At 41.4% G+C, this 272669-nt stretch overlaps 3 protein-coding genes and 5 non-coding genes across 15 annotated transcripts; 7 read left to right on the forward strand and 1 right to left on the reverse strand.

Annotated features, from left to right (window-relative positions):
• Positions 1-20028: 20028 nt before the first annotated feature.
• KIAA2012 (KIAA2012 ortholog) lies at positions 20029-146155 on the forward strand. 5 transcript variants are annotated; one of them, XR_003514882.1, is made up of 23 exons: positions 20029-20479; positions 21849-22133; positions 37600-37759; positions 39476-39631; positions 42450-42592; positions 44119-44305; positions 45119-45261; positions 47661-47829; positions 51148-51294; positions 54794-54964; positions 57298-57408; positions 67567-67635; positions 77448-77524; positions 93622-93759; positions 102835-102904; positions 127676-127766; positions 130335-130500; positions 136110-136224; positions 138377-138714; positions 141000-141202; positions 142182-142361; positions 143066-143285; positions 145185-146155. XR_003514882.1 is itself a non-coding variant. In XM_027564505.1 (23 exons), exons 1-23 carry the CDS (start codon positions 20396-20398, stop codon positions 145321-145323), a joined length of 3555 nt encoding a protein of 1184 aa, XP_027420306.1. In that variant the 5' UTR covers positions 20029-20395; the 3' UTR covers positions 145324-146155. The 5 variants fall into 5 exon arrangements, 3 of the variants coding, with proteins under 3 accessions (XP_027420306.1, XP_027420316.1, XP_027420332.1); XM_027564505.1 differs by having other exon boundaries at positions 142182-142354; XM_027564515.1 differs by having other exon boundaries at positions 138563-138714; positions 142182-142354.
• Positions 146156-147474: 1319 nt separating this feature from the next.
• On the reverse strand, positions 147475-173725 carry SUMO1 (small ubiquitin-like modifier 1). The gene is made up of 5 exons (XM_027564544.1): positions 173378-173725; positions 162756-162830; positions 157867-157944; positions 154049-154120; positions 147475-148305 (listed from the first exon to the last, which is right to left on the reverse strand). Exons 1-5 carry the CDS (start codon positions 173708-173710, stop codon positions 148237-148239), a joined length of 627 nt encoding a protein of 208 aa, XP_027420345.1. The 5' UTR covers positions 173711-173725; the 3' UTR covers positions 147475-148236.
• LOC113881630 lies at positions 150375-150459 on the forward strand. The gene has a single exon (XR_003508113.1). It is a non-coding gene; the product is annotated as a small nucleolar RNA SNORD103/SNORD85 (small nucleolar RNA).
• A 22223-nt stretch (positions 173726-195948) lies between the features above and the next one.
• Positions 195949-219779, forward strand: NOP58 (NOP58 ribonucleoprotein). 4 transcript variants are annotated; one of them, XM_027564579.1, is made up of 16 exons: positions 195949-196209; positions 200596-200672; positions 202663-202715; positions 202911-203031; positions 206689-206810; positions 208137-208273; positions 209979-210043; positions 210866-211000; positions 212031-212176; positions 212747-212873; positions 214422-214585; positions 215443-215577; positions 216032-216093; positions 216868-217001; positions 218913-219079; positions 219482-219659. In XM_027564579.1, the coding sequence occupies exons 5-16, from the start codon at positions 206703-206705 to the stop codon at positions 219530-219532; spliced, it is 1431 nt and encodes a 476-aa protein (XP_027420380.1). In that variant the 5' UTR covers positions 195949-196209; positions 200596-200672; positions 202663-202715; positions 202911-203031; positions 206689-206702; the 3' UTR covers positions 219533-219659. The 4 variants fall into 4 exon arrangements, with proteins under 4 accessions (XP_027420380.1, XP_027420387.1, XP_027420358.1 ...); XM_027564586.1 differs by having other exon boundaries at positions 202663-203031; positions 219482-219779; XM_027564557.1 differs by lacking the exon at positions 202911-203031.
• On the forward strand, positions 201945-202033 carry LOC113881772. Its single transcript, XR_003508157.1, has one exon. It is a non-coding gene; the product is annotated as a small nucleolar RNA SNORD70 (small nucleolar RNA).
• Positions 202805-202891, forward strand: LOC113881768. Its single transcript, XR_003508156.1, has one exon. It is a non-coding gene; the product is annotated as a small nucleolar RNA SNORD70 (small nucleolar RNA).
• Positions 212230-212315, forward strand: LOC113881823. Its single transcript, XR_003508174.1, has one exon. It is a non-coding gene; the product is annotated as a small nucleolar RNA SNORD11B (small nucleolar RNA).
• Positions 213018-213101, forward strand: LOC113881813. The gene has a single exon (XR_003508171.1). It is a non-coding gene; the product is annotated as a small nucleolar RNA SNORD11 (small nucleolar RNA).
• Positions 219780-272669: the final 52890 nt, after the last annotated feature.

The following is a 272669-nucleotide window of genomic DNA, read 5'->3' on the forward strand; positions in this document are numbered from 1 at the left end:
TGTGGCGAGTTCTGCCTCAGTTCACCCTTACAATGACCTTGCAAGGTTCACGGTATTATTCCAATTCAGCAGATACGGAAAAAGAGGTTGAAGGAGGTTAAGTAACTGGTCCTGGATCTTCTGGCCAGTATTTGAGTCTAATATCCCAGTTTCCTCTTTTTTTTTTTTTTTTTCCTATTTGCTTTTACCTTTCCATTAAATGAAGAGTCATCAGCCAAAGGAGAAAAGAAAGCTTCCCCCATTTCTCCATCTGGCCCACATGGTTCGCTTGAAGGATGTGCTGAACCAGGATAGGAGCAGAGCAACTTCTCTTTCCTCCTCTATTTCTCTCAGCACCTGCCAAACAACTTTCAAAAAACACACTCCTACCCACTTCCATCAGACAGAAGATGGAACACTCCCAATAGTCAGAACCGACTTTTAAAGCACAAATTGCAAGTCATGCTGCTGCTTCAAAGCTTTCAATGACTTCCCATCCCAAACCCGTTAACACTAACTCACAAGACCCCACCTGACCTGGTTTTTACTCCCCCCACCCTCATCCTTTACTATCCTCCCCTGCGCCAACTTCTCCCCCCACCACACCCCACACCACATTGGCCTCCTCCCCTTGGTCAGATCCACCAAACACTCTTACCACAAGGCTTTCAGTGAGGGAATGCCGTGCTCCTACTGCTTCCACTTAGCTCAGCAGGCTCCTTTTCTCTAACGGTCTCAGCTGAAATGTCCCCTTCAAGACGATCTCACCAACTCTACTATCTAATCAGGTGCCTCCCTACCCCATCATTCTCCATCCACATTCCCTGTTTAATTCCTTTTTGAAACTTATTATCACTTGTAATTATGTATTTTTTGTTTCATTGTGTACTTATGGTCTGTCACCCCATCTGGGCTCCTAACACAGTGCCTGGCACATATTAGATGTTCAAAACATATTTGTTAAATGAACAAATGTGCTAGCTCCAAAAACTGTTTTATTATTCTTGACAGAATGGCAATAAAAACCAGTCTCCTCCTGAAAGGTTATCGAGCTCTCCAGAGAAGGGGGAGGTCTGGGTGTTTATACATGGCTGAGCACTGGTGCAGAAACACATATTGCAAACATATTCTGCACAGTATAAAAATGATTTTGTCCTCTCAGCAACCCTCCTTCCTTCTGAGAACTTCCAACGTGCACAGAATGACCATGAACCCCCCATGCTGGTATAATGTGGACCATCACGGTCTCTTCCCTGACCCAGTCTCCATGAACATGGCTGTTCGTGGTGAGGGTACCCATCTGACCTAAGCTGGGCCAAGTTGAGCTTTCCCTTGGGACTCAGAATGGGAAGTGAAAAGGAAATCAGTCTCTTTTGGGGTCTCTGGGTTGCAGGATGTAAAAGGCCAGAAGCCATTAGTGGCCATCCGATGATCCTCAGAAATGAGAGGCAGCAATAGCATCCGGCTGCCATTTCCATCTCAGATTCTGCTTGTCCCTGAGATGCAGGAACTCAATATCATCAGCATCAGGTGTGCTTAGTCTCTCAGTCGTGTCTGACTCTTTGTGACCCTACAGACTGCAGCTCCTCTGTCCATGGGGATTTCCCAGGCAAGAATACTGGAGTGGGTGATCATTCCCTTCTCCAGGGGATCTTCCCAACCCAGGGATCAAATCTGGGTCTCTTACATTGCAGGAGGATTCTTTACCAGCTAAGCCACCAGGGAAGCCCCATCAGCATCATAGTTCACCCTTTTTTGCTTAATCTAGTTTGCCTTAGGTTTCTGTCATTTGTAACAAAAAGAGTCCCAACGAACAAAACAAACCTTTCTTTAAAAAAAAACAAATTCTATTTAAATAAATAATTGGCACAATAAGAAAAAATTAGGATGCCTTTCTTTTTTTTTCCTTTTTTTTCACTTGTTCTTTTTTTTTATGGATGTTATGGTTATGAAATTACAATGATTTTTTAAATTTAAATTTATTTATTTTAATTGGAGGCTAATTATTTTACAATATTGTATTGGTTCTGCCACACATCAACATGAATCTGCCATGGGCGTACACATGTTCCCCATCCTGAACCCTGCTCCCACCTCCCTCCCCGTACCATCCCTCCGAGTCATCCCAGTGCACCAGCCCCAAGCAAGGATACTGTATCAAACCTGGACTGGCAATTTGTTTCTTATATGATATTATACACGTTTCCATGTTGTTGTTATTGTTGTTGTTGTTAAGTCACTTCAGTCATGTCCTACTCTGTGCAATCCCATAGACAGCAGCCCACCAGGCTCCCCCGTCCCTGGGATTCTCCAGGCAAGAACACTGGAGTGGGTTGCTATTTCCTTCTCCAATGCATGAAAGTGAAAAGCGAAAGTGAGGTCAGTCGCTTAGTCGTGTCCGACTCTTATCGACCCCATGGACTGCAGCCTACCAGGCTCCTCCGTCCATGGGATTTTCCAGGCAAGAGTACTGGAATGGGGTGCCATCGCCTTCTCCGACATGCCATTCCCCCAAATCATCCCACCCTCTTAGGATGCCTTTCTAATCATCCTCTAGGTCTGCTTCCTTTTCTCCAGGAGACTTTCCCATATGCACTTCTTACTGCCCAAAGTATCTCTCACCCTGGTGAATACCCAACGGCACCAACTTCTAAAACACAGTGGTAATTGGAAAAGGGGTGAGAAATATCGAAGCAAATGCAGCAACAGATTCGGAATGCATTGACACCCACCTGGCATCTCCACAAAGACTGGGTGTCTGTCCAGGTCCTCCAAGGAGCAGACACCACGAGGGGATTAGATGTGCAAGGGATTTATTATGAAAAACGCCTGTGAGGGAAAATGGGAAGGGAGCCAGGAGAACTACCAGGGACAGGTCTGACCACATGAAGAGGGGAGAAGAAAGTTTGCATTGGAAGCATCTTAGACTCGATGCAGTTCTGAAGAAGCAAGGCTGCCAGAAGTCCTGGAGCCAAAGTCACTCCCACCAGCAGTGCCTCCCAAGAGCTAGCCTGCCTGCCACACCAACTCCGTCATTCTCAGTCCTCCACAAGGAATGGTCTGCGGGAAGCTTGGCCTCCGTGCCAATGTGATGATGGCGCTCAGAGTGCACGGGTGGGGTCCTCAATCAGTTATGCTCTGCACAGTCAGAGATCCGAGAGGTGCTTCTTCATGGCCACCACAATCGGCCTGTTTTCTTCACAAGACCCCATCCAGTACCTATTTTTCCAACCTATTTCAAGAGCACTTGAATATCATCTGCTCCTCTGCCCTGATCCATACAAGCCAAGGTACTCCGTCCCTCTGAATTCCCATAGCATCTCTCCACTCCTCTCTTACACAACTGAATACTTTCTATATTGTCTTACTGTCTTGTAATACTTTCCATTTTGTGTTGTGTGTGTTATATGCAGCACACCCAGATACAACTAATTCCTGGAAAACATGATTCTGTAAGGGGGAGGAGGCTACTTGTCTCCTTGCTAACCCTGAGCACCAGAATCCTAAAATGAATATTGCGAGTTTGCTTCCCTTAGATATCTGCCGTATTCCCTTTATTCTCAGACTCTATTTGTTCACATCTTCACCTTTCTAAAATTGGGATGCTGCTTATATCACGGCAAAGAAATTTGCCACCTGCTGGCAGGAGAGTGAGTTGAGACAGAGTTGTCATTGTCTACCCATGGGAGAGCTTAGTGAGGCATATTTACAATAAGTGAAGCAAATATTTATTGCTGAAGGCATGACTACACTTTCATGTTTTCATAGCAAAACAACAGCCAAGCATTTCAGAGGACACAGAAAGGGGATTTGCCAGTCTACACAATGGGCACTGTAATTACATACAATAAAAAGTGACACATCTCTTAGGAGAAACAGAATTTTTAAAGTTAAAGGAGGTTGGAACGATCAATTCACTCATTGCAAAGTCACCCGCAGGTGCCAAATATCTTTCTGAACCTTCTGGATGACTTTCAAGACAAGCTGTTTACCTTCCAGGAAGGAGTAATTTAATTAAGAGTAGGACAAAACTATGAGTTTAACTGAACAAGAAATACAAATGAATCCCTAATAGTCTGTTGTTGTTGTTGTTGTCGCTTAGTCTCTAAGACATGTCTGACTCTTTGGGGACTCCCCATGGACTGTAACCTGCCAGGCCCCTGGTAGTCTGCAATATGACTAACAATTAAAAGGCCTGGCCTGCACTTGCTAAGGAGGTCAAGATCACTAGGCAAGGTGAAGAGAAGCTATAATGCTACATACAGCTGCCAGTGGTCAAAAATGATTCAGGAAGAATCATCAGGCTGAATTTTAAAAATGTTTATCCTCATAAGTTGGATGGAGCACTGAAAAAAAATGTTGAGATAAATGTTATTTTTAGTGTTCAGATTTACTGTAGTTTCTTATCCTTAAAACCTGTTATTAAATCAAGAATATATCTTAAAATATATGACGTCTTGGAATTGAGGAATTAGGTTTAACATACTAATAAATGGAATGGTTAACTTTTGATTCTATGTTAACACCCAAAGAATTTGTTAAGAATAATGAAATCTACACCCTGAAATGAGAATCTGTACAGTTTACAATATTGAATTGGCAAAGCTCAGTATATGTATCACAATTTACTCTTTCTCCCTCACCTATGGAAGACATAAGTAAAATCAGCTGTGGAACTCTTTTTTGCTAGGCTGGGGTCCTGTGGAATTATTTTCAATCAAGTATTCTAGGAAGCCACGACCAACTGCTTCTACTTGGTGCATAACAGTTAACCTATATGCCATGCCTGTGATATATTCTTTTGTAGACTTAACTCCAAAGAAAATGCAAGGAGTTTTAACCCCAGTCTCCTTTCTCTCCATCCTAAGGATTAGTGAAAACTCACAACAGTGTGGCCAAAAGGACCATTTGGGGATTAGCTTGGAATCTTCTTGCAAGTTCTAGAATCTCTAGACCTTGTGCCCTCGTGTTGCTGTGGCCATCCCACCTTGTTAATAACCACAAAATATTTGTTTACATATTTACTCCTATACAGCTTTTAAGTACCAAGCACCTTTCAATTGTAGAGTAGGAAATGGCAACCCACTCCAGTATTCTTGACTGGGAAATCCCACGGACAGAGGAGGCTGGCAGGCTATAGTCCATGCGGTCACAAAAGAGTCAGACATGACTGAGCGACTAAACAACAACAACAAATCTTTCACTTGATGCATATGAAAGATTTTCTTTCTAAAAATATGCCATACTTATGCTTGTTTACTACCTATTCTGCTAACTAATGAAAATATCGGTGTAGTATGTCATAAAGCTGAATGCACTAACCAAGAGTTCTGTGTCTTTATTCTCTTGGTCTTTAACCAGTGTGCACTATCCTTTGTTAGAAAGGATAAGAATCACTTCCTGCTTAGAATCCAAGCTGAAAATGTGTTCCCACTTCAGAGTGTCTTGAAACTTCCTGTGTCACACCATTAAGATTCCCCCAGGCAAGAGCAGCTTGGAGTCTTAATACTTAATCGTGCCCCTCCCTGTAATGTGTAGGCTCACTGTAACATGTCTTCTTTTCCATTGCTAGGATGTAAACTTCCTGAGCCCAGGAACTATATATTTATCTATTTACCCATATCACACTATCTTTTATCAAAGCCTTCATGTAGATGCTCCATAGTTTTTCCTTTTTTTTTGAATGTAAAAACTATCTGGAAAAGGCTCAAAGACAGAGAACATTTCCACTGCACCAGACTACACCTCTATTCCAATCTGTTGTAAGTCCTGGATCTGAAGAAAGAGCTAAGGAATTTTGTTTCTCTTATTACATCCTCTTCATCTCCATCCCCAAGAATTCCTGATATTCAAGGAATTCCTCAGTCCAAAAAATAAATAACCATAGAGTCTCCTACCTGCTGCATGTGGTTCTCAATGCTGGCTGAACACCTGAGGAGCTCCTGTGAATAAAAATGATCAGTGTCAGGACCCTACTTCAGAATAATCAGGATCAGTGGGGGAGGCACATCATTTCTCCTAGTCCTTGCATAGCCCCATGTGACAGATGCTATTATCCTCATTTTCCAGATGAGGAAACTGAGGCTCAGAGATGGGAATAATTTTTCCATTACACATCTATCAAGAGTTGGCACAAGCCTAGTCCCCAAATGACTCTCAAATATATGTTGTTTTTGTTAAGTGTCCTCAACAGCATCTTTTAACGACTTGTGAGGTAGCACCACCCAGAGCCCTCACTCGGCTAAGCTTCAGGCAGGCTGGTATCAAACACAGAGACCCATTCATCCGCATACACAGCTGCAGAGGAGGACCTTGGCTTGCCAAGCAGAGCAGCCACAAACCCTAACTGTCTCTGAATTGTCAACTGTCCCATTACATCTTGGCACCACGACCAGGATGACGGTTTTCTCTTGAGAACCAGAAGGTTAGGGCAGCATAAATGTTAGAATGGATGGCCAAGCCAAAAGCCAACATCTTTTCTAAAGATTACTGTGCATTTTGAACACTTTAATTCTTGAATGAGGCTATGTGTTTAGATTTCAGTGAGTATAATAAGGACATGGGATGACATTTGATTTAAAAAAAAAAGATGAAAATGAATTAAATGGATTGGTATAGGTGAGCCAAAAGTGAGAACAGCTTGCCTTCTTCCCCATCTCTATTGATTTCATCTATCCATTCGCTAGACAAAACAAGAAAACTCAAAGTGATTCTCTGTAAGATTAAAGGATTCCCCTAAAAATGCCCATCTTTATTAGTTAGAGAATCTCATCAACTTTCTTCCCCGCAAATGCTGCATGAAGAGCTACTTTACCCTGTTCTTCTTAGCAAATCTGAAGCTGCTAAGACATTTTGGGGTGGGTGGAGGAGACGCCAGGCTCCCTGGGTTCTGTTGGAGGCAGACTTCTTTCCCCAGCTTGTGGCAGACTGGGGACAAGCCTTCTACAATATGGATTTCGTTGTCTGAACTCCCTCAATTCAGCAACGCCCCTTGTCAGAGCACAGAGCCTGCAGTTATATCACAGATCAGCCCAGGAAACAGCGAGTCATGAATCACGGAGGCACATGGATTTCTGCCGAACAAAGAAAGCCAGCTCTGGGAAACTTTCTGGCCCTGGCTTTCCCTCTGTCCCAGTGGAAAAGCAGGTAATTTCCAACTGGTCCTGTAGAAAACCAGTACAAGGATCATGCAAGGCAGGTGTATCCAACCCAGTCCATTGCTTTATCTTCTCACATATACAAATACTATTTTTCATACCAGCTGCATCCTAAACCCCGAGTTAAGATGGTGATTAGTGGTGGTGGTGGGTGTCTCAGTAGGAGCTTTCTTAAGAAGAAAGGGCTTTGATTGAGCCAATGAAAGCTGTTGCCAGGGAACCAGATGCCATGAACAGGCCACTCCAGCAGCATAAGAATACAAGCCTGGAGTGCTGGACTGAGCGTTAAGTGTACTTGGCAGCCGAGTCCTACGAGGCCAGTTAACTCTTTGTGCACCTAACCATGTCTAGACAGTGAATCAAGACAAGGATTTTTGTAAAATCTGAAAAGCTGCCCCTCCTCTCAGCCAATTCCATTGGAATGTACTCTTTCAAAGAGGTTTTTCCTACCTAACAACTGCCCTGTGAAACCTGCTTTAGAAGGGGTTAGCATCAGAGGTGGGCGTGTGCAAGGACTGGTTAAGGCCCAAGGTTCTGCAGAGGACATGCTCACATCTGACCACACTTTTTGTGACACTAGTGGGTCCTCTGGACTCTCAGTAGGCCTGCATCGGGTCTTTGGCCTCTGAGAAAGGACTTTGCTGCTCTAGGTGAATCTGCTCTGCAAGATCAGAAGGAGATGCTTCTTCCCTCCTTAAACACCTACTTATGGAGCTTCCTAGGGCCAGCCGGAGGTTGGCAACCTCTGCCCCACTTTAATATTGTTGCCTGGAGGAGTGTAGGCACAGGCTGGCTTTCTGGGGAAATGGGGAAACAGGCAAAGCCACTGAGGATGGGCCTCATGAACCCACTTCCCAAGGGAGACTTACCCACTGTCTTGCCCCAACTCTTCCTCTCCCTCATTTCTCCCCCATCAGTCCTAAACCCAGGCATGTGCTCTGGGTCCCCTTCCTATACAGTATGGTTAATGCCATCTCTGCAGAAGGACTTGCATCTGAACTCGGCTCTCCAGAAGATATGAATGCTTTCCCAAAGGAAACTATAAAGGTTGAGTCACAGACAGTGGGCTTACCTGTGGGCCAGGGGCTCCTGGTACAAAGTGAACTCTAGCAGCAAGGGCCTTGAGGTGAAGTTCTCCCAGAACCCAGGCTCTGTGATGCCCCTTCCTCTTCCTCAGACTGTCAGCTCCAGCTTTCTGGCAGCTCCCTTCCTGGGCTAAGAGTGAGGACACTGATTGGTATATCAAAACCTCACTAATGTGGGCAAATAGAGGGGAGGTATTTGTGTACCTTGGGTTATACAATACATATGTCCCTGGAAAGATACAAATGCTTTGTACATCAAATTAGCATTTTGCTAAAATGATTAGCAGACAGCTCACAATTTTCACTCCATAGTAGTTAGAAAGTATAAAAACCATTACCATCACATGGTTTAAAGAGTGAACTGGGAGCCAGGTGATGGAGAACTATCTAGTTGTGCAGCCCCAGCGACTTACTGTGAACAACACATGAGATTCCCTAGTGTGAGAAAATGGCTTTCAGGACATCATTTTGTATAACAAAGCTTCACCACTGTGTGCTAATGGTGGGAGCAGAATTTCTGTGTATTCTCAATTGTGCGATGCCATTCAGCTCAGTTCGGTTCACTCAGTGGTGTCCGACTCTTGGCGACCCCATGAACTGCAACATGCCAGGCTTCCCTGTCCATCACCCACTCCCAGAGTCCACCCAAACCCATGTCCATTGAGTCGGTGATGCCATCCAACCATCTCACACTCTGTCGTCCCCTTCTCCTCCTGCCCTCAATCTTTCCCAGCATCAGGGTCTTTTCCAATGAGCCAGCTCTTCGCATCAGGTGGCCAAAGTATTGGAGTTTCAGCTTCAATACCAGTCCTTCCAGTGAACACCCAGGACTGATCTCCTCTAGGATGGACTGGTTGGATCTCCTTGCAGTCCAAGGGACTCTCAAGAGTCTTCTCTAACACCACAGTTCAAAAGCACCAATTCTTCGGCTCTCAGCTTAATTTACAGTCCAACTCTCACATCCACACATGACCACTGGAAAAACCATAGCCTTGACTAGACAGACCTTTGTTGGCAAAGTAATGTCTCTGCTCTTTAATATGCTGTCTATGTTGGTCATAACGTTCCTTCCAAGGAGTAAGTGTCTTTTAATTTCATGGCTGCAGTCACCATCTGCAGCGATTTTGGAGCTCCAAAAAATAAAGTCAGCCACTGTGTCCACTGTTTCCCCATCTATTTCTCATGAAGTGATGGAACCAGATGCCATGATCTTAGTTTTCTGAATGTTGAGCTTTAAGCCAACTTCTTCATGCTCCTCTTTCACTTTCATCAAGAGGCTCTTTAGTTCCTCTTCACTTTCTTCCACAATGGTGGTGTCATCTGCATATCTGAGGTTATTGATATTTCTCCTGGCAGTCTTGATTCCAGCTTGTGCTTCCTCCAGCCCAGCGTTTCTCATGATGTACTCTGCATGTAAGTTAAATAAGCAGGGTGACAATACACAGCCTTGACATACTCCTTTTCCTATTTAGAACCAGTCTGTTGTTCTATGTCCATTATGTATTGAAAAAATTTTTTTTCTATTTACTGAGCAGGTACTGTGTGCCAGGCACTACACCCAGTGTCTTACATAAGTCATCTTATTTGTTAATTAAAGAAACATCACTGTACCAATAATTAATGAAAATCAAAAGAAAACAATTTACCTACCACCATGTAATGACACAAATAAAGTATTTTACCTTCTTACTCTAATATTCAATGGTTCTAAATGATCAGAATCTGTGTACTTCTGATGAATGACATTTGCTCTGAGACTCTCCACTTAGAATTAAAATCAGTGTTCTCATCGCCCCTCACAAGTTTCCCTTCAAAGGTGTGTTATGTTTGCCCCTGGTGACTGAGCTGCTAGCCAGAATGATTGATTTCCCACATGTTAGGAAAGAATCAAGAATGTGTGATTTGTATTTCTTCTCCAACCTTACTATCTCTCCATCGTAAATTTAAAAGCTTGAAATTACTATGAGCATTCCTACTAATAAAATGAAGCCCTGAGCAAAAGCAAAGCTAAATATTTTAGACTCTCAACGCAAACTGTTCAGAAAGATCTGAAGTAAATAGATCTCCAGCCCCCTCGCTCCTCAACTAGATGAACCATGTGGTCATAATTTATCCATGAGAAGAAGAAGGGAGCAGGGAGTCATGGCTGACACTTTCTCCCTTGCTGTGATTCTAGAGTATTCTTTATTCCCTTTTGTATTTTCTTCTTTCAAACCTGATCTGGGCCGCATGAGAAATTAACCCTAGCCTCTGAACAAGCCAAGGAAGACATCTTCAGCAAGTCTGTGCGTCTTCCAGCAAATTGAGAGCTCTGTATCTCCCTCATTAATTCTCTTGGTGCCCTGTCAGCCTCTAAATATCAAGGTTTTTGTTGGTCAGTGACTTTCACCTATGACCCTAAACTTTGTTTTTGTTGTTGTTCAGTCATTAAATCATGTCCGATTCTTTGCAACTCTGTGGACTGCAGCACACCAAGCCTCCCTGTCCCTCACAATCTCCAGGAGTTTGCCCAAGTTCATGTCCATTGAACCAGTGATGCCATCGAACCATCTCATCCTCTGCCTCTCTCTTCTTTTGCCCTCAGTGTTTCCCAGCACCTTCAGTGTTTCCTAAGCTTTATAGTACAGGCGAATTACTAACTACTGAAACAGGCTTTAACCTAATTCTCTCCATATACCAGTCCTACTGGCTCAAAGATCCTCACATATCTCTCTGAACATGTTAAAAAGCAAGTCACAAATGTTTATTCAACTGTTACTATATATAAGGGGTGCTAGGGGAAGTACTGGTGGCCCAGACAGTAAAGAATCTACCTGCAATGCAGGATTCCTGGGTTCATTCCCTGGGTTAGGAAGATCTCTTGGAAAAGGGAATGGCAACCTACTCCAGTGTTCTTGCCTGGAGAATTCCAAGGACAGAGGAGCCTGACAGGCTACAGTCCATGGGGTCACAAAGAGTCAGACACGACTGAGCAACTTTCACTTTCAAGAACTATAAGATGTGGTCTCTACCTTCCAAAGATTTCCAGTCTAGTCGGGAGTATAAAACACAAGCAAATAGAGCTTTTCATAATGCAAAGCCATGCTGATTGTGACATACACAGCCCACATTTTTAATATTTTTTGTTTGGACTTTCTTGGACAATTTTCTTTGGTGCTTGTGGCAGATGACCACAGATGGCTTTACCAATCTTCATTCCATGTCCCTTCAGTGCAGGATGCTGGAAAGCTAAAAATGTGATTGCCTGGCCTCCACTGCAACTAGATTTGAAAGATCAAGTGAAGAGAAGAAAGGTTGAAGAGATGTGACTATTTTGAGGTTATCACAGCTGCTGGACACAAATCCAGTGTCCAGTCACAAGTTTGATGGTAGTGATGGCCTCAGTTAGCAGCTTCCAGACTGGTGGATATTAGCCAGGATGTAATTTAGCTTCTTATGAATCATTGCTGCTACTCTGTTGCAGAAGCGGGATGACCAATAGGCTGGGATTAGGGCTTCCCAGGAGGTGCTAGTGGTAAAGAACCTGCCTGCCAATGCAGGAGACAGAAAAGACACAGTTCTATCCCTGGGTCGGGAAGATCCCCTGGAGGAGGGCATGGCAACCCACTCCAGTATTCTTGTTTGGAGAATCCCACGGACAGAGGAGCCTGGAGGGCTACAGTCCATGGGGTCTCAAAGAGCTGGACACAGCTGACCGACTTAGCACTCATGCAGGCAGGACCAAATTTGGACTAGGTCTTATGACGCCTCTGGTTTGTCTGGCTTTGTGCAAATCATTTTTTTTTTTTTTACATGTACACACTGCTTTATTTTTTTATTTTTGGCTGCACTGGGTCTTCATTGCTGTGCAGGCTTTTCTCGAGCTGTGGCAAGCGAGGGCTACTTGGCCACAGTGTGGCAAGCCTGGGGTGCTCAGGCTTCTCACTGCGGTGGCTTCTCTTGTTGTGGAGCACAGGCTCTAGGCACATGGGCTTCAGTAGTTGCTGCACAGGGGCTTGTCACTTATGGCTCATGGGCCCTAGAGTGTGCAGGCTTCAGTAGATATGGCATACGGGCTCAGTTGCTCCACTGAATGTGGGATCTTCCTGGACCAGGGATCGAACCCCTGTCCCTGGCATTGGCAGGTGGATTCTTATTCCTGAGCCACCAGGGAAGTCTTGTGCAAATCATTTCATTTCTCTGTGTTCTGGCCTTGCCTTATGGAGTAACTAAGACAGCAGCAATGATTTGTCTTGTAGGCTGCCTGAGCAGGTAACTAGAATTCCTAGACCACATTCTCACACTGCCCTTTAAAGGGGTATAAGGACCTGCACCATCCCATAGGCTACTTCGCCAACGTGGCATCCATTTACTGCAAAACACTCTGGAGCAAGGGACAAATTCCTGGACGTGCTGGGGACATGGCCACTGAATAACATCTCTTTTCTTTGTTTCATGTGGTTTCTATTTATTTACAGAGCGCCATGGTTATTCATGATGCTTTACAAACCATAAAAACGAGGTCTCCACCCTATAGAATTTACAGTGTAATTTAAACAGACATGCTGCATGGGCTGACAGGTCAGGCATGCCAGGAGATGGTGTTGGTGTTATATAACATGGGTGTGGAGGGTTTCTTCTTGAGTTATAAATACTTTCCAGTTACAAGGGCCTTTCATCTGGGATCCCCTAGCACTTTAGAATAGCAATAACCTCGATTGCTTTCTAAATGCACTTTCCATAAACTGCTGTAGGGACTGAGTAAATGCTTTTAAATGTCTATTAATTGATCTGTACATCTGTTCATTGTCTGTATTAAACAGCATGGATGTAAACACGACAGTTCAAGAGAGGCCCTCTTTGGGCTATGGTTTGGCTGCTCCCAGGCTACCATCCCAGCCTGGCTGCACAGCATTGGGAGAGCCAGATGGGCACCCAGCTATTTTCCCAGGTGAGATGCTCATCCAACCTAGACTCAGAAAGACCACTTCCTGGGGACTGGCTTCACCACCTATGCATGAGTTAACATTTCCAAGTCAGGTAAGCTCAGAGAAAGAATTGCCAATGGAAACCTTGGAGTTATTCCGTAGCCAACAACAATGGCTCTCATCCAAGTTCCAATCACTCCATCACTTTCCTCTTATGCTCCTTATTGTCTCCCTTGAGCAGCGGCATTTTCAAAATGTTGTTCTTCTTCAGTCACTAAGTCATGTCCAACTTTTTGTGGCCCCATGGACTGCAGCATACCAGTCTTCCCTGTCCATCACTATCTCCCAGAGCTTGCTCAAATTCATGTCCATTGAGTCAGTGATGCTATCTAACCATCTCATCCTCTGCTGTCCTCTTCTCCTTTTGCCCTCAGTCTTTCCCAGCATCAGGGTCTTTTCCAATGGGTTGGCTCTTTGCATCAGGTGCCCAAAGTATTGGAGCTTCAGCTTTAGCATCAGTCCTTCCAATAACTATTCAGGGTTGATTTCCTTTAAGATTGACTGGTTTGATCTCCTTGCTATCCGAGGGACTCTCAAGAATCTTCTTCAGCACCACAATTTGAAAGCATCAATTCTTTGACACTCAGCTTTCTTTTTTATTTAATCAATTTATTTTTAAATTGAAGGATAATTGCTTTACAGAATTTTGTTAGTTTCTGACAAACATCCACATGAATCAGCCACAGCTACACATACATCCCCTCCCTCTTGAACCTCCCTGCCATCTCCCTGCCATCCCACTCCTCTAGGTTGTTACAGAGCCCCTGTTTGAGTTCCCTGAGTCATACAGCAAATTTCCGTTGACCATCTATTTTACATGTGGTAATGTAAGTTTCCATGTTCCTCTCTCTATACATCTCATCCTCTCCTTCCTCCCCACCCCCACACCATGTCCATAAGTCTCTTTTCTATGTCTGTGTCTCCACTGCTGTGCTGCAAATAATTTCATCAGTACCATCTTTCTAGATTCCATATATGTGAGTTAGTATACAGTATTTTTATTTCTCTTTCTGACTTACTTCACTCTGTTTAATAGGCTCTAGGTTCATCCACCTTAGCATTCCTTTTTATGGCTAAGTAATATTCCACTGTATATATGTACCACAGCCTCACTAATCCTTCATCTGTTGATGGACCTCTAGCTTCCATGTTCTAGCTATTGCAGATAGTTCTGCAATGAACATTGGGGCACATGTCTTTTTCAACTTTGGTTTCCTCAGAGTATATTCCTAGTAGTGGGATTGCTGGGTCATATGGTGGTTTTATTTCTAGTTTTTAAAGGAATCTCCATACTATCTCTTCCATAGTCACTGTATCAATTTATATTCCCACCAACAGTGCAAGTGACTTCCCCTTCTCCACACCCTTTCCAGCATTTATTATTTGTAGACTTTTTGATGATGGCCATTCTGACAACTGTGAGGTGATAACTCATTGTAGTTTGATTTGCATTTCTCTAATAATGGATGCTCAGCCTTCTTTATGGTCCATCTCTCATGACTACTGGAAAACCATAACTTTGACTATATGGACTTTTGTCGGCAAAGTGATGTCTCTACTTTTTTCTAAGTTGTCTAGGCTTGTCATAGCTTTCCTTCCAAGGAGCAAGTATCTTTTAAATTCATGGCTGCAATCACTGTCCACATTGATTTTGGAACCAAGAAAATAAAATCTGCCACTATTTCCATTTTTTCCCCATCTATTTACCATGAAGTGATGGGACAGGATGCATGATCTTAGTTTTATAAATGTTGAGTTTTATGCCAGCTATTCCACTCTCTTTTTTCACCCTGATCAAGAGCCTTTTTAATTCATTAGAGTGGTATCATCTGCATATCTGAGGTTGTTGATATTTGGCAATCTTGATTCCAGCTTGTGATTCATCCAGCATGGCATTTCACATGATATATTCTGCATGTAAGTTAAATAAGCAGGGTGACAATATACAGCCTTGATGTATTCCTTTCCAAATTTTGAACCAGTCCATTGTTCCATGTCCAGTTCTAACTGTTCCTTCTTGATTCGTATACAGGTTTCTCAGGAGGCAGGTGAAGTGGTCTGGTACTCCCAACTCATTAAGAATTTTCCAGTTTGTTGTGATCCACACAGTCAAAGGCTTTAGCGTAGTCAATGGAGAAGAAGTAGATGTTTTTCCAGAATTCCCTTGCTTTCTCCATGATCCAATGAATGTTGGCAATTTGACCTCTGGTTCCTCTGCCTTTTCTAAATCCAGCTCGTACATCTGAAAGCTCTTGGTTCACATATTGCTGAAGGCTAGGTTGAAGGCTTTTGAGCATAACCTTGCTAGCATGTGAAATGGCAGCATTATATATCATTACATTTGGTATGGAATTTTCCCTTCTATGTCTCACTCAAAGGCTATTTAGCAAGTGACTATTCCTGGCCTATTTAACAAATTCATTCAAATCCAGGGGAAGTTTGGCATGGGATGCCAGGTCCTAAAAGTTCAACCCAGAAGTTTATGATAAGCTAACATCCCTTGTTCTATCCATCCTTTATATTGTTCTCAGAGTTATCGTTCTAAGATACAGGTAGATTCACAACAACCCCCTGTTTTCAAAATCCTACTAGAAGATTGAAGTCCAAGATGACTTTGCAGGGACATGTTGCCTTCGTGGTCTTGGCTACCTGGCCTGTCTTTCCAGCTTCATCTCTGTCCATGGGAGCTGAAGCTGTGGCTACACCTAAGAAGCTGGCTATACTAAAGAAGGTGGCCCTCCCCTAGAGATCTCAGATTTTCCTGTCCATGACTCCTGCCCCTCTCATCCTCCCTGCTCACCATCCATGAATGTCCATTAAAGCCCACCTCTAGTACCCCTCATCCTTGTGGCCTTCTACAAGGCCCACCACCATGCATCACCCCACCATCACCACACATCACCCAGCCATCACCATGCATCATGCCACCATCACCACACATCACGCCACCACCACCATGCATCACGCCACCACCACCACACATCACCCAGCCGTCACCATGCATCACGTCACCACCACCACGCATCACGCCACTACCACCATGCATCATGCCACCACCACCCTTGCTTCTTTTCCTAGAGCACCTGCTCATTTCCACCTCCAAATCACTGTTGTCACATCATCTTCCAGTTGCTGGCCCCCACACACCTGTCTTCTCACCCTGATGGGAGCTTCTTGAGGGCAGAGACCACATCTCACATGTAGTAATCTCCTAGTAGAGTTTTGTTGAAAGGTCATTTTGACCTTTCAGGGATGGAGAAGACGATGGGAGAGAACGTGCATGCACTTCAGTTGTGTCTGACTCTTTGTGACCCCATGGACTGTCACCCACCTGGTTCCTCTGTCCATGGGATTCTCCAGGCAAGAATTCTGGAGTGGGTTACCATGCCTTCCTTCAAGGAATCTTCCCAAACCAGGGATCCAACTCATGTCACAGCAGCCGGGCTGTTAACTACTAGCACCAACTGGGAAGCCCATGGGAGAGAGCATCAATGGCTTAAAAACCCTGGAAACTATTGGAACCTTCATTTTGTAGAATTTTGTCTCATCTGCTGTAAGGAGTTCACTCTATAATAATGCTGACCAATGGCTTTCAGATTATAAAGTGCTAAATTCAGTTTTTTATTTTCTTTGCTCTACATTTTTTTAGATTTTAGCTCAAAATCTAAAGTATGCATAACATAAAATGTATCATTTTAATAATTTTTAAATGTACCATTCATTGACATTAAATACTTTCACATTATTGTGCAGTTATCACCACCACCCATTGCCAGAACTTTTTCATCTTCTAAAATTGAAACACTGTACCCATTAAACACTAACTTTCTATTCCTTTTCCCACATCTCCTGGGAAACATCATTTTAGTTTCTGTCCCTATGAATTCAACTATTCAAAGTATTTACCTCATACAATTGGAATCATGCAATGTCAATATTTGTTCCTTTGTGACTGTCTCATTTCATTCAGCATAATGTCTTCAAGAAAATCCAACCAGTCGATCCTAAAGGAAATTAACCCTGAATATTCATGGGAAGGACTGATGCCGAAGCTCCAATACTTTGACCACCTGATGCAAAGAGCTGACTCTTTGGAAAAGATTCTGGGCTGGGTAAGATTGAAGACAAAAGGCGAAAGGGGTAGCAGAAGATGAAATGATTAGATAGCATCATTGACTCAATGAACATGAATTTGAGCAAACTCTGGGAGATAGTGATGGACAGGGAAGACTGGTGTGCTGAAGTCCATGGGGTCACAAAGAGTCGGACACAGCTTAACAACTGAACAACAATGTCTTCAAGGTTCATCTATATTGTAGCGTGTATCCAAATTTATTTCCTTTTCAAGGGTGAATAATATTCTGTTTTATATATTTGTCACACTTTGTTTTTCCATTCGTCTATCATCTGTCAAGTGAACAGTTGAATTTTTCCCACATTTCAACTATTGTGAATAACATTGCTATAAACATGGATGTTCAAATATCTAAGTCCTTGCTTTCACTTCTTTTGGGTCATATACCCAAAAGTAGAATTACTGGATCATATGGTAATTTATGTTTAATTTTATGAGTAACTGGCATACAGTTTTTTCTTTATGTATTATGCCAAATGGCTTGTAGATGTTAGCTCCCATCAGTTCAGTTCAGTTCAGTTCAGTCGCTCAGTCGTGTCTGACTCTTTGCGACCCCATGAATCACAGCATGCCAGGCCTCCCTGTCCATCACCAACTCCCAGAGTTCACTCAGACTCACATCCATTGAGTTGGTGATGCCATACAGCCATCTCATCCTCTGTCGTCCCCTTCTCCTCCTGCCCCCAATCCCTCCCAGCATTAGAGTCTTTTCCAATGAGTCAACTCTTCTCATGAGGTGGCCAAAGTCCTGGAGTTTCAGCTTTAGCATCATTCCTTCCAAAGAACACCCAGGACTGATCTCCTTTAGAATGGACTGGTTGGATTTCCTTGCAGTCCAAGGTACTCTCAGGAGTCTTCTCCAACACCACAGTTCAAAAGCATCAATTCTTCAGCGCTCAGCTTTCTTCACAGTCCAACTCTCACATCCATACCTGACCACAGGAAAAACCATAGCCTTGACTAGACGGACCTTTGTTGGCAAAGTAATGTCTCTGCTTTTCAATATGCTATCTAGGTTGGTCATAACCAGGGATTGAATCTGATCTTTGGCAGTGAAAGCTCAGAGTCTCAACTACTGGACCATCAAAGAATTCCTGACATACTGTTTTCCATACCTGTTGCATCATTTGATATTCCCACTAATGCACAAGGATCCCAATTTCTCCACATCTTCAGAACACTTATTATTTTCTGGACTTTTTCTGTTTGTTTTTATTTTTTTTAATAGTCATTCTAAGATGGTGCTAGTGGTAAAGAACCTGCCTGACAATGCTAATGCAGAAGATGTAACAGACCCAGGTTCGATCCCTGGGTCAGGAAGATCCCCTGGAAGAGGAAATGGCAACCCATTCCAGTATTCTTGTCTGGAGAATGCTGTGGACAGAGGAGCCTGGTGGGCTATAGTCCATGGAGTCTCAGAGTCAAACATGACTGAAGTGACTTAGCACATAGCATGCAAGGACTGTCGAAGTGGTATCCATGGTGGTTTTGACTAAATTCAGTTTTGAGCCTCTGCATTCACTGCCTTGATTCCCTGTGATAAATCCAATCTCATTATACACCATGACCTCTATTTCTTCCCTATGAGACTTGAGCCTGCCTCCCAGAAAAGTGACAGTCACAGCGGGAGATGGAAAAGTACCTTGGTCTGGGTCTAGCTGAACTTATTCCTCCAGGTCAGCAGGAGCACTCCCACAGGACTGCCTGAAGACTCCGATGACAGATGACAGGACAGGTCGCCTTTCCAGACCAAAGTAGAGTCCCAGATCACCTGCAAAAGGGTCTCTTTTTTTCCCTGGCCACCTCCCCTCAGTCCTGTCCTCCTCATGGTGTCAGCACCAAGGAGAACAAGCAGCCCAGGCCCCAACAGTGTTTCTCAAAGGGGATGACTTTGGCACTCAGAGTGAGACATTTCTTCATTAGGCAGGACAGCAGACAGTCATTGTGACAACCAAAATGCCCACTACCCACATCTCCCAATACCCCCTCCCTCTAGAGATGAAAGTGAAAGTGTTAGTCACTCAGTCGTGTCCAACTCTTTGTGACCCCATGGACCATAGCCCGCCAGGCTCCTCTCCTCTGGCCATGGGATTTCCAAGGCAAGAATACTGGAGTGGGTTGCCATTTCCTCCTGCAGGGGGATCTTCCTGACCCAGGGATCAAACCCAGGTCTCCTGCATCGCAGGCAGATTCTTTACCATCTGAGCCACCACGGAAGCCCCTCTAGAGATGGGAGTTGCCCAAGTGAGATCCAGGTGTGCAGAGGAATCTCGAGAGTCCAGATGTCCTGCACTCATTCCTGCAAAGCAGCAAATACCAGAAAAAGGGGCCTCATGTCCAGCTGAGAAGACGCTGGAGCTCAGCCAAAGAAAATGTCACAGGTTGCTTTAGATGACCTACACGACTCCTCTGAGTCTGTTAATGCTTGGTTGACAGTGAAAAAGCTCTCATATCTGAAGAAGGGGGAGACACTCTCTACCAGCAGAACAAGTCCTGTAACAGAAAGAATATCCCAACATGCCCCCTATCCCCGAAATCAGGACCTGAAATCTGAGCCTGGTCCCTTCAATGTCCATTTGACCCTCCCTCCCCACAGGGTGTGAACCCTGCCCTCAACAGTCCCTGCCTTGCCTAGACTGGCTTAAGCGACTTCACGTCCCTGTGCTGCCATAGCAACCAGGAAACAACCTCCGGTCACAGTGAGAAGGAGGGTGCCTGTGGCCCAGATCTGCCGATGCACACGGCCGGTACCCGAGCAACAGGACCAGGCACAACAAGGGTGCAGGCGAAGAGGAGAGAGGGCGGCCCAGAGAGCAGACAATCCAGGGCTTGAGGAGTCTGGGTGTGTGGTTTATTTTTTCTCCCGACAAAGACACACACTGTCTAAACTCTGTGGCTAGTTGTTATTAAGAAGCTGCTGTATAAGTGAAAAAAAATGTATTTCATAAAAGGCCCAGTGTTTGTGGTCTTCTTGGGCTCACTGCTGAGCTCAGGAAACCCTGAGGTGTGACCGGTTTTCAGCCTTCAAAACCAAGATGAACTGCCCCTGAGAAGGGTGCTCAGAGGAAAACCATGTTCACCCTCTCTCTCCTGAGCCGGGGACATGGCAAGCTGGTCCAGAAGAAACAGAAGCTAGAAGTCTATTTTGAACCAGAGGTGAGTCTTACCAATGAATAAAAGCATATTTGGGGGATGGGAGGGGAACGTTCTGTTTTTCCACTTGGGGCTGAGCCCTGTGTGTTTTGGTTGGTTTTGTTTCTGAGGTGATGGGGGTCACCGAGAGATCATCCCTCCTCCTTGGTGAAACTCAAGAAAATAAGGTAGTTTGCTTGACCCACAGAAGTTGCCACCTGGGCCCTTGTCCTCCCCCTCCCTCACTGATTTATGGCCTCATTTGCTTTAGACAGGAGGAGATTCCACATGGTCTAGAATTGGGGCGGTTTGGTACAAGACCAGAATTTCCACCTGGGTTCTAGGCAAGCTGATGGCTGTTTGGGTTTTTAGACATCATGTTCTGTGGTTGAAATGCTGAGTGTGCTCATGCCAATTCAATGGCTTCCTTGAACCTTCTGGAATTCAACCCGCAAGGACTCATATTTAATATAGGCAAAAAAAAAAACAACTTTTTTTTTTTCCATTTTAGAAGATTTTTAAAGAGGTGGCAAAATTCCTTTGTTGTACTGGAATTTTATTTCATTGACTCCTGCCAGGAATAAGAAATCCACTGGGGGTGCTTTGAAAATTTTTGGATCATACAGAGATTTCCATTGTCATGGTAGTTTGTCATGATATTCGACCTTCACTGTATTAAAAGACATATAAAGTTTCAAAAGACCTCTGTGGCCAATGGCGTTCACTTACTTACAAGATATGTAACTACTTTATAGGCTCCTAAACAGCCAAATTAGGTAACATTACATAGCATCTGGAATGTATAGAAATTCTCCCTGTATATAGCTGAAGTGATGGGTTGGCATGGTTTTCTCCCATTTAAACTGCCAGCTACTCCAGGTCTAATTTCAAAGTTATCTGCTGCCCTTGGTAATTCTTACTACTTCCTTGCATACCAGGAAATTTTAACTGGCCTAGAAGCCACATTCTACCCTATTCAAGCCTGTAGGCATAAAAAGGCTCTCTTGAAAGTTAAATGGGGTAAAAGAGAAACATGCCCTGGGTTCTACTAACTCTGAGAGGTGGAGAACAAAATCAGTTGCTAAGAGGAGTGTGGGGGGTTGGAAAAGAATGGATACATGTATATATATGGCTGAGTCCCTTCACTGTTCACCTGAAACTATCATAATATTGTTAACTGGCTATACCCCAAGACAAAATGTTTTCGGTGTTAAAAAATAAATAAGTAAATAAATGAAAAAAAATTAAAAGGAAATACTGTGTTCATGACACCATGTGAACAATTCAGAGAAAAGCAGTCACGGACAACATGTTAAACACTTGCCCATGCAGTATTTGCCGTGGAAGGGCCTTCCACTGGGGACCAGTTTAAGGTGCTTTGTTTCCACTGCAGGATTACTTGAACTGGAAGTCCCCGGAAGATTACATCTTGGTCAGAAAACCACAGGATGAGGGCAACGCTGACCAGCACACATGGAGCCTCTTTCTTCCTAAAACATTCAGCACTAGAAAAGGCGCCCTGATCCTCTACTCGGAAGGTTTGGCTATTTCAGCATGGACCCCCGAAGAGAGGAGAAAAGGCCCCTACCGCCCCAAAGGCCGCAGGAAGAGGCCAGATCTTGAACTGCATACACTGCAGGACCTCAAGGAAGCCATCCTGGCATACGGAAGGAGACAGGTAAGCAGAGCAGTGTCCAGGGCTCAGAGAAGGCCCTGTTCTGTGTGTCTAGAAGTCAAGCTACAGACTTGGGTATAACTTCTTCAGAGATCCTAGGAAGCTCTGAAACCCTCAGATTTCCATTTCTTCATCTCCAGAATGGGATTGTACTCATGGCACACCACTGTCATGAGGCTTACATGAAATAATCTACATGAAAGGGCTCTGGAACACATGTGAATTGAAGTGAAAGTCTCTCAGTCATGTCTGACTCTTTGTGATCCCATGGATGATAGCCTAGCAGGTTCCTCTGTCCATGGAACTGACCAGGCAAGAATACTGGAGTGGGTTGCCATTTCCTCCTCCAGGGGATTTTCCCTACCCAGGGATGGAACCCCGGTATCCTGCACTGCAGGCAGATTCTTTACTGTTTGACCCACCCGGACTATTTTATTATCGTTTTGTGTTTTCCTTTCCATTATATAACACAAGGTCCTTTTCAGAATTCAGACAGGTCCTGCCAGCAGACATTTCATCAGCATCTTTGAAATCCTGTCTCATAGCCACAAGCATCATCTTCACACCTCTGATATTCTTGGCTTTGTGGAAAGGAGAATATTTTAAATATTTACCTTGAGCCCTTCAGCATCTGCAGGATAAATTAATGACTTTTTCCACCCTGAATTTAATATTAAGGGGAAACCCTTGTGCTCATTTTTCTGATTCAGGCTTTCTAATCTCTTATGAGATGTATATATGTCCCCTGTTTTATATATCAGCATTGCATCAGCCCTTTGCTTCAGGCCATGAGAGAGACTGGATGATGTGTCACTTCATGAAATTCTAGGTCATAGATGGTGGGAGACTCCCTAGTTTAAAAGTCTCTGCTGGCTTTTCTTTCTCCGTAGGATAAAGTCGTTAACTTCTATGCCAGGCCCTTCATGCACTGGCTTTCTCTTTCATTTCTAGCCATATCTGCCACTCATTCTAACCACCACCATGACTGTGGACCCCTCGAGGCCCCGTCCATGTGAAGAGCTCACCATTCCACTAGTATCTTGTGCCCTTTTGTAACTCTACACTTTTGCATGTGCCTCTACATCTGGAAAACTCCTCTTCATCCTTCAAAACACAACTCTGCTATCATCACCCACTGAAGCTTCTCCCACTTCCCTAGACAGAGCTATCCCATTGCTCCCTCCTCTGTGAGCATTCCCATACCATCGTACATCACAAGGCATCTCTGGTCCATCAGTTGCCATCTCCTTGACGGCAGAAACCACATCTAAATCTTAGTTTCCAGAAAAAAAATAGTGAGTACCCATAAATGTTTGTGAAATGAATGAATCAATCATGCACGATACCCTCAGTGTGTTTTAAATCATCCCCCAGTATCATTATAGAGCAATTTATCATATCCCTCCAATGGAGAGCTTCCAAAAGGAAAATTTCTCTGCCCTCTTTCCTTCTTTCAAAATATTTCAAAGAAGCTTAATGACCTTGACCGCATGCCCAGTTGCCCTTGATATTAAAAATCATAAATTGGATGAAAGGAAACCAATTGTTGTTGAATACTTATTATATTACAACTATTACTGCATTAAATCTTCACAGTGACCTGTGAGATGTGGTTTCTCTTGCCTCCGTTTGTAGATGAGGAAACTGAAGCTTGGAGTTAAGTGACTTGGCCAAATTCTCAAAGCTAGTAAATGGCAGAGCCCAGGTTCACACCAAGACTGCCTACCTCTCCATGCTTTGCACTTCACCCTGTTGTCTGTGGACCGGGGGGCCTCCAGGAATCTGTGTCAGGCCTTGGCCTGTTTGCACTCACATCGTCTCCTCGCCCTTACCTCACTCAACTCTATATCACCGTGGGATTGGCCACAAGCTGCATGTAATTCCACAGACATCTGTGTCAACTGGCTTCTAATTGCATTTGCCATTGGGTGACATTGGAAGGAGGTTGGAGAGGGAGGAGAGAAAAACCTAGGGATTTCTCTTCTCCCAGTCCACCCGTGGTGGTAAGAAGTACGCCCATCACCTCTGTGGTCCAGCTCCAGGAAGGCCCATTGTGGCTCCAGGTTCCTCCAGGTGACCTTGCCAGCTACTCCTTCTGCCCTTTAGCCTAGGGCTCAGACTGGCTTCCTGATGTTAGTAATCTCAGTGTTGCCTCAACATCTTTTTGGCATCTGAGCTTTCTAGTCACTGGTGTAATCAATTCCCTAAATTAAATTCCTTCTATGTTTAAATATTTAGAGTGGTTTCTGTTTTACTGGGTGGACATTGATACGTAGGCTGACTTACTGCCCAAAGCAAGAATACCTTCTACAGTTTTCAGATGCTCGTCCATATGGCTGAAATATTCCAGGCAACAGGAATCTTATTTCTTTATAAAGTAGATGAGTCTTTTGGGGAATGGCTTCATTTTTAGTTAGACCTGGGCTCGATGGAAAAAAGAAGTTCCCATCTTCTTGAGGTATCCATCTATCATATTGACAACATTCAGTCAGTTCAGTCCTTCTGTCATGTCCGACTCTTGGTGACCCCATGGACCGCAGCACGCCAGGCCTCCCTGTCCATCACAAACTCCTGGAGTTTACCCAAACTCATGTCCATTGAGTCAGTGATGCCATCCAACCATCTCATCCTCTATTGTCCCCTTCTCCTCCTGCCTTCAATCTTTCCCAGCATCAGGGTCTTTTCCAATGAGTCAGCTCTTTGCATCAGGTGGCCAAAGTACTGGAGTTTCAGCTTCAACATCAGTCCTTCCAATGAACACTCAGGACTGATCTTCTTTAGGATGGACTTGTTGGATCTCCTCACAGTCCAAGGGACTCTCAAGAGTCTTCTCCAACAGCACAGTTCAAAAGTATCAATTCTTCGATGCTCAGCTTTCTTTACAGTCCAGCTCTCATATCCATACATGACTACTGGAAAAACCATAGCCTTGATGAGACAGACCTTTGTTGGCAAAGTAATGTCTCTGCTTTTTAATGTCTGCTTTTTAAATGTCTCTGCTGTCTAGGGTGGCCATAGCTTTTCTTCCAAGGAGTAAACATCTTTTGATTTCATGACTGCAGTCGCCAGCTGCAGTGATTCTGGAGCCCAAAAAATAAAGTCAGCCACTGTTTCCACTGTTTCCCCATCTATTTGCCATGAAGTGGTGGGACCAGATGCCATGATTTTAGTTTTCTGAATGTTGAGTTTTAAGCCAACTTTTTCACTATCCTCTTTCACTTTCAAGAGGCTCTTTACTTCTTCTTTGCTTTGTGTTATAAGGGTGGTGTCATCTGCATATCTGAGGTTATTGATATTTCTCCCGGCAATCTTGATTCCAGCTTGTGCTTCCTCCAGCCCAGCGTTTCTCATGATGTATTCTGCATGTAAGTTAAATAAGCAGGGTGACAATATACAGCCTTGATGTACTCCTTTTCCTCTTTGGAACCAGTCTGTTGTTCCATGTCCAGTTCTAACTGTTGCTTCCTGACCTGCACACAGATTTCTCAAGAGGCAGGTAAGGTCATCTGGTATTCCCATCTCTTTCAGAATTTTCCACAGTTTATTGTGATTCACACAGTCAAAGGCTTTGGCGTAGTCAGTAAAGCAGAAATAGATGTTTTTCTGGAACTCTCTTGCTTTTTCCATGATCCAGAGGATGTTGGCAATTTGATCTCTGGTTCCTCTGCCTTTTCTAAAACCAGCTTGAACATCTGGTTCACAGTTCACGTATTGCTGAAGCTTGGCTTGGAGAATTTTGAGCATTACTTTACTAGCATGTGAGATGAATGCAATTGTGCGGTAGTTTGAGCATTCTTTGGCATTGCTTTTCTTTGGGATTGGAATGAAATTCACCTTTTCCAGTCCTGTGGCCACTGCTGAGTTTTCCAAATTTGCTGGCATATTGAGTGCAGCACTTCCACAGCATCATCTTCTAGGATTTGAAATAGCTCAACTGGAATTCCATCACCTCCACTAGCTTTGTTCGAAGTGATGCTTCCTAAGGCCCACTTGACTTCGCTTCCAAGATGTCTGCCTCTAGCTGAGTGATCACACCATTGTGATTATCCAGGTTGTGAAGATCTTTTTTGTACAGTTCTTCTGTGTACTCTTGCCACCTCTTCTTAATATCTTCTGCTTCTGTTAGGTCCTATATTGACCCAATCTTCACATGAAATGTTCCCTTGGTATCTCAAATTTTCTTGAAGAGATCTCTAGTCTTTCCCATTCTGTTCTTTTCCTCTATTTTTCTTTGCACTGATCACTGAGGAAAGCTTTCTTATCTCTCCTTACCATTCTGTGGAATTCTTCATTCAAATGGGTATATCTTTCCTTTTCTCCTTTGTTTTTCACTTCCCTTCTTTTCACAGCTATTTGTAAGGCCTCCCCAGACAGCCATTTTGTTTTTTTGCATTTCTTTTTCTTGGGGATGGTCTTGATCACTGTCTCCTGTACAGTGTCACGAACCTCTGTTCATAGTTCATCAGGCACTCTGTCTGTCAGATATAGTCCCTTAAATCTCTTTCTCACTTCCACTGTATAATCGTAAGGGATTTGATTTAGGTTATACCTGAATGGTCTAGTGGTTTTTCCCTACTTACAAATATACAAACAGAACATTGTAGTCTAACTCCAGTGAACAGAAGGAAAATGGTGTGAGGAACTAGGAAAGGAAAGAAAATGTTTGGAATAGTAATAAAGCAGGAATTTAAGATTAGAGGACATGGTAGATTAAAATAGAAGAAAAAATAACTCAAGAGTGAGTTGGTATTAAAAACAATGAACACGGTCAGAAGAGGAGAGCTTTGGAAACTACAGAGCACCATCTGATTACAAAAGTTACAGCCTGGCAAGAAACTTTTAAAATCATAATATCCACTACTGAGAAGGCTATGGGGAAATGAGCTGTCTCATACAGAAGTACAAATTCACGTGACATTTCTAGAGGGCATTTTGGCAAAAACCTAAAAAGGGCTAATACTCTTTGATTTAGCATTCTATTTTTATGAAGTTGCCTTAGGAAATAATCAGAGATGTGGCCAAAGATTCATGCACAAGAATGTTTACTACAGGGTTATTTACCATGCAAAACACTGAAAATAATACATGTCCAACAATGGGACATTGATTAAACAGTCATACAATGAATTTGGGGTCAGGCAATAAAGTCAGGTATTACTTATGAATAACATATCACGAGTAAATAATAAAGTCATGAATAACATGAGAAAATACAGTGTATTTTTTAAAAGCAGGTTAAAAAATAGTACTCATTTAATAAAAATACCAACATTCATTAACATTTTTTAGTATTTAAAATGTTCCAGCCACTGTTCTAAGTACTTTCTATTATATAACTCAATATACTTTCTATCAATTGTAGGGATAGGTACTATTATTATCTCATTTTAAAAGTAAGGAAATTAAACCATAGAGAATTCATGTAATTCACTCAAAGTTATACAGCCATGTAGATAATTATACCAGCATTCAAGACTAGACAGTATAGAAAACATCACCTCTCGACTATAATCCCAATTTTTAAAAATTAGTTGTATAAGCAGGAAGATACACATCAAAATTTAACCATGGTGGTGAGATTATGTCATACTTTTATTTTTACATATCCTTTCCAAAAAAAAATTTTTTTAAGTCATGGGATTTAAAAAATAAGAAACTTTGGCCTCGAAAGAGTAGTGAAAAGTAGTCTCCAGGTTGACCGTAGAGAGCCAGGTAGGATTGGGCAGGGAAGCGGAATAGAAACAGTGCTGTAAATTGAGCCCTGCGATCATCACACCATCTGTCCCTCAGGGTCAGTATTTCATCATCCAAATAATATAGTACAAGAGTTAAAAACACCACACTCAAAGCAAAAGAGCCAAAAGCGGAGGGGGTAAAAGTGAGAATGGGTAATCAATAGAGCAGTGCTGCTCACAGAAACGTCTCTCCTGTCTGAGCTGTGAATCAGGAAACCTATACAACGCAGGCTCCACTCAGACCCGTGAGAATCAAGGCTGTCGCAGGAAGGTGAAATCACATTTTTAAAGCATCTCACACCATCTCCAGTGCTATATATGGATCTAATGACAAGCATGCAGAAATCTGTCTGAGTTTTATAACCCAACACACACCTACTCTTTAACTTTCTTGACAGCCCAACTTCCTAAAGAGCAAAGATAAATGCTAAGTCAAGACATTAGATGTCAGAGTTCTTACTCTTCTGGATACACACAGATATGTTGCTTTGGTTTAAAAAAAAAAACAAAAACAGAAGGATATACTGTTCAAATATTTTCAGAGTTAAAACCACGAGGCCTGTAATTCATCCAGCTTTCTATCATGTATTTAAAAATCTATGAAATCTAAATAACCATAATTTGGAGTAGTATCTAGATAACAATCAACATGATGCTTTTGAAGCCTAGCAGAAACCTCAAGTACCTCTCAAATCATCAGAAAATGTAGCTAATTTTCATTGTTTTAGCATTTATTCTTCTTATATTTTTAGAATTGTATAAGTCCAGTAATATTTTTAAATGTCTAACATGGTATTTGACTAAATAATGTATTAAAAATAATTTGTTTAAAAATTCATTTCACAGAGCATCTCATTTCTTTATCTCATTGAAGGATGAACAGGATTCAGTTTACTATAACTGGTTTCAACCAAGGTTGTGTTGGGTCTGTCATCTACCTTATAAATGGGGTTACATCCCCTGGAGGAGGGCACAGCAACCAACTCCAGTATTCTTGCCTGGAGAATCCAATGGACAGAGGAGCCTGGCAGGCTATAGTCCATAGGGTCGCAAAGAGTTGAACACAACTGAAATGACTTAGCACACACGCACACTTAAAAGCATTGTCAACCTTTCTTCGCTGATTCCATACTGCCTAATCTCTGTACTCAAGGCGCTTAACTATCCAATGGGTGTTCACAGTCATTATACAGCCCGCAAAGGTAACTTCAGGCTTCTATTTTATCAAGTAATATTGTGATAATATTTTTTGAATAAAGTTTATTTTCCCATCCTAATCATGTCAGCTCGTTATATAAAATAGAAAGATATAGAAAAGCAGGAAGAATAATACATTATCCTTTCAGCCAGTGATCAAGAAGACAAAGTCCATTTGCAAGTCCTGAATAATTTAATTACTTGCTACTGGTTTGATGGTGCCCCTAAGAAGTGCTCTGATGGCCGTTAACAAGGCGTCAGAGTGTTAGTCACTTAAGTCATGTCTGACTCTTTGCAACCCATGGACTGTAGCTTCCTGCAGAATTCTCACGGCAAGAATACTGGAGTGGGTTGCTGTTCCCTTCTCCAGGGGATCTTCTGGACCCAGGGATCGAACCTGGGTCTCCTGCATTGCAGGCAGATTCTTTACCATCTGAGCCACTGCGGAAGCTAACGAGGTATCAAGAGAGGCACCAAAGCAGTGAGGGGAGTGTGACCTGACTTCACTCCTTCTGCTAAGTGTGCTCCATTTGGGCAGCTCCTGAGCAGCTGTACTTAGAGCTTTTAACAAACTAGAAGTAGGAAACATCAGGAGAGATGCATGGGTCATCTGTGATGATGAGGTCAAAGGTTTTATCAATAATAGCTAACATTTATTGAATGCTTGGCATAGGTCAGCCATTTAATCTCTATAACTACACTCAATCTGCACAAGTTTATGAGTGGTGTGCCACCATTACCTCCATAGCGTAGCAGGAAAAATGGGGGCTTGAGGTTAACTAACTCTCCCAAAGTTATATATCTAAGTAGTGGAGTTAGAATTAGAGCTTGGACAACTGATCCCAAAGCCCCACTCTTAATACCTAGAGGGCCTGATTTTGAAGATTCCACATGCTCCAGGGGGAAAAAAACATCTCTCCTGATTTAACAGCATTTTTTAAAAGGGCTCTGGTTCTTCCAACACATCCTTCAAAACCCTTTACTATGCTTCTAGGAACACAAATCAGATTTTCATTAAAACCAACCTGGGTTGTAGGTAACATGTTCAAGTAAGCATACATACAACCCAGTAGGCTTGGCTGTATGTACTTCATCCATTGGGTCCCTGGTATAACCATTTGATGGAGAATAAGAAGGCAATGGCACCCCACTCCAGTACTCTTGCCTGGAAAATCCCATGGACGGAGGAGCCTGGTAGGCTGCCGTCCATGGGGTCACTAAGAGTTAGACACGACTGAGCGATACTTTCACTTTTCACTTTCATGCATTGGAGAAGGAAATGGCAACCCACTCCGGTGTTCTTGCCTGGAATCCCAAGGACGGTGGAGCCTTATGGGCTGCCGTCTATGGGGTCACACAGAGTTTGACACAACTGAAGCGATTTAGCAGCAGCAGCAGCAGCAGCATGTATAATAACAGCTAATACTTAATAGGCAAACACTTAAGTAATAGTATTGTACCCCTCAGCATTCTAAGCACTTTATATTAATTATCTCATTTAATCCTCACAACAACTTTATGTGTACTTTTTATTGTTGTAAAATATAGATAAACATAACATTTACCATTTTAATCAATTTATGCGTACAGCTGAGTGGCAGTAAGTACATTCACCTTGCTATACAACCATCACCACCATCCATTTCCAAAACTTTTTTTATCTTGAAAAACTAAAACTCTGTACACATTAAACAGTAATTCCCTATTTTCCATTGTTCTAATCTTTGTGTCTATGAATTTGACCATTGTATGTACCTCATAAGAGTAAAATCATATGGTAGTTATCCTTTTAGTATTTTGTGATTGGTTTATTTCATTTAACATAATGTCTTCAAGCTTTGTTCATACTGTAGCAGGTATCAGAATTATTATTCTGATTATTATTATTCCTTTCTTTTGAAAGCTGAATAGCACTTCACTATGTGTATATACCACAATTTGTTTATTCGTTCATCAGTTGATGGACACATAGCTTGCTTTCACATTTTGGCTATTATGAATAATGCTGCTATAAACATGGGTGTACAAATATCTGTCGATTTCCCTGCTTTTAATTCTTTTGAGTATATACCCGGAAGTAGAAGTGCTGGATCATACATAATTCTATTTTTTTGATTTTTGAGGAGCCACCATACTGGTTTCCATAGCCGCCACGACATCATTTGACATTCTTATTAGCCATGCCCAAGGGTTTCAATTTCTCCAAACCTTCAATAACCTTTGTTATTTTCTGGTTTTTTTTTTTAAATAATAGCTCTTAATAATAGCTCAAACTCGTGAAGTGGTATTTCATTGTGGTTTTGATTTGCATTTCTTAATAACATGTAATATTGAACATCTTTTCATATGCTTATTGGCAATTTATATATCTTCTTTGGAAAAATGTCTGTTCAAGTCTTTTGCCCACTTTAAAATCAGATTGATTTTTGTTTTTGAGTTTTAAGTGTTCTTTAAACATTCTACATATTAATCCCTTATCAAATATATGACCCGAAAATAATTTCTCCCATTCTGTGGGTTGGCCTTTTCACTCCTGATAGTGTTCTTTGATGTAGAAGAGTTTTACATTTTCTTTTCTTTTTTTGGCCACATGGTATGTGGGACCTTAGTTCCCTGTCCAAGGATCAAACTCGTGCCCCTTGCAAGAGAACCATGGAGACTTAACCACTGAACCACCAGGGAATTTCCAGATTTTACACTTTCATGAAGTCCAACTTACCTACTTTTTCTTCTGTTGCCTGTTCTTTTGGTGTCATATCCAAGAAATCCTCACCAAATCCAATGTCATGAAGCTTTTCCCCTAAGTTTTATCCTAAGAGTTTTATAGTTTTAGCTCTTATATTAACTATACTTTGAGTTAATTTTTATATATGGTGCACGGTAAGGATTCAACTTCATTTTTTTTGCATGCAGGGTATGTACTTTCATCATCCTTATTTGACAGAAAGACTGAGGCACAGATGGGTCAAGTAATTTCCCCAAAGCCAGACAGCTAGTAAATGATGGAGCCAAGATTCAAACTGAAGCAGACTGAGTTCTTACAGGAACTGAAGCTTCATATTTTCTGATTTCAATTCTAGTTGTTTTATCTTTGCTTTTGTGGCATATGACTAGTCAAATCTTTGATACTAAATGGTTTGGTCAGGAATCAAACCCTGTTACAACATTGCAGCTATGGGAAAATTCAAACCACTTTATGATTCCCTTCTTAATGGCCTGATATTCAGTAACACATGACTACCAAAGATATTTGGGAGTGAGTGTGAAGTCACTCAGCCGTTTCCGACTCTTTGCAACCCCGTGGACTGTAGCCCGCCAGGCTCTTCTGTCCATGGGATTCTCCAAGCAAGAATACTGGAGTGGGTTGCCATTTCCTTCTCCAGGGGGATCTTCCCAACCCAGGGATCGAACCTGTGTCTCCTGCATTGCAGGCAGACGCTTTATCCTCTGAGCCATTTGCACAGACTCAGAAATTAAACCTGCAGAGAAAGAGCTGGCTGAAAGTGGCACTGTTTACACAAGACTGATGAAAGTCAGGCTGGGGTTGAGAAGTCTTTTCAGGCACAGCTTTAGTGGACACACACCTCTCCCCTCCCCACCTCACCCTCACCTGACTCTGGTTGCATTCACCTCGCAGCCCCAAGTCTGGCTGCTACACATGTATAACAACAATGATGGTCACTCTCTGTCCTAAAGCTTGGTCTTTGCCAGAGCACACGGACTCTGTGTCTCAGAGCAGGAGAAAACGGGCTTTGCTCCTCTGGAGAGAAGGACTTCTGACTGGAGTGGGCAGCTTGAGGAGACAAGTTGTCAGCAGAAAAGTACAGGAATATTTGGGGGATTTCCATTCCTCTGAGTTAACATCTTGAATAGTTATTAAATAATGCCTCAAACATTGCCTGACACATGGCAAATTCTCAACAAATAATTGTTAGATGAACACAGTAGTTGCCAGGGTGTGGTGGGGGGAGGCCATAACCTCTACCCAGCAGGGGTGGGTGTACAATGTGATCAGGGAGGCAGATTTGCGCCCCCGTGACACTTGATACAAGGCAGCCTGGGATAGGATCTGGACTACAATTTATTAATATGCAGTCAAAGTATAAAGACAGTAGAGACTGTGATTGCTTCTTGCTAGGAAAATCTAGAGTGACATCTTGGAGGAGGTAGAATTTGAGCTGAGTCTTGTGGTAAAAATAATTGGAGAGAGACTCTCTGGGCATAGGTCAGTGAAGGCCCAGAGAGGAGAGTGGCAGAGGAAAGTCAGAGTAACTAGACAGGTGTGGCTCTTACCTGGAGAAATGGGTAGGGTCAAGTTACAGATGGCTTTGCCTGCCAGCCCTGGGATATCTGAACTTCCCTCTTCATCTCTCTGTGAACTTCCGCACACAAAGGCTGGCCACCTTCTGTGCTACGATGGCAGTTGGCAATCCGGGTGTTTCTTGTCTTCCTGGGGACACTGGCACCCTGCCACCCCATATCTGCAAAGTGGGAGCATTGCACATATGGGCTCCTTCTATCTTCTGAAAACCCTCGCCTGCCAGGAGTGGAATAACATGGCCATGACAGCCAGTGCGGGGCTGGGGCCAGATGTAAGGGCAACCCCCTCACCCCTCTGCACATGGGGCCGGAGGACACAGAGGAGAGGACACTGGACTCCGCCGAGAAGACGGTGGGCCAAGTAAGTTCCTCATTAGAGGACGCACTCCTAGTGGAATGTGGATAAGAGAGCCCTCTGGGCTTCCCTGGTGGCTCAGTGGTAAAGAATCCACCTGCCAATGCAGGACATGTGGGTTCCATCCCTGGTCTGGGAAGATCCCACATGCCACAGAGCATCTGAGCCCCTGCGCCACAACCACTGAGCCTGTGCTCTAGAGCCCTGCTCCACAACAAGAGAAGCCATCACAATAAGAAGCCTGAGCACTGCAACAAAGAGTAGCCCCCACTTTCCACAACTAAAGAAAAGCCCGTACGGCAAGGAAGACCCAGTACAGTAAACAATGAATGAATTAATTAATTTTAAAAGAGCGAGAGAGCCCTCTGTACACATTAATCACTCATTTCAGAAGAAACTGAAAGCTGGGGTTGATTAGCAAAGCCAAGGCAAGGCTAAGAAGTCTGGAGCCATTGGCAGCCACCCTCCTGCTGTCGTGTATTTCCCCATTCCAGGAACTCCCTTCCTGGACCCCTTCTGCCTCCTTTCATGTTTTAGAGTCATCTTCGGTAGTTAGAGGTCCAGGATCATGTTGGCGAAGGAAGAGAGAAGCATGCAGAAACTATGTAAGGGCGGTGGGTGCAATAAAATATCAATGCATCAATTTTTAACATGTTTTCCATTTAAAAATATAATCTATTTAATGGAAGTTTTGATTCTCTAAAAAAGAGAGAAGAAAAAACTATCTGTAATCTTATGCCCAACACTCTAATACCATTGTTATTAAAATTCTAATGTTATTTTCTTCCAGTGTTTCCACCATGATTATACATTTATAAAATAAACTTTTATGAGATTGCCCATATAATATACATTCACTCTGCTTTTTGCCACTTTTTCCACATGTTGGAAATGAATGAACAGGTTTAACCCTGAGTGAGCTTTTCAGTAACCTAAGCAGGTCTTAGGCCTTTGGCAGTGCTTCAATTTATGCAATGAGATGTGAACTTTATCAACCAACTTCACAGGCATAATTTGAGAAATTACCAGCTGGAACCAGAAAACTAGGAAAAAAAAAACTTAAATAAGCTGTGGTAGCCAGAATAATGGCCCCCCAAAGATGTCCACATCCCAATCCCTGGAATTTATGAATAAAGTAGGTTAGATGGCAAAGAGAAGTTAAGGTCACTAACCAAATGAGCTTGAAACAGTGAGGTTATCCTGGACTATCTGGACAGACCCAGTATATTCACAGGGATCCTTAAACATGGAAGAAGGAATCAAAAGAGAGAACCAGAGAGGGGGCAGCATGAGAAGGACTCAGTCCATTGGTGCTGGCTTGGAAGATGCAGGAAAGGGTCACAGGCCAACGAATGCAGGCGGCCTCTAGAAACTGGGAAGAGCAAAGGAACAGATTCCTCTCAAGAGCCTCCGGAAAGCTCTGTAAAACTTGATTTTATCCCAGTGGGACCCATTTCAAACTTCTGATCTCCAGAACTGTAAAATAACAAATGTGTATTGCTTAAAGCCACTACAAGGGGAATTCCTTGGTGTCCAGTGCTTAGGACTCAGTGCTTTCACTCCACTACTCTACGTTCAACCCCTGGTCAGGAAACTAAGATCCTACAAGTTGGGTGGCATGGCCAAAAAATAATAATAATTTAAAACTAAAGCCACAGAATGTGTGGTAATCTATTACAGCAGCAACAGGAAACGAACACAGAGGCCAAGATCAGCCTTCAAACTTGAAGCAAAAATGTACCAAGATGTGCCAAATTCCAGGATAAGGAATTTCCTAAATCTCTGCCCCATTGAGCAAGCAGCCCAGTAAAGCTCCAGAACCAACCAGGAGCTTCAGAAATGCACACTGCTGAGAAACAAGAGCTCTTGTCCACTTCAGACAGTGCATCATGCAGTCTGCTCAGGGCCACAGCATCTCAGAGGAGCCTTGGTCTTATCACATTTAGAAGAGAATCATTGAAAGCAAAGGTTTATGGGAGGAAATGAAGTTCCAGTTTATCCAGAAAAGGCCTTATTATGATGGCTCCATATTACAGGGCTTAAGACAGTGCCCGGCACATAGAAGGTGCTCAACAAATTCTTGCTACATGACGAATGAAAAAAATGGAGTGAGTGAAAGAACTTAAATCATTTTGTGTTCACTGCTCTCCCTACATGAACCCTTTCATGTTCTTTGGAAAAAGCCACAAGTGGGGCTGAATTTTTCAGGCTCTGTTAGCACTTGAAGTAAACTCTTTTTGCCATATAAACTGTCTAGACATCAAGGACCACTTGATGTTCTGTGTTTGGATTCCAAGCATTCATTTAATTAACAAATTTCAAGAAAATAGAGTCAATTGAATAATAAGCCATGCTTTCTTTTACCTTTTACTGAATTTATTTATCAGTTATGACCTACTTTTTTTGTTGCTTTTTCTCCAGTGCCTGGCATTAGAAGCTTGATAAGTGAATGAATGAATGAATGAAGGCCTTAGATACCTGTTTACCTCTTCCCAGCAGAGGAATTCCTTCATTTTATGGACTTTGGCATTCCAGCCCTCTCTTAAGCTAAAGAGAAGTCCCTGGTGGTCTTGAATCCTCAGCAATGGCTGTGGGTGTCCACTCTGTGGCATTTCCATCTCCTGAATTAATCAGAATGCAAGCAAATCACAGCTCTGTGTAGCAGGGCAAGCACCCAAACCCTAAAGCCTTCCTCTCACCCATCAATCAGGTTTTAAATTGCCGTATTTTTCTTGTTTCCTTTCTCTTTTTTTTGTTAAACTATAAACCTTCACTGGTAAATTTGCCAGCATATGGCAAAGAAACTCAGGCCAAAAAAAGAAAAGAAACTCAGGCCAGTATCTTACTAACCACACCTAAGAATGGTGATGACCTGGTACGTATGGAGACATTGACTAGAAAGTGGCATGAGAGAATTTTCTGGGCTGATGGAAGTGTTCTATATTTTATTTTGTGTGGAGGCTACAAAGGTGTATAATTGAATTGTCAGGTTGTATTAAATTGACTATTTAAGCTCTGTGCATATTATTAAATATAAGTTATGCCTCAGTTTTTAAAAGAGAAGGATGCTGAGATCACAATCAGTTCATCAGTCAAGAGTCCTGTGATTGATTGGTGACATCTGCCAGGCACCAGGGGGATGAAAAGAGATATCAACACAAGTACCACATGTTTGCTATTTGTGTGCTTGAGGGAGTTTCTGCCTCATCTTAGTGGTTATGATATTAACTTATCTACCTTAAAGGATTATAATGAGGTAAAAGTTATTTGTATTTATATAAAGCCCTACCTAGCCAAATGTAAGATGTTATTATTCACATTTATCTGCCATGATGACTCACAGTGGCTTTGGCAGGTAGGTGCCCAGAAACTTCTCCCTGGCTGAAATGAAATGCTGCAGAGCCAGATATTTTCAAAATGCAGTGCTCCCCTTGAACACGGACAGAGCTTGTCTGTCCCATTACTCATATGGCAAACATAGAACGCTAACACTGACTTGTCAAGCTGTCTTTCCCACCGCTGTACAGAGCTACTTTTAAGGTACCGATTTCCACAGGCTAAACTAAATACTCTGTTTTCCTTTGAGGCTCTTTATCCTTTTCTGATGCTCTGTCTCAAGATGGGGTCTGGTAGTTCTCATTTCTCCTCCTCCTTCCAACTGCAAATCCTCAGGGGACTTTCAGAGCTTTGCTCCTTGGGCTCTTGGTTTATGTCTGTTGGCCGTGGCATCCGTTTCTGGTGTCTTGCAGCATCTATCAGGAGTCTCCGGATTACTGATGAGGATGGTTGTGCTAGCCAGCCTGTATCACTGGGGGGCTCCGGGCTCAGCAGCCCTGCTGTTTCCTGACTGGTGTCCCCACAGAGAGAGCAGGACAGAGCCTGGCAGCCGTACCTTCACTTCCGAAGCCAACCAGAAAGCCAGGGCCTGCGGCAGATCCAACCTGGGTACTCAGCCAAGAGATACCTCCGTGGCCTCTTGCGGACATGGCCCCCTGGAACCATAAACAAGCTCCAATGTGCAGGTCAGTGGGGACGTGGGAGGAGGTGTGCCCTGAGCTGCCCCGCCCCGCATTCTGGTGCAAGAGTGTGTTTTCCATGAGTGTCTGAAACATCAGAATTTTAGGCCCAATTCTGTGTTGAAGGTGCTCGATCTTGTTAGCCTGCAAGCAACCATCACACCTTTCGCCTCTCCTACATATGCGGAGGGACGGCAGCCTGAAGTCTTGCCTTCCCTCTAGCGCCCCTCCGCAGCCTCAGGCCCTTCATCCGGAGCAAAACGCGCTTCCCAGGCCTGCCCACTCAGAGACTTCATGTCCTCCAGTTCAATCTTGATCTTTTACAAGAGAAGGAAAAAGAGCCCCAGGGGTAAAGGAATATGTCCAAGGTCATTCAGCCAAAAGCAGCGCTGAGACCAGAAGCCAGGTCCTGCCCTCATCTCCGACACCACAATCTTCCCAACACCACTGCTTCCCCTTCGGAGGGGACCTCAGATCCCCTAGGACGTAGAAATGTTAGACTTTCTCCTCGAAGATGGTGGCTCTCCAGCACTACCCACTAGACAGACACCCTGCTGCTGAACAGACACCCCAAATGCACTCTGTGAAGGCTTGAAAATGAAAGCAGGCAGTGGCTGGGAATTAGAATTGCCAGTTTAGCACCTACACATGTGCACATACACACACACAGAGGCACTAACCCAAAAAAGAGAAAAAGTTAAGCTTACAATATTTGTACATACTCCTACTTTTAAAAAATGGTATTCGTTGTTTATCTGAAATTCAACTTAAACTGGACATCCCGTATTGCGTTTGGCAAACCTATTGGGGAAGACAAGGGTGAGCAGTAGGATCTGCCAAAGCCTGCCTGGCTAGTTGCCATCTCTTCAGCACCAACAAACAGACGGGACCAGGGGAAGACTGACTCTCTCTTGCTTTATAGGTTTACTTTGGGAGAGAAGAGAAAACAACTCTCTCCCCAGTTAAGTGATGACTTGAAGGAAAATGAGAGTTGTGGGCTTGCCCAGTAATTGGTTTACCCTTCATGGCTGGCCCACGTTTCCAGGCAGTTCCATTTGTCTAACGCTTGTGAGAAAGAGCCTCTTAACCAGAGATATGTTTATTGTTAGGTGCTGCAGAGGGTAGGGCAGGCCACTGCCCCATAGCCCAGGCCCAAAATCTTCAAGGGGGAAAGCCCTTCTTAATATCAAAAGATGTCTCAGACCCTTCTGTGAAAGTCATGTGGCTACAAGGTGTTGTTTAAGGAAAGGTCCGTGTGTCCGTGCATTCTTGGGCCTCTTGCCATAGTTCCTACCTAGCAGAGAGGTGGGACCATTGGTAAGCCTCAATAAATACTTGTAGAATGGATTGAGAATCACAGGGGTTACGAAGCAAGCCAGGTACATCCAGGAGAAACCTTGAGACTTCATCTAAGGCAGGAGGAGGCTTTTACCCAACCCCAAAGAAACAGCCATGTTCCTTCCACCAGGGGAACCCAATTCCTGGGAATGGTGGGGTGGAAGAAGTATGTATATGGTACAGAACCAGAGGCACCCAAGACATTGGCTAGAGAACCCTTTATGGGTTCTATCTGATTTTTTAATCTCTTCCATCTTCTAATTGTCTTTCTTAATGCACAATGTCCAAAGCTAAGACTAATGTAAGTGGGGAAATTGTGGTTACCATCAAGACTCTAGACTGACAACCATTGTTTCTACCAATAACTCCTGACCTACTCTTCAGGATACATCAAGGATTCTGTGCTGCTTCAGGACAGTCAACTTAACGTACCAAAGAATCTCAGACCACAACAGGACCTTTCAGGTGTACCCCTCAAATACCATCTCCTGCCTGTCTTCCCTCCATTTTGGATTCAACAAGGGAAATCTTTTGGACAAGGTACATGTTGATTTTATCAAACAAGATCTCAAATATTGGGATTTTTAACAGCATAAAATGAAGTTTTTCAAAATAAGGTCTAGAGAGTCTTGGTTTCCTTGTCCTCACCTATAAAATGAGGGAGTTAGTCTAGACCAGCACCATCCAATAGTACTTTCTGTGATGATGGGATGTTTTGCATATATATATACGTGTGTGTGTGTATGTATATATATATAGTGTCCAGTTCCAATATAGTAGTCACCTGCCACATGTGGCTACTGAGCACTTGAAAAGTAGGTAGTGTGACTGTAAAAATGAGTTTTAAATTTTTATTTACTTTTAATTAATTTACATCTAAATAGCTACATGTGGCTAGTGGCTACTGTATTGGACAGTGCATGTCTAGAGTTTAGATTTTAGATTATTATGCCTTTTTCACTCTCAGAAGAAATATCAATAACCTCAGATACGCAGATTACACCACCCTTATAGCAGAAAGCAAAGAGGAACTAAAGAGCCTCTTGATGAAAGTGAAAGAGGAGAGTGAAAAAGCAGGCTTAAAATTCACCATTCTAAAAACTAAGATCATGGCATCAATCCCATCACTTCATGGCAAATAGATGGGAAAACAATGGAAACAGTGACAGACTTTATTTTCTTGGGTTCCAAAATCAGTGCAGATGGCGACTGCAGCCATGAAATTAAAAGACTCTTGATCTTTGGAAGAAAAGCTATGTGTTCTTGCCTTAAGAACCCCGTGAACAGTATGGGCCTCAGTTTCTTCATTTATAAAATGAAGATGACCATACCCACCTTGCATACCAAATGGGATATGCAGTATCTGGCACACAGCAAGTGCTCAATAAATGTTAGTTATCGACATCCCTACCTTGTGTTTTTTAAACATAATTGTAACACCCAATTGCCTATGATCACAAGGACCGAAAATCAACTTGTAAAGAAGGAAAAATAGCTCAGACTATATCTCGAACCCTGACTGATGGTTTTATAGGTTTTAATTTTATCTCCCCTTGGCCTCATTCTCCTTGCCAGACACTGTACTGGAGAAAGTAGCAAAAGCCCTGGCCACAAATTTCAGATCTCCCAACAGTGTGATGTTGGCTAAGTTACTTACGCTTCATGCATCCTTAATTTGCTTATCTATAAAATGGGAGTAATGCTATCTGCATTCCACCCTCTCTGGGTTGTTGTAAAAAAATCATAGGGGAAGACATAGGTACAAAGCTGTCTAAGAGCTCTAAGTTATTACCCCCATTCACACTGTTTGAGTAATCTAAACCCGTATTTGAGATAGAGCACATGGTGTGGTCTCCTTTCAAAACTGAAACTTCCCATACCTTGCTTGCTAACCTGTTTCTGTTAAGTGTAAACAAATGAGCCAGAGCTGACATTTGCTGAGAAAAATCTTGGTTTCCCTCACATAGATTGAGTCATATATTCAATATCACCTGGGATACAGCCAAAAGGAAGAATCCCTCTCTGTATCCTCCTACACAAAACACCCTGCCCCAGGTTAAGCAGTCTGCCATGTAAAGCCATTCAGCAGGTCAGCAGCCATTTGCCCAGAGTTTCACTTCCTATACCCTTAGAAATGCTGATAGAGGCTACCAAGTGCATCTCACCAGGAAGGGTGGCCCTGGAGCCTGGCTTGACCTCAAAGGATCATTCTAAACACATAAGAAGGTCTTTATGTCTTTATGTGTTTTATGCTGCATCCTATATGCAGCTGCTTCTTGGGGACAGGCAGATCGAGGGGCTCCCTGAGTCACTAAACTGAGCAGAGCCCCCGAACCTAAGCGTGAGTCTGCATCTGCTCCACCAACACTCTCAGCATCAGCTCTGAGCCAAGGTCGCCTTCAGGAGCCAATGGGCAGAGGAAGGGGAGCTGCAAGGAGGAAGTGCTCCATAGGTGGGCACTTGGCTGTTGATCCAGTGACACCAAGGATGACGTAGGGAATGACGAAGGTTGGGGAATACAGGAGGACGGTGAGGCTGGCCGCGAGCCTCCAGAAGTCCAGTGCTCCAACACACACAGAGTCCCTGAGGGCTTCCAGAGCCCCTGGTTGAAAGACAACCCTACATCATGCCTCAGAGCCACAAGCAGAGATTTGAGGTGTTGCTATAGCAGCTCCAAACAGGGAAGGTTTGCCAGACTATTTCAGCAATAAATCTACCTTGAGTAAGTGATGAAAATAGCTGCAGGACCCTTTAAACCATCGACGAAAGATTTGTTCACTGTGCTGGAATCATCTGTTGACTCAGATCCTTCCTGGGGGTTGCACAGACAGGGTAAGTGCAGCTTGCTAAGCAGCCGTCCCACCGCAGAGGATCGTCTGAGTTTCTCTACAAGGAAACGACCAGTAGACAGCCCCAGAAATCAAGTGCTTCAGACTGAACATCTCAGTGACAACAGAGCAAAGCTGCAGGTCATCCCACCATCATCACACCTCGGTTATCCCCTAGCCCCTCACAGTTGACAAAGGGCTGTCACATGCATGATCTTATTTGAGCTCCAGACAACTCTGCAGGGAAGCAAGGGCAAGAAACCAGTATCCACATTTTACCGATGAGGAAACTGAGTCCAAGAAATGACTCAACCTTAAGCTCCTGACTCCCAGAACAGTCTGTTCCACTGAGCTGGCTGCCACTTCCATAGAGACACTACCAGAAATACAGAAATCAGGACAGCGGAGGAACAAGGGCCTTGATCAACACTGTTGCTCAGAAAAGCAAGAAGGGAGGTAGTTTGTAAGCAGCTAACAGCGTCATACTCGTATTTGGGCTTGCAAAGTTGACCCACTGTTCACCTTTGCAGGTCAGCAGGACCTGGATGAAGGGGAAGCTGGGGCTGGTGGACAAGTGGACCAGGGCTCTGTAGTCAAGGACCGTGGCATCCAGGGGACTTGCTTGCCACCACTCAAGAAGCAGCCCTGGCAGAAAGATGAAACCCAGACAGAGGTACCGTTTCTAATGGGGGTCCCCTTTCCCTGATGGCTCAGAGGGTAAAGAGTCTGCCTGCAATGTGGGAGACCCAGGTTCAATCCCTGGGTCGGGAAGATCCCCTAGAGGAAGAAATGGCAACCCACTGCAGTATTCTTGCCTGCAGAATCCCCATGGACAGAGGAGCCTGGCAGGCTACAGTCCATGGGGTCACAAAGAGCCGGACATGACTGAGCGACTTCACTTTCATTTTCTGTCATTGTTCTTCTTGACTTTGGAGATGATACTCTCTCCCGTCACCATTTCCTGGGGTCCTCCAGAGAAGAGAAAAGTGTTACTACTTTGAGCCTATTGATCCCTGATTTTCAAGGTGCAACTGGTAGAACCCTAGCACTGCAGATGCTCCATGGGAAAAAAAAAATTGGGAAATGCTGTGCACCACATTCTCCTCCCAGAGAGGCACAGTGCACATTTGACCATGGACCATTTGAGAAGTTCTGTAGTAGAAGAGCTGGTTTAACTTTAACTTGTAGTTTTCCAATCTCACTTAACCACAGATCCTCCCTACACTCTTCACTCCATCTAGGCATCTCTAGTCATCTCTAGAAAAAAAGGGCTTTTGGTCTTAGAGTTGGAAAAGCCTTGTTTTGAGTCCTGTATCTTGCTAGCTGTGATGAGCATATCTAAGAAACTTAACTCTGAGCCTGAATTACCTCTTATGTAAAATAGAGCTGTTATCACACACACCTCTCAAGTTTGCTATGAGGATTAAATCAGTAAAAATGTAAAAATGCTTTTTAGGGACTTCCTTAGTGCTCCAGTGGCTAAGAAACTGTGCTCCCAATTCAGGGGGTCCAAGGTTCAACCACTGGTCAGGGAACTAAATCTCACACGCTGCAATTAGGAGTTCACATGGCACAGCTAAAACTCAGTGCAGCCAAAGGGAAAAAAATAAACTTTTGAACTCTAAGGCCTGTGTGTGTGTGTCTGTACAACAGAGAAGCATAGATAACGCATGCTCCTATCTTGAATAAACACACATGACTTACAAGAAGATCATGTGCCAATGAGATAGGAAAGGGGGAGAAGAGAAGTACCACCTAGTGGGAGGGAAGAGACATTTTATGATGGCTAAAAACAGTGATGCTAGCATGAATATACTTGATGCCACAGAACTATACGCTTAAAAATGATTAAAATGATACATTTATGTCATGTATATTTTACTGTGTTAAAGAAGTCTGCCAAAAAGAAAAGACAACGATACTAGAGCTCCATTTTGATTTTTAATTTTTTTTCAAGAAAGCAGTATACATCAGGCATGGCTAAATGTCATTCTTTCTATCACTAGCAATAAAACATTTTATGAATGTAATAAACAGCATTAGAGATCTGGCCACGATAACCATGTTTTTCTTCCCAGGCTGCTAAGAAGATTTCATCCTTGGAATCACAAGTCTAGCCACAAGGTCTGACTGTTAGAGGAACCGGCTCTGTTCCTTTGCAAAACCTGTTTTCAGGAATGCCTATCTGTCGTTCCCTAGGACACGTCAAAAGACAATCACCATTGTATCCACACTTCAAAAGAAAACCACCAAGAAAAAGCACAGCAAACCTCCAGGAGGACCCTCGGGCATGCCCTCTTCGATCACTCTTGGCTCCTGCATGACAAATCCCACACGACATTCTACTACGGAGGCACTTTCCCCAACAGGAAGGCAGACCTCAGCGGTAAGAAGCCGAATGCCTTGCTTGTTGATCTGGGTAAACCTGATCCTCCAGAGAACACTGAGCATGCTGAGTGTCTCTTCCTCATGCCACTCACCTTAGAAAATAACCACTGAAGTTCAGCCAGAGGTGGGAATGAGACTAGTCTTCAATCACACACATTCCACAATCAGACTGCCTGTGCTCAAATGACCCCCACTTACTAACTGTGACCTTGGGCAAGTTATTTAATCTCACTGAGGCTCCATTTTCTCATATGTGGAATGTGAATAATAATAATACCTCCATAAGGCTATTATGGACTTCCCTGTTTGCTCAGACAGTCAAGGATCTGCCTGCAATGCAGGAAACCTGAGTTTTCCAGGCAAATCCCCTGGAGAAGGGAATGGCAACCACTCCAGTATTCTTGCCTGGAGAATTCTGTGGACAGAGGAGCCTGGGAGGCTGCAGACCATGAGGTTGCAGAGAATTGGACATGACTGAGTGACTAACGTATTAACACTAAGGCTATTATGGGGATTCAGTTAATGCATGTAAAATACTTTGCACAATTCTCGTCCCACAGTCAGCACTTAACACATAGTAACTATTAAGATTATTATTAGTCTCTCCATCACCTGACTCAGCCATCAAGAACCCAACCCAGATCATGAGATTAGGGCTCCCTGAAGCTGCCTGAGCCACTGTGGCTCTCCAGGTGTCTCAGCATCTCCTTGCCTCTCTTCCCATTAACCCAAAGGTGATTAAAGTTGAAAGTCAACTCTTCATCCCCATGCCTGCAAGTAATAAGCTCTTGTTGCCATCCTATCTCTACAGACAAACAAGGGACTATGAAGCTGCACCAGGGCAGAAGCAGCCACTTGTTCAAGGAGCCTCCTGCTGAACGATGTCTTTTCCCTCCTGTAGCATCTGCTGCTGGCTCAGAAAAAAACATGCCTGGGGACATGAAGAAGAAAAAGGTGTGTGTGTGTGTGTGTGTGTGTGTGTGTGCGCGTGCGCACGCATGTGCACGCACATGCTTAAAAGATTAACCTCAGTCTAGGAACGAGGTGATTCAAAGAGATGTCTCCAAGAACTGGCTTTACTTGCTTTTGAGCTCACTGTGTGGAGTTGGACTAAAGGGGTAGTAATTCACTAAATGTTGAAAACAGTGAGTAAGAGGAATTTCAGCTGCCCTGCATTAAAGCAGATGGTGTTACCACACTGATGGCAATAGAACCCTTTACTCTGTTAAGGGGCTGAGGGTTATCTGTAAGCATGTAAGGACAGAATTTGAGTTTGTAAGCAGTTGACCCACTTCAAACTCAAAATGCTTGGAACCTGGCAATGGTTTTGCTTAACTGAGGGTCTGTCAGCTTCGAAAATGTAGGATAAATTTTGCAGGTTTATCAACCCCTTCAGAAGTTTCAGGTACATCTTCCTGAACTTGTGCTGAGCGGGACTGAGCAGGGGCTCTGGAATGTTCGGCCATCATGGCAGCTGTATGACTTGAGCTAGCGGTTCACCGCTGAGCTGCTCCTCCTCTGTGCACAGGGCTAATACCAGCCTCACAGGGCTGATGGAAGGATGAAAGGGAACGAAGCACTTATGTGAAAGTATCTTGTGTCCAATAGGGACCCACAACAACGTTAGTGGGATCCATGCCATCTGACGTGGCCCTGAGGAGCCGTGGGCACGCCAGCTGGCCCCAGTGCCAGCGAAGAGGTTGTTTTCCGTCTGTTCAGGATTTTCTCAGATTCTCTATGTCTAAGGTGATCTAAATCTTTCCATTCACACCAGAAGGACCTCTGGCTTTTCAGGTTCCTTTGGACCAGGAGTAAACAGCAGGCCTGACCTGCCAGGGTCACCCAAGCCCAAGGAAAGTCCTCAGTCTCACACGCAGATCATCCCAGAACTGAGCCAGGTTCAGAGGATAGGAATCCCTCCCATCAACCTATGTATACGATTTAGCAGAGGAAAGCAATATTTTCCACTATATTAAAACTCTGTAAATTTTTAATTACAATGGAGAAATTTAAGGCATAGCTTGTCAGCCATATCTCACACGAACCATTTAGAGTTTCCACATAGATTTCCCAATGCAAACCTTGTCAAACAAAATACAAAGGTCGGTATTCAGAAAAGGGCAGTTGGTGGGCAGCTGGCTCCTGGAGAGTGGAGATCTCTAGGAACAGAAAGATCCCATGTGCATGCATTGGGTTAATCATTTTCTTAACGTCTCAAAACTATACATATTACCCTGAATGTTGCTGGGTGAATTTCCTCCTCATTCAACTCTAAACACGTAGGATGCTTGTGTGTGTGTCTGATCTTTTTTTCTTTTTGAACACTAAAAAGTGAGAAACGTTTTTATTTTTCCTCCTGTGAAATTGAACTCCCTGAAACCCAGCACACATATACATTTCATAGAGCCGAGTTCATATATTAAAAGCTGCAAACTAAAAGGAAAAATTTTTAGCAACTTCTGAATAATTGGAAACAGGAAGCTCTAAGTACTAGCCCTAGTGCCTCTCTCTCCCCCCACCCCCACCGTGCATACATACGCCTATGTTTTGGAGCTTTGGGGACATAAAGGAAACTGGGTTAAAGCTGTGGTTGATCCTGACACACAGTGATTTTCTTTTTCTAGCTATCTTCATATTTCAGACGTGTGGAGACACCTAGGTATTCTGCTAGTGGCAAGATTCAGTATTAAACCCTAAGGACAGAACAGTCTTCTCTCAAAGAAATATTATAGAAATAAGCCTAGTTCCAAACACTATTGTAACTATGTATAATTAACTCATTTAATCCTCATGGCAATTTATGAGGTGGGCAGTATGATTACCCCCATTTTACAGAAGGAGAAATTGAGGCTTAGAGAGATTACACAAGGCAAGCAAATATGCAAATGTGTGTTCCTATTTCTGCCCTTTCTTACCTGAAAGGTTGCACAGTCCACAGTCTGAGCCTTGCCTTTTTCCCCATAATGACACAAGTCAAGATTTTTCCCTCTCCAGACATGGAAATAGCTCCAACATGTCAATCCGGCTGTTTCAGGGCTACAAGAGAAAGAAAGACTGCATATCCTCACAAAGGCTCTTGAAATTACCATGTTTATACTTCTCAGAGCAGTTGGAGACTGGGTTAATGGGGACATAACTTAGTTCCCACCAAGCAAAGCAGCCCCACTCTAGTGAGATGACCAGCTTCCAGGTTGGTCAGTTTTCCTTCTCAGCCCTGGATACAGAAGCAACATCACACCCAGCAGCTTCTGATGCTAGAGAGTCAATAAGATACCATATCATTTATCCCTTGCAGGCAGCAGGATTTAGATACCTGCCATATTGGGGTCTGTTTGTTTTTACATTTTCTCCAGGCACCTAAAGCTTTGAAATTACCTCTTATCTCAGAAGAACCACCCAGAGTTCTGGACCCCCTGAGGAGTCAACTTAAAGCCAGTGAGCCCCCAGCAGAGCTCTTCATCTTCCCTGTGGAGATTCATTATCATAGCCAACACCCGCCAAAAGGCAAGGCACAAAGAAGAGGTGGGTCCTTGTGAACGGGTCTCCTGAGGGAATGAGGCAAGCCAGGAAGGACTGGAGTGTGGGACCCACTCATGCAGCCCTCTCCTAAATCACGGCTGACCCTCTCCAGGGTCACCCCCTTATGAGAACTTTTTTAAAAAGAAACAAAAAGGATAAATCTGCAAATAGGTCTCTACTGGTCATATTCAACTCAGTTTTTAAAATATGCATTGAGTCCTTCATTAAGCAGGGCATTTTGCTAAACTGTGGAAGAAAATGGCAGTCAGCCATACACATAAATAAGTCCAGGGCACCATAGATGTTATAAAGGTGCAAGGATTTTCAGGCAGTTTACAACAAGTAAATGCCATATATAACTGAAATTGAAAAAATAAAAATCTGGTTAAAAAGAGTAGAGAAATAAATTTTATCAGACATCTGCAATGAATTCATTGCCTTTGATAAGCACTGGATTTAGATGAGCTAGCTACCTGGCAGCCAGGATAAAAAGGATATTTGGATCTTTGGATTTTAGTTTTATGAAAGATCAAAGTTTGTCTGAAGAGCCACTTTTCCTGATTTTTTGTAGTTTATTTTATTGAAGTATAGTTGATTTATAATATTGTGTTAATTTCTACTGTACAGCAAAGCGATTCAGTTATATGTATATATATACAGTATATATAGAGAGAGACATTCTTTTTCACATTCTTTTCCATTATGGTTTATCACAGGATATGGACTGCAGTTCCCTGTGCCTTACAGTAGGATCTTGTTGTGTGTTCATTCTATATATTCCGGTTTGCATCTGCTAACTCCAGACTCCCACTCCATCCCTACCCAACCCCTTGTCCCCCTTGGCAACCATCAGTCATTCTCTATGTCTCTGAGTCTGTTCCATTTTCCTGATTGTGAATTAGGTAACATTATTATGTAACTTAGATGATTTCTACAATCCTTGTCAGGAAAGAGATTTTGAGCTTCTAAGCAAAGTGCTAAGAGAGTCCAAGTAAGGAGAGATCAATTCCAACCTAAGACTTAGAAAGAGGCTTCTGAGTGACCACTCAGTTCACCCTGCACACAAGCAGAAATTCTTTCTGATCTTCCCAAGCCATTCCACAACACCCTGGCCAAAGACACATTATTGCCCCTGGGAATTTTCTGGGCAGCCTGAGGCAAAAGGCAACTCTCTAAACAGCTGACTCCAATTTTGAAAAGTCCTAGTTCTGAGCTTTCTAGAAACTTCAGAAAAACTGCCACTGATTTCTGAGTTTTCACTCTCCAGCTGTTTGGAATTCTCACTATGAAGAATATCATAACTGTTAAGCTTAAAAGACTGTCAATGGAAGGATGCATAAAGGAACTTTCTGACATGATGAAAATGTTCTAAATCTTAGTTGGTTGCATGGATATATACATTTATCAAAACTCACTGAACTGTTTACTTAGGATCTGCTTGCTTTCACTATATGTAGATTTTACCTTTCCAAAAAATTATGTAGCTCCTTAAAACACACACACACAGTATTACAGTATTTTTAAATGCAGGGTTTTTAAAATTATTATTCAGGTCTAATGAGGCCAGTATATCAGGAGACACTTGCCAGTGAAAAGATAGTCTGTTACTCACAGTTCCCAAGAGCAGAGGGCATGCCATGTCCCACAGGGCCACATGGAAAGAACCAGGGTCAGTTAGGAGGCAGAAGTGCTGGCAGGGGGCACAGTGTGTGTGAGGAGGGGAGGGCGGATGGGGGGTGTACAGGGAATGGGCAAGAGTTTTTATTCCATTTTTGGCAGGAAGAAATGGCCGAAGCAGGGCAAGCAGGCTAAGCAAGTTTGGCATTGGCTAGTTGGAATAACTTGGGCAGACTCTGTGCATCAGGGCTGTCCCTGGTTGTTGGATACCTGGCCCTGGGGTCATAAAGGCAGGGTGATAGTGGCCTGGCAGGGACAGGGAGGCCTGGCATGCTGCAGTCCATGGGGCTGCAAAGAGTCAGACACGACTTGGCGACTAACCAACAACAACAGAGGGTCCTAGAAGTGTAAGAGCTGTTTAAAGGAGGTCATGCCTGGGGAGCAGCGGGAGGGGCTCTAGACTGGTTAGTTGCCGTATGAAATATGCACTTGCCTTTACTGTCTCAAGGGCCTGGCTAGCCCTGGGAGAGACAGTCTCCCCAGGGTCAGTAAAGTCCCAGAAGTCAAAACACTAGAATAAAAAGACATGCTCACTGACTCACTTTGCTGTACACCTGAAACTAACACAGCACTGTAAATCAACTATACTCCAATTTTTAAAAGAACATGCCTAAGGCACATAAAGACAGGACTATCAGCAGGATTCAGTTGAATCCTGATTATCTTCCATGATGACCCTGGAAGGAAGGTCACAAGGACATCATGCACCAGATTCTTAAAGCTATTAGATCCATTGAGCTTGCCAACACACTGCCAAATGAAAACCAGGAATAAAATACAGAGAAAGTGAATCCATTGAGTTCTTCCTTCTTGTGTATGTCTGTGAGGACTCTTTCAATAACAAGTGTTAGAAGGCTAACTCAAACGCTCTTAAGCGAAAAAAAGAAATGTATTCACTCATGTAATTGGATAGTACAAGGATCAGCCAACTCCAGGCTGAACTGGATCCAGGTTTCAGAAAATGTCCTCTGGACACTATTTGTCCGAGTCTCTCAGCTCTGTTAATCTTTCCTCTCAAGTAGGTTATCCCCATGTAAAGATGGCCTCTTGCAAATCCATGATAGCTTGTTAATCCCAGTAGAATGGATATACCTCTTAAAAGCTCTTGAAAAAAGTACCAAAATTGCCTCTGATTGGCCAGGCTTGGGCTCTGTGTCCTCCCTGGACTCAATCACTGTGGCTATGACAGTGAGATGCTCTCATAGCCAGGCTTCAGTCACATGCCCGTCCCTGGAGTCAGAGAACAGACCACCCAAAACCACATGGAGTGAGTGACAAAGAGATGGGTCCCCAAAAAGAAGAGACAGGGACTTCCCTGGCAGTCCAGTGGTTAAGACTCTATGCTTCCAATGTAGGAAGTGCAGGCTTGATCCCTGGTCAGGGAACTAAGATCCCCCATGCTGTACCCCCAAAAAAATTTTTTTAAAGGCTGAATGTTTGAGAATTTCCTGGTGAGCCAGTGGTTAGGACTCTGTGCTTCCACTGCTGGGAGCATGGGTTCAATCCCTTCTTGGGGGATTAAGAAAAATAAATAAAATAAAAAGCATTAAAAAAAAAAAACAGATTTTTTTAAAAAAAGAAGAAAAGACAGCTGGCAAAACCCACAGATGTCCAGCACAACTTGGCTTTCTCTCTGTCTCCTAGGTGCTCCACAGCCTGAGTCAGCACCAGAAACAGAAGAGTACACGTCGTCATGGAGACCTCCCCTGAAGCAGGTGTCCCTAAGGGGGTCAAGGGCGTTAAGAGTGCATCTCCCAATGGACACAGACAGGGACACACTCTCGCCTCAAGGTAGCTACTCCTTCCCTCCAGCATCCCACAGGATCCTGCTCCAGAGGAGAGCAAGGCAAGACATGTCAGGGTCCCCAGCCACGAAAAACGAGGCTAGAAGGGACAAAGCTCCTCCCCAGCTACTTGAAGGTACTTCTGCTCAGACAGCAGCTGCCATAATCAAAGTGCCATAGTGAAAACAACTTCGTATCTAGCTCACTAGTGACTAATGAAACCCCCTAAGAATATATTCTATGGGCTTCCCCGGTGTCACTAGTGATAAAGAACCTGCCTGCCGATGCAGGAGACATAAGAGACGTGAGTTTGAGCCCTCTGTCGGGAAGATCCCCTGGAGAAGGAAATGGTAACCCACTCCAGTATTCTTGCCTGGAGAATCCCATGGACGGAGGAATCTGGTAGGCTACAGTCCATGGGGCTGCAAAGAGTCAGACACGACTGAAGAGACTTAGCACACAAGAATATATTCTGATTGCAGATGTAAAACAGCACCAAATTACTAAACATTTACTGCACACTCTAGTTTCTATCTTTTTAACCTAATCTACTTAGAAATATGTGTTTATTCAATAAAAGTTCATAATATCAATAAAAGTCTTCATTTTTTTTCAAAACATCATATGAACATCTGAAATTATGTATATATCAAAGTGTATATTTTTAGGTGTGGATAGATTGGAAATAATGGGCCATATTTAGAAAGCTCTTCACTTTTAGAAAACAACCTCCTTCCCCAAGGGCAAGATGACAGGATCACAGATGCTAGGTAATCTCTGACTGGTGGTAATCAGAAGTAGAAGGAGGCACATTAATATTTAAGTTCCTCCTCAGTGCCAGGCACGCTCCTCAATTTTTAACACCTCTCATCTCATTTGCTCCTCACAACAGTCCTACCCTTGTTTCACAGATCAGAAATCTGAAGCCCTGGGAGATGAGGAACTTGTCTGAGGTCACGCAATTACAAGTGGCCTCACTGGGCTCGGAGCTGCCTTCCAGTCTCAGAACCTGTACTCTTATTCATCAAACTGCACTGCCTCTCAGAACAAACAAAGCAATGAACCCAGGTCACGACATTCTTGACACATTTCAGTTTTGAGAATGGTCCTTCGATTTTTCTGTGTATTATTATATATATTATTTTATTTTGTCATTTTAGATATTAAAACAGTAATAGTATATAGGTAGTTTCTTTATTTTTAATTTTCAACTTCATTTTTTTAATGGAGTATAATTGCTTTACAATGTTGTGTTAGTTTCTGCTGCACAAATGAAGTGAATCAACTATATGTATACATATATCCCCTCCCTCTTGGACCTCCTTCCCATCCCCTCATCCTGCCCCTCTGGAGCACCGAGCTGAGCTTCCTGTACTTTAGCAGGTTCCCACTAGCTATTTCAGTTCATGGAACTCAAAATCAAAAAAGCAAACAACCCAATCAAAAACTGAACAGAAGACTTAAAAAGACATCTCTCCAAAGATACACAGATGGTTAAGAGGCACATGGAAAGATGCTCAACATCACTAATTATTAGGGAAATGCAAATCCTTTGATTTTTGAGGCAGGGGCTTGTTTACCATATTTCTTAAGCGAGAGTTAATCGTCCTAAAGAATTTGAAGTTGTTTGTAAAAAATCCAAACATGGCAAGGGTCACTCTGTGAGTAGACAGGGAAGAAAGCAGATCCTCCCTGTGCACCACAACGTTCAAGGCACAGCCTGAGCCACCAGGATGGATGGCAACACCAGGGAATTTTGTCTTCTGTGCTGCTCACCTCACCAGCCCTCCACTTGTTTTGAGCTGCTGTGTCCACTGGGGACAGAGGATCTAGAACTTGTCCATCCTCTAGATCTACGAGGATCTACTACCCTGCCAGAAGGAAGTTGGCTAAGAAGTCCCTGATCTCTTGATTAGTTAATATGTTAGTTCAGTGTGTAACTCAACCGGGTAGCAGATGCATTAAAAAAAAAAAAAAAAGGATGTGGGGGTTCAAACAGGCAAGATTTCCATGGGAATCTTTCTCATCCAAGGGTCCCTGAGGCAAAGGTGTTTAAAACTAGTAAGTGAGACTATCCCACTGTCCAGAGGTTGCACAGACCCGTTTACTTGCCTAGCCCTGGATTGTTTCACTTCTCATATCATAAAAATGAAGCCAGATTTTATGTATGCACATACACACATACATATTTTATTTTATTGCTGAACCATCTGAGACTTAACTGCAGACTTTGTACATTTCATCCCTTATCAGCATATGTCTCCCAAGAGCAAGGATGTTCTTCATAACCACAGTGCAATTATCACATTCAAAAATATTAACATTGATGTCATACTGTTTTCTAATATATAGTCCACATTCCAATTTCTCTAATTATACCAGTAACATTTCTTATAGCTGTTTTCTTCCCAATCAATCCAGGATTCAACTCAGAATCATGCATTGTATTTAACTGTCACATCTCTTGAGCATATTTTTCTCTAGAACACTTTCGCAGTCTCATTTTTCATGACACTGACATCTTTGAAGAGGATAGGCTAAGCTGCTTTACAGAATTATCCTCAATTTAGGTTTGTCTGTTTCCTCATAATTAGATGCAGATCAAACATTTTGGACAAGTATACTAAGTTGGTTATGTGCTCTTCCCAGGGCATTACATCAAGGGACATAAATATGCCTTTATATTTATCCCATTAGTTATAATTTGCTCCATTATAGGTGATGTTAAACTTCTTCATTTGGTTAAAGATGTGTCTGCTAGGTTTATCCATTGTAAAGACACTTTTCCCTTTCTAAGAAGTGGCTTATGGTACTTTGAGGCTGTGTGTGAAGCCAGCTTTTCTATACAAACAGCAAGAGTACATTGAACATGAAATAAAGACCACTCTCTCTGAGATTACGACAAGGTCTCAATCACTTTTAGATTACTGGGTTTTACCCTCTCTAGAGTAGTCCCTGCTGACTTTAAGAAAGAATAAAAGAGAGAGAGATGGAGGCCAGGATGTGCTCTGTGGAGTGTTATCATCCATGCTGTTACCGTCTATCATCTGGAAGGGGCTGCTGTGTGCTTTATGACCCAGAGGGGCCATGTGATCACTGGTCGGCTTAGGAAAATTGCTTTGTGGTTGGAACTCTGTAACCAGTAGTCCCATGAGCTTGAAGGCTGGGTCTCCCCAGTTAGGGAAGGACCTGGCAGCCTCCCTTGCCTTTCTTCTATCTCAGGAGTCCATCAGCAGGACAAGAATAAGAACAACCACTGTTCGGCTTCTCCCAGTTCTTAGAGGTTCCCCCAAGGAAGGGTCAAAAGTAATCCCGCCTTGGCTATGGGAGATACCTGGCCTCTGCTCCTTAGCAGGGCTGGAAAAAAGAGAGACCAATGTGAGAATGTGGGGAATAACCAATTCTAGACACCAGGAGCCATCACTCGGAGAGTTAGCAAAGAGGTTCCCTCTGCTTCTTGCTGATCCTGATTCTTACTCATGCTTTTTCTCCTTTTGCTTTTGAAGAGGATGTTGCTCCGCCCCAGAAGGGGACCTCATCACCGTCCCTGAGGAAAGGAAAGAAAAGTCCAGAGAGCCAGAGAGGCCCAGACAGCCCCAGGACATCAGGCCGCAGCAGCCCCACAGGCCCCCCATGTGAGAGACCAGCTGGGGGGGCACTTCCAGCAGCAGGACAAGGTAATCACTTATGGGGTAGATGCACCCCTTTGGCTTGTCTGTGACTCTGGGCTCATTTTAGTCATCTTCCAGGGCCACACATAAGCTGTCTGAAAGCCACCCCACTGAAGAAGGGAAATCAGCAGTGTTTCCGACCATGTCAGTGGGATTAACGCTCACCATGCTTATTCCTCAAGAGTCAGTCCATGTTTTTAAAAAGGGTTTTCTGCACCAGCTCACACTGCCAAGCTGTTCTGTGCTTCCCTCCCTCCTGGCAGCACCCATGATGAGGCGGCTCCCTGCGCTCATCACAGAGACTCCCTACTGGGTTTACGGGGCATTCTCCACGCCGAGCCATAACCCTGCCTGCCGGGGGACCTGGCTAAGGGGAAGAGTCCCCAGGAAGGAATCACCCTCCCCAGCCCGGGGAGCTGGGGTCCCAGCTCACAGAGCCCAGCCCTGTGAACAGAGAGGACTCCAGATCTCTTCTGAAGGGTGAAGCAGGCAGGACCACACCCTCGGTGCTTTAGCCCCACTCGGAGTTCTCATCCTTAAGAGCCAACAGATCAGGAGGAGACAGTGCAGTGATAGCTTCTGTGGGGGCAGCGCACAAAGCAAAAATTGCTTAGAGTCCAAATCACCCCTGAAAATCCCTTAGGGAGGGTCCAAGCTGGAGACCTATGAACCCACAAACTTCTAGAAAGTGCAGCTCAACCAGCTGTTCCTCCTTCATCGGAGGATGGGCAACTTTCTCAGGTTGAGCAGCAGATGAAGGAGATGGAGTATGTTTGGTGAAGAAAATGCCTCTGTTAACAGTAGAGCCTCACTCGGGGCTTCCAGAAGCTCACACTCAGAGAGGAACATGGCAACTGAGAGCCACCAAGAAACAACAGGCACCACCACTTTCATCCCATCCCACACTCACTCAGGGACAGACACCTCGCTGTTCAAACCTTGCTTGCTCTTGCTCCCCCTGCCTCAAACCCAGCGTGTATATTTGAAGCCTTGTGAGCATAAATTCAATACATGGATCAATAACCCCATTATGTGCTTGCATCTTCTCTGTTTAAGGCTGAAATGGTCAAAATCAAATCCTGTCTCCCCCTCCTCCACCTCTGTTCTTTCACCAAAGAAACTTCCCAACTGTTTCAAGGTGGAACCTTTTTCTTACAATTCCCTCCCTTTTATATTTGCAGGGCAATGATGCTCTCTTAATTTGGAGCTAATTACCTAAACTTTAGGTACCATAATGTCACCACCAAGGGTATTCCTACGAGGTTTCATTACCCAGGACAAATCACACCAAACACACAGACAGACAGACACACACACACCCTCCTAATTGGACACCCTTACAAAAGGAGAATCTGATTAGAATAAACAACAGGGCTGTGACTATGAGAGAAGTGTGGCCTGAAGCCTCAAGTGCATAGGTTGAGTGTGTGTAAATGAATGTGTGTACGAGGGCACATGTGTGTCTGATGGCATGCGTGTGCTTATATAGCTATGTGAGTGCATGTGTGTACTCGTGTGCTCACGTGTGTATGTGTGATTAAGCAGGCATGCAGGTTTGCCTGTGCTTGTGTTGCTGTGCATCCCTGTCTGTGCACACACACCTACATGTGTGTGCATGTATGCTATGTGTATGGGTACATGTGCATGCACACCTCGGTGTAAGTACGTGTGAGTGTGTGTTCCCGTGTGTGTCAGGCCTCAGTGTATGTGTATAAACACACACTTGTAAGCATCCACTGTGATTGACTGCCAGCTCTTCTCCTGACCCCTTTGCCTTGGAAATGGGGAAAGTCAAGTCAAAGAAACATCTTCAACTAAGCAACGGGGAGAAATACAGTTTTCTTCTCCTCCCTGGCCCGAGCCCCTGGAGTCACTAAGAGCGGCCACACTTGACCGTCAGGGCACAGCTATGCTGCTGAGTAGGGCACAAAGGCACAAGGCAGAGCAGGAAGCAGAGGCTGGAGGCTCTGAGACCTGCGCCGAGGCTCTGGGCTGCACACGTGCTTGAAGGACACGGCTTCATTTCCTTCGCACAAGATGCCCCTACCAGCCTCACCTTGTCCCTGCAGGGATGCCTGAAACCAAAGGACCCTTCTTTTCTAGACCTCACGGAAGCCATGGCATAGGCAAGTGGCAGCCCCACCCCATTCATCCCACACTAACTTTAGACAATGGGGCCCAAACATGGCGCAGCTCTGGAGAACCCCAGGAGGGAGAGGGCAGCGAGCTCCTGAGCACACCCTCCAGCAGCTCCCCGCTGGGGAGAGCAGGCTACATTCGGCCTCCCTCCCCTGCTCTAGTGCTAACACTCACTGCCGGTGCCTGTGCTTATTTTCAAGAAAAATCTGGAGACCCTACATTGGGACACTTCTTGCAAGGTCCAGGTGGAGAAAACATCTGCCTGTCCCTCCCAGGGCCCACCCACACCCAGGAGCTTCCGTCACGGGAAGGTAAGATGAGACAGCCCAGGTCAGCCCTGTTTCCTTGGGGGAAGATTCTACCTGCAGCTTCCAAAACTTCCCAGCAGCAGAGACATCATTAAAAACAGACGCAAGTCAGCCAGTTTCTCTCCTCTGGCTGACACAGAGGTGCTTCTGTAGTTCAGACACAATAACCCAATGTTTGCTTAACAAGTTCGCTCTTGCATCAGGAGAGAGACGTTCCTGTGGAATGGCTCGGAGGAGGCCTAATGTGCTGTGCTGATGCCTCGATGAGGATGATAAAGCCCTCTTGGTATTTGCCCAAACTAAACACCATCTTTTCTCTTCTTTCCAACCACCCTCCAGAGGTGGAGGTGGCTAATTGGTAATCCAATCAGGTCTCCTTGTAATGAGCGTTGGTTCACTGCTGCAAATCATCTGGCTCCTGACAGATAGCAAGGCAGTTTCCAAAAACCCTTCTGGCAATGTTCACTTTTTGGAAAAGGGATGTTGGCTCTGAGCAATAACCATCTTGCAAAGGGAAAAAAAAAAAAAATGAAGTCAGAGGGTGATGAGTGTCAACCACCCAGGAACCTTGATGATATGTATGCATGAGTCGTACAGCCATCAGGCCTCTTGATGAGGAAGATTAAAATCTGCACTTGTTTCATGGGTGATGTCATGACTGCATCAATAAAAAGAGCATGGACTCAGAGCCAGGAGATTTGAGTAACCCTGGCTGGTCCTCTGTATTTTCAGGTGACTTTGGGTCCAGTCCTTCCTTGTGTCCAAGGCCCCTCATCCCATTGAAATAAGGGGATGGACTCTGCCACCTGCAGCTATTGGTTATTACTTCATTTTGTGTGTTGTGTCTGTTGCTGTGGAAGTAGCCACTTAGTATTAATACACGGATTTCTAGAAACAAGAATGCATTCATTCCAAATTCAGCATTTAAGAATTTCCATCACCACTTAGTCTGTCCCATGATACAAGCATAAAAATAACTTGGTTCTGAACTAAAGGAAGCAGGAGTTAGACAGGTGGAGGTCAGTGTCAGTGCCACCCAGCTGGTACAACAGCCGGAACGCAAACACGATTCTGTTCATCTGCTGCACATTTGTCCACTCTCTTCCAAGAGAAATAGCCCTCCTTCGGGCAAAGCAAAAGCCAGAAGCAAAAGGGAACATCTTCAAGTTACATATTTAAGTGTGTTGTCACATTGTCAATATCATATTTCAGTCATTTTGGTGTCCCTGGCACTTAGCGCGGTCCCTGACACCAGTGTCACAGGATCACAGCAAATGTTTACTGAAAAAATCTTTCAATGATTGCCACACAAAAGAAAGAAAGAGAGAGCGAAATGAAATCTATGCTGAATAAATCAAGACTTGCTCTGAGCAATAACCATCTCGCATAAGGAAAAAAAAAATTTACTATCTTGTCCTACTCCACTGAACAATGTATTTAATCCTACTTGCCTCTCAAACCTACAGACATCCACTGTGAGCTAGCTAGATAATGAACAAATGAATCATCAGTCCATCAGTCAGTCAGTCCCTGGCCTCTCCCTACTCTCTATCCCATCCTCCATATACTGCAGGCTGGTGGACCTGCAGTCTTGATGGTGACTGGATAGGGCCCAGGGTGATGGATGAAACCCTTAAACCCACATTTCCCACAAGCGCCCGTAGAACAGGTCCAGCTCTCTAAGAGTCTCTGCTAATGGGAAAGCCTTGTTGTTTTGTTTTGAAAAGCAGTATACTGGAAAAAAATTTCAATTCCTGCAAAGGATTTGCTCCAACCACACCAAATTCTTTGCAGCTGTTTGTTCACATTCATCTTGATCACCATCCCCATCCCACTCTTCCAATCTCACCTCCCACTATATTCAGGCCCACCCTTTTCTCATATGTCCAGTGACTCAAACATTCAGTCTCCCTTCTCTTGTCTCCCAGCCTTGCCTAAACTGCCCTCAAATATTTAGAATCGTTTTAAGTTCCAGGGGAAGGCTCATCATTTCTGGGATATCGTCCTAAATAAATCCTCCTCAACTCACTGAACTGCCCCAGTGAAGCCTCAGTCCATTTCTCTCTCTCAACCCCACTTTTTTGATTACTGCATTTATCTACATCTGTTTTTCCTTTGAGCTCCCAAATATATTAGAAGAGTCCTAGAGAACTTCTTATCTTTATCATATGTCCAAGAAATGCATGTTGATTGACGCAATACCCCAGGTGCCACAAAGGAAAGTTTTTGGAGATCATAGTTGTTGTTTTTTAATTTAAAAAAAAAAAAAAAAAGCCTTGGGTAAAAGTGGGAATATGATCTGTCTGATCTTTCTGAAACTTTCAGACTCTGTCAACATCTATTTGGAAATAAATTCTTAAGCAATTAGATCATGATATCTTGCTTTCAGATAGCATAGGGAAATAAGTATAAACCTTCAGAAGAAGGAAAAAAAAAGATGTGAAGACTTGAGCTGGAATTTGACCCTCTTGGTCATGTTGAGATGTTGCTACACTTAGAAAATTCAAAGGCTTAAGAAAGGAAATTTTAACTTGGAAGGATACAAGTCAAAACATTGGATATTCACTTCAAGTTGCTTATCCTTGATTCAAATCCTTCATTTATTCCCCTAGTCACAATGCCAGCAATAGATGTTTTCTTTTAGAAGATCTTTAATTGAGTTCTTTATTGCAAGAAGTTCAAGGATCTCTGTGCCCATGATTCAGTATGGGACTCCAAGCCCCATGCAAATTTAAATTCTTCATCTCTTTCAGAGTTTTCAGTTAACACTTTCTCTTGTCCTAAATGGATTTTCACCCCCAAATCATGTCTTGGTTTTTGGTCATTTAATTAGCATCTTTCTCTCTTGCAGCTCTTTCTTGGTGTGGTGGTTTTAAAATATGTCTACAAATTCTTTGACACTTGTTTCTTCAAAAGGGGGAGCCCAATTTTCCTCCCTTTGAGTGTGGGCTGGACATAGAGTCTCATTTCTGATAAACTGAAGTGATGGTGTGTGACTTCTGAGACATGAGCTACCATGAGAGGAGATAGTCATGCCCCAATGAAACTTCCAGATGACTATATCCCTGGTTGACACTGTACTGAAGCCTCACAAAAGACTGTACCAGAATCACAGCCTAAGAGTTTCCCAGATTCTCATAGCAACTGTGTGAGATATAATAAAGGCTTACTATATCACTAAATATAGTAAGTCACTAGATTTGGGGATAATTTGTTTTCATAATAGATTATATACTAGCGCCATTTCCTGATGGTCTGCAATTTGGTAAACAGAAAGAAGGGTTCAAGAATATCCCAGTTACTCTCAAAACACTGATTATATGAAGGCAAATATTATATAAAGGCAAAGTGATTGACTTTCTCTGTGTTCTCCCCATTTGTCCTTTGTAATAAGGTTGGTTGTTGGGACTCATGGATAAAAGGATCCTTCCACATTGGTAGGATATTTGACAAAATGCACTTTTCCCTGAGTAGCCTATCTCTTAGCAGCTGTTGCTTTAGCAAAGATGCCTGGAGATTTGAAAGTGGAGAAGTCCGTTAGATGAGACAGCATGAAGAAGAAAGAATTCTGGACTAAATGTCCAAAGTCTTGGGTTTTATCCACAGCTCTATCACCCTGATTTCTGTGATCATTGCAAGTGAATTCACTGCTTTGGCACTCAGCTTCTCTGTATGGAAAAAGAGGAACTGGAATTCATTCCAGTTCTCCCAGTGTATGTCCCATAGAAATTCAAGTCCTCGGAAGGTTAGCAGGCATTCTGTTTTTAAAAAAAAATTCTGAGACTAAATAAGTTGGAGACCAGTCGGCCAAAATGAAGCAGATTCCTCCCTGCCGGAGCCTCTACTATGTTAATATGGGTTATGGCTCCTCAAGATGAGAATATGCAGTGTTTCCCAAACTTATTTGACCATTGAATTCTTTCTTGTTTGAGTAAAGTGTCATGCGCATCTAACTAGTTTGGAACACACTTTGGAAAATGCTAAACTGATGATTTCTAAGGTTCTTTCCAGCTATGATGCTGTATGTTAGTAAATAACCCCATTTCCCAAGGAGACTCTCTCCATAAAGGAGTTCTGTTGTCTAAATCCTGAAGCAGGATATCAGCTATTCAATAATTCATGATTGTTCTTGTTTTCATTTCCCAAACCTCATTCTGAATCCACAATCCTTCCATCTCCATGTAAAAAGGAAGGTGGAGGAAACCTGGGTGGTGATAAGACCCTTTTGCCCAGTCAGTGTTTGTTAATAAGCAATCGTGTTGGTGGATTTAGCAGATCTCAGATGTTGAAATAAAGGAAAACGTGGTTGGATATGGTCATTTAGCACCCAACAGTTCCTTCCAGGGAACCTTCCTGTACTCTGGAGGCTGGCAGGCTGAAAACCACATTTCCCAGATAACCTTTGCAGTGAGGGAGACTGAATGCAAATGTGTGTGTGTGTTAGTCACTCAGTCATGTCTGAATCTTTGCAACTCCATGGAATGTAGCTCACCAGGCTCCTCTGTCCATGGAATTCTCCAGGCAAGAACACTGGAGTGGGTTGCCATTCCCTTCTGCAGGGAATCTTCCTGACCCAGGGATCAAACCCAGGTCTCCCACATTTCAGGCTGATTGTTTACCATCTGAGCCACCAGGGAAGCCCTGAATGCAAATTAGGTTCTGCCAAATAGATGCACTTGCATGAGGCTTGAAGGGCAGAAATGAGGTAGAGGCACTTTGGCTACTTAATGCCGGCAAGCCAGCTGGTGAAGACTTGGTATCAAGAGGCAGCTGCTGCAGCAACTTTGGAAACACCAAGTTTTCTGTAGCAGCTTCATTTCCTCTTAAAATACTTTGGTGGTTTCTGTTCTCTACTGAGTCCTGACCCATATACTCTCCTCCTCTTGCAGAAATCATGGGCAGTTCCCAGGAGGCCAGGTGTGGGGCTAATTTGGGTCTGTCCCATGGACCACAGGGCAGTGATCACTGGGTTTGTTAGGACTTCAGAGCGAAGCGGAGTTCCTTCCCTCACCGCAGTGAACCCAGCACAGCCTCAGCAGCCCACGCTGGACGGTGCTCTGCTGGCCACCTGCAGAGCGCCACTGAAAACCTCTGGGCGGTCTCCTCTCCTTTGACAGAAACCTCTCATGCTTTCTCTAAGTACAAAGACTCCCCTCCCTCGTATTTGGCTGAAAATGTGATATTATCACCACTTTATGCCTTCCAGAGAAGAAAAATATTAAAAATAACAGTTCTTTCTGAATCTGCTGGAAATTCTCTTTTTTGAGAAGAAATTCAATATGAAGTGTTGAAGAATACTTAATTCCTCTTTATTTTTTGCATATGTACTTATATTTTTCTCTCAGAGCCTGTGAGGCTGTAAATTCTACTCCCCTCACAATTTTTCATAGAACTTTAGGGAATGTAGGCATCACGTTCATCAGCGTGTAAGTAGGGGATGCATTTTATCAAACAGATTTTTCTGGGGATACCTATAGATAAAACAGAAGCAGAGCTGCCTGGTTAAAGTGAGGATGGCCTGACTGTGCGCCCACCCCCTCAACTTCTTCAGAGCCCAGCTAATTCTTTCCCTCCTAAAATGATTCCTGGCTGTGGGGTCTGTGCAGAGTCACTAGAACTATGAGACCACAGTTGACAACTCATTTTATGGAAGGGAAACTGAGGCCCAGAGAGGTATGGTGACTTGCTCAAAGTCACACAGATTCTATGTGACAAATCTAAGGTTCAAGCCCAGATCTTCCTGCAACAACTAAGGCCAAAGATCTTCTCCTTAAAACTTATTGCCTCTGGTTTCTAGGATTTAAGGACTAGCTGAAGTCCCATCTTCACTGCACCACCTCACCTGACCATCGAAGCCCACACTGACTGCTACTATCTTAGGTTCTGCTAATTCTTACTACCTGGGTCTCTCACCAGGCATTCCCTCACTTTTTTATCTTTTTTACTCTTTTTCTTCATTCTCCTCTGAGATTTAAAATTCCTATAGATATATCCCCCACATCTACTTCTGAATACACCAGAGAACACCATAGGTACTCCCAGAACACTATCCATAAATATGGATTGAAACTGTGAGTAGCAAAGATTTTATCTGTTTCCCAATATATATTTTTCCATTATCCCTATTATTTCTAGAATCTCCTACCATAAAGTTGGCTTCCCTGGTGGCTCAGATAGTAAAACATCTGCCTGCAAGGTGGGAGACCCAGGTTCGATCCCTGGGTTGGGAAGATCCCCTGGAGAAGGAAATGGCAACCCACTCCAACACCCTTGCCTGGAAAATTCCATGGACAGAGGAGCCTGGTAAAGTTGGACACGACTGAGTGACTTCACTTCACTTTCACCATGAAGTTTAATTGAACACATGGCTGCCTGGTTAGAAATTATATTTCCCAGCCTCCTTTGCAGCCAGGTATGACAGGTATGGCTGATGAAATGTGAACAGAAGTAATGTGTACAACTTCTGAGTCATCTCCTTAAAAAGAAACCACTGCCCTCCTCCTTCTCTTCCTCCTCTTTCTTCCTCTTCTTACCCCTTGGACTCGGTTGTAGTGGTGAAGTAACTTCAAACATGTGGAAAAGGGAAGTGCTCTAGGGGATGATGAAGCCAGAAGATATAAGGAACCCCGATGCCCGGATAACTTTGTGGAGCAGCGCCACCCCAGTCTACCCACCTCCCTCAGGACTCTTACCTGGAAAAAAAAAAAAAGTTTATCTTGTTGAACCTCTTTGTTACAGCAGCTTGTGTGTGTGCTCAGTCATGTCCTAATCTTTGCAACCCCATGGACTGTAGCCCGCCAGGCTCATCCATCCATGGAATTTCCCAGGCAAGCATACTGCAGTGGGTTGCCATTTGCTCCTCCCAGGGATCTTCCCAACCAGGGATCGAACCAACGTCTCTTGCATCTCCTGCATTGGCAGGCAGATTCTTTACCACTGTGCCACCTGGGGAGCCTACAGCAGTTCACCACATTCCTTAATATAATGCAACTATGACAATACCTGCCATCCTAGTTTGCTTTGCTTTGTGATAACCAAACCAGATCATACATACAGTACATCTTGTAAAATATTAAGTAAAATTTCAATATAAAATGTCATTGGACCTAAAACAGAAAAGACACATTACATTGTGCCTGACTCCTCTATCAATGGACAGGATGCCTACCATGTTCAAGGGATGGAAAAGGATGTTAATACCAAGAGCAGACATCTTCAGGCATCTATGTCATCTCATTCCATCATCCCAATAATCCAATGAAGGGAGTATTTTCATTCACATCACAGGTGAGGAAACTGAAACACAAGGTTAACCCCCTTGTGCACATTAATCGCCCCTGGGGAACAGCTCAGCATAATTGTTCCCAGGCCCATCTGTTCCAGAAATGGTGCTCTTCTCTTTCCACTGCCCAGGGTTCAGCACCAGGCCCTGTGGCTGCTGCCTTCAAAGACCTCACAGCCCACATGAAAACAGATTCACAAGCAACTGACTCTCCCACAAGGCAGAATGAGGTGAGCATTGTCACAGCAGCCTAAACAACAGAATGCAGGGGCCTTGGTGGAAGGCGTGATGGATTCTAACCTGGGGGATGAGAAAGGATTTTTGTAGAGGAATTCCCATTTGCACTGACCTTTAAGAAACTGGTAGAAGTAGATAAACAAAGAAGAAAGACATGACCCAGCGAGGGACCAGCATGAACCAAAGAGATAGGAAAGCAGAGTCCATGCAGGAAATGATGAGTGGTCTGTAAGAAGGCCCTGTGGGGCAGGGGATATGGGGCTGAAAGGTAGACCAAGACCAGGCCAGGGAAGGCCTTGTGCACCAGAAAAGAGCTGAAATGCTGCTTTTTAGGCAACAAGAAACCACAGATGCCTGAGGAGGGATGTCAGGAACAGGCGTGCCAGCAGCAGGCAGGAGAAAAAGCCAAGTGCTCAGACGACTACAGAACCATCCAGACAGCAGCTGCCAGGGGCCTGGATGGCAGGCAGTGGGCAGACATAGCAGATGTAGCAAGGCGACGGCCCCCAGGGCCACCAGCCGCATGTGGGGAGGGTCACTGGCACATTGAATCTGAGCAGCCAGTGACAAGCCTGTGTGTAGGGTCTCTTCACAAAATTGGCTACAATTCTCATCTCCCAGGTGGCACTAGTGGTAAAATACCTGCCTGCTAATTCAGGAGACTTCAAAGACTTGGATTTGATCCCCAGGTTGGGAAGAGCCCCTGGAGGAGGGCATGGCAACCCACTCCAGTACTCTTGCCTGGAGAATCCCCTTGGACAGAGAAGCCTAGTGAGAGACAAGTCCATGGGGTCACAAAGAGTCAGACACGACTGAAGCGACTTAGCACATCCTCATCTCCAATTTTCTACTCAAACTACCATTTTCTGTTTTCACTTTCAGTTAAAAGGATTACTTTGGGGTTGGGGGGGATGTGCATGCATCTTGTGTGCTATAATTAAGGTAAAACAAAAATCAAGACCTTGGAGCCCGAGTCCCCCCACGGGGGCACACACAGGACCACAGTCCTTCCCCGTGTGGCCCTCAGTTCCCTCAGCTCCCTTGATGTAAAGTCAAACTCCCACCAACACGCACAAAAAATAAATTCCACAGTAAACATAAACTGCCTCTCCGCTTGTCATGCACCGTGGCTGTTTTCAGGCGTGTGTGCTCTTGGGGAACTGGTTGAGCATCCCTACAGAAGACTGTGGTAAATAACTAGAGTTCTAAGGAAAGCCCTGATCGCAGATTCCCTGGAGCTGTGAGGAGGAAGGGGCAAGCCGTGATGGAGAGTGTTTGTGTAACCCTCCTGCACCCTCTCACCCTGACACACATTGAGCTTTCTCTTTCATGATTGTTTTAGCCTCTTTTTCCCTTCCAACCACCGACCACTCAATTCTTTGAGGGAAAATTAACATTCATTATGCAATTTATCGCTCTCCTTTTAATCCAGCGTGCCTGTCTCCAAGGTCCCTACTCAATAATTAATGTATGTTCTCATTTCCCATTCTCCAGAGCATCTATTCTTGAACTGTAGGGTCAACAATTAACACTAATTATGGCTTTTTCTCTCTCCAGTGTTGCCTCTCAGAATCCCAAGTTGCCATGCTCAGCCTAGGATATGTGTGTGCTTGTGGCTGTGCGCATGCAATGACGGGGTGGGAAAGCGCCAAGGAGCAGGCTTTTCCAAGCCCCACCATGGTTTAGCAAATCAGCAAAACCAAACATTCTTTTCTGGCAGTGTCTCTGGTAATATGTATTATCAGTAATGAGACGATGAAGCATATAAATACAAACATGTATAGGGAAATGAGTGGGGGCGGGGGAGTTAGATAGGTCTCAAAATCTTTTTCAGATGTATTTGATTCTCTATGACTTTCTTCCTCCCTATTTCTATCTTTCTGATATCTCACACCTTTGTCTCTCTGACAAACAGACACACACTTCTCATTAAAAGACCCATTTCAGATCCACTCAGCTGATCTCCTTGCTATCCGTTACCTCTCCCCTAACTGCCTTTCTCTGGCCTGTTAACCCTACCTTCTTCAGCCATTATTTTAACTAGTTTTCATTTTGACTGACAAGGGCAGCTAGGAGAATATTTCTCATCCAGAGTGACTCTGAAGAGATTGCAAAAAAAATTCATCAGGGCTGTACAAAAGCCTGTCTGTCTTTCTGGCTGGGATCAGATGGGCTAGAAGCCCTCCTGTCTCCCTGGTCCAACCCTTGAATTTGGCTACAGCTGGAGGCGGGGGCTCCTCACGCTTGTCTGTCATCCCCCCGTCGCTGTCCGCACTGGGGCCCCCACGGCACATCTGCTGTTCAGATCTGGGCATCTCCTCACAGCGGGTGTCAGGAGTTAACTGTTTCATGTTCTTATTCTGTCGCAGGTTCGCCTCTCCGAATTTACACGTCACAGTACCTACAGGGTTTCACCCTCAACACCTCAAATAAGAATATTATTTATTTCTTCCATGCTTTTTAAATCCCAGATCAGCCTTCCCTCAATGATGGCATCTAAGGGTTTTCAAAAGTATTTAATTCATTAGGAGACCTAGGCATCAAGCCATCCCACTGTGTTTTCCCCCGTCTTAGGGTAAGGAAAATAGCTTTTTTGCAAGACTTTTTTCATAGACTCAGGTAAAACCCTTATTGTTTTTCAGCCTATGAATCTGTCAGTTCAAATGCCGGCCACGGAGAGGAGGAATCTAGTATTCAACATCTACTAAAAGGTAAGATTTCCCCCTAAAGAGTCACTTCTACTTCTCCTCTGGGTTATTGGACTCATATACATTTTATTTCATACCCAGACCTCCAGAAGCACACAGTTTCTCCCCAAATATAGCAGTAAGTAGGAAATAAGATTCCTTTCATAGAAAGTCTAAGAAATACAGCATCCTCTAGAGTTACTCATGGGCAGTCTTGGTGCTGTGGTCTGAGTGTAAATATTAGGGGAGAAGAAAAGTCAGACCAAATGCCTGTGCTGAGCTGGCTCCCAAAGGAGAATTTGCACACATGTCCTGTGGGTTTTGCAGACCAAACGCTGCACAGTTCACATTATAACGAGGTGAGTATTGCCTCCCAGGGTTGGGCACAGTTCAAATTTCATATCCACAAACTAAAAAACTATCCGGAAAAGGTTCTCAGGCTTGTGCTCTAAATGCAGGAGTGAGGTCAGTTCTGCCTCTTCCATGCTTCCTTTTCCATTTCGTTTCCCCCATGGAGAAATAAGCAAAAACTGGAACTATAGGTTTGACTTTGAAGCTCATCTTCCAGCTGCTGCGACTGTTGCTTCTGCTTCAAACCAGGGGGGAGGATGATTATGTAAAGATTTTTCTCTCACTCCTAAAAATAGTCTTTGATTAATAGAGAAATGTGTGTGGTCTTCCTCACTGCTTATTTTGGGACAGGCAGGGATGAATCCTGCATGAGAGACCTGCTATAGCAACAGGAAGCGAGGCCACAGACAGAGGGCTGGAGCCAGATGGGTGGAGGGCACTGGTTTTGCTATAGACGGCAAAATTTGAAGGAGAAAAGCACTGTCACATGCTTGCCAATGTCAAAATCTGTAAGCAGAGGAACACCAGAGAGCCCGGCATTGGTCCTCTCGCCATTCTCCTTGGGGGGACATCCTGATCATGGTGGGAAGAGTGCCGGGGCCAGTTCTGTTCATTCTCACTTGTTGGGCTGGAACTGGGCCAAAGCAGCTCTTCATAGGAGCCCTCCAGGGAAGGATGAGGACGATCAAGATGAGAACTACCATCGCTATCTGTCTTCCACACGCCAAACACTGTGATGAATGTTCCACATTCATTAGATCACATTATCCTCATAGCAATGATAAGAGGTAATTTCTATCGTTGTCCTCACTTTTCATCTAAGACAAGGTGGCTCAGAGAGGTGAAGTGACTAGCCCAAGGTCATACACCTAACTGGTGAAGCTGGGATCTGAACCATAGGAACCTGTATTTTTAAGACTATGCATGGTTAGTGGTGATGTCAATCTAAACACGCATGTTTCCAGACTTACAGAGAACAGACTTGTGCTTGCCAAGGGGGAGCAGGGGTGGGGAAGAAGGATTGGGAGTTTGGGATTAGCAGAGGGAAACTACTGTATAGACAGTGGATAAACAACAAGGTCCTACCGTATAGCACAGGGTACTATATTCAATATTCTGTGAGAAACCATAATAGAAAAGAATATTGTGTATATATACATATATAAACACATATATAATCACTTTATTGTAAGGTGGAAATTAACACAATATTGTAAATCAACTATACTTAAATAAAATGTAAAATAGAATAGACAGGTATGTGTCTGCCTAACATACAAGAGCTTAGGAAGTTCCTAACTTAATAATGACTCACACTAATAAATGATTTCTGTTGCACATCCTTTTCACCTTTCAATGACCTTTACTCAGCATCAGACACTTTTTTGTGGATAACACCAAAAATTATTTATAACTTTTAGAGATATGGAAAGAAGTTGAAACAAAGTCAGAACAGTTTGGGAGAACCAAACTGCCAAGATAGATTATCAAGCCAGATAAGCCTGTTTACAGGGTAGCTCTCCAGATCAAAAATATTCTTCCTAATATGGCTGAAAATGGTACAGTTTCACTTCACTCTACTGTTAAAATCTCACTAATAATAGATTCACTTTGAATTCTGAAGTAGTCTCTTAAAAGGCTGATACTTCTGAGAAGCTACCAGTCATTCACACTTTAGTAAAAATGTGTTTAATCGGGTAACTGTCCTCTCACAACCTGGTAAGAACAGCTGCCCTAAGGGACTAAAAATTCTGATGGGATGGAAACAAGGTTGGAGAATTTGGGAATAAGTGGAGCTTTAAGAGTTGAAATATTCCTGGTAGTTGTGGTACATTGGAGGGCTTGGATGAACAGGAAAATATTAGCTAAATGGAAAAAGAGATTCAAAAAGACAAGTATAGGAAGGGAAATGGTGAAGTGCCAAAGACAAACCTGAGCTGCTTCAGAACAGCCCCATGGCAAGCTTTGTATCCAGGGGAAGGAAAGAAAACTTTTAATTCCTTCTCTCTTCTATTCCTAGTAACTGAAAGACCTTAGGCTAATGCAAATCTCTCTCTCATTTCCAAGCTTTTGAACACACTGTTCCCTTTGCCTGGAGCATAATTCCTCATCTCCTTCTGTCCTCTGACATTTGTTTAATTGTGGCAAAATACACAGGAAATAAAAGTTGCCATCTTAACAGTTTTTAAGTGTACACTTCAGTCGTGTTCGGTAGATTCACACTAGTTGTGTAACCAGTCTCCAGAACTCTTTTTATCTTGCAAAACTGAAAGTCTATCCCCGTTAAATGACAACTCCCATTCCGATGGGACTACCCATAGAAGCATAGACTACCTGCTTCAGGGCTTAGAATAGAGGAAACTTATTTGTTCCCTTGATTTGCTCAAAGACCTTAACAAAAAATTCTTACATCTCTTTAAGCCTAACACTCCCCATTTGTTTTTAAGAAAATGGATGTAACACTACTCTGAAAATACTAGATACCCTCTGGGATTGAGTTTTAAAGAGCAATTTAAAACATCTATTCATCAGAATCTATAGAGCTTTAACAACTTTTTGTTTTCTTGGCCATTTGGTTTTAAGGAATAGTTTTTATGATAATTGTTCCACATATAGATGTAGTTTTGATGTGTTTGTGGGAGGAGGTAAGCTCCACATCCTTCTTTTCTGCCATCTAGATCTCTGCCCCAAGGAATATTTTCAGATAAAAATGATGGGATTTTTAAAAATTATATAGATGACAGACTTTAGGTATTTGTGTACTTGAAGGACAGTTTTGACTATTTGCAAATGACTTCAGAAGTCAGGGACACATACAATCTATCATTTTACAGAGGTAAGAAGTCAAATTATAGATATGGCCAGGCTAGGAGACAGAAGCTAGTGAGTACACTAAAGCGTCTCAGCCTTGTGGTCTATATTCACTGTAACATCTGCAGGAGCTCTTGGGAAGTTAATTTTTTTTAAAAGAAGAACACTGTTTGCTTGTTTGGGGCTGTATTGGGTCTTCGTTGCTGCGGCTTTCTCTGGTTGCGATGAGCTGGGGTTACTCTTCCTTGTGGGACACAGGCTTCTCATTGAATGGCTTCTTTTGTTGCCAAGCAAATCTTCTAGGCTTCAGTAGTTGTAGCATGTAGGCTTTAGTTGGGGGTTCTCAGGCTCTAGACACAGGCTCAATAATTGTGGCACAATCGAACCTGTGTCCCCTACATTGGCAGGTGAATTCGTATCCACTATACCACCAGGGAAGTAAGTTCTTGATTTTTTTTAACGGCCCTAAAAAGTATACCAACTGCTGTGACTGGTAATGGGATTAAGAGAAAGTGAAGTGGTCTAACAATTTGATGATTCTCTGCCAAAAAATAGTTTTATAAATCATTCAAACCCTATATATCTATCAACTCATTAAGAGTCTGAAGAGCTCCCCCTCTTTCTTCATTTTTAGTTTAGTTTTACTGGGGATGTGATACACACTAGGAGTATTCACAAATCTAAGGATTCTTGGAATGCTCAGGAAGTGTCCTTTCTATAGTAGCAGGATCCACTGTCCATTAAGTGTATGACATGCATGAGGGATCAGGGCCTTGCTCAAGCAGTGAAGTGTGCATTAGCACAATGCACTTTAAGGCTGGTATGGATTTCAAGATGTCTCGGTGTGTGTGTGTGTGTGTATGTGTGTGTATCAGCTGTAATAAAGTTAAGAATATTAAGTTTTGTCCTGTCAGAGTGATTAAAAAATGATAACTTTTATTAACTAGTAATCCATAAATACTGTTTTCTGTTCCATCACTCTCCAGACATTTGTGTTACCTTCTCATAAAAAGGACGATAAAGAAGCATGAGGTTTTCTTAGGGATTTTTTTTCTCCTGGTTTCTCTCTTGCTTCCTTCACACATCTCCCTATGGCCTGAGGATTTACATTTGCCATCATCTTCATTCCTAGAAATCCCTCACTTGAAAATTAATGAAGACACCAGCATCAGAACATGTCCAATGGAAAGGATTAGTGCATCTGTTTTACGGGACACATAAAGATTGCTCATTCATTCATCCAACAAACACTGATAGACCATCTACTAATGCCAAATAATGTGCTGGGCATAAGAGTTGAGAGATAAAGTCCATGCCTTAAAGTCATCCAGACTAGTGGAGTGTGCTGAGAGCACATGGGGAGTACATGCTAACTCAGTCTGGGGGTTAAGAAGGCTGAGTTTCTAAGGATATAGATAGGAACTAGCCATATCAAAGATGAAAGAATGCTCCAGGAAAAGGGACCATAAGAAGGTTAGAAAGCATGGTGGCATGGGAGAAATGTAAGTAGCTCGTAGTGCCTGGACCTCAGGGTACATTTAAGAGAGGAAGTGGTGAGAAATGCAGCTGGTGGGGTAGACAGGAGCAGATCAGGAAGGCTCATAGGTAGCAACAAAGAAATTTATCCTAAAGGCTGTGAGATCCTGTTTACACACAAACTGACATAACCAGGTTTTTATTTTAGAGAAATGACTCTCCCAACTATGTAGACAATGGATTGAGCAGGGTAAGACCAGAGATCTACACTTGCTTGACAGCAAGTGTCCAAGGACAGTATTTTCCACAGAATATTGAACCGAATTGATTGGCCACTCTGTATGTAGCTCCACCTTCAGCCTCTTCTTTGAACTCCTTTCTTCTATGCCATCTTCTACCACAAGTATCCTTATTAGTCGTATGATGTATGTCAATTGGAGGATTTCGAGTGTAGTTGATATTTTATTGCTACACAACTTGAATTTCAATTTGCCTTCCATCTGGGGCTTGGTAAACTGCCACGCACCTTTGGACCTCTCCATAAAAAGTAATTTATGAACATTTGAGAGAAGTTGGTATTCCCAAAGCTAGACTCTTGAGACTGAGTTAGCCTTGGTCTAAGAAGATATAAGTAAGTAAAAAAAGTTATTTCAAATTGGAATAAAAATAATGTCCTTGCATTTAACTAGACATTTCCATATTTAAACCCAGGCTGACTCATATCTTCTACATCTGTCTACTTGGCTCCTTTAATAGAGTTCCCTGGGGTACATCTTTAGGCTGGAGACTTTCACAGGTCTTAAGCAACTGTTTGATATGCCCATCTCATCCTCCTCCTCATCCAGGAAGATTTAAAGTGAAAATGTGTAGCATAAACAAGACCTTAAATCTTGTTCCAAGAATTTGCTAATGACAATACCAAAAGGCCATCTTGGGTCTTGATCTCCTGCATTAAACAAACAGGTTCAAGATTTATTATAACACAACAAAAGCTCTACAGGTCATAGGCATCTTGAGTCATATCATAGAAAATAAAGTATTTTTAGATACTATTCTTAAGGAAAGGTCAGCAGGGCTATGTAAAGGGGCCAGTATTATCCTTCCTTTTATGGTTTCATTTCTACTGGAAAGAATTTTTTTTAACAATCTGGAATTTGCCTTTGCATTTTCCATTTTTGACCAAAAACACAAAACCATGAAGGTATGAAGACTAACTCTTAAGCCTCCTCCCACTGGTTTCTGCTGCAAGTCCACTTGCAAAGCTGTGGGAAGGCAAAAGTACTTTCTGAGATCTGTTTGGCATTGGATCAGATCAGATCAGTCGCTCAGTCGTGTCCGACTCTTTGCAACCCCATGAATCACAGCACGCCAGGCCTCCCTGTCCATCACCAACTCCCGGAGTTCACTCAGACTCACGTCCATCGAGTCAGTGATACCATCCAGCCATCTCATCCTCTGTTGTCCCCTTCTCCTCCTGCCCCCAATCCCTCCCAGCATCAGAGTCTTTTCCAATGAGTCAGCTCTTCGCATGAGGTGGCCAAAGTACTGGAGTTTCAGCTTTAGCATCATTCCTTCCAAAGAAATCCCAGGGCTGATCTCCTTCAGAATGGACTGGTTGGATCTCCTTGCAGTCCAAGGGACTCTCAAGAGTCTTCTCCAACACCACAGTTCAAAAGCATCAATTCTTCAGCGCTCAGCCTTCTTCACAGTCCAACTCTCACATCCATACATGACCACAGGAAAAACCATAGCCTTGACTAGACAAACCTTTGTTGGCAAAGTAATGTCTCTGCTTTTGAATATGCTATCTAGGTTGGTCATAACTTTCCTTCCAAGGAGCAAGCGTCTTTTAATTTCATGGCTGCAGTCACCATCTGCAGTGATTTTGGAGCCCAGAAAAATAAAATCTGACACTGTTTCCACTGTTTCCCCATCTATTTCCCATGAAGTGATGGGACCGGATGCCATGATCTTCGTACATCCCCTCAATGATGAACCACTGCAAGTTATGGGGGCAGTTCTGTGAGTGAACATTAGTGGTCAAAGGGTACTCACGCCTCAGGAACAGCATGATGGAAAAAGACGCTATGCATAATTTAAGAGGCTCCCGCCAGCACTTTTGATAGCTCCTGCCCTTGTACCCACCAAGCATTTGACCCCTTTGGAGCCTGCAGGTCTGACATTCTCTCACAAGAACTGACACACAACTGGGAAGGAATCAGGTGGCCCACTCTGCCTGATAAGGTGACTTTCAGTCTCTATTTTGATATCAGATGAGCATCCTATACCAAGAGAAATAAGTATTCTGAAACAATCAGAATAAATATAGCCATGTTTCATTTTTATTTAAAACAATAAACAACAACTTGGGAATTAAACATGGCCAGCATAGGTTGAGAAGGCAATGGCACCAGTACTCTTGCCTGGAAAATCCCAAGGTTGGAGGAGCCTGGTGGGCAGCAGTCCATAGGGTCGCTAAGAGTCGGACATGACTGAGCAACTTCACTCTCACTTTTCACTTTCATGCATTGGAGAAGGAAATGACAACCCACTCCAGTGTTCTTGCCTGGAGAATCCCAGGGATGGTGGAGCCTGGTGGGCTGACGTCTATGGGGTCACACAGAGTCAGACACAACTGAAGGGACTTAGCAGCAGCAACATAGGTTGAACAGCAACAACAATAACATAGATTGAAATTGAAGGAAATTTTTAATTTATTTTTATTTGTAATTGAAGGATAATTGCTTTACAATATGGTGTTGGTTTCTGCCATACATCAACATGAATCAGGCATAGGTATACATATATCCAGGGCTTCCCAGTAAAGAACCCGCTTGCCAATACAGTAGACATAAGAGATGTGAGTTGGATCCCTGGTTGGGAAGGTCCCCTGGAGGAGGGCATGGCAACCCACTCCAGTATGCTTGCATAGAGCATCCCCATGAACAGAGAAGGCTGGCAGGCTATCATTCATAAGGTTGCAAAGAGTCGGACATGACTGTGCAACTAACACTTTCACTCACTTTCATCTGTTTTACCTATGGTAGCATATAGTATATATTTCCATTCTACTCTCGAAATTGAGTGAAATTTTAAGGCATCTATATTGCATGCTAGTATCAGATGCTCTTTACTGCTTTTCAAGTTTTGAGTGCTTGCTGAAGGATCCCATGATTTGAAGAAGGCAAAAGAGGTTTGGCATGAGACCCCACCTAGCAAGGGTCATCTTTGAAATTGCCCGATTATCTGGCAGGAATGCTATCTCCTTGCTAAAAGCCTGCCGCTAGATTAATGCTAGCATTTGAAAATCTACTTGGGCCCAATGGTGGGCAGCAGGGGAAGGATGTGTTTTTTGTTTATCTCTTTAGTGGCAGAAATGGTCACCACAAAAAGACTCTGAGCTCCCAGTTTCAGGCAGGCCTGGAAGTTGTGTAGTGTGTGGTCTGTGAATGTACACACCAGCTCAGGAATAATGGGAAAAAACTGTGCCTGTATTCACACCCAGCTGCCTGCAATGGTTGATGGGTTAGTCAGTTTCTTCAGCTTGATAAGAGGGGCAGATCCTGCCACATGGTTCAGAGAGGAAGTGTTACCACCCCCATTGCTCTATCTCCCAGGAATGCAATTTGAGTTGTGTCTCCTCCTTGACAGCTTGGACCTCAGTAAATTACCAGGGTCTTGACCCAAGAGATGGAGAAGTCTTAAGCAATTTTTCAGTCTCCTATCTAAAAACGTGTTTACATTTCTTGAACTCTGGCTGACTGATTCATTCTCCTGGTGTTGCAAGAACTTTCCTTATGCATTAGAATTTATAAGTTTCTTTTCTAAGAGACTCATGGTTCCTTCCAAGCCACGGTCAAGTGAACCTCATTGCAACGCAATTTTGTTGGGCTGGATTTGTCCAGAGGATGGATCAGGGCCAAACAGCTGTGATGTGGCAAGATCAAGTGAGGCTAACAGGAGGAGGTGTGAAGTGGAGGGGAAAAGTAGGAGATACTAAGTCAGGAGGTCTGGGTTCAAGTTCTGGTCTCGCACTCTTTCAAGGTATGGCCTTGAGCCAATCACATGAAATCACTCTCTGGGCCTCAGTTTCCCTAGTTATCTCAAATAACAAATGTTTTCAATCTGTGCAGAAGCCATTTTCCAGCAAGATAGAACAGCTGAGAAACAACAGAAAAGGGAAAGGGAAAGTCAGCCCACAAAGAAAGAATAGAGGCTTCAGGTCAAAGAGGCAAAGATGCAGAATTGCATATGGCCAGACTCATCACAGAACTACTTAGGAGTAGCAAGTATGTAAAGAACTTTGTGTTGGACACTAGTCCAGTACAAGAGACTAAAATCCTTTTCAGAGGAGCCATGCACTTAGCTGAATCTGTTCCTCAAATAAACATTCCTTTACAGACATGAAATTTACTTTCTTAGGGGAAAAAAAGAAAAACAAAATAAATCCTATCCTCTAACAGCATGAAGTTTGAGTCTGGCAGTCTTGGACTCAAATCCTTACTCAAAACCTCACTAGTTGCACACCCTTGGGTGGATTACTTTATCTTTTGAGCCTCAGCTTCCACACCTATAGCGAGTATGACAGCACGACCATGGAGGGGAGTCGTGAAGGTTACACGCCAGCCCATGTGGTTGTCCGTATGTGCCTGCTTCTGGGTGAGCGGCAAGATTTCTGTTAGTCCCCTCCCACCAGCCCCGTTTTGACCTTTGCCTTTGTTTGCTTGTGTTTCCACCTCTCCTATTGCCCCTCCACATAATGAGGAAAAGGGAAGGCTCTGATCTCTCTATCTGGAAGGTTGCAGAAGCATTTTCCTACTTCAGTGAAGTTGGATCATACAAAATTTATATTCAACAGTATCAGCAGATTTTTTTCCATCAATATTTCCTTTTTAATTTCAGCTTTATCTGAATTTTAGTAGCACAAAGAATTTACTTTTGTTCTTTTAAAGAGCAACCAAAACAAGAAAACTAGAAATTTGAATATAAGCTCTATAACACTTTATTAAATGGAGCATTTAGACTGTGCCTATAGAGGTTACATGTGTTATTTGGTAAGTAAATATGAATGCCATAAGCATGTGTACATTTATAGTCTTACACATATGAACTAGGTATGTAGGTGTATTGTATACATAAAAATTCATGAGACCTATATCTGACAACCTTGACCCTTTTCTCTCTGATTTTCATCATAGTAAACACTGAATCCAGAACAGATCTTCATATGAATCTTAATGAGACTTCACCTTTGACTCAAAAGCCAGAGAATCAGGTACAGTATTGATTCTGCATGAGCAAGTGACTGGTAGTCGGGACTTTGAGGTTCTTGTCCCTGCTTGCTGTGTGACCCTGGGTGAGATTCTTCACCTCTCTGGGCCTCATTTGCTTCATCAATTAAATGAGACAAGCAGACTATAAAATCACAGAGGTTCCTTAACTCATAGACTTGGAATGTCTTAACTCAACTTGGACTGTTTTGTCTGGCTCTTCATAAGCGCGAATAAGCTGAAGAGGCCTTTCCCTGACTTCTGCAAAGTCAGAAGGGAACAGGGAAACACAGAAAGGCATCCTCCATTGAGGCAGTGGGGACTAAGACTTTGCGCCAATGGGCCCGTTTTTTTCCTACTCTAATTCTCATTCCCAATGGGGAGAGAAAAAATAGCAACTAAGAAAAAAATGCAAGGAGACTGTGAAGAAAGGAGAAAAATGCTTTATCCGGGTGGATTAAGAATACTTATTAGTGGGACTTCCCTGGTGGTCCAGTGGCTAAGACTCTGAGCTCCCAGTGCCGGGGGCCCAGGTTCGATCCCTGGTCAGGGAGCTAGATCCCACATGCTACAACTAAGACCCAGAGCAGCCAAATAAATAAATAAAATTAAAAAAAAATACTTATTAGTGATTCGAGGACATATGTTTACAAATATTTATAAATTGGTTCCTTAAAATTAAAGATTTGAAGCTGGCACTGCCTTGAGATTCACTCTAGAGAGACAACTCAGGGTATTTCCTAGAACTTTGCGGGTCTCAGCAGACGCAGCACAGCCCGGGGCTCTCCCTGCGGGGGGCTGGGGCGGGTGCTGGTGGTTGAGAGATGAACCAACATGGCCTCTATTTCTCCCTTATCTCCAACTTCCTGGCTTTCTCCTCTTCCCTCACACTCATTAAAACACAGTAATAATAAAAGTAACTTTGTTTCCCTGTGTGTGCCTAGTTGGTTCTGAGGAAGGACCTGAACTCTGGGTGTTAGGACCCCAGGCCTGGGTCAGGCCTCCCCTGAGCTAAAACACAACTGAGTCGACCCTTCCTGCTACTAAGGAGCCACACAACCAACATTTGCATTTTTTTTAATATGCCTGTTTTGAAGATACCCTTTATATGGAATGTGAAAGGTTTTCTTCAAGAGAGACTGTGACTGAGGAAAATATGCTGTATTTCAATAATTCCATGACTCCAGAGGCCTTGCAAATACCTCATGTACTCCAAATTCACACAGCCCCATCATTATATTCCAGGAGACCTCATATCACCTGCAATAAGAGTGGCTCAGCCACGTCAAATTAAATCCTAAACTGAATTATTAACCTTGCAGCCAGAAAAAGGAACACCAGACCCAGGGTCTTCAACTCTAATCCTGGGTTTCCTCTGTGAGGCTCTGGCAAACCCACTCACTCTGAGACTTGCCCGCATCCTCGCTTTGTGAAAGGACGGCAGTTGTTCCCACCAGAACCTGTTGGTTTGTTCAAGTTGCAGTAGTCTTGCTTCCTTGAGAAGTAGTACCAGAAAGGAAAGCCATCGAGGAAATGTCTAGGAAGTCTCACCAGCCTCCAAACCCAGAGAAAATGGGGGTAAGGTCTGAGAGGGGGAGGTGCCTTCCATGCCTTCCTCACCCCCTTACTTCTTGAGGCTAATGGCTCTTTATTAGATTAATCACTGACTTCAACTTTAACTACTTCCTCAACCTACTCCATGTAAATGGCTAATTTCATGTTTACTATAAAGCATCTGGAAAGGATTTAGAAACAAATTTCTGCCCAGCGGATTTCAGTTATGTACCTTGATGGGCCACTGACAAACGTAGTAGATTCCTTCCAGTGTCGCCTTCCCTCTCTGAAGCAGGCTAGGGTATCACACAAAATTGATCTTTATCAGCGCCAGCAGTTTCTGCTCTTCTTTCCTTTCCATGAATCCCCACTCCCACCTCCACTCCCCCCTCCACCCCGCCCCCTCCCACCACTGGGATCTGACCATATTAGGAGTTCAGTCACACAAGATACTTTGACTTTTATATCAGTGTGCTGAGAGGAATCTTTTGGCATCACCATGCTTTAAATGAGAAGTCACACACCTCGATTTGGAAAAGAATTTCTGACGGGCGGGTGAGAAAGCCAGACAGCGCTTTGCAGGACGTGCCTGGGTTCCTGGATTTACCCAGTTCTGGAGGCTGCCTCTGGTGCCCCCTAGTGGTTGGATTTTAAAACCTCCGCTGTGCGTTTCCGAAGAGGCAGTGGACGCTGTGGGGATAAGGAGTCACGAGAGCTCTTGCCTCTAGCACACAGGACGGCAGCTCTTCCGCACCTGGCCGAGAATCAGGGCCTAGGCGGTAAATCCATAAATAGAGAGGAGTAGCAACCGACGTCAACCACTTCCTAGGAATTAAAGGAGGTGGTTTAGTGGGGAAAGGGTGGGGAAGAAGCCTACAAGAGGAAATTCGGAGATGAGAAATGAAAAAAAGAAAAAGGAGACAAGCAGACATGTTTCAACTCCAAGCTCCCATTTCCTCTTTCAAATGAGCTGCTTCCCCACTGTGAACAGAATCAAGTATTTATGAAGGCATTTTTTGCATATTAATAGCTGCATGTGGAACATTTCCAGTTCTGAAGTCCTAAAGGTATGGTGCCCTTTTTTTAATGCAGGTCCTTCAAACTCCTCACAGAATTTGGTATTCTTCTTCACATATATTTTCCTTTCTGCCTTGTGGCTCCTCCTAAGGCATTTCATTTGATTAAGGGAAATTAGTTCCTGGGATACCATCAGAAACGAAGCACTGCTCTTACCTCGGTGGCTGACCTCAATCACTAGAGATTTTCCTCTTCCCCAGGGCCTCTCTATGTAAGAGGCCAAAGGTTGGGTGAGGTGAGCAGAATCTAAAAAGATTATTAAAAGTGTAAATTAAAATTCTATAAGGAAGGGTTAACATATCTATCTTGAGAGGGGAGAAAGTAAAACTTTCTTGAAAAAGTAAGAAAAATAATTATAATTGCAGTAACTACAGCAGTATTACTATCTATGCTTGGTAAAGATCACATTCAATTTTAAAAGAAAAACATTGGGCTTCTCTGGTGGTCTATTGGTTAAGAATCTGCCTGCCAATGCAGGGGACGCAGTTTCAATTCCTGGTCCCAGAAGATCCCACATGCCACAGAGCATATAAGTCTGTGAGCCCCAGCTATTGAAGCCTGAGTGCCCTAGAGCCTGCACTCCGCAACAAGAGAAGCTGCCACAATGAGAGGAGCCCGAGAACCGCAACTAGAGAGTAGGTCCAGAAAGTCTGTATGCAGCAACAAAGACCCAGAGCAGCCAAAAAAAATAAGTAAATCTTTTTTAAAAAGAAGAAGAAAACAAAACCAATTAGAAAAATAAGCAAAAGACATAAATAATTCATATCAAAAATGATAGTAATAGAAAACATATGGAAACAATATTCATTTCTGAGTAGCAATTTAAATTCAAATTGAGGCAAACTGGAGGTACAATTTTATATCTGAGATATGTGCCTCCTCTCACCTTTTTTAATGATAACACCCAGTACTGTTGAGTTTTTGGCAAAACTGGTACACTTAAACACTTCTGGCGGGTTGTAATTTGATTCAAACCACTTGTAAGGGAAAATGGCAGTATAACGTGTATAACATGAAAAAATATTCATACCCATTGATTCAGTATTTCTGACTTTTGGGGATTTACCCTAAGGAAATAACTCAGCAGGGGGGCGAAATCGAGTGAGGATGTCCTAGAGAAAAACTGGAAACAGTCAGAGAAACGATTCAATTAATTGTGAAGGGTTTAATTCCGGCATTAAAAAAAATGAGGCTTGTTCATCCTAGAAATGTGATTTAGTACAAAAGGTTTAACACAGGGTTTCTCAACTTCAGCACTTTGAGCCCGATAGTCCTTGTTGCAGGGAGCTTTCCTGGGCATCGCAGGATGCTGAGCAGCACCCCTGGCCTCCACCCACGAGGTGCCCGTAGCGCAACCCACTCTTCGGTGACAGCGTCTCCAGTCTTTGCCAAACGGCCCCATGGAAGGTGAAAATTACACACACCCCAGCCCCAACTCCACGTTGAGAACTACCAATTTCATTTTAAAAGTGGAAATCAAAGTGATGTCAACTATGACTGCAACTATATTAAAAAAAATTACTTTAAAGACTTGCAAATAATACATGCAAAAGAGCACAGGCATACTTGTTTGAAATTATGAATATGTTGGGTTGAGTTTTTTTATTTTTATTTTATCTTCCTGGTTTTTTATTGTTTTTCTTTCTTTTCTATTTTTTCAAAATTCTCGCTGTAAGGAGGAAAAGTGGAACTATGAGCAGAGCTGGTTTTATTCAAACCTAGCTTAAAATGATCAGGAGTCACAGTAAACAGCAAATATACAGCAAGTGAAACAAGGGTCAACACTGTAGTGCCATTATTAACTACTGTTAGTTGAAGTTCTTTAACATTAATTAGGTTTTCATTAGATTATTAGATAGGACCATGAAAATTCTCCTCTTAAGGATCTCAAGCCCTTGTCGGCATTTTATCCCTCTGATCCTAGACTTTGGGGAGGCAACGAATTCACCTATTTTTCTGAAAAGTCTGGATCTCAAAGTATCAAACTCTAATCATCCAGATCCATCTTTTTAAGCTGGAGTCTAGACAGGCCCTGAGCCCACTGATTTATGGAGTTGTCAGGACAGAAAGGTTGTCAGTTAAAAGAGTATCAGAGTACAAGCTCAAACTTTATTAGATTCTCCAAGAATCACTGTGTCTCTGTTTAAAATAAGAAAGAAACCATCTCACCAGTTTTGACATTGTCTTTTCTCTCCCTTTGTTAGGGAGAGCAAACATCCTTTCTCACTTGCTTTAGCTTGGGTTTTGTTGTGTTGCTTTGTGGGGATTAGAACTTCGGTAGTATCCTAAAAATGCTGTTAAACAAGAATTATGTCTCTTTTTCCCATTTCACAAAGCCACTTCTATTTCAACCTATACTGTCTTCTTGAGTTCAGATTTCATGAATGTATGACAGTATAAATTCATATTTGATCTTGTGTGTCCTAAATTTACCTCTTTCAGATTTCAAAGAGCAGCCTGTAATTCTAGCGCACTAAGGATTTAGGTTGAATAAACCTGTGTTTACCCCATCTGCTTCCTTGGTGGTTTCACAGATGGTGTTCATATCCCCTTTCAGCCTTCCTCTTTCAGGAGAAAAAAAGAACACCTGTAGACACACTAAGTTTTTGTGCAAGGGTACATAGATAACCTTTTGTTTCAGTGTCCTTCTGAACCATAGCCTGCCTTTTGTTGAACTTTTTAGCTGTCATCTTAGAGAACAAGCTACTACTCTTTAAAGACAGACTTTTTTTTTTTTTTTTATTCTGCTCTACTCACCCTCACATCTCACATGTTTAGGACAGTTCTTGGCATATGCTACCTCCTCAAAAAAAGAAAAATTGACAAATAAATCTCTTACGGACATTAAGGTCCATGTCCTAGATGGGAAAAGCCTCTAAATAGGATTCAGAGATTGCAGGTTTTTTAATACTTATTGCTGTATTTCATTTGGCTTTGGCTGTACCAGGTCTTAGTTGCAGCATTCAGGATCTTCATGCATTGTGGCATGCAGGATCTTTAGTTACAGCATGCAAATTCTTTTAGTTCCCCAACCAGGGATCAAACCCAGGCCCCTACCATTGGAGGCACTGAGTCTTAGCCGCTGGACCACCAGGGAAGTCCCAGGTTGCACTTGTTTTATTTCCAAGGAAATGATATGGAAGTTCAGCTCCCATTTCTCTAATAACTCACACCATCTCAGAATACTTGCTGCCGTTGGTTGCCATGATTTGGCATTTCATGCTCTGAAAACTTTTGTTCTTGTGCACATTGGAGATGTCACTAGACATACTTCTTAGAGTCTTTTTGAGGCTGAGGAGTGAGATTGGACCTAGCAGGAATGCCTGGGAGAATTAACCATCTGCATCTCCCCATCCAGAAAAGCACACTTTACTGCTCACCTTCTGCTTCTCATTTCTGATAGCATGGCACAGCATTTCCGGAGCTCCGTGCTCTTCCTCCCCACCCCAGCCAGCCCCTCTCTTTTCCTTCCTGCTTTCTTTCTCCCTGGTTTTGTAAATGGCTTTGGTTAGGAAACTTGATTCAAAGGGTTTTGTGTTTTTTGTTTTTTAAAATCTAAGCAAACTTCATCTTCTAGTTCAGTCTTACCCACAGGATTACTTTGTCAGCCCAAAAACTCTGTTGACAATGTAAGGATAATTTACTGAGAGGGATTTATTTTTAATTACCAAACTGAGGCTTTTGTTTGTTGAATTTTCACTGCAGCTATTATTTATTCCAATAATTCTGTATTTATTGATATGTTGGCTACTAGTGTGACAGACACAATATGTGTCTGATTTTCTTTTTTATTTTTATTATGGAAAATTTCAAATGCAGACAAAAGTAGAGAGAACAGTGTAACAAACCTCCATGTACCTATCATGCCTGCATGCATTCGTGCTTAGTCATATCCAACTCCTTGCAACCCCATGGACTGTAGCCCACCCAGCTCCACTGTGCATGGAGTTTTCCAGGCAAGAATACTAGAGTGGGTTGCCATTTCCTACTCCAATGTACCTGTCATAGCCTTCAACAATTATCTCTCCGTTATCAAGAGGGACTTTTAAAATGGTCATAGCAGCCAGCGTTTTTAAGGTTTACTATATGCAGAGTTTAGGATTATCTCCCTTAATCCTTACAACAGCCCTATGAGATAAGTGCAGTTATTGTCCCCATTTTACAGATGAGGAAACAGATGTCATGACAGACACGGCCCCATTTAACACGCAACCTGCAGTTGCCAAAAGGCCTTCTGGTTTGGGAATCCCTCAAAGCTGCTTTTGATGCTTAGACAGCAAGGAGATCCAACCAGTCAATCCTAAAGGAAATCAACCCTGAATACCCATTGGAGGGACTGATGCTGAAGCTGAAGCTCCAATACTCTGGCCACCTGATTCGAAGAGCTGACTCATTGGAAAAGACCCTGATGCTGGGAAAGATTGAAGGCAGGAAGAGAAGGATGAGATGGTTGGATGGCATCATCGACTCAATGGACATGAGTTTGAGCAAACTCTGGGAGATGGGGAAGGACAGGGAAGCCTGGCGTGCTGCAGTCTATGGAGTCACAAAGAGTTGGACACAACTTATTGACTCAACAACAACAAAGCTGATTTTAGATCCCAGCTTCTTCTGTACTGACTGTGACTTCAGGGGGGTTACTTAACCTCTCTGAGGCTCAATTTCCTCATCTATAAAGGAAAATGACAGATCTTCCTGATGGCTGGGTGGTTAAGACTTTGTGCTTCCAATGCAGGGGGCGTGGGTTTGCTCCCTGATTCCATATTCTGCACAGCGTGGAAAAAAAAAAATTAAAGGACAGTGGTAGTTCCCTCATGGGGTCGTGACAAGGATTAGATGAAACAACATATGGAAAAGGATTAGCACAATGTTGTCACTAGGCAATCCTGATAAATTACAATAGTAATTATTACTCTAAGCCCTTGTTCTCTGCTTGAAAACTGCTATAAAGCTGAATTTGGAGCTTGTAAGCAATCTAAGTGTTCATATGTGGAAAAGGAGAAGTTTGAATGGCAGGAATAACCTAAAGGACTATGAGTCAATCCAACTATGGCTTACCCACTCCACCCACCTTCAGCCCCCAAGGCCCTGCAAGTATCCTCCATACCGTCTGGAATTTTTTGTTTCATTCCTTTATGTAATCCTACCTGTTGCACTTCCCTTTGGGTTTCTCCTATCCCATTGTGGATTGCTATTTATTTGTTCTCCCCCCCTGCACCTAAGGGTGGAGAAGGAAATGGCAACCCACTCCAGTATTCTTGCCTGGAGAATCCCAGGGACGGGGAAGCCTGGCGGGCTGCCATCTATGGGGTCGCACAGAGTCGGACACGACTGAAGCGACTTAGCACCTGCACCTAAGGGAGCACAGCAGAATGCCAGGGGAAAGGGGAAGCAGAGATTTTGTAGGGGGGTGAGGGATCCTGTATCCAGCAGTGCCCCAGCTCCCCCAGAAGGTGGCTGCCCAGAAACATTGAGAGGTCAGAGGTCAGGAGGGCAGTGGAGGGGAAGGGGGCAGGAAAGAAAAGGAAGGATGTCTTTCTCTTCTCCCAGCCCCGTGCTGTACCAGCATTACTAGATTAGTTCAGCTCCTCAGCCTAGCTAAATTATGGGTTAAATAAGTTTTTAATGGATCCACGTGGAAATCAAATCACCACAGGTAACATTTCTTTTTTAGTGAAAGTTTCATTTTTTACAATGAAATCAGTTTGCCAGTTGAGATCCCCTGTCTCCCAGCTGCTAGGTTGGAAAAGACACACCACAGTCAACATAACACAGAAGGCACACAGTCGGGGTTAAAGTTTGGGGTTAGAAGGAGCTCGGGACTTCTTCAGATTGCCTGCCCCACAACCCTCCACCTCCCATCTCCCCATCTAAGTCTAAAATAGAATATGTCATGTCTCAAATACAGGCAGAGTTCCAGCCTGAATATGGCCAGACACGCCCTCACAGAAAAAGCTAGTTTCCATCTCCCTTGGAGCAGAAGAGATCACTATTTTGGCTTAAATTTTTTCTCCTCCAACCCCTGCTAAGCCAGATAAACAATGATTCTGTTGTGTCAACAAAGCACTTAATTAAACTGAGGACAATATCAATTAGAACTCCTGGATAAGATTTTCTTCCAGATAGTCGAAGCTTTGGAATTCAAGTGTCCTGTGTTTGATTATTCCAAAGCTCCTTGAGAACTGAGGTACGGAATCTGAGGCACAGAAAGCTTAACGAGTTGACAACAAAGGCACCACCAGTCTCTCCCAGAAACTAATCTAGACATCACTGTGTTTCTCTTCCTGGTCTAATGTTTACTGGCTATCAGGCTAATTTGTAAATGCTTGTGTGCTCGGTTGTGTCCAGCTCCTCGAGACCCCATGGAGCCTGCCAGGCTCCTCTGTCCGTGGAATTTTCCAGGCAAAAATACTGGAGCAGGTTGCCATTTCCTACTCCAGGGGATCTTCCCAACCCAGGGATCGAACCGGAGTCTCTTGTATTTCCTGCATGGGCAGGTGAATTTTTTTTTTTTTTTTTTTACCACTGTACCACCTGGGAAGCCCTTAAATGCTTAGGAAGATGTAAAATCTCCTTCCACAGAAGTGAGGATAAAGTGAATGAAGACAGGCAGGGAACAAGAAAGCTCTTCTCTGGCCTCGAACAAAACTGTACCTCCACCACACCTCCTTGTGGAGAACTTCTAAAACACTGTCCACTCGGCCTGTTTCCCCAGCACAAATTGCCTTGAGGATGTAAAAAGAGGGCCAGGATGTCAAGTGGCCCAGATGGGCAGGATGACCACAGGTCACAGGCACATGGACCACTGAGCAGACTTGTGGAGGGTGGAACCACGCTGTCATTTGGGGTCCCATGTGCTCCTCAGAAAGAGGCTGTGCAGGCAGACAGGGTTGTTTAGGGGCTTTGGGGGCAGGGGTCTGGCCACACACCATGTGGGATCTTTGTTCCCCAACCAGGAATCGAACCCTCACCCCCTGCAGTGGAAATGCAGAGTCTTAACCATCGGACCACCACCAGGGACGTCTCGCAGGCCGGGTTGTTGAATTGAGATCCTGGTGTTTCCTCTGGCCTCCTAAAGACCGAAGGTCTCCCCATCTTCCAGGCCAGGGAAACCTAGACAGACAAGGTCTCAGAGTGGGACTTGGGAAGGCCGAGTGCTGGCCTTACACGGCTGGTTCCCTCCGCGTCACCCTGAGTTGACAGTGTATACAGGGCTCAGATCCCTCCCCAGGCAGTCCAGCCATGGGGAGCCGCGCTCAGCCCCACCTGTGTCCCCATTCCTACTGCCTGCTTTTAGAATAGCTCCACAGGCTGCCAAGGGCAAGAAAGAGCCTGAGAAGGCCAAGTGCAGGGGAACTCGCCAGGCCCTTCAGCTCATAACTCCAGGCAGGAGTGACCTTTTCCAGGATTTGGTCCCCATCCCCAGTGACTTACTCATCCCCACTGGGATTCAGAGCCACCTCCCACCCCCACCTTCCAGGGAAGCGGAGGGACAGACTCTCGGCCAAGGAGGGGGCCTGGTGGTCCAAAGGAGCCTCTGACTCTTTTCCTTTTGTTTGCTCACAGGAGGGGACAAACGCCCAGTGTGCAGAGAGGTTTGATGTGACAACTTGATAGACCACATAAGGGTTTCAGCAAAGGCCTCCCGACCCCGCTCTCCATGCACTAAGATAATGCTGGGGTGTATAGCATATTTCAGATCTTGCCTACAAAGGCCCTCCTTCCTTCTGTTTTCCTTCTCCAGCCCAGCTGGCCCACAGGTTCCCAGAGACTCTTGGCAGCTTGCTCTCAGGCAGAACTGAAGTTGTGAACTGCGTGGGAGGCGGTGAGACAGCCAGAGTGTTGCAGCCTCCTTAATGTGGGGACAATAGCTCCTCTTGGAGCCACGAAGCTGCAGCTACAGAGATGGGGGACCCCAGTTAGAAAGGAGTGGGAGAAGTGAAGAGACACCGCAACAGATCCGAATCTGTGTGGCTCTGTGGGACGTATGGGGGGCGGGACAGTCTAGCTGGTTGTGTTAGAATCTCCTTCCCTTCTTAACATAAGACGTTCCGGTGGCTGCAGCCCATGGTTGTGAGCCTTCGAAAAACAACTTGAAAGGAGGAAGGAAAATTATCCAAGAGAGGGTTTCACCTTGAGTTTGTAGCTCAGATATTATAATCCCAGAGTAAGAAAGGAAATGATATTTATTTTATTTGATGGACGTCCTTTGTTGGTTTTCCTACTTTATATGTGTGTGCAAATTGATATTTGTACACAGCCAATAGCTGTCTTTTGTTCTGGCTTTCAAGTGACTCCCATTATGTTTACAGCGTGATAATAATCCTGGATTTTCCATGGCTCAGTCTGTCAGAGCATAAGATTAGCTCTTGAATTCATTAACAGTCATCTCCTTTTAAATGTCAGATAAATTCTTAAATGCCAAGCACTTAACACAATGGCTTCTGTGCAATTCAAATCAGCTTTACCAAATTAGCTCATTAATCTTTATTATTTCATTTCCTGAAGAGAAAGGCTTCCTGGGGTTTTTAGCAGAACATAATAATATTAAAGTATTTACAGTACAATACAGGTGAAGGAATGGGTTTTGATTTTCTGCTAAACATTTCACCCTTGCCTCAGTTTTATAATCATTCTCACTGAAGCAGACACATTAAAAAAAAAGCTTCAGGCATCTCTGCTTTCTTCTACTTGCCCTGTTTTCCTTCTTTCAATTTGTGTTTTCTCCTCCCCTCTACTCCCTGAGACCTTGACACCCTGTGACTATTTATTCTGCGATCTTTAAGAGCCTAGCGTGTGACTCTACCACCCAGAAAACAGAGGGGTGCCTCACAAGGTCCGGATGGAGTCAGAAGGCTGGGGCTGAACAGGCCTGGATATCAGGAACTCTCCTTTCCAAAGAATCCCTCCAAATAATCAGATACAGGCTATGCTGACTGCCAAAGATAGATCCTTCCAGGACTGGCTTCCTGTCACCCAGCTCTCTGCTCAAATGTCACTTCCCCAGAGAGGTCATCCCTGATCACCCAGAGGAAAACCCCACTCCTCCCCCACCAACCTCCATCCTATCACCATTTCATTGTCTTCATAGATTTATCACCATCTAAAATCACTCTGCTCGTTTATGTGTTTTTCTGGCACACACAGTATCACTCAATAAATAACAGTTAAATGAATAAAGCTTTCAAACTGTGGTACTAGAGAAGACTCTCTAGAGTCCCCTGGACAGCAAGAAGATCAAACCAATCAATCCTAAAGGAAATCAACCCTGAATATTTACTGGAAGGACTGATGCTGAAGCTGAAGTTCCAATACTTTGGCCATCTGATGCAAGGAGCCAACCCATTGGAAAAGCCCCTGACGCCGGGAAAGATTGAGGGCAGGAGGAGAAGGTGGCAACAGAGGATGAAATGGTTGGATGGCATCACTGACTCAATCGACATGAGTTTGAGCAAGCTCCGGGAGATGGTGAAGGACAGGGAAGCAAAGGGGCTGCAGTCCACGGGGTCACAAAGCGCCAGACTTTATTTAGCAACTGAAAAACAGCAAATGAATAAAGTGAAATGAAAAACCACCCCAATGCATAGCTTTCCTTTTCCTCTTATCACTACTTTCCAGAATCCTATTTATCTATTTAATCTTCTTTCCTTTCACCTCCCAAACCCCCTTGCTTTATAATGTATTTGTTAGAATACTTGAACGTAATAAGCGAAAACAGTGCTGTGTGGACTTCCCTGGTGGCACAGTGGATAAGAATCATCTTCCAGTGTAAAGAACACAGGTTTGAGCTCTGGTCCAGGAAGATTCCACGTGCCGTGAAGCAACTAAGCCCGTGTGCAGCCCACGCACCTACAGCCTATGCTCCACGACAAGAGAAGCCCTTACACCCCAACTAGAGAGGAGCCCCCGCTCTCCGAAACTAGAGAAAGCCTGCGTGCAGCAGCTAAGGCCCAGTGCAGCCAAAAAATAAATAAATGTTAAAAAACAGTACTGCACATTCCAGTGACTGTAGAGTCTCACTGGAAACATTCCATCAAGCTAGAATTGATGGCCCCTGAACCTTAGGGAGATGAGCCATACAGTCAAGAAGCTTGTTTTATCAAATGATTTATAAGCTAAGTGATTCAGAGAGACTTCTCAAAGTCTCTCAATTCCCTACTCTTTAATCTGAGCACCACATAAGGAGTTAAAATAATTCCAGCCATTGGATCGAGTCTTGGCTGTGTCTTTTGTCCTCCAACCTAACACAAAATCTTCTCTTGACGATCATGAAGAAACTTCCCTCAAAATCAGTGTTGTCTGATTTCTATTATTCCACCCAGTGACTCATGTATGGTTTTGGAAGCTAGAAAGCTTCAAATGCTTTGTTTGATTCTTTTTTGGACCACATGCTTTCATTTGATCTAGAAACAGGGAGGGGAGGTCTCACTTGGAGAAGCTAATCAGATATATAACTGAAATGACAAAAAAAAAAAAAAATGCGTATGTATTTGTCCAGAAAAATCTTTATCTCTAGCCCCATTTCAAAACAAAGGAAAAGGGTGTGGATGTTCATCAGAATGATGGCTGCTTATGGGGATTCACTGTTAATTCATCATTAACACTTAAAAGTAATACAAATGTGATGGAAGGGAGACCTATGCCCAGAGACAGCCATCCAAGAGTTAGTCTCCTAGAAAATATGGAAATGATCAAATCCACACCCAGGGTGATCTCATAGCACACTAATGTATGTGACCCCAGGAAATCAGCCCTGAAAAATAGCACGTCACTTTCCTCTGGGAATGAGGAACCCAGTCCTACGCAGAGGACAGTCCTCGAGGTCAGCACGTGCTCCCTGGATGTCTCTCTTGCCCTCCCCAACCAAGTTGGGCCATAACATGTAGCTTGTGCACAATGTTATCATTACTCTTTTTTTTCCCATGCTTTTTTATGGTGGTGAAAGTTATATAATATAAAATATACTTATTTTAACCATATTTAACTGTACAGTTCAGTGGCATTAAGAACTTTCACATTGTTGTGGAGGTCTCACCATCATCCATCTCCCAAATTTTTCACCTCTCCTAAACTGAAACTCTGACCCATTAAACACTAACTCCCTATCCCCAACCCCACGCCCCTACTCCCCAGCCCCTGGCATCTACCGATGTAGTTTCTGACTCAATGAATGTGTCTATTCTAGGTACCTTGTATGAGTGGAATCAAACTGTATTTGTTTGCACCTAATGTATATTGGAATGCATTTTAAGGTTAATTTATGTCCTACAGATTGTACCTTCTTTTTCTCCCCGTGTGGTAGGTTCTCATTAGTTACCTATTTTGTACATGAAGTGAAGTGAAAGTCGCTCAGTTGTGTCCGACTCTTTGTGACCTCATGTACACAGTCTATGGAATTCTCCAGGCCAGAATACTGGAGTGGGTAGCCTTTCCCTTCTCCAGGGGATCTTCCCAACCCAGAGATCAAACCCAGGTCTCCCACATTGCAGGCGGATTCTTTACCAGCTAAGCCACCAGGGAAGCCCTATGTATGTATTTTATGTATAGTGTATATATGTGTAAGCTGCTGCTGCTGCTGCTGCTAAGTCACTTCAGTCGTGTCCGACTCTGTGCGACCCCATAGACGGCAGCCCACCAGGCTCCCCCATCCCTGGAATTCTCCAGGCAAGAACACTGGAGTGGGTTGCCATTTCCTTCTCCATATATGTGTATATATATATATAAATCTTAATATCCCAATTTATCTCACCACCCCCTCTCCTCCCTTGGTGTCTATACGGTTGTTCTCTATGTCTGTGTCTCTATTTCTGCTTTGCAAAAATGTTCTTCTGTACTATTTTTCTAGATGCCACATATACGTGCTAATATACGATATTTGTTTTGTTTGGCCAGTATGTAGCAAGTGTGTATTCATTTCCTGACCCTGTGCAGGGCATGGCAGGTACCTGGGAACAGGACAGCCATGGTTTCCAGCCCTCGTGGAGCTTATAGTCAGTCTGGTGGGGAGGAAAAGTTGGCTGCACATGCATGAGCGTCTCTCTGGGCACGGTGGGAAGAGCTGTGTTCTTTGAGATGTCACGGGAGGCACAGATGAGCCAGACCCAAAGGATGAGGAGGAGTTAAAAGGGAGGGGTGTGTTCCCCAGAGATGGGGAGCATGTGGGCAGCCTTGCTCCCGGAACTGAAAGGTCGGAGCTGACGGCAGCCCTCTGAACTTGCTCTTCCCACGGTGAGGTCAATGGTTCCTACAGAGAGCCCCACCAAAATTCCCCTCGCCTCCTTCAGAGTTTGCTCAAACACTGCTTTCTTGTAGGGGTTGTGGGGGTGGGGGGGGGGCGGTCCTTGACTACTTAAAATTGCAACCTCCATCACCTTCCCCAGCTGCTCCTCACTCCCCTCTCTGCTTTATTTTTCTCCATATCACCAGTAACCTTCAGATGTAACTGATGTTCCACCTATTTGCTTGTTACCTCATCCCTCTCAGTGGAATGTATGTGCAGTTTTCCTGAGAGTGAAGCCTCTGTCTGCTTCTTGCACTGCCGCATGCTTTCTCCTGGGCATAGAACAAGCACACAATAAGTATTTGTTGAATGACTGAATGAGACAGGAAAGATAGTCCAGGGCCAGGCAAGAAGAGTCATGTAAACCTTCTAAGCGGGTTGGCCTTCATCCTGAAGGGAAGGCCTTTGAAGGTCTTAAGCAGAAGAATGATGTGGTCCAGTTTGCATCCGGAAAAAGCACCTTGGTTGCAGTACGGAGCGTGGGCTGGCAAGCAAGTTCAGGATATGCTTTGTCATGCTCTGTGGGGTGACAACATTTGCATGTTGTGGCCATAGGAGATCAGAAAAGCCCCCGGACACCTCCACCAGCCCATTCTTCCTTCCCTCTCTGCTAGATTTGTTCAAATCACTCTTTCTAACACATCAAATACATTTTAAATTTGGAGATAAACTGAAGTCTTGATATAACTGTGTTTGCTGCAAGGCAGATTTAATAACTGTTCATGGAAGCTGTAGAAGTAGCAAAAAGATCTCATCAAAAAAAGGAGTTCAGAAAAAAAAAAAAGTTCAGGGCAGTCCATGATTTCGGCTCTGTATTTACCTGCTGTGTGACTTTGGGCAAGTTACTTAACCTCCAAGAGCCTCCAGTTCCTCATCTGCAAAATGGGGCTAGCAATATATGCCTCACAGAGCCGTTAGGAGGATTATATAAAGTGACTCCTACCCGGCAATACAGTAAGGTGCCTTTTCCCACTTTCCCATCATGCTGACTCCAGGTGTGAATTCATAACCAGACTCAAGTTATCCTCCACACATATGAGTCCCCTGTCTCTTCCATGGTAAAAATAGGTGTTACTATTAGTGTTCCAACGATGAAGAATTGCTTTCTATAAATATTTGGGGATTCAGACTAGCTCTTGTCGCACTGTATATCATTCCTATGAATGCTGGGCTTTCTGCTTCTCTTCACAGGGAGCCCAGCAGTCCTTGGAGGCAGCAGCTCAGAAGACAGGAGAGCCTCAAAGTTGTATAAATAAAGGGCTGATATGTTCAAACAGAAAAGAATTTTACACGCGCAAGCTGCACCTCGACATGACGCCGTTCCTGAAGGTGATCTCACACTGAGAAGACGAGGGGTTTTATAGACACATACACAGGGATTCCAGTTAATACACTTCTGCATGGTACAAAAAAACAGCTTCAGAAGTCCCTCAGAGTTCCTGCTTTATCAGAAGGGACAGAAAATAGGCAGCTTGTAGCAGAGGAAGATAGAACAAATTAGGACAGTAATCACAGGCAGCCATCGGGGACAAATCAGTTGGGTGTCTGGTTTGGTTGGTGGAGGACAGGGAAGAGAGAGGAGAAAGGATAACCTTGAACCACTCATAAAACTGGTAAATATAACTCATTTTATCTTGACAGTTGTTACAATAATTGTTACTGTTTTACCATTGTAAATGGGCAGAGCTGATAATCCTACTATAGAGAAGGCTAACTCTTGAATTAACTATTTAGAAGGCAACTGCCAATCCTCTTCTGGATGTCTGACCCTGTTTTCACTAGGAGTTCATTACTTTCCCAAGCTCAGCTTCAATTCAGCTAAGGGTACTGAGAGTTCCTGTGGTGGGGATGGCACTTGTCCATCTTTGCAATACGCCCTCCTGCCCTGGCATCTAACAGCAACTGGCTCATGGAAGAGGCTTCCTAAATGCTCCATAAGTGGATCCCCTTCTCATCCCACAATCCTCTGACTTAAGAGCCTCTTTCTCCCCATTATTTGCCCCCCTCAGAGGTGAATGAACAAGAAATAAATGACCTTGGAGTGAAATAAACTGATCAGGATCAAAGCAAGTCTTGGCCTGGAAGCATCTCAGGTCCTTCATACTACCCTCAAAAAACAAGATCCCAGGTCCTTGATAAGAAGTGGTGACTAAGAAAGATAGAAACAAAGGTGAAGACGTCAAACACTCATGGGGCTCATGATGGGAGCACTTTCCAGTGCTGTAGACTGGCAGGGACTTCCAAGTTCACGTGGGTCACCCTCCTAACCTCACTGGTCCAGAGTTCTTAGGTTCCAGCTGCTTTGAGTGGTCCCAGTCCCAGCTCTGCCAGGTGGGGCTTTGATTCCGAGTCACGTATGCCCCAAATCTGTCTCTCTCCATGGCTGGGTTTTTCTTTCCTGTTTCCTCTTAGATAGGCTCTTTCCCCATGGTTTCAAGATAGCCATGAGCTTCTGTTTTCTAAATCACTGGCCTAGCTTGAGTCACATGGCCATGCACAAATGAAATCACCATGGCCAGAGGAATGGAAGACACTGATTTTCCCAGCCTGGAGCCATAGGAACTCAGAGTAGGGAGGAGAGGAGTGTTTCAAAAAGGCAAACTTAGAAGAAGAGAATGGTTCTGGGAAGCAAACCTAAAGATTTTCCTAGAAGTATTCAAAATAATTACTTTGATTCATTATTCATCGTATGCCACCAAAACAATGTACCACAGTCTGGGTGGTTTAAACAATGGAAATTTATTTTCTCACAATTCTGGAAGCCAAAAGTCCAAACTTAAGGTGTCAGCAGAGTTGATTTATTCTGAGGTCTTCTCATGGCTCGTAGATAGCCGTCTTCTCTCTGTGTCTTTACGTGATCTTTCCTCTACACGTCAGTGTCCTAATCTCCTCTTGTTTAAAGACATCAGTCGTATTGGCTTATAGACCATTCAAACAACTTCATTTTACCTCTTTAAATATCCTGTCTCCAAACACAGTCACATTCTAGGATACTGAGGGTATTCTTCAACATACGAATTTCAGAGAAACACAATTCATCCCCAAACACTTATGTTAATGAAACTATGCTCTTCTTTTCCTTAGCAACACTTTAGTTCTTCCCTTAGGGCTTGAAGAATTATGGTTGATGCTTCCTGGGATGCGATATCGTCATTAGCACTATTCATTCATTCAACTCATAATGAGCATCCACTACCTACTGTGTGTCTGGCACTTTCTGGGCCTTTGAGATACATCAACAAACAAAACAGATAAAGCCTTGTCCAGGCAACGTATATGGTAAATTAATAACTGCTATGTAAATAAGACAAGAACATATTTATGGAGCCTCTAGAAGCTGCAAGTGAGGGATTTTACAATTTTTGTGTGTGTATTTAGTGTCCACAGTGCTTTCCTGTTACACGTTTTCATTCAGCAATTTTGGCACCATATTATAGAAGGAAAGGCACTGTCATCCCCAAGGCCCACTTTCTAGTCCATCCTTTTCAAGACTCACAGAAATTATAACTCAGTCTGCTTCTGCATGAGACTGATGGGGACACTGTAGACTTTCTGACTCCCAGACCAGTCCTTGCCCCTCATACTACATCTTTTCTTGCAAATGTTCAGTGTTAACAGCTCTCCCTAGATAGACCTTCTGCTTGCTGAGGTGGCAGCTGCCAGACTCTTAGGGGCTGCCTCGCAGAAAGACTCAAATCTCAGGATTGTACATCAAAGGATGGAAAGCTCAAATCAAGAAAGGCACACAGGCTGTTCAACTCAGTCTATACTTTTCATCTCTGCACTTCCTGCCTAGTCACGGGGCACTTCATTCATTTTTGGCTGGTGCATGTAGGAAGCAGTGCACATTTCAGGGGATGAGGGTAAGAAACAAAAATATTGGAGCAGAAAAGGGAAATGGAAGGGAATATAAATAATCACAATTGCTAACATGAATGAACAATTGTTCTGTGCTAGGCTCTGTTGTAAATTTTACATGCAAGAACTCATTTAACTCACAAAGCGAATCTAAGAACTAGGTAGCATTATCCCATTTTACAGATGAGAAAAGTAAGGTCTTGAGAGGTGAAGTGACTTCTCAAATGTCATACAGTTGGTCAGGCAGCCCTGCGCCAGAGTCCATGTTTTGTTTGTTTGTTTGTTTCTTGGGCACACCTCATGGCACGAAGAAACTAGCGCCCCCTGCAGTGAAAGTGTGGTCTTAACTGCTGGACCACCAGGGAAATCCTGCTGCTGCTGCTGCTAAGTTGCTTCAGTCGTGTCCGACTCTGTGCAACCCCATAGACGGCAGCCCAGCAGGTTCCCCCGTCCCTGGGATTCTCCAGGCAAGAACACTGGAGTGGGTTGCCATTTCCTTCTCCAGTGCATGAAAGTGAAAAGTGAAAGTGAAGTTGCTCAGTCGTGTCTGACTCTTAGCGACCCCATGGACTGCAGCGCACCAGGCTCCTCCGTCCATGGGATTTTCCAGGCAAGAGTACTGGAGTGGGGTGCCATTGCCTCTCCGAGAGAGATCCTGGGACCCATGTTTTCAACCACTTCGCTATAAAACTTCCCTGCAGGCCTCAGCTGAGTCCTATCCAATCAAAATCAGCGCCTACCAAATTAGATAAGCATCCAACACAGCTCCTTCTAGAAAATTCCATCCCTAAGCGCTCATCCAGTCTTTTGCAGGAAGATTTTCTGATTCTGCGGGGCTCTGCCATTCCCCTCCGTTTCACCTGCGTTCTGTGGAGTCAGCATAAAGCTTTGTCTCCCCATGATCGCTCATTTCCCTTCAGACAGGATACATTGAGCATCTACTGTGTATCAGACACTGTTAGGCGCTGAGTGTACAGAGATGAATCATCGCCATCCCTGGCCTTCCAAGGAATCTGTAATCTAAGAGGCAGATAAACAAAGAAGTGGATAGTATCAGCACAGTTTTGTGCAGAGGTCAGCCCAGGTTGCTACAGGAGAGACGCCTTCATTTATTACACGTGGAATCCTCCTCAGATTCAAGAACCTCTTTATAACACTGAAGGCAATGCTGTCAGCCCATTTTCTAGGATAATCTGTATCAGGCTTAGATCTGGGGAAACATGATCAACCCAGAGTACATCTGGGTTCACATAAAAATTGACCCAGGTTTTTTCTTTTTAAATCTATTTTTTGTAAAAGAAATGGTAATTGATGAATAAATTAAGATAGAGATTTCTTTCCCTGGGAATTTTAATAAATTATCAGGGTTAGGTCATGGTAGTGGGGAAGAAAATAGCAATAATGCCAATTAATGCTAGATACAGAATTGAGTATGCTTATACTCGACACTGACATCAAAGGGTATGTACGTTATGCCCAGAGGATATGAAGAATGAGAAATAAGCCTCCACCTCACAGCCATCACACAGGCAGTCATCGCTTGGTGCCCTTGAATCCCGACAGAGGGACCTGCCTGAAATGGGGTACCCTGAGTTGTCCCCTGTCCTTGGTTAGGAGTCAGGTGTTACTTGGATGTAACTTACGCAGGCAGGTGTGGGTACATCCTGCCAAGAAGAGTCTGGCTGTCACTACCCTGAACCCTGTGGTCAGGTGGGGAAGAGACAACATGGATTTCAGTGAGGAGAAGTAACGGCAAAACGATGCTTGATGCTCAAGACGTTGTCCAGAGGTGGAGTGGGCCCCTGAGGAGGGAAGTTCCGGTGCCTAGAGTCATTGAAACCTACTTTGTTGACCACCAGTAGGCAAGTTGCAGATGAATCCCAAGCTGGTTTCCAGATGCGATGACCCCAGGACACTTGAAAATAATTTTGCCAGCAAGAATATTCAGGGCATTGAGTCTGTGATAGTTCCTCCCAAAAAAAAGCCCGAATTAAGTGGACTCTTATCAATATTAAAGTATCTGACCAGCAGTTGGGAAGCCCTGGGTGTTCTCGGACTCTGAGCAACCTTGTCACACTGTGGGACTCCTCTTCAGCTGCCTCTTCAGTAAGATGGACATAGTAATACTGGAACCTCCCTACCTACCTCTCAATGGTGAGGCGAGAATTAGACGAAATAATAATTTTCAAAGAGTTTTCACATCTATAAAGGATTCAATTCACAAAGAAGAAAGAAATATTCACTGATCCCTGCTAAGAGCAGGCCTTCCACATATTAAACCTTATTTAATTTCCCCCACCCCCTTCCTGGTAAGTGTACAGTTCACCACTGTGCAGATGAGGAAACTGAGGATTGGTGAGCTGAGCGAACCAAAGAGTGATGTAACTGGTGGGAGAGGGAGCTAGTTTTCAAAGCCACCAAACCTACAATTCCTCTTATTGATAAGGTTTATCTGCGCTGTTCCTGAGAAGAATTTAATTGTATATCTTTGTTTAGCCTTTCAGTACCTGGAAGAGGAACAGAGATTTAATACTTTCATCTTAATAATGCAAGATACCTTATGATTTTCATAAATCCATTTGCTTTATTGAAGAATAAATGTGAGATCTTTTTAATACATGAGAAAAATTGTACGACCTTGCAGTTGAAACTCACAAATGAGACCCTGATTCCCTTCAAGCATCAATAAGGCATTGAAATTGGTCATATAATGCATGTGTTAAATGATATGTTACAAAGAATTTCCAAATATATTTTCCTAATTTAGCTTTTCAAGAACTCTCTACAAAATGTATCATTACTCCCATTTCACAGATGGAGAGGCTATGATCAGTCATACAGCGTGAGGCCAACTGGAGCCCCACCTCTGGCTCCTGCTCCCCCTCCGCCCTGTAGTTCTTTCCCGGAGCCTGCTATGGGCCTAGAAGTACCATGCTCAGATAGGGGGCTGGGTGTGAGGGGAGAGGGCAGGGCCAGTGGAAGGTTCTCCAAGAACAGCTGAGACCTTCAGGACACCTGGCCCAGCCCCTGTCTGTTGCAGAAACTGAGGCTCAGGAAGTAATTACCTCACATGACCTGTAAGGCCTGAGATGTAGCATCCAAGCTTCAGTGCACAAGGTCTGAGTCCAGGGCCTGCACCCCAACCCCTGGGGCAACTGTCTCTCTTGTCTGGTTTTAGCACTGCAGTTTGTGTTTACCAAGTGTTTGTTACCATCCCCACTCACCCACACCCCTCCCCAGCCCTAGAATACCACACTGTTGCCAGCACTCTTTCTAAATACAGCTCAGTCATGCCACTGGTTTGCTTGAAATTTCCTACCACGTCCCCATTGGCCTTCCGGTTAAATCCTGGCATCAAAAAATGTATTTCTTTTATAAATAGAAAAATAGAGCAAACAAAAAAAAATATTTTTTAAAACTCCAGACTGCAATATGCAATATCTGGCTGGCCAGAGTCTGATTCCCACTGTCTGGGCACTGAAGCCATGCCGAACATCCCTGGCGCCAGCACAGCCTCCTTGCTCTGCGGGAACTGCCCGCCTCCCCTTCCCCACAGGACTTAGCACCACGTCCACTGGTAAACAAACCTCCCCAGCCTAATTTAGCTTCACTTCCCCTGAGGTCCTGCAGAAACCTGTCATATCACTACATTTATCACACTGCATGGCAACGGTGAGATTTCTTGTTTCTCTACTGAGAAACAAGTTACTGAGCTTCTCACAGATTTTTTCAGCTCGGTGCCCCCGGCGTCCAGCACAGTCCCTTGCGCACAACAGACACTCAATATATAGTCGTAAGCTGAATGAACAGATGAAGAGTGAATGACCTGGCCAGAATAACTGAGCTGGGATCTGAATTTTCTGTCCTTTGGTTTGTTTGGCTCACTTGAGTATTATTGCCGTGTTTCAATCATTGCTTTTGTAACTCATTAAAAGCGACAGCATTTTATTTAGTTTTAGTTTTTCCAGTTCAAATCTTGAATTCAAAATATATTCAGGAGGTTTAAAATATTTAACTATAAAAGGGTATGTCTCCCAGTTGGGCTCCCTCCCCATCCCACGCCACTATTGGCTGGTTTTCTGTGTACCCTTCCTGGGGTAGAGACATATTTTATATATGTTTTCACATATTATACTGGAGGAGGAAATGGCAACCCACTCCAGTATTCTTGTCAGGAGAATCCCATGGACAAAGGAGCCTGATCCATAGGGTCAAAAAGAGTCAGTCAGTACTGAAGTGACTTAGCAGGTTACGTATTATACACATTGCTTACGGTCTTACTTTTTTGTTTTACTTAATATATCTTGGAGTTCTACTTCAATTCATTAAGAGATCCTTTTTAATGGTTGCATCGTATTCCATCGTGTAAATTACCGTGATTTACTTAATACATCCCCAGTTGATGAGACATGTAAGTTGTTTCTAATATGCTGCAATGAATGACCTCAGATGTGTCTTTTCACATGTGTGTTCATGTATGTAAAAAATAATAGGTTTTTGACACCTTTCTAAGCAACAGGCAGAATTTTTTTTCTTAAGGCCACACCACATGGCTTGTGGGGTCTTAGTTCCCGGACCAAGGATTGAGCCCACACTCTTGGCAGTGGGAGCAGGAAGTCCTAACCACTGGGCCACCAGGGAACCCCCCAGAATTTCAAATTAAAGCTATTTATGTTTCTAACGGGGACTCATCAGAAAATTGTCTGCATCTCTCCATCTGTGAAAGGAGAAGAGTATTTCTTGCTCCTGAAAGCTGATAGCTGCTTGCTATTAAGACTGAAGGTTTATTCTTCTGGGCTTTGAAATTCTTCCAAAAGAGGAAGCTTGTTTTTCCCTTTTAATCCAATTTCCTGTTAGACTAAAAAGATTTATAAACAGGATTTTAAAAAATTTATCTGTTTTGTAGTCTTCTAACAGCAGTTTACTAGACTGAGGCAGGTTTTTCCTGCAATCGTTTTTTTTTTAAAAACCTTTCCATTTACTCAGGGATGAATTTTTCTTTTTTTTTTTTTTTAACTGCATCAGGCCAAATCTGCTTTGTCTCCAAACGGACACATGCAAAAGAAGGAAAGTTACTTACCTGATGTAGGTTTTCTTAGTCAGAATATCTTAGCAGCCACAAACACTAAGCTAACAGGTGAGAAGCACACCGGGTAAAAAGCCACCAAGCAAGCAGAGAATGTCAAAACAAATTAGCAGATAATTGTCTCTTCTCAAAGCAGCTTATGTATTTGATGATAAAGTGACTGACTGTCAGCTAAAGGGTGAGGAACTGGAGTCCCGGGGGAGGCTTCTAGGGCCTTCAGATTCCTTCTCCATGGCTGAAGTGAAGCTGTGTATCACACAGATTCAGGTGACAAAGGCCAAGAGCTGGCCTTATAGAACACTGGGGGCTTTATTTGAGTCACTGACTCAACCCGCCACATTTCCTTGGCAACTTAAGAACTGCTCTTCCTGCCCTCTAGAGAAGAGCCATGGTTCTCAATCCTGGCTGCATATTGGAATCACCCAAGAAGCCTTAAAGATGCTCCAGCTCCAGAAAGTCTGATTTTAATGTTGGAGGTTAGGGCCTAGGAATCTTCAATCCTAAAGGAAATGAGTCCTGAATATTCATTGGAAGGACTGATGCTGAAGCTGAAACCCCAATACTTTGGCCACCTGCTGGGAAGAGCCAACTCATTGAAAAAGACCCTGATGCTGGGACAGATTAAAGGCAATGGAGAAGAGGGTGGCAGAGGATGAGATGGTTGGATGGCATCACCAATTCAATAGACAAAAATTTGGGCAAACTCCAGGAGATGGTAAGGGACAGGGAAGCCTGGTGTGTTACAGTCCATGGGGCTGCAGAGTCAGACATGACTTGGAGACTGAACAACAACAACTGCCTAGGAATTTTTTTTTTTAAGTTCCACAGATAATTCTAAGATGCAGTCAGTGTTGAGGACCATCATTATAGAGATTTCTGGGTTGTGGGATTGCAAGCAGCTTGTATCACTCAGAGAAAGAAGAAAGGGTTTCACGTGGTAAGAAATCCAATCCATGGTTATCCTGGAAACCCCACAAGCCTGACCCTTTTGCTCCCTCACTTCAATCCCTCAGTACCTTCCATCTGTTTTCAAGGCAAAGACCAAGGTACTGAGAGTCTAACTTGTCCCCAACCTTTCCACTTTGCCCCCTCTCTGCAGTGGTCACACTGTGGCCCCCCCGAGTCCCTGCGGGTACCTCGCTGCCTTCTGTCAGTCCGTCTTTGCCAGCGACATTCTTTCCCCAAGTATGTCAGGCATGGAGCACAGCTTGGACAGGCAGACAAGCCTTCCCCAGAATGACGGATGAAGACAGTGCTCAAGGTCACTGTTAAGCCCACCTGGCTCTTCAGGGCCATTCACCCTGGCAGCAGCCTTCTTGGACACTTAAGTCAAAATAAACTGACAAAGGAGGAGAAGAGACCACTAAGAAAACTGGATTCCCTTATAGCAAAGGGCATGGACCCTAGGAGTGCTTGCATTTATTGTGTCTTATGTATCTTTTGTTGTTGTTACCTAACAGGCAAGTAGAGAAGAGATGGATGATCATGAAGAAGGTGGAGAACTCAGAGAAAATCATCCAGACGCTCAAGGTAGAGACAGTTGGGTTGGGTTTTATCATATCTGATTACAATAATTGTGGGATGAATTGCGCATCTGTGCATTGTTCAAAGATGTTAATGAGGAATGACTGTTCCATTTCCTGTCAGGCCATGGGTTGGAAGGCAGAGTATAGACTCTGATGCACTCTTAATGCATCACAAGCCAACTGATAATGACATGCTTTTATGTCCTTGGACTTGAGAGATTTATTTCCTGCCAGCGGCTGCAGATTGATGGAAGGCAGTGGAGACTTTGGGGCATTACAAAAAGACCCCACATGCATGTCTGTCTCTGGCTTCTCTTGCTTTCCCCAGCACTTGGGTATGCAGGTGAGGGACCTTAGATTCCCTGTCTGGAGGGACGACCTTTCAACAAAGGGAGACCAGCATCTTTGGAGACCCAGCCCCTGACACCCACAGCTCTGGGTGACCAGAGCTGTTTGAATGTGACTTCCTCCAAAAACGATGCTGCATTTGATAATGATGATGACTCTGGGAAAGATTGGGCCCAGAACTAGGCTTTGGGGCATACCTCATATTCTCATACCTTGAACTGGAAGCTCTTCCCTGGCGGGGAGCACCTGGGCTTGCTACAGGATGCTTCAGTTAGCTAGGCCCAGGTCCACAGAGGTGGATTTTATCCTCATTGCTTCTTGCAGGAGTGGAAACAGTTGTGTGAGAAACACTTGCATTCTCAAGGAGTGGATGCAGGGTCCGCCAGAATTGCGTTTGTGGATTGCTGTATAAAAGCGTCCAGCAGAGGGAGCCAGAAGGTGAAAGTGAAGTTGCTCAGTTGTGTCTGACTCTTTGCGACCCCATGGACTGTAGCCCACCAGGCTCCTCCATCCATGGAATTTTCTAGGCAGGAGTACTGGAGTGGGTTGCCATTTCCTTCTCCAGGGGATCTTCCCAACTCAGGGATCGAACCCAGGTCTCCCGCATTGCAGGTGGACGCTTTACCGTCTGAGCCACCAGGGAATCCCTAGAGGGAGCCAGAGAGGGCTGAAATCCCGCCTCTGCTATGTTCCCAGGCGCTCCACCCCTGGGTGCATCCACCCAGGGGAGGCTCCTTTGCCTACTTGGTCCTTCTACTGGGACACCTTTCTGTAAGTCACATAAGGTTCTCTGGATAGTCGGTCAGCAGCAGATCTGAACAGATGAGTGGAGAGCCTGGGCTCTGGAGATGGACTACCTACCTCTTCCTTAACCTCCCCACCTCAGTATCCTGTTTTCAGAGACGAAAACAGGACTGCCCTTGGACTACCCCTGTGGTCCAGTGGTTAAGACTCCTAGCTCCCACTGCAGGGGGCGCGGGTTTGATCTCTGGTCGGGGAACTAAGATCCCACATGCTGCATGGCTTGACCGGAAAATTGTCAGGAAAAAAAACAAAAAACAAAAAAACAGTACTGCCCTGCCCTCATAAGTTTGCATGAGGGATAAATGAAGTAATTCATGTACCATAGCCCTTTAATGAATATGAATCTCAACTTGGATATCTCAATGAATAACCATGTACCCTCATCACAGCCACATTTTACCAGTCTGTGAAATGATGGCACGATTCTTCCTATCCTGTCTGGACCCTCATAGGGTGAGAGAGACCATAGAACTTACTGGAGATAAGAGTGCAAGTCATGGATTTGGGGGTTGCACCCTAACTTGATCTTTTTCTAGTTTCTATCTTTTGCTATTTTTTTCAAATGACACTCCCCTCCCAAAATTAATTTTAATATTCATTATAATTTTATACTCATTTTTAAATTTTTCATTGCTTCTGAATATCAGACAATAAAATACTACAGTAGCCTGATCCCTGTGTTCAGTCAAACTTTTAAGCAAGGTTTCTGCTGACCTACGTCTCCTGCCACTTCCGTTTTAAAAGCTGAGTAACAATAACCAGGGAAATGTATTCCGGTCTTCATATCTTCCATATTGTAAATCGCATATCCAGACTGTGAACACTGATGAGGCTCCAAGGTCTTGGCCAAGTGCAGTGGAGGTTTTACGCAGTGCAGAACATGGCCAAATCTAAGCAATGACCAAGTCAGTCAAAACAGATTTCCTGGGAGGGACAGGCCCCGGCTCAGTTCCATAAAGGTTACTCAGACAGTCTTTTACCCAGTGAAATATCACCACAGAAAATTAAAGAAAGCATTTGCCTGTCCCGAATGATAAATGCTAATGTTCAAAAAGGATTTCAAATCTTTGAAGGGAAAAAAAGGAGGGAGTGCCAAGGAATTTTTTTTAACTATTTAAGGATCAGTTTTCCCCTCATGGGTCTTACAACTAATTGTCAGGATTTTTTTCCTCCTCTAAATTAAGTAGTGAGCTGCAAGATTAACTATAAGCAATGAGCCAGGGCCACATCCAGTGAGAATACCCTGAGTCTTGGACTTGCTGAGAACACAGCATGCAAGTTTTCACAAGACAGTTCAAAACAGCAACCCCCAAGTCAGAGAGGGCTTGGGAAACAGCTCTTATTTTAAATATGAAACTTTTCTTTCTGCCTCTCTTTCTCACCCCCGAAGTCCAAGGAAGGGATAAAATTTCCATTCTTTTTTTTTCTTTTTGGCTGCACTGGGTCTTCATCCCTGGCGTGGACTTTCTCTAGTTAAGGTACACAGGCTTCTCATTGTGGTGGCTTCTCTTGTAGCAAAGCAAGATCTTCAGTAGTTGTAGCACAGGGATTTAGTAGTTGTGACTCTCGGGCCCTAGAGCAGTAATTGCTCTGCTTCTGCTGCTGCTGCTAAGTTGCTAGGCTTCAGTAATTGCAGCACATGGGCTGTGAGGTTGTGGCACATGGGCTTAGTCGCTCCTCTGCATGTGGAATCTTCCCAGACCAGGGATCGAACCCATGTCCCCTGCACAGGCAGGAAGATTCTTATCCACTGGACAACCAGGGAAGTCCAAAATTTCCATTCTTCTTTCAATTCTTGTTTATTTCTTAGGCCAACTGCTCTCAAACTTCAGTGTGCCTCAGAACCACGTGGAAGGCTTGTAAAAATAAAGATGTCTGGGCCTCCAGAGTTTCTGACTCACTAGATCTGGGCTGAGGTCATAGCATTTACAATTTTATTAAATTCCTCAGTGATTCTGAGGCTAGTGGTCCAGGGACCACACTTTGAGAACCACAATCTTGGGCCTTGCTTCGAGGATTTATCTCTCTGAATTTGACAGTGACTCAGTTTAATCTGTTCTTTTGGACATAATAGGAGTATGAACATTGGAGAGCTTTGTTTAGGCAGCATCACAATAATCAAGAGCATCTATTATTGGGAATTCCCTGGTGGTCCAGCGGTTGGGACTGTGGGCCATGGGCCTGGGTTTAATTCCTGGTCAGGGAACTAGGATCCTGCAAGTCTCACAGTACAGCCAAAAGAAAAAAGAGCACCAGTTATCAAATCTGAGTCCCTGGGTTCAAATCCTGGTTCCACCTCTTACTAACTGCAGCCTTGGGTAAGTTACTAAACTTCTCTGGGTATCTTTTCATCTGTAAAACAGGGATCCTATAGTACTTCTCTTGTGGGGTGGTTGTGACATACAGGAGTTAATACACACAGTGTGCTTGCAAGAACGCCCGGCACACAGTGAGTACTCACTGAAGGTTAGATACAGTCTACTTCTTAAATACCTTGGTTTAGTAGCCCTATCAGGAAAGACTTGTTCTCGGTTTAACATGATGGAACATAATGATTTACTTACTTTCCAAATCCGTCTCATTTGCAGGGAGGCAGGGTGGGGTTACTGGCTCTCAGGGACTGACTGAGTCCTCTTTGAGAGTCCTTCTTCTGCTGAGGTCCAGGGCCAGGTAGCAGACCCAGTCTGAATGAGGTCATGTTGCAGTAGTGACAGAACCCCTCGGAATGTGGCAGACCTTAAAACAGTCTCAGGAGCTTTGAAAGATCTGGGGAGCCCTGCATGAGTGTAGGGGGTCCCCAGTGACTAGCCTGAAACAATACAGGGTGGAAGACAAAAGGCAGATCTGGCAGAAAACCTTAGAGACCAACCATTTCTATTCTACCAGGAAAAAAGGCTCAGAGCATCATTGCTCTGTCATGCAAGAGACAGACGTGCAGTAGTTAGGATGTTGGTTCTAACAAAGACCAAAAGAAAGTGACTTCAAACAAGAGGGAAGGTTTATTTCTCTCTCAGGGAAGGGTCTGAGCTGGCAGGCAGGGGGTGGGACAGCTCCACTCCACAGGGCTGTCCAGGGACCCAGGCTCTTTCTTATCGTCTCTCTGGCACTCCATTTGCTGTCACCCCTGTCTGCCTGGTCAGAGCTGGCTCAGCTTCCCCTTCACCCTGCAGGACAAGGGAGGGAAAGGCCCAGCTGCCTTGTAAGAGCCTAATTCAGGAATTGCACCTCTTCCACCTCTGCTCATATCCCGTTGGCTTCCCTGGCTACAAGTGAGGTTGGGGAATGAAATGTCTTGCTATGTGTTCATGTGTCAAGCTAAAATGTGAGGGGGTCTGCCACCCAAACACAGGGCAGAATGGACACTAGGTGGGACTTAGCATCAGAGTCAGACACGACTGAAGTGACTTAGCAGCCTCAGCAGCAGCAGCATCTCTGCCAAGCTGGGTAGATGGCTCTGTCTGGCAGATGCTACCACTTCCTACCTCATGGACTCAGAGTCACCATGGTGGGCCATTTCTCTCTTCCTTTTTTTTGGCCATGCCATACAGCATGTGGAATCCGAATTCCCCGACCAGGGATCGAACCCATGCCCCCTGCTTTAGAATCTCAGAGTCCCAGTCCCTGGACCATCAGGGAAGTTCCATTTCTCTCTCTGCTGCAGACACCATACATGTTTTAGCCATCCGCTCTGTGACTGGCCTGAGAAGAGGAGCTTGTGTATCCCTGTTTCCCATTGGTCTTTACAGCGTCAAAGGGAAAGCTAAAAATTATGATGCATTTGAGAATTTGCCTGATACCTTTCAAAAGTGCAGAGACTTCAGTGAGGCTTCAGTGCTCTCATTTCCACCAGTCCCAGTAGGAACTGCCGAAGGAGCCAGACCCCTTCTTTGAAAATGAGCCCCTTATTAGGGAGCGGCCAACACCAGCTGCTCTCCTTCGCCCTCTCTATCATTTGATGACGCTGCCACCTCCTCCAGAGCACTGAAGTCTAATCCAATTTCACACATACTTATTGGTGCTGCTGCTGCTGCTAAGTCACTTCAGTCGTGTCCGACTCTGTGCGACCCCATAGACGGCAGCCCACCAGGCTCCTCTGTCCCTGGGATTCTCCAGGCAAGAATACTGGAGTGGGTTGCCATTTCCTTCTCCGACATACATATTGAGCAACCACTAAGTACCACATTAGAGCCCACATGCTAGGTATATTTCTTGAAGGCAAGGATGTGCATTATTTAGCCAGACCTAGCAGATGTTCCATAGATGAATCAGTCCAGTAAATGGAGGAATGAGTACCTGAGCATTCAGGAGATTCAAAAAAGACAAACCAAGGCTCCTACCCTTAAGAGCTTATAGGGAAGACTCAACTTTGGGCTTGGCATACTTGCTGTGAAGAAACAGTGCCTGTAGGGGTTAGCAAGGTCCAAGTCCTCCAGAAGGACTGCACTTACATACCCACAGCCACCAGTCAGGACCTGCATCTGCACTGCATCCGCACAGAAGACACAGAAGCAGCCAATAGGGGTGACCAATAAGGACGAGCCGGTGAGGAGGGCCTGGCCCCGCTGGCTTCTGTGTGAAGGGCCCTATAGCTGGCATGCCTTCATTAACCCAACAGTCTGGTCTAACTAATGGCTAGTACATTAAATAGTTACATCATAGCAGAGCTGGCCTGTCTAGCCCTGGTTTTTGTGAGAATCACTGGCCTAGACCCTTTCTAGCTAGAACCTGGGACTTGTTTGAAATCTGGGCAGAATTTGGGGTCTCCTCCCAGACCTTGCTGTTGTTCAGTTGCTCAGTCCTGTCTGACTCTTTGTGACCCCATGGACTGCAGCACTGCCAGGCTTCCCTGTCCTTCACCATCTCCCGGAGTTTGCTCAAATTCATGTCCATTGAGTCGGTGATGCCATCCAACCATTTCATCCTCTGTCATCCCCTTCTCCTCCTACCTTCAATCTTTCCCAGCATCAGGGTCTTTTCTAATGAGTCGGATCTCCGAATCAGGTGGCCAAATTATTGGAACTTCATTCCTTTCAATGAATATTCAGGGTTGATTTCCTTTAGGATTAAAATCCACCTGGGACTTGTTAGAAATCTGGGCAGAATCTGGGGTCTCCTCCCAGGCCTACCTGTGCCTTAACAGGATCTTCAAGTGCTTCGTGTGTCCATTATTATTTCAGAAACCCTGGAATAGCCTCATTGAGGAGACTGAGTTTCAGATTTGAAAGATATGGATTCAGTTACCAGTTCTGTCTTTGATTAGGCCCCAGAGCCTAGAGAACATCACTTCTCTGGGCCATAGATTCCTTTCCCTTAAACCAAGGAGGGGGCCTGGATAATCTCTCAGGGTCCATGTCCCACCCTCACTCTCTCTGCATCTGTGAGTCACCAGGGTTGGTGATAAGTGATAAGCAGAAAGCCAGGACTGGGGCTGGACCTCTCTCCCAAGCTCTTTCCACCACACCCACTCCCAGGGAAAGCCAACCGCCATTCAACACATAAAGCTCTGCCGCCCAGTCAACCTTGGGTGGGCCCTGACCGAGAGAGTCTGGAAGGAGACCAGCAGCTCCTGTGCCACACAAGGAGCCCAGGCTCAGCCACAGCAGCCAGTGAGTGAGAGCCCAGCAGGTCAAGAATGAGAATACTGGCTTCACCACAGTCCTCCTATACCAGCGTGAAGCAGCCAAGAACCTGCTGGCTTCTAGGCTTTGACTTTCTCTGGCATCAGGAAATAAGAAGGCTGACCTTTCAGTCTCTGCTGCTCATTTCCTGTGACTCGGTGATCTTGGGATTGTTTCTGTTAAGGCGAAGAGCAGAAGTCTCAGTGTTACCACCGAGAAGCTCCAGGGTTCAGATCCCAGATTCCGGCCTTCTTGAGTTTTCAGCACTCACTACACAAATGGGGATTTCCTTCATTTACTTAGCAACCATTTGCTGATCCCTTGCTAATTGCCAGGCCCTCCATGACTGGATAAGACACACTCTTTATGGAACACCCACTCTGATAGAGGAGCCAGACAGGTACAGGCATGGTTCAAACCATCTGTGTCTTCAATGTATTTAGCACTCCAAGAGAGCTGGTGCAGACCAACATGGGAGAGACGGGGAAAAGTCAGGGAGGGCTGCCTGGAGGAGGTGATGCCAGACATGCTGGAAGGAGTTTACTGAACCCAGAGTACATTCACCCATTTGCAATGAAGCCAGTGAGACAGGGGCAGCAGTTCACCCTCACTGTGTGCCAGGCATCAGACTAAGCATTCTCTGCAAATTGCTTCATTTAATTGTTATAACAATCCTGTAAAGAAGGAGCTCTTATTATTTTCATTTTGCCAGATGGGAAAACTGAGGCACAGCGAAGTTAAGGAATATGTCCTTGCTCACAGAACTGGGCAGAGGCAAGGCTGCAGACTCCATCTGTAGAGATCCATTCTCCTGGTTGTTAACAGTTACCAAAGGGAATGTTTGCAGACCCTGGAGTGCTGGCAGGTAGAAGGGGAGAAAGCAGAAAGGTCAAGGGGAAACGGAGAAGAAATGCTTCACACACACCCAGGAGAAATCGAAATGAAGAGAATCTTCAGGCAGGTTTTCCAAGAGAAAAAAAACGTGTGGCAAATCGGAGAGAGGGTAGAGAGGACAGAAGGGCCCAGCAGCGGCTGTCTCTGCCTCCCAGCGGGTGGCGGCTTCTCTGGTCCCCGCCCCGCCGCCCACCGGCGGCTCCCGGACCCTGCAGCGCGGCCAGCACCAGGCCTTCCCCACCTGTCGTTCCTGACCTCCTTGCAGCGAGGCTGGGACTGCAGGCTCGGCTACCCTCTGAGGGTCTGTGCTCCGGGCCTCCTGTGTCGGTTTTTCTTCTCCCAGCGGTGGTGTGTGATGCCTTTCCCTGCCAGGACCTCCTGTGGATCCCAGGCCTGGGTGAACACCCTCAGAGCCAGACAGTCTCAAAATCTGCCCAACAGGCCGACTCAGACTCTAGGAAGAAAGTGGGATGCAGGCAAATGGGCAACACCCTGAAGTGCCAGCCAAACAGTATAAACTTTGCCATTTATACTTTATCTTTTGGCTAGCTTTCGGGACATCGTCACTTGGGTAGAGAAAAGGGAAGGAGTGTTTGACACTTACTCTGAAGCAGATCACTTTACAAGGTGCTTTTTTTTTTTTTCTTTTGGTACTTTTATCTCATTTTATCCTCACCATAACCATATAAGATAAGGTGCTTTATCCCTGTTTCCCAGAGGAGGCAAATGAGGCTGAGAGATTAGGTAACTAACCCATGGTCACACAGCCCTAAGTGAAGGAGCTGAGCCATGAACCCAGGTTTCTATACTCCAAGCCCCTGGCTCTTAAAAGCAGGAAAAGCCATCCATGTGTTTCTGATTAGGAAATAATTACAAGGTCGGAGAAACACCACAAAATTATGGCACCATTTTTTTTTTAAGCCAGCATGAAACTTGGAGATTATTTAGAATCTCTACTGTAGGTAAAGGAACTTGAGGTCTAAAAGCCAAGAGAATCATGCAAAACCGTGGCTAATAATGAAAACCGAGGTAACCCGAGTCTGCCTCAACTCAGTGTTCCTAGGTGTTTCATTTAGTTTAGATCAATTTACTTTGGTTTTGAAGGCGTTTCCTTAGGAGCAGTTCCCAACACCAGGAATAAACAGCTCCGAAAGGAACAAGAATAACGACTACCTAATCTATGCCAAGAAGTGAAGCAGCCACTGATGCAAAGTTTCTCTTAAAGCTGGGGATAAAATAGGGAGACCAGAAGGACGTGCCCAGGAGGGGAGGCACTGCTCCTGCACCAGCATCCAAAGCCTGAAGGTGCTTCCCACTGCAAAGGGCCGCCTCGCAATGTGGGTCTCAGCTCCTCACTTCCAGAACTGCTCTGCCTTGGTCTGCAGTCTCCGTACACTGCCAGGCTCTGCTGTCTGGAGCCCTGGCACTGGGTTCATCGTAGTCTGCTAGCTCTTAGCAGCCTAGATGACCTACACACGGTATCACTCCTTTATTTTTCCTTCTGGAAAGGATTTCAAAGTTCTCCTCTGTAGTGGGAAGTGATGCATCCTTAAGACCGTTTCTGGCTCACTCCACGCAGCCCAGGATGGAAACCCCCCAGAATCCCAGAATACAGCTGTTGCCCCTTGATCCTGAAAATCCTCTTCACCTCCCAGGAAGTAAAGCTTATTTCTAACTTGACACCCAAATTCATCAAAACCAAAAAGAAGTTGAAACTAGAGACAAGAACAGCATAAGAAAGAAAATCTATAGACCAGTCTCACTCGTATATGTGTATCCAAACGTACCACAACTGAATTCAGTTTACCCCAGGAACTAAAAATGGTCTAACACTCAAAAACCTGTGTCCGTACTTAGGATCATCTCAGTAGATGCAAAAGGAAAAATCAATTTATAAAATTCACCCATTCATGACTTAAAATGATCAAACTAGGAATGAAAGAGGAATACCTGATTTTGTTAAAGAGTAGTTTACATCACACTTGAATGGTAGAACTTCTGAAGCAGCCTCATTAGAGGCAAGACTAGGATAAGGACCCTCTATCACTGCTTCTCTTTCACCATCGTTCCAGTACAGTAGAGAAAGCAAAATAAATGAAACAGAAGAGGACACAAAGGAGGAAATGACCCTGCCATTATTCTCAGACAATAGTACTACTTAGGTAAAAAATTGGAGAAGGCAATGGCACCCCACTCCAGTACTCTTGCCTGGAAAATCCCATGGACGGAGGAGTCTGGTAGGCTGCAGTCCATGGGGTCGCTAAGAGTCGGACACGACTGAGCGACTTCACTTTCACTTTTCACTTTCATGCATTGGAGAAGGAAATGGCAACCCACTCCAGTGTTCTTGCCTGGAGAATCCCAGGAACGGGGGAGCCTGGTGGGCTGCCGTCTATGGGGTCGCACAGAATCGGACATGACTGAAGCCACTTAGCAGCAGGTAGAAAATCTGAAGGCATCTAAAGACAAGCTATTAAAAGACAAACAAAATTCAGCAAGATTACTAAACATAGTCATTCAGTCTTAAGTTGTGTCTGACTCCTTGTGGCCCCATAGCCTGCAGCACACCAAGCCTCCCTGCCCTTCAATATCTCTCTGAGTTTGCTCAAACTTATGTCCACTGAGTCGATGATGCCATCCAATCATCTCATCCTCTGTCACCCCCTTCTCCTCCTGCTCTCAATCTTTCCCTGAGTATAGATCAATATACAAAAATCGATTGTGGAAAAAATTAGTGTTTGCAAAATAAAGTACAATTTATAATGCAAATTTAAAATAATTCTTATTATAGAAAACCTCAAACATGCACAAAGATGGATAGGACAGTGAGTCTCATGTAGCCATCTCCTGGCCAATACTGTTCACCCATATTCCCAATCCCTTCCTCCCTTCCATAGTATCTGAAACCAGTTCCAGGCTCATACCATTTTACTCATATATACGTGAGTACATATCTCTAAAAGACAAGAAAAGACTCTTTTGACATAACCATACTACCACTGTTGTATCTACAAATTAGAACTATTCTTTAATATAATTGGATATCCAATCCATTTTTTCAACATCCTAATTGTCTCAAAATTATTATAATTGTTTTTTATTTTGTTTGTGGTTGGTTAATATGACTTTTTTTGGTTGACATATGGCTTTATAGGTTTTCCTCATTTATTTTTTTCCCTCCCTCATTTAGTTTATTTTTAGGAAATTGCGTCACTTGCCCTGTAGAGTTTCCCACAATCTAGATTTTGCTGATTGTATTCTCATGGTATAGTTTTCCATGTTTCTCTGTCTTCTGTATTTTCTGTAAATTAGTACTTAGCTCTAGAGACTTGATCAGAGGCAAGTTTGGTTTTTCCATTTGACAAGACGACTGTACGGAGGGGGGCACTGTGTTCTTATTCTCGCCTTGGGAGGCATGGTGTTTACTGGCCTCTTCATGATGCTAGCAGCTGTGGAGTCATTAATTCATTAGAGGTTATGAAGTGGTAATATAGAAATCCTATCATACTCACTTCATTTATTACTTGGGAAACTCCTACCAGAATTTTTTTTCCTTCTACTGTTTAGTTGTCTAATGGTGTTGCTTAGAAGGCAGGATAAATGTAATTTTAAGACATATATAGTATTTATGTATTTTATATTAATATACATATATAATAAAGTGGTCATGTATGGATGTGAGAGTTGGACTGTGAAGAAGGCTGAGCGCCGAAGAATTGATGCTTTTGAACTGTGGTGTTGGAGAAGACTCTTGAGAGTCCCTTGGACTGCAAGGAGATCCAACCAGTCCATTCTGAAGGAGATTAGCCCTGGGATTTCTTTGGAAGGAATGATGCTAAAGCTGAAACTCCAGTACTTTGGCCACCTCATGCGAAGAGTTGACTCATTGGAAAAGACTCTGATGCTGGGAGGGATTGGGGGCAGGAGGAGAAGGGGACGACAGAGGATGAGATGGTTGGATGGCATCACTGACTCGATGGACATGAGTCTCAGTGAACTCCGGGAGTTGGTGATGGACAGGGAGGCCTGGCGTGCTGTGATTCATGGGGTCGAAAAGAGTCGGACATGACTGAGCAACTGATCTGATCTGATAATAATTATTATAATATAAAATATTGTATATATCCTATGTAAATAGAATACACACATATATATATCCTAGCAATAAATCAATAAATCTAAAAAAAGTATTAGACTTTCATGAAGAAATTATAAATTTTATTAAATTAACTAAAAATAGGTCTGAATAAATATAACATTCTATATAATGCTACATATAATATTCATAGATTTGAAGGTGACAGTTCTCCCTAAATGTATCTATTAATTCAATGAAACTCCATTTTTAAAAATCCCCAATAGGGTTTTTGGTGGAAGTTGATCCCAAAATTCATAAAGAATGGCCAAAAATAGCCAATACAATTTTGAAGAAAAGCAAAGAGGAAGAGTTTGCCCAGTCAAATATCAAAAATTACTTTAAGGTTGATGATGTTGACTTAGGGAGAGACAGAGTAAAGAATCTAGAAATAAATGCACCCATATATAGAAATGATATGTGGAAAAGTATTATAAAACAGTGGAGAAAGCACAAACTATTATTCACTATATAATTTTGAGATAACTGATTATCCAATTTTTAATCCTTACTTCACAAAGTATCAGATATATTCAGGATCTAAGTGTGAAAAGCAAAATTCTTAAGCCTTTAGAAGAAAATATACAAGAATACCTTTATGAATTCAAGAAGGGAAAATTTTCTTACACATGATCCAAAATACAAACCAAAAAGAAAATTATTGACAAACCCAATTATATTAGAATTAAAGTTTTTGACATGTTATAGTTAAAAAAGCAAATATAGAAGACAATATCTTTAGTGCATTTAGCCAACAAAGTATTAGTACCCCAAATGCACCAAAAACTGCTACTAATAAAGAATGAAAAAGACAATGAACCCAAATGAAAAATGGGTTGTTGTGGTTTTTTAGTTTATTGTTTTTTTAAGGGGGGGGGAACCTAAATAAATAACCATTTATTTATTAGTCAAACTTGCTAATCATGAAAATTCAAATTAAAACAAAGAGATATCATTTCATATAAATCAGATGAGCAAAAAAATTTTAAGTCTCTAAACACTCATTATTAATAAAGGTATGGAGTTTTAGAAACTCAGAGCAATTTGGAAATACCCAATAATACCCAATAAATTGAATGGATGGACAGAGTATGAGATGGTTGGATGGCATCACCAACTCGATGGACATGAGTTCAAGCAAGCTCCAGGAGTTGGGTGATGGACAGGGAAGCCTGATGTGCTTCAGTCCATGGGGTCACAAAGAGTCGGACACAACTGAGAGACTGAACTGAACTGAATAAATTGAAGATGCATGTACTCTGCAACCCAACAAGTCCATTCCTAGATATACCTTAGAGAAACTCACATATAAACAGTTACTCAAGAGGGTACCTTGCAGCATTGTTTGTAATCACACACAAAAAAAACAAAAACCTGGAAATAAAACAGCCATCAACAGCAAAATGGATAAATAAATTGTGGTAGGTTTATACAATGGAATGGGCTTCTTTGTGGCTCGGACAGTAAAGAATCTGCCTGCAATGCAGGAGACTGAGCTTCTATCCCTGGGTCAGAAAGATCTCCTGGGAATGGCAACCCACACCAGTATTCTTGCCTGGAAAATTCCATGGACAGAGGAGCCTGGGGTCACAGAGTTGGACACAACTGAGCAAGTAACACCGTACAATGGAATGGGGCTTCGAAGGTGACGCTAATGATAAAGAACCCACCTACCAATGCAGGAGGCATAAGAGACACTGGTTCAATCCCCTGGGTTGGGAAAATCCCCTGGAGAAGAACATGGCAACCACTCCAGTAATCTTGCCTGGAGAATCCCATGGACAGAGGAGCCTGGTGGGCTAGAGTCCACAAGGTCACACAGAATCAGACACAACTGAAGTGACTTAGCATGCACGTATACAATGGAATAAGGTACAGCAGCTTAAAATGAATGAATGGAAACTGTGCGCATTAACAGGGATTAATCTCAAAAACATGGACTTCTCAGGTAGCTCAGAAGTAAAGAATCCACCTGCCAGGCAGAAGACACGGCTTCAATCACTGGGTTGGGAAGATCCCCTGGAGGAGGGCATGGCAACCACTCCAGTATTCTTGCCTGGGAAATCCCATGGACAGAGGAGCCTGGCAGGCTACAGTCCATAGGATCATAAAACAGTAGAACATGACTGAGTAACTAAACAAGAACAATCTCAAAGACAAAATGATAAGCAAAATAAAGCATGTTGCATAAGTGATACAATACTATTGATATGAAGTTTTAGTATGTAAAATAACATCATCTGTTGTTTACAGGTGTCTCATTCTTTGCGACACCATGAATCGCAGCACGCCAGGCCTCCCTGTCCATCACCAACTCCCAGAGTTCACTCAGACTCACGTCCATCGAGTCAGTGATGCCATCCAGCCATCTCATCCTCTGTTGTCTCCTTCTCTTCCTGCCCCCAATCCCTCCCAGCATCAGGGTCTTTTCCAATGAGTCAACTCTTTGCATGAGGTGGCCAAAGTACTGGAGTTTCAGCTTCAGCATCAGTCCTTCCAAAGAACACCCAGGACTGATCTCCTGTAGGATGGACTGGTTGGATCTCCTTGCAGTCCAAGGGACTCTCAAGAGTCTTCTTCAACACCACAGTTCAAAAGCATCAATTCTTCAGCACTCAGCTTTCTTCACAGTCCAACTCTCACATCCATACATGATCACTGGAAAAACCATAGCCTTGACTAGACGGACCTTTGTTGGCAAAGTAACGTCTCTGCTTTTTAATATACTATCTAGGTTGGTCATGGAGAAGGCAATGGCACCCCACTCCAGTACTCTTGCCTGGAAAATCCCATGGATGGAGAAGCCTGGTAGGCTGCAGTCCATGGGGTCACTAAGAGTCGGACACGACTGAGTGACTTCACTTTCACTTTTCACTTTCATGCACTGGAGAAGGAAATGGCAACCCACTCCAGTGTTCTTGCCTGGAGAATCCCAGGGACGGAGGAGCCTGGTGGGCTGCCATCGTCTAAGGGGTCGCACAGAGTCAGACATGACTGAAGTGACTTAGCAGCAGCAGCAGCAGGTTGGTCATAACTTTCCTTCCAAGGCGTGTCTTTTAATTTCATGGCTGCAATCACCATCTGCAGTGATTTTGGAGCCCAGAAAAATAAAGTCTGACACTGTTTTCACTGTTTCCCCATCTATTTCCCATGAAGTGATGGGACCAGATGCCATGATCTTCATTTTCTGAATGCTGAGCTTTAAGCCAACTTTTTCACTCTCCTCTTTCACTTTGATAAAGAGGCTTTTTAGTTCCTCTTCACTTTCTGGCATAAGGGTGGTGTCATCTGCATATCTGAGGTTATTGATATTTCTCCCGGCAATCTTGATTCCAGCTTGTGCTTCTTCCAACCCAGCATTTCTCATCATGTACTCCGCATATAAGTTAAATAAGCAGGGTGACAATATACAAAATACACAGCCTTGACGAACTCCTTTTCCTATTTGGAACCAGTCTGTTGTTTCATGTCCAGTTCTAACTGTTGCTTCCTGACCTGCATATAGGTTTCTCAAGAGACAAGTCATGTGGTCCGGTATTCCCATCTCTTCAAGAATTGTCCACAGTTTATTGTGATCCACACAGTCAAAGGCTTTGGTATAGTCAGTAAAGCAGAAATAGATGTTTTTCTGGAACTCCCTTGCTTTTTTGATGATCCAGTGGATGTTGGCAATTTGATCTCTGGTTCCTCTGCCTTTTCTAAAACCAGCTTGAACATCAGGAAGTTCACAGTTCACGTATTGCTGAAACCTGGCTTGGAGAATTTTGAGCATTACTTTACTAGCGTGTGAGATGAGTACAATTCTCTGGTAGTTTGAGCATTCTTTGGCATTGCCTTTCTTTGGGATTAGAATGAAAACTGACCTTTTCCAGTCCTGTGGCCACTGCTGAGTTTTCCAAATGTGCTGGCATATTGAGTGCAGCACTTTAACAGCATCATCTTTCAGGATTTGAAATAGCTCAACTGGAATTCCATCACCTCCACTAGCTTTGTTTATAGTGATGCTTTCTAAGGCCCACTTGACTTCACATTCCAGGATGTCTGGCTCTAGGTCAGTGATCACATCATTGTGATTATCTGGGCTGTGAGATCTTTTTTGTACAGTTCTTCTGTGTATTCTTGCCACCTCTTCTTAATATCTTCTGCTTCTGTTAGGTCCATACCATTTCTGTCCTTTATCAAGCCCATCTTTGCATGAAATGTTCCCTGGGTATCTCTAATTTTCTTGAAGAGATCTCTAGTCTTTCCAATTCTGTTGTTTTCCTCTATTTCTTTGTATTGATAGCTGAGGAAGGCTTTCTTATCTCTCCTTGCTATTATTTGGAACTCTGCATTCAGATGCTGATATCTTTCCTTTTCTCCTTTGCTTTTCACTTCTCTTCTTTTCACAGCTATTTGTAAGGCCTCCTCAGACAGCCATTTTGCTTTTTTGCATTTCTTTTCTTTGGGGATGGTCTTGATCCCTGTCTCCTATACAAAGTCATGAACCTCCATCCACAGTTCATCAGGCACTCTGTCTATCAGATCTAGTCCCTTAAATCTATTTCTCACTTCCACTGTGTAGTCATGAGGGATTTGATTTAGGTCATACCTGAATGGTCTAGTGGTTTTCCCTACTTTCTTCAATTTAAGTCTGAATTTGGCAATAAGGTGTTCATGATCTGAGCCACAGTCAGCTCCTGGTCTTGTTTTTGCTGACTGTATAGAGCTTCTCCATCTTTGGCTGCAAAGAATATAATCAATCTGATTTCGGTGTTGACCATCTGGTGATGTCCATGTGTAGAGTCTTCTCTTGTGTTGTTGGAAGAGGGTGTTTGCAATGACCAGTGCGTTCTCTTGGCAAAACTCTTTTAGCCTTTGCCCTACTTCATTCCATACTCCAAGGCCAAATTTGCATGTTACTCCAGGTGTTTATTGACTTCTTGATTTTGCATTCCAGTCCCCAATGGCGACCCACTCCAGTACTTTTGCTTGGAAAATCCCATGGACAGAGGAGCCTGGTATGCTGCAGTCCATGGGGTCGCTGAGTCGGACACGACTGAGCGACTTCACTTTCACTTTTCACTTTCATGCACTGGAGAAGGAAATGGCAACCCACTCCAGTGTTCTTGCCTGGAGAATCCCAGGGATGGGGGAGCCTGGTAGGCTGCCCTCTATGGGGTCGCACAGAGTTGGACACGGCTGAAGCAACTTAGCAGCAGCAGCAACCCCTATAATGAAAAGGACATCTTTTTTGGGTGTTAGTTCTAAAAGGCCTTGTAGGTCTTCATAAAACCGTTCAACATCAGCTTCTTCAGCATTACTGGTCGGGGCATAGACTTGGATTACCGTGATATTGAATGGTTTGCCTTGGAAACAAACAGATATCATTCTGTTGTTTTTGAGATTGCATCCAAGTACTGCATTTCAGACTCTTTTGTTGACCATGATGGCTACTCCATTTCTTCTAAGGGATTCCTGCCCACAGTAGTAGATATAATGGTCATCTGAGTTAAATTCACCCATTCCAGTCCATTTTAGTTCGCTGATCCCTAGAATGTCGACATTCACTCTTGCCATCTCCTGTTTGACCACTTCCAATTTGCCTTGATTCATGGACCTAACATTCCAGGTTCCTATGCAATATTGCTCTTTACAGCATTGGACTTTGCTTCCATCACCAGTCACATCCACAACTGGGTATTGTTTTTGCTTTGGCTCCTTCCCTTCATTCTTTCTGGAGTTATTTCTCCACTGATCTCCAGTAGCATATTGGGCACTTACCAACCTGGGGAGTTCCCCTTTCAGTATCCTATCATTTTGCCTTTTCATACTGTTCATGGGGTTCTCAAGGCAAGAATACTGAAGTGGTTTGCCATTCCCTTCTCCAGTGGACCACATTCTGTCAGACCTCTCCACCATGACCCGTCCGTCTTGGGTGGCCCCACATGGCATGGCTTAATTTCATTGAGTTAGACAAGGCTGTGGTCCATGTGATCAGATTGACTAGTTTTATGTGATTATGGTTTCAGTGTGCCTGCCCTCTGATGCCCTCTTGCAACACATACCGTCTTACTTGGGTTTCTCTTACCTTGAGAGATACATGGGGTATCTCTTCACAGCTGCTCCAGCAAAGCGCAGCCACTGCTCCTTACCTTGGATGAGTCGCCCCTCCTGACCTTGAACGTGGAGTAGCTCCTCTCAGCCCTCCTGCACCCGCGCAGCCGCCACTCCTTGGATGTGGGGTAGCCCTCTCGGCTGCCGCCCCTGACCTCAGATGTGGGGTAGCTCCTCTCGGCCACTCCTGCACCATCACAGCCTGGTAACTCTACTGGTTGTTAAAATCTGAAAGTACTGTTAGTGTGTGCAATCAGTGTATCCAACTCTTTGCCACCCCATGGACTGGGGCCCGCCAGGCTCCTCTATCCAAGGGATTCTCTAGGCAGGAATACTGGAGTGGGTTGCCATTTCCTCCTCCAGGGGATCTTCCCAACCCAGGGATCGAACCCACATCTCCTATGACTTCTGCATTGGCAGGCAGACTCTTTACCACTGAGCCACCTGGGAGAGACCTGTGTAGGAGAGGAAAAACTTTTCTTCTACTCTCTTTGAGGCCCTAGCTGGGCCTGAAAATTAAAATGACAAAGACAGACTAAGAGAAAAGCACACAGATTTATTTGATATAAGCTTTATGTCACATGGGAGGTTTTATAAAGAAATAAGGACCAGAAGAAGTGGTTAAGCCTGAGCATTTTTTTAAGTAGGTTTGATGAAGAGTGGAGAGTTGTGGGAAAATGTGATAGGAGAAAGGGATATGTACAAAGGGTAATCAAGTCGAGGAAGGAGAGCAAGGCTTGTTTGTCTGCTTTCCTCTCAGAGTCCCTCTGTCTTCAGAGATAAGGGTGCTCCCTTCCTCCAGGTATTGAGTTGGCCAAAAAGTTCTTTTGAGTTTTTCCATAACATCTTACAGAAAAACACAAACAAACTTTTTGGCCAACCCAATAGAACCTACTTCTTACATGAGTAGCAGGTCTGATAATTTGCACTCCCCTTTCTCAGATTCCTTCCACTTAAAGTAGTCAATATGCCAAGGTGCAGTGTTTAGGGGGTAGCATATTCTGAAGTCAGTCAGTTGATAAATACCAAATTTAAGGGCTTCCATGGTGGTTCAGTGGTAAAGAATCCGCCTATATTGCAGGAGATGGGAGTTCAATCCCTGGGTCGGGAAGACCCCCTGGAGAAGGAAATGGTGACCGACTCCAGTATTCCTGCCAGGATAATCCCACGGACAGTGGAGCCTGGCGGGCTGTAGTCTATGGGGTCACAAAGAGTTGGACATGACTTAGTGACTCCCCTCTGGGGAGAGAGTGAGGGAAATAGGATTTTATGTGATACAATAAAGCCTTAGATGATATCTGAATTGTTTTATTTATGTGCATCCGAAGATGCACATCTTCAGAAAAAATGTGCATCGAATATGGCAAAATGTTAAGATTTCACAAAGGTAGGTGGTAAGTACATGGGTGATCATTATACAGTAGTTTTTCTATGCTCTGCTGTTTTAGCTTTTTTAAAAACAGTTAAAAGAGATGGGCATACCAGACCACCTGACCTGCCTCTTGAGAAACCTATATGCAGGTCAGGAAGCAACAGTTAGAACTGGACATGGAACAACAGACTGGTTCCAAATAGGAAAAGGAGTTCGTCAAGGCTGTATATTGCCACCCTGCTTATATGCAGAGTACATCATGAGAAATGCTGGGCTGGAAGAAGCACAAGCTGGAATCAAGATTGCCAGGAGAAATATCAATAACCTCAGATATGCAGATGACACCACCCTTATGCCAGAAAGTGAAGAGGAACTAAAAAGCCTCTTCATCAAATTGAAAGAGGAGAGTGAAAAAGTTGGCTTAAAGCTCAACATTCAGAAAATGAAGATCATGGCATCTGGTCCCATCACTTCATGGGAAATAGATGGGGAAACAGTGGAAACAGTGTCAGACTTTATTTTTCTGGGCTCCAAAATCACTGCAGATGGTGATTGCAGCCATGAAATTAAAAGACGCTTGCTCCTTGGAAGGAAAGTTATGACCAACCTAGATAGCATATTGAAAAGCAGAGACATTACTTTGCCAACAAAGGTCTGTCTAGTCAAGGCTATGGTTTTTCCAGTGGTCATGTATGGATGTGAGAGTTGGACTGTGAAGAAAGCTGAGTGCTGAAGAATTGATGCTTTGGAACCGTGGTGTTGGAGAAAACTCTTGAGAGTTCCTTGGACTGCAAGGAGATCCAACCAGTCCATCCTAAGGGAGATCAGTCCTGGGTGTTCTTTGGAAGGAATGATGCTGAAGCTGAAACTCCAGTACTTTGGCCACCTCATGCGAAGAGCTGACTCATTGGAAAAAACTCTGATGCTCGGAGGGACTGGGGGCAGAAGGAGAAGGGGACGACAGAGGATGAGATGGCTGGATGGCATCACTGACTCGATGGACGTGAGTTTGAGTGAACTCCAGGAGTTGGTGATGGACAGGGAGGCCTGGTGTGCTGCAATTCATGGGGTCGCAGAGTCGGACACAACTGAGCGACTGAACTTAACTGAAAATTGTAGGCTATTAGTCAAATACTGACTTGGTTTATTCCAATACTTCCTAAATATAAGGTTGTTTTACTAGAGAAACAACAAAACACTCTTCTATGGTCCACTTCCCAGCGACAGGATATCAATTCTAATCAAAACCGTGAAATCACACTAGTTGTAAACCCTCAGCTTTTGGTCAATACAAACGCGCCCTCTGCTGGTCATATAGTGCTTTGTCCCAAATTTCAAAACAGTGGTGAAGAGCAGTGAAATCCGTTCCATCAGACAGATTTTATTAAGCCCGCAAATTAGGGAAAGAAACCTTCACAGAATTCCTCTTAATCACAAAAATACTTAAATCAGTTCCAACTCTCTATTAATATTTACATGTTATCCAAGACAAAATAAATTCCGGGTACCAAGCCAATCAACCTTTCCAGTTTCCTCAGCAACCTCATACACTGACAATTTTGTCCACACTCCAAAGTCTGGAGGTTGATGTATGAGACAGTAGATGCCATCCTTAACATTTGGGAATAGCAGAAAGGAACCCAAGTTCCTCTGCATGGCAGTGCAGACACCACTGAACACTGAAAAATGAGTAAATTATTACTAGTATTAAGGGAATAATGCTGGTGGGATAACAGGTACATTTTTTCTTTTCAAATCTTTTTTTGAAGTTACCAGTTCAGTTGCTCAGTTGTGTCTGACTCTTTGCAGCCCCATGGACTGCAGCACACCAAGCTTCCCTGTCCATCACCAACTAAAGCTTCAGTGATGCCATCCAACCATCTCATCCTCTTTTGTCCCCTTCTCCCCCTGCCTTCAATCTTTCCCAGCATCAGCGTCTTTTCCAATGAGTCAGTTCTTCATATCAGGTAGCCAAACTATTGGAGTTTCAGCTTCAGCATCAGTCCTTCCAGTGAATATTCAGGACGGATTTCCTTTAGGATGGACTGGTTGGATCTCCTTGCAGTCCAAGGGACTCTCAAGAGTCTTCTCCAACACCACAGTTCAAAAGCATCAATTCTTCAGCGCTCAGCTTTCTTTGTGGTCGAACTCTCACATCCATACATGACTACTGAAGAAACCATTGCTTTGACTACATGGACCTTTGTTGGCAAAGTAATAACGTCTCTGATTCTTAATATGCTGTCTGTTGATCATAGCTTTTCTTCCAAGGAGCAAGCAACTTCTAATTTAATGGATGCAGTCATCATCTGCAGTGATTTTGGAGCCCAAAACAATAAAGTCTCTCACTGTTTCCATTGTTTCCCCATCTATTTGCCATGAAGTGATGGGACCGGATGCCATGATCTTAGTTTTCTGAATGTTGAGTTTTAAACCAACTTTTTCACTCTCCTTTTTCACTTTCATCAAGGGGCTCTTTGAAGTTATGATATCTTTAAATAAACAAAATTGAGGAAAAATCAATTAATTCATGCAAGAATCTACTGCTCAAAGAGAGAAGGGATTGAATATTAGAGTCTTCGTTTCAAAAAGTTTTTTTTTTAACTTTTTAAATTATTTCATTTTTCTTTTGTTTTACTTTGTGCTAGTATCCATCTTCCTGACTAAAATTTAAGCTTCCTGAGACCAGGGTGTGTATCCATCCTACTCACCACTATATTCCCAGCACCTAATATAATGACCATCATGTAGCAGGTATTTAATAAACATGGGATAAATGAAAGAATGAATGACGATTTCTTTGGCATGTAAATTGGTACAAATTTTCTGGGAAGCAATTCAGCAATAGAGATTTTACCCTTAAGACTGTACATTCTTCAATCGTAATAGATGTGGACAAAGAATTAAGTCCTTTGGTAAACAGAAACATTCCTTATAAGCATATGCTATATAAAGTACATTTTAGTTATAAAAATTCAAAACAACTTGAATTTTAATAGCTACATGTTTGGTTAAGTCAGTTAAGGTATCCATATGATGAAATGCCATGCTGGTATTAAAATCATTTTTAGGATATTTAATGATATAGGAGATTCTAATAACATAAAAGTTGATTTGAATTATATGTATTATTTCATTAACTTATTAAAATATGAGTATATATTTACTATATATGCATGAAAGTATATACACCAAAATATTTGCTGTAGTTGTATGTAAGTACAACTACATACATAAAACCTTGACCATGAGTCAGGGTTTTTTGGGTTTTGGGGGTTTTGTTGTAGTGGTGGGTTAATTTTTTGGGGGGGTCTTGTTTTTAGCAGGTGCCAGCACTGTTTTAAACACTTTATTTGTATTAATATATCTTCAGTTCAGTTCAGTTCAGTTGCTCAGTCGTGTCCAACTCTTTGCGACCCCATGAACCACAGCACGCCAGGCCTCCCTATCCATCACCAACTCCCGGAGTTCACCCAAACTCACGTCCATCGAGTCAGTGATGCCATCCAGCCATCTCATCCTCTGTCGTCCCCTTCTCCTCCTGCCCCCAATCCCTCCCAGCATCAGAGTCTTTTCCAATGAGTCAACTCTTTGCATGAGGTGGCCATATAACTTAACTTTGTTAAGCTTTTTAAACAGCCTTATAATAAATTATACCTATTTAAATTGGACAATTAGATAAATTATCTTTAAGTGTTAAATATTGCTATTTTTCTATAAAGATTTTAATGCAATCAACTTCACTTTTCCTTAGATTTTAATTATGTATAATTATTTAGTAGAATATAAAATTATTCTACCATCAATTTTCTTCTATAGAAACATTAAATATTGCTATGATTTGAAGGGGCAGCTTCTAGTTTTCTGGAGATATAATTGACATATAACATTGTAATTAGTTTAAGAGGTACCACACTATGATGTGATATATATTGCAAAATGGTTACCACAGTTAACATCAGTCAGCACACACAGTTACTTTTTTTTCTTGTGATGAGAACTCAAGATCTACTAGGTAAGTTCTGATACATATCTATACTCGTGAAACTCACCACAATCAAGACAAAACATTTCATCTTTTCCAAACGATTCTTCTGCCTCCGGTCTCTAACACCAGTCTCTCTCATTTCCAAACCAATCTGCTTTCTGTCACTATAGACTGGTTTTCACTTTCTAGAATTTACTAAATGGAAGCATACCATACATACCGTTCTTTGGTTGCTTTTACTCCACATAATTCTTTTGAGATTCATCCATATTGTTGAGTGTATCAAAACTTCCTTTCTATTTGCTACTGAGCAGTCTTGCATTGTATGTGTATACTAGCATTTTATCCATTCACCTGTTGATGGGTATGTCGGTTGTCGCAAGTTTTTGACTATTGCAAATAAAGTTGCTATGACCATTTGTGTATAAGTACTTATGTGGACATATGCTTTCATCCTTTTTGAGTAAAATACCTAGAAGTATAATGGCTGGATGATATGGTATATTTAATATTTAATTTTTCAGGAAACGGTCAGTTTTCCTAAGTGGTTGTACCATTTTATATTTTAACCAACAGTGAATGAACATTCCAGTTCCTCTGGATCTTTGTTAATTCTCAGTATAGTCAGGCTTTTTAGTCATTCTAATAATTATGTGTTGATGGGGAGGGTTCTTATTTATACTTGTGTTTTCCTATTTTCTTCAATGAAATATATCTTTCATAATTAAAAATTGTTTAAAGTAACTAAAATAAAAAGTATCCTAGTCTAATATGAAGTCAGTCTGGAGACTCTTCTCATTCTAAAAACTACCCAGTACGGTCTTCAGAGAACCCAGCAATAGCTGTGTAGCCTGCATAAACCTTCCTCAAAAATATAACAGTTTTTTCATCAATTTTCTTTTCAAGGTTATAACCACGCTGGGGTTTTAAGAAAAAATTTAAACACACATAAACCCCGTTAACATATTATTTCCTCTTTCTGTTTTCTCTTCCAGCTCTTATTCATCTACACACATATTTTATAGAGCTTTAATACACAATTCTATAGTTTACTATTTTTTACTTGTCGTTATATCGTATTTTCCATACTACTGATTTATCTTTTCAACCATAATTTTGAATGTCAAAATAATGCATTGCAAATTTCCCATTGTTTGGCTGTTTCTAATTTTTTATTATTGACCATGTAATGAACAACTTTGTACAAAAAGCTTGTTTCTTCTTTTAAATTTTTTCCTTATGATAATACCCAGGAGTGAGATTCCTGATCAAAGACAAGAACGTTTTACTAGATCTTGATATGTACTGTCACATCGCTTTCCCAATGGGGCTTACTGATTTTAATATCACTTGCCATGTGTCAGCTCTAGTTTCTGCAGCATTTGCGAATTTCCTAGGTATAACATACCCTATTGTTCTAATTGGCATGCTGTTGACTGCTCACCAGGTAGATGTATTCTCGTGTCTAGGATCACAGCCTGCTGTCCTTTGCTGATTCAGGATGCTTTTTGTCTTCGCAGACCCAGTGCGGAGGAATATGACCCTTGACCCTCTTTGTGCTTCCCTGGCCAAGCACATGCAGACCCCTGAGGCAGATACTGTCCAAAAGGCGTAAGTATTCAAAGCCGTCCTAACATGGACTTTTCAACTTTTGTTTTTCTTTGCTTTTAATGAACTTCATTTCTGTTTTTTTCTAAGCCATGTGAAGACTCTCAGCTAACCAACCACAGGCTCTGGCAACCAGAATCAAATTACTGGCTAAGAAACAAAGATTTGGGGGAAGGATTATATTGTGATGTGTTTCCCACTTTTAAACCTGTTCTTTGGCTGGGTGGGTGAGAAGCAAAGTTGAACTCTGAACCGTGTGGAAGCCACTTTCTCCGTTTTTCCACATCGGAGCTCTGCGGCCGTGCCCAGAAAGTAGAGGTCTGTCAACTCAACCTTGGTTTCTCCTCTTAGCATTCACTCAGCCCTGGGTAAAATCAGTAATACCATTAATACTAATAAATTGCTAACATGTATTAAGTGCTTCCTACGTGCTATGTGCTAACTATGAGCTCATCAGCCAGCAGCTCAGACAGTCAGGCTCAGTCACCTGACCTAAGCCTTGTTTGGCAGTAGCAGCTGGAACGACAGCCTCCTGTGACCTCCCATGAGCCTCAGTGATTGGCGAATCTGCCCTCACCTGCCTTGTGGTAGAACGATTCCCTCCTGGGTCAAAAAAAGGCTGGGCGTTCCCTAGGAATAAAGAAGGACGAGCACTTGGGTGGTGAGGCAGCTATCTGAAGAATTCCACTTTTTAACTTTTGTATTTCATCTTCTCCAAATGGATTTAAACTGCTTATAATAACGCACACCCCCCCACCCCAGCCTATCCACCAAAAAAAAAAAAAAAAACCAAAAAACTAGATAATATAAAAAATATATATATTTTTTAATCTGGAGGAAAAGAAAAAACAACATCAACAATCTCCAGTAAGTGACTAAAGTTCAGACTTTCAAAAAAAAGAGAAAACTGAAAAATAGAAAACTTCAGACTTTCAGACTGAATGTGAAAGCAAAAAAAGCCAGAAAGGAGCAACTCAATCAGGTTTTGTGGTTCTTGTTTGCAGCATGCTTATTCCTCAGGGGAAATAAAGGTTTTCCTACCACTAAATTCTAAAGGATATTTCTATGGGTTTTTATAGAGTGACATTGAATGACTTAAAGACTCATTTATTTATAGGAAATTCCATTTACCTCATTCGACAAGTATTTCTCAAGTTTCTATAGTAAGGCTCTGTACTAGCCCAGCACAGTAAATATAATACTGATTTAGCTAAAAAATAAAATCTTCAGGACCAGGCCTGGCACAACAGTAGCTGCTGCAGCAGCCGTCACTGAATCCATGTGGCTCTGTCGTGGTGACATTTTTACCTGGAGAACGTAAGTCAGCTGCCCTCCAGGCAAATGGTCCGTGACAGCGGTTCTACACAGGATCATACTCATACAGCAGTGAACTTTGGTGGCTGAATTTGATCAAGAATAGAATTCAGAGGGTGTAAAAAATGGATATATAGGTAGGTTCATGTTCTGATGACACTCTTTCTTAAAGGTCACTTTTTCTTCAACTAAGCCACAGATAAAAGAAACTTCAGCCTGAGAGAACCCCAAAAGTGAAGGCCAGACTTTCTAATCTCCTTTATTCAGGGATGTGTTGAGAGAAAGAGGGCTGACCACGTGTGTAAAATGCCCGCCACAGTGCAGTGCCTGGCAGAGCACAGTGGTTCAGTCAGCGTTTGTTCATTTTCCCCTCTTTCTTGCTCACTAGAGGTTTTCTTTTTCTTTGTAATTGAAGTATGGTCATCATTTACAATGATGTTGAATGGTTTGCTTAGAAACGACCCAAGCTCATTCTGTCACTTTTGAGGTTGTACCCAAGTACTGCATTTTGAACTCTTTTGTTGTCTATGAAGGCTATTTCTTCTAAGGCATTTTTGCCCATAGTACTAGATATAATGGTCATCTGAATTAAATTCACCCATTCCCGTCCATTTTAGTTCACTGAGTCCTAAGATGTCCATGATCAGTCTTACCATCTGCTGCTTGACCACGTCCAGTTTACCTTGATTCACAGACCTAACATTCCAGGCTTCTATGCAATATTGTCCTTTACAACACTAGACACATCCACAGCTTAGGACTGTTCCTGCTTTGGCCCGGCTGCTTCATTCTTTCTGGAGCTATTAGTAATTGCCCTCTGCTATCCCCCAAAGCATATGGGAGGAGGTCTTATCTTGGTGTCATATCTTTTGCCTTTTCAAACTGTTCATGAGGTTCTCTAGGCAAGAATACTGGAGTGGGTTGCCATTTCCTCCTCCTGTGGACCACATTTTGTCAGAAGCTCCACTATGACTGCTCTGTCTTTGGTGGCCCTGCATGGCATGGCTCATAGCTTCATTGAGTTATGCTGGCCCCTTCGCCACGACAAGGCTGTGATCCAGTTTCAGGTGAACAGCAAAGTGATTCAATTATACATAACTTTTTTTTTTCTGGTTCTTTTCCATTGTAGGCTATAACAAGGTATCGTCTAGAGTTCCCTATTCTATACAGCAAATTCTCTTGTTTATTCTACATATAGTGGTGTGTACACCAGAGTTTTTCTTTAGTTTGGTTCTGCTGTTTTACTTTTTCCCAAAGGAGCAAAGATTATAATGTACACCATCGGCACAGAGGACTTTCAGGACATGGGCCTGACTCACCAGAAGGGCTGGATCCTATAGACACATCTTTTCTTCCAAGAGGAAAAGAAGGGAAGACTGAGCCAAGGCTGTTCAACCAGAAGACATCAAACAACATCAGTAACGTGAGTGTAAACACCTAGGTAGGCGCTTGGTCCAAAACCCCACCTGGAAGGTGCTCCCATCACAGTTGCCATGTCCAGTTGTATAGACTGCTTACTAGACAAGGCCAACTGCAAAGGGGGCAGTGAGAGCTCAAATCCACTCTGTGGTTCACTCACTATGCCCTGCATCCCAGTAATGGGTTGCATCTTTCTGAAGCAGGGGGTACCCTTTTCTAATTTCTACAAAGGTACTAGAAGGAAGCTTAGTTTTCCTACACTTTCATATCATTTCCGACATCAAATGTGTGAAGGCTTTTCCCACATCAACCAATTCTTCAGCTCTCTGGAGACCAACCAGGTGACCTACAATTCTACTCTGACGCTAACTACCAGGAATTAGCACAGACCCCACAGGTTAAGGGCTCAGTCCCACATGCCTGTTCCACTTCAGCCACCAAGTCTCAGGTTGTCACCTGTACTTCTGATCAAAAAGCTATAAATAGGGGGTTCCTACAACCCATCCTCAGTTTCAGTAATTTGCTAGAATAGCTCAGGAAACATTTACTTACTACTACTGATTTATTACAAAAGATATTTTAAAGGATACAGTAAGTCCCCTACATACAAATGAGTTTAAGAGCATGTTCATAAGTTCAGTTTGTTCATTAAGTGCAATAAAGTTAGCCTAGGTACCCAGCTAACACAGTCAGCTATATAGTACTATACTGCAATAGGTTTGTAATACTTTTCACACAAATAAAGTAAAGTGAAGTCGCTCAGTCGTGTCCGATTCTTTGCAGCCCCATGGACTGTAGCCTACCAGGCTGCTCAGTCCATGGAATTTTCCAGGCAAGAGTACTGGAGTGGGTTGCCATTTCCTTCTCCAGGAGATCTCCCCAACCCAGGGATCAAACCCAGATCTCCTGCACTGCAGGCAGACACTTTACCATCTGAGCCACCAGGGAAGTCCTTTCACACAAATAATTCATAACAAATACAGAAACAAAACATTTTTATTCTTCCCTAAAATTGGCCGGCAGTGCTTGAGACCTGGGTTCAATCCCTGGGTCAGGAAGATCCCCTGGAGAAGGGAATGACAACCCACTCCAGTATTCTTCCCTGGAGAATCCCAAGGACAGAGAGGAGCCTGGCGGGCTACAGTCCATGGTGTCCCAAAGAGTCAGACACAACTGAGCGACTAACACTTGAAAAGTAGAGTAGAACAGTGCTGGCGTACGAGGGCTGGCATTGGGTGAACATCCTGGTCTTGCAGTAAAGATACTGTACTACTCTATCAAATTGTAAAGTACACAAAAGCACAACCACTTGTAGAGGACGCATGCATGTGACAATGTACACCAGACACGTGAACTAACATGTGATTGGACATGCAAATGCATGTCCACATCTTTGGAAGTTCACAACTTGAAGGTTCATATGCAGGGGACTCACTGTCCACGTGAACAGCGAGGAAGAGACACACAGGGCAAGGCCCTGACGGGTCCCAAGCACAGGTGCTCCTGTCCCCTTGGAGTTTGGGATGTGCCACCCTCCTACCACACAGATGTGTTCACCAGCCCTGGAGCAGTCTGAACACATTTGGTTAGAGCTTTTATGGGGGCTTTGTTACACAAGCAGAATTGATTAAGTCACTGGCAAATGGTGATTAATGCAACTTCTAACCCTTCTCCCCTCCTCTAAGGTAGTGGGAGGGGCAGGGGGCTGAAAAGTCCAATGTTCTGATCATGTGATTGGTTCTCCTGGTAACCAGTGCCCCTTTTCAGGGGCTTTCCAAAATAATGGTATTAACATAATCTCAGGTGCTGTTGAAAGGGGCTTGTTAATGAATAACAAAAGACAATCCTTTCATGTTTATGCTCCAGAAGTTACAGGCATGTCTCTCATTTTATTGTGCTTCACTTTATTGGCTTCACAGATAATGTGATTTTACATATTGAAAGTTCAAGCAAGTCTATCAGCACCATTTTTTCGAACAGCATTTGCTCATTTCATGTCTCTGTGTCACATTTTGATAATCTCGAAACATTTCAAGCTTTTTCATTATTATTGTATTTGTTTTGGTGATGTGATCAGTTCAGTTCAGTCGTGTCCAACTCTTTGCGACCCCATGGACTGCATGCAGCACGCCAGGCCTCCCTGTCCATCACCAACTCTTGGGGCTTGCTCATACTCATGTACATCGAGTCACTGATGCCATCCAACTATTTCACCCTCTGTCATCCCGTTCTCCTCCTGCCTTCAATCTTTCCCAGCATCACGGTCTTTTCCAATGAGTCAGTTCTTCGTAACAGGTGGCCAAAGAATTGGAGCTTCAGTTTCAGCATCAGTCCTTCCAATGATATTCAGGACTGATTTCCTTTAGGATGGACTGGTTGGATCTCCTTGCAGTCCAAGGGACTCTCAAGAGTCTTCTCTAACACCACAGTTCAAAAGCATCAATCCTTTGGCACTCAGCTTTCTTTATGGTCCAACTCTCACATCCAAAATGACTACCGGAAAAACCATAGCTTGGACTAAACAGACCTTTGTTGGCAAAGCAATGTCTCTACTTTTCAATATGCTGTCTAGGTTGGTCATAGCTTTTCTTCCAAGGAGCAAGTGTCTTTTAATTTCATGGCTGCAGTCACCATCTGCAGTGATTCTGGAGCCCAAAAAAATAAAGTCAGCCACTGTCTCCACTGTTTCCCCATCTATTTGCCATTAAGTGATGGGACTGGATGCCATGATCTCAGTTTTATGAATGTTGAGTTTTAAGCCAAATTTTTCACTCTCCTCTTTCACTTTCATCAAGAAGCTCTTTAGTTCTTCATTTTCTGCCATAAGGGTGGTATCATCTGTGTATCTGTTACTGATATTGATGCTAAAGTGTGATCAGTAAGTGATATTTGATGTTACCATTGTAATTGTTTTGGGGTATCATGAACCATACCCATATGAGATGGTCAATTTAATCAATAAATGTGTGTGTTCTGACTGCTCCACCAACCAGCCGTTCCCTCTGTTCCTTTCCTCAAGCCTCTCCCCCACCCCCCTTCCCCGAGACACGACAACATTGAAATCAGGCCAGTTGATAACCCTGCAGGAGCCTCTAAGTGTTCATGTAAAAGGAAACGTCTCCTGTGTCTCACAACAGCGAACAACAACTCATGTTTCTCAATTTATATCAAAAGCTAGAAATGGTTAATGAGGAAGCCACGTGGAAAGCTGAGAGGGGCCAAAAAGCTTGGCCTCTTGCACCAAATGGTTAGCTAAGTTGTGACTGCAAAGGAAAAGTTCTTGAAGGAAATTAAAAGTGCTACTCCAGTGAATACATGAATGGTAAGAAAATAAAACGGGCTTATTGCTGATATGGAGAAGGTTTTAAGTGGTCTGGATGGAAGATCAAACCAACCACAACATTCTCATAAGCCAAAGCCTAAACCAGAGCAAGGTCTTAACTTTCTTCAATTCTGTGAAGGCTCAGAGAGGTGAAGAAGCTGCAGAAGATGAATTTGAAGTGAGCAAATGTTGGTTCATAAGGTTTAAGGCATGAAGGTGAAGCCGCAAGTTATCCAGAAGCTCTAAGATAATGAAGGTGGCTACTCTAAACAACAGATCTTCAATGTTGATGAACAGCCTTATGTTGAAAGAAGATGCCATCTTGGACTTTCAGAGCTGGAGACACATCAATGCCTGGCATCAAAGCTTCAAAGGACAGGCTGACATCATGTTAGGGGCTAATGCAGCTTGTGACTTGAAGTTGAAGCCCGTGCTCATTTACCATTCCAAAAATCCTAGGGCCCTTAAGATTTATGCTAAATCTATTCTGCCTGTGTTCTGTATGTAGAACAACAAAGCCTGGATGACAGCTTATCTGTTAGCAACGTGTTTTACTGAGTATTTTAAGCCCACTGAGACCTACTGCTCAGAAAAAAAAAAAGATCCCTTTCAAAATATTACTGCTCGTTGACAATCAGCTAGGCCAGCCAAGAGCTCTAATGGAGATGGACAAAATTAGGGTTGTTTTCATGCCTGCTAACACAACATTCTGCAGCCCACATATCAAGGAGTCATTTTGACTTTCAATTCTTATTTTTTAACAAATACACTTCTTAAGACTATAGCTGCCACAGTTAGTGATTCCTTGGATGGATCTGGGTAAAGTCAATTGAGAACCTTCTGAAAAGTATTCACCATCCTAGATGCCATTAAGAACATTTGTGGGGAATTCCCTGGTTGTTCAGTGGCTAGGACTTAACACTTCTACTGCTGCAGCCCAGGTTCAATCCCTGGTAGGGGACCTAAGATCCCACATGCCTTGTGACACGGCAAAAAAAGAAAGAGATTACAATTTGTTGAAGGCTCAGATAATAGTTAACAGTTTTTTTGCAATATAGCATTTTCAAATTCAGGTATGCGCACTGTTTTTTTAGACATAATGCTACTGCACACTTTAATAGACTACATAAGTAAACATAATTTTCATATGCCCTGAGAAACAAAATATTCATGTGATGTGCTTTATTTCCCATATTCACACTGTTGGGGTGGTCTACAACCAAACCCACACTATCTCTGAGGTACGTTTGTGCAAGGGTTTTAGGAGCTCTGTTCAGAGGCTAGGTTCAAAGACCAAACATATATTTCTTATTTTGTCACAATATTACAGGTACTAAGGGGGGTAGTCATGGCCTGACTGTGCCATCCCGTTAGAAAGAAACACTATATTGTCCCAATCCTTGGGGAAAGGTGAAAACTGACATAGCCATGGTCATATGCTTGAAGTTTCCCAAAAGCTAGCAAATGATGCAACAGTGAATACAGCTGGCTTTGATTTAAACTAGTTAATCATTAATTGTGGCGATAGCAATCTGTCAAAGGTGAAAACTGCTTCACTTTGATCCAGCTCTTGTAGATGATGGTTTAGCATCAAAAAAGGGGACAGGATTTCCCTGGTGATCCAGTGGTTAAGAATCCTCCTGCCAATGCAGGGGACATAGGTTGGATCCCAGTTCAGGAAGATCCCCCATGTCACAGGGCAACTAAGCCCGAGCACTGCAACTACTGAAGCCTGCACTCTGAAGCCCAGCTCTGCAACCAGAGAAGCCACCCACGAGAAGCCCACTCTCTGCAACTAGAGAAACGCCTTTGCAGCAAAAAGACCCAGCACAGCCAAAAAGATATAACTAAATAAAAAAAAATTTTTGTAATTATTTAAAAAGGGGGGGCAGATCATCAAGCACGTTCTATTTCTCTTTTCTTCTATGAAATTATACCTGAAATTATATCAAAGGCTGAATCTTAGGATCTCCCCTCTGGCTCCACACTCTCTGTCTAATTCATTTGCTTCATCTGGAACCCATATAAATTCCATTCTAAGCCATTCTGTCTTGTTCAACATAATCTCCCTTTTCTTCTGTTTTCTATTTTTATTTGTTGGCTATTGGGATCTTAGTTCCCTGACCAGGTATTAAAAGTGCTGAAGTCACTTTCAAAGTGAAAGTGACTATTGAAAGTCCAGTCCTAACCACTGGACTGCCAGGGAATTCCCGAAATAATCTCCTTTTGATTTTTTTTTTTCCCTTGCTTTCTACTTTAAAATGTTCCCTTTCCTTAATTTTCCCCTTTAGGAGATGGAATTGATTGAAAAAGCCAAGAGCAGGAAAAGGGCCAAGACAGATAAGTCCAAGGCACCCAAGAGGGAAAAAGAAGGAAAACTTCGTGAGGAAGCAGAGGCTGCTGTTGGTAAGAGCCCATCCGGGAGAAGACACCTAATGGGAGCCGGAAGGTGTCACAGAGAATCAGCATGGATCCTATGGGACAAACTGTCTATGCTGAGTCTCCTTGATGACCACAGCTAAGATGGTGTTGCGCCCTTACTTCATGTCAGTATCTTGGGAGACAGGGATAGAGGAAACTGGGGGACCTGGAGGCCTGTAATTAACAAGAAAGGAAATTACAAAAATAATACCAACACCTACTAAATGAACACGCAGTGTATTAGTGATAGCTTACGGCGAACGATGTCAGATTCTTGATCTCCAAAGAAGACTTAGCTTTGGGACCAGGCTTGATCACTCAAAGGGACAAAGAAAGCTTCTGACATAGACATCAGAAGGAGGGTGGAGAGTGCCCCACTCGCTAGTCTTAGGAAGGGAATTATATACTTTTTAAATTAGTTATTACAATAAATCAAACGAATGTCTCAAGGTTGTAAAGATCTTACTAGACCCACTCCCATAATATACATTTTAAGATAACAAGATTAGTCAGAAGGTTTTTCAGGAAGGAGAAACATGTCCTCAAGCAGGATACATTATTGTTATATAGTCCTTACTAAGGAATGTAGAAAAAAACATTTGTCATTTCCTCCTCAAGAATTCCAGGCCCCTATCTCCTCCTTGAGAGCCCCAGACCCTTTTTCCTCCTCAGGGACCCCAGACTTCTTATCAACCTGCCTAGGAATTGACTCTCTCATTAGGAGCTCTGCATTTATGATGTCATGAAATCCCCACATATCCTTAAAGCAAGCACCATTATTATATCATGTGGAGAGGCTGGCTGATTTGAGGAACACTGAACAGTAAAAAGTGGTGGACCCAGGGTCTGAACCTGCCATTTGATTCCAAACTCATGCCTTTCAAACCCTGCCTCTATGAATAATAAACAAGTCACAAGCTGAGAATTGGGCCATGAGAGCATTTGGGAGGGAGAAGTTTGCAGCATGCTCTGAATGGTTACTCCAGCTACCATTCTTCCTCTTAGTTCATTGTGTTGCACCTCACTGGGAATTCAGGTGCCTATGCTTCTGAGGACCTTCTTTCTCTTTAAATTAACTTTTATTGGAGTGTAGTTGATTTACAATGTTGTGTTCTGAGGACTTTCTTTAACCTGAAACCTACACTCATTCCTTCCTGGCCATGTGAAGACCCTCAAAACAAATCAAAGGCCGTAGCAACGAATGACACTGCATAGCCAGCCTCCTGGGCCAGATTTTTTTTTTTAATTGAAGTGTAGTTGACTTACAATGTTGTGCCAATCTCTGCTCTACAGCAAAGTGACCCGTTTATACAATATAGACATTTTTAATATTCTTTTCCATTATGGTTTATCACAGGATATTGAATATAGTCCCCTGTGCTATATAGTGGGGCTCTGTTGCTTATCCAGATCTATTTTTGAGGTCTGCTTTTTAAAGTCTTGCTGCATTTACATTGCTGTAGCCTGTAACTTGGTAGCATTGGCAGGACTGGAAAAAGAAATACTTGTGGCCCCCAGTGGTGAATTGAGAAAGAAGCCCTAGAGTATGGAAGGCTCAAACTGTGCCAGGTTACAAAGTTGCAACCTCAAGCTAGACTCTTGAGGCATGATTTTCCAGCTGTGCCTGTAGGTCTTCTTCCCTCCAGAGAGCCTTGTCCCCACCATAGGTCAGGGTGAATCAGAACTCTTTTAGTAGCAAGACTGCTGATTACAGTTGAGGCAGGTTCTCAAAGGGTGGTCTATGGGCTGTGCTGTGCTAAGTCGCTTTAGTTGTGTCTGACTCTTTGTGACCCTATGGACTGTAGCCGGCCAGACCCCACTGTCCATGGGATTTGGGTTGCCATGCCCTCCTCCAAGGGATCTTCCTGACCCAGGGATTCAGCCCACATCTCTTATGTCTCCTGCATTGGCAGGCGGGTTCTTTACCACTAGCACCACCTGGGTCTATGGACTACCCTTCTCAAAATCTTTGGAGTGATAGCTAAAATGCAGATTCCTACAAAATCAGACTCTAAGGGCGGGCTCAGGTATCTGCACACAGATGATCCCATTGCACATGGGAGTTTTAAAGTCACTGAAAAGGATACAGAGATCATGTTTATTAGCTATGCCTCTATCCCCAATTGTTCCCTCCTAGGAAAGTCAAAGGAATCAAAAGCTGAAAAGAAATCACAGCTAATTTCCAAAGGGAAAAAAACAGGAGCCAAAGGGAAAAGGACACGGAAGGAGGGGAATCTGGAAACAGCTGCGGAGCTGAGTGGGCCTGATGGCATTAACTCTAAGGAAACCAAAGACCGCTCAGGTGGAGGTTTCTTCCGCTCAGGCTCTGGTGTAGAGGACCCTTGGGTCTCTTCCAAGGTTGAAGCTCCTGAGAGCCAAGTTTCTATAGATGGAAGGTCATCACCCACCCAGACTGCAGCTGTCCCTGGAAACATGGAACCTGAAGAAGAGAGAAGCCACGAGGACCCTTCCAAGGTAGGCTTCAATATTCTCACTCTGGCCAAAGGGATCTCTGTCCTCACTGGTACAATTGCAGAGGTGGATAAAACTTCCCCGGATTATATTAAACTGCCTAATTTTATTTATTTTACTTTGTTTTTTCTGACCCTTTAAGATGCCAGATCTGATAAAAGACACTAGGGTGGCAAAGTCCCTCTGAAATGAGACATTCTGTGAGGCTCCCGAACTGCCAGGCCATGTACCCACCCCTCATGAGCAGAAAGGTGGCACAGCACTTGTCTGTGAGAAGTACAGGCCTCACAGTTAAAAGGAAAGGTGAATTCAGGCCTCAGAGCCAAGCACATATTCTTGACTAAGCCAGGAGTTTATGCACGGTTTGCCTCCCCAACACTGTAGAAATTCCTCCATCCCTAATCTGCTTTACTGTGGCACAAAGCTGGGCCACAGGCAACTTACACACACACATCTATCTGCCTTTTCTTTGAACACTGCAAGCATACCCACAGCTAAACCACCGGTTAAACTCACAGAAGTTACATGCAAACAGGAACAATTCTGCTGAATTTCATTTAATCTCTACAGCCACACTCGTGACCCAGGTACGATGCACCCCATTTCATACACCTACAAGCTAAGATTAAAAGGGTTAGATGTTTGCTGCCAGAAGTTGGGCAACCATCAAGTGGCAGAGTCAAGACTTAGATCTTTTGACTCCAAAAGAGCTCCAGAGCTCTTGCACTATTTTTAATTATTATGTATTTATTTTATAGCCCCTGGTCTTCCAAAAAGGATTTCAGGAAGCTTTTTCCTTTCTGGTTCTCAGTTCTCCCAGCTGCCAAGGCTACAGCATTCTACTCTATATAGCAGATGAAAATTTTAAGCTGTGGGCAGAACTTCTCTGAGCCTGCTGTAGACTCAGAATTTCTAGATTTATTGTCAGTACACAGTACTGCACTGCCTCTGCAAAGGCTAAATAAGATAAGGAAGTACCCACCCCATACTGGATACACAGAGCTGCCATGGGACAGTGGCCATCCAGTGTTCCCCTCAGAGGCATACTTCTGACTGAGGAGGAGGCATCAGGAAGAACAAGAAATCTAAGACACTCTTCACAGAAACTGAGAGACCGTTTCATTGGAAAAGTGGATTTGCATAAGATTAAATAGGAGTCTGACACATCTACACCTAGGATTACCCCTAAAGGAGCCTTTAGCTCGAACCTGTGGTTCTGACCCCTGGCTTCACAGTAGCATCACTGCAAGACGTTTTTTAAAACCACCAAGAAAAATAATATATTTTTAAGTAGGTGGTTGGGGTGGAGGAGAAGTTTCCTGGCAGTCCAGTGGTTAGGACTCTGTGCTTCTACTGCCAGCCAGGTTCAATCCCTGGTCAGGGAACTAAGATCCCACAAGCCTTGCTGAGTAGCAAAAAAAAAAAAAAATTTTTTAATTAAAATTTAAAAACCTGCCAAGGCCTCCCACCTAAGTATTCTTATTTAATTGGTCCGGGTGGGGCTTTGGCCTCAAGTAATCTTTAAAAGCTCCTTGGGTGATTATTAGACACATATAGCAGACATGGTCAGAGAAGGCAATGGCAACCCACTCCAGTACTCTTGCGTAGAACATCCCATGGATGGAGGAGCCTGGTAGGCTGTCGTTTAGTGACTTAGCAGCAGCAGCAGCAGCAGCAGCAGACATGGTAGCTCAGCTGGTAAAGAATCTCCTGGGTCAGGAAGATCCCCTGGAGAAGGGATAGGCTACCCACTCCAGTTTTCTTGAGCTTCCCTGGAGGCTCAGATGGTAAAGAATCCACCTGCAATGTGGGAGATCTGGGTTTGATCCCTGGGTTGAGAAGATCCCTTGGAGGAGGGCATGGCAACCTACTCCACTATTCTTGCCTGGAGAATTCCATGGCCAGAGGAGCCTGGTAGGCTACAGTCTATGGGGTCGCAAAGAGTCTGGCGACTAAGCGACTAAGCAACTAAGCACAGCACAGCAGGCATTATGTTGGCACTTTCACTGTTTGAGTTAATTCTGGTAATAGCCAGCCAAGAGGAAGACAGTTTAGACGAATTAAGTTGTTACCCTTGAATTCTGAAGCAAGTAAGAGAGAGACTTGGATCCAGGTCAGTCAGAGCCCAGAGCCCGAGCCAGTGGTAGCAGAGTTTGTACAACTGTGGTCAGAGTGTGGAAACCACCTTATCTCTGATTAGAGGCCATGTGGTGGGGGTGGAGGAGGGCGCGCTGCCAAGATGAGGTCACCAGTGATCACTGCTCACAGACAACACTCTGGCTCCTCAGGCCTTCCTCGTCAAGAGGGAACAAGAGAAGGCTTCCCGGGACAGGCTTCGAGCAGAGCGGGCTGAGATGAGACGGCTGGAGGTGGAGAGGAAGAGAAGGGAGCAGGAGGAGCAGAGGCGGCTCCAGCAGGAGCAGCTGGAGAGGGCAGAGAGGATGAAGGAGGAACTGGAGCTGGAGCAGCAGCGCCGCGCGGAGGAAATCCGGTGGGTGCAGAGGTCGTGGCCACGGCTGTGACAGGAAGCTGAAGACAAGTGGGGCTGACTTCCTCTGGGGGTACATTGGCTCTGAGGCTCATCGTTGTTGTGTTCAGTCGTTTAGTCATGTCTGACTCTGCGACCCCATGGACTGCAGCACTGCTAGGCTTCCCTTCACCACCTCCCAGAGCTTGCTTAAACTCATGTCCATTGAGCCAGTGATGCCATCCAACCATCTCGTCCTCTGAGGTCCCCTTCTCCTTCTGCCTTCAATCTTTCCCAGCATCAAGGTCTTTTCCAATGAGTCCACTCTTTGCATCACATGGCCAAAGTATTGGCACTTCAGCTTCGGCATCAGTCTTTCCAATGATATTCAGGGTTGATTTCCTTTAGGATTGACTAGTTTGATCTCCTTGCTGTTCAAGGGACTCTTTAAAAGAGTCTTCTCCAGAGGCTTATGCCCTAAAGGGAAACGGCATGTCTCATTTTATCCTCAGTTATCCCAGGAACAGTCTGAACCAAAGATAGATAAGGTGTCTTAAACCGTTAGGGTTACTCCAGACAGATGTTGGTGGATCTTCCTGGGAAGGCTTTGAGATCCGTTCCAGCAAACATTTGTTATGCCTCTTGCCACACTGTCTGCATTTCGCAAGGCCCTTCCATAAGCTTCTGGGCTCATTTAATCTTCCCAACTACCCTGTGAAACAGGAACTTCAAAATCCATTTGATAAGAATGGAAAATGAGGATCTGGGAACTGAAGGCCGGGTCCCAGAGCACAGAGCTGTCGAAACTTTCAGGCTTCTAGTTTCAGTCCTGTTGTGTTCTGGCTTCTGCTGTTCAGTCAGGCTTCCCTTGGAAAAGGAGTCTCTGCATGAGATGCTGTTTGTGAACTACAGCCTGCAAAGCCTCCACCAGAGACAGAGCTTGTCCTGTAAGGACACTGCAGTGTTTCTGCCATCTCCCTTACCTGTTTATGGGTTTTCTCAGCTTGAGGAAACAGAGACTTGAGGAAGAACGACAGTGGCAGGAGGAGGAGGAGAGAAGGCAGTGGCTCCAGTTGCAAATGGCCCAGGAGAGAGCTCGGCAGCAACAGGAGGAGTTCCGGAGGAAATGTCAGGAGCTGCAGAGAAAGAAGCAGCAGGAGGAAGCTGAGAGGGCTGGTGAGAGGTGCTCCACTCTCTGCAACTCCCTCTATCTGGGACAGAAATATTTTTATCCCCCTGTGGGTGTTCATTTGATTCTCCCCAGAGTTATTCCTATCCTAGGTCTCAGTGTGAAGCACTCTAAATGGGTAAGCTGATTTTTTTTTCAAAGTGATTAGTAGGTGTGACTCTAGTGAGCTGAGATAGAAGTTCAAAATAAGAAAGACTTGTTTGTAGCAATGACTCTTGTGGTCCCAGTCATCTCCTGGAGTGGCACCCAGCCCCTTGCATTGCCCTTCCAGCATTGCTCAGAAGCTGCCTAAATTGGAGACACAGCTCTCCTCCTTGCCCGCTTCCCTAGCAGATGGAAACAAACACCTGGATGGCTGCTAGGCAGCCTTTCAGGTGATGTATGGATTTTCTGTAGCCTCATATTTGAGGAATAGGAAAGTGCTTCAGCAGATGATGCCCCTGTAGAGTGGTCAGACCAGCTGAGTAAGCACCAAGGTTCTCCAGACCCTGCCCTGCACTGCACACAGTAGGTACTTGATAAAGGACTCTTAAGTTAGTAAATGAACACAGGGTAATACCCACAGAAGATCTGGCAAACAGCTGTCAGGTAAACCATGGAACATCTCATTGGGAGTCCCTGGGAATCAGACTTGAGAGTCAGATCAGAGAGTTGTTTTCTTGAATAATGCTGAGCTTACCTGTTCTTCTGTTCTGCAGAGGCAGAAAAGCAAAGGCTGAAGGAGTTGGAAATGCAGCTAGCAGAAGAGCAAAAGCACCTGATGGAAATGGCTGAAGAAGAACGGCTGGAGTACCAGCGGCGGAAACAGGAAGCAGAAGAGAAGACTCGGTGGGAAGCAGAGGACAGACGGCAGAAGGAAAAGGAAGCGGCAAGGTTGGCTCAGGAGGAAGCCATGAAACAAGCCCAGGATCAAGCCAGGTATTTGACATTTGAACAACAGTTGCAAGAGTGGGATTGTTCAAGGACTTGACTGCCTGCTTCTAGTACTAGCTTTGAGCTGCCTTTGGACACGTGAAGTTTTCCCACTTCCCATAGCATGGTTTGGAAGAACTGAAAAATAGAGATTCTCCTGCTGCAAAGGTGATAGAATTTTTTGATGGCTTAAAGAACTGACATTGAAGCTAGATGGGGTTTAGAGATCATCTAGCTCAGCCCTCTGCTTCACAGATGAGAAAAGCAAGTCCGAGACAGAAGGACCCTGATCAGGGCTATCAGTGAACTAGGAGTAGCACCAAGACTAGACCAAAGACTCCACCCCCACCCCTGATTCTGAAACACTGCCTTTCTCAGTATGTATTTACTGGGTACCTGTTATGTGCCAAACATTGTTCTGGACACTGGGAACTCAGGATTAAGAAAGACAGACATCTCTTCTCCCATAGCATTTACATTCTAGGGATGGGGGTGGGGAGACAGACTCTAAACAAAGGTTTTTTAAGTTGGCAATAAATGTTATTCAAAAATTTTTTAAAAGAGATAGGATTGCGGGAGGTTTAGTTTAGACAGGTTGGCCAGGGCAAAACCTTAGCAGAGGCGATATATAAGGGTGGGACCTGAATGACGAGTTAGTCACATAAACATGTAGACGAAAAATATCCCAGGAGGTAAACAGCAAGTGCAAAAAAAAAGTTCAAAGAAAAGAATGAGGCTGGCATGGCGAAAGAATAAAAGAAAAGTTAGCATGGCTGGAATGAAGTGAACAAGGCACAAAGAATACTTGTAGATAAGGTCAAAGATAGACCTTTTTAGTAGAAATAGCTCAGAATCAGCCATCGGGGCCAGCAGCATTTCCCCCTTTATTATCTTACAATGATTATTACACCTTTCTGATAACAGAATCTCTTTAGTAATGTGCTTTCAATTGACTCCTTAAAAACCAGGTCCTCCATAGTGGCTATTATCATAAATTTCCCCTCCTTAGTGAAAGCAACAAAGTCATCCTTGTTTAGAACCATCACAACTGAAGCGTGAAGAAGTCCGGCAAAGAAAACCATGTGATTCCAATCTTAACTGTAAACAATTTACCCCTTGAAATTTATTTTCTACAACTTAAGCTGAATCTAAGCTATTAAATACCCTTCAGGGGACAAGAGAAAAAAAAAAAAGGAAGCCAGAATAACTCTATTTCAGGGTTTTCCACCTTACCTTGAGTTGTTCTCCTGGATGTTCCTCAGCTGTTATGGGAATTACAAAATAGATTAAGGGAAGTCTTGATTCAGTTTCAAAGTTGTATTCCACGTATCACAACAGTAGGACTGGGTTCATAAGTATTGAAACCAAAAGCAAAGCTGAGTTGCAATTTTCCACAAAGAAAACTGGCCAGAAATACAAGGGGAAGTTGAGCTATTGTGCAACGCTAATCCAAGTTGCTTTGAAGAAACATCTTCACCTCCACCAAGAATAATTAAAGGGGTATGTGAAGGGTGTGAAAGAGCCTCATTCTAGCAAGTGTTAGAACTTAATGCCAGCTGGCTTGATTACATCTTCGCTTGTGTGACATTGGCCCAGGTATACTTTAACTTCTCTGGCCTGTTTCTTCATCCCTAAGACAAGAGAGTCCCTTCATGAATACAGATTTAAGAACTATTATACCCTTCCTTTTAACCTTTCTAGTAGGAAGATCATGATCCTTGAAACCTCATATGTGAAGTTACTGAATGAAGACAGTATGACCTTCCACTAAAATGCAAGTCAGTAACCGCAAATCTAATGATGATTACTGAAATTCTTAGTGAAAATTATTCAACTAGCTTATAAAGACAATTTTCTAGGATGCTTTATCAAGTGTTGTGATCATGGGTGTGAATTGTTTCTTAGGCAAAAAGATGCTTTGAAGAAACATCTTCATTTCCACCAAGAACTCCATAAGGAAGCCAGTGGCCTACAGTGGACACACAACATTTCCAGACCATGGGTCTACTCTTACTTCCACTTCCTACAAATACCAAGACCTTAAGACTAGAAGAAAACTAAAAAGTTGGAAGATGGTGATGGAAAAAGAGAACCTTCCTTCTATAATGAAGTTCCATACTGAGCTCCAGTAGTTCCATTTCATCTGGTTCACCTCACTGTACAGCTAACTTCACTCTAGGATCTCCATCCACACCACTGTCCAGTAAATAGCCACATGTAGCTATATAAACATAAAACATTCAGTTCTCCAGTCACGCTAGTCACATTTCAAGTAATCAGTAACTGAATGTGGCTACTGGCTACAATATTGGACAACAGATACAGAACATTTTCATCACAGAAAGTTACACTGGACAACATTGTATTCTTGAGCCCTGAAAATTAACCAGCCTTGAGGTTTTGCTCCTAACTATGCCTTGAAAAACCAGCCACTAGCATGATTTCCCCGTTTTAAAAATCACACTGACTCTATCAAGAGTCTTGATTAGATAATTTATCTTTAACATCTCTTTAGTAACAGTAAGTAAAAAAAATAATAATAAATATCTACTACAGAATCATCATTAAAGGGGATGAAGAACCTTTAAGATACATAAAAAGATGTTACAGCAAGCAGTATCTGAAGCAAAATTTTCCCACAAATGTCCTTTGGCCCCACTCTATACTTCAGTCTAAATTTAAAAACTTAATACTTGCAGATGATTCCCTGGAAATCTCACACTAATGCTTATAAGGTGCTTTCTACAGGAGCTGCACTTCCACAAACCAGAAGTCAAGCTCTGTGTTTGTACTGCTGTGTTACTGGACTTGCTTAAATGTGATGCTTCAACTCCTTGCTTTATGTAACATAGAAATAAAATGCCCCAAACACTGGCTATCGTAGTGAATATGTCACAGTCTTTCTCAAACTTGTTGACCCTACTTGCACATTATTCAATTGATTCAATAATACTTAGATGAGAAAGGAGCATCTCAAATAACTCAACCAAGAAAGAACACTCAAGGAAAACATCCTGGTGGGGGAAATTACCATTCCTGATTTTATTTTCTCTCTTCTTTTACAAATTTCAAAAGTTGCAGTCAAGCACCAGGTAGAGTGGCTACACTAAAATGTTATTCGAGGTGCCTTCCAAATCTTATCGATATTCTATTAAACTGTTGCTGTTAAAGGCCTATTTTATCAGCACTACTAACCAGATAAGCACATTTTTCAGTTAACCATAGCAGAATGCACAGCATTTAGAAGAATCCAATAAACTAAAATCAAGTATCCCCCATAGCTAAGCTCCACTACCTAAATGCCAAGTCTTCAGACATGCAAACAAAGCTGATACCAAACTACATATATGCGCATTCTGGATAGCTCAAATAGCCTATCAGTTTTCTCAGGCCTGACAGAAATATGCAACTCAATGAGGACTTTCTGGAAATGGGCCTTATTTCTATGTACTATTTAACACAATGGTCTAAAAGTTCTAATTTACCTAGACTATATATGTACGATACAAATAATTTTTCAGGTATGGTCAAAATAAGATTTATAAGACAAGCCAATTATTTTTCAACAGGAAATTTGAGAGGGTATTCAAACTATAATAGTTTGCATTAGAGATAGGTTTTATTTGCTCTTCTCAAGTAGCTAGATGACATTCTACTTGGAATAATACAAAATTGGATTACATATGTGCATATATATTCTGAATTCTGTGATTCATTAAGGAGTTAAAAGAAAAAGTTAAGCCCTCTAATTAAGGAACTAATTTAGTATTTTAATTTTACAGTTGAAAAGATGATATAAAGAAATAAAATATAAACAACCTTAACTACAGAGAACATTTTGAAAATTGTTAAGGGAAAAACTGAAATTATCAATATCAATTAAGAATTTCTGGCGTGCCCATTTATTCAACATATTGGGTAACTGTATCATATAAATGCACCATACAGGAATATCAAATTTTTTTAAAAAACAACAGTGAGTATTTAAGAAGGTATTGTGACCTTAATTAAATCCTTAATTCTGAAGGCACTTCAGTAACTTTCAGTGCTTCAAAGTCATGATCATCACCACATAATCCGTAAAAAAATCTGTACCATGTATGAACAATAATTTCCAGTATGATGCAAAAAAACCTTATGTTTTAAGCATTTTGTTTTTTTCTTTCTGTACAATTAAAAATAAAATAAACATGGGTACAGTTTTTACAAATATTTTGTTTATTTTAATGAAGCTGGTACAGACACTGTCCATTTAAAACCCATATCCCAGGCCAAAAAGTACAAATAAAGTCAAAAAGAGCAGTGTTCTGTTGTATACACTTCTGCATGAATAACTTTAACTGCTAATGAAAATTAGATCTTTTCTGGGATCTTCTGACAAGATTTTTCTTTCATCTTAAAATGCTTTCTCTTCAGTGAAGCCATCTTTGGAGTTAGTCATTATTCTCTGTCATTTTGACTCCAAATGGATATTCCTCTTCTTTTGGTCCAGACCCTCAGATTTTAAAAGTAGCTTCAAGTTAAGGAAAGGTCATTTTTCCACAGTTCTGTTTTCCGAAAAACTTCCATCTCCCACTGAAAGTCATAGTCCAGGAGTGAAGCAATCACATGCTAGAACGTCAGGGCCAATTGGAAAGTCATTAGGAACACTTGCATTAGTTGATCTTACTTATCACAAGCCTGCAAATGCACAGTCCTGGAAAAGGCGGGCTCTCTATGCACACATGTAATTTTTAAAAAGGAGAGAGTGATATGAAGGGGGCTGAGGTTTGATCACCAAAAATCAGCACAATGAAAAGAAACAATAATGAATAATGGGCACTAGAATTCAAATTACCAGATGTTTTAAAGAGATGGGGTGCCAGTTTCAATTATGTTTTGAACACCACATTACAAAAGAACTATTTTTAAAAATAAAAAAGGATTAAGGGGAAAGAAAAAAAAATAAAAAGAATATCTAAACCGTTGAATGACCCCCTGTTTGTTCCTGATAAACTTCAATCACATCTTCTTCCTCCATTCCCAGCTGTAAGAGGAAAGACAAGTGTTAGTAGTAGAATACAAAGTACTATTTTTTTAACTGGCTGCAACTATGTGGCAACTGTGCAAAAAAGATACAAAAATAATCCATAGTTATCCTGTTCTGAAACTAACAATCTTGTTTCCTTTAATCCAAAGAACAGAGAGGTATATTCTTTTCTTCTGATACTATGTCAATATGAAATCATTCATGTTACTTTGCTGAGCCAACTTTACTTCCCAGTTTATTCACCATGTAAAATTTAAGTGTTTCTGCAAAGTACCTTAAAGGAGTTTTAAATCTAATGAAACATGTATAGAATAGTTTAAGTAATAGTTTGATGCCATGTTTTCTAAAAATCATTTTACTTCCAGATGTAATTATTCGACAGAATCTCTTTCTTCTCTTTCAAAAAACCTGACTTCACTTGAAATATATGTGGGTTTTGGCTAGAAAAATACTGTCTAAGGGTTCATTTCTAAGTAGTTTGCTTTGTTATATAGAATTCCTTCTAGAATTTAACTATTATTTTCTTTGATAGTGACCACTCTCAGTGAAGAGTTATTATACATCTACTTTTGACACTTCAATTCTATAGGCTTGATTTTTCAGGCCAGTTCTCAATTCTTCCAGAAAAGGGGGGGGGGGGGGGGGAGGGAAGACCCTTTGCAATGCCTTTTACAGAACATTAAGTAAAATATATGCAATTTTTTTTTATATGCGTGAAGTGTCTGGAATGTTTTTCTTAAAGACATTATTAATAATGGTTGCCTCTGAGAAATGGGAATGCAGAGATATCTAGAGTGTATTTTCCATTTTATATACTTTGGTAGTTTGGTTTTTTAATACTTTCATTTTTAACTACAAGCATTCTTTATTTAAAAAATTGTACAGAAGGAGGCTGGTGTTGCATAGAAACCCATAGACGCCTCAATGAGGCTTGTAAAGAACTGCAAATCTGTTGATTCTGGTGTGCAGCCAGGGTTAAAGAACACTGAAATAGGCAGACTGAAAACAAAAATCAGCATTGTTTCCAGTGAACTACAGTGAATCACAAAAGCAAATGAAAACAGTTCAAAGGAAAGTTCAAGTAATCTCTAATGAGACAAGTTCTATATTTTATACAGGACAATTTTGTGCAGAATTACAAAATGTGAAAATTAAAATATGCTAAGAAATCTAAAAATAAGTGGATTTAGAATTTTTTAAAGTGATTAATTGGTTCTGGTGTCACGGATATCTTGACTGTGATAAAACATGAATGTTAAAATAATTATTAATTAAAGATGCTATTAAAATTTAATTTTAATTGCACACTTAGCCTGGTAAACACTGCAAGGACTAGAATTCCAAACAGTACAAGGAACCCTTGAATGGGGAAGGTAGCATATGTCCTTAAACTATGGTGAATATGAAGCCATCAGCTTTAAGAAGTACACTGTCGGATAAGAGTAAATAAGCAACAGTACAAAGAGGTCACTCCCTAAATACCTACTCTCTCCCACTGCCCCATTATTCTTCTAAAAAGATAAATCTTTTAATGATAGTAAGGGAGGTGTCACTAAAATGTATCAAATAACCTTCTGTGTTGGTGAGATTATGCCAAGCTTTTGTTGTTCAGTCACTAAGTCTGACTCTGCAACCCTATGGACTGCAACATGCCAGGCCTCCCTATCCCTGTGCCTTAACCAAGTTAAGACAGGGAAAATATAAAATGAGTTTGGAATATCTTGTGCCAGACAGTAAGGAAGTACTCAAGAAAGTAGGTGGATACTAAACCTACAGGGGAAAGTTTGATGAGAAAAAGGATAGTCACATAGTTTCAAAGTATGTGCCCACATATTACTCAATTACAACAGGAAAAATGGTTTAACCACACAGGAAAAAAAAACGATAACTGTTAAACCCAGTGTGATATACTCCAGATATTACAGCCTGAGAAAGACACATCACCATTTACACAGTAATCCAGACAAACACACATGATCCAAATCTAGTCATGAGTTAACAGAACAGCCCAAATTGAGAGTCTTTCTGGAAAAATAACTGGTTTGTACTCTTCAAAAATGTAAATGTCTGGCAGTGATGAGCCACTTGCCCTCTCTGAGAACAGAGTTCGGTAATGACAATCTTTACTCTGGACTCAAGTTCTGAGCCAGACGAGGCACCCACCACCTCCAGTTCAAAACAAAACACCATGCTGGTGTTGACGATGGCAACTGAAGGCTGGGGAGTCGAGTCCTTAAGCTGTGAGACTCAGATGGGCCTGTCAAGATGCTGGTGAGGGCAGAGGGAATGTTGAAGATGCACGGCAGGTTGGGAGTTCATTCCATTCAGTGCCCAGCACAGGAGGCACAGGGGTAAGAAGAGGATGTTGTGTGTAAGTGATTAGAAGCAGGGGTGAGGCTACTAGTTTGTTTTCTCCTAATGTTCAGATCGTTATCAGTTTTAATTTTCCCTGGGGTGTTCCAGGATGAAAATGTGATGACTGAATCTTTCCTTGTTAATTTTCTTGTTTCTTTCGAACATGGAACTTTTTCCCCTCTCTTGACCATAATGCCCACTTACTAAAATCAAGCAGGAAATTTTGATTTCCTAGGTATTTTCCATATCTTTGCCCTCTCCCACCAATATGATACATTGTTGATTTTTTAGATATACATTTTACTGTATTTTTTTGTTTGTTTTCTGATCCAGTGGCTACACTGTAGTAGTTTTTGTCTCCCTTCTCTTCCCTGTGCCCCACCCCACCATTGTTCTTTCTACCCTATATATTCCTGAGTATCTTTTCCTGATCTGGTTTCTCTGGGATTCCTGTTCTGGGTCTAAACTACCTTTTCCAGTACAAATAACTTAGTGTTTTCCAGATGTAAGTGTATTTTAGGTGAAATAAATTGATCTCCAGTGGGGGGAGGGGGGGATGTAAATGTCATGAAGACAAAGACAGTCTGAAGTTCCAAGTTAAAGATAATTAAAGTGAAAATGAAAATCGCTCAGTCATGTCTGACTCTTTGCGACCCCATGGACAATAGCCCACCAGGCTCCTTCCTGTCCATGGGATTCTCCAGGCAAGAATACTGGAGTAAGTTTCCATTCCCTTCTCCAGAGGATCTTCCCAACCCAGAGATGGAACCCAGGACTCCCTCACTGCAGGAGGATTCTTTACCAGCTGAGTCACCATGTGTTCACACTGAACTGGATCCTACGATGAGGGAGAAAACTTACCATAAAAGGGAAAATTGGGACACATGACAAAACAGTATTCTAACAGTATTCAGTGTCCTGACTCTTAACAACAGTACTGGAGTTATGTCAAAGAGAATACTTGTTCTTAAGAAATACACACTAAAATATTTAGTAAATGGCCATGGTGTATGCAGCCTACTCCCAAATGGTTCAGAAGATACACTTACACACACATATGGTGGGGGGCGGGGGAGGCAAATAATAAAGTACATAAAGTACAGGTAGGAAAATGTTAAAAACCGGTAAATCTAGGTAGAAGAGAGTTCAATTTTTTGCACTTATTCTTGCCACTTTTCTGTAATTTGAAAATCATCACAAAACAAAAACTTTTTAATTTAAAAAGATGAAGGGATGTCAAAAGAACAGATGTGCCAACTTGAAGGGGTTCCCACTGGCTAATATCTAAAGAACATCACTCATACAAAGTATCTCCCCACAAATTACTTATTAATTACAAAATAACTTGGATAAATTGATACAATGCTACAGTGGATAAAATGATACAATGGATAAAATATCTGGCAGTTACCATCTTAACTAAGTGAGCAAAATTAGTATTACCCATAGTAAGACATGGACATCATATAATTCCTAACATCATGCACTTGGAATTTCACAGCTTCATTCAGTGTTGCTCCTACCAAATGTTCAAACCTGAATCTAATCATAAGGAAACAACAGACAAACCCCAACTGAAGGACATTCTTTTTTTTTTAATTCATTTATTTTAATTGGAGGCTAATTACTTTACATGAAGGACAATCTAAAATACAGTTGGCCTGAATTCTTTTTAAAAACATCAGTGTAATGAATCAGTCAGTCCTAAAGAAATCAACCCTGAATATTCATTGGAAAGACTCATGTTGAAGCTGAAGCTCCAACACTTTGGCCACCTGATGCAAAGAGCTGTTCACTGGAAAAGACCCTGATTCCGGCAAAGACTGAAGGCAGGAGAAGGGGACCTCATAGTTGGATGGCATCATCAACCCAATGGACATGAGTTTGAACAAACACCGGGAGACGGTGAAAGACCGGGAAGACTGGTGTGCTGCAGGACTGTTGTGTGCGTGGGGAAACAAAGAGTTGGACACAACTTAGCGACTGAACAACAACAGTATAATGAAAAACGAAGACTGAGTAACTGTTTCATATGAAAAGGAAGCTAAGAGGCATGATAACCAGGCAGAATGCATATCCTGGATGAGATCCCAGGTTAAGTTTAAAAAAAAAAAAAAAAAGGCAGGTGAGCTATAAAGGACCTTACTGAGACAAATTACAAAATCAGATTATTTTGACTGTATATTCAATTACAGTATTGTATCAAGGTTAAATCACCTAAATTAGATAATTTAACTGTGACTCTTAGGAGAACAATAACACTCAAATACTGAGGGGTAAAGAGCCATATCACCTGCAAATTAATATTAAATGGTCCACCAGTAGTGATAATCTGTACATACACAGAGAATGATAAATCAAACACAGCACAACGTTAATAAATGAAGAATCTACGAAAAAGGTTATACAGGAGAATATTATACTAGTCTCATCATTCAGTAAGTTTGAAATGTTTTCAAATAAAAAAGCTAATAATAGCCATACATTGTTCCCACTATCAGAAATATCAGAAATGTTATTTTGTATTTGGAGGAGGGGAATCTGTATAATTGTAAATACACACACACTCTTTTTCTCACATTTTATTACTTTCAGATATCCGGGGGTAGGAGTGAGAATGAGCGTAGAGAAGGTGGAATATATAAACAGAGAAATAAAACAATATATTCAATAAAACAAATGAAGGCATAGAAGCATTAAAAAACATAACCCAAAATGACAGAGCCAAAAATATATACTAAGCTTCTGCATTTGGAGAAGGTGATGGGACCCCACTCCAGTACTCTTGCCTGGAAAATCCCATGGACGGAGGAACCTAGTAGGCTGCAGTCCACGGGGTCGCTAAGAGTTGGACACGACTGAGTGACTTCACTTTCACTTTTCACTGTCATGCATTGGAGAAGGAAATGGCCACCCACTCCATGTTCTGGCCTGGAGAATCCCAGGGACGGGGGAGCCTGGTGGGCTGCTGTCTATAGGGTCGCACAGAGTCGGACACGACTGAAGTGACTTAGCAGCAAGCTTCTATATTAAGTTCTCAAAATGGGCCAAAAGTCAAAATTGAACTCTAAAGGTCACTATCACCATGAAAATGAACCCGAAATCTGCCAAATTTGAGAACCATCTGTCCGTCCTTAAAAAGGCATAGTATGTGCCTTATAACAATTTAAGTACTCAATCCCTACTTTTCACCTCTTTTTACTGGCACATTTGAAGGCACTAAAAGGGAAATTCAACCCAAAAGATTGTTTTTCTCTCTGACAAATAATATATCACTTAACTCAGAGAATATTCAAGAAAAGGGCAGTTTAATGGTACAGCGAACCACATCATTCAATGCAAAATTCAAAATATGTCTTGAATTCAGAGAAGAAATTATACTCACTTCTTTTGGAGTGTGATTATCAGCAATTCTCTGACCTTCAAAGAGAAACCTGAGTGAATTCATGGGAACTCCCTAAAAAGACAGAAAATGTACAAATATAAACCTTTTAAGAGATAACAGAAACTTTGATGCACAAAAAGCAAATATGAAAGCTCCAACAGAATGTGTAGAACATAAAACTAGACAGCTAATTCTATCATCATTACCATTAACTGAGTAAAAACTATTTGCTAGGTACTCCTGATACCAAATATTTTATATACAGAATCATAAATTTTTCATCACAACGGCCCTAAAAGATGAGTATTGTCACCTTATCTTCATTTACAGCTAGAAAATCTAAGGTATAGAGAGGACACACAAGCTGGTCAACCTTTGAAGGCCAAATCTGTTCCCAACCCTGTGTATTCTTAGCCACTATTCTACATAGTTTCCTCTCAAATCTATAAGCTAACATAAAAATAAAATCAGATATTGGATGAACACCAGCTACCAACTGTACAAGCAAAATTGGTTTTAAACAGACTAAATCATAGAAATTTGGCAAAGCACAGTAGCAAGCCAGATAAACTACAGTAAACCTGTGATGGCATTTATAGCACTATAAGTATCACAAAAGGTATTAAAATATATTTTTCTAATCACTTACTCCACAAAAATGGCTAAAAGAGAGTAGACGGCTCATTTAAAGAGAAGTAACTTCACTAACAAGTGTAAATCAATAATCATTTATTTAGTCCACAAGTATCAGAAAGTTCTGCTCAATAACTAATGTGTTAAGATTTCCGCCATGTTTAGAGAAATGTCTATTTAGTTCTTTGGCCCATTTTTTGATTGGGTCGTTTATTTTTCTGGAGTTGAGCTGTAGGAGTTGCTTGTATATTTTTAAGATTAGTTGTTTGTCGGTTGCTTCATTTGCTATTATTTTCTCCCATTCTGAAGGCTGTCTTTTCACCTTGCTAATAGTTTCCTTTGATTCTCCAAAGAAGACATACAGATGGCTAACAAACCCATGAAAAGATGCTCAACATCACTCATTATCAGAGAAATGCAAATCAAAACCACTATGAGGTACCATTTCACACCAGTCAGAATGGCTGCGATCCAAAAGTCTACAAATAATAAATGCTGGAGAGGGTGTGGAGAAAAGGGAACCCTCTTACACTGTTGGTGGGAATGCAAACTAGTACAGCCACTATGGAGAACAGTGTGGAGATTCCTTAAAAAACTGGAAATAGAACTGCCTTATGATCCAGCAATCCCACTGCTGGGCATACACACTAAGGAAACCAGAAGGGAAAGAGACACGTGTACCCCAATGTTCATCGCAGCACTGTTTATAATAGCCAGGACATGGAAGCAACCTAGATGTCCATCAGCAGATGAATGGATAAGAAAGCTGTGGTACATATACACAATGGAGTATTACTCAGCCATTAAAAAGAATACATTTGAATCAGTTCTAATGAGGTGGATGAAACTGGAGCCTATTATACAGAGTGAAGTAAGCCAGAAGGAAAAACATAAATACAGTATACTAACGCATATATATGGAATTTAGAAAGATGGTAACAATAACCCGGTGTACGAGACAGCAAAAGAGACACTGATGTATAGAACAGTCTTATGGACTCTGTGGGAGAGGGAGAGGGTGGGAAGATTTGGGAGAATGGCATTGAAACATGTAAAATATCATGTAAGAAACGAGTTGCCAGTCCAGGTTCGATGCACGATACTGGATGCTTGGGGCTAGTGCACTGGGACGACCCAGAGGGATGGTATGGGGAGGGAGGAGGGAGGAGGGTTCAGGATGGGGAACACATGTATACCCGTGGCGGATTCATTTTGATATTTGGCAAAACTAATACAATTATGTAAAGTTTAAAAATAAAATAAAATTAGAAAAAAAAAAAAAACAAAACAAAAGTTCTCATACTATAACTAAGACCTGGTGTAGCCAAATAAATCAACAAAACAGAAAAAAAAAAAAAAGAGAAAATAATTCAGGACCCTGCTGTCACACAGCACAGTAACTGTGCTGAATTAATAATAGTACATTATCACAAGAGGGTGGGAAGATTTGGGAGAATGGCAATGAAACATGTAAAATATCATGTAGGAAACGAGTTGCCAGTCCAGGCTCGATGCACGATGCTGGATGCTTGGGGCTGGTGCACTGGGACGGCCCAGAGGGATGGTATGGGGAGGGAGGAGGGAGGAGGGTTTGGGATGGGGAACACATGTATACCTGTGGTGGATTCATTTTGATATTTGGCAAAACTAATACAATTATGTAAAGTTTAAAAATAAAATAAAATTAGAAGAAAAAAAAAAAAGATTTCCACCATGTTTAAATACTATCCCAAAAACATCATAAAAAACTCAAACAATCTTCCTAATATGTACTACACTTATATATACAAGACTGTGCAAACTTACCCTGGAGGTGGTTTTAAACTTTTTCTTAGTTCCCTGACCAGGGATTGACCAGGGCCCCAGCAGTCAAACTGCAAAGTCCTAAGCACTGAACCACCAGAAAATTCTCTACTTTTAAATTATTTCCAGGGTTATATTAACTACTAAACATAACTGACAAGGACAAAATATTCTTTGATTTTAAATATAAGATCTTTCAAAAAGTAAGTATCTTATACTGTAGTCATAAAAGTTTCTACAGAAGCAAGTCTACAATATCAAAATGGAAAGATGATTCAATCTCTCTTATTGGGTAAGAATTCCATACTTCAGATAAATTAAGTGTCCCACTGCATGAATATCAGCAATATAAGAAAAAATTTTATCAAGCCTTTGTGAACTGAGTATAGATAGAAACTTTTTCTAAAGACTATAAACTCTGAAGCATAAAAAATTATTCCAACTTGATGTTATATTATCTCCCCTGGCACCTTAGGGCTTCCCTGGTAAGCTCAGCTGGTAAAGAATTCACCTGCAATGCAGGAGACCTGGGTTTGATCCCTGGGTTGGGAAGATCCCCTGGAGGAAGGCATGGCAACCCACTCCAGTATTCTTGCCTGGAGAATTCCGTGGACAGAGGAGCCTGGTGGGCTACAGTCCATGGGTCACAAAGAGTCAGACATGACTAAGCACAGCACAGCAATTTCAATTCTGAATCAGTTTAATTTTCACTTTTGCACTGTTTCTCCTCAATAATCAACTCCATTGTCTACAGATGAGGTAAAAGACTACATATTTTCTTTGGAGTTATTGTGAAGAGTAAATGAGAATGTATCTAAGTACCTATTAGCACAGTGCAGCTAATACACGTTCATTTCCAGTTTTAGTTCCCATCAATATTATTACAAATGTGAGCTAGTTGAGCCGCAATTAATAAGACTTTACTGAGCTTAACAATTAACATCAAAAACAGAAACAGGGAATTCCCTGGCAGTTCAGTGATGAGGACTGAACTTTTACTGCCAAGGGCATAGGTTCAATCCTCGGTCCGGGCATTAGGATCCCACAGGCCACGCAGTACAGCAAAAAAAAAAAAAAAGTTTATTGGCTCACTTATCCTAACACTGGAGTGGGTAACCAGTCCCTCCTCCAGGGGATTTTCCTGACCCTGCAGGGATAGAATCTAGGTCTCCTGTCTTGCAGGCAGATTCTCTACTGTCTGAGCCACCAGGGAAGCCCACTGTTTTCCTTATCCCAACACCTAAATGATCTTTCTTCTTGCAAAGTCCTAAATACTAGACCACCAAAGAATTCCCAAAAGATTACTTTTCTTTTGACAAGCTTTCTTAAAAGAAAAGTTAATGATATATAAAGCACTGAATTTAATACTACAACATACAGACCTGTCTTTGACAGTATGATTCTTTGAGTTTCTTGAGATGTGTTGTCATTTTCACTTTGAAGTGAATCTCACTGCTATCCTAAGGAGATAAGAGGAAAAGGATTATCACTCTTCGTGTAAGTTACTTGCTTTGCCTGAAACAAATTATTTAATTATACATATACTATATACAAACACATACAACTTGTCACCTATATTTTCCCTCCAAAATATTCTTTTTAGCATTCCTAACAGGTTTTATTAAAATAATCATCCTCAAACTTGCTTTATACCCATTTCAAAGCAAGTTTCAGTTCAGTTCAGTTGTTCAGTTGCGTCCAACTCTTTGCGACCCCATGAATTGCAACACGCCAGGCCTCCCTTTCCATCACCAACTCCCAGAGTCCACCCTAACCCACGTCCATTGATTTGGTGATGCCATCCACCATCTCATTTTCTGTCGTCCCCTTCTCCTCCTGCCCTCAATCTTTCCCAGCATCAGGGTGTTCTCAAATGAGTCAGCTCTTTGCATCACGTGGCCAAAGTATTGGAGTTTCAGCTTTAGCATCAGTCCTTCCAATGAACACCCAGGACTGATCTCCTTTAGGATGGACTGGTTGGATCTCCCTGCAGTCCAAGGGACTCTCAAGAGTCTTCTCCAACACCACAGTTCAAAAGTATCAGTTTTTCGGTGTTCAGCTTTCTTTATAGTCCAGCTCTCACATCCATACATGACTACTGGAAAAACCATAGACTTGACTAGACGGACCTTTGTTGACAGAGTAATGTCTCTGCTTTTTAATATGCAGTCTAGGTTGGTCATAACTTTCCTTCCAAGGAGTAAGCATCAAAACATAATCTATTTTAGGTATTAAAATTAGCAGTATAAGTAAAACTATGTATGTCAAAAATGCATTCCTTCAGAATTGCATACCTATTCTACTTTCACAATAAAAATCTAAACTATCACAAATTCCCAAAGGCAACTCAGAATAAAAAGTGAAGTGACACTGAAGTGTCATTAAAGATGGTCAAAGCTATAAGAGAGACATATACCGTAAAACAGCAGACTGAGCAATTCTTCCTGAAATAAAAAGTCACCATACAGAGTCTGGTTTCTCTTGCATGAGTAAAATGAAAAACCTGAGTCACTCAAATTGAAATATGGGATCACAGATAATTTTCTTCTACTGAGACTGTCAAGTAAACTATCAGGCAACCATCAGAAAAAAATATTAGCACTTGCACACTGTAAAAATTTCAAAGCCAATTCTAATGATTACATAACACAATCACAGATACATATTAGTGGAAGTTGCATGTTTTGTTTATATTAATAAAAAAAAAGGAATTCCCTGGCAGTCAGTCCAATGGTTAGGACTTGGTGCTTTCACTGCCAGGACTGGGAATGATCCTGGTTGGGGAACTAAGATCCTGCATGCTGTGTGGTATTTTTCTTTAAAAATAATAATAAATAAATTCTCATCCTGTGGATAATTTCAGGAACAGACAAAACTTCTAGAGCAATACCTCACTCCATCAACTAAAATCATTTCCAGATTAATTAAAGAGCTTGCTGCTGCTACTGCTGCTGCTAAGTCGCTTCAGTCGTGTCCGAGACTCTGTGTGACCCCATAGACAGCAGCTCACCAGGCTTCCCCATCCCTGGGATTCTCCAGGCAAGAACACTGGAGTGGGTTGCCATTTCCTTCTCCAATGCATGAAAGTGAAAAGTAAAAGTGAAGTTGCTCAGTCGTGTCCGACTCTAGTGACCCCATGGACTGCAGCCTACCAGGCTCCTCCGTCCATGGGATTTTCCAGGCAAGAGTACTGGAGTGGGGTGCCATTGCCTTCTCCGATTAATTAATGTTTAGTTAATGTTTAAATTAATTAAAACATTAAAAAAAATTTAGTTATCTTCTCCTCTTCTTTGGGAAAGACTTTTTTCCTAATCTTGACATTAGTAAATCCTTACTTTAAAGCAAGATTTTAACTCAGAAACCATTAAAAAAAAAAGGAGACTGATAAATCCAACTTAATAAAAACATAAACCACCTATAAGTAAGTTACGAGACTCTGAAGAAAATATTCACGTTAACATATATAGCAGACAAGAAAAAATAAGTAAATATAAAGAATTCTTACAAATTAGTAATTGTTAAAAAGGTAATCCATGGCATAGGAGAAACATACACAAGCATACCTACTTTACTACACTCTGCTTTTTTTTACTTGGCTATGCCAGATCTGTTGTGGTACACAGGATCTTCAGTTGCAGCATATGGGATCCACAGTTCCCTGACCAAGAAACGAACCTGTGCCCCTGCACTGGGAGCACAGAGTCCTAGCCATTGGACCACCAAGGAGGTCCCTGTGCTGTCTTTATTGAATTTTGCAGGTACTGCGTTTTTTACAAACTTTTTGAAAGTTTGTAACAAACTTGCATTCAGCAAGTCTACCCACACTATTTTTCCAATGGTGTTTGCTCATTTCAGGTCTCTGTGTCACAGTTTGGTAATCAGTAATTTGGTAATTCTCTCAGTAATTCAAATCCTACCCCAACAAAAAAAGCTCACGGAAGGCTCAGATGATGGTTAGTACTTTTCAGCAATAAAGTATTTTTTAATTAAGGTGTGTACATTGTTTTTTTCCAGACATAACACTACTATACACTTAAACCACATTATCGAGTAAACGTAACTTTCCTATGCACTGGGAAACAAAAGATCAAGTGATACACTTTACTGCAGCGGTCTGGAGCCAAATCCTCAGTATTTCTGAAGTATGCCTACAAACCAACAGAATAAAATTGAGAGTCCAGAAATAAATTCATATATATCTACAGTCAACTGATTTTGACAAAGATGCCAAGCAATTCAATGGGAAAAGAACAGAACTTTCAATCAGTGTTCTAGGAAAAACAGATAGCCATATGCAAAAGAAGTTAGACTCTCCTTCAAACCCATACTAAAAGCATGCAAAAAGTACTCAAAATGATCAAAAACTTAATGTAAGAGCTAAAACCATAAAAACTTTAAAAGAATCTATAGGTGTGAATTTCTGTGACCCTGATTGAGATAATAGTTTCTTATATATGACACTAAAGTGAAAGTGAAGTCGCTTCGTCGTGTCTGACTCTTTGCGACCCCATGTACTGTAGCCTACCAGGCTCCTCTGTCCACGGGATTTTCCAGGCAATAGTACTGGAGTGGATTGCCATTTCCTTCTCCAGGGGATCTTCCCAACCCAGGGATCGAACCCAGGTCGCCTGCATTGTAGACTGACGCTTAACCGTCTGAGCCACCAGGGAAGTCCCATATATGACACTAAAACCACAGCAAAAAAAGAAAAAAATAGGGATTTCCTTGGTGGTCCAGTGGTTAACAACCTGCCTGCCAATGCAGGAGACACAGGTTTGATCTCTGGTCTGGGAGATTCCACATGCCAAGGAGCAACCAAGCCCGTGTGCCACAACTATTGAGCCTGTGCTCTATAGAGCCAGGGAACTACTGAGCCCGAGTGCCCAGAGCCCATGCTCCACAACAAGAGAAGCCGCTGCAATGAGAAGCCCATGCACCACATAGAGAGGTCCCCACTCACTGCAACTAGAGACAGCCCGTGCAAAGAACAAAGACCCAGCACAGCCAAGAAGTTTCTAAAAAGATACATTCAATTCACTGAAATCAAAAACTGTTTGTGCAAAGGACACAACCCAGAAAGTGAAAAGACAACCCAAAGATGGGAGAAAACATCTGCAAACCATCTAACTGATAAGGATCTAATAACCAAAATACATGTGAAAAGTTATTACAACTCAAAAATAAAGACAAATAATCCAATCTAAAAATGGACAAAAGATCTGAATAGACACATTTCTCCAAAGATGTGCAAATGGCCAATAAGAACAGGAAAAGATATCCATCATTAACCATCAGGGAAATACAAATCAAAAACACAATGAGATACCACTTCACACTCACTAGGATGACTATATATATTTAAAACAAAAAAAAGAACAACAAATACTGGGTGAAATGTAAAATAACAAACCTTCATTTATTGTCAGTAAGAATAATGTATAAAATGGTGCAGCCATTGCTAAAAGCTGTTTGAAGGCTCCTAAACAAAGTTACTACTATACTAGACCCAACAATTGCATTCCTACATATATAGAGAACTGAAAACATATCCACACAAAAATTATAATGAAGAGTCAAAGCAATATCATCATACTGGCCCAAAACTAAAAGACTGGTATAATAATACCCCATGTTTCAGAGAATGTGGGGAAATGTACTCTCACACTTCTATGGTGAGAGTGCACCAGTTCTTCTGTCCCTTAAAAAAACAACTATGAAAATTCATTCCTCCACTAATTTCCAGCTAACCTTTATTATCTATTAGCACCTCAAACGGAGAAGGAAATGGCAACCCACTCCAGTGTTCTTGCCTGGAGAAGCCCAGGGACAGGGGAGCCTGGTGGGCTACCGTCTATGGGGTCGCACAGAGTCGGACACGACTGAAGCGACTTAGCAGCAGCATCTCAAAAAGGGTCAATAAGATAAAGATCAGAGTCTGGAGAAATCAGGTGCCAACAGAGAGAAAGGGATCAGGAAAAGGCCTGAGAGGCTCTTTTGTGTAAGGCCTCTAGTGTTATCACTTAATAGTAGTCACTGTATTTGCCACTGAAGCATGCTAAACAAGAAAAAGTTCTACTAGAAGAAATTAAAGTGATAAGTTGCCTAGTGGAACAATTTAAAAATACAGTATCACCCTCTCCTACCTCTAACAGATGCACATACAGTAAATGAAACTCCACTTTTCAATAACTTGCCTTAGTTGAATCATTTTTTCTGTTTCAGAAATCATTCACACATTCCAGAGTCAAAGGAGAAAAATAATGAAACTCACCTGTCCAATGACTTTGAGTTTAATATACTCTCCTTCCTTCTTATCCCCCAAGTCCTCGGTTGAAGGTTTTGCTTCCTGAAAGTACATATAAATATAAAAGTTTCTATGTGCTATTTTAATTACTCATCCATTACTTTGACTTAGGGTACAAAATTTGCAACTAAAAATACAGCAAGCATTTATTTTCTCTGCCAGTCAATCAAGCAAAAAAGGTTCTAAGTCAATTACTCTCTCAAACAACAGTTTACTAAAAATCATGAAAGAAGTCTCTTTTATTATAATCCTACAGTAAAGGTTCTAAAACTTCACCATGCATCAGAATCACTGGAAGGACTTGTTAAAAAGGCGGCTGGGTCTCACACCCAGCTTTTTATTCGGTAGGTCTCGGGTAGGTCTGTAATATGCACTTCTGACTAATTACCAGGCAATACTAATGCTTCTAGGCAAAGGAACAACCTGGAAACCATTATCTTACAGTCAACTACTACCAGTCAGAGGAAGCTCATCTTCCAGGAATCCTTGACCAAACATTTTGAATCCAAGGTTATTTTCTTACAACCTAGTGGGAAAAATTAACTACTCCAATTACAAAACTGTACTAAGAAATATAAATTAATCATATTAACATAAGCAAAGTCTTTTTAGGAAGGAAAATCAAACAGCAAAGTATTGGCTTAATGTACTCGAGTCAAAACAAATCATTTTATATCAGTTATTATTTTAGACTATCTGAAGCAGTATATCCAATTTCAAAAGATCAGGCTTGGGTGAAAAAAAATTAGAATTAAACTGGAACAAGAAAAAAGCCCAAGCAGGGTAAGTAATAATAGTAAAGAGCAAACAAAATTGGAAGACAGAAGGAAAGAGTATAACCCTCTTACAAATTATACCATAAGAAAATGAAGTTAGAATAAACTAGTTAAACAACTTTGCCATGAAGTATTAAGAAAGGTAAGCCATTTTTAGTAAAAGGGTAGCTTGGTAAATTTCACTCAATGGTGTGATAAAAGTAGCTTTCCCATGCACTTTACCTTAGTTTGGCAACCATATTATTCACTTATTTAAATATATACTTCTTTATTATTCATAGTAATTTCAAGCTGTTAATCTACTCTTGGTAAGAACGGTTGTTGTTTAGCTGCTAAGTCATGTCTGACTCTTTGCAAATTCATGGACTGTGGCCCTCCAGGTTCCTCTTCCCATGGGATTTTCCAGACAAGAATACTGGAGTGGGTTGCCATTTCCTTCTCCAGATCTTCTTCATCCAGAGATCGAACCCGAGTCTCCTGCATTGGCAGGTGGATTCTTTACCACTAAGCCCCAGGGAAGCCCTTTAGTAAGAATACAACCAACTTACTTAAGAATATATAATAAGAATTTTGTATACTTAAGAACATACAATCAGAATATTGTATATTCTTAACAATTTAATATACTTCTGTAATTCAGAAGTAACAGGTCCATTACCTGTTTATTTCATGCCAGTAACTGAAAACTAACAAACTCTTTAACATTCAAAATTTAACAAAATATATTAAACTAGAAGTAGCTTTTAAATTTAAGATACAGGCTAGAGCCCAGGGAAATGCTTAGATAACAGAACTGACTTCATTAGTATGAATTCTTGCCTGTTTATCATTCTGCAGTACTTTCAACATTTGCTGACTACTGCATTTTATGGCAGCTGGCAAAATTAACCTTCTTTAGTGAGACAGTATTTCACCTGAAAACTAGAAGACTGTCTTCAAACAGTCTCACAACCACATTTCTCTGAATTTATATTCAAAGTAAACAATTCCTTCTTCCTTTAAGTACTGAGAGAGGACAAGGACAATTTATTCCATGCAGTGAAAGGCAATAAAGAGCAAAGAAGCCCTGAGTCCTCTTTAACTGAGAGAAGGTGTGTTAAGAAGCTTTATCTGAGTTTCCACAAGGAAGAAAACATCCCCCTCCAAGAGGATCAGCAATACATCAGCACAATGGGACTGACTGTGCTCCAGTGTTTCCTAGACAGAGGATACTCAGAACAAAAGAGTTCTTCCCTCTTCTCCAATCCATCCTCCACACTGCTTCAGAACCCTTTCCAAAAGCACAGCTTCTCTGACTGGTTTGTTTTCGTGCACTCAGTTGTGTCCAACTCTTTACGACCCCCTTGGATTGTATAGCCCACCAGGCTCCTCTGTCCATGGGATTCTCCAGGCAAGAATACTGGAGTAGGTTGCCATTTCCTTCTCCAGGGGTTCTTCCCGATCCAGGAATCGAACCTGCGTCTCTTGTGTCTCCTATATTGCCAGGCAGGTTCTTTACCATTAGCGCCACCTGGGAAGCCCCTCTCTGACTGTATAACTGCCCCTATCAGAAAGCATTAATAGCTCCCAGTACTTTAAGGCCTAGAAACAAAGTCCACAACATGGCATTCAGTTCCTCCAGTACCAACCTTAACTCCCATTTTTCTCTCACCACTTTCTTTACAACCCAAGGATTTGGTTAAATTGGACTTGTGCTATTCCCTGAACATGTCTATAAACTTCCTTCCATCTTCAGCTCTTTGCTGTCCTTGTTTCCTTTACCTGTAATACACATCCTCCCTTTACCATAACCTCTCTTGAAGTCATCTCACGGAAATCCATCATCTGAAGTCCAGTATGTAAAGAACTCTTCTGGGAACCACATCTCCCCTCAACTTTCCAACTGGGATTAATATTTTCCTTTAATGCTCCTATTGGCAGTGTATTCATATCCTTTAAAAGACATTTATTCTCTATTTAAAAACATTCTCCCTTTACTATCATCTCAAGTCGTACTCATACTTTTCTTCAGATTTCTTTTAAGTTCAGTTCAGTAGCTCAGTCGTGTCCGACCCCACGAACCCCATGAACCGCAGCACACCAGGCCTCCCTGTCTGTTACCAACTCCCGGAGTCCACCCAAACCCATGTCCATTGAGTCGGTGATGCCATCCAACCATCTCATCCTCTGTCATCCCTTTCTCCTCCTGCCCTCAATCTTTCCCAGCATCAGGGTCTTTTCCAATGAGTCAGCTCTTCGCATCAGGTGGCCCAGAGTATTGGAGTTTCAGCTTCAACATCAGTCCCTCCTATGAACACCCAGGACTGATCTCCTTTAGGATGGACTGGTTGGATCTCCTTGCAGTCCAAGGGACTCTCAAGAGTCTTCTCCAACACCACAGTTCAAAAGCATCAATTCTTCGGTGCTCAGCTTTCTTTATAGTCCAAACCTCACATCCATACATGACTACTGGAAAAACCATAGCCTTGACTAGACGGACCTTTGTTGGCAAAGTAATGTCTCTGCTTTTTAATGTGCTGTCTAGGTTGGTCATAACTTTCCTTCCAAGGAGCAAGCATCTTTTAATTTCATGGCTGCAATCACCATATGCAGTGATTTTGGAGCCCAGAAAAATAAACTCAGCCACTGTTTCCACTGTTTCCCTATCGGCATTTGCTATTTCCACTTTTACTCTCAACTCACTGCCATCAGGTTTATACAATACCCCACCACTCCAATTGACACTTCTTTCACCAAGGTTACCAGTTCAACTTCTTACTGCTAAACCCAAAGGACAATCTAAAGTCTTATCTTTAAACAATAGACACTGATGACTCCTTCAAACTCTCTACCTTTGATCTCTAAGATTCTATGTCCCCTCATCTTGACCACTTCCTTAAATGCTGGTGCTCCTCTGGGTCCTAAGTCTTTAAGCTTCTTTTTCTTCATCTTCCTGGGTGACCTACAATTCCAACTCTCTCTCAGATACTAACCATTCTCAATAACCTGACCACTTTTCTGAGTTTCACTCAATTTATCTAAGAGCTTGAACACTTATCTCCATTCTGGATGTCTCCATGGGTAGCTCAACTTAAAACTGAGTGCATTACTTCTAGCTCCTCTTCCTGAAAACCAAAACCCAAAAAAGACTACAACTCCTCCTGGATTCCCAATTACAATAAATGTCTGACACACACTCAACTGCACACAACACAAATTTAGTAGTCATCATTGGCTATCTTCCTCTCCTAAATCTCATACTTAATAATTCACCATTCTGACAACTATATCTCTTAGTGATTCTCATTCTCTATCCCACTGCCTTATTTCAGGCAGTCACTGTTGCTCATTAGCAATACCACAATGGTATAACAGATGTCCCAAGTCTAGCTCCCTCTAATTAATTCTTCCCAACTACAACCAGAGCCATTTCTCTAAAACGCAATCTGATCTGCCCAGAATCTTCAGGACTAAGTTCAAACTCCTTAGCTGACACATACTGGTCCTCCGTGTGCTGGTCCCTGCCTAGCAAGCAAGCCTTATTCTCCTACGTCTTTTGCTAATATTCTTCGCTCCAGCCAAACTGAACCATCTACAACGCCTTAAACATGGCACTCTCTGCCTTATCTCCACTATCCCTGTACCTGTTACTCACCTCTGCTTAGTATGCCCTTTCTTACCCTATTCCCCTTTTAAGACCACTTAAGCATCACTTCTACAAAATCATTTCCCTGATCACCCTCTTAAATGTTCTCATACTGCTTACTTTAATTTTATTATAACCACATGTCTGCATATCTGTGTTTCCCACAAGATTCAGTTCCTTATCGACATGCCTTATTCTTTGTATTTCTGGTCAAGTACAGTGTCTAGTATTTTAAGGATACTCAATATGCTTATTAAATTAACATTTTCTGTGACAGTTTTGTATGTCTTGACTTTCCTACAAATTTACGAGGAGGAGGTCCACATTTTCACCAGGCAATTATTTAATGCTGGCTGAATTAAGTTGACAGCACTATCATCTGTATTACACCACAAAATCTTACTAATGTTTCATACTTCTACCGTACACAACAGTCAATACAAACAAAATCCTTTCAGCATTCACTTCAATTTCACAAAACATGTGAACACTAGAATTTGAAATTTCCAAGAATACTGCCACTCTCCTTAGTCACTCCATTTTGACAATCTTTTCCCAACTCTGAAGCACAAGAGCAATGCCATCTGTACCCACTTCTTTAATAGCCTCACGCTTGCCCGATGCAGTCATCTAACTTTTCATGTGCCTTTTTCCTTCAACAAACTAGTCTGGAAAATGAGAAGATCTTGTACAGAAAAAGGCCAAAGTTTGTCTCTAGCAATCTCAGTGTCTTTTGTATGCCTTCTTTCCTTCTCTCCCCTGTTAAAAAAAAAAAAAAGAAGCTGCCAATACAGAATGGTATGGCACACTAGTCACAAAACACTGAAAGCATTCAGCACTAGACCCAGAACAGTAGGTCATGAGAGAAAAGAGAATCCCAGAGAGGGCTGGCTTATTAGGCTGGGAAGGTTACACAGCCCCAGAGCAGAAGAAACTGGTAATGTAAAGAAAAGTAAAGGAACGTACAAGATCAAAGGCAAGAACTGGAAATCTCTAAATTTTCAGGTCTGTGTCATCTAGAGATTGAATCATGGTAACTAGAATGGTAGAAAAGAATTTATCAGACACCAGGCGCTATCAACTCTTCTTACCAAGATATAAATGTAACAGCCTAGAAATAGAAGATGGCTGGATAAAGTTACTAGTTCTATTGCTAATAGAAGTAAAGACCAAGAAGGTATGCAAACATCATAAAAGGAAAATTACTGCATGACAATCAACCCTTCGTCAGTAACAAAACATAAAGGGAATTGAAAGAGGAAGAGGAAAATACCTGCTGCTTCACATTTTTGAGACAACCTTCCAGTTCTGGGGCTTAGAATGGTGCCTGGAACACACTGACATTCAATAAATGCTTGTTAAATGAATGACTCTTACCACTCACTCCTTTAAAAACTTTTACTAAGTATTCAGTCATTGCTGGCACTTCAGAAAAAAAGGGTGAGTAAAGCCTGATTTCTGACCCTGGAAAGCAAACAGTGTAATGGAGAAAGGTACTTAAATAATTGTAACACTATATATAAAAGCTATAATATATAATATTATTCTAATTGATATGGGGGGAGGCTAATGAGAATCAAGAGATATTTGACAACTGCTTTAGTTTTGAAATCTGAACTACTCCACTAACACTCATAAGTACTCTAACCCTAATAATCATACTCAGTTTTAAAAATACTATTAAGTAATGTTCACATTTTATTTGAAATGTTTTATTATAATCAATGTTTGCAACATCTACTAGCAGCACTTCATGTATCTATCTGTCAGAGAGAAGACAGAATGTATCATTCCTCTCCTGGGGCATGGAATACTTTGTATCAGTTCAGTTCAGTCCAGTCCCACTCTTTGTGACCCCATGAATTGCAAGCAGGCCAAGCCTCCCTGTCCATCACCAACTCCCGGAGTTCACTCAAACTCACGTCCATCGAGTTGGTGATGCATATGTACCAGTAACTAAATGCTCAAGTCATAGCATCAGTGTAACATATTTATTCTACGAGGTAAGTAGTATACATAATTATGAACTTCAATATACACCTAGTTTATCATATTCTTCTGCCATCTCAGGCTAACAGGAAGATCAGCGAACACCAAAAACAGGGGGATATAAATAATGCTGCAGGGAATGATGCTATCCTAACAAAAGAAATACAACTAGTGCGGTAGATTAAAGATAACTGCAAATTCTTTGTTACTCTTCCCATTAAGAAATGGAATCTTGATGTCTTTTCCTTGGTGACTATAGCTAATAATACTGTATTCTATATTTGAAAGTTGCTGAGAATAGCTCTTAACACAAGAAAAATCTGTAACTGTGTGTGTTGATGGTTGTTAACTAGACCTATCCTGGGGATCATTTCACAATATATGCAAATAATTACATTGTATAATCTGAAACTAATATGTCAATTGTCTCTACAATGAAATAAATAAATGCCTTTCCCTTGAATTTGAGTTGAACTTAGTGATTTGCCTGACAAACAGAATGCAAAAGTGATTTCCAAAGTTAGGTTCTAGGAGGCTTGGGGTTTCTACCCAAGGTTCTCTGGAACACTATCCTGTGAGCCCTGAGCTGCCTACGTCTGAATATCCTGGGGTCCCTGTGCTGAAGGGAATACATGACAAGACCACTCAGAGAGGCCTTGAGACTATATGAAGAAGCCATCCATTACAGCCCACAGCCCCCTGAGTAATCCCAGCAAAGGCCCCACGCGTCAAGGAGCAGTGATGAGCCCAAAACCACAGAGCCCTGCCAAAATTGAGATTTATGAGCAAAACAAGACTGTTGTTTTAAGCCATTATGTTTTAAGCAGTTTGTTAGGTACCAACAGATAGCCGAAATTACATAAGGTTTCCAAATCCTTGACTAAAGATAAAAGGAGCTCAATCAATCAGTATCTGTCTCCCTCTCCACCCCTCCTCTCTCTGAGGTTGGGATGGAGAGAGTAAACCTACAACAGATTCATTTAGCATTTGAACCAAACCAGTCATCCAATTATTACAAATTTAACAGACCTAAACTGAAGAGCTGAAGTCCATGCTGTCTTTCATGACTTGAGTATGGAAAAGAAACACTATAACTGTGAATACAGGGAAGAAAGAAGGAAAAATATTTGTACAAATTATCCTTACCAGTTTGACATTGGCATCTGGGTCTATATATTGTGCTCAGTTTTGCTGCAAGGTGAAATCAGGCTAAAAGTAAGCACACCATCGGATCTCTATTATTGGTTAAAGGCTAGTCCTTAAACTTTTTGAGGGATCATGTACCCCTAATGAAAGCTATGGATCCTTTCTCCCTAAACAAATACACATGCAAAAAAACCACAGATTGCCATAAAATTTCAGTGGATTTTCAGCCCTGAGGATTCATGATCCTCAGGTTCAGAATCTGTATTAGAGGATTATTCAAAAACGGTCCACTGGACAATGCTAGCATTGTTAGAATTATGAGAAATTATTTCACTCAAATTCCAAAAATAATCATTTTCTATTAATCAATGCAGAACCCAGCAATTCAAGTCTTACATGACTTTAACATCCACCTATTTTAACTTGAAATTATTGCTCAATTCCAGTATCTTCAGCACAGACAAAAAACCCTCCGAGAGGGGCCTCAGAATATATGTCATTCTAAAACAACTTGGTTGATATTAAGACTGTCTTCTGGGGACTGTGGTCGTCTCATGCTACTGGTATGGCGCAGGAGTACCTTGGGATTCTCACTCATAAGCTTCATCAGGGTAAGAGTTCCACTTCTTATCTCTTTAAATCCCTAGCACTACAACACTAATAGTGTACTGGCTCCTGATTATTAATAATGATATTGGTTGATCAGCATAGAGCAACAGTTCTTAAACTTTATAGTCTCAGGATTCCTCTTAAAAATCATTTAGAACTCCATAAAGCTTTTGTTAGGTTGGTTGTACCTACTGCAGTTTATCTGAAGTATGTTTTATAAACACATAATTAATTTTAGGATATTAAATCACACTGATACTTATGAAAAGTATTTTAATAGTAACAATATGAAACACCTATAAGGATATGATGATACCCTCATTAAATGGTACTGTGTATATAAAAAACAATTTCTTGAAAGTAGCAATAAAGCTTCAATCTTAAAAAGACATTTTTTTAAAAACAAAATTAGTAAGAAAAGTGGCACTGTTTTGCATTTTTTGCAAATCTCTTCAATATCTGGCTTAATAGAAAGCAGCTGAATTTCCACATCTGCCTCTATGTTTCAATCTGTTGTGATATCCCAGGTCATGTCAATCTTTAGAAAACCCCATGAAAGAATGAGAGTGAAAAAGACAATGTCCCAACATTATTGTGAAAATAGTTTTGGCCACCTGTTAGTGTCCTAGGTCCTTTATTTCTTCAAGTTTCTCTTAAATAGCTGGAATTGAAACTGGAGCAATAAATTCTACAATTCACTTTATAATTCCTTCTGTACACTGCTCTTTCCTCAGACTACATAGTAAATTTCAACATACTTCCTAGCCACTTCTGAGCATCAAAATAAAAGGCTGATGAAATAAAGCATTTACACCTTTCTTTCCTCCCTGGAAATCAAGTAAACAACTACCTAGGGAGATAGTTATAACTCTGTTCCGGTATCAATTTGGGAGTTAATCTAGACTGTTAGTAAGAAGATCCACTCAAAACTAATCTAGATTATGGTTTAACCTTATAAATGTACGTTTTGTGCAACAGTAAAAACCCACAAAAGCCTCACTTGCTCTCACCAAGTGGCACAAAACTGAACTGGGTTAAAAGCCAAGGGAATAGTGTGTTAAATTTAAAAGTTCAAGTACACTGTGGAGTTGAATGAGAAACAGTTTTCTAAATAACTATCATTAAACAAGCAAAAGGTTCAAAAATACTTTAAAAAGTCAAAGTCATCTAAGCAAACAAAACGAAGGCCAGACAAAAACCTTATAAAGTAAAAACTAGCCATAAACACTTTGTTGTTGTTTAGTCGCTTAGTCGTGTAGGACTTTATAACCCCATGAACTACAGCCCTCCAGGCTCCTCTGTCCATGGGATTTCTCCGGCAAGAATACTGGAGTAGGTTGCCATTTTCTCCTTCAGGGGATCTTCCCGACCCAGGGCTCGAACCCGCATCTCCTGCATTGGCAGGCTGATTCTTTACGCTGAGCCACCAGCAAAGCCCATCAGCCACAAACAACGTTAACTAGGAATGAATGAGGAAGAAAAACTCACCACGGAAAATCGAACACTCCTGATTGAATGCAAATCCCAAGTAAATTCCTGCTAATAACACTGAGATGGAGCACTCTGCTATAACACGAAGCTTTCTGCAAATGTTCTGCAACTGCTTCACGCACACGAAGTTTTCCTATCCTTTTCCTCAAAGGTTATCAGTCATCTTCAGGTTAACTTCCAGATGAAATGCTTTCTGTAGCTCTAGCAGTTTCGTTCTACTTTGTTTCTTGGTTATTCTGAGTGCTCTCTTCCAACTGGAGAGCTACTGAACCAATCCCGAGTGAGAAATGGGAAAGTAAAAGGAAAGAGGCGACAGCTCTGCACCCCCACACGGAAAAACACTCAGAGCAGAGCAGCGGCGGCCTAGCTGCAATCCAAATGGAAAGCGGAGCTTTCGAGGTTCTCAGCAACACGAGACAATGTCTCCCTCCCTCCGTCCCCACGTCCCACTTCGCGACTATCTAAAGACCAAGAATCAGGGAGTGGAGTCCACCAGCTTTTCAGGGCCACAGAGCCTCCGGGGCAGGGATTCTCTCCCGTTATATAATTGGGGCCTAGGGCCCTGCTTCTGCAGTGAGTTCTCCGGAGAGGCAGGCGGGCGGGATCCTCAGCGACCCTCTTGGGAAAGTGGAAGCTGGGCTCTGCACCTGGGTCCGCCCCGGAGAAAAGACGGGGACGAATAGAGGGAGGCCGCGACCAGAGGCGCTGGGGCACAGGGGGTGATGAGCCAGCCCGGAGAGGGTCAGGGTGGCTCCTAGAGGCCCGCGACAGGCCCGGGCGTCTCCTGCCCTAGTCTACTCCCCTCCCTCTTCAGCCCAGTCCCCACCGGCCGCCCCCTCCCCCATTCCGCGCTCCCCTCCCCCGCGCCTCCATCCCCGGCCCCAGCCGATCAGCAGGCGGACCTGCAGAGTAAGGCCTTGGCCACCGCTATCGGATGGCTCTCAGTCTGGTACCTGGTCAGACATGGTGACGGTAGTTTCCCCCGGGGTCTCCGCACACCAGCGGCCTCGGGTAGGTAGAACCTCGCTCCGGGGTTTACAAATCCGTCTCTCTACCCAACAGCACAACACCGCGGCTGGAGGGACTTCCGCTACGCCTTGCGTCACTTCCGCTACGCTCAGTGAGGACGGAGAGGGGAAAGAGGAAAGGCGACGCGGGAAAACTCGTTGGGGGCGGCGGGGCTCCCCGGAGGCTGGAGGATTGAGAGCGGGCTTTAGTTGTGGTCGCACAGATGAATTAATCACCGCAGCACCGAGATAGGCCTTGTGCTTCGGGCCCGAGTCCATCCCCTGAGGAAAAGTTTCCGGTGCCCAGTCTCTGTTTAGAACCGTACTGACAGGCCAGCCTCCTCCCGCCGACACCTTGCGCGTTTCTGAAGGCTGAGCCAAAGTACTTCTATTGTCTACTTCTGGCCTTGCTCATCTACCTCCCTAAATAAACTGGACTGAATACCAGTGATTCTTAGCCTGGAGGTAACATTTTCGGTTAACCAACCCTGGCCAAACACAATGACATTAATTTAAAACAAACAAAACAAAACGTAATCGCATTGGGTGGGATTTTGATGGCTGCTGATGAAAAAGATGCTCCTGAAACTTTAGGAGCATCTTTAGCTCCTAAACTGGTAGTGCGAAGAAGCTGATTCCCACCCTTGACTTGGTTATTTTGAGTTAATGAATGGTCTTTCCATGAGTTCGTTCTAAAAAACAAAACAAAACAAAATTAGTGGCCCTACTGGCAAAAGCATAGAGCATAAGGATACGGATAAGCGGAATTGAATTCAGATTCCAGAATAAATGAACAGACTAAAAGAGAAGTTACTTGGACAACTGGATATCCATATATAAAAGAATGAATCTGGATTACTAACTCATAACATTTGAAAAGTTAAAATGAATCAAAGGCCTAAATGTAAGAGCTGAAACCTTAAAATACTCTGGAGAAAACATTAAGTATAAATCTTCTTGACTTTGGATCAGGCACAAGCAACCAAAGAAAAATAAATAATATGGACCTCATCAAGACAATCTAAGGAATAGGAGAAAATGTTTGCAAATAATATATCTCATAAAGGTCTAATATTTAGAATACATAAAGAACTATTATAATTCAACAATTAAAAGACAATCTAATTTAAAAATGGACAAACCATCTGAATAGAAATTTCTGTAAAGAAGATATACGAATGGACACGAAAAGATGCTCAACATCATTTGCCATCATGGAAATGCAAATTAAAACCACAATGAGATAACGTTTCAGATCCTTTAGGATATATGTCTATAACCGAAAAAAAAATAAGTTCTGAAGAAATTGGAACTGTTGTATTTAATGGGAGCATAAAATGCTTTGGAAAACACTTCATTTGAAAAACATTCCTGCCTTCTTCAAACTATTAGGTATAAAATTACCATGACCCAGTAATTCTAATAGATATACACCCAAGGAATTGAGGACATATGTTCACACAAAAACGTACACAAATATGCCCAGCAGCCATATTCATAGCAGCAAAAGAAAAACAACCCAAATGTGCATCAGCTGACTAATGGATAACCAAAAGTGGTATAGCCATACAAAGAAAAGTTATTAGGCACAAAAGGGAAGGAATGAAGAGCTCATACAAGGTGGATGAAACTTGAAAACATTATGCTAAGTGAAAGAAGCCAGTTGCAAAGTATGATTGTTTATATGATGTATCCAGAATAGGTAAGTCTATAGATACAGAAAATAGATTAGCAGGCTACTGCTTCAGTGAATTCTACTAGGGCTGCAGAATTGAGGGGAAATGGGAGTGACTATTAAAGGGCAAAGTTTTTTTGCAGGGGGTGATCAAAGTGCTTTAAAATTGAGTGATGAGGGACTTCCCTGGTGGTCCAGTGGCTAAGAATTGGCCTTCCAATGCAGGGGACATGGGTTTGATCCCTGGCTGGGGAACTAAAATCCCACATGCTGTTGAGCAACCAAACTTGCGTGCTACAACCAAGACCCAATGCAGTCTAAATAAATAAAGTTTAAAATAAATAAATTAATAAAATTGAGTGATAATTGTATAGCTCTGTAAATATACTGAAAAACTACCAATTGTGTAAATAGGTGAGCTGTATGATATGTTAATTGTATCTCTCAAACTATTACATAAAGCAAAAAATACAATGCTAATAAGTAAAGTATAGTGTATTATTGGAGAAAGCAATGACATCCCACTCCAATACTCTTGCCTGGAAAATCCCATGAATGGAGGAGTCTGGTAGGCTGCAGTCCATGGGGTCGCTAAGAGTTGGACATGACCGACCAACTTCACTTTCACTTTTCACTTTCATGCATTGGAGAAGGAGATGGCAACCCACTCCAGTGTTCTTGCCTGGAGAATCCCAGGGACAGGGGAGCCTGATGGGCTGCTGTCTCTGGGGTTGCACAGAGTCGGACACAACTGAAGCGACTTAGCAGCAGCAGCAATGTATTATTAAGGGAGTATATAGGATTTTCATATCCAATAATGATTGACATGAAAAGCTTCCAAAATAAACAGATTTTTATTTGAAAAATATATTTTTTAAATAAAGCTTTAAAATCTAAATTAAAATCCAGAGGGGAAGTTGAAATAGGCTAGAGCAGCAGTCCTGTTTTGATCACAGGACTCCTTTAAACTTTGAAATTGATTGAAGACTCTAAAGAGTTTTCCTTTGTGTGTTATATCTATTGATATTTACCATATTAAAGATTAAAACTGAGAAAATTTTGAACTATTAACTCATTGAAAAATAATTATAAATCCTTTATATATTAGCATAAATAACATATTTGTATGAAAAATGACCATATTTTCCAAAAACAAAAAATAACTAGTGAATAGAGTCACAATGTATTACATTTTTGCAAGTATCTTTAACTTCCTTAATGCCTGATTTGTAGAAGACAGCAGGATAGTTGTATATACTACTTCATTCAATTGTTACCATACTGGTTGTGGTTGGTTGAAATATGTAAAAAAAAAAAAAAAAAATCCAACCTCATACAGACATGTGACTGGGGGAAGGGAGAAGACTATATTAGTAGCTAAATGTAATATTTTCTTCAATAGCACACCCAAACTTGACTAGTATAGTTTCTTAATTGAAATGTAGAATTTGAAACTGTATCAATGAACTTTTTGTACTCTGTTACAGTACAAATCCATTGGTTTACCTTACACTTCAGGAAGATCTTTTTTCCATGCATAATTTTGTAACATTATGGATTGGTCATTTAGAAAAACATTGATTTGCTGAGTTATACAGGTCTCCTAAATGTTGACACACTTCATTATACAATATATAAAGAACATATTATTTCCACAGACATCAGAAAAAGTCTTTAGATACTGAGAAACTGTCAAATTCACAGTGATGAATACAGTTTTTCTAAAATGCTAATTTTTGTGTGAAAGGTCAAATTTTGTCATTCTCAGTTGTTTTCTTTAAGTGTTAGGCTCATCTGTTCATTTTTTGAGAAAATCTCTGCTATATTTCCATTGGTTATTCCAACAATGAATAACCATTATTGACCTGTCATTCATTCTGACATAAAAATACTGTTCCTTTTTTTTTTTAAACAGCTGAATAAGCTTATAACTCAATCTCTTGTGAGCTTTTTTTCCCCTACAGATAGCCACCTTATGGAACAGAAAAGACTGCTTTTCTTTGCATAAAATATTTTTAAACATTATTCAAGCATTCAGTTCAGTTCATTTCAGTCGCTCAGTCGTGTCCAACTCTTTGTGACCCCATGGACTGCAGCACGCCAGACCTCCCTGTCCATCACCAACTTAGTTTACTCAAACTCATGTCCATTGAGTCTGTGATGCCATCCAACCATCTCATCCTCTGTCGTCCACTTCTCCTCCTGCCTTCAATCTTTCCCAATATCAGGGTCTTTTCAAATGAGTCAGCTCTTTGCATCAGGTGGCCAAAGTATTGGAGTTTCAGCTTCAGCATCAGTCCTTCCAATGAATATTCAGGACTGATTTCCTTTAGGATGGACTGGTTGGATCTCCTTGCAGTCCTAGAGACTCTCAAGAGTCTTCTCCAACACCCCAGTTCAAAAGTATCAATTCTTCGGCACTCAGCTTTCTTTATAGTCCAACTCTTACATCCATACATAACTACTGGAAAAACCATAGACTTGACTAGACGAAGCTTTGTTGGCAAAGTAATGTTTCTGCTTTTTAATATGCAGTCTAGGTTGGTCATAACTTTTCTTCCAAGGAGTAAACATCTTTTTATTTCATGGCTGCAGTCACCATCTCAAGTATTAAAACTTAGCAAAATTAATGTTTGTTTCCTATTGCTGCTGTAAGAAATTCCCACAAACTTCATGGCTTACAACAACACAGGTTTATTTATCTTATAGTTCTGAAAGTCAGAAATCCTAAACTCAAGGTGTTGGTGAGTCAATATCTTCTGGAGGCTCTTGAGGAGAATTGTGGGGTGTTTTGTTTTGGCCATGATGAGGGATCTTAGTTCCCCTACTAGGGACTGAACCCATGCCTCATACAGTGGAAATGTGGAATCCTAGCCCTGAACCACCAGGGAAGTCCCAGGGATAATTTATTTTCTTCTCCAACTTCTAGAGACCGCAAGCATTCTTTAGTTCATGGCTCCTTCCTCCATCTTCAGGACCTAGCTGGATCTTTCACAACTCCCTTCCTCTCTCCCCTTCTTCCTCTCCCTCTCTCTGTCTCCTTAGCTTCTGTGATCACATCTCCTCTAACTCTGACCCTTTCATCTCCTTCTTTTAACAACTCTTAAAATTACATTGAACTACCCAGATAATCCAGGGTAGCCACCCTATCTCAAGATCCTTAATTTAAATCACATCAGCAAAATATTTTTTGCCAAGTGAAATAACATATTCACAGGTTTCAGGGATTAGGAAGTAGGCATCTTTGGGATGCCATTAATTAGGCTACCATAATTAATTTACTGTTTCATCAATGACATTCCCAAGTGAAACTTTAAGTGCTTCACAGTGAGGAATACAATGAATAGTAGTACAGTTGGTGTCACTGTCTTGATTCATGCTAAAATGCCAGCAGTTTTACAAACCATTGGTTTTGCACTGTTAGTGCCTATGTCCACACAATGGAAAAAGGAATTAATGTCTTAATATTATTATGAAAATCATCTTGACGTTGAAGACCTCCGTAAAAGTCCCAGGTCCTCCAGTAGTCCAAAGACCATATTTTGATCTAGAAAAAGGGAAGTAAAGGTTTTCCCTAGCCTAGACAAATGACAGGACATAAAGAAGCAAGCATTACAAGTTCTGTATAGTAGGAGCATGGTTTGGAAAGAAGGAGCTAGAGGAAAACACCAACAAGGAAAGCAAGGGCCCATAAGTCTAGTAAAGTAAGCCTGCTGCTGCTGCTGCTAAGTCGCCTCAGTTGTGTCCGACTCTGTGCAACCCCATAGATGGCAGCCCACCAGGCTCCCCCATCCCTGGGATTCTCCAGGCAAGAACAGTGGAGTGGTTTGTGATTTCCTTCTCCAAAAACTAAGCCTAGTAAACTATTTTAAGAAATTTGGACTTAATCTTGAAAGACATAAGGTTGGCAGTGAAGGGGTGTGGGAGGCATAAAGTGTTTCTAATCAGTGGAAGCAATAATACCAGCTTGCAGTGTGAAAAATAGACAATAATAAGAGGGAAATAAGGAAACTGCAGCAGTAGTCGAAAAGAAAAAAAGAGAATGACAGGAAATCAGATCAATGGTAGTAGAGATTAAGATGGATATGATACAACCAACAGGTTTTGGAAATTGATTAGATCCTTTTTTTTGGAGTACGCATGCTAAGTCACTTTAATCATGTCCAGTTCTTTGTGACCCCATGGACCCCATGCCAGCCTCCTCTGTCCATGGGATTTTCCAGGCAGGAATGCTAAAGTGGGTTGCCATTCCCTTCTCCAGAGTTATTGGAGTATAGTTGCTTTCCAATGTTGTGACAGTTTCTTCTGTACAGCAAAGTAAATCAACTCTACATGTACATGTATCCCCCCTTTTTTGGACTTCCTTCCCATTTAGGTCACCACAGAGCATTGAGTAGAGTTCTCTGTGCTATAAAGTTGGTTTTCATTAGTTATCTATTTTATACATAGTAGTGTATATGTCGGAGAAGGCAATGGCACCCCACTCCAGCACTCTTGCCTGGAAAATCCCATGGACAGAGGAGCCTGGAAGGCTGCAGTCCATGGGGTCGCTGAGGGTCGGACACGACTGAGCGACTTCACTTTCACTTTTCACTTTCATACATTGGAGAAGGAAATGGCAACCCACTCCAGTGTTCTTGCCTGGAGAATCCCAGGGACTGGGGAGCCTGGTGGGCTGCCGTCTATGGGGTTGCACAGAGTCGGACACGACTGAAGCGACTTAGCAGTAGCAGTAGCAGTGTATATGTGTCAATCCCAGACTCCCAATCCATTCCACCACCACCACTTTTCCCCTGGCATCCAAACGTTTGATCTCTACATCTGTGTCTCTATTTCTGCTTTACAAATAAGTTCATCTATACTATTTTTTTTATCTATACTATTTTTCTTTATTAGATTCTGACTTGGGTAACCTGATGTGATGATGCATTTTGAGATTTGATAGAAAACCTTTGAGAAGAGGAACAGATTTAAAAAGAAAAAAAAAAATGATAAGATTTAAATGTAAGTATGAAGTGCACAGAGTTACTCAGGAAAATATGTCTAGCAGGCAACTGATACAATCTGAAGCACTGAGAGAAACCCAGGCTGAAGATAAGAGATTTGGAAATCACTGGCATATAAATGTTGATGATGATGATCATTCTTAACATTTATTTACCTGCAGACACTCTTCCAAGTACTATATGTTTGTTATTTCACTTAATCCTATAAGGTAAGTGATAATACTATCCTCATCTTATATTAATAGATGCAAAAACAGAGGCAAGAGAGATTGAATTCACACAAATAAGTGACGTGTCAGTATTTGAACACAGGAGACACTTACTCCAGTTCCTTCAGTGATTTATATCAGGTAGAGAGGGCAGGAGAAATACTACCTGTAGGATGCCCATTGAAGTCACCTGTGGAGGTTTTCAAATTAAGCAAATCTCCTAGATTCAGATGAATGCCCTTAGGAGTTCCTTTCTTCCTCACTCCTCAGCTTGAGAACCACAGACAAGGTAATCCACAGTTATTGCCAGGAAGCCTTAGGTGTGTTATGACAATAATAGAGTGTCAAGATTTCAGAGGTGAGAAATTCTTGGTTATAACAAGGAGTAGGGTGTGGTCTTGGAAGTGAGTGGCTAAAGTGTTCTGAGAAATGAAGGGATAGAGGAATATAAGATTAGGGTGTTATAACATAAAATGAGTTATAACATAAAAATTAAAGCCACTCTAGAGGACAGTGGGCTTTCTAGGTGGCGCTAGGGGTAAAGAACATGCCTGATAGTGCAGGAGAGGAAAGTGACGAGGGTTCGATACCTGAGTCGGGAAGATCTCCTCGAGTAGGAAATGGCATCCAACTCCAGTACTCTTGCCTGGAGAAACCCTTGGACAGAGAAACCTAGAAGTCTGCTGTCCATAGGGTCGCAAAGAGTCAGACACGACTGAAGCAACTTAGCACTAGAAGACACTGGGCTTGGGGAAGCTGGTGAACCAGTGACCAAGTTTAGTGTAAAGGGGAAGAACAAGTTTTTAAACTAGAGAATGCTGGTCTGAAAGTACTATTGGAAAGACTGGGAAACAGGAGGAACTTTGACCAATCTTTTAGTGTTTCTCAAACAAGATTCTTGAAGAAATTAAAATGAAACATTACCTGCGAATCTATTCTGCACCCATGCCCTGGGCGATTCTTTGTTGTCACCAGCTCTCCTTCCGTACTCCAAAAAAGAATCACAACAGTGTTTTCCTACACTAGCAGGATACTCTGGATGAAGCAGAATTCCACAGCTATGTTAATTAATGGACAAACCAGCCAAGAATAAATTCCTGAGGTGAGGGATAAACAACTTCTTTGCCATTTGAGGGAATTAAGCCCTATCGGTGGAAGCCATTGGTAGTTAGAACATTTTTAAGGGCTGAAAAAGGCATAAAAAGTAAAAGTAAGAAATGTTGGGAAAATGGCCTATGTTAAAAGGTGGTACCTTTTGCCTCAGGTGCAAAAGCAAAGTAACACAAAGTGGAAGGATTTCCCATCCATTGGCAGATCAACAGGCTTATAACTTCAACTATTCCTGTTTTTCTAGTAATTTCCCTATTATCTCTGAAGATGAGGCTTTTTCAATAAAACTATATGTTTGATATGAATAAAAAACAGTGCCTAAAATTAGAAACTGGTGAAATCTGTAATCACCACACTCATTTTCTCACTGGGGAAAGAAGTCAGAAGATAGAGAACTTTCTCTTTTTTTAAGAAAAGGAAGAAAGAAAAAGAAAAATTGAGTCAAAGGGAAAAGAAACAGAATGAAAATTTTGACTTCTTTTCCACTTGTTTTTTAGTGTCAAAATATGACTTAGATGCTCTTTTGAGTGATTTTTGGACCTAGCCTATTTTCTGTTTCTGATTTCAAAATTTTAAGTATATTGTATTTATTGAAATAAATCCATTTTTAAAAGCCTGTTAAATATTGACTAATGTCAGAGTAAATTTTTTTTGGAAATCAAAAGGAAAATGGCCTCCTCAGATAAAAACAGATGAACTTAACAAGGGGAAGCATTTCTAAACAAAATATTTTACTTAAGTCATTATATCTCATAAAAATTACAAAGTTGGGACATAGTGTCAGTAACATGTCTTATAGTTTCCTCTTTAAAAAATTAGTTCAACCTAAACTGTGTGAAATTAATGATCTAACAATTAGTAAAGAATTATTTAAAGGACAATAATTTGATTGTACCCAGCAAATGGAACATATTCTAGAGACAAAAAACACAAATCTTAAATGAATTTAGTATTAACAACAGTGTTAGCAATGTTATTCTGAAACTGGGCTGTGCTTAGTCACTCAGTTGTCTCCAACTCTTTGCAACCTCATGGACTGTAGCCTGCCAAGCTCCTCTGTCCATGGGGATTCTCCAGGGAAGAATACTGGAGTGGATTGCTATGCCGTCCTCCAGGAAATCTCCCCAACCCAGGAATCAACCCAGATCTCCTGCATTGCAGGCAGATTTTTTTACCATCTGAGCCACCATGGGAAGCCCAAGAATACTGGAGTGGGTAGCCTATCCCTTCTCTAGGGGAACTTCCCAACCCAGGAATCAAACCGGGGTCTCCTGCATTACAGGTAGATTCTTCACCAGCTGAGCTACCAGGGAAGCCTTAATCTGAAACTATTATGTATCAGATATAAAGTATATAACTATTTTGCTATCTTTTTAATGTCTGTAAAATCAGTTAGATGCCTGCCTTTTTATTCCTAATATTGTTTGTTTATACTTTCTCTATTTTTCTTGAATAGTCTCATCAGAGTTGTATTAATTTTATCAATCATTTCAAAAACCAACTTTTTAATTTCTTGATTCTCTATGTTGTATGTTTTTTGCTATTTTATTTCTGCTTTTATCCTATTTCTTTCCTTCTGCTTTCTTTGGGTTTAATCTGTTCTTCTTTTTCTAGCTTCTTGAAGTTAATACTGAGATCACTGATTTTTAACTTTTTATTCTTTATCATCTATAAAAGGTTTCATTCTATATGTAGCTTCAGCTTCTTCCCACAAAATTTGACATATAGTTTTCATGTTTTCATTATTATTTAACTAAAAATATTTTATAATGTTCACTGGGATTTCTTAACTCATTGATTATTTAGAAGTTTATTCCTTAATTTCAAAATGTATGGTAATTTTCTACTTATCTTTTTGTTATTAATATCTATCTCAAAGAATATCTCTTTTAATCTCAGAGAATATTCTGTACACAACTTCTGTGCTTTGCAATTTGTTGAGACTTGCTTTAAGTCCTAGCATATGGTTAGTTTTGATAAGTGATACCCTGTAGAAGGAAATGGCAACCCATTCCAGTATTCTTGCCTGGAGAATCCCATGGACATAGGAGCCTGGAAGGCTGCAGTCCATGGGGTCACAAGAGTTGGACACAACTTAGCGACTAAACCACCACCACCACACATATCCTTGGATTAAAACGTTTTCTTCAGTTGAACTCTAGTTTTTGACCCCTCATCCGCAAAGCTCTGTTTAGCTTCCCCATCTCTCAGCCACTGCTTTATGTTCACTTTCTCTTTCCCATAGTCATCACCTTTGGGTTAACAAATTCTACAAAGTGAGAAATGGCACCAAAGTAGGGGCTCACTTCTCTGGACTTCTCTCTTCTCTGACAGTTTTTCCCTGAAAATCCTCACTGCCTATGTAAGCCTCAGATGCATTTTTTTTCATTCTTTTTTTTTTTTTTGCTTTGGTGTCTTTGCTGAAAAGTAAGTTAACTGATAAGTGTCAGACTTTGTGATATCTTAAAAGCAGATAATTTAAGTCCTTGAACTTTGTTCTTCATTTTATTTTATGATTTTTAAAAAAGTTTTATTGGAGTATAGTTGATTTACAGTGTTGTGTTAGTTTCTGCTGTACAGCAAAGTCAATCAGTTACACATATATGTGTGTCTATATATATATATATATATATATATACATATCTCCACCCTTTTTTTAGATTCTTTTCCCATATAGGTCATTACAAAGTATTGAATAGTGTTCCCTGTATACAGCAGGTCGTTATTAGTTATCTAGTTGATATATATCAGAGTATGTATATGTCAATCCCAATCTCCCAATTGATCCCTCTGCCCCTAGGGTCTTAACCTTGGGGGCCCAACATTTTATGAACAGAAAATAGGCTGACAAAGCAGAGCAGACTACCCCAAAATACATGCAATGTCCACTTCACATATGACCAAGAAGAATAACCAAAAAACCTCCCAGAATGCATCAACAAGAAGCCTGGAGAGCAATGGACAAGGGAGTCCCTCCCAAGGACTAGAATTAGACCTAAACAGGACCATATTCCCCACCACAAGGATCTGGGGTCCTTGGACAAATGACTACTGTATATTTCCCATCCTTCCCCACTTGCCAAATGGGAACTTTATTATATTATGTATACCCAGTACCCAGTCCTTGCTACACCTTGGCATTCTGAGTATGTGGGTGCAGATACCTTGCCCCTTTAGTTCATAAGTCTCTAGACCAAAAGAGACCTATGTCAATCAATGAGGGGTAAGATTAAAAACAATATGCCACACCCTTAGAATTATATGCCATCATTTTTAAAAATGAGATTAATCTGTAGAGACTGACATGGGAAAAATGTCCAAGCTATACTTAGTGTTAAAAAAAACATTGTATGTTTATTACGATTTCCATTTCTATGAAGAAAAAAAAACCTGCTATACTACTGCTAACAGTAGTACAATTACTAATAACAGCAAACATCATTTATAAGACAATGCTGTATGCAAAATATAAATTATTTCATTTAATCTTCAGAACAACCATATGAGATAACACTTTTTGAAGATGAGCAAAATGGGGGACAAATAGGTTATGTAACTTACCCAAGAATTCATAGACAAAAAGCTGGAATTTGAACCCTGGCAGTCTGACTAAGCCACTATGCCAGGTCACCTAATGTTTGTATGTAAGCTTATACATACAGTTTATAATCATATACATCAAACTATAAACAATAGTTTTTTATCAAGGAGGGATTACAGTGACTTTCAAATTCTGTAACTTTTGAGGGGTAATATTTAGATTGTTTTTTACACCATGGATATACTACTTTTGTAAACAAAATTATTTAGTTCCTGCCATGAGCCAGGAAATGGCATGAGCCAGGAAATGGCAACCCACTCCAGTATTTTTGACTGGAAAATCCCATGGACGGAGAAGCCTGGCGAGCTACAGTGCATGGGGTCGCAAAGAGTCAGACATGACTGAGCCACTAACACTATGAGCCAGGTACCAGGGAGAGCAGTATTTTAGTAATAGGGTAGTTAGCTACTAACAAATAACTCAAAGATCTCAGTGTCTTAACAAAATTAAGCTTTCTTTTTCACTTGCTTCACAGCCTGAATTGGGTGCTCAAGCAGGCAGCTTTTCATATTTTGATTCAGAATTCTGCCTCCAATCAACATGTGGTGGCACCATCTTCTCAAGCAGAGACCTGCAAATATTTTCTGTAAAGGGACAGATAGCAAATATTTTAGGTTTTGTGGGACATATTGTCATAACTACTCAATGATCCCATTGTGTCATGAAAGCAACTATAGACAATATGTAAATAAATGGGCATGTTCCAGGGGGGCTTCCCTGGTGGCTCAGTGCTAAAGAACCAATGCAGAAGATTTGAGTTTGATCCCTAGATCAGAAAGATCCCCTGGAGAAGGAAATGGCAACCCAATCCAGTATTCTTGCCTGGGAAATCCCATGGACAGAGGAGCCTGGTTGGCTACAGTCCATGGGGTTGCAAAAGAGTCAGACACAACTTAGCAGCTAAACAACAATGTTCCAATAAACCTTTATTAACAAAAATATATAGTAGGCTAAATTGGGCTTCCCTGGTGGCTCAGAGGTTAAAGCGTCTGCCCGCAATGCGGGAGACCTGAGATCAATCCCTGGGTTTGACCTATGGGCCATAGTTTACCAATCCCTGTTCCACAGTCTTCTCAGAGTCCTAAATTGAATGCTCTCTGCTTTCAAATGGTCAAGAGAAAGAATGAGGAAGACCTAGAAATGGGACATGATTTCAACCCATATCCTCTTGGCCAGAATCCACTCACATGGCCTAAGCCAAATGAGTCTAGGGTATGTAGTTTTCTTGTGACTCAATGCAAGGAAAAGCCATTGCTCATCTGCTAGCAAGGATGTGGCACTGTCAGCTCTTTTTGTCACCGTATATTATTTACTATTTTTTCTTTGTATAGATAATGATTTCTGCAAGAGGACACCTGAAAGTCCCCCTCCATGCCCACCCCACACCCTGCCTCCCGCCCCAGTAAATACATCCAGCTCAAAGTCCAAGCTCTCCAGGTGTTGTTCAGTTTTCTTCATCAGGCTCAGGTATGACTCTTTATGGTCCAATGACCTATGAACTAAAAAGACAAGTCATCTTCCCAGACACACCCACTGGTAACTCAAGGAAGACTGAAGACTGTGAAAAACATTCTTAATCAGAACAAGAAAAAACTGAAGACACACATTATTCACTGGGCCACAGCAATTCTGAAATCCCACTGGGTAAACACAAGAAGGTCTCCTTCTCTGGGGGTGGGTCAAACCCTCATGTGGTTCTGTTACCTCACAACAGCCTGCTACCCCACAAGGATGCCCTCATGTCCCTCAAACTCTAATATCCTGCACTGGGTAGTCATCCACAGGGAAGTCTCCCTCCCCTGCCCAAGTTCTGACATCTTTTTTTTTTTTTTTAGTATTTATTTGACTGGGCCGGGTCTTAGTTGCAGCATGTAGGAAATACTTCGCTGACCAAAGATCGAACCTGAGACCCCTGCATTGGGAGTGTGGAGTCTTAGCCACTGGACCACCAGGGAAGTCCCAAGTTCTGACATCCCTTTCTTTTTTTTTTTTTGATATGATCTGACATCCCTTTCTAACCCTCCCCTCTGTAGGACACCCTTCTCACCCCAGGCTCTTCACTCCTATTCAAGTAACACCAGGACATTAGTTAATGACTCTACCTAATGACATAGTTCCAGAAGGAAAAGAGAGAAAAAAGAAGAGAAAGTGAAGGGAAAAGAGGAAGAGGAAAAGAAAAAGCTCAAAGACTTTTCTTATCTCTTACTATGGAAGTCTAGAAGTAGCCAGAGCTTTTACTTGCAAGGCTCTAAATTTTTGCCTCTGTTTTCTTCTATTTCCTACAATCCCATGAAAGAATTCTTTCCTGATCTCATCTCTTTCTTATAATATCTTGACACACACCACTAAAAATAACCTCTATTAAATTTCTGTTTTCTATTTTGGTCACCCAGGACTGGGTAGACACATGGTCTGCTGCTCAAGTAACCTCAGGCAACAGTGTTGCAAAATGTATTGCTGCTGCATCTCAAGGCTAACCATCTTTTCAGCCACTCATACTAAGTTTGTTGCAACCCACCTGCTCTGTAAATGCCGCATAGGTTTTTGGAGTTTTTTTGTTTGTTTTGCAGTAGTGTTCCACTTCCAGCAGGGAACAAAACAAAGTCCGCCCAGTCTTCCCTGGCACTCCAGTAGTTAAGACTCTGCACTTCCACTGCAGGGGGTGTGGCTCCCATCCCTGGTCAGGAGACAGTAAGTTCCTGCATGCCACATGGCATGGCCAGAAAACAAAACAATGAAGAGTCTTCTCTCCCTGAGCTTACATTCTATAGTATGTTTTTGTTTTGTTTTGTTTTAATTTTATTTACTTACTTATTTTTGGCTTTGCTGGGTCTTCTGGGATTTTGGCTTTGCTGGATCCCAGGTTCTAGAGAACAGGTTCAGTAGTTGTGGCGCTTGGGCTTAGTCACTCCACGGCATGTGAGATCTATCATGAATCAGGGACTGAACCCGTGCCTCCTGCATTGGCAGGTGGATTCTTTACCACTGAGCCACCAGAGAAGCAGGGGTTTAGTAGCAGTCATGTCTGGCACCCCACTGATTATAGCCTAGCCTACCAGGCTCCTTCCCAGGCAAGAAAAAAGTATGGTTTTATTTTGGGAAGGACATGCTTGTTTTAAAATATGCTCCAGATTTATTTGTGTGTTTTTTGTTTGTTTTAGGATTCCTTTTAATCAGGTATAGTAAGATGTTGTTCAGTCACTCAGTCCTGTCCGACTTTTTGCAACCCACAGATGAAAATGACTGTCATAAAGGAAGAAGTTTGTGTACTCATAGATCCGTAGAAGCAGGAGACATGGCACACCACACAGGACCACATGCGGAAGCACGTGAGGCACGGGAGTGAGGGGAAAGCATGGGCAAAAGACCTTATTGTGGTTTTCACAGGAAGGAAAGGGTAAGGCAGGGTAAGCAGGCTGAGCAGGTTTCGGATTGGACAGTTTGATTTTGGTAGAGAACTGCAGGGGTGGTCCCTAGGTGTCTGTGTCCCATATCTGGCCCGGGAGTGATTTAAGGCAGGATGGTAGCATGCTGAACTGCAATAGCCTGATGAAAGGAGATGGGTGGGGGTGTGGACTCAGGATTGACTGGCTTGTCTGTTCCCAAGCAAGTCCTTTACTATCTCTAGGAATTAAACAGGGAGAGGCAGCCCTCCCTTGGTCCTTAAGGTCATCATAAAATTTGGACTATTTAAAAAAGTGATAATGCAATCACTGACTAGAAGAGAATCCTATCCCCTTCCTAGTTCATTTCACTTGGAACATTCCTATCTATTTAGTAGAATTCAAATAGTATTTCAGTCAACCACCTCATCTCTTGCCCAAATATCCAGATTCAAAAATCTCATACATCATCCAGATTCAAAAATCATTAAGATTTTGCACAGTTCCTGCCTCTCTCTCACTATCCCTTCTCCAGGGGATCTTTCTGAACCAGGAATCAAACAGGAGTCTCCTGTGTTGCAGGTGGAATTCTTTACCAGCTGAGCTACCAGGGAAGCCCCCTACTGCTATCTAGGAAAATTTAAGTAAGGTTTAGGTATAAAAGTCATCTGAACAGTTTTATTATTTTGAATTTGGGATTTGAATTGGAGAAGGACTGTAATTAAAAACTTATCAGAGGAGACAATATGAACATAAGTCATATCAGTAACTATTAATCTCTGTAAGCCAAATAAAACAGTGAAAGTGAAGTTTCTCAGTTGTGTCCGACTCTTTGCGACCCCATGGTCTATAGCCTACCAGGCTCCTCTGTCCACGGGATTTTCAAGGCAAGAGTACTGGAGTGGGTTGCCATTTCCTTCTCCGGGGATCTTCCTGACCCAGGGATCAAACCTGGGTCTCCTGAGTTGTAGGCAGATGCTTTTACCATCTGAAACAGAGGCCCTGTTAAATTTAAGATAATTTTAATACTTTTATTCTGGAGCTAGGCAAGAGTATACTAACATCTTTACTCAGAAAATATTTCACACACACAAATAAGTAGAATCTTATTGGAATCTTGGGCAAGCAAGGGGTTTCTGAAGAATATTCTCACTGGATCTCTCCCCAAGTCATACACTATGTTTTGTAATATTTGTTTGGATTAATCTAGGTTATGGATTAATCGAGGGGCATAACTTTAGGATTTATTAATACTTTGTTTATACCTGTAGCTCTCCCTCACAACTTGACTTAGTTCATTTGTATATTTATATGGGAGATTCCTATTTCCTTTCAAGGAAGGGGAGAGGAAAAGTCTTGCCTCCAGAACCCTTTAGATTTCTCAGGAGATGGTGAAATTCCAGACAAGCCTTAAACAGTAAGTCCTTCTCTATTTAGATTTCCATTCTATCACACATTCATATACTTATTCATTCCTATACTTGTGAATCCATTTTAAACTGATTCTTTTCCTTATTCTAAATCTATATGCCTGGAGTTAGCCAAACTGAAGAGTTTAGAGCCATCTGTCCTGTGTAGAGAGTACTCAGTCCTCCACAAGACTACCCTCACTTCAGACACTAGCTGCAAACTGAGGCGGTTCCCAAGACCACCCTCAGATAATTCACTAGAAGGACTCACAGAATTTACTGACAGCTGCTATACTCTTGGTTACAATTTATTACAGCCAAAGTATATGGGCCAAACTAAGATCATGGCATCCGGTCCCATCACTTCATGGCAAATAGATGGGGAAGCAGTGGAAACAGTGGCTGACTTTATTTTTCTAGGCTCCAAAATCACTGCAGATGGTGATTGCAGCCATGAAATTAAAAGACGCTTATTCCTTGGAAGGAAAGTTATGACCAACCTAGACAGCATATTAAAAACCTGAGACATTACTTTGCCAACAAAGCTCCATCTAGTCAAAGCTAAGGTTTTTTCAGTTGTCACATATGGATGTGAGAGTTGGACTATAAAGAAAGCTGAGCGCCAAAGAATTAATGCTTTTGAACTGTGGTGTTGGAGAAGACTCTTGAGAGTCCCTTGGACTGCAAGGAGATCCAACCAGTCCATCCTGAAGGAGATCAGTCCTGGGTGTTCATTGGAAGGAAGGAAGGAAGCTGAAACTCCAATACTTTGGCCACTTGATGAGAAGAGCTGACTCATTTGAAAAGACCCTGATGCGGGGAAAGATTGAGGGTGGGAGGAGAAGGCAACAGCGGAGGATGAGATGCTTGGATGGTATCACCGACTCAATGCACATGAGTTTGAGTAAACTCTGGGAGTTGGTGATGGACAGGGAGGCCTGGTGTGCTGCAGTCCGTGGGGTTGCAATCTCCCTTAGTTCCTCAACCAGGGATTAAACCCACACCCTCAGCAGTGAAAGCACAGAGTCCTAACCACTGGACCACCAGGGAATTCACCCAGTTTTTCTTTCATTGTATACATTTTCTCCCCTTTGATGGTGATTTTCCTGATTGCATACTAATGACAGATTTTTACCACCTATTAATCTATAATAGTTTTCAGAGAAAGGGTAGACAGCTATAGATACAGAAATACAAATTAACCATCACAAAAGCTATCTACCTTTCTTTTGCAGGGAAGGAAAAGGCTTTTTTTGATTCATACAGAAAAGTAAACCAGTAGTCATAGTTCAACCTTAGCCACGGGTTGAAAGGAAACACAGAACACAATACTCACCAGTTGGTTATAGCAGTTCCAAACCTCAAAAAAAACTTTCTGTTCACAGACACGTACATTAATTTTAGTTCTTTAATTCATAATTACTTACAAACAAGAAAAACAATAGAGTGCCAAACCAAACAAACAGAAAGACAAACCAACAAGAACTTAAAAAAAAACTCGAAAAACATAAAAAGCAAGATACTTTGACTTCTGCTACCCAGTCATGACCAGATTCCCTCTGGCTGTCTACCATCTGGCGTAGACCAAATGGTTATATCATAAACAACTAAATGCCAGATTCAATGTTTCTGCCACCAGTTATATACAAATCAAAACCAGAACTACATCCAGACTTTACCACTAACTAGAAACATAGAACCAGAAACCCAGATTTAGTCCAAGTAAACTCTATTGTCACATGAGAGTGAACTCAGGAGTCAGCAAGATTATGTCTAGTGAAAATAGCCCACTTGTTCCCTTCTCTGGCAAGGCAGTGTACTCAGATCTTATAGGTAAAATCCACCTGGAATTCTCAGTGGAATCTGAAACTGCCAAAAGAAGACTAAGAGAGAAAGTAATTTAGAAAAAAAAAATTTTACTTGCCAAGGAAGTTATTAAGGGGGCCAGTATTTAAAAGGCTGGCTCACCACAAAACAAACCAGAATAAATGAACAAACATGTATTAAAAGGAAAATACCCAAAAAGTTGCCGAGTTTATCAAGTTAACAATCTGTAAATAGAGGAAAAATAACAATTTTCTCACACGATTATCTGTAAAGCTTCCCCCCATATCTTCAGATAGTCTCATTGCAAAAGTCAAAAACAGAATTGTTTTTGTTTGAGAGTCAGTAATTTATAGGACGGCTCAAGGTTTCATTTAATTTGGGATCCAGAGCTGGATCCTGGCTTTGTCCTGCTTTGTTTTCGTTTTTCCAGTGTGCAAAGTGGTGTACGTGCTGACAGGTATGCATGGGGGTCCTGCTGCTTGCTGCTTCAAAGGCAGTAAACAGGTCAGATTGGTGGAAAGGAAGGTTTGCTTTATTTCAGATACCGACAACTGGAGGGGCAGGTGGAGGGTGACAGACATCTGTCCAAAGGCCGACTCTGCCCTGCCCCTGCAACTCCCGCCACCCAGCCCACAAGGAGAGGGTGAGAACTTTTATAGACAGAGTGTGGGGGGGATGGTTACATGCAGAAACAGCACAGTCATGTCTAATAGTCATCTTCAAATTGGTCATCACTGGTCTGACTACCATCATCTTGGTTGTTTTAGGTACAGTTAATCTTTAGTTCCTGGGTGCACTTGTTCCCATTTCTTTGCAGTCAATTCTCAGAATTGTGGTAGCTCAGGTCCTGGGTACAGTCTGGTCATCAGGTAATTAACTTCTTCACCTGAGGTTTTAGTATCCATAAGACAGCTCACAGGATATGGCTCAGAATATTATCTACAGCCCTTGAGAAAGAACTGAAGGTCCGTGACTATGCTTAATGACTACATTATTATTTAGTCTCCTTTGCTGGTTTTCCTTTGTTTCAGCATTTCTCACTCCTCTGATTAAACGTATTCTTTGACTAAAGTTTTCCACAGGCAAAAGGCAGGCAGAGGACACAGTGGGGGGCAAGCACCATATGGTCCTGCTCCGTTTCATGTGTGTATGTTTGTTTCCTATCAGGGGGATGCAGTATGTATGCATATCCTTAGTAGAAGCAGTCAGTGTCAATTTAGTTTCACATTTCTTTAGTTTCCTTCTTGACATCTCCCTCCACTAGTCTATCTGAATTATTATTTTATCTTAATTGAATTGCATGGTAACAAAGGCCACTTACTGAGCATTTATGTCAAACAAAAATATTATCTTATTTAACAGTCACAAAAACTCTGTGAGGTAAGTGTTACTATTATTTTATACACACACAAAAAAAGTACCAAAGAAGTTAAATCATTTACTCAAGGACCCAAAGACCTATAAGTAGTAAGAGGCGAGGCTGAGCTTTAGACTCTTGCTTACTTCTGTTGTATCATTTTTATATTGTATTAATTGTCTTTCTCCACCAATCATAGGCTCCTTGACAGCAAGGATTATGTACTTCATGTCTTTGAATGACTAAAACAAAATATATGATCTAGTATGTAGTCTCTCGCATTGCAGGCACACGCTTTACTGTCTGAGCCACGAGGGAAGCCCAGTATGTTGTAGGTATATTAAAAATTATGTATCTTTTAGAATTTTATAATTGTTTAACACACATACATCTTATTTTTGGAAAAATAGTAAGCTCCCTGCAGGCAAGGAATGTAGAAGTTAAAACAGAAATGGTAATGTCAAAGGTAAATGCCAGCTGATGGTCTGCCTGGGCCCATACTAAGATGTGGTTTAGGATCTGGACCTCAGCTTTACAAGTCAGTTCAGTTCAGTTGCTCAGTCGTGTCTGATTCTTTGCGACCCCATGGACTGCAGCACACCAGGCCTCCCTGTCCATCACCAACTCCCAGAGTTTACTCAAACTCATGTCCATTAAGTCGGTGATACCATCCAACCATCTCATCCTCTGTCGTCCCTTCTCCACCCACCTTCAATCTTTCCCAACATCATGGTCTTTTCAAATGAGTCAGCTCTTCGCATCAGGTGGCCAAAGTATTGGAGTTTCAGCTTCAGCATCAGTCTTTCCAATGAATATTCAGGACTGATCTCCTTTAGGATGGACTGGTTGGATCTCTTTGCAGTCCAAGGGACTCTCAAGAGTCTTCTCCAACACCACACTTCAAAAGCATCATTCTTTGGCACTCAGCTTTCTTTATAGTCCAACTCTCACATCCATACATGACTACTGGAAAAACCATAGCCTTGACTAGACGGACCTTTGTTGACAAAGTAATGTCTCAGGTTTTTAATATGCTATCTAGGTTGGTCACAGCTTTTCTTCTAAGAAGCAAGCATCTTTTAATTTCAGAAACTCAATTCTGGCCATGTATTCAGAGCTGATTAGTTAGAGGGAATGCTCATTTTGTCCAAGCTCAAAAGAACATGATGCATGGGCAAAACCATATTTTAGCTGGTCAGAGATGAGACTTTCTTAGACTGATTTGTCACCAGAACACAGATCACCTTTGTGTTCTCTGGATAGAGTAGTCTCCAAAGTTTATGTCTCAATGTTCACGAAACCCTAGAATGGACCTAGACAGGAACTCAATTGAAACAGATGCATTTGATTTACATAAGGCTCATGGGTATGATAAGGGAAAAACTTGGGTTGGATTACTTAACTTTTCTGAGAAGGTAAATGATGGTTACAATAAGAGTATCTACTGCCCAAGTTTCTTATGAAGACTATATCATATGACAAGCACTGAAAACCAACAAATATACTAATTGGTACACTGATAAGAATTCTAATTCATTAGGTCATTTGGAGTCACTCCAATATTGGTCCTACTGTTCTGAGAATGTACCAGGCACCCTCCTGCCTTGGTGACTTTGAATATGCTGTTCTGTTTGCCTCTTTTCCTCTATGTGTCTTTATTTATTCAAATGTAATCTTCTTAATGAAGCCTTTCCTGACTATCCTAAAACATCTACTTCTCTCCTGCTTTTCCTCTGTACTATCTATATTATCTACTACACTAGATATTTATGTATTTTCTGTTTCTTCTTACTAGAATGAGCTTTCCTGGTAGCTCAGTTGGTAAAGAATCCGCCTGCGATTCAGGAGACCCTGGTTCGATTCCTGGGTCAGGAAGATCCTCCTAATGAATATTCAGAACTGATCTCCTTTAGGATGGTCTTGTTGGATTTCTTTGCAGTCCAAGGGACTCGCAAGAGTCTTCTCCAACACCACAGTTCAAAAGCATCAATTCTTCGGCGCTCAGCTTTCTTCGTAGTCCAACTCTGACATCCAAACATGACTACTGGAAAACCTTTCAACATGTTGCAACTGAACATTTATAAGCAATCTGCTTACAGGGCCTGGGAAGCGGGGAAGGAAATTTTATTCCTATTGGAAGCCACACTGGTGGAATAAAGGAGGTACCAAGACTGAAAAGACCCAGAAAAGCAAATTATACTAAAATAGCGACATAAAGTCTAAGCATACTAGAGTCCTTGCAGCAAAAATGGGAATGGCCTACATATATTTGAACAACATTTAGGTTATAAAAATCAGTTTGGCCAGATTAGATTACGGTTACGAGCATTTCCAGATAAATTGACAGTCATGGCACTCTGAGGACTTCACATCAAGGCAGGGCGATCGGGGAGTAAAGTCTAGTGGCTAGCATTTCCCAAATTCCAGTTGCTTAAGGCAAACACAGGAGACAGTTCCGCATTTCTCTCAAGGTAAAATACATCATATATGGGAGTTCAAAAATCAGTAATCAGAAGCGAGGTTTTTCGCTTTCAGAGTTCCCTGAGCCTAACAGTGTAAATGGAGAAGGCAATGGCACCCCACTCCAGTACTCGTCTGGAAAATCCCATGGACGGAGGAGCCTAGTAGGCTGCAGTCCATGGGGTCGCGAAGAATCGGACACGACTGGGCGGCTTCAGTTTCACTTTTCACTTTCATGCATTGGGGAAGCAAATGGCAACCCACTCCAGTGTTCTTGCTTGGAGAATCCCAGGGGCGGGGGAGCCTGGTGGGCTGCCGTCTATTGGGTCGCACAGAGACGGACACGACTGAAGCGACTTGGCAGCAGCTAAAGCTCGTTTTATTCGGAAGAAATCTCGCGATTTTTTTGTGAGTCTCTGTGGCGGGAACATACCGGAAGTCAGGGCGCTCTAAGTGGTACGTCATCTGGCGGAAGTGAGGTCATGTCCCAGAGGCCTTAGCGAGGAACTCTCCCGTTCGGGCGTTCTGCTTGTAGTGTGGTGTGGAACGTTTAGGCAACGTGGTTTGCTTCTTTGCGGGAAGGCTGGTCTTTGGCCGGCCACGGCCTTACGGGCCTTTGGGGACCATAGATTTGGTCTTTTTTCACTGGTAGGAGAGCTCGCGGCGAGCCGCGCAGCGCCCTGACCCGTCCTCACCATGCTGGTGCTGTTCGAAACGTCCGTCGGCTACGCCATCTTTAAGGTCGGTGGGAGATTGAGCTCTTGGAGGGGGAAGGCGGATGTTGGGCAGCAGATGAGAGGGAAAGCTGTAGGAGAGGACGACAGTGTTCAGGATTGCGTGGATGTCTTTTCTCTCCCCCTGCTCTGAAAGAAAGGGGAAAACTTTGGGCCTGGGAGGCGCATGTTTCAGTGAACACGTGGCCGCGCTGTTGGGGGCGTCGGGTTCGGTAAAAGGTTTTGGCCCAGTTAGGCGAGCAAGATCCGTGTTAGAATTTTACCGGTTATGATTCCTAGTTTAGATTTTGTTCTGAGAGTTTTGAGGAATGATTGGAAGGTTTTAACAGAAAAATGACCTCATCTAAACTTTGTTAATGAAGTTTCTTTACGCAGAATAGGAGGTAGAACTGACAGGATTGGCTGACGGATTTTAAAGTATGCGAGATTTGCGTTTAAAAAGTTGGGTGTGTGGAGGTAGGGAAGGAAAGAAAAGTTTTAGGGATTTGGGAGCTGGGAGAGGGGAGGATAATAGAATTCCAGTTTGGGCTATGTGAAGCTTTCGCTGTCTGTTAAACTTGGAAATAACAATGGTCCTTTCAAGTTTGAAGCCCAGAGAAAAAATCTGAGCTGGAGGTAACCAATTTAAGTTCGCTGTTTTCATAAGGAAGGTTAACTTTCAGTTCATCAGCAAGGAAATAATTGAACAGTGGGACGTGCATATAGTACAATGCTGTTGAGATGTTAGGAAGAATGAGGTAAATCAGGTGTCACCCACGTGCCTGGCACTCGAGCTCTAGGAATATAGCAAAGGAAAAAAAATGTTCATATGTACGGACAAGGCAAAAGAAGTGCTAGATAAAATATGTGGTATGATTCTAGTTATGAATTTTAAAACTGTGTGGTGTGGGTGCAGAGAGTCTGGAAGGATACATACCAAAATACTTGGGGACGTTTTTCGTTTTATTTTTCCAAGATTCTTTTGACATTTGAAAATATACTTGTGTTTGCATGTTAAAGTAAATGTTTGTTATTTTTAAGAAAACCAATAAGATAATTAACCCAAAGCTGATTTTGCTTATTTTTCCTCTCATTATTGTTGTCTGAGATGGTAATATTAGCAATTTTAAGAGACTAAAGTGCCTTAGAGCCTGTCAACAGCTCTATTAAGCTTTTCCCCAGCTTCCTGCAGTCAGAATCTAAATTCTTAGAGATCTGCACGTGCCCCCAAATTTTCTTAGCCAACATAGTCTATTGTATTTTGAGTCAGTGTCTGTGGATGAATTTGATCTAAATTGATGTTAATGTGTACTGTCGTGATCTGGATGCTAAGAGGGGAGGGTAACTTTGCACTGTTAGTAGTTGCCTCTAATGGTGGGGCGGAATCGGCTTAGCAATTGTGTGGTTTCTAGATCTGGGTCATAAAGTGTAAAGTCATATGATGAATTGTTGATTTCTGTTAATAAAGAGAACTCTCCATAAAACTAAGTCTTGAGTATTCCATTGCAGTTTTTAATGTTTATGTGCAAGTTTTTTTGTTCAGAATTGTTAAAAAAGTTTTTCTATATTGTAACCCAATATTAGAAATAACTAAAGGCTTGAATATATTGAAATATGCTTCATTTATAAATATTCAGTATTAGTAGCAGTTATTGATTCTGAATAAAATAGACTTCCAGAATATTCTGGATAAGTGATGGTTGCACAATTTTGTGAAAATTCCTAGAAAGTAAATTGTACACCTTAAAGGGGTGAATCTTACTGTATATGAAATATCTGTGTGTAAATATGCAATACAAAGTTGTTAGCTCCCTTTCCTATGATCTTTCAAAATGCTGGAGTATAAAATTATTAATATATTGGTTGCCTAAAATTCATCCTTGAATGAGAATCCTTTAAGAACATTTTTTCAGACTTTTGTTTTTTAAGGAATACATTTTATCCATATATACACAGTGGTTCAAAAAGAATTTAAAACTTTAAAACATTGTTACTCCTTAATGAAGTTATATATAAATGCAGAGACAATACCTAAAAGAATTATTATTTGTAGATCATTGCAAAAACTCAAGCCTTGTTCCTTATGTCTCGTGGCACGCAGAAGACTCAGCATTCTTAAGCCTTACTATCCCAATCCTTCACTATCCCAGATCTTTCCTGGCTGTGCTTCCCAGTGTGGTAGCCAGTAGTTGCATACAGCTGTGTGGGTGCGTGCATATTTAGTCGCTTCAGTCGTGTCCAACTCTCTGCGACCCTGTGGACCATGGCCTGCCAGGCTCCTCTGTCCATGGGATTCTCCAGGCAAGAATACTGAAGTGGGTTGCCATTTCCTTCTTCGATTCAGCTACGTAGCACTTGAAATGTGACTGGTAAAGCTGGGGAGATGGAATTTTTAATTCTGATTCATCAGTCACATTGTACAGTGCTGCTGTGTAGCATAGTGTGGTGTGTTCCTTTATTTTTTGAGAGCTCAAAGTTTTTCTTACGTGAATACCAAAGTTCCTATACAACATGATTACTAAGCAATATATTTTTCCAGCTTTATTGACTATAATTACATACTGTGTAACTCACTTTTGTAAATGTAAATAAAGTACATATAGTGCTTTTTATAGTAAAATAATTAACAGTATAACAGCAGTGCTAAAGATTTTAGTGGTAACAATAGCTAAGCTGTTCATTCCATCTTAATTCAAAATGATAAACTCTAAATGAATTTTGCATACTAATATTTCAGATTTCCTTGTCTGAAAATGAAGGATTAAAAGTTTGAGACAGATGTATAACAGAAAATGTAGCCTTATTTTATTTTTGTTCAGACTTCATGTTTGTTTCAATATGTTGCCCACAAATGGGAACATAACTGTAACCAAGGTTTTGTTTGAAGACCTTTCAGTGGTCATGATTTCATTACATTTCCTTTGGTGCTTTAACTTCGTGAATACTGATAATATCTCTTAAATATGTCAGTTTTTTAATCCAAATATTATTTTCAAATATACTTGCTTTTCAACTAGAAAAAAGGTGAGTTTTACTCATGAGTCATATCCCCTATTTGGTGGTACATATCCTCTCAGCAATCATTGGCCTTTGGGTATGGTTGATCACATTCTGAGTGAACTATTTTCTAAAAACCACAATTATTCTGTGAATTATTTCAAAAAAATAACTTTAATTACAAGTTTCAGTGCTTTCTTGAGATTTGATAAAATGTCTTTGGGTTCTAAAGTTTTCATGACAAAAATAGAACAGTTCATAGCTCGTTATTTTTTAATATGAAAGTGTGGTTTGCATTTACTACTTCATTACTCTGATTCCTGTTTTTCCAGTTCTGTAAATATATTTGATTTGGCTCTGTTGGGGGTTAAATTTAAACAATGCAAATCCTTAAAACCATCTTGCCACTCTGACAGAAAATTTCTTGATGTTTTATCATTAAATATGTATAAGGCTATAACTGGGAAATAAGTCTTACTCTATAAATGTTCTGTGATATTAAGGATTTGATGAAATGTAGTTTAGCAGTAAAGGGTAATTTTTCATTGATCAGCTAACTTTCCATAAAACAACACATGCAAAATATATATATATTTATAATACTGTATTTCACCAAATATAATATGCCATTATTTTACACTGCTGATTAATCTGACCTGCTATCAGTTGTAAGACATCCCAGTTTCAAGGTGTTATATATAAATATGGGGGAACTGCATTTTAGGACTGATACTACCTTAGCTTATATTTGAACAGTTGACTTCTCACCTGCTATTGGTGAGGAAAATAACTTACATTCATTCTTGATTTAAGTGAAACTGTTAGAAGCTCTTGAAGGCATTTTGACAGTACGTCTGTCAACATGCATTTCTTATATGATCGTTTAACTCCACTTTCAGTAATTTGTCCTATAGAAATACATGTATACGTATACAAATACGTAAAGGGTATGTATAAACATCATTTATAAATGATGTTATATTCATACAGTGCAATTCTTGTTAAAACCTAGAATTACGTCCATGATATGTTAAGTGTATAGCATGATTCCCGAAAGTACATGTTAATAAAATGTAGCATAAACAGTCAAAAAGTCTTGAGGAATATATACCTAAATGTTAATGACTATGTTTCATAGGTAAAAGTGCCCCTTTTCCCCCTTACCATGTTAAAATTTCTTACGTCAGAATGTGTCTTAGAACTAATAGTATCTAAGTTTTAGAGAAATCCTTAGTAATTTCATATTAGGGAGATCATAGCAATAAATAACAAATCTTCTGTAGAGAGTAGGTAAATTTTTTATTTTTCTTGATTTGTGAATATGATAGGCTTTGTGAAGGGGTCGAGGGGCTCTCTGAAAATAGAAAGTTTTTAACAAATATCCAACTCAATTTAAATTCCATCCATTTATTTGCAGGTTTTAAATGAAAAGAAGCTTCAAGAAGTTGATAGTTTATGGAAAGAATTTGAAACTCCAGAGAAAGCAAATAAAATGTAAGTCTTCATGAAACTAAGAACTTAACAGTTAACATTTAGAGGTGTTTGTTTTTGTTTTTGCCTTGTTCTGCGAGTTTGTGTGTCCCCCATATTCATATAATATATCCATAACTTTTTGAACTCAGCTTCAGGAGTAACAGTGGTATGAGCCTAATTATTAGATTCTTTATCTGGAACATAGGCTGTCTCAATTAATTTGTGTTAATTGCAGATGAGATTGGAAGCACCCGAAAATCACTATTTTGTAAGATGTTTTAAACTGTAAATTGATTGTGAATTAAGTATAAACTTTAATAATTGTCAAAAGCGTGGGCTGTGGGAATTTCCTGGTAGTTCAGTGGTTAGGACTCAGCACTCACTGCCAAGGACCCAGGTTCAGTCCCTGGTTGGGGAACTAAGATCCCACAAGCCACAAGATGTGGCCAAAAAGGAAGAAAGCATGGACTGCTAATAGATTTAACTTACAGATTCTCTTAGTGATATTCAGGTATTTTTGAACTTAGTGTATTTACTCTTCTTGGCTAATATTTCCTAACTCACCCTGAAGTGGTTAAATAACTAGCTAATAAATCCTAGAAAAACAGACTTGTGTTCCCCAAGGTCTCTGGACAAGAAAATAGAGTATGATAACCTTCATACCCGGATTAAGAAATGAGTGGTGGGGGAGAAAGCTGGCTTTTCCTCAAGGTAGAGTCAAGAAGGCAGTTTCACCACCTGTGAATCACCTTGTAAAATAGCCCATTTGGTGAACGTGGTCCTTAGTAAGGACCTAACTAATCTCTTGATTGTGTCCTTGAATGCCAAAGCATATTTGATAATTTATCTGCTAATGCTAATAAAAACTCACTAGAATCGAAGGAAACTACTTAACCTTGCTAAAGAGTATTGAACCCAAAGAGATGTCATACTAAACTATTACAGAAACATGGTATACTGGAAAACTACTTCAGAGTAATGCATATAACATGATTGCATTTTTGTATGTGTTGTACAGCAATATATGTGTTTATGCAAATATAGAGATATGAATAGATGCCACTTCAGATGAGTGAAATTGGTGGTGAGGTGAGGTGGAATAAGGTGAAATAACTGCTTTCTTCTTAAAAATCTTTGTATTGTTAAGTGTGCATTTGAGGTGCCACTAGGATGCTCCCCGACTAGGTAAGGGAACAGTATTGCTGAAGATAATACTGCTTTAGACTCAGTGGAAGACTGGTTTTGGTTTTCCCTTTTAAAGGGCTATATGGTTTAGTTGTTTGAGTAACCCGATTCATTGTTGTCGATGATGTATTCTTGTTGGACCTGAATTTGCATGATCTAACTCAAATATTCGTCACTACCACTGAGACAACAATGGGTTAACAATGTATTTGTTTCGATATAAAACAGTGTTGCCTTGCACCTAAGTGAATAGAGAGGAGGAGGGGAAGTGAGGTTAGCAAAATTTAGATCTAACAGTGAGTTATTTTTTCATGGCACTTGGACTAGATGGACAAATCAGTGTCATGAGATTCTCAAACTAAGAGGGACCCTTACACCTTTTCTATCCTGTATAGTAAAAGGCATCTGTGTCTAGCTTTAAGCAGCAGAGATTATGTTGAAGCTTCAACATCTTTCCTGTTTAGATACGGTGGCATACTTTTCTGCTGTTCTAAAGGAAAGGAAAGGAAAGTGAAGTTGCTCGGTCGTGTCCGACTCTGCGACCCCGTGCACTGTAGCCTACCAGGCTCCTCTCCAGAGTACTGGAGTGGGTTGCCATTTCCAAAGCCTGTAATACCTGTAATAGTTCCTCTGAATGTTACTAGCCTAGCATTTAGAGAAATTGGTCATTTTATGAAGTGTCTACCTTTGCAGCAATATGCAGTGGCAGGAAAGTTTCTTTTATTGGTGTATGCCTTGGAAGCAGTCCACTACCTCTTCTCCTAAATATATGGCATTTGCAAAATCAGTGTGCCCTCATAACATTTTTTTTTTCCCTTAATTCTAGAGTAAAGCTGAAACATTTTGAGAAATTTCAGGATACAGCAGAGGCATTGGCAGGTAAAATCAAAGACTAGTGCTTTTGTTTTTTAAATACTGGTAATTTGTTATTAAGAAATTGTTTGCTTTAGTTGCCTAAGTTAATCTTATTCAATGTTGTCAATGATGCATTCTTTTTGAAACTGAATTTAAGTGATCTAACTCAAATTCGTCACTACCACTGAGACAACATTGAGTTAGCTTTTTTTACTATAGGGCTGGTTTTTCCCCTACATGTGATGAGAGGTGAGAAGTGGTTAAGTTGATCTCCCTGTGGAAACCCAACAGCGTAATGCTGAAGCACAATTCAGTAAAAGCTATTCTACAAGGGATCAAGGTAATGTCAAGTCCACGGGTCTCTGATTTTTTAAATTCAGTGGTAAAGTTGAGAATAGCTAGGATTTGGAGTTGAAATAGTAAGGCAGCTCTCCAGGTATATACATTTTTAGAGTTCAAAAAAAACCCCCACAATATTATTAAAAGATTTAAGAAAACTAAAGGGGGGGGGCGCATTGTGGGTTTTTGTTTTTAGAAGCATACATAAGAGTTTACCTAAAAGGGCATGATTTTTTTTTATGATTTAGAAGAATGGGTGATGACTGTTACATCTTTCAACTAGTCCTAGTGATGAGACAGCAGATACAGAGTAGCGTTTACTAAGTAGGCTAGGCAGTAGGCACTTGATTTTCTTTTTGGCTGTGCTGGGTGTTTGTTGCTGCACTGCAGCGAGTAGGGGCTATTCTTTGTTGTGCTTATTTAAGAACAGTCTCTAGGGCACATGGGCTTCAGTAGTTGTGGTAAAGAGACTTAGATGCCGTCGGCACGTAGGATCTTCCCAGACCGGGTATCAAACCTTTGTCCCTTGCATTTGGCAGGAGGATTCTTCACCACTGAACCACCGAGGAAGCCCAGCACTTGGTTTTCTAATGTTCTTTTAATGCTGGGGAAAACAGGAAGATTGAATATAAAACTTATCATGAATTTTTCAGTTGCTTGAATTCTGTACTCAAGTCAGCTAACTACTTGGTGGTATATTTTGAAAATGAAGGATCATAAGGAAGAATATGGCTAACAGTTGAGCCCTAAAATTCATTTGACTGATCCAAATAATTTTTGTTCACCCTACAAGACAAGGGTAATTCCCTTATATAGTGAAAATTAGGAGTCTAATTAAATAATGTTGGCATATCAATGGACTACCCCAACCTTGGCAGAGGGGTAAGCGGAAGGAGGAGTCAACAGTAGGGCCAATTTTTAAAATAGTTCTAGGACTGCATAGATCAATTCATTAAAGCCTCATAGAGCCATAGAGCATAAATATGGTCATTTTGGCCTGAGGAAAATTTTAAAAATGTAAATTAAAAAATTTTTTTTTAAGATAGTTCTCTTCATCACAGTTTTAAAAATAAGTATGGGTAGAATTTTGGTAGTGTCCCAAGTGAAATTGTGTTAGCTATTCTTCAACTCTGGGGAGCATTATTCGTATAGACTGATTTGAATAACTCCTCCTGGAGTTGTAAAGGGCTGTAGCTCTGATCTCAAGTGCCCTTGGTAAGAGGGAGCACCGCACAATTGTGGGATCTTAGTTCCCCAACCAGGGATTGAGAGGTTATCTCATACTGATTCATTTGAGAAGAACCTGATGCTGGGAAAAACTGAGGGCAGGAGGAAAAGGGGATGAGATGGCTGGGTGACATCACCAAATCAATGGACATGGGTTTGGGTAGATTCCTGCATGTTGGTGATGGATAGAGAGGTCTGGTGTGCTGCGCTTCATGGGGTCGCAGAGTCGAACATGACTAAGTGACTGAACTAAACTCATACTGAGCTTTTGGTATTCCTTAAAATAATGTTAATAAATGGAGAAAATGTCATGCTAGATGAGAATTTAAAATCAGTCCCATACTCTCTCAGTCTACATTCCATGAGGGTAAAGGCTATGTTGTTCAGTGTCAAATCCCTAGCACATAAATATTTTTGGGTAAATGAATGAAAGTAGTGAGCTCCGCCAGGAATCTGGTCTTAGAAATTTAAAATGACTTTTCCCATCTATTTTTACCAGAAAGTTGAACTTGATCACCTTATTATTAGAACAATCCTTCCTGGGAATTAACTTTCCACTCCTTGTTAAAAGGCAGTTTTGATATTACAGAACTGAAACTGAGTGATTGTAGGTGTCAGGGTATACATTTAAAACTTGTAGCCTAAGGATGAGTCTGGGGTGTGATGTCAGTTTTATATTGGTCTCAGAAGCTAAAATGTGCTATTTGCATGGCAAGGTTTATTTTTAGTCTTGGTCACACTTTGAAGTTTCATGTCTTACAAACAGCCACAGTAAAATTTGGGGCCAGCCTAAATTTGGATGAAGGGAAAGATGCTGAGCGATGCTGAAGAGTGCCTAATAGAGAAAGGGAAAGATTCACCTTCCCCTTATCCCTGTCACCATCTTTGTATACCATCTACATATACCATATACCATCTACATATACCATATACCATCTACATATTATGAAGAGTGATTAACAGGGTTTTTGATACAGGGAAGATAAATAATCGTGAATGTTAGAATAGGATCTAGAGTAGAAATTTTTTACTTTTAAGAAATCTTAAAGGAGAGCACTAGGTTAGGTTAAAGTGTGAAAGTAAATGATAGGGAAGATTGAGAGCTAGAGGGAGGACATTGAATAAAAATTTTTAATTATAAAAGATTAAACACTTGTAAGGAAAGATTTCAGTTATTAGAGAAATGTAAATTAGAAAGGGGTCAGTGTTTCACAATATGTAAATTGTTAGAACTCAACAGAAGTAGTTTGAATCTTGGCTTATTTGTAAAGACCTCTTTGTGAGGTGTGTGTGACAGCTAGATCCCTTTTGTCCTCGCCTTTCATCTTCCAGATACCAGATGAAATGGATTTGAAATTCAAATGAATGGAAATTTGGTCAGGAGGAAAGAACAAGTACCTGGCTGATTAAATACAAACTGCCTGACCTTTTAGAAATTGTGACAGACTTTCTGTCAGTCATACTTTAAATTTGGCCAAAACCCAGACAGATACCAGAAGAGATGTGGGTCCAGAGAATCTCAGTACAGGTCTAAGAAAGGAGGATGAGAGTTAAAAGTAGCACATTTAGAGCTTGCCAAAAATGAAAACAGTCTCCAAATCAAATTGGCTGCCCTCAGTAGTAATTCCCCAATCACTGGACATTGATTAGTAGTAGAGGCCTGTTGGCACATTTGGATCAAGGATTGGCAAAGACAAGACCTCCACTCAGGCATGCTTACAATGTGGCAGAACCTTCAAAATGAATAAATTCCTTTTTACCAGTCGTGACAGGATTTTTATGATATTTCACAATCCAGAACATCAGATCAATTGATGCACAGTGGCATGCTGCTGCTGCTGCTGCTAAGTCACCTCAATTGTGTCCGACTCTGTGCGACCCCATAGATGGCAGCCCACCATGCTCCCCCGTCCCTGGGATTCTCAAGGCAAGAACACTGGAGTGGGTTACCATTTCCTTCTCCAGTGCATGAAAGTGAAAAGTGAAAGTGAAGTCACTCAGTCGCGACTGACTCGTGGCGACCCCATGGACTGTAGCCCACCAGGCTCCTCCATCCATGGGATTTTCCAGGCAAGAGTACTGGAGTGGGGTGCCATTGCCTTCTCCAATAGTGACATAGGGGAGTGAATCTATTTGCTATTACAGAACAGATTGTTTCTAACGTATAATTCTGAGCTCACAGGGATTGAGTGATGTACAGGGAAGGAATGCTGGATCTGGTTTAACTCCTGGTTCTCAGTGCAAATGAGGGTGGGAAGATCAGATGAGATTGTGAAGTTTGTAATGTTTATCATTTCATTTCAGAAGTAATGTTAAATTCAGCTTTTGAAGTATGTTGTCTTTTTGGCTTTATTTATAAAATATTTAAATAAGATCATGAACTTTGAAGATAAAGTTTTGAGTTAGCTCTTTTGTTTTTCTTCCTAACAAGCATTCACAGCTCTAATGGAAGGCAAAATCAATAAGCAATTGAAGAAAGTTCTGAAGAAAATAGTTAAAGAAGCCCATGAACCCTTGGCTGTGGCTGATGCTAAACTAGGAGGGGTTATAAAGGTAAAGTTACAGTTTTCTTTAGTCTTCTAATCAGAGCTGACCTTTGTAATGAATGAAAAAGCCTGGCCTTTGTGATGAATTGTGTTTTGTAATTTCTCAGGATTGAATTCTTGATTCCTGCCCCCCCCCATACTATGTAATAATTGGTTTTCAATGTGGTTGTTAAAACTAAGGATATATAAGTAATACCTCAGATAAAACACTCTATATATCCTGCCATATTTTTGTTTAGGGACTTTTTTCCTTTCAATACAAATGGAATCATATCTTTTTTAGTGTATATGTTTATTAGAACACTTTACTGGAGGTAGAGTTGCTAAAAATTAAACATAAAGTAAGAATGGAAAGAAAGAGTGGATAGGTAGGCCCCAAAACATGAGAAGCAGGACAGTTTAGAAGCCAGTTGTGATGGTTTGATTTTCAGTAGTTACAGTAGGTCTTACAGTGCAAGCACACGAACATACCTCTCATTCTTTTTTCTTATTTTAATTGAAGTATAGTTGATTTATAGTCCCCTCATTCTTGAAATAAGGATTAATTCCTTGTAGGTATTTGAAGGTAGCAAACTGGTGACAAGATTTGAGGGCTTTTTTATTTTTTAAGGTAGAATTGTGAACTTAGTATTTGTTTAGGTAGGTGATTTCTAATACTGTCACGTAATAAAGTTTCTGTATTATCAATCTCATCTTCGTATTTTTCTGTTAAAAACATAAAGCTTTAGCATAAAAAACATACACATAGAAAGGCATATAGGAGGGCACATTGCTGCCTAGTGGGATTATGAGTATCTTTTTCTCCTTTTCAGTTTCTCCATTTGAAAAACTTAAACTGAATATCTCCTGTGTAAATACTAAATATTTGTTTCTTTTAAATGTGATGTAGCATTTACAATTTTGCATGCCTGTCGTTTGCATTTGATGAAATACAACTGTAGATTTGTATGGAGTTAGCAAATACCCTACAAAGTGAAAAAAATGAAGGCTTGCAAGACAGATTCATTCTGTTTGTATGAGGTATATAAAGATTTATGTGTATTTGTACTTACATACATTAGTGCATATTTTGAAAGTACCTCAGGGACCCTGACTGTAGGGAAAGGACCTGAGACCCAGATCTATTTATTGCTTTTGATTCATGTACACAGGCTGCCTTTCTAGAAGCTTATGCCAGTTTTGACCTCCACCAACAGTATGTTCAAGTGGTCTTCCCACACACATACCCAAAACTGCTTTTATGAAACTGAGAAATGTATATGTTTAAATCAATGCTATTTTAATATTTAGGAGAAGTTTTCTTTATTTAATACAGATGTTCTTGTTCATATAGGAAAAACTGAATCTCAGTTGTATCCACAGTCCTGTTGTTAATGAACTTATGAGAGGAATCCGTTCACAGATGGATGGATTAATCCCTGGGGTAGAACCACGTGAAATGACAGCTATGTGTCTTGGGTTGGCACACAGGTGAGATTTACTGGAAGATAGTCATCTTATTTTTACTTAATAATTATATAGCATGTTACAAATACTAATGTAATCCTCAAGAATCTAAAGAGGAACGTAGTTATAGCATCCTCATTTAACAGATGAGGAAATTGATGTATAAAGTCATAATAGCTGGTAAGTGATGAAGCTATTATTTCAACCCAGGCAGTTTGGCTTCATTGTCTGGGCTCTAAACCTCGTGATGGCGTACTCTACCTCTCCAGCGTTAGATGCTGCGATTCTTGGGCTTCCCGCTGCCGGCGCACCCCCCCGCCCCTCCCCGTTTTACATCTTCTAAATCATTTGCTACTCCATCTACTTGGCATCTCCCTGAACTTTCTCATCTGCTAATGATCTTTCTCTTCTGCTTTGTGTGTGTTTGTTGTTTTACTCTGACTTTTATTCAGATTTTTCTTGAGGCAAAGAGAAACATGTTAACCTATCATGTTTAACAAGAGGTCATTAGAACAGGCATTTCTGTGATATATGTCTTCCTGAAAAACATGGCATTCAGTGAAATTTCACTACAGTACTAGGGTTTGTGAAATAAAAAGATTGTGGGTAAAAGACTCAAATCCTATGTAACTTTGTAACCCAAAAGAAATGTTAACAGTTAAAAAGACATGTTGGAACTTCCCTCCACGTTTCACTGCACAGGGGATAGGTTTGATTCCTGGTCAAGAAAGTAAATTCCCACATGCTGCCAAAAGAGAAAAACAAAGTTTATATTAAAGACAATATATATGACAAGTTTATATTAAAGAAATACTAACGACACTTTCTTGGTGGTCCTGTGGCTAAGACTGTGCTCCCAATGCAGGGGCCTTGGTTTGATCCCAGGTGAGAGAACTAAGATCCTACATGCCACAACTAAGACCTAGAGCAGCCAAATAAAAATACTTAAAAAAAAGAGAAATACTACATAAACAAAGGCCTTTGCCTTTGAATAAATAAAATATGAGCATAGATTAATGAAAGAATTAAAGTGAGTTTTATAAATGAGCAAAATGCGCAAGAGTCAGGAAAAACTTTTTAATAAACATTCCTAAGAGAGAACAAATAGCTAAATTGAGTTAGGATCCAAATTAAGATTAATTGGCCTTGTGCACAGTAGTCGCTCTCATCTGAGGCAGTCAGATATCCCTCAGAAGATAGGTGGCAAGTTGGGCTGAGGCTGGGGATGTTGTTTGCACATCAGACAGTGCCCAGAATAGCCCCCACAACAAGTAATCAGGCCTCTGTTAATAGTGCCAGGATTAAGAAAACCCATATGTACGATATTATTGTTCCATGGCTTTCTTTTCTTTGGATGTTTATGAAGAGAAGAAACTGCTGTAGTTTTCTCACTGGTGGCGTAAAACATTAAGAATGCTGCACAAATTGTGTCATATGAACCGGTATGACTTGGACTACATGATATTATCCTATTTGTCATCATAAATGAATTTGTGTTACAGAAACATCAGTTGTAACGAGACAGATGTATTGTTTTCTTTCTAAATGTGTGCTTTGGGATCTTGAATGTTATATTCTTGTTTAGCTGATTTTTCCCATGTAGAAAAAATAATGTAGCTCCAGAAGAGGGGTTTGGGTAAAAGTTTTTTTGTTTTTTTTTTAAGATGTTAATTAAATGCTTTTCTTAGATGCTGTTTTAGTAATTTATATTTTTCTCCCTTCTCCCCAGCTTGTCCCGATACAGGTTGAAATTTAGTGCTGATAAAGTGGACACCATGATTGTTCAGGCAATTTGTGAGTATAGGACATGTGAGGTCTAACCTGTCTCTTCATTGTGGTTTTTTCCTCTTATTAAAATTGTATCTTTTATGATTGTTGAGGAAGAAAAAGACCAGCTAGAAGTTTAGTAAGTAAATTGGGAAATGCAGAATAGAAAATGGGAAAACTAATTATAATTTGACTACTTGGGGATAATAGGAATTACGCTACACTATTAATGTAAGCTGATTGACTAATATTTTTCCATGAAAAATGATAAAACCTTAAGATATGGGTGTGGGGTATTTTTTGCTTTATATATGTAATAAATCATTCAGTGATTTTTGGACATCAAAGTCTCAACAGTTTCCAATTTTAAACATTTCTTTAAATAGCAATTGTATTTCCAGGTGTGTATGCCCCCAAAACTGAAAGGAGTTACTCAGTTACTTATGCAGCTATGTTCATAGCATCGTGATTCAGCTAAAGGTAGAAACAGTCCAGATACCTATTAACAGACGAAGGGATAAACAAAGTGGTATATGCATACAATGGAATATTATTTATCCTTAAAAGTTCTAATACATGGTACAGCATAGATGAATTTTGAAAACACTGTGCTAGGTAAAATAGACTACTTGCAAGAAGACAAATATTGTGTGATTCCCCTTATGAGGTACTTAGAATAGGCAAATTCATAGAGGGAATAAAAGAGATCAGCAGAGGCTGGAGTGGTGAAAATGACTAAATTATTTCATGGGTGCAGAGTTTCTGTTTGGGATGATGGGCTATTTCGTCACAAGTTTTTTAAAAACCCTTTTAAGTTCTTGTTTTCTTTTTCATTTTAATCTACTGCAGCCCTGTTAGATGACTTAGATAAAGAACTAAACAACTACATTATGCGGTGTAGAGAATGGTATGGCTGGCATTTCCCTGAGTTAGGAAAAATTATTTCGGATAATTTGACATACTGCAAGTGTTTACAGAAAGTTGGTGAGTAACTTTATCCTTTAAGGTATTGAAAATAGTGATTTATTTAAATCCTAAAACATGAGTTACTGGTTTTTTAATTCTCTTCCCAGAGTTTTTAGTCTTGTATGTTTGAGGAGTATATCCATATTAACATCAGCTAGATTTCAAAAACAAAATTTGATTTCAGTGGCCTGCACAGTAGAGGACATAGTTCTCTAATTTGGTTTTTCTTGGGCTTCTTTTTAAAAAAAAATTTTGGAGTATAGGTGGCTCAGTGGTAAAGAATCTTGTCTGCCAGTGCAAGAAACACAGGAGACCTGGTTTGAATCCCTGGGCAAGGAAGATACCCTGGAGGAGGAAATGGCAACCCACTCTAGTATTCTTGCTTGGAAAATTCCATGGACAGAGGAGCCTGGCAGGCTACAGTCCATAGGGTCACAAAGGATGTGACTAAGCACACACACTCATTGTGTTACTTTTTACTGTACAGCACAGTGAATCAGTTATATATATATATATATCCACTCTTTAGACTTTTTCCATGTAGGTCATTCCAGAGTATTAAGTAGTTTCCTGTGCTATGTAGCAGGTTCTTATCAGTAACCTGTTTTATATATCATAGTGTGTATATGTCGATCCCAATTTATCTGCTCCCCACTCCCCTCAACTGGCTTCTTAGGGTGAATGTGTCTCACTGAAGTTGCCATTAATAAGGACAACTGTGGGACTGGGAAATTTCCTGAAATACATTAATAGTGATTAATTTTAAAAATAGTATTGCTATCTATACTGTTAATATTAAATTGTATACTATTACTATAATAATAATACTAGTAGAGGAACCTTAGGACTGTTCATAAAATGAATTACTTTAATCTCTAAAATCAAGCCCTTACATGTGTAAAGTTACTTGGTCAAACTTGTTTGCTTTTTGTTTTGTTCAGGCATCCCTTTCATTGGCTTATCTCTACTTTTTCTTTTGACTCTTTGGTGGATTTTATGTAATTTACTGAAGAGTGATTCTCCCTCATCCTCTGCAAACATTCCATAGGCGACAGAAAGAATTATGCCTCAGCTCAACTTTCTGAATTATTGCCAGAGGAGGTTGAAGCAGAAGTGAAAGCGGCTGCAGAGATATCTATGGGAACCGAAGTTTCTGAAGAAGATATTTGCAATATTCTGCACCTTTGCACTCAGGTACACTATGCACATAGGAAAACTCGTGGTGGTGGTACCAGCTCTGTAATTTCTGATGGCAGTGATGATTTTTAAATGTATTGTTCACCTGATAAATAAATATGAAGGTGTTCAGTCACTACCTCATCTGATGCCGTCTTGACTTATATACTTGCAGGGAGAAATATATCCTAAAATGAGGTTAAAGGAGTACTGTCTAGTTGATTTCTATTATTAGCAGTATCTGAATGTTTATAGCCTGTAATTTTTACCCCTCATTTGAAGATAGCTATATGACAATCACAGAGGATGACACAAATGTCTAGCCTTTCGAGTTTTTTTTTTTTTTTTTTTTTTACAAATGTTGATTAACATTTTTAAGCAGTGTATTAGGTTTACATATATTGTCTAATTTTTAAATATTAAAATTTCACAACAGCCTTTTTATAGAAAACTGAGATAAGGAATGGTTAATTTTCCTGGGAAACTGCTCTGTGATAATTTGGGGCTCTGATGTTTTAGACATGTGAATTTTATACTGCTTTTATTCTTAAACTATTTATGACTTACTCATTTTGTTTCTTAAACTAGGTGATTGAAATCTCTGAATATAGAACCCAGCTTTATGAATATCTGCAAAATCGAATGATGGCCATTGCACCCAATGTTACAGTCATGGTTGGGGAATTAGTTGGAGCACGGCTTATTGCTCATGCAGGTGATGATTTTAATATAATTTGTAAACATGGGTATTGAGAGTTGTTTTCTAGGTAGGATCTTATTTTCTTTTAAACTGGAGTTTAAAAATAAATCTGGGTAATAAGTAGAAGTGAATGGTGTATGTGCGAGGACTAAGGACCAAGTGTTCGATGATGATTTTTATTTGTATGCCTGATTTCCTTTCGGATAGTGAAGGCATCTTTAGTCACTACCTCTTCTGAGACACTTGTGGTCCATTGTCAGAAGTTTGTTTTGGTTAATTAGAGAATTGGATGAATACAGGAGGATGAAATCAGGTTTACCTCATTTTACTGTGCTTCACAGATAACTGTTTTTTAAATTCATAGTTTGTGTTAGCCCTGTGTAGAACAAGTCCATTGGCATCATTTTTCCAACACGACTTGCTCACTTCATGACTCTGCCGTATTTTGGTGATTCCCACAATATTTCTAACTTTTCCATTCTTAGATTTGTAATGTTGGTCTTTGGTCAGTGATCTTTGATGTTACTACTACAACTTGCTGAAGGTTCAGATGATGTTTAACATGTTTTTAACAGTAAAGCATTTTTAAATTGAGGTATGTACATTGTTTTTCCAGACAGTGCTATTTCATACTGAGTAGAGTACCCATAACATACAGCTTCAATATGCACTGGGAAACAAAAATTCGTTTACTTCATTTATTGCAACACTTGCTTTATCGTGGTGATCTGGAACAAAATCCACTATATCTCGAGTGTGCCTGTATATACCATTGATAGAGAATTTATTTACATCAAAGTGTTTAAACTAGAGTACTTCTTTTACCTGCATCATTAATCAGAAAAATAGGACATTCACATCTCCTCAGCTTCTAGGTTGCTCATCTGGGCTGGTTTTTATGTCTACATCTGAAATTTCATAGATGTAGCTAAATGAGTAGCAGGAAGAGATGCAGGGATTAATAGAAATATACGTTTCTTGAATTTTAAACATGTATCTAGTGGTTGAGCGACTATTAATATTGATATTCTCTGACAGAAAATCTGTGCAGCATATCTGGCAAAGCAACAGCTTTTGATGCCTGATTATTGATTGTGTTTATATCTCCTCAGCATGAATTTATCACATCGTTTTACTGAGATGCCTTAATAATGAGTTTTTCATTTACCTATTATTTTAATATTTAAAGGAGTAGAATATTTCATGTCTAAAATAAGTCTCAGAAAAATAAGGGCTATATCGGATGATGTCTGTGAATACATAAACTTTGAACTCTCCCATGGTATGCTACTGAAATGTGAGGTAGTGATACCATCTCTTCAGGCAGATAGGTATGATTAAACAGATAAGCTTCAGTTTGCCATAGACATTCATCACAGACCTCTGCTTGTGGTGCTAATGGATAAATCACAAATGCTGAAGTATCAGGAATTTGGGCTAATTCCAAACTATAAAATCCTATATTATATCTGATTTTTATATACTCTTTGGCTATAATACTTAGACTCTAGGTCTTTTGTATTTGGAAGAACTTTCCTCAAAGTTACTACTTTTATTTTGAAGGTTCTCTTTTGAATTTGGCCAAACATGCAGCTTCTACAGTTCAGATTCTTGGAGCAGAAAAGGCACTCTTCAGAGCCCTCAAGTCTAGACGAGATACCCCTAAGTATGGTCTCATTTATCATGCTTCACTTGTCGGCCAGACGAGCCCCAAACACAAAGGAAAGGTGAGTTACAATTTTCCTGGCGCAGGCCTTTTTTTCCTCCAAATGATTTTGATCTTATTCTATAGTGGTCAATAAATCTTTGTTGTTTCTTTTTCATCAAATAGAGAATTGTGAATTCTTTAAACTCTAGTGTACACTGAAAGAAAAGGTTAGAAGATAAAGTGTTTGCTGTTTTAGTACTTTTCCAGATTCCCATTCATTGGTGGGCGGGGGTAGGGTGTGGCCCATCAGAAGTTTTCTGTGTGGCAGGAAATCAATTTAACATCAACATTCATGACCCGTTTTAAAATGATGTCACATACACTGTGCTAAACACTGGATAGGCCTTTGGTGGATGCTTTTAATAGCCCTATAAGTTGTTAGTGTCTGTTTTACAGAGGAGGAATCTGACGCTTAAAAGTACTTTCAAGCTTTTATACATACCTAGTTTAACAGAAATTTTATAAAATTTAGAGTAGAGTGATGAAAGAAATAAAATGAAAATTCAGTAAAATGAAATGTTATTTAGCTTAAAAGGGGGCAATACTTAACTGTGGATGACCTCATAATGTAGGTCTAATATCACATAGTAAAAACGAAAAGATGAGAAAATGGCTTGAGCTAGTTTTAGACATGAACTACTGGCAAGATCTTTTCAGTTAGCCATCACATGGTGGCAGAGGTTCTAATAGGAGGTGAACGGCTTAAATATGGTTTACAATAAATAGATGTGTAATTCCTGACTTGTAAAAAATCCTAGAGTGACTCGTAAAGTCAATGATTGAGCTGTAGTGTTTTCATGAATAAACTGAGTGATTTTTTTTACATCTCAACTTGGAGTATAGTTTGAATGTATCTGACTTCAAGTTCTTTGTTAGATTTCTCGGATGCTGGCAGCCAAGACTGTTTTGGCTATCCGGTATGATGCTTTTGGTGAGGATTCCAGTTCTGCAATGGGAGTTGAGAACAGAGCGAAACTAGAAGCCAGGTTGAGAACGTTGGAAGATAGAGGGGTAAGAATCATGTTCTGCACATTGTAGAAATGTTACCTATCAAAAATTAATAAACTGTAGCTTATGTACATTTTCATTTTACCTGCTAGTCAGTTTTACTTTATGATACATTTTATTATGTCTAATATTAATACATTCTATTTCTGCTTACTGTTAAAAGAGTTTCCCTAGTATGTGACTGTGGTCTAGTGGTTAATTAAGATCGACCTGGCAGTGCAGGGGACATGGATTTGATCCCTGGTCCGGGACAATCCACATGCCATGAGATAAATCTCACGGCAGAGCCACAACAAAAGAAGCCACTGCAATGAGTAGCCCACACTGCAGCTGGACAGTAGCCTATATGTAGCAACAAAGACCCAGAGCAGCCAAAAAAATAAATTATTGACATACTAATGTATATATTATAAAGAGATTATCCCTTATAAAACATTAATAATTTTTATTTTCTTAGATAAGGAAAATAAGTGGGACAGGAAAAGCGTTAGCAAAAGCAGAAAAATATGAACATAAAAGGTAAGTTGAGTGCATTTGGGGGAAGCATGTATGAATAATTTTTGCTTAAAAAGAGTCAGAAGACAAAAGTCTCAAAGCAGCTAAGAAGCATAAGTATTCAGACCTCACTATGAAATTATAAAAAAAGATATTTGTTGGGAGAAGTGTTTTTGTTCTTATTTAAAATGTTCAATACTGATGAAGTAGGTGGTGGTGATGCAAATAGAACATGGGTAACAATTTGAAAACTGTGTCAAGAGCCTTAATTATTTCTTTCTACCTTGTTAGAACAAAAGCAGGTATCTTGGTTTTAGGGAATCTTTATCTATATGGATCCCTTCTTATTCCTCTGCCTCTTGTAATCTTGTGAATGGAGTATTATTCTGTATTAAACTTGATTCAGGGCTTTTTTTTTGTTTTCAGTGAATTGCCCAGTGTCCTAAAACTTGACTTGGTTCAGTTTTTACTTTCTAGTATAATCATTTGGTTTAAAGAGATTTCTTACATTTTTCTTTTTTAATTGAATATTTCTTCTGTGCTGTAGTTACTACATTGATTACTAAATCAGAATTCATTTAGTTCACTTCTCGTGAAATGTGACTGACCTCCCTAGAAAATAGGTAGACATCTCTTTACCTTTTGGAGACTTAACTTACATAAACTTCCCTGAAGTCACTAAAATGAAAGTGTGGTATGCTCATGTATTACCTAATGACTGTTTCCTTTAAATCTCTTTAGAATTAATTTGATTATAAGCATTTGTAAAGATTTTCTAAGATTCTGTGGCTCTTTCAGTGAAGTGAAGACTTACGATCCTTCTGGTGACTCCACATTACCAACCTATTCTAAAAAACGCAAGATTGAACAAGTAGACAAAGAGGATGAAGTTATTGAAAAGAAGGCCAAAAAGGCCAAGGTTAAAATTAAAGGTTAGTTTGAATTTTGTTAATGTCATTTCTATTCCTGTTGCATAAGAAGTACAGAATTCTGTGTGACTCAGGGAACTCAAACTGGGCTCTGTAACAACCTAGAGGGGCAGGACGTGGGAGGGGTATATGCACACTTATGGCTAGTTCATGTTGATGTGTGTCAGAAATCAAACCAATATTGTAAAGCAATTATCCTTCGATTAAAAATATATAAAGAAAAATGGGGAAAGTGCATACCATAGAACTTGATTATGAAACCACCATATTGGAAGCTAATTCTAATAACCATCTTCTCTAGGGAGTTAGAATATTGTTAAATTTATCATATATCATAAGAGAAATGGGAAAAGCATCTCTGTGAATATATAGGATTATATTAAGTGTATCAAAACTTGAATTTCTAACGTGAACTATTTTGAGAGTCAGCTTAACAGAGAAGAAAACAAGGTATGTGGTTTCTAAATTAGTAGCTGAAATATTTTTGTTGAGCATAGAATTGATGCAGCAGTACTTCATTGTTTGTGTTACATGAAAAGAACTAGAGTAATAACTGGATAGCCTACCATCAGAATAATAGTTAATAAGTGCTCCCCAGTGAACTAGGCTCACTTAAGTTGATAAGTAAATTCCCCCAATTATTAGCTGCACTTGTGTTGAATGCTTAGTTTTAAAGCAATTACCAATTTAACTTTTAGTTTCTAAATAGCTTAGGGGTCAAAAAGCACTATCAGCAAATGTGGACTTCTGCTCTGCACTGAGTGAAGAAAACATAAGCAAGTTATTTAACTCCTATGTTTCATTTTCCTTACTCAACAAAAAGAACTGTAAGCCCATTAGTAGATTTGAATCTTGACTTGTAATATTTATTAAGCGTTTCAAACTTAACCTTCCTGGATCTTTGCCACTCCCAATCCATTTCTACATGATATTCTCTGTTTTATAAATGGGAATCCTGGTTGCTTTGGCCTTTAACATTGACTTGTGTTATAACCCAAGTGTATTCTGGTAGCACATCCTCTTAATTCTACTTGGAAAGTATTTCTAGCACCTAACCATTTATCATACCCATCACTGCCATTCTTAGCTGCAATGGCACTCCCATTGCCTTCTCATCTAATTCTATTCCTTTGGTCACTCTGCTCCAGCCACACTAGCTGCCTTGCTATTCCATGAACCTGCCAACTTCCCTTCTCTCCTAAAATAATCTTAGTATTTGGTCTTCTCTTAATGTGGGATATTTTCCCTCAATATAGGTGAATCATTTACTTTTTTTAGGTATTTGCCTAGCTATCCTGTATAAAATGTCCATAGGAATTGCCTTCATTTGTGCTCCTTTCTTTGTTTGCTTTTATCCGTTAGACTGTTTACTACATAAAATATTTTATGGTGTACCTTTTTTCTCTTTTTTGGTCTATTTCCTAGTAAAATAAAGGGTTTGTAAGGGCAAGAATTTTTGTCTGTGCTATTCCTTGCTGTATCTCCAGTTGTCTAGAACAAGCCCTAGCATATAGTAGGTACTAAATAACTGCTTGGTCAGTGAATTTCTAATGATAGCTACCCATTATGAGTCCTTATTTTAATGTGCTAAGCATTTATGCTAAGCATTTTGCATAAATTTTCATGTATTAAATCATCAAACCCTAGAAACAGTCAAAGGAGATAGACATTACTAAATTTTAAAAAGAATGAGGAGGTTGGGTGTACAGAGGTATTAAATTGCTTACTATCATTTATTGTTAGTACTACTATACTAGGTAAATATTTGAAGGACATTTACCGCTATAAAATTATATGTAACAAACATTGGAGAGTTGACTACAATGTTGGGAAAAAACATTGTCAGAGGGGTTTGAAGGGAGAGGAGCCTGATACTGATACAATGTTAATTGTAGTATTTTTATACTTGTTCAGTTGAAGAAGAAGTAGTAGAAGATGTAGAAGACACAGAAGAAGAAGGAGTACAAGTTGTAGAAGAACAGGAAACATCTGTGAAGAAGAAGAAGAAAAAGGACAAGAAGAAACACGTTAAGGAAGAACCACTTTCTGAAGAAGAGCCATGCACCAGCACAGCAGTTGCTGTATGTTTGCTTTTAATTATTAGTATTTTATTGACATGGGCAGAGTTTCCATATTTTATTCTACTCTGTATGTTAGAAATGAACAGGTAGTTTTTTAAAAACCGTTTTTAAAAGTGGTTTCATTAAAGAGAAACAATTAAAAAACTCACTGTTGTGTTTGGAACCCCCATGTTATAAAAAGCCGCTTCCCAAACCTAGAATCTTGTTACAAAATGGGTTTGGTCTGAAATGGAAGAGAATATCATTTGCTACAAATCACGGAGGTGATTTTTGGATTTTAGTCTTTCTTCCAGGCTTGTTTTCAAGGGAAATAAAATAGACTGCTTTTTATAAAGAAAAGTTATTTTTAGTCACTTGTACATTTCCAGCTCTTTCAAAAGCCTTCTTGTTGATTATTTTCAGAGTCCAGAGAAAAAGAAGAAAAAGAAAAAAAAGAAAGTCAATGAGGACTAATAGAAGGAACCATTCTTTCAAAGAGTTCATAATTGAATCACCTGGATACATCATGCTTATGATTCAGTCAGAAATATACCCAAGATACTCTGTAAAATAATTGATGGGAGGTTGGATGAGAAAGAAAGATTAATCATTAATAGCATTTCATACCTATTTGTGTCTTGACATACTTCAACTATGTTAATTTTATTATGTCATCATTTCTTAGGATATTTGTTATACAAATAAAAATATTTTCTTTGTATTTTGACAGTTCTGTGATTTCTCTACTTTAGGTCGAGAATTTGGGGTTCTTTATGTTATGTAGCATTTGATAATTAGTATTTTGATAATTATACCTGAAAAGTGAGAGTTGTGAACCATTAATCTGAAATTTAGCCTTTCGGAAGGCAATAATTAGATGGACCAGTTTAAGAATCCCACTTAATGTGTTTCTCTTGCCTTTTTGGACCCTCTTCTATTTTTCTCCTACCTTTCTGTTTTTGTCATATAAGTAAAGCTATCTTTTGTGTTCAAAGCTTTAAAATTAGGTGAACAAACTTTCCTTCTGTCTCTTTAGGAAGAAAAAAACTGTCCCTAACTTAGTTTGCATTTCTAGAATGTGGAAGAAAATCATTATTAATCTAGACCCTGATTTGTTTTTAAAGTAATCTAAAGTGATGTTTTAAAAAAACAATACAAAATGATTTTATAGTGAAGAATGAGGGTGTATAAAGGAAAAACAAGAGAAAAAAAAAAATGTCAGTAGGAGTGAAGTATAAACCAGGACATAGAACACCAAAGATGCTGCTACTACTGAGCCCGCGTGCTGCAACCACTGAAGACCTTGCGCCTAGAGCCCGTGCGCCACAAGAGAAGCGACTGCGCTGAGAAGACAGTGTACTGCAACTGGAAGAAGCCCACACACAGCATCAAAGACCCAGCACAACCAAAAAAGAGAAATCTTTGTTTCACAAGACAATATTTAATAAGTGAGTGTCAGCCTTATAGTCATGACAGCTACAAGTTTCATGGGCTTTTGTTTTGCATCTTTGTGTATGCCAGAAGCATGGTGCTAATAAGTAGCCCAGTTTTATAAAAGGGTTCAACATTGAAGAAGCTATATTGATGGTAAGCTTTTCATTTCAAGTGGAAATCAAAACATTGAGCAACTCAGTAGCTCTTTAGTTCCTCATTTGCAAATCAGAGGTAATGGTCAACGTTACTCCTAACAATGGTTTGTAGGAAATGAAATTATATAAATTTTCAGAGATGAAAATGAATTTCTCATATAGATATTTTAATTGAAATAAATGCTACATGAAGTACATGTAGCCATTTCTAGAAAATTTTGCCTTGTGGAGAATATTGCCATTTTATGTCACACCACAGTACTCCAGACACATACATAATAGACGTGTTTTTAATGAATTTTGGTGAAAGGGGTTTGTCAACCAACAAGAGTTATATTGTAAGTCCAGAAAGGCTATGTCTGAAACGATAGACCTTAAGAATACTAGTTAATAACCTTCTAGTTGTTTCGAGTGGTCTCCAACAGGCCTGGGGAAAACCTAGATGAATCACAGCTATGTCCTAACTGTTTAATACACTAACCAAGTGAATTTCCTGGCAGTGCAGTGGTTAGGGCTCAGGTTCAATCTTTGATCAGTTAACAGATTCTACAAGCCACTCGCTATGACCAAAAAAGAGAAGAAAAATCTTGGATACTTAGGCTGAAATCAAAAGCTCAGATGAATTGTATGTACCTAAATTTGATTGCTGGGAGGGATTGGGGGCAGGAGGAAAAGAGGACGACAGAGAATGAGATGACTGGATGGGATCACTGACTCTATGGACGTGAGTCTGAGTGAACTCCAGGAGTTGGTGATGGACAGGGAGGCCTGGCGTGCTGCAATTCATGGGGTCGCAAAGAGTCGGACACGACTGAGATACTGAACTGAACTGAAGTTTGATTAGCAAATCTAAAGAACTTTGATCAGAGCACGTAAAATATTCCATGCTTTAAAACTTTTGATTCTCCATTGTACTCCACCCATTTCCATTCAGAAATGCAAATTTCTATTTTCTGGTTTAAAGGACTGTTGTCTCCAGTGCCTGCTGAGTCCTCAGTATGCTTACTTAACAAAATCTTGACTGAGTTCTGCCCTCTCCAGGGCTCCAACCTCAACACTCTGTGTTCTTGAATTCTGTTCAATCCATCTGTTGGCTTTTTAAGGTCATCTTTTAGAATGTGGCTCTGGCTCATCCCCTATGCCAGCTCTACTGCTGGGAAGCTATGCATCAGGGCCAAATATCTCAAGTTTTAACGTGCTTAGGAATCACCTGAGGCTCTTGGTAAATTGCAGATCTGAGTAAGTAGGTCTGGGATGAGGTCCAGACCTCCAGCAAGCTCTCGGATGATGTGTGGAGGTAACATTTAGGGTAGTAAAGTATTCAGAGCCTGTATACCTACCTGAAACTGGATTTCTCTGAGAATTAGAGAATGTAAAGGGGTTTTTGAAAGCCATTAATTTCCTTCTACATTGCTTGAACATTCCCCTTTGCAGTTGAAGACCTGTGTGTTCTATCACTAATGCCAGTAGTAATATGGACTAAGTATTTGTTTAGTGATGAATGAATGGCTTGTGGAGGAATTAACTAGGCTTGAGTGTTATTCAGATGAAAGTAAAATTAATGCTACTTCTGATTTTTTATTAATGTTTTAAGTGATAGATCCAGGTTTGGGAACACAACACGGTTTTGTATCTCTTGTCGTGTGGCCATTCTCTGTAAGCTCTATTACCAAAAGTCAAATACAACTTTATAGATTATTCTCAATAGCTTTTTGTTAAAAAATGTATTTGGCAGAAAGTGTCAAATAGTAATTCTTCTGGAGCATTTTATACTGAGTTTGGTTTCAAGGAGAAACTAGAAGTACAGTTGTCCCTTGAACAGCATGGGTTTGAAGTGCACAGCTCCAATTATATAAGAACTTTTTTCAGTAGTAAATACTACAGTATGCAGATGTGGAAATGCAGGTATGGCGGGCCAACTGTAAAGTTACATGCAGGTTTTCAACTATGGGGGTCAGTGCTCCTAACCCTTGCTGTTGATCAAGGATCAACTAATTAGAACAGTGAATATTATTACTAATTTGTGGGAATTATAATCACCTGGGGCTTCCCTGATGGCTCTGACAGTAAAGAATCTGCCTGCAATGCAGGAGGCCTGGGTTCCATCCCTGGATTGGGAAGATCCCCTGGAGAAGGAAATGGTAACCCACTCCAATACTCTTGCCTGGAGAATTCCATGGACAGAGGAGCCTGGCAGGTGACTGTGAGGTCACAAAAGGTCAAACACTACTGAGCAACTAACACTTGATAATCACCTGGAGAACACTAAAAGGTAAATTACTTGGGTAGATCTAGGATGTAGTGCCCAAGAATAATGCATTTTCACAAGTTTGCAACTGGTGATGGGTACAACTAGACTTCAGGGTGGACTGCCTTCTGGTATTTTGCTGTCCCTGTGGTACTCCAACTAGAACCTAAATTGATAGTCAGGAAGTCAGACCTGTATACTTTGTTAAGGACGAGGGACTTTGCTAGCAGTCCAATGGTTAAGACCCCACTTCTGGAGAGAGCGCTGGTTCAATCCCTGGTTGGGGAACTAGGATCCTACATCCTCTGTAGTATCACCAAAAAATAAAAATTTCTAAAAATGAAGACCACCAGGATACCAGCATCAGACAGTGGCTGTATTGTTTCAGTGTAAGTAGAGGAGGCCCTGGGGCTGGGCATTTAATCAGATCATTGCTCTTCCCACACAAATAAGGCAAGGTTTGAATAGGTACAAGAAATACAATTATCACAATTGTTCCCTGTCCAGAAGAATTTGCGTTCGAAGGAATGAATTTAGTTTCTGATTCTGCAAGTGTTCTGTGCCTAGTTGGTGTATAAAAAAATGAAAAAAATCTTTGCTGTTTTAAGTTTGTGAGACGAAAACACCAGATATGAAGCAGCACACAACATATTGCAAAATGCATAGAAAAGCATCTTTTGAAAGAAACATCAATGAGATAAATTTATGAACTAGTCCCAGACATGCAAATGGCTGCATATTTCTCAGTCTTCCTTTGACTGTCAACATACTAAACCAGTGCTCATACCAGCATCACCATTTTTGTCTATTGTTATTCAGTATTTTTCTTTGGCATACGTAGAGTTTCTGTTCTTGCTGGGTTTTTTGCTGTTTTATTACAAAGCTGCAGCGAATGTTTTCTGCACGTTTATCTTCATGTACTTATGTTTCTGTAGGATAAATTTCTAGGTGTAAAATTACTGTATCAAAGGGATTAAGTGTAAAATAGTGCCAGTTTGCTTCCAAAATATTGTAGATGGTTGTAGTGTTAAGAGAAGGCTCCTGTTTTAGAAACAGTCTCGTAATTGTCTTTTTGTTATCCCAGTCTCTTTCTTGCTAACACAATTTTGCATATGGTTTTTTAAAATACTAAATTAAGTGGCTTTAAATTAGATAATTTTCCCTTTCTACCTTTTGAAATTCAGTAGTCTAAATACAGCAGAGGATTCCAGTTTATCAGAATAGAACTGAATCATATTATACACTCACATCCAACCCTCCAAAGGGAGAATTTGAGTAGAAAAAGGTAAATTTTCTTCAACAACTATACCACTAGGTGCCAGAAAATACAAATTAATGACTCCCACCCCAGGTTTGTGCAGAGAACAACTTGCACAGTTGTAAGCACAGCCCTGCATCTCTGGTTCTTTATAGTCTGCTATCATTTATTGGAAAATATGGACAGGGAGGACTGGTGTGCTGTGGTTTATGGGGTTGCAAAGAGTTGGACACGACTGAGCAACTGAACTGACCTGAAGCCTAAAATGATAATTGTCATTTATTGAGCACTTATAATGTGTCATATGCTGTTAAATTTTAGTCAAACAACAATTTCTAAGAAATACTCTTATGCCCCCTTTACATGTGAGAATGCACAGAGAGGTTTAGGAACTTCATCAATACCATTGCAATCGTTATGAATGCTTCTTGTTGAAGAAAAAAATGAACAATGTGAAAGTTTCTAGTTTTATTTTGAGCAATATGAGGACTGCAGCCTGAGAGACAGGTTTCAGATAGCTTGGAGAAACTGCTCTGAGTGTGGGGCTAGGATTTATAGGGGTTTTGCAACAAATGGCAGGAACATCAAAAGGTTGTTAATTAAAACTAGATAGAAATTTAGCACTTTACTATGTATGGAAATATGCAAGAGCCTGGGCTCACTGCAGTTATTCCCTTGATATGCTCCTCAGCTATCTGGGGCCAGTATCCTGTGTTTTCACATCCTGAGTTTTCTCAGGGCTCACCATAAGGAATGGCTGCAGTCTGATGCCTGCTTGATAGCAGGTGTTTTCTTTCCTGAGCTTCCTCAGGACTCACCAGCTCAGGTTGGAAGGCTCTAATTGTTGACTCTGATGACTGTGACATCCTTGTTTACTGATAGAGCAGGACATGTTCCATTTCTCACTCTAATGCTACTGCCCTATGATTCTGAAAAGTGCTTCTGAAACATTTTCTTAGTAGCCTCGGGATAATTGGAATCCTGTTGAAATATGTGCTGGTGAGTATATGGATGTTATTTTTTTCCCCTGTATGCTTGAAAATAATTGTAATTAAAAGTTTTAATATTTTTAAAGCAATAGCATGCTATTTTTTATTTTTTGGCTTTAATTCTGTGTTCTTTTTACTGAAAACTTTTAAGATTGCTACAGCATTGATGGTCAACAAGCAATTGGGGAAACCCACTACAGTCCAGGCACTTGTTAGATGGCCAGAATCAAAGAAACAGATTCAGCAGTGGCTGCCCTCAAGGAGTTTATAAAGTGAGCTTCAAGCCTCACACCTCTTCGGATGAAGGTCATGTTCTCTTTTTAAGTCTTTTTTGTTCTAAGGAAGGGGAAATTCAGGGAAACAACAAGCAGAAATCTCAGTAGAAGAGGAGAAATATGGAAATTATGAAGATAGAAGCTGGAAAGTAGAACTTGCCTTTATGGAAATTCTGAAGAAAGTAAAGCACAGCAGAAATAACAGCAGCAGAGACCTACCCTTTGGCAGGTAATAGAGTTTTTAGTGGGTTTCCCTGGTGGCTCAGAATCTCCCTGGTGGCTCAGATGGTAAAGAATCTGGCTACAATGCAGGAGACCTGGGTTCGATCCTTCAGTTGGTAAGATCCCCTGAAGGAGGGCATGGCAACCTACTCCAATATTCTTGCCTGGAGAATCCCCATGGGCAGAGGAGCCTGGTGGGCTACAGTCCATGGGGTCACAAAGAGTCGGACACAACTGAGTGACTAAGCACAGCGCAACACAGAGTTGTTGGTACAGCTGCATCCTTACCCTGCAACTGCTCTTCAACAGCCTTTGAGCCTTGGCGATTTGGTACTCACTTGGAGCCGTGCTATGACACAGAACTGTGGGGAAGCCATCCTGTGAGTTCTTGGGACCTCAGAACTCCTGCCTTCTTAACCTGAACCAAGAAGCAAGTGTGCGTGTGTGTGTATGTGCTCACTTGTTCAGTTGTGTCCAACTCTTTGTAACCCCATGGACTGCAGTCAGCCAGGCTCCTCTGTCTATGGTAAACATTAAATGTACCTGACTTCAGGAAAAAAAATTGGTCAGACAACAAATACATCTATTTATATCCTATAATCTGCTAGGCCAGCAACATGCTAATAACCAGCTGGGCATGACAGAGAGGCTGCAAGCCGGCTGTCAGAAATGGAAGATCCTAGTGGTCAGAGAAAGTAATTCACGTGAAAGTGCTGCTTACGCCAAAAAATACTGTATAAATATCCTTCCTTTTAGTATGAGCTGTTCAGTTGCTCAGTCGTGTCTGACTCTTTGCAACCCCATGGACTGCTTACAACAGGCTTCCCTGTCCACCACTAGTTCATTTCCTTGGACAAGTCGACCTGTGCCCTCTTGGAGCCTCAATTTCTGCATCTATAAAATGGAAATAATAGTTAACTATTTACACCATTTGTGTAAAGTTTTTGAAAGGATATGTATGTAATTTTTTCCCCCCACTGGACCCATATATAAGAAACAATTATTAACAGTTGACACCTTTTGAGAGAGTGATTGGAAATTTGAGGATCAGAGGATAGGGAGAAAGATTTTTGCTTTCCATTCCTTCCTGTATGGCTTCATTTTATAAAAATCATACCCTTGTGTTGTTTTTCACATGTATTATTTTTATATTTTTTAGTATAAAATAAATGAAGGCATAGTCCAAAGCTACCACCATATATGTTTTATCTAAAGCCATGATTCTGGCTATTTATTTTGTTGTTTGTTGATTTAGTTTTTTCCCTGCAGAGAGCCGGAGAGCTATATATATTTTTGTTAGCTTTGTGGTTTCACCAGTGTAATCACCAAACCTTTTCAAATAAAGAACAGAGTGGGGAGCATAAAGTATGAATGAACAAATTATTTGAAATATATCAGTTGCCTGTACATGTTCTCCCTAAGCCCCCAATTACTAGTCTTCACACTTTATGCTGAGAAATCACCCTATGATTTTGAAGATATTAGGGTCTCACCCCATTTTATAGCAGAACTAGAATCACAGAAGGGTCACCTGTTCAATATAATGGAGAAAAACTAATCTATATGAAATGCTAGTCTCTGAACCAAAGGGTTGTAGTAAATTAAGGCAGATAATCTGATTTGATCTTAAATGATCTGTCGTAATTGGGAAGAAAGCTTTTGTTATCCAGCCTCTTCTTGTTCTTGTGCTTTTCTTTCTCATGCTCTTACTTAGTGCTTTCCCCCATCTCTCTCATCAGTTCTTAGCGTTGGATTTTCTTTCCTCTTCCCAAATCACAGATGTTTTCCCACCCTGTGAAATGTAGTGACTGGCTGGCCAGAGCATTACCACAATTGTGTTCTTCTGAAGGAAATCCTTTTTTTAACTGCCAGGAATTTCAGGCTCCAAACTGGGAGGTGGAAGGAGGATGGGAGGGGGAATTTTTGGCATACCGCCAGGTAACTGCCTTCTTTTCCCTTCAGCCATCTGAAAGAGACTGGCTGGAGCCCAAGGATAAAACCACAGCCTAGCAGGGCTGGAAGGGACTGACTTTCAGGAATCCTGGGAGGTTGAGACCAGTCACTTCCCTCCTTACAGACAGGACCTCTTTAAACCACAGCCTGGCCTAACCTTAGTGCTTTCCAAAAAGAAAAGTCATATAAATTCTGTTGATCACATATTCCAGTGTTGAAAAACAATATCATAAAACCTTTCTTTCATCTAAATCAGAGTTTGGCAAACTTTCTGCAAAGGATCAGTAAATATTTTGGACTTCACAGACCATATGCTCTCTATTGCAACCATTTAACTCTACCCCTGTAGAGCAAAAATAGCCATGGACAATATCTAAACAAAAGAGATTGGCTATACTCCAATAAAACTTTATAGACAATGAAATTTGAATTTTTTCTAATTTTTACATGGCATGTAAAAGAATCCTTTTCTTCCTCCAGCCATTTAAAACTGGAAAAACCATTCTTAACTTGTGGTAAACTGGAAAAATCATTCTTAACTCATAGTCTATACAAAAATAGGCAGCCAGAAACAAAAATAGGCAGCCAGGTAAGGTTTATTGACCCCTGATTTAAGCCACTAGTTTTCAAGTTGCTTTGGCAAGTCCTCTGAGGGGTGAAAGAGCTGGTGTGCTAGGCTGTCCCCACTTATGCTTCCATTAGTCATTCTCCTTTTCTCTGTTTTATGTGTTGGATTCTTAGGTTTTGTTTTGTTTTTTTAATTTATTTTTTTAATATAAATTTATTTATTTTAATTGGAGGCTAATTACTTTACAATATTGTATTGGTTTTGCTATACATCAACATGAATCCGCCATGGGTATACACATGTTCCCCATCCTGAACCCCCCTCCCACATCCCTCCCCGTACCATCCCTCTGGGTCATCCCAGTGCACCAGCCCCGAGCATCCTGTATCATGCGTTGAACCTGGACTGGCGATTCGTTTCACATATGATATTATACATGTTTCAATGCCATTCTCCCAAATCATCCCACCCTCGCCCTCTCCCACAGAGTCCAAAAGACTGTTCTATACATCTGTGTCTCTTTTGCTGTCTCACATACAGGGTTATCGTTACCTCTTTCTAAATTCCATATACATGCATTAGTATACTGTATTGGTGTTTTTCTTTCTGGCTTACTTCACTCTGTATAATAGGCTCCAGTTTCATCCACATCATTAGAACTGATTCAAATGTATTCTTCTTAATGGCTGAGTAATACTCCATTGTGTATATGTACCACAGCTTTCTTATCCATTTGTCTGCTGATGGACATCTAGGTTGCTTCCATGTCCTGGCTATTATGAACAGTGCTAGGTTTTGTTTTGTTTTTTTTTTAAGAAAGTGTTCTATTGCCAAGAGTTTAAAAGTCACTGATCTAACCAGGATCTCCCCTTTTCAACTTAAGCCCATTTTCTTCTTCTCTTCCCTCAGTGGAGACAAAGAATAGTTTGTTATCTAACTCATTTTAAGAACCTCTCAAGAAATAATCTACCATTCAGTCTTAAATAAGCCTTGTCTTTTCATCTACTCCATAAGTCTGTCTTATTTTGCCAACCCTTTATTTTGCATTTGTGATCTTTTTGTCCAAGTTCTCAAAGTCCTATAGAATTCTAAAAAATGAAATAATACTTCACAGGGAAAAGCACCTTGCTGTGTGTACCCCAGCCTCTTTTCTCTATCATTCAGGGTGCTCAGCAGCACCATGGCCTATGGGAGAGTCCAAACTGTGCCAGAAGGAAGAACCGAGTGGCAAGGCCAAAGAGACTGTGCTTGGAGTTTGGTCTGAGCCCCTGCATGGAGGGAAAAAGAGCTCCTGATGTCATAATCTAAAAGTCTTTTCTTTAAAAAAAAATTATTTATTTTTAAATAAAACAAAGATGAATATTTTTAATGATAAAAAGTATAATTCACAAGGAAGATAGACATCATATGCCATTAGACACCTAACAAGAGGACAAAGATACACATAAAGCAAAATTCAGAAGACATATAAGGGAAAGAAAAAATATATAGTCATAGTGAGACGTATTAACATTCCTCTGAGAATATTTTATAAAATGCAGAAAAAAATAAGAATATGAACATCTTGAGTGATGTCTTCAAGAAAATTAGAGATACCAAGGGAACATTTAATGCAAAGATAGGCACAATAAAGGACAGAAATGGTACAGACCTTCCAGATGTTCAAGCTGGTTTTAGAAAAGGCAGAGGAACCAGAGATCAAATTTCCAACATCCACTGGATCATCAAAAAAGCAAGAGAGTTCCAGAAAAACGTCTATTTCTGCTTTATTGACTATGCCAAAGCCTTTGACTGTATGGATCACAATAAACTGTGGAAAATTCTTTAAGAGATGGGAATACCAGACCACCTGATCTGCCTCTTGAGAAATCTGTATGCAGGTCAGGAAGCAACAGCTAGAACTGGACATGGAACAACAGACTGGTTCCAAATAGGAAAAGGAGTACGTCAAGGCTGTATATTGTCACCCTGCTTATTTAACTTATATGCAGAGTACATCATGAGAAACACTGGGCTGGAAGAAGCACAAGCTGGGATCAAGATTGCCAGGAGAAATATCAATAACCTCAGATATGCAGATGACACCACCCTTATGGCAGAAAGTGAAGAAGAACTAAAGAGCCTCTTGATGAAAGTGAAAGAGGAGAGTGAAAAAGTTGGCTTAAAGCTCAACATTCAGAAAACTAAGATCATGGCATCTGGTCCCATCACTTCATGACAAATAGATGTGGAAACGATGGAAACAGTGTCAGACTTTATTTTGGGGGGCTCCAAAATCACTACAGATGGTGACTGCAGCCATGAAATTAAAAGACGCTTACTCCTTGGAAGGAAAGCTATGACCAACCTAGACAGCGTATTAAAAAGCAGTGACGTTACTTTGCCAACAAAGGTGCAAAGTCAAGGCTATGGTTTTTCCAGTAGTCATGTATGCATGTGAGAGTTAGACTATAAAGAAAGCTGAGCACTGAAGAATTGATGCTTTTGAACTGTGCTGTTAGAGAAGACTCTCGAGAGTTCCCAGGACTGCAAGGAGATCCAACCAGCCCATCCTAAAGGAAATCAGTCCTGAATATTCATTGGAAGGACTGATGCTGAAGCTGAAACTCCAATGTTTTGGCCACCTGATGCGAAGAACTGACTCATTTGAAAACACCCTGATGCTGGGAAAGATTGAAGGCAGGAGGAGAAGGGGACAAGAGAGAATGAGATGGTTGGATGGCATCACCGACTCAATGGACAAGAGTTCGAGTAAACTCCAGGAGTTGGTGATGGACAGGGAGGCCTGATCTGCTGCAGTCCATGAAGTCGCAGAAAGTTGGACATGACTGAGCGACTGAACTAAACTCCATGATGTCATTAATAATTTAAATATAATAGATTTATATCCATATTAATCATATCCTACACAAATATATTTAAAATTTTGTATCTCATACTTTGTTATTAGATGTCCATAGAACATTTAGAAAAACTGGCAAAAAGATAAACATTACTAACTTTCAAAAAGTAGAATTCCTTTTTGTGTGTGTGATTCAGTTATACATATACACATATATTATTTTTGAAGTTATTTTCCATCAGAATCTAAAAAATCTTGAATGGACAAGAAACAAAGTGGAAAGTAGATTAAGAGCAAGGAATTTAGGATGCATGCCCTGAGCAACACAGGGATGCCTCAAGATCCTCTCCTGTGCCTCCTTGATACACAGATAATACATGTTCATCACAGCACATATACAATAAAAAGAATTAAAATCACCCATAATCCTGCCACTCAGGCATAATAACTTAAAATTTAGGAGTATAGCTTTCCAGAATATTTTCTATGAACATACATATGTATAAATTTTATATACTCTCATTGCTACTTAGATGTCTCAAAGGCAATTCAAATTCACCATGTGCCAAAAAATGTTCTTCATCTTCTCTAAACCTGCTTTACTCACACTCACTGCCCATTTCAAAACCTAGGAAGGCGTAACTTACCCTGTGTCTACCTCAGCATCAATTCATGGCTCACCAGCTTTCCTTGTTCGCTCTTTTCTTCCCAGTGTCAGAATACTCACACTCTGACCCATTCTTTTAAAAACCGATATCTGATTCTTAAGCAAATAGAAACATGTTTGTTTCAAAGAGAGTCTTTTCATTTGCATAACTAAAAACCAGGCATAGATTGGGCAGTGTCTCTGCCAGGTAATATTTTGCTGTACATCTGAAAGTTGTCTTTGTCAGGGAAACCAATAAAGACTGATGCAAAGCTTTCTTCGAGACATTCCCTAGTGACTCATATGGGAAAGAATCCACCTGCAATGCAGGCGACTGCGGTTCGATCCTGGGTTGGGAAGATCCCCTGGAAAAGGGAATGGCTACCCCCTCCAGTATTCTGGTAGAATTCCAGGGAGAGAAGGAGCCTGGCAGGCTATAGTCCATGGGTTGCAGAGTCAGACATGACCAAGTGACTTTCACTTCACAACAGAATGAGCCAGTCTGGGCTTTTGAAGAGACTCCTAGTGTGGAGTTAGCTGCCCTGGACATTAAGGCCAGAAATCTGCCAGATATCCAGTCTCCTATGTCCACCACTCTGCAAGTTCATCAACTGATGCTCATCTCCTAATTTAACAATCCATATGCAGAGTTAACGGAAACCTTTAGGATTACAAAAATACTGTCGGGAGTTCCCTGGTGGTGCAGTGGCTAAGACTCTGCACCCCCAATACAGGGGAGCTGGGTTCGTTCCCTAGTCAGGGAACTAGATCCCATGTGCCACAACTAAGACTCTATGCAGCCAAATAAATAAAAATAAACATTAAAAACAAAAGTACTGTCATCACATACAGCACTCACTTCAATCATTCATTGCCCTTGTAAGCCACCAAGTGCCTGAAGGTCAGTTACGTACTCATTCAGCAGCTATGTATCGAGCACTGTGTTTTAGGCCTTGTGTCAGATGCTGGGTACACAGTGAACAAGAAAACTAAAATCTCTATTTTCACGGAGCAAAAGAGAGCTTCCCAGGTGGCTCAGTGGTAAAGAGTCCGCCTACAAATGCAGTAGACACAGGTTTGATCCCTGGGTTGGGAAGACCCCCTGCAAAGGGAAATGGCAACCCACTCCAGTATTCTTGCCTGAAGAATCCCATGGACAGAACAGCCTGGCGGGCTATAGTCCATGGGGTCGCAAAGACTTGGAACTAACTGAGCATGCATGCAAGGGGGTAAATCACACGGTAGAGGAATGCTGTGATGGGAAAGTACAGGACTCCAGGAAAACACAGGAGGTCAGGGAAAGTCTCCTTGAGGAAGTAACTTTTAAGTTCAACCCTGAAGAAATAATTATTGGCCCCATGAAAGAGGAAGTAATAAAAGGTAAGCAATCTAGGTAGAGGAAAGCCTAATGGCAAGGATGTGGAAAAGCTGCCAGAGAAGGAGGAGAATAAGGTCAGCAGTTGGAAGGGAAAGTGAGATCCAGGGAGAGGTCGTTGTTTTTCTTATTTGACTGTGCTGGGTTTAGTTGCAACACACAGATAGATTTTCAGTCTTCGTTTTGGCATTTGGGACCTTTAGTTTCTTTTTTGTTTGTTTTTTTTTGTTTGTTTGTTTTTGGGGGGGGATCTTTAGTTTCAACATGTGGGATCTAGTTCCCTGACCAGGGATTGAACCCAGGACCCCTGCATTGGGAACACACAGTCTTAGCCATTGGACCACTAAAGAAATCCCAGGGACAGGTTTTTGCTGTTGGTATATTTGTTTACAAGATGGGAGAGGTTTTATAAGATGCGAGAAAAACAAATAAGGATAAAATATAAACAATTGGTTAGGGACTTCTAAATGTATAAATATTAAAAAAAAAAAAAAAAACAGTTGGTGAATTTGAGTAAAGGTATATGGAAAAGGGGGCTTCCCTGATAGCTTAGTTGTAAAGAATCTGCCTGCAATGCAGGAGATCCAGGTTCAATTCCTGGGTCGGGACAATCTGCTGGAGAAGAGATAGGGTACCCACTGCAGTATTCTTGGGCTTCCCTTGTGGCTCAGCTGGTAAAGAATCCGCCTGCAATGCAGGAGACCTGAGTTTGATTCCTGGGTTGGAAAGATCCTCTATCGAAGGGAAAGGGAACCCACTCCGGTATTCTGGCCTGGAGAATTCCATGGATTGCATAGTCCTTGGGGTCGTGAAGAGTTGGACACGACTGAGTGACTTTCACTCACTCACTCACTCACTCACTCATATGGAAAAGGATATATATCCTCCAAAAAAACTGATCATGTTGGTCCCCTGGTAGTAACTCTCTGATAGCTTCCCAAGATGTGAAAATGAAGACTCACTAGGACATACAAAGTCCCTGAGAAGTGGAACCTGCTTACCTTCCAGGCCTTATCTCCTTCTGTTCTTTTAACACAGCCTTCCAGCCACATAGCTCCCTGAGTACTTTAAACTCATTCCTGCCTCAGGGTCCTAGGATTTCTGGTTCCCTCAGTCTGAAAAATTCTTTCTACAACTCACCAGGCTGATTCTTCATTCAGATTGCAGTACATGCATTACCTTTTCAAAGAGCCTTTTCCAACCACGTTTCTTACATTAGTCTCATCCCTCTACCCCAAACTTTTCAGAACCCCAGTTCTTTATCGATGTTACTTGTCTATCCTTATGTCCTTTGGTACACTGTAAATTCCCCAAGAGCAGGATCTGTTTCATCCTGTCCATCACTGTATCTCTTGCACTTAATTCAGTATAAGAGGATGTGCTCAATAAATAGTTTTTTAATAAATAAATGAACAAGGAAGGAGACTGTGGCCAGAGAGCACATTAGTGAAGGAAATAGAGCAGTCCTGTTGATAAGGTCCGGGTATAAAAGTGGGTGTGAGTCCCTGAAGTGCAGGGGAGGCTCTTCAAGTGCTCTTTGAATGAGTGAAGAGAGCAGATGTCTATGAAGTAAGGAACAATGGTGTTGCATAGAAGAAGACAGTTTTTATTGTTTCCCCATTTATCTCCCTTCCTTGGAAGCTGGAAAGGAGCTGCCAGGGATTAAGGCATTTGCTTCTACTCACTATTAAAGCTTCATCTGAATCTTTGCAGCACTCCTAAAATGTAGAAGCTGGAAAACAGCCCAACAGAGTCAAAATCCTGACTTTGATTCATACACATGTTTAAAAAGGGTGAGGTGAGGGGGGATGGAGAAAGAAAGAAAAAGAGAAATTATACATATGACCTAACTGTAGTCAAGAAATCTCTTTGACTTCCATTGGTTTGGTGTTAATGGAAGCCTTTTATCTTCAGAACTTTGTACTTGTGCTGCCAAGCGGAGAAGGAGAAAATGCAGAAAGCTCAGTCTGCATAATCACCCCCCTACTGGCCCTTCCCAGATTCAGAGCTCCACATGAAGGCTCACCCCCTAGTTCTCAGAGGCCCCAGGCTAGCATGAGAAATCAGTGGGAAAATGTTCCTTTAGATGTCAAATCCATACTTTCTACCAGAGAACAAGGACAGATGAATAAGGCCTCAGGCAAGGACAGGCAGGCCCTTATGTTGCTTCTGTGAACTTTCCTCATAAGTGCTTAGCCTGGAGTTCTTAGACCAAATGCTAATATGCTCTGACCTAAAGCACAGTTTATAAAATTAAAGGATCTTTTCCAAGGGTGCCTAATCTTCACCTTCATAGCCACTATTTCTTGCTTGGTAGGACCACTTTCAAGAGGGAATAATTTATACAAAACCATATTTTACAACCTGAGGCTCTCTCCAAAAAATAACTTTTCCTAGTAAAAATTTTTAAATAAAAGCTTTAATTTGGAAATAACTTCAGACTTAACAGAAAAGTCGCATCATTAATACAGTTACCATAGACCACTCATTCAGTTTCTCCTGTCTTTAACATTTTATGTTACTATAGGACTCTTGTCACAGCTAAGGAACCAACACTGGTCCACCCATATTAAGTAAGCCCCACACTTTGTAGATTTCACTAGTTTTCCCTTAATGTCTTTTATCTAGTCCAGATTTCATCCAGGGTACCACACAACATTTGAATATCATGAATCTTTAGGCTCCTCTGGGCTATGAAAGTTTCTCAGATGTTCCCTCTATTTTGATGACCTTGATAGTTTTGAGGAGTACTGGTCAAATACTTTGTAGAGTGTCCCTCAAGTTAGGATTTCTCTGTTCTGGCATTTGTTTTTTTTTTTTTTTTTTCTATCGTAAATAGATTGGAGTTATGGGTTTTTGAAACTGAACACTTTAGAGATGAAGTGCCTTTCTTATATCAAGGGTAGATGACCTTAGGTAACATCACTAGAGAAATTAACCTTTATCACTAGGTTGAGGCAAAATTTGCCAGATTCCTCGACTATAATATTACTTTTTTTCTTTTATCTATTTTTTTTTTTTGAAGCAAGCCAATAAATCTAGACTACTCAGAAGAAGGTAGAGGAGGAACAGGATGGGGGAGGAGTAGAGATTAGATTCATCTGGAAGAGAGCCAATCTATATATATATTAAATGGAATTCTGTCAGGAAGATTTACTTATTCATTAATTCATTTGTATCTGTGTGGACTCATATATACTAAACTTTACTCTGAGTTATATAATCCAACACTATGTTATTACGCTGCTAACATTGTCCCAGTTTTGCCTGTCTGGAGTTCTTTCAGTTTGTCCCTTTGATGTGCTCCTTTCCTGGGTGTTGTAAAGCTGGTACTGGCTAGACCTCTTGGGTCTTTTGCTTCAGGACCCTGGGGTCCCAGAGCTGGTATTGGCATGCTGGTGGGCAGGGCCAGGTCACAGCATGCCTGGCTGCACCATCTAAAGTGTCCCGATGCTGGTGTTCATTGACTATAGGTTAGGCTGTTCCTGGTGCTGGCCGACTGGTAGGTGGAGCCAGGTTACAAGGTCTCTGACTGTAGGATCTTGGGGGTCGTGGAGCTAGTGCGGGAGCACTGGTGTATAGGGCAGAGTTCTGGACCATCTGGTGGACAGGGTTGGGCCCCATGGTAGGTGTGGGCGTAGAGGGATTTAAGACAGCAGGCCCACTGATGTGTTGGTGTCACATGATTGCTGATGTGTGGCAGAGACTTGGTGTTCACCCATAATTGTGTTCTTTTTCTCCTGACTGCATAGCTAGAATACATTTTCCAACTTGCACTACACCTAGATGTGACTGTGTTCTGATCAATGGAATGTGAGCAGGCGTGGTAGGAACAATGCCTGGGTCCATTAAAACCTCCCAAGCACAATCCTCTGTCTTTCACTACCCATTCTCCTGCTGAATGGAGAGGACTTTAAGGACAAAGACATGGGTGGAAGGGGTGTCCCCCATGGCTCAGCTGGTAAAGAGTTTGCCTGCAATGCAGGAGACACAGGAGCCATGGGTTTGATCCCTGTGTTAGGAAGATCCCCCAGAGAAGGAAATGACAACCCACTCCAGTATTCCTGCCTGAAACATCCCATAGACAGAGGAGCCTGGTGGGCTATAGTCCAATGTGGTTGCAAAGAGTTGCAAAGAATGACTAAACGCGGGATAGAACAAGGTGGAAAAACTTATCCAAAATGTGAAAGTGCCAAAGATAGCTTTGCTTATCTCCAGTAAGAGCTGGCTTAATACTCAGAAAATGTCTGATACTTGTTCTATGTATGAAGACAGTGGAACTGATGTTGACACTAATCTGAAGGGCAAATAATGCATGCTAGATGCTCAAGACTGGGTGGGAAGAGAGAGTGGGAGGGAGGCTCATGAGGGAGGGGATATATGTATGCATATAGCTGATTAAGGTTGTTGTACAGCAGAAGCTAATAGAACATTGTAAAGCAATTATACTCCAATTAAAAATAAATGTAAAAAAAAGACTGACAATAATAGTGATTTCAAATTAAAAGAATAATTAGGGACTTCCCTGGTGGTCCAGTGGTTAAGACTCTGCACTTCCACTGCAGGAGTCAAGGGTTCTATCCCTGGTCTGAGAACTAAGATCCCACATGCTACTCGGCTCTACCAAAAGAAAAAATAAATGAATAAAAGGAGAATGTTTTAAAAAAATAAAAGATGAACAATAGTACTTTACCTTTATAAGAGCATCTGAGAATGTGCAAAGCATCTGTGCATCCATTAATTTATTTAGACCTGACTGAGATAGTGAGGAAAAAGGACACTGAGGTTCTGAAAGAGTGTTTGATCACTAGCTCAAGGATCACTCTCATAACTATCTAAGCTCGACTAGGCTCCAGGCATCTTGACTAGGACTAGCATCTTTTCATTTCACTTCTGGAACAAATCTGACCCTCAGGGTGACATGATGAGAGACTTTCAGAAGAATCCACAGGAAGGGATATTACAATAATAGAGAGTTCAAAGCAAAGATTGTGAAAAATTACAGTGTTCTGAAAAACAAAGGCCCAAACCATGTAATGTTGGATGATTGTTTTTGAATTCCCTTGATTCCACATCAAGTTAGGTCCTGCACAGACATTCAGGTTTACTCTTTGTTTATTACTTGGCTGGAGACACTAAAGTCAGATCACACAGCTATACTGTGCAGTCCAAACACCTGAGGGCTGATTTTCTTCTCACTTCTGCTTTGTGATGAAGATTTCTCAAGTGAGTAGGTGTTATTTGCCATGATGGAACTTCATTTAAAAATGCTTAACAGGAGTGAAGAGTCCTAGTTTCTTCCTAGGAAATTTTTAGGTAAATTAGTAGGGAAACTTAGTTAACATTTTTTAAAAATACAATTCATTTGGGTGAAACTGTATTATTTGAGAAGTTTACTTCCTTTTATCATAGCATTTCCTATTCAAGAGAGTTCTTGAACTTAAATCATTTGGTGGTCAGTTAGAGTAGTACTTCTCTGGGTAATATTCTACAAAATGTGTGCCATGCTCGGTCATTTCTGTCATGTCCAACTCTGTGACACCCCATGGACTGTAGCCCGCCAGGCTCCCCTGTCCATGGGATTCTCCTGGCAAAAATATTGGAGTGGGTTGCCATGCTCTCATCCAGGGGATCGTCCCAATCCAGGGATAGAACCCAAATTTCTTGAATCTCCTGCATTGGTTGGCAGAATTCTTTACCACCAGCACCACCTAGGAAGCCACAAAATATACATGGAGAGTATATTTTCTGGGTCCTTGAGAGAATGAAGAACGTGTGAAGATACTTTCTGTTGTACAGCTTGTGAAGAACCACATAGCTGGAAATAGACTGTTGCATCACAATCATTTTCCCTCAAATTTTTGTGGGTCTTACTTCACTGTATTGTTACTTGTTGTTAAAGGGGAGGAATGTGATTATATTTGATTCGTTTTCTTTGCAGTAGCTTTTAAAATAAGTATCTCAATATTTGTCAGGTTTCTTTTATCTATATTTAAAAAAAAATTCTGATCATGAAAGTGTGATTGGAGATTACAGAAAATTTGGACAGTACAGAAAATTTAAAGAAGAACATTAAAAATAATCAATGAACCTACAATTTCAAGATAATTTTATTTTTTTTCAAGATAATTTTAATTTTTTTAATTAAAAAATTTATTTTTTTACATTTTTAAAAAACTTATTTTAATTGGAAAACAATTGTTTACAATGTTGTATTGGTCTCTGCCATACAACAATGTGAGTTAGACATAAGTAAATATATGTTCTCTCCCTCTTGAACCTCCCTCCAACCTCTCATTCCACCCCCCTCTCTCTGTGTGCATGCTCAGCTGTGTCCAACTCTTTTTGACTACATGAACTGTAGCCCACCAGGCTTCTCTGTCCATGGAATTTTTCAGGCAAGAATACTGGAGTGGGTTGCTACTCCAGGGAATCTGCCCAACCCAGGGATGGAACCAGTGCCTCTTCTGTTTTGTGCAGTAGCAGGTGGGGTCTTTACCACTGTACCACCTGGGAAGCCCCTCCCATGCCCCGAGCTTGGTACCAGGTTGAGCTCCCTGTGCTGTACAGCAGCTTCCCGCTAGCTATCTATTTTACATATGGCAATGCAAATGTTTCAGCGCTACTCTTTCAATTTGTTCCCCCCTTCCCCTGCTGCATCCACAAGTGTGTTTTCTATGTCTGTGTCTCTATTTCTGCCATGTTTCCTTCTAGCCTTTTAGTGTATTTTTAATACAGTTAATCCTTGAACACAGGTTTAAATTGATGGATCCACTTATGTGCAGATTTTTTTCAATAAGTATATTGGAAAAATATTTGGACATTTGTCACAATTTGAAAAAATAAACTGCATACTCTAAAAATGTTGAAAAAATTAAGAACAAGTTAACTAGATCATGAATGCATAAACTATATGCAGATTCTAGTCTATCCTTAGGAGAAGGCAATGGCAACCCACTCTAGTACTCTTGCCTGGAAAATCCCATGGATGGAGGAGCCTGGTAGGCTTCAGTCCATGGGGTCGGGAAGAGTCAGACATGACTGAGCGACTTCACTTTTACTTTCCACTTTTATGCACTGGAGAAGGAAATGGCAACCCACTCCAGTGTTCTTGCCTGGAGAATCCCAGGGACGGCAGAGCCTGGTGGGCTGCCATCTATGGGGTGGCACAGAGTCGGACACGACTGAAGTGACTTAGCAGTAGCAGCAGTTTATCCTTACATAAGCATAAGGTGAGTAATAGTTAATATAAAATTTATAATATTTTAGTTTCCTTACTGTTTTATAATTTTGCTTTCAAAAAATTTAATTACTGTACAGTATGCTTTTCTCTCTCTGGTCATTGGAGAAACTGTGTTTCAGCCTGTCTTCACAGGTAAGTGTTTTTGGTTTTATTTTTTTTTTTAAGTAACGCATTTCCAATACTGTATTATGAATATGACTGTAATACTGTATGCCATAAAAATGTTATAACAACTCATTCATTATTATATAGGCTGGCTGCCATTAAGCAATCATATTGGTTATGCTAGGCCATGGGAAAGTAATCATATCGCTACTTCTTCATTATCAGTGAATGAATCTTCATACCTGTATATAAATACAAATTTCTTTTTCACATTATCTTTACATTTTTTATGTCTATTGTTAGTAATTTGTATAACATCTATGATGTTTTATATCATATAAGACAATATTGTTGTAGGTAATGACAGATGATTCATCTCATAAACAGTGCAGTTGAAACAACTTTTAACCTCAGTTGAGAAAGTTCCACATCATGCTGCTACATCTAGGCTGACCAAGAAATAATAGTGACCGGATATAATAGTGACCACCACAGTCTAGAGACTGTTATTCTGAGCTGTACCATCACTGCCTTGTCATGGCAAAAGGGACTTGCTTAATTCAATGAAGCTATGAGCCATGCCATGTAGGACTACCCAAGACAGGTCATACTGGAGAGTTGTGACCAAACGCAGTCCACTGGAGGAGGGAATGGCAGACTACCCAGTATACTTGCCGTGAGAACCTCATGAACTATACCATGAATAGAGGGCTAAAAAAAATTTGCTTTGAGTCTCTTGAGTGCATAAAGAAAGCAAATGTTGGTGATTATAAAACAGCATCCAACTTTTTGGAACTTCTCCCATTCATTGGTGAAGTCTATGTCTTTCCTTGAAATTGGAGAAATGGATTTAAAGGACAGAACATGAAAATGGTAAGTAACTAACTCTTAGCACTGGATCCTTGTATTACTTTGTTGATAAGTCTCTCCCTTATTCACTTAGTCTCATTACAGCCTATACCTGATTCTGTCAAGTTACTGTTGAATGCGTTTCTAAAGTTTGGAGATGTTCATTCATGTTAATTTTCTGGCTGCTCAAACATTTTTATTTATTTATTTATTCCTGGCTGCACTGGGTGTTTGTTGCTACACGTGGGCTTTTTTCTAGCTGTGGTGAGCAGGGACCGCTCTCTAGTTGGGGTGCTCCAACTTCTCATTCCGGTGCCTTCTTTTGTTGTAGAGCATAGCCTCCAGAGTGAGGAGGCTCAGCAGTTGTGGCTCACGGGCTTAGTTGCCCCATGCCATGTGGAATCTTCCCGGATCAGGGATCAAACTCATGTCCCCTACTTTGACAGGTGGATTCTTAACCACTGGACCACTGGAGAAGTCCTGGTGAAAAGGTTTTGGATTTGGAAGACAAAGCACAATGAAATATAAGATTAGATTAACTTATTTCCCTTTTATTTTGCTTTCCAGGCTTTTGAGATCCTAGTTCCATAATCAGGGATTGAAAGCTTGAAGTCCTAACCACTGAACTGCCAGAGAATTCTTGATTAACTTTTATTTTTAAATTATTGGTTAGAAAGATACATCATTAATGGTAATTGGGAAGGCTTCTACTAATGAAGCCAGTAAACATAAACAGTTAGACCAGTTTGCAAAGAAATAAAAATGCTTGCTACAAGAAGAGACTGTCAGTTAACCCCATCAAAGGAATAGCCAAATGCTAATTTTGACTAGGACCCAAAGGTACTACTTACATAAATGTGTCACATGCTGTTTAACCCAAGTATCCTAAAATGAATGCCACACACATGATCTACATTTGGAATTAGATGATAAACTAGGGAATAGCTCTCAGAATTATAATATTGGCCAGGGCAGTTAAAGTCAAATCTACCATAAATTCATTTTTGTATTACATTGAGAATTTTAGTATTGGAGAAGACTCTTGAGAGTCCCTTGGACTGCAAGGAGATCAAACCAGTCAATCCTAAAGGAAATCAACCCTGAATATTCATCGGAAGGACTGATGCTGAAACTGAACTTTTAGCACTTTGGCCACCTGATGCAAAGAGCTGACTCATTGGAAAAGACCCTGTTGCTAGGAAAGATTGAAGGCAGGGGGGAAGAGGGGAGACAGAAGATGAGATGGTTGGATGGCATCACCGATTCAATGGACATGAAATGAGCAAACTCCTGGAGATAGTGAAGGACAGGAAAGACTGGCATGCTGCAGTCCATGGGGTTGCAAAGAGTCAGACATGATTTAGCAACTGAACAACAAAAACAAACAAGTGTTTCATAAAATAAGATATAGAATTTTCTTATTAACTAGAATGTCTTGCTTTGACTTTACCATGCTACCAGGAATAAATGAGCAGAAATGAGCAAAGTACTGATAGACATGAATTAAAGTTTCAGTCATTTGGCATATGGACATAAAAAAGGAGGAAACTTTTCAAGGTAGCAATAGAAAACCAAGTGTGGCAATACAGGATTCATAACCTGGTTTCTGGATATGGGCACAGCACTAAGCTATATTTATATTTGAAATTAATTATGCCCTATAGGTAGTAACCAAATATTTTGGTGTTTGGCATCTCTTATGCCTAACTGGACAGAGAAGGTAAGTATTCAGAGAGCTAGGAAATTTTTAAATCTTTTTATTTACTTGGCTGTGTCGTGTCTTAGTCGTTGCACACAGGATCTTTGATCTTTGCAGTATGTGGCATTTTCAGTTGTGTATGGTTCCCCGACCAAGCATTGAATCCGGTCTTCCTGCATTTGGAGGACTTAGTCTTAGCCACTGGACCAACAGGGAAGTCCCCAAATTCTGTATCTTTTCACAGCCTGTTTCTAGATGGCAAGACTGAAGTCAGTAAGATGGATTTCGAGGGATTTGGGGATAATATTGGCATAGCAAAAGTCCTAAAAGAAATCATGAGTAAATATATTAACAAAATTTTAAAGAGAACAATTCAAGTGCTTCTTTTGTGCAGAAATTGATAAGTTGATTCCAAATTTCCTATGGAAATGGAAGGAGCCCATTAAAGCCAAAAACAATCTTGAAGAACAAGGGGTAAGATTCATGCTTCTTGATCCCAAAACTTACTACAAAGTGACAGTAAATCAAGACTCTATGGAGTCATAAAACAACCCAAATTTATTTATTTATATAAATATTTATTCTTATTTATTTATTTGGCTGCATCAATCTTACTTGTGACACATTAAAAAAAAGACTCTATGTTACTGGCATAAGCAGAAATATTAAGATCAATGGAATAAAATTGAGAATTCAGAAATAAACCCATACATGAAGGATCAACTAATCTTTTAAAAACAATATATTTATTTATTTATGTGTTTGCTGAACTCCAGGCTTGTGAGATCACAGTTCCCTGACCAGGGATCAAACCCATGCCTCCTACAGTGGAAGTGCAGAACCTTAACCACTGGACTGCCAGAGAATTTCCAGGATCAACTGATTTTGTTTTTTTGTTTTTTAATTTTTGTTTGTTTGTTTAATATTTGACTGTTTGTTTGGCTGTACTAGGTCTTAGTTGTGGCATATGGGGTCTAGTTCCCTGACCAGGGATCATCCAGGCCCCTGCATTGGAAGCCCAGGGTCCCCAGGATCAACTAATTTTTTATAATAATGCTGAAACAGCTCAAAAGATAAAGAATCCTCTTTTCTGGGAGCTTCCCTGGCATCCACTGGTTAAGATTCCAAGCTTCTGCTGCTGAGGGCACAGGTTCCATACTGGGTCAGGGAACTAAGATTCTTCATGCCAAGTGGCCAAAAAAATTTAAAGAAAAAAAATTGTCTTTTCAAGCAGTGGTGCTGGGACCAATGGGTACGTGGGTGTGTTCTCAGTCACTCAGTCGTGTCCCACTCTTTGGGACCCCATGGACTGCAGCCCACCAGGCTCCTCTGTCCATGGAATTTTCCAGGCAAGAATACTGGAGTGGGTGGCCATTTCCTTCTCCAGGGGATCCTCGCAACCCAGGATCGAACCTGTGTCTCTTGCATCTCCTGCATTGGCAGGCAGATTCTTTACCACTGAGCCACTTGGGAAGCCTAGGACCACTGGTTACCTATACACAGAAGAATGAAGTTGGACCTCTACCTCACTTAATACACAAAAATTAACTTAAAATGGGCCCAAAACCTAAAACTAAGAGCTAAAACTGTACAACTCTTAGGAGAAAACATAAGAATAAATATGATCTTGGATAAGGTAATAGTTTCATGGATATGATACCAAAACCACAAGCAAGTAAAACAAAACATAAATAATTGGATTTATCAAAATTATCAAAATTGGGTTTAAATTTTGATACAGAAATTATCAAAATTCAAAAATATTATACTTTTTTAAGTATAAACACTACTTTTTAAGTATAAAGAACACTACCAAGAAAAAGACAACTCACATAATGGGAAAAAGTACTTGAAAATTACACATATAATTAGGCTCTAGTATCCAGGATATATAAGCTTATATATTCCTGGAACAGGAAGATCCCCTGGAGTGGAAATGGCAACCCATTCAAGTATTCTCGCCTGGAAAATTCCATGGACAGAGGAGCCTGTAAGGCTGCAGTTCATGGGGTAACAAAGAGTCAGATATGACTGAGTGACTGAGCATTCACTCACGCACACACATCCAGGATATATAAAGAACTCAACCCAACAACAACAAATCCAGTTAACAAATGAGAAAAGGATTTCAACTGAACTTTGTCCAAAGAAACTAGACAAATCACCAATAAGCACATGGAAAAATGCTCAACATTATTTCCATTCAGTTCAGTTCAGTCAGTCGTGTCCGACTCTTTGCGACCCCATGAATCGCAGCACGCCAGGCCTCCCTGCCCATCACCAACTCCCGGAGTCCACCCAAACCCATGTCCATCGAGTCGGTGATGCCATCCAACCACCTCATCCTCTGTCATCCCCTTCTCCTCCTGCCCTCAATCTTTCCCAGCATCAGAGTCTTTTCAAATGAGTCAGTCAGGAAATGTAAATCATAACCACGATGAGAGACCACTTCACACGTACTAGAATGGCTAAAATTTAAGTGGCAGACAATAAGAAGTATGACAGGAGTTCCCTAGTGGTCCAGTGGTTGGACTTAAGCATTCAACTGACATGGCCCACGTTCAATCCCTGATTGAGGAACTAAGATCCTACAAACCAGGCAGCATGGCCAAAAAAAAAACAAACAAAAACTTGACAAGAATGTGGAGAAATTGGAAACATAATACTAATACATCACTGGTGGGACTGTTAAATACTACGGCTGCTTGGGACACAGGAAGTTCCTCAAAAATATCAAACACAGAGTTACCAGATAACCCAACAATTCTACTTCTAGGTGTCTACCCAAAATAATTGAAAATAGGTGTTCAAACAAAAATGTGTATACTGATGATTATAGAAGTTTTTTTCTTTTGGCTCAGGTCTTAGTTCCCTGACTAGGGATCAAACCCAGGCCCTTGGCAGTGAGAGCTCAGGGTCCTAATCACTGGACTGCCAGGGAATTCCTGCAGCATTAATCAAAATAGGCCAAAAGTGGAAACAACTCAAATATCCATCAATTGTTATATCTGTAAACAATATTATTCAGCTGTGTAAAGGAATTAATAACAGATACACTCCACAAGGTGAATGTAACTTGAAAACATTATGCTAAGTGAAGGAAGCCAAGCACAGAAGGCCAAATATTGCACAATTCTATTCATTTGAAATGTCCACATAAACAATATAGAGAAGCAGAACTAGGTTAGTGGTTGTTAGGGGATGGAAGGAGGGAGCAATGGGGAAGGATTGCTAAGGGGTATGGATTTCTCTTTGCAGTAATGAAATGTTCTAAAATTAGTGAGGACAGTTGCACAACTCAGAGTTATACTAAAAACCACTAAACTGTGTATTTTAATGGGGTGAATTTTATGGTATATGAATTAAATCTCAAGCTGTTATAAACATTGTTTTGAATGAGAAAAGGCTTTCTAAACATGTAATGCAACCCAGAAGCCATAAAAGAAGACTGATGTATTAGACTCCATCAAAATAATAGAACTCCAAAAAACTAAGACAAAACAAAACAAACAATAAAACCAAAAAACCGAACAAAATAAAAATACAAAATGACAAGAGATGATCTGGGGAAAAGTATTGTCAAAATAAATTTAGAAAAAGTTTAAGATCCCTAATATACAAAAGATGTCATAAAATTTCAAGGAAAAACAATTTGGGAAAATTGCCAAAGGGCAAGATGAGGCAATTCTCAAAGGAAGTCATGCAAATGGTAAATTAAGAGTAAAAATTATCCCACATCATTTAAAGAAACACAAGTTAAAAGCAAAACAGGCTATTGGGCTTCCCTGGTGGCTCGATAGTAAATAATCTGCCTGCCAATTCAGGAGACACAGGTTAGATCCCTGGTCTGGGAAAATTTCACATGCTAAGGAGCAACTAAGCCTGTTTACCACAACTATCAATAGTTGTGCTCAAGCCCACAAGCCACAACTACTGAGGCAGGTGTGCCTAGAGCCTGTCCTCCACAACAAAAGAAGCCACTTCAGTAAAAAGCCCATGCAGTGCAAGTGCAGAGTAACCCCGACTCGTGGCAACAAGAGAAAGCCCGTGCAGCAGAGAAGACCCAACACAGCCAAAAACAAAATAATTAATTTTAAAAACCAAGCTATAATTTTTATCTATCCAACTGCCAGAGCTTTTAAAAATGAATAATGTCCAGAGTTGGTCTGAGTGTTAGGAAACAGGCACATATGATGAGTATAAATTGCCAGGAGAAATATCAATAACTTTATATATGCAGATGGCACCACCCTAATGGCAGAAAGTGAAGAGGAACTAAAGGGCATCTTGATGAAGGTGAAAGAGGAGAGTGAAAAAGCTGGATTAAAACTCAACATTCAAATCATGAAGATCATGGCATCGGTCCCATCACTTCATGGCAAATACATGGGGGTAAAAATGGAAACAGTGACAGACTTTATTTTCTTGGGCTCCAAAATCACTGGGGATGGTGACTGCAGCCATGAAATTAAAAGATGCTTGCTCCTTGGAAGAAAAGTTATGACAAACCTAGACAGAGTATTAAAAAGTAGAGATATCATTTTGCCAACAAAGGTCTGTATAGTCAAAGCTTTGGTTTTTCCAGTAGTCATGTATAGATGTGAAAGTTGGACCATAAGGAAGGCTAAGTGAAGTGAAGTCGCTTAGTCGTGTCTGACTCTTTGTGACCCCATGGACAGTGCCTATCAGGCTCCTCCGTCCATGGGACTTTCCAGGCAAGAGTGCTGGAGTGGATTGCCATTTTCTTCTCCAGGGGATCTTCCTGACCCAGGAATCGAACCCGGGTCTCCCGCATTGCAGGCAAACTTCGCTTTACCGTCTGAGCCACCAGGGAAGCCAGAAGGAAGGCTAAGCGTGGAAGAATTGATGCTTTCAAACTGTGGTGTTGGAGAAGACTCTTGAGAGTCACTTGAACTGCAAGGAGATCAAACCAATCAATCCTAAAGGAAATCAATCCTGAATATTCATTAGAAGGACTGAAACTGAAGCTCTTATACTTTGGCCACCTGATGCACAAGAGCCGACTCACTAGAAAAGATCCCAATGCTAGGAAAGATTGAAGGCAGGAGGAGACAGGGATGACAGAGAAAGAGATGGTTGGATGGCATCACTGATTCAATGGACATAAGTTTGAGCAAACTCTGGGTGATAGTGAAGGACAAGGAAGCCTGGCGTGCTGCAGTCCATGGGGTTGCAAAGAGTCGAACACGACTGAGCGACTGAACAGTGAACAGCAACAAAATTAGAAACAAATGTCCTTTAAAAGGTGATTGGGTAGGGACTTTCCTGGTAGTCCAGTGGTTAAGACTTCAAACTGTCAGTGCAGGGGACTTGGGTTTGATCTCTGGCCATGGAACTAAGATGCACAGCCAAAAGATGTTTTTTAAAAGGTGATAGGATAAATAAGTTTTGATCTATTCATAAATGGAAGGTTATTTAGTTACTGGAAGGAGTTCTATATGGAAAGATACTCAAGATAAAATAACTACAAGAAAATAAAAGGCTGTTTGCAGAAGGGACTGGAATTAATTGAGGCAAGACCTAGGCCTGGTGCACAATACCTAAGGAGGCACACGCCTTTAGCACAATAAGAGTGCAGGGTTGGTCCCGGAGAGTGGAATCCTTAAATTTTACTTTTTAGTCTCTCTCTCACTTGCCTCATTCTAGTCTCAGCCATGTAGTATAGTACACATAATATAATCCTATATCTTTAAATAATATATATATATGTATATGTCATTGTGTAAATCGGTACAAATTTTTCGGAGGATGTATACACACACACAGTTGACTATTGAACAACTGGGAGGGGGTGGTTAGTGGCGCCAACCCCCTGTGCGGTTGAAAATCCAAGTGCTGTAATCTTGCCACAAAAACAAAGGAATTGGTAAATGACTCATTCAAGGACAGGAAGCTGAAACAGTTTGGATAGACTCACGACTCAAACCCTAGTTGTTTTGATTCCACATACTGTGACCGCTGCTGCTGCTGCTAAGTCACTTCAGTCGTGTCCGACTCTGTGTGACCCCATAGACGCAGCCCACCAGCCTCCCCCATCCCTGGGATGCTCCAGGCAAGAACACTGGAGTGGGTTGCCATTTCCTTCTCCAATGCATGTGATCACTAATCGGACACAAATTCTCCCTGCACACTTAGTTAATTTAAAGGTCTATAAACAATAATACCGGTACCGTATTTATTGAAAAAAAATCCTCATGTAAGTGGGCCTGTGTTGGTCAAACCATGTTGTTCAAGGTTTAACTGTATATACACATATACACATTAGTTATGTAATATATATTAGTTACCATGTTTTTGTGTGTTTGTTAAATGGGAAATAAAAAGAAATATATACCAAACTACTAGCAGTGGGTTTCTGGGGCATGGGATTATAAGGGGTTTTATCAGCCATATATATCTTTTTTTTTTTAATTCGTTTATGTGTTTGGCTGTGCCAGATCTTCACTGTGGCATTTGGGATCTTTCACTGTGGCATGTAAACTCTTAGTTGCAGCATGTGGGATCCAGTTCCCTGAACAGGGATCCAACTCAACCCTCTGCAATGGGAGTGTGGAGTTTCTTAGCCACTGGACCACCAAGCAAGTCCCTATATATTTCTTTTTTTTAATTTTATTTATTTTATTGAAGTACAGTTGATTTACAATGTTAATTTCTACTCTATAGCAATGTGATTCAGTTACACACACACACACATATACACACATATATATATTCTTTTTCATATTCTCTTCCATTATGGTTTATCACAAGCTATTAAATATACAGCGCTATACAGTAAGACCTTGTTGTTTATTCATTATATATATAATAGTTTGCATCTACTAATCCCAAACTCCCTTCCCTCACAAAGCCTGTTTTTTGTTTTTTTTTTACCTCCCTGTGCGGCAGGCAGTATCTTAGTTCCTGGACTAGGGATTGAACCTGTATCCCCTGCAACAGAAATGAGGTGTCTTAACCACTGGACCACCAGGGAAATACTGGGAATCCTATTGTTAAGGATCCTGGCTTGGCACACTGAAAGGATAAAACAAATTCTTAGAAAAGACAGGGTTAAAATATCCTTTCCTGTGCCACAAGTATGCTGACCACTCTCTACGCATTATTTCATTAAATCCACAACGTGATGAAGCAGTTCTTATCATTGTGCTTCTCATTTTACAGATAAAGAGAGAGCCTGATAGTGAGACTTACTTAACATTACATAATCATATTACATAAGGTAAGAATGCAAGGCAGGATTCTAAAAATCAAGTAAGTAATGCTGAATTTGATCTTGCCGCTTTCTCCTCCTTGTTTTTTCTTTTTTATAATCCCTGCCACTTGAATCAGGCACATGATTTTAATTTGCCATTTTGAATGGATATATTTATGAATATATCCATTTAAACAATATAAAGTTTAATTAATGAGCACATTTCTATGTCGAACAGTGAAACTATTTCCAATTTTTTCTGTTCTCATTTTTTAAAAATTTTATTTATTTATTTGGCTGCCCTGGGTCTTGGTTTATGCATGAGCTTTTACTCTAGTTTTGGGGTGGGGGCTACTCTCCAGTTGCAGTGCGTGGTCTTCTCGTTGTGGTGGCTTTCCTTGTTGTGGAGCATGGGCTCTCGGCACGAAGGCTTCAGTATTTGCAGCACTTGGGCTCAGTAGTTGCAGCTCCCAGCCTCTAGAGCACAGGCTTAATAGTTGTGGCACACGGGCTTAGATCTTTGCATCATGTGGGATCTTCCCTCATCAGTGATTGAACCTGTGTCTCCCGCATGGGCAGGTAGATTCTTAACCACTGAACCACCAGGGAAGACTCTCTAGTCTCATTTTTATTATGCTGAAATGACTATGCTCAGGATCAACTTTTTCCGTGTATATTTTACAATCAGATTTGTTTCTGTCATCAGGTTTTCTCCTTATCAAGCTGTCAATTTTAACTACTTCGATGGTAAACTTTCTTTTGTAACTATTATTCTATTCAGTTCAGTCATTCAATCATGTCTGACTGTTTCTGACCCCATGAACTGCAGCACGCCAGGCCTCCCTGTCCATCACCAACTCCTGGAATTTACCCAAACCAATGTCCATTGAGTCGGTGATGCCATCCAACCATCTTATCCTCTGTCATTCCCTTCTCCTCCTGCCCTCAATCTTTCCCAGCATCAGGATCTTTTCCAATGAGTCAACTCTTCGCATGAGGTGGCCACAGTATTGGAATTTCAGCTTCAACATCAGTCCTTCCAATGAACATCCAGGACTGATTTCCTTTAGAATGGACTGGTTGGATCTCCTTGCAGTCCAAGGGACTCTCAAGAGTCTTCTCCAACACCACAGTTCAAAAGCATCAATTCTTCGGCACTCAGCTTTCTTTATAGTCCAACTCTCACATCCATACATGACCACTGGAAAAACCATAGCCTTGACTAGATGGACCTTTGTTGACAAAGTAACGTCTCTGCTTTTCAATATGCTATCTAGGTTGGTCATAACTTTCGTTCCAAGGAGTAAGCATCTTTTAATTTCATGGCTGCAGTCACCATCTGTAGTGATTTTGGAGCCCAGAAAAATAAACTCAGCCACTGTTTCCACTGTTTCCCCATCTATTTGCCATTAAGTGATGAGACTGGAGGCCATGATCTTAGTTTTCTGAATGTTGAGCTTTAAGCCAACTTTTTCACTCTCCTCTTTCACTTTCATCAAGAGGCTCTTTAGTTTCTCTTCACTTTCTGCCATAAGGGTGGTGTCATCTGCATATCTGAGGTTATTGATATTTCTCCTGGCAATCTTGATTCCAGCTTGTGCTTCTTCCAGCCCAGTGTTTCTCATGATGTACTCTGCATATAAGTTAAATAAGCAGGTGACAATATACAGCCTTGATGTATTCCTTTTCCTATTTGGAACCAGTCTGTTGTTCCATGTCCAGTTCTAACTGTTGCTTCCTGACCTGCATATAGGTTTCTCAAGAGGCAGGTCAGGTGGTCTGGTATTCCCATCTCTTTCAGAATTTTCCGTAGTTTATTGTGATCCACACAGTGAAAGGCTTTGGCATAGTCAATAAAGCAGAAATAGATGTTTTTCTGGATCTCTTTTGCTTTTTCCATGATCCAGCGGATGTTGGCAATTTGATCTCTGGTTCCTCTGCCTTTTCTAAAACCAGCTTGAACATCTGCAAGTTCACGGTTCACATATTGCTGAAGCCTGGCTTGGAGAATTTTGAGCATTACTTTACTAGCGTGTGAGATGAGTGCAATTGTGCGGTAGTTTGAGCATTCTTTGGCATTGTCTTTCTTTGGGATTGGAATGAAAACTGACCTTTTCCAGTCCTGTGGCCACTGCTGAGTTTTCCAAATTTGTTGGCATATTGAGTGCAGCACTTTCACAGCATCATCTTTCAGGATTTGAAATAGCTCAACTGGAATTCCATCATCTCCACTAGCTGTGCTTGTAGTGATGCTTTCTAAGACCCACTTGACGTCACATTCCCAGATGTCTGGCTCTAGGTGAGTGATCACACCATCGTGATTATCTGGGTTGTGAAAATCTTTTTTGTACAGGTCTTCTGTGTATTTTTGCCACCTCTTCTTAATATCTTCTGCTTCTGTTAGGTCCATACCATTTCTGTCCTTTTTCGAGCCCATCTTTGCATGAAATGTTCCCTTGGTATCTTTAATTTTCTTGAAGAGATCTCTAATCTTTCCCATTCTATTGTTTTCCTCTATTTCTTTGCACTGATTGATTGCTGAGGAAGGCTTTCTTATCTCTCCTTGCCATTCTTTGGAACTCTGCATTCAAATGGGTATATCTTTCCTTTTCTCCTTTGCTTTTCGCTTCCCTTCTTTTCACAGCTATTTGTAAGGCCTCCTCAGACAGCCATTTTGCTTTTTTGCATTTCTTTTTCTTGGGGATGGTCTTGATTCCTGTCTCCTGTACAATATCACGAACCTCCACCCATAGTTCATCAGGCACTCTGTCTATCAGATCTAGTCCTTTAAATCTATTTCTCACTTCCACTGTATAGTCATAAGGGATTTGATTTAGGTCATACCTGAATGGTGTAGCAGTTTTCTCCACTTTCTTCAATTTAAGTCTGAATTTGGCAATAAGGAGTTCATGATCTTAGCCACAGTCAGCTCCTAGTCTTGTTTTTGCTGACTGTATAGAGCTTTTCTATCTTTGGCTGCAAAGTATATAATCAATCTGATTTCAGTGTTGACCATCTGGTGATGTCTGTGTGTAGAGTCTTTTCTTGTGTTGTTGGAAGAGGGTGTTTGCTATGACCAGTGCGTTCTCTTGGCAAAACTCTATTAGCCTTTGCCCTGCTTCATTCTGTACTCCAAGGCCAAATTTTTTCTGTTACTCCAGGTGTTTCTTGACTTTCTACTTTTGCATTGCAGTCCCCTATAATGAAAAGGACATCTGTTTTGAGTGTTGGTTCTAGAAGGTCTTGTAGGTCTTCATAGGACTGTTCAGCTTCAGCATTACTGGTCGGGGCATAGACTTGGATTACTGTGATATTGAATGGTTTGCCTTGGAAATGAACAGAGATCATTCTGTCATTTTGAGATTGCATCCAAGTATTGCATTTTGGACTCTTTTGTCTACTATGATGGCTATTCCATTTCTTCTAAGGGATTCCTGCCCACAGTAGTAGATATAATGGACATCTGAGTTAAATTCATCCATTCCATGACATTTTATTTTTCTGTGACCCAGTCAGAACATTCATTGGGTTAACATGGTCGAGTCAAAATATCTTTTTGCTAGGCAGAAGAATTCAATATAGGTCATTTTTATGTTAATGGATGATGAGACAAGAAATACTTGCTCTAGCTGCCTATCCAGTGATACGTTCAAATGGAAAAAAATAAATGTGAAAGTGCTTTGTAATCTGTAAAAGTTAGGTAAACGTCACTTTACTAATTGTTAAAACAAATCATATAAATCCATCCTCCTGGAACTGTTCTAGAAGGCAAACATCTTCGTCTTCCTGTTTTGATGTTATTTGCAAAAATGCTAGCAGACTTCATCTGACTTTCTCAGTATTTCCTAGTGAGATAGTGACCACTCACTCACTGTTCTCTTGTCATTTGCTTTCCATTCTGACCTCATTAACTTTCTTTTTCTTTAGTCCTAGTACTTAAATCCTCCGTGATGTAGAGACCAACACCGACACTGTAATGAAGTCATACTATTGGTTATCAGTTTCATCATCTTGGTTGCTGTAATTGTTGCATGGGATTGAATGATAGTATTACTGGCTGGCTGTTCTTTGAGAAAAATTAAAAGAAGTCTCACCAAATCAATGATATCTCAGCAGGGGTGCAGGTACACTGTTATTCTTAATACAAATTTAAGAGCAGGATAAAATTAGGATGATGAAATGGGATCTCTTAGTCCCCATGGGTCTTTACCTGATATTATCAGCATATTTATGAACAATTTGGTTTGTTGAAAACAATGTGTGAAATCTTAAGCTGCTTTAGGATATACGAAGGGGAGAGAAACCTTTAATTTGTAAACTTTGGCCTTAAAGTAAATACCAGAATTTGTAAGCGTCCCTTAAATTACCAATGGCCTTTCTACTTACTTCAAACTCTTATATATAAGTAAATGGTATATTAAGCAAGAGATAGAGCTGTGATACAAGGAGAATTTCTTACAATAACAGATTTTTCCTTTAAGAACCTGCTGTATTTCTCAAGTATCTTCATGTTATTTAAAAATATTCTGCAAAAGAAAATTTTGAGGATTAGCAATGTAATTGTTACTGGCAAAATGCTTTTTAGTTCCCTTTTTAAAAATATCTTTTTTTACTGAGATAAAATTCACATAGAATAAATCACCCATTTAAAGTAGACAATTGAATAATTTTTAGCATATTCATAAAGTTGTGCAACCATTACCACAGTTTTAGAACATTTCATCATCCCCAAAAGAAACTCCTTACCCAGTACCAGTCACTCCCCATTTATTCCCAACTCCCCTTTGCTCTGGCTTCCCCAGTTGCTCAGTGGTAAAGAATCTGCCTGAAGTGCAGGAGACCCAGATTCGATTCCTGGGTTGGGAAGATTCCCCTGGAGGAAGAAATGGCAACCCATTCCAGTACTCCTGTCTGGAAAATCCCATGGACAGAGGAGCCTGGCAGGCTATACCCCAAAGGGTCTCAGAGAGTCAGACATGACTTAGTGACTGAGCACACACACACGCACACACCCCTTTCCTTCTAACCCTAGGAAACCACCAGTTTACTTTCTAACTCCAGATTTGCCTATTCTAGACATTTTATATAATTGAAATCATAAAGCTTGTGGTCATTTGAGATTGGCTTCTTTCATTCAACATCATGTTGTAGAATGTATATGTACTTCAAATCCGTTTTGTAGTTAAAATAGCATTCCATTGCATGAATATAACACATGGACATTTGAGTTGTTTCTCCTTTATGGTTATTATGAATAGTGCTGCTATGAATGTTTATGTAGACAAGTTCTCATTTCTCATGGGTATATACCTAAGAATGAAATTGCAGTGTCATGTGGTACCTCTGTGCTTAACTTTTGAAGAATTGTCAAACTGCTTTCCAAAGCAGCTACATCATCTTACATTCCTACCAGTAATATGTCAGGTTCTAATTTCTCTGTATCATTGTCAACACTTTTATCTGTCTTTTTTATCTTAGCCACTTTAGTGAGTGTGAAGTGGTATCTCAAGGTTTTGATTTGTATTTCTCTAATGCTAATGATGTTAACATCTCTTCATGTTTTTAAAGGTCATTTGTATATTCTTTGGAGAAATGTCTATATAGCTCCTTTGCCTATTTTCAAAATTGGTTGACTTTTAGTTCAGGAAATCATTATATATATATATATGAAGTGAAAGTCGCTCAGTCGTGTTTGACTCTGCAACCCCATATAGTCCATGGAATTCTCCAGGCCAGAATACTGGAATGGGGAGCTGTTCCCTTCTCCAGGGGATCTTCCTAACCCAGGGATTCTTTACCAAAATCTGTCTGTAATGCAGGAGACCTGGGTTTGATCCCTAGGTTGGGAAGATTCCCCTGGAGACAGGAACAGCTCCCCAACTCCAGTGTTGTGGCCTGGAGAATTCCATGGACAGAGGAGAATGGTGGGCTACAGTTCATGAGGTCGCAAAGAGTCAGACATGACTGAGCGACTAACACTTTTCACTTTTTATGTATACATATATATATATATATATATATATTTGTCATCCTGTGAAGTTTGTAGGATCTTAGTTCCCTGAGAACTAAGGAACCTGTGCCCTCTGCAGTGAAATTACAGAATCCTAACCACTCGATTGCTAGGGAATTTCCCCCTCATTTTATATTTTTAATTAATTTGAAAAATTCTCCTGATGCTTCTCTGTGTCTTAAAAGGTATGATTTAGTTGTTCATTTACTCAAAATAAGTACTAAATTTTTGAGGACCTAAAATGTGTCAGATTTATGCTAAATCCTGAGACTAAAATCCATTTCCTTAAGGAACTGATCATCTCCTGGCTTCCTAAGGAGGTAATTTGCAATACAATGGTGTAAGTGCTACCATGGACCTCACAGTGAAAGATTAAAACGGCTCTACAGTATATCCTTGCAGGGATGTGGACATGAATGTTTTAATTAATGTTACAGAGGAAATATAATGGAGACTATGTTTCTGCTCAAGGTGGAAAAAGTAAAAATATACAGATTACACCTCTCACCAGTCAGTAGTTACAGAAAATACTGACCACATCAAGCCTGGAGACAGCTGAGTAAGAGACCCTGGCACAGAGCAGAGCTTGCAGTGCAGAGCACTGGCCTAGCCTCCCGGCCAATACAACTGACAGAGTCTCTGTTTGAAGTGATCATTCAGCAATTACAAGTATAGTATCACTGCTTTTGCAAATAATAATAAACTCATTGATCTCAGATGCCACCTGCATCCCAGTCAGATCTGCATGGTGCAAGAACAGTATACATGAAAGGAAATCAGCACTGGATGATGCAAGAAGATAAACTGAGACAGAAAACACGACAGTCATCTATGGCTAAGGGTTTTTACCACTTCTATAACGAAGAGGAGACAGAAATAAATATAGGAATCATTTACACATCAGTTATGGCTTGTTGCATACAGACATGCTTATGTTGACTGCCTACGGGAGCTCTTTTAAACTAAGGATTTTAGCCACTTGGATAGCTATTTTGCTGTGTTCATGATGTCTTGCTCTGAAGAAGCATTCCCATTCCACTTAAATATGTGGATCTAGTGGAACCTGCCAGGGACAGTTAAAATTCTAGGTCCCCAGTGGCTTATGTATACCCTTTCTATTCCACCAAGGGCTTGAGGAATGATACAATACATGAACAATATAATACAATAGAATAGAAGAAAATAAAATCACACTCATAACTAATAATAAACCATAATATTAAATAGAATACTAACATAGCCAGAAGATTTAAATAAATATTTGGATACGGTGCCAATGAAAAAGTGTTATCTGTGAAGTAATTTGTTTTTTGATGATATGCAGAGAATTTTTATTTTTTTGCATTTTCTTACCTTGAGTGTAATTTTTGTTCTGAATGCAAAGATTGCTTGTTTTTTATTTTCTTTGTCCTGAACTATTGTCATATTTGTATTTTTCTAATTAAAAATACAATACATTGTAGGAACTCAAAATATATAGAAAAGGTATAAAGAAGAAAGGGCTTTCCAGGTGGCTCAGATGGTAAAGAGTCTGCCTGTAGTGTGGGAAACCTGGATTCAATCCGTGGTTCAGGAAGATCCCCTGCAGAAGGGCATGTATTCTTGCCTGGAGAATTCCAAGCACAGATGAGCCTGGCAGGCTACTGTCCATGGAGTCACAAAGAGTCACAGACACAACTGAACAACTAACACACACGCTTTCACATAAAGAAGAAAATAAAATTACCCACAATCCCCTCCCTTCCCAAATCAAAATTAGGAGCAATAAAAATAGAAGAAGATTAAAAAAATAAATAAATAAAAGAGGAATGTTACACTGCTCCAGAGTGTGAAGGGAGGACAAGACAGGTAATGTTGACCCGGGAATTGGAGAATGCTTTCATCTCACATGCTAGTAGAGTAATGCTTAAAATTCTCCAAGCCAGGCTTCAGCAATATGTGAACCGTGAACTTCCTGATGTTCAAGCTGGTTTTAGAACAGGCAGAGGAACCAGAGATCAAATTGCCAACATCCGCTGGATCATGGAAAAAGCAAGAGAGTTCCAGAAAAACATCTATTTCTGCTTTATTGACTATGCCAAAGCCTTTGACTGTGTGGATCACAATAAACTGTGGAAAATTCTGAAAGAGATGGGAATACCAGACCACCTGATCTGCCTCTTGAGAAATTTGTATGCAGGTCAGGAAGCAACAGTTAGAACTGGACATGGAACAACAGACTGGTTCCAAATAGGAAAGGGAGTACATCAAGGCTATATATTGTCACCCTGTTTATTTAACTTATATGCAGAGTACATCATGAGAAATGCTGGACTGGAAGAAACACAAGCTGGAATCAAGATTGCCGGGAGAAATATCAATAACCTCAGATATGCAGATGACACCACCCTTATGGCAGAAAGTGAAGAGGAACTAAAAATCCTCTTGATGAAGGTGAAAGTGGAGAGTGAAAAAGTTGGCTTAAAGCTCAACATTCAGAAAATGAAGATCATGGCATCCGGTCCCATCACTTCATGGGAAATAGATGGGGAAACAGTGGAAACAGTGGCTGAGTTTATTTTTCTGGGCTCCAAAATCACTACAGATGGTGACTGCAGCCATGAAATTAAAAGATGCTTACTCCTTGGAAGGAAAGTTATGACCAACCTAGATAGCATGTTGAAAAGCAGAGACATTACTTTGCCAACAAAGGTTCATCTAGTCAAGGCTATGGTTTTTCCAGTGGTCATGTATGGATGTGAGAGTTGGACTGTGAAGAATGCTGAGCACCGAAGAATTGATGCTTTTGAACTGTGGTGTTGGAGAAGACTCTTGAGAGTCCCTTGGACTACAAGGAGATCCAACCAGTCCATTCTGAAGGAGATCAGCCCTGGGATTTCTTTGGAAGGACTGATGCTAAAGCTGAAACTCCAGTACTTTGGCCACCTCATGCGAAGAGTTGACTCATTGGAAAAGACTCTGATGCTGGGAGGGATTGGGGGCAGGAGGAGAAGGGGACGACAGAGGATGAGACAGCAGGATGGCATCGCTGACTCGATGGACATGAGTCTGAGTGAACTCTGGGAGTTGGTGATGGACAGGGAGGCCTGGCGTGCTGCGATTCATGGGGTCTCAAAGAGTCGGACACGACTGAGCGACTGATCTGATCTGAAAGAGCTGACTCATTTGAAAAGACCGTGATGCTGGGAAAGATTGAGGGCAGGAAGAGAAGCGGACGACAGAGGATGAGATGGTTGGATGGCATCACCAACTCCATGGACATGGATTTGGGTGGACTCCAGTTGTTGGTGATGGATAGGGAGGCCTGGCGTGCTGCAGTTCATGGGGTCACAAAGAGTCGGACATGACTGAGCGACTGAACTGAACTGAACTAACCTGGGATGTAACAATTAGGCTAGGTTTTGAAAAAAGTATAGAGATTGCCTGAAGAAGGGGCAGGAAAAGGCTTTGCCAGTGAAATAACTAATCTTTAGAAAATTATAGATGTCTCTTTACCTTTTAAGAAATTTAAAAAAAATTAAGTTATAAAGAAGGTAAGATTTAGAAAAGGGCCTGGATTACTTAGCAAATTGTAAGAGGTTTAGTCTGTCTGGATTTCTGGACTCTTGGGGGTAAAAAAGAGGTATAAAGCTGGAACTACTGTGAGGACTTTTGTTCATAAGGCTACAGAATTGTCCTTAGTTATACTGAGATAAGTGAGGTAAAGGATAACTGGAAATGCGATGTTGATCATTAGCCTTTTAATGAGAAAATTGTTACTTAGCCTAATCACCCCATCAGATTTACCCCTCCTTTCCCATTTTTCTATTACTGAAGTTTGGTGGCCAAGAGAAAAAAACTCCTTTTAGGGAGATGTAGGAAGGCAAGACAATGGCAAATAAGATTTCTTACAGATGTTCTACATAAAAACTTGGCAAACAAAATGCATATGAGTAATCCTTAGCTGTGAAACTGTTCTAGTAATAGTTTGTGTTTAGTGCATTTTCCTAAAGGCATTTATTTTTGGTATATGGAAAGATTATTCTGTAATATTTAAAAGAGAAAAAATCCACAAGTCTGGTAGTTCCATATTTTTAAATTCTGTGCTTTAAGAAGTATAAATGTATAGAGCCTGTTTCTGTATGGTAGCAGATATATTCTGAAAAAAATGATTAATATGAGAACTATATATGGGCAAACAGTCCCCTCAAGAGCAACAGTTAGGCAGTGGAAGGCTGTGATGGTTTTGAAGCAAAAGAATATTAAAGATGCCAGAGATACTGTAAGCCTCATGCTGAGTGAAATAGTGATATGCCCTGAGAGTAGCCCATGATCAACCTTTTTTTTTAATTTATTTATTGTAATTGAAGGCTAATTACTTTACAATATTGTGGTGGTTTTGGCCATATATTGACATGAATCAGCCACGGGTGTACACGTGTTCCCCCATCCTCAATGCCCCTCCCAAGTCCCTCTGGGTTGTCCCAGAGCACCAGCTTTGAATGCCCTGCTTTATGTATTGAACTTGCACTGGTCATCTATTTTACATCTGGTAATATACATTCGACCTTCTTTTAAACTGTTATTTTTAAAAACTGAAAATTGGATTTCTCTCCATAAAAAAGAATAGGTAGTCACCTTGCTTTTTGAACATTTTTGAGACCAAATTGAGATGAAAGTTTTATCCTAAATTTGTTGTAGCGCTTGATTTCCTACTGCAAAAGAGGTTTTAAAAATGATCTTTTACATATCTGTAACTTACATAATATTGTACATCAACTATACTTCAATAAAATAATAAAGCCCACTGAAGTATACACTTAAAAATGGTCGTTTAGGTGGAGGGAAAAGGAACTCATTGAAGTGGAAGAAGTTCAAATTTTAAAGCATGATTAGTTTTGTTTAGAATCTAGCTTTAAATATCTAATCAGTTTTTAACTAGGGAAATTCAAGATTAAGAAAGAAGAAAGTAAGTTTTGATGTGGATATTTCTGTGTTTCAGGGGCATCTAAAAGGATGAATATGTACTTGTTTGGCACAGGGTGAAGGTTGTCAGGATGAGTATTACAGTAGCTTCAGCTGCTCCTGAAATTATTTGTGTAATTTCTGCAAGCAGATATGTAATGCAGTTATTTGGAGGTCATTATGAAAGGCCAGACAAATATTTATCAAAAGTCAGAAAAACTAGAATGCAAGGCTGTAAAACACTCTTTTTCTTTAACATCAGTGTATTTCAAATGCTTATGCAACAGCCTTAGCAATCTAAGTGAGAAACTATTGATATGCTTAATAACTGACAGAAGTATATAAAAAGTATTAAACTTTTGAAAATGTGCAATAAGAAAAAAAATAATTCTAATTTTTTCCCTAATCCTCAAGATACAAATAAGCTGCTGCTACTACTAAGTCACTTCAGTCGTGTCTGACTCTGTTCGACCCCACAGACGGCAGGCAGCCCACCAGGCTCCGCCGTCCCCAGGATTCCCCAGGCAAGAACACTGGAGTGGGGTGCCATTTCCTTCTCCAATGCATGAAAGTGAAAAGTGAAAGTGAAGCCGCTCAGTCGTGTCCAACTCTTAGCGACCCCATGGACTGCAGCCTACCAGGCTCCTCCGTCCTTGGGATTTTCCAGGCAAGAGTACTGGAGTGGGGTGCCATTGCCTTCTCCAACAAACAAGCTATGTAGGGTCAAATATTTTTGCCTTGTTTTGTGTCAATTGGCTTTTCACTTAAGTTACTATCTATTGAACATTTTCTGTGTATGTAGTGGCAAATGATTTAGCCACTGCTCTCCAGTATTACAGGACTTCCCTCATAGCTCAGTTGGTAAAGCCTGCAATGCAGGAGAACTGGGTTCATTCCCTGGATTGGGAAGATCCCCTGGAGAAGGAAATGGCAGCCCACTCCAGTATTCTTGCCTGGAGAATCCCATGGACAGAGGAGCCTGGCAGGCTACAATCCATGGGGTCTCAAGAATTGACACAACTTAGTGACTAAACCACTACCACCACTAGTATTATGAGTCTTTCTGGGAAAATAAGATTTTAACATGTCAAATAATTGTACATGAAATAATTAGGAATATCTCATGCCTTTAAATTTCTTGAAAACATTATGTTATGCTCACCATACTGAAATAGAGAGCTTTAAAAATTAGTATTGTTATAGGACTTCCCTGGTGACACTGTGGGTAAGAATTTGCCTGCCAATACAGGGGACACAGGTTCATTCCCTGGTCTGGATGATTCCACATGCAGTGAAGTGACTGGGTCCATGCACCACAACTACTGAGCCAGTGCTCTAGAGCCTGTGAGCCGCGACTACTGAGCCAGAGTGCTGCAACTACTGACGTTTGTGTACCTAGAGCCTGTGCTCCACCACAAGAGAAGCCACCGCGATGAGAATCCCACGCACCTCAATAAAGAGTAGTCCCCACTTGCCCCAACTGGAGAAAAGGCCGTAGAAAGTAACAAAGCCCCAGCACAGCCAAAAAAAAAATTAGTATTGTTATAGCATTTGTATAAAGTTACACACTGAAGCGACTTAGCAGCAGCAGCAGCAGACATAAGGTTTGGAGAAGACAATGGCACCCCACTCCAGTACTCTTGCCTGGAAAATCCCATGGATGGAGGAGCCTGGTGGGCTGCAGTCCATGGGGTCACTAAGAGTCGGACACAACTGAGCGACTTCACTTTCACGAATTGCAGAAGGAAATGGCAACCCACTCCAGTGTTCTTGCCTGGAGAATCCCAGGGATGGGGGAGCCTGGTGGGCTGCACAGGGTCTCTGGGGTCGCACAGAGTCAGACACAATTGAAGCAACTTAGCAGCAGCACCACACACCCAAAGGGATTCAATAAGCATTCACTGATATATATATATATGTGTTACACACACACACACACACACACACACGTATGTTTACTGGCCGCACTACTTGAGGGATCTTAGTTCCCTGACCAGGAATCAAACTTGTGCCCCGTGCAATGGAAGGGCAGAGTCCTAACCACTGGACTGCAAGGGAAATTCCAAATCTTTGTATTTCTGAGGAAGTTGTGAGGTATGATTCGTACCTTTCTGGGCATCATAAAGGGCAAATTGTGTACTCTGAGCAGATATTAGAATATAACTGGGCAAATCTGTTGCTTCTACATTTTGGCTATGAACAGCAAGAATTATGATTTTTTTAAGAAGAAAAATGCAAAAACAACAATTCCTTTTTTTAAAATTGCTTAATTCAGGATTCGACATTATAAAAATAGCTCCAACTATTTCGTGAAATAATTTTTTAAAAATCACTACATTTTTCACTAATATAAAGTAATATACAGTAGAAAAGCTTTTTTCTCAAATATTGTTGTTTTCAACTTATGTCATTTAGGATAAAAATGAAACCTGTCATAAATAATTTTCTTAATATAGGAAAGTCAGTGATGTAAATAAATAATGGATTTTAAAGTCGGAGGGAAACAGGGCTAGATAGTCCACAATTATTTTACAGATAAAGAATTGAGGTCTACAGAAGTGAAATGATTTGTTTGATGTCACAGAATCAGTGACACTAGAGCTGTTTCTAAAGCTTTGAGTTAATGTTTTTTCTCCCACTACATCTAGTTGCTTCCTTTAATCACAAATGAGAGAGATTTCGATAGCTTACTGACTTGAGGAGGTAGAACTCTACAGTTGCCAAATTTTGCCTTTGGCTTAGTGTTTTGTTTGTTTTTTTTTTTTTTTTAAAGATATGGCTTGAATTGGTCCGGTTAATTGATAGCTTGATATGGTTCTCTTACTATTTGTTGTTGTTTAGTGGCTAAGTCCGGAGAAGGCAATGGCACCTCACTCCAGTACTCTTGCCTGGAAAATCCCATGGATGAAGGAGCCTGGTAGGCTGCAGTTCATGGGGTCAACACGAGTCAGACATGACTGAGCGACTTCACTTTCACTTTTCACTTTCCTCCATTGGAGAAGGAAATGGCAACCCACTCCAGTGTTCTTGCCTGGAGAATCCCAGGGACGGGGGAGCCTGGTGGGCTGCTGTCTATGGGGTTGCACAGAGTCGGACACAACTGAAGCGACTTAGCAGCAGCAGCAGCAGCAGTGGCTAAGTCTATCTGTTTTGTGACCCCATGGATGGCAGCCCAGCAGGGTCTGTCCATGGGATTTCCCAGGAAAGAATACTGGAGTGGATTTCCATTTTCTCCTTCAGAGGATCTTCCATGACCCAGGGATCCAACTCAAACTCTTTTTTCCTGTATTGTAGGTGGATTCTTTACTACTGAGCCATGGGGGAAGAAGCCCTCTCTTACTATGTAAACAATCAAATCCTAAATTTGCAAAACTGCCCCCAAATTCCACTTTCATATTCTTCCATCGCCCACTGGTGACTCTTTTAAACCATAATAGTTTCAGATGATTTTCTTCTGATGGTCAGTCTTTGTAATTTGCCTATATCTGATGTTCCCTTGGCACCCATGACTAAGGTCAGGTGTTCCAGATCCTTAGGTTGATCCTCAGGTATTCTTCGTACTTTTTGATTCTAATTTGTGAATTATGACCGTGTTCTGTAAAAATGCGCTGACATGATATTAATACTAGTTGTAATATACCAATGTAGCCTGTCACTTGAGTACTATATCTGTTGAAGCTAACATGACTGAGCACACACACACATAGACTAGGTTATGCTCAATAACTATTCTGTAATCTCTGTATCTTAATATAAAGGTATATTTTTCACTCATGATGCATGTCCAGCAAAGGTTAATGTGGACTTCCATTCAGTTGTAAGAGAACTGAGGTAATGGAGGCTGTAGTTGTACTACCTAGAATACTTGACCTTCATGGTTCTTGTGGGAAAGGCTGGAGTGTAATACTGACTCTTCTGTGCTTTGGCTGGAAGTGACACACATTACTTCTACTACAGCTTCAAAAAGGAGCTAGGAAAACTGGGGAGCAGATAATATGTTTGTGGAGCACCAATGTCTTTGCTGCTAATGTCAAAGTAGCCACACTTCCTATAGGACAGTCGCCTATTGTCCAGACTCTGCATCCTTCTCCCCAGAGTTTACCTGAGTTCCAGCTACAAGCCTAGTTTCACCTTTTCCCCTGAGCACAGACAAGAAGGGATTCTGCAATGATAGTTCTGGGGTTTAGCATTTTAACCTTTGGGTTAAAACTCACTCTGGGTTTAAGTTTCTCTCTCTTTCTGAAAGTAGAGTAGCCACCTTGTGTCCTGTTTCATCCTTATTTTATTCCTTGTACCTGAATTCCTATTTTAGCTGGTAATTTTGAGACTGATACAAAGAACTAGTCTAAAGTAGAGCTGAAGTATACCAGAAAATGTTGCTGGTTTTTAGTAATTAGCTACAATCATGAACTATTGGTTCTATTATTAACTTCTGGTTACATAGGTCTCTTGGTCTAAGTGATTCTTTTTTTTTCTTTAATAATCTTTATTTATTTATTCATGGCTGTTTTGGGTCTTCACTGTTGCATGGGCTTTTCTTTAGTTGCAAATAGTCGGGGCTACTCTTCATTGCAGTGCTTCTCATTGCGATGACTTCTCTTGTCGTGGCTTGAGGGATCTAGAGCACAGGGTTGGTAGCTGTGGTTCATGGGCTTAGTTACTCTGCAGCATGTGGGATCTTCCCTGATCAAGGTTCAAACCCATGGTTCTGGCATGGGCAGGTGGATTCTTTACCACTGAGCCACCAAGGAATCCCCTAAGGGATTCTTAATATAAAGATCTCTCCCAGCTGATCCCTTGATCCACTCATTCTAAACCAATCTCTATCTAGCAGTCAGAACCACTTATTCTAAACCAGTCTCTAGCAGTCTGATGATTTGTGCAAAATGCATATTTGATCATGCCACTCCTCTGCTTAACACACTTCAGGTTAACTCAAAAGCATCGAAAACATTCCAGGAAAACTTTTTCTTCTTTTCATGAACTTTTATAGACTGATTATTACATTTAACTCACTATTGCTTTGACATGCTGTGTGTCTTTAATATTTTACAAGTCGTACAAGTCAGACCTCATTGACTCATTGTCTCAGGTGCCCTTTCACCTGATTTAATCCAAATTAGTAAACATTTGTCATATTACCTCCTACTTGCTTTCTTAGACTCTTAGGTCTAGAGAACTAATAGTTTCTAATTAATAATGTCTAAAATCATTAGTGATTCTAACCTGAAAAAGGCTATTTTAGTGTAGAAGGAAACCTAAAAGTATCCTTAAAATGTATTGATATGAGAAAAAGTACTAGCTGTTCAGTCATGTTCATCTCTTTGTGACCCCATAGACTGTAGCCCACCAGGTTCCTCTGTCCATGGATTCTCCAGGCAAGAATACTGGAGTGGGTTGCTATTTCCTTCTCCAGGGGATCTTCCCAACCCAGGGACTGAACTGGTATCTCTTATGTCTCCTGAATTGGCAGGCAGGTTCTTTACCACTAGGGCCACCTGGGAAGCCCTATATTGATATAAGGAGAGGCAAAAGGACGGTATTCATAAAGATCAGCTGTTAATCCTAACTACCTCATACCTAGATTATAAGGAAGATTCATAGAGTCTAGAAAATCCAAGATCTCAAAACCCACCTCATTGTTAACACTGTCATAAGGGTGATCATAAACAGTTCAATTCATTTCTACAGTCTTTATTGAGAACGTATTCTGTGCTAGGTATTGTGCTTATTGCTGGGGATAGAGTGATAAATAAGAGTTCATCCCTCTTTTTAAATTGCTCACAATCTATTAAGGGAGAAAAGGAAAGCAGATAATCAAAATGCAGCCTGAAAAGTGCAATACCAGAAGTTTATAAAAGCCACAGAGGTAACACAAAGAGGGAATAATTCTGATTGGGATTTGGGGTCTGGGAAATATTCTTAAAGGTAGTACTGTCTGACCTGGATGTTGTGTGATGAACAAAAATTAATAAGACAACAAGAGGGGAAAAGGGCATTCTTGGTTGATACAAAGTTAAGCATAAAGACACAAAGGTGTGTGTGTGTTTGAGGAACTGTAAATTCTTTGCTAGCATAAAGGTCTAGAGAATAGAAGTTCTTACTAGCATAGTACAGATCCTGGAGCACAGTAGACAATAAATACTTGCTGAACAAAGGAGTAAATGAGAGGACCTTGGACTGAATCTTGTACCTCCCATTGGGTGAACCTAATTAGAAGCCAGTGGGCAATGGAGTCATGAAAATTTAATTTGTAGGAATCAGTCTCTGACAAAGGAGAAAAGGGGAGGGACTGGAACTGAGAACAAATAGGCACATTATCTACATCCTTATTATGGCCTATTAACCTTGTAAGGCATGCCTACTTCTCTTAACTGTATCTCCTGCTGCTGCTGCTAAGTCGCTTCAGTTGTGTTCAACTCTGTGTGACCCCATAGATGGCAGCCCACTAGGCTCCCCCGTCCCTGGGATTCTCCAGGCAAGAACACTGGAGTGGGTTGCCATTTCCTTCTCAATGGAGGAAAGTGAAAAGTGAAAGTGAAGTCGCTCAGTCATGTCCAACTCTTCGAGACCCCATGGACTGCAGCCTACCAGGCTCCTCCGTCCATGGGATTTTCCAGGCAAGAGTACTGGAGTAGGGTGCCATTGCCTTCTCCAACTGTATCTCCTATGCTCCAATAAATGGGCCCCCTTTTCATTAGCCAGACATACCAAGATTGTCCTAACTAGTTCAGGGCTTTTGCTTGTTTCCTAAGCCAAAAAGGCTCTTTTACCAGATCTCTAGGAGAGATCATTCTGGTGGAATCCTTTTCATCATTCAAATCCCAGGTCAAGTGACACTTCCTAGATAAGACTTCTCTGATAAGTCATTTTAAGGTAGAATATGACTCTCCCTCTCATATTTTTCTCCTTGCTAAAAAGTAATGTGATGAACATAACCTAAGGGGACCCCCAATTATCCACATCCTTTTAAAATCCCTTCCCTTGGAGTGTGGGTGGGAACTATGATGTGCTTCTAATCAATAGAATATGGCAAAGGAGATAGGATGCCACTCTCATGATTATGTTATTTATACAAGACTCAGTCTTAGCAGACTCCAGCAAGAGAGACTCTCCCTGTTGCCTTGGCATAAATCAGTTACTATACTGTGAAAACAGTTATGGAGAAGGCCACATGGCAAGCAACTGTAGGGGCCTCTAGGAGCTGAGAGCAGTCCCTGGCAGACAGTCAACATGTTAATGAGCTTAAAAGGAGATTCTTCCCCAGTTTGTCCTTCACATGAGAACATAGCCTGGCTGACACCGTGACTGCAACCTTGAGAGATTCTGAGCAGAGAACCCACCTAAACTGTGCCTGGACTCAATCCACAGAAACTGTGGGATAATACATATGTGTGGTTTGGGGCTGCTAAGTTTGTGGAAATTTGTTAAACAACAATAGAAAAAAACCACAAGTGTCATGAAAGGATGAGCATAAGGAACCTAGCTCCCTTGTTCATTTCTGTATCATTATTTCTAGAATAGTAACTGGAACATAGTTCAGTGAAATGTTTATTTATTGATTATATAAATAAAAGAATGAAGGCCAGATGGGTGGATGAATGGATGAACTTTAGCTAGATATAGTAAGAGGACAAGACTGGATCCTAGAAAAATGGTTAGTGGCTATAGGCTAAGGAATACTACTTTCAAAGGGAAAAGTGGATACATTGGGCAGGTATTGGTGTGTTTCAAAGACTATAGGGAGCCAGGATATCTCATATTCTAAGATTTCTTTTATTATGTTAAACTTCAAAAAAAATTTAAGTCTTAGTAAAAATTTTAACCATATTTTAGAGTAGCTTAGGAAATAAAGAAAGGGTCCTGTTGCTACTCCTGGGAGGAAAGCAGAGCTCAGTGTCTGACATCTGCAAGAAAAAGCTCTTACAAGGTGTTAGTAGAGAAGTTCAGACCAAATCAGATAAATCTGTGGAAAACATAAGCCCTCCATTCCAGGTTTGGGATCTTTCACATGCTTAGGGAGAGGCTGGGTTCTCCTGTTGTGAGTCACTCAGGATGGGAGGCTCAGATGATTTTATTTTGTACTTACAGGGAAGGGTTACCCCAGAAGCTAGGCTAACTAATATTTCAAAAGTTATATATGAAGAGTAGGAAAGAGATGGGGCAATAGATCTATGTTCCAAATTTTTTTGTTTGTTTTATTTTTAAAGCTTTGCTTGTTTCAGAGAGAGACTTAAGTTTGCTTTTAGATCCAGAGCATGTTGGGGTGAGTGGAGGTCAATTTTCAATTTGATTTTCCTCATATTTCACATCTGGGTTTTCCCCTTTCCCCAGAACTAAAACTTAGTCTTACAATAGGAGACAGTGCCATGTTGCATATTGCTCAGTTATATCCTAAAGATTAAATCTTAAAGTGTCTAAGCAGCTTTAAGTTGCCTTCTGTTACTGGACCCTGAAGGTTGTTTCAATGCTAACTTCTGGGCATCTGTATTTTTTTTATTCTAGAGTTGAGTTTTTCTTCTATTTTTCCTTGACACCACTGCTTTATGATGATAAAGTTTGTTCTTAAAAGTATTCAGTATCTCTGCGCCCAGGTAACTACTACTAGTCCTCATAGAGCATAATAGGGTTTCTGTCCTTATTCTGATCCTAGTTCTAATAATCTGCTTAGTCCCCCCAGGCCCCTCCTAAACCCTGAGCCTTACTTTGCTTTTGCAAGTCTTCCACCTCAGAGGAAACATATAATCCATAGTGACATATCTTGGTCTGTTCACCTGAATGTCGTGTTGCTCCCTTCATTTTCCAGTTTCTTACCCTAGAGTTTTTCTCATATGTTAGAAAACCCTCCTATACTACTTGTAGGGCTTTTGATTAGAGGTCCGAGGATTAACTTCCCCTTGGACACCATGGTAGTTATTAGAGTTGTTCACAGATTTTCATGTTCTCTTCTTTCTAGTCATGTTCGATAGCATTACATTTCCCTTTTCTCTTGAAGTTAGGTTTAGCCATGTTGACTTCTTTGGCCAATAACAAGTGAGTGGAAGTGAAGCATATTCCTTCTGGGAGGAAGCATTTTAATGGCTAATACAAGACACTGTAAACTAGCAGTTAAATTTTATGATCCCTATTGCGGTAATCCTGAAAGCACGTATCTTAGTGAAGCCTCCACCAGTCTGGGGACTTAAGTGATTACAATGAGCAGAGTCCATGTAGTGGATGTTGTACTGAACTCCAAGATTCACCATTTAGAATTGAAACACCATCTCTCCCAACTGCTGGAAATATTGGTAGCTGACAGTCCTCAGCTGTATCCCTCTCTGGAGGTGTTGCTTTTGGATAAAGACAGCCCTCTCACCCAAGGAGCACCTTCCTTCCCTGGGGCTGCCCGTATCCAATGATGGGTTGATGTGAGGATATAAAGACCTAGCCCCTTGCCTCTATTTAGGACAATGTTGAAGGGCCATGCTAGTGCCAGAGCTCTCTGCAGAACTGCCTGAAGCCTCAGTGGTAACTATGCTGACAACTTCTCCCTCTGCCTGATCTTGTAACCCGCAGTCTTCAGAAATTGTTCTTGAGAGCATTACCCCCAAATCTCCTATGTTTTGGTTTGGTTTCCAGTGAACCACATTTGTGATAGGCTTCCTAACCACTTGTATCAAACATGTAACATGTGTGAGAACTAAATTTTGTTGTAATAAGCTGCTGTTTGTTATAACCCAGTTTATCCTAACTAGGACAGATAACAAACTTTCCTGCCCTGCCAGTATCTTTATTTCTCACCTGAGTTTGACTTGTATTGTCTGTCTTGTCTTTTTGAACAGATTGATTGCCAAGTTCTAGTTCTTTTAGAGAAGGAAATGGCAACCCACTCCAGTATTCTTGCCTGGAGAATCCCAGGGACAGAGGAGCCTAGTGGGCTGCTGTCCATGGGGTCGCACAGAGTTGGACACGACTGAAGTGACTTAGCAGCAGCAGTTCTTCTCTGATGTTATTTCTCATAATGAGTGAACAGCCATGTCCCAATTGAGATATTACAAGGAAAAACAGAAGAGGGAAGGGGGTTGTATATCTAGTTATCTACTAATTATTCATATCAAGTTGTTGGTATAATTTTTTCATGTAAATTTTCTAGGACTCACTTCTTTTCTATATAACTTATTATACATTTATAATATATATAAGGGTACACTGTTTCTTAGGAGAATTTTTATGCAAGTAAAAAGAGTAATCAAATACTTAATCCTAATTTTAGAAAGTAAAACAGTATACTACCACTGTCTACACCTCTAACGTGCTTACTTCCTGTTACTCTGAGTGCTCAATCTTATTTATTTCTTGAAAATCAAATGGTAAAACAATTTTGGGTCTTTGGGCAATATATATATATATACACACACACACACATACATATATACATATACACAGATATACATACACACATATACGGCGTTGTGCTCAGCTGTGTCTGATTCTTTGCGACTCCATGGACTCTAGGCCACGAGGCTCCTCTGTCCATGGAATTTTCCAGGCAAGAATACTGGGTTGGGTTGCCATTTTCCTCCTCCAGAGGATCTTTCCGACCCAAGGATCAAATCCTCCTCTCCTGCTTTGGCAGGCAGATTCTTCAGCACTGAGCCCCTGGGAAGCCACGCGTGCGCACGCGCACACACATGCACCATAAAGCTCGTGAATCAAAGCCTTTGCTCCTTTTTTTTCTTCTCTGTTTAGAGGATTTTACTACCAAAAAACCTCTCCGCCTTAAGGGTAAACAGTATAAAAATATTTCCACTAAAAAGGGTCTGAGAATTCTGAGCTGGGATTACCACAACCCCTAATTATATAAGATACTTAGTATGATAACACCAACTAGTGTAAGGAATGTGCAGATTTATTTACATCAAGTTCAGATAAAGAGATAAAAGGGGACTTGAATAAGCAAGCAAAGATTAGGACTTCAGGAGTGTATATTTGAAGGTATCTTTGGAACTGCCCCTCAGCTACAATGAAAGACCAGTAAAACCAGCCTTCAGAATAACCCTTCTGCTTAGTAGGAGAAGGGAAGGCTAGAATTCACCTCTAAGATCGCCCTCCCACGCAGATTTTCCACCTAGCAGCTAAGAATTAAACCCAGACTTCCGATCATGGCGCCACGCACGTCACCTTCTCCCTCTTCGCCTAGCAAAATCCCACCCAAGTCGACCAGATCCTGCAGGAGTGTGTAGAAGCTGGAGGGCGGGGGGAGAATTCCCTTGCACAATCCTGGTAGCTTGGGGTTTTGCAATTCAAAAAACCCTGCTAAATAGATCCGAGCCCGATTCAAAGGAGGCTTAGATACCAGCAAGACCTGCTCTTTCCCTTGGGTGCGTAGACTCGACCCCACTCTTTACCCTGAGAGGCTACTCTTTACCCTGAGAGGCTACTCCTCACCGCAAATTTCCTTTCAAATGCCTTAGGGGCTTCCAAGGCTCCCAGCCTTTGTGAATAAAGGCCCACCCTCGAAGTGGAAACCTCGCTGCATAAGAAATATGCACAGACAGCAGGACAGCGAACAGAATTGCAAAAGAACGAGTTCTTTCTAGCTTT

This window comes from Bos indicus x Bos taurus, chromosome 2 (genome assembly GCF_003369695.1).
Source record: "Bos indicus x Bos taurus breed Angus x Brahman F1 hybrid chromosome 2, Bos_hybrid_MaternalHap_v2.0, whole genome shotgun sequence".
Taxonomy (NCBI): Eukaryota; Metazoa; Chordata; class Mammalia; order Artiodactyla; family Bovidae; genus Bos; species Bos indicus x Bos taurus.

What these genes read in the sequence shown, in the direction of transcription:
- KIAA2012 (XM_027564505.1), top strand. Translation starts at nt 20,396, where the DNA reads ATGTTCACCCTCTCTCTCCTGAGCCGGGGACATGGCAAGCTGGTCCAG. An exon ending in GGACACACTCTCGCCTCAAG is followed by an intron (nt 51,295 to 54,793) that starts GTAGCTACTCCT and finishes TTGCTTTTGAAG; the next exon opens with AGGATGTTGCTCCGCCCCAG. An exon ending in GGAGCTTCCGTCACGGGAAG is followed by an intron (nt 57,409 to 67,566) that starts GTAAGATGAGAC and finishes ATTGTTTTTCAG; the next exon opens with CCTATGAATCTGTCAGTTCA.
- SUMO1 (XM_027564544.1), bottom strand. Translation starts at nt 173,710, where the DNA reads ATGGACTCGGGCCCGAAGCACAAGGCCTATCTCGGTGCTGCGGTGATT. An exon ending in AACTCAAAGTCATTGGACAG is followed by an intron (nt 157,945 to 162,755) that starts GTGAGTTTCATT and finishes TTATCTCCTTAG; the next exon opens with GATAGCAGTGAGATTCACTT. An exon ending in ATAATCACACTCCAAAAGAA is followed by an intron (nt 148,306 to 154,048) that starts GTGAGTATAATT and finishes TTCCTCTTACAG; the next exon opens with CTGGGAATGGAGGAAGAAGA.
- NOP58 (XM_027564557.1), top strand. Translation starts at nt 196,165, where the DNA reads ATGCTGGTGCTGTTCGAAACGTCCGTCGGCTACGCCATCTTTAAG. An exon ending in TACAGCAGAGGCATTGGCAG is followed by an intron (nt 202,716 to 206,688) that starts GTAAAATCAAAG and finishes CTTCCTAACAAG; the next exon opens with CATTCACAGCTCTAATGGAA. An exon ending in GAACGTTGGAAGATAGAGGG is followed by an intron (nt 215,578 to 216,031) that starts GTAAGAATCATG and finishes TTATTTTCTTAG; the next exon opens with ATAAGGAAAATAAGTGGGAC.